At 42.3% G+C, this 272,037-nt stretch overlaps 7 protein-coding genes and 2 long non-coding RNA genes across 11 annotated transcripts; 3 read left to right on the forward strand and 6 right to left on the reverse strand.

Annotated features, from left to right (window-relative positions):
- Positions 1 to 6,513: 6,513 nt before the first annotated feature.
- Positions 6,514 to 37,060, forward strand: LOC128853497 (uncharacterized). Its single transcript, XR_008452066.1, has 3 exons — positions 6,514 to 6,553; positions 33,574 to 33,756; positions 36,898 to 37,060. It is a non-coding gene; the product is annotated as an uncharacterized LOC128853497 (long non-coding RNA).
- Positions 37,061 to 37,605: 545 nt separating this feature from the next.
- Positions 37,606 to 109,379, reverse strand: WTIP (WT1 interacting protein). Its single transcript, XM_009567939.2, has 8 exons — positions 107,417 to 109,379; positions 85,712 to 85,813; positions 61,302 to 61,369; positions 49,415 to 49,477; positions 46,845 to 46,975; positions 45,726 to 45,777; positions 43,843 to 43,911; positions 37,606 to 41,779 (listed from the first exon to the last, which is right to left on the reverse strand). The coding sequence occupies exons 1-8, from the start codon at positions 108,804 to 108,806 to the stop codon at positions 41,627 to 41,629; spliced, it is 2,028 nt and encodes a 675-aa protein (XP_009566234.2). The 5' UTR covers positions 108,807 to 109,379; the 3' UTR covers positions 37,606 to 41,626.
- A 6,688-nt stretch (positions 109,380 to 116,067) lies between these two features.
- UBA2 (ubiquitin like modifier activating enzyme 2) lies at positions 116,068 to 130,828 on the reverse strand. The gene is made up of 17 exons (XM_054078901.1): positions 130,349 to 130,828; positions 129,354 to 129,437; positions 129,039 to 129,109; positions 127,852 to 127,916; positions 127,283 to 127,383; positions 127,001 to 127,122; positions 126,307 to 126,374; positions 123,945 to 124,066; positions 123,023 to 123,122; positions 122,373 to 122,533; positions 121,964 to 122,057; positions 121,753 to 121,865; positions 121,160 to 121,315; positions 120,539 to 120,635; positions 119,831 to 119,936; positions 118,963 to 119,099; positions 116,068 to 117,548 (listed from the first exon to the last, which is right to left on the reverse strand). The coding sequence occupies exons 1-17, from the start codon at positions 130,496 to 130,498 to the stop codon at positions 117,367 to 117,369; spliced, it is 1,929 nt and encodes a 642-aa protein (XP_053934876.1). The 5' UTR covers positions 130,499 to 130,828; the 3' UTR covers positions 116,068 to 117,366.
- Positions 130,828 to 136,871, reverse strand: PDCD2L (programmed cell death 2 like). Its single transcript, XM_009567937.2, has 7 exons — positions 136,750 to 136,871; positions 136,237 to 136,400; positions 136,052 to 136,121; positions 134,654 to 135,051; positions 134,364 to 134,477; positions 132,604 to 132,752; positions 130,828 to 132,086 (listed from the first exon to the last, which is right to left on the reverse strand). The coding sequence occupies exons 1-7, from the start codon at positions 136,861 to 136,863 to the stop codon at positions 131,956 to 131,958; spliced, it is 1,140 nt and encodes a 379-aa protein (XP_009566232.2). The 5' UTR covers positions 136,864 to 136,871; the 3' UTR covers positions 130,828 to 131,955.
- A 1,442-nt stretch (positions 136,872 to 138,313) lies between these two features.
- Positions 138,314 to 147,003, reverse strand: LOC104065443 (fatty acyl-CoA hydrolase precursor, medium chain). Its single transcript, XM_054079143.1, has 13 exons — positions 146,849 to 147,003; positions 145,880 to 146,084; positions 144,897 to 145,041; positions 144,336 to 144,469; positions 143,849 to 144,002; positions 142,870 to 142,971; positions 141,860 to 141,964; positions 141,145 to 141,285; positions 140,974 to 141,060; positions 140,195 to 140,342; positions 139,867 to 139,998; positions 139,482 to 139,554; positions 138,314 to 139,068 (listed from the first exon to the last, which is right to left on the reverse strand). Exons 1-13 carry the CDS (start codon positions 146,919 to 146,921, stop codon positions 138,894 to 138,896), a joined length of 1,674 nt encoding a protein of 557 aa, XP_053935118.1. The 5' UTR covers positions 146,922 to 147,003; the 3' UTR covers positions 138,314 to 138,893.
- Positions 147,004 to 151,580: 4,577 nt separating this feature from the next.
- On the reverse strand, positions 151,581 to 163,948 carry LOC104065442 (carboxylesterase 5A). Of its 2 annotated transcripts, none has more exons than XM_054078364.1 (13): positions 162,899 to 163,948; positions 159,863 to 160,067; positions 159,336 to 159,474; positions 158,945 to 159,078; positions 158,296 to 158,449; positions 157,903 to 158,004; positions 157,324 to 157,422; positions 156,743 to 156,883; positions 155,648 to 155,728; positions 154,614 to 154,761; positions 153,837 to 153,986; positions 152,232 to 152,304; positions 151,581 to 152,095 (listed from the first exon to the last, which is right to left on the reverse strand). In XM_054078364.1, exons 1-13 carry the CDS (start codon positions 163,044 to 163,046, stop codon positions 151,906 to 151,908), a joined length of 1,764 nt encoding a protein of 587 aa, XP_053934339.1. In that variant the 5' UTR covers positions 163,047 to 163,948; the 3' UTR covers positions 151,581 to 151,905. The 2 variants fall into 2 exon arrangements, with proteins under 2 accessions (XP_053934339.1, XP_009566213.2); XM_009567918.2 differs by lacking the exon at positions 162,899 to 163,948 and adding an exon at positions 160,660 to 160,813 and having other exon boundaries at positions 151,582 to 152,095.
- CIAO2B (cytosolic iron-sulfur assembly component 2B) lies at positions 162,377 to 165,308 on the forward strand. 2 transcript variants are annotated; one of them, XM_054078366.1, is made up of 5 exons: positions 162,377 to 162,625; positions 162,699 to 162,766; positions 163,991 to 164,116; positions 164,588 to 164,633; positions 165,074 to 165,308. In XM_054078366.1, exons 1-5 carry the CDS (start codon positions 162,490 to 162,492, stop codon positions 165,169 to 165,171), a joined length of 474 nt encoding a protein of 157 aa, XP_053934341.1. In that variant the 5' UTR covers positions 162,377 to 162,489; the 3' UTR covers positions 165,172 to 165,308. The 2 variants fall into 2 exon arrangements, with proteins under 2 accessions (XP_053934341.1, XP_053934340.1); XM_054078365.1 differs by having other exon boundaries at positions 162,384 to 162,625; positions 162,699 to 162,778; positions 165,074 to 165,305.
- Positions 165,309 to 168,419: 3,111 nt separating this feature from the next.
- LOC128853457 (uncharacterized) lies at positions 168,420 to 179,974 on the reverse strand. The gene is made up of 3 exons (XR_008451992.1): positions 179,793 to 179,974; positions 177,300 to 177,433; positions 168,420 to 171,091 (listed from the first exon to the last, which is right to left on the reverse strand). It is a non-coding gene; the product is annotated as an uncharacterized LOC128853457 (long non-coding RNA).
- Positions 179,975 to 181,786: 1,812 nt separating this feature from the next.
- On the forward strand, positions 181,787 to 186,087 carry RRAD (RRAD, Ras related glycolysis inhibitor and calcium channel regulator). Its single transcript, XM_054078385.1, has 5 exons — positions 181,787 to 181,878; positions 182,343 to 182,707; positions 182,791 to 182,864; positions 183,484 to 183,688; positions 185,209 to 186,087. Exons 2-5 carry the CDS (start codon positions 182,347 to 182,349, stop codon positions 185,484 to 185,486), a joined length of 918 nt encoding a protein of 305 aa, XP_053934360.1. The 5' UTR covers positions 181,787 to 181,878; positions 182,343 to 182,346; the 3' UTR covers positions 185,487 to 186,087.
- Positions 186,088 to 272,037: the final 85,950 nt, after the last annotated feature.

Consider the following 272,037-nt stretch of genomic DNA (forward strand, 5'->3'; position numbering starts at 1 on the left):
CAGTTACATACTCATTGTAGTCCTCAGATCTGAGACTTGTAACTATTTTTATATTTGGTTATATTTTATATGTAGTCCTGCAGCATCTCTAAAACAACTTAAGCTGCTGCTGACTGGAGCCAAGTCCAGATTGTTATCAATGCCATGTGAAACTGCAAAGCTGAGTGGTGGCTGCTGACTGACAAGGTGATAGCATTGTTGCTGTAGCAACTGCATGTTAGTAAAGAAGCAGAAACACTTTTGGTGTCCTTTTTGTCTGCAAAGACCCTGTACTACAGTATAGTTTGAGGACTGGCCTAGGATGTACAGAACCTCTTGCTTGTCTTGTTTTTGGTGCTGTTTGGGTTTTCTTTATTTTCCTGATCTCAGATAACCATGGCTCATGCTTCTCTCTACTCCACCTAACGACACCTCATGTATTCGGGTATGGAACCTGCCTTAGCCTTCCCATCATTCAGAAGTGAGAGAAGATCCTGAAGCCCCTTAGCCTATATCATGGGAAACTTGTAAGCCTTTCCAATATACTTGTTCTTTAATTTATAATTTCACTAAGGGAAGCAGTGGCTTCTAGTTGTGGGCACTTGGGAGCTGCTTTGGGTGTTCACCTAGAATTATTATGTTGTTTCTTTAATTTGTTAGAACGCTATGAACTAACCTGAGTTTGAAGATTTTTTTTTTTCACTTGTTTTAATATATTTTAATTTCCTCCTGGCTTGCATTCCTTCTGAGGCTGCCCTGGCTACCTTTATAAACATCTGAACTGTTACTCTGTTTTCAGAGACAAAGAACAATAGCACCTCAAGCTCGGTGAAAATACCAAATATTGATCTGTCCCTCGGATGCTCAGCGGGAGGTACACAAGCTATTTCTGAAAAACGATAGCTTATCACCTGCAGACCTAGAGATTGCTGTCTATTATTACAAAGACTTGCTGGTGGGCTCCAGTGACCTCCAGCCCTCAGCTACTTGTATCTGTTCCAAGGCAAAGAGAAAAAATCTCAATCCTCTCCGCAATGTTTGCATTCACGTTGTTTCCTGTGTCTTTCCCCTAAGTTTATGGAGGTGCCATAGTGGTGCAGCAGCCTCATATCTTCATGGCAGTGGTGGAACCTGAAGCATGAGCTGCTTTCATAGTAAAGGATTGGCTGGCTTGCTTTATGTCCTTGCAAATATCCGTATAACATAATGAAGTGGGGTAGATTTTGGAGATGTAACTTTTGCTATGTAATGTTGTTGGATTCCTATTTAAAACCAAGATGCACCTGAATGCTGATTTGCACTGTGTGCTCTGATGTGCTAATTATTTTCCTGTTAAAACATGCATGCATTACCCTGGGGATACCCAAAATGTTAACGCTGCTTTTCCAGTCAAATTTGGCCCCATGGGGACAATGAGGTTTTCTGCTCTCGCTGGCTTGTAGGGTGGCAGTAGTGATGCACTTCTGCTGAGAGGGGCACTCACAGCCTTGCGGGCTGTCACAGGGAGCTGAAAGAGTTGCTGTAACCTCCAGAATCATCCTTTTTGGAGAAATGGAGACTACTTCTAATTTGGCTTTGCTTTTCCCTTTTGGATGAAGAAAAAGCATTTTTTTTTTATCCTGGGAAGAGATATGAGGTAAAAGCTTCTAATTTAACAACTGTCAATTGAAACTGCGCCCGTCCCGTGTCCCACTCATAGGCAAGGTAGTGATGTTCTTGGTGTTCCTTTTTTCTGGACAGAAAATGGATGGAGCCAGTATTTGGAATAGGGTACGCGCAAGTCTGCTTGTAGGGAAGCCTGCCTGATGAGCTGGGGGAGAAACAAGAGCTGAGCGTGGTTGAACTGAGTTTTCTTACATGCTTGCAAAACGGCCTACCGTTACGACTACAACTCAGGCTTTATCATGTTGTTCTGGTTGACCTCGATACACTCATTGCTCGTACTTGTAGTGTTCTCAGGACTTGGCTAACATTTCACTCAAATTATTGATCTGACTTAGCCGTCTACATCAAATGTGGGGTCATATTCTCCCCTGCTGCAACCCACAAGAGATGAAAGGAATACCAAGGATGAGCTTGTCTCAGTATGGTCAGATACAGCCACTGTGAGAAGGTTTTTTTGAACTGTGGTTTTTCCACAGTTTTGTGGTAGCTCCTGAAGTGCCTCTGACTTCCCTGCTGCAACTTTCTAAACTTAAAACCCAAACAAACCAATGCCCAGAGCTTAAAATCATAGAATCATGGAATGGTTTGGGTTGGAAGGACCAGTTCCAATCCCCCTTCCATGGGCAGGAACACCTCCCACTGGATCAGGTTGCTCAAAAATCTCTCTCTTGTTTTTAAAACACAAAAATTACATATTCCTTTATTGATACTAACTCCTGAGATAATTTAAAATGATGACTTCTTGGCTAAATTGCTCTGAGAATTAAAATTTGATTTTTTTTCTTCTGTTTTACAATAGAGGGAGCTCTAAAGAAACTTATCTTTCCATACAAAGAGTAAACAAACTGCATCTTCAAAAGTGCCTGGGAAAGCAGGAACATCAATGTGCAAGCCCCTTATGATAGGTTTACATGCACACATTTGTGTTTCAAAGTGAAGCTAGCCTTGATTTCTCTACCCCAAGCAAGTTTTCACTGATTGCTGTGTAGAGGCATTTAATCAGTAGCTTTGTTTTGCCTGATGGGAATCACTCTGGAAAACTCATTCTACAGTACTTCTTCTCTGAGGGTGCCTGGGCACCGAGCTCCTGCTATTGCTGCGGTACCGGGGAGGCAGGTGGTCTCACTGATGGAGATTTACAGCACATCTTATGTATCAGGATGAGTGTTTCTATAGGAGTGCTGGACCTGCAAATTTAATGGAAGGGTTAATTCACACTGGTTAGAAATCATGTCCTGTGAGGCTGCTAGTGACAAGTAGACTAGTTACAATAAACTGTGGTGACAATGATGCTGAATGTCTTATTTAGCTGTCCTGTTTCCCACGTACACAATGTGTATCAAAGAGTTTTCTTACTTTAAAGACAAAGAAGTATTAGGAGCCAGACAGGTGCTGAGCATGTAAGTGCTGTGCATAGAGACTGGCTCTGGCTTCATCAAAACCATCTGTTGACAATATGTATTTAATATCTGGCAGGGATCTATGCATTTTTTTAACTGTATTTGTTTGTGCAGTACCTGGAAGCACAAGACCAAGTTCTTCCAAAAATCATTTTGATTTACATTTTTGTCAGGAAAAAAGCATAACAATCTTAAAATAGTTGTTTTACTGTTATGATACAAATATGTGTTTGGCTGTGTTATTAATGCTTTTTTCCAGTGGATTTCTTTCGCCAAACACACAGGGAAATAGATTTGAAAGAGATGACACGTGCCATCCAGCCTTGCTACAGTATTCGCTTCTAGAAGCAGCAGGGGGCTGTTTCTGGACTTGGTGTACCTTGGTTTTCGTAAGATTGTCTTTGCTGTATTCCTTGAACCAAGGCTTTTTATTAGCAATCACACATTAATTATCTTTCAGAGACTGTTGTAGTGAAATGAAATTTCTCTTTTTCTAAAATAATAAAAAATTAAATCCCCCTGCTCCTTCCCGCTCTGACAAGTACTCTTCAAAGTATAACATAGTGCAGCAATTGGGACATCCTGCTGACGTGTCCACACTTGAAATCTTTCTCGGGACTGAAAACGGCAAACAAAGACTGTATACCAAATTTTTGTTGTTGTCAGTCTTCACCTTTGAGCTGGTGTGCTGCTTGTTTTCTGGGTTTTTTTTTTTAATTTGTTTTTATTTCAGTCTGCCAGCTCTTGCAGCAGACATTGACAGTAAATGTTTGGTGGCTGGAAGGTGACCATACATCAACATGAAAATTTCAGATGTGACCACTTTAACTTTCTTTTTTTGGCCTGTATTTAAATATGGTCTGCTTTGTGTAGTAGATCATATGATTTAAAGAATGCAAACTTCCTTACTTTTCAACTGAATTTGAGTTCTCCCCCCACAACAGTGATTGTGGAAGGCTTTTATTGTTCTCTTCAAGTCTGACTCTATGCAAGCGAAGGTCAGAGTGCAGACATAACTGTGTTAACAAAACCACTTGCTAGTAGAGACTGTTTTGCTTGTAAACCAATATGAGGAAGGTTCTTTAAAAACAAACAGTAATTTTTTACTCTGATAAACTGCCTGTATTCTTAGACATTTCGTCCGTTGTTTGTGCATGCTGCAGGAATGGGTCTTGTTTTGGGAGGAGATATTTCAGGGGGGCTTGCATGGAAGTTTCAGGAGCATGCTGTACCAGCACAGTGGCAGGTCCAGAGCCGAGTTGGACCTGACACTTCCTATGGCAGAAACAGCAGAAAGGCTTTCTCTGTGATCCTTATCTGGTAGCTATAAACATAAAAGCTTAGTTGAGAGAAAACTTACATCACCACTGCTTGGAGTCTGCTGAAATTGTCTTAGGCAACTCGATATATTTTGACCTTAAAATCTTGGTGGGCTCTTTAGTTTGCATGCGTGATCAAAGCCCCCAGAGCTTTTAGGGAAAGAGGCTGTAATTAAACATCATAAAATATGCATTGCAAGTAGGGCAGTGGCTGAGGCCAATGTTGAACAGCTTGGAACAGAGGAAACCGTCATCCAGCTACGCTCATCCAGGCAGAAGGAGGATGGTACAGGAATCTGAGTGGTGGGTTCAGGGGAGAAGAGCCAGCACAGCTAGCTGCTCATGTTGGTCTCTTGCCCTCTGCACCACTTGCAGGAAAGATCCAACTGCAAGATGTAACACTGGGGAATTTAAGACTTCCCAATTTATCCTGAGGAGAGGCTTAGCCAGGAGAAGTTTTGAAGATTTTGACTGTCAGCTAATAAGCTGTCGTGACTGTGACACATGACATCCACTACATATTTTAAATTCACTACTTTATTGTGCTCAAATGACTTTCAGTTTAATAGCACTGAACTGTTAAGGAGGGAGCGGTCCTACAAAAACTTTAATGAGAGGATAATTTGAAATAGGCCTACAGACGTCTGTCTGGCTGTGCAAAACTGGTATCTGTCCTGGAGCACTGCACTCTGTATACAGTCATTTGTATCATTTATAGTAACTACTCAGTTCTCGTAGCCACAAGCCTATCAGCATACTTTCAGAGAATATTTGTAAAAACACATAATAATAAATCCCAGTTGGCAAGGATCCCTTTCTTTTAACCTTTTAAACTATTTCTTTTCAAGACCACAACAATGTACAGCTTTGCAGAAATGTCAGGTTTGAACAAAGTCCATGCTCTTTGAACAAAAAACCTCCTTCAATACTACAAAACAGGAGTAGGCAGAAATTCTCTTCCAAGCAGCGTGTTTCAAATTTCAATTTGCTGCCAAGGGCAAAAGGAGATGCCAGGCTGTGCCCTTGTTTTGGCTGGTTTGCATCACCTGAGCAGTGCCTGGCTTTCTGGGAACTGTGCTGGGGAGACACCAGCCTGACCCAATAATGAAACCTGGCTTGTTCTCCATGTTGCTTTTCTTCTAGTAGACATTTGAGGATATTGTTGTTCTTTCCATAAATCAAGATAATTCAGATACTGTGATGTATTTGTGGAGCATAGGCCCTTGCAAATAGCTGTCACACAGGAGAACAGTTGAATTTTGCATACATGAACTAGGATGTTAGGGTTTGTTTTCAAGTCAGGCTGATGTTAAGAACGTGCCTTTCATATTGAAATATTAATCCTATATTTCTTTTTTCAGTGAGTAGCTAATCCTATTTATATTTGCCCACAATACCCATGAATGTCAGTTGTCCTAATTCTTGCTTCCACAAATATGCCATTAACATGAGCATGTGCGTAATTTAAAGTATACAGATAAGAAGCATGCAGTGCAGTCTTTCAGTGTAATTAATAAACTCACAGTCATATTTATGGCACCAGTCATGCCACTTTCAAAAAATCAGTCAGGTATGCAATATAAATGCAAAAGCTATCCTGCTTAATGAGTTTTTATACTGAAAGTCCGTGCAATACAGAAAAAGGTCATTTGAGAAGCACAGTTGTAGTGATGATGGAAGCAGGAGAGAAGGCTGTGCAACTGTGGGCTTGCTCCTCTGCTCTGGGAGGTGGATGTCAGGTGTTGAGCGTTTCAGCAGGGACTGCAACCTTTTCTCCATCCTCTGGCTATGGGCAAGGCAGTGCTGATGTGGGGCAGCTGTGTAACCTTGAATCAGGCTGGTGTGGAAGAAAGCTGTGATTGGGCTGGTTGGGGTCTTTCTTCCTTTGTTCAGGAGTTGTGTTTAAGCTCAGTTCCCTGCCTGAGCTACTCTGTGTGTGTGCCTGTACCTGGCCCAGTGTCTTGCTGACCCTGACCTTGCCTTGGCTTCTTGGCTTGACCTTGGGCCTGCTTCGTTGCTGCAAACTTGTCTGGTGAGTGCGGGGCTGTGGCTGACCCTGGATAATGCCACTGGACCTGCTCGGCTTGCTCGGAGACTATGGGACTGCATTGCTTGTGGGGTCCTTCACTGCCTTGCTTTGCCGGCCCGGCTCCCAGCTCGCCTCTCTAGCAGAAATCTTTCTGCTCCCAGGTATGTGTTTGAATCTTTTTTTCCCTCTCTTGAGAATAAATTCCTGTCCTGTTGGTCTGAGTGTCCATGAGAATGGACAAGTTTGGATGAGAGGATGAACTTGTGGAAATATATGAAGTGTGATTTTTCTGACAGGGTATTGATTTGATCATAAAAAATAAATTGTACTGTTCTGTGTTTGTGGATGGTGTTTTACATCAAAACAGTAGCTGTTGTGTGTTTTGGTGATGTTAAAAAAACCCAAGATATGTAATCGATGATTATACCTTAAATTATTTGGACAAGAGGCTGGATCTGTCTTGTGTTCCAAGGGAAGGAGACTATATAATCTATTACCATTTTTGTTGGCTTGAAAATTCAGAGCTGGAAAAGGACAAATAGGCACTGATAAGTATTTCTACTGCAGGTTTCCTAAATGAGGAATTTTGCATTTAATAGGTGTGTGTCATGCCTAGACCACATCATTCTCAGCTGTGCAAGCCAGTGAGCTAATGCTGCCTGTGCCCATGGGAGGTCTTAACCAGGTTCATGTGTGCAAGTGCCTGATTTGGGAGAGCATGCTAAAATATGAAGATAGTAATGAGGATTTGGTGTGAGTTCAAAAATAATCTGCTAAATTTTGAAGAATAACATAGTGCTAACACTAAATACAGCTCATGATTTGATAGCAGGTAACTAATTCTTTCATGAGAAGAAATTATGAAATAAAACGGTACTTTGATGTAAAAACCTTGCACTTTGTCAAAAATCTTCCTCTACTGTGACTGGCTTGTGACTCGTGGCAGCTTCTTTGGCAGAGTAGGATAGAAGGATTCCCCATTGCATGCAAAGCTGAAGCCTGGTAGAGCTACTGTGTGCAGTGCTTCTTCTCGGGCTGAGTGTTCCACTCTCTTCTCTGGAGAGTTGCCCACTGGGGAGCCCTGTGGTGGTCTTCTTATCTAGAGGGCACCATGTTATGGTCAGTGACTCAAGGAGGATGTCTGGGCTCTACAGCCACAATCCAGGGTGGAGGGTCCCAATCTCGTTTATTAGTTGAGCCTTACTTGAGACAAACACTGCTCCGGCTCTGTGCTTGGCATCACCCCTTGTAACTGGCTCGGCGCCACTCTTGCCTATCTGACCTTCCCTTTTGGAGACTCTTTCTCCAAGGCTGCTTTGGTGTTCTCTGCTGACTACTCCGCTCTTTCTCTGGCAGTTTGAGTCTGGCACTAAACTTCTGGAGGACTGTGAAAGCCTCTCGGGTGCTGCTGTGCCACACTCACAGCTGTGGACATCATGCCAGCTGGGGTGCTGCCCTTGTCCCACACCGGGCTGTACCTTGCCTGCAGAAGCCTGCTTGTTCTGTGGATATAAAGCAGTTAGTGTGACGAAGACAGTTACAGGGCTTAAGGAAAATAAATACAGTATGCGTAATAATTAATGATAGATTCACTGTATTGGAGGCTGCTCTTAATTTTCAGCTTTGACAGGTCATTATTAAAGGACCAGACATGTTTTAGAAAGGCTGAGTGTAAGCATTACTTCATATCTTTGCTATGAACACTTGGTGGAGCTCTGCTTGCCCTTCTTTTTACTTTTTTTTCTTTTTCCCTCAGAAAAGAGGAATGTTTTCTCTTTGTGAATAGGTGTAAAGTACCAGCTTGTGCCAAGATGCTTGGTATTTGGCCTCCTCACATGCTTGCAGGACATGAGTTGCATGTAAAGCAGGAGAAGAGTAGAGAGTTGGGACAATGGATATTGGGGAGTAATTCAAAGATTTAAAAGAAATCTCAGACATTGCAGGGAGACAAAGATTATAATGAAAATAAAGGCAAGAGAAGGTATAAGGGCAAAACTTTGTTGGGCAAGAGAAGTGTTGCTTTTTTTTTTTTCAGAGGCCACACAGCCATGCAGCTTTTCTGTGTTTCTTGGCAAGTACGTTCGTTCTGTGTAACTGAAGCATTGCGGTGGAGTTCTTTGGTAAGAACTTGGGTAAAAAAAAATCTACAGTGGTACTATGCCCTGACTCTTCCTGTTGTCTTCATCCCTCTATTCCCCATGTTGGTTTCTCTGTGGGCAGAGTGGTGGAGAGAAAAGAGGTAGAGGCACCTACATGGTTTTTGTCCCTCTGTATGAATGTCCTCATCTGAATTTTTATTTGAAATCCAGAGAACTGTCTTTTAAATAGGTCAAACTTGAGGCCACTTTGAAACTTCATGTTAAGCAAGTGAACCAAATCTCCTCTGTTTCACAGCTTAATTCAATAAATAGTTGTTCCAGTTTGCCTGTGATCTACTGTGTTCCTTGATCGGGCTAACAGCTGCTGCCTGGCATGTTTTCAAGTTAGCCAGAACTCATGCATTACACCCTCCTGGGGCAGGAGCGGGAGGCAGGAGTAGGTCAGTGCCCTCGCTGTGGATCAGAGGTGTTTTGAGATTTGCTCTGGAGGAACTTGCACCCACCCTCCTTGATTAATTTGGTGGAAGGGTGCCTGGTTGCCCAAGGAGTCAGAAGCAACTGGAGCTGATACCAGCTCCACTGGTTCTCCGTTTACTGAAGACAGTGTTGTGAGTTTAATTGCGCCGTTGTATGCAGCCATGTCGGCTAAGGCTGGACCTTTGTCTCTGAAGTAGAACAGCATGCTCTGTTCTGTGCTAAATGACTGTTACAAAGGGTGACGGTAATGTATGGCCCTGACACGGCCTCCTAATGATGCAGAGTGGGAAAGGCCAACTGGGTGGCTTAAAAGTTTTCAAAAGTAATTGGAACTAGAAGAAAAATTGAAGGTGTTGTATTCATCTATGAGCAGATTGAGTATTCTCGCTGATGCTAAAGGACCTTTGTCCACCTCTGGCACTACGAATTTACTTTGCAGATGAGATTTAGCTGAATTACCAATTCCTAAATAGAAAACCATTTTCAGAAATCTTGAATGCTGTTATAATTCCTTAATAGAATTGCCCCCCCCACAGATGCACTTAAAGATTAGAAATGCTTGCCAAGAATTAAGTAATCTCTTCCTGAAGTTATATACTTCTGAAATAACACTAATTATTGCTCAAAATACCTCAGTTTTAAAGGTCTTTTTCTTGTTGTTTAACGTATTTCTATACCACTCCTTAGGAAGAATACATGGCAATATGTCCTATCGAATTCTCTCCCAATGCAAGACTTCACACCTATTTTAAACAAAAATTAGTGTGAATGTAAACAAATCAAAATTACTCCTCAGCATATCTGAATGAGAGTTGATGTTTACCTTTTTTTGCATAGAAATTATCATTCTAAAGTATTTCACAAAATAGCAACAGGCCCAACATCAGTACCTAAAAAATAATTATTTAAACTACTGTAATGTAATATGTACTTTGCTGTATCGGTGACTCTGTGTTACAAGAAAAACCTAATGCAAGACTGAAATCCCCAATTTTTACTCAAAATTTCCCATGTGTAGGAACCTTGAATTTGGTTTTTTTCTTTCCTACTGAAAATAACTATTAGATTTTCTTTAGGCTTCAGGGAGACCTTATAGGGGCCTTTCTGTACTGATGGGAGCCTAAAAGAAATATGAGGACAGACCTTTTAGAAGAGCCTGTTGCAGTAAGGCAAGGGCCAATCGTTTTAAACTAAAATAGGGCAGATTTAGATGAAGGAAGAATTTTTTACACTGAGGGTGGTGGAACACTGGCACAGGTTGCCCAGAGAGGTAGTAGGAGCCCCATCCCCGGAAGCATTCAAGGTTAGGTTGGATGGAACTCTGAGCAAGCTGGTCTGGTTGAAGCTGTCCCTCCTCGCTGCAGGGGTTGGACTGGATGAGCTTTAAAGGTCCCTTTCACTCCAAACCATTCTATGATCGTAAGAATTATTTTTGGAAACTGGGATGAGTTTTCCATGAGATCTACAACCCCTACCTATTTTGGCTTTACCTTTCACACGTGAAAATTTGTTTGACTAAGAGATCAGCATTTTGGCATAGAAAATGAGGGCTGGCTGGTGTCCAGGTGTCACTGAGATATGTTACTTTGAGTTATTTATTTATTTTTAATAAGCAGGGCAGTCACTAATGGGATGCAGACCAGGATGCACATTCAAGCTCATGAAGATTTATTAGGTTGCTGCTGTTCCCCACTCATTTAATTAACCGTGCTGGGTACCAGGCATACGCTCTAATCAGAGGCTGAGCTCTTCCTTCCTCTTAGTGTTTGGGAAACATCCACCCCTGCACAAGAGCAAGGAGGAGATGGAGGCATCTTCAGGAAGGTTTTTGCTACATGCAGCTTCGTGTGTATCGACACACCCAGGGAAGCTCCTGTGTGCACCAGCCCACCACGACTGACATCTGTTGGCCGGAAAGTCCTAGAATTCATTTTTTCAGAGATCAAATGGAAGACTACTCAGAAAAGCCCAGCTTGATTACAGCAGGCTGACACGGCGTCAGGAAGTGGAGGTCACGGCTCACTGCCTTGATGGAATTCTTTGAAGATATTACTGCTCAGGAGATGTCAGGGACAAGCTATAAAGACGGCACCTAATGCTTGCCAAAGTGGGTCTGAAAATGATGATGTGCTTAATCTGTGTTTCAAGACTCTGCATTTTCTAATCTGTTTTTATTAAGCTGTATGTGCTCCCCTGCATTTACGAAGTGCAACCAAAGCCAGTGTTGTGTCACCGATGAGGTTTTGTAAAAATGACTTAAGTGGTGCACAATGAGTGAGTTTTGCCAGATTAATAGTGACAAATACAGACCCAAGCAACAGAGTATGAAGATACAACAGGACATAATCTTTTGAAAGCTTCTCACAGTAGAACTTGTTTAAATTCCTTTTCATTTTTATATTGGAAATTCAGGGGCAAGGATGGGGGATTAAAATACTGCTTATCAGAATGCATGGTCTGGGCTTGTATGTGTGTATAGACAAATCAGGCTCTTTTCTGAAAGACTTGGAATTGGCTGAAGCTATAATCTCTGTAACTCCATCCCTTCTTCCCCAGTGGAGCCAGTCCTTCAGCAGCTGCTCCATGGGGATTCATCTTCTGCAAAGGCAAAGGGGTGAGATAACAAGGGCAACATCTCTGTGCCCAAATTGACCCTCAGACACGTATGCTGTCCCTGTTAAGAGTTGCGCAGACATAAGTAATGTTACCTGGTAGGTTGAGGTGATTCTTTATCATATCATGTTCCATCATTAATAACACTGGATGCTGAAGGACAGCCTGTTGAGTCTGGGAGGAAGATGTAACAACCTTCCTCTGTTTCCCAAAATATTTATTTCTTATCTCCACCCATTTAGAGAATCTGGACTGAGTTTTGGTGCCTGGTGCACAATAGGTCCTTAGTCATTTAGAAGGGAGAGAGATGTTGCCCTCAGTAGTGATGTATGCTAATTCTGGCATCTTTGTGAACACTGTTGATATTGTGCAGTTTTAGTCAGATGGCAAATTTAGGGAATACCAATACATAGAACAACATCGTGGCTGTAAGATGTCATTGTGTCTGTAAAGGGTTGAGGTATGAGAAACCACCTGAGGGTATAGGACCTCCAGGGCTATAGAGGTCGTTGGCAGCTGGACCAACCAAAATGTGGGTTTTCTCCAGAGAAAATGTTGAAGACTAAGCAATGATGATAAAAGGAGGAAGTTAAATTAATAAAACTGCCTCATTGGCACATCTCAAGAAAGAGAAGGAAACGTTAGGGGAAATGAAGATACAGATTTGTGTTTCAGGCTTCTACTTACACCCAGAAACTGAAAGTAGCCTGCACAGCAGAGCTCTTCATTCAGATGCCTGTTTGAATGAAAGTTCCACATGAAATATGGAATAATATCAAACTGGGGCTTGTGTATGGCATTCATTTCAGTTGCTGGCAAGCTGAACAAGGGTGAAGAAATACACTGTTCAGCCTTTGCATTTAGGAAGCAATAGAGAGGCCGTGTCAAGGCTGAGAGCTAAAATCATAGATAGGAAACACAGAATTAAATTTAGATTGTCTCCCTGTGCCTATGTGTTCCTTCTAGTATATAAGCTGCCACTTCAATATATATGCAGCAGACGCCTCTTTTACAGCTGTGGGTTTGACAAAGTATAGCACAGGTATTGGGTGGGTTTTTTTAGATTCCCATGGCATTATTAAGTCTTTTGCTAAAGAAATCATGCCAGACACAGGGTTTGTGCGTTTACTTTATCAGTATTATAACTTCTGAGTTTGGGGCCAACTTCTAACCAAATTTGGTTGTTCTTAAAGTGATGTGAAAATAGTTGGGGAGAAAGTGGAAAGAAACTTTGACTTTTTCTGAGGGGAAAAGCTGTATTCAGTAGAGAATCCTCTGAGGGCTTCCATCTTGAGACATAAAATGTATGAGAAATAATACTTTATTTTGTTGCCGAATGAACTATTTGTCCTAACATCTTAACAAGATCTTTAAAAAGTTACGTTTAAAGAGAATTGCCTCTATAATTTTAAGGCTCTTAGTCCTGTGTGCTACCAATTTTTATGGGCAAGACTAGTCTTGGCAGATCATTAGGTTCATTAATTTCTTCAAAGCTATTCCCCATTATGCTTGTGCATAAATACTTGCAAGACCAGGCCTTCTCTGAAACTACATAAATGCTCAAAAGAGCTCTTTACTGTGGCTGGAATGAAACATCTTCAGTGATGGTGCATCACATTCTCCAGGATTATTGGTTTTTTTAAATTAAAAAGGAGGAAACTGTAACATTCAGCTTGCTTGTGAGGCAGAGAACTGAGCTGGTGCCCTGTGTAAGTAGACTTAATGGCCCTCTGCTCCAGCACAGTATGGCTGGGAAAAACAAACTCTGGAAATATTAGATAAAGAAATTTTATTTTATGAATTATGGTGGTAGGAAAATGCCTGCAAAGTGCCATTGTGTTTACATAGTTTTAAAAAAATTGATAAATGTTCTAAGAGTATTTACACAGGGGAATGGGAGCTGAATCAAATGTTAAAAAAAACCAACCAACAGTTGCTCTTGATTATTTAAAAAATACAAAAAAATACCCTACTCTGATGTCAGTGGCACTGTTTTTTAAGATTTAAAATTAGCATTGAACAGTCTGTTCTGGGAGCCCATGGATTTAGTACATTTTTCTTTCACCGCAGTCAGCAACGGGTTGACCAGCACCGCTCTCCCTGCTTCAAGTGCTGTAGCTGGTTGGTCAGGAATGTAAAACTAAAATGAACAACAGTGAGGAGGAATTATTAGGATTGTTTACAAATTTAGATTTGCATGAGGGAGCGGAGATGTTGACAGTTATACTTTAAGAATCAAGCTACTGCAGCTGGATAAACATTTATTGGCTATCTCAAGGCCTTTCTCTTTCCCCACCCCCACGGCAGAGAATGAACCAAATGCCAAGTCCAAGCTAATCTGAAAAATAATAGAGCGGCTTTCAACAAAACCTATTTATCTATGAGGTCAAAAAGACTCAGCCTAGTTACACTCCTAGATAGGCTCTTGACAACATCGTCATACTATCTGGAGGCCAGGCGTTGTAGTGTTACAGACCACCCAGAATTATTGCTCCCACAAGGCAATGATAATGGTGGTATGATTTCACTGCCTACAGACTTGAACTAACCTTTTAATAGCTTGAGCAGCCATGGGAAACACACTGCATCGTTGTGTTTTATGGATCGGTTTTCCTGGATGCTTTTTAGTCACCATTAAAACCATGTTGGTTGATTAAAAAAGTGCAGAAAAATTGTAAGAAAAGAAATGGCAAATCAAGTTGTTATCAGTGTGCAGAGCTAAACCAAAGCTAGCTGTGATTTAATGCAGAGGTTTTATCTTCTTGGGCTCTAGGATGTTTGACACAGCAGAATTCTATCAGACTCCTTATAGAAGTTGAATATCTGATGTTTCTTACTGCAAAAGATAACAGTCTGTTCTCTAGAATGAAAGTGTGAATGCATCCCAATGCAAAGAACTCTGGTTTTGGAATCTGTAGGGAAAACTTCTAGGGTCTTTGTGTGCATCAGCAATGCAAGTCTGAGTGCAGCCTACAGGAAATAACCACTTGCAAAAGCTTTACTGACCTTGTGCTGAGAAAAGGTTGTAGAAATAACTTCTCGTAAATCCATTCTGATTGCTGAACGGTCTCCAAGTTGATAGACAGTCCCATATGTATATCTGATTTTAAAACAAAGCATACCCCAACAACCTTGAGGATGTTTTTGCAGAGCTTGAGTTTCTAGTCTTGCTACCTCTCCGGTCAAAAGAAATTGTGCCATAGTTTGTATGGGAGCAGATTTGGCTTAAGAAATGGGCAGCTTTCATGGGGAAATGTTTGTACACATGGAGATCTGTTTGTTTAAGTGCTGGTTTACATACTCAAGCACCATTTGCATAAAGCAGCATATTTGGGCCCAGCTGTTCATAAATACTGCAAGGTGCATGCAAGTCTCCTTTTCTTCATTACTGTTTGGAGTAGTGTGCTACTACCCAACTATAGCTGAAAAGGAACACGATCTCTTTGTCTTTTTCTTCTCACCCTCCAAGCTTCCCCACCTCCCAAAACCTACAAGGTAATTGAGTTATGGAAATGATTGTGTTGCTTTCCTGGAAAATCTTGATATATCTACAAATAGCTTGCAGATAAGGTCTGTTTCTGTTTGTTACAGTTGTGCACACATGAGTTATGTTACCTGGTAAGTTGAGATTAATCTTTTTATATCATGTTACCACCATGGATAATTGATAGCAAATACTTTAATCAACGTGCTTTCTCTTTTCCTCGGTTGTTACGCTGGAGTTCTTTTAGGTGGTTATGGTTGATGTTTGGGGCTTTTTTCCAGTGTATTAGGATGTAGTGACTAACATCGCTATGTTTGTGGTGGGGTTTAAGTGAATGGTTTGTTTGTTTCACTGGACACATTTTCAATTCCGAATATTGAAGTCACATCTAGTACCAAGTGGGAATGATGCCATTATTGTCTTACCAAGAACCTGCCAGACTTGTGACTGCAATTTCACGCTTTGAGCTGTAATTTAGCATAAACACAAATATTTGCGAAAACATAAGATTAGACAGAATTCCTGTTAGCCTCCAGTGGGTCCTCCATGGCCACACATAGTGTTGTGATCCCTAGTGTATGAGCTGTTTTCCAGTGATTATTAGCTCTGGTATCTGGAAGAGCACATGTAGAGGAAAAGGCAGGGAATGCTCTGGTGTTTCCCTCCCAGCTCCTTCAAGTGACTTTGATCCCAAGAACTCTCAGAATTCAAAACCCTTCAACACTTTCAGTGATTATAAAGGTGAATACTGGATATCATATGCTTTTTGGCTTGAACTAACCTCCTAGAGACACAGATAGAGAAAAATGTTAGGTGGAGATTGTCAGGAATACTTCTATATGGCTAAAACCAGGTTTCATTTATATCAGGATACTGTAAATTAAAGCTGCCTTTCCACAGTCAGTGTGATCCACTTTAAAGCAGCAGCTCTTATTTACTGTCTTGCCATATAGAAAACTTGTCATGGAAACAGAGATGTTTGTGTGATTTTTCTTTTTTTACTATATCATATTAGTCATAGATTTTTGTGGGGTATTTTTCCCTGTTTATTTTGTAAACCACAAAGAAATGTCCCACTCCTCTGTTGTTGTTGTTGTTAATTCCATGTGCAGCATGCCAGGATAATGAGGTGTCACGGAAACATCTCTTGCTGAGTAGATGCATTTCACAGCCAGCAGAGCATGGGGTGTGGTGTGCCGTTCTCAGCAGCTTGAGTCATGTAGACCAGGAGAAAGGCTCCTCTGCTCCGTTGATTTGGCAGCAAATGGCCCTGTGATGTCTATAAAAACTGGAATAACCTTGTGGTGCTTCTCAAAGGATGGATGGTTTGGGCTGTGATGCACTTCTTAGTCTGATCTTTAGAGAGAGCTGTAAAGTCTTCCCCTATTTAATTTTCTGGATGAAGAAGGTCTTTTGTTGAGTCAAGTCCCAAAGGCTTGATCTTGTTTGAAAACTGGCTCAGGTGCTTACCTTTGAGAGAGGGCAGGCTGTGATACCATGCCATCTACGTCCACAGTGATGTGATCCCCCAGTGTCATACGGAGCAGCATCTCCAGTTCCTTGTCTTTTTCACCTTCCTCAACTCATCCAAGTTCTGGGCAAAGCAACCCACTCTGCTCACCTTGGCACAGCCCCCAGCTGGAGGCACCTGGAACATCATCTATTTCCTATGAAGTCTTAGATCAAACCTTGCAACCTTTCACAATCCAGCTGAATCTCTTGGTGCATTTTGGGAATATCCAGTGCAGCTGAATCCAGCAAACAGTCTGTGAACTATTCCTCTGTGTGTTGTTTTATCTGTTTTGATGTGCCGCTTGGAAAGCCTTCCAGCTACCAGTGGTATTGTTCCAGATGTGGGTATTCTCTTCCAAAGTGAGAGACTGCCCATTGCCCAAAACACCAAGAAAATGTCACTGTCTGAGATCTCCCAGTAATCTGAGCACAGTTCTTGCTTAGAGAGTGCAGTGGTGACATTGCGTGTCCTGAGACCTGAAACAAAACTCTCCAAGATCTGCACTAGAAAGGCTGGTAAAAACACTGTAAGATGTGAGAGGAATAAAATGATTGCTGGAATTTTAATTCTTCCTTTTTGTTTTCTCTGGATTGGTCTAGTTTTTATCACCTCTTTTTTCCCTAACTTTAGAATGGAGCATAACTAGTAGAAAAGACAGCTCCAAAGGAAATCTCAGATTTGAATGTGCATTTATCTGTGATCCTAGGGAAGTCTGGAAAATTCAGTTAAGTTTTTGGAAAGATGACTGTATTCTCATTGCTCTGACCAAGGACTATATTTTATGTTTTTGACAATTCTCTAATGCTTTGCTGAAAGCTTTGAGCCTGTTTTTTGCTTTGAAGTTACTCAGGTGGATTTTTGTGGTTAAAGCCCATGACTGGGAGGACAATCCTGTGTTGCACCCTAAATGTCAGCAAGTAAATAGCTTCTGCTTTCTCCCTTGCAAATGGGGGTTCCCATCCTGGGAAGAGCAGCATATATTTCTCAAGCCTTGAGGTCATACGAATACAACATGTTTGAGTGGATTTTGGGTGGATGGTTTGGTTGGTTTATTTGTTTCCAATGGAGATGACAGAGCCCATCATTACAATTACCTGCTCCTTATTTCTCATTTATCAAAGCAGTCTGCAGCCAGTAGCCTATTCTTAGCTTGGCGATGAATCTCGTCTCTGAGAGGTCAGATTCTAAAGGGCAGAGAGGATTTCTCTGCAGTCATCCCAAATGCCATGCAAGAAACACACTGGCGTATGAGAGTAAATAATATTGCAGTATGAACATGTTGCATCCTCTGCTTTTTGTGAACCATCAGTATGTCCCCAGGGAAGGGAATGTGCTGCACTGCTTTAGGTATTCGAGGATAATAAAGTCCTAACTGCAAGTTTGTAGAAGTTAAATTAGTCAGTGGACCTGGCACGTCCAACAGACACTTAAAAATATAGAGAGTGGGACCTTTTAATGTTCTGTAAGTTAAGTTTTAATTTAAATGAGATCTTGGACATTAAACCACTGTGCAGCTGTAACAATGTGAAGGATTTATTTCTTTAATAGAAAATAAAAAGATGCATCCAGTCCTGTGAAATATTTTAGCATTTTTCCCTCTGAAAAGCTGATTTTGCCTTGGAAAGGAGAGCTATTTTTATCTTCATAAATCTGCTATTTATCTTGTAACCATAAGAGATGCAAGCACGAATCTCAGTTGACTTCAAAATCAGATGAAAATGTGTCCAAAATATTTGCAATGAAATGTACTGCTAGGAAACAGCTTTCAAAATTTCATTTAATAATGGAAAACAATCTGTCTTGCCAAAACTTTCCCTATATGTTTAACAGGATTTTAGTTTAAAAAGTTTATTTCCTACTTAATAGCAGAACAGCTGCATTTTGAATGCAAGGTTTTTCATGTTCTGCTGTTTGGAAAACTTATATTCAAACACTCCTGAAGTAAATGTAACAATTTGTTATGTTTCTCTGTTTGCCAAATGTGAAATAGTTACTAATATTTCTGTTCTGGTGATTTAATTGTTTTAGCTCAGTCATATCAATACCTGAGAAACAGCCTTGCGAATGTGAAATTTGCATAGAAGACTCAGTGTCACCTATTTTTGATGCAAAATAATCGTATAATCTTAAAAAAGGTATTTTTTTTAGGAAAACACAGAGGGGGTGTATTTGCCAATTTTTTTAAACACAATATACTTTATTAAATGAATAAAACTATAGTACTATAAATGCATGATGGGTCTGCATTAGACAGTGTCTCTTGTGCAAGGAATATACTCAATGCACTGACCCAAAGGTTACCGCTAGACCATTTCGAGATCCATGGTAAAAGGATCTTCCTGACCTTAAAATTAAGAGGTTTTTTTTGCCCCAGTTTGGCTTGTGCATGTGGATTTTATCTAGCGATTCTCCATGTTCAGCAACTCACGAATTTGCTAGGCTCCTAAGCATTATAAATATTCTGCTCTGGGCTTTTGTAGGCAAGACAATAACTTTTCACATAGGACAATTTGAAGTGATGTGACCACAGGGAATAGAGAGAGAAGATAAATGCTAAGATTAGAGATTGTAAGACTATTTTGGGCTGAATGAAATGTAATCAAAATGTATCATTTTACTGGAACATCTCTGGGACCAGTGAGATGGGAGGAAGCATTGGGAGTAGAAAGATTGTTTGTACTTGGGGCATGAGAAAACAAGTACCTGCTGTGTATGAGAAAAAGCAGTTTTTCACTCCAGATCACTGGAATCTGGCAAGATGAATCTTCAACATGATGATCACACAACCCAGTGAAAACCCTAGCATCTACTCTTTTGTGTGTTTTCATGCATGTTGAGAGGAATTGTGTCAAAATATCCATCCTTTGTAGGACCTGTGTTCCTTGTGCTGTGCGGCATCAGGGAAACACAAAGGAGTACAAGATACAGATCTTTATAGTTGCCACAGAAAAGACTTGTTGACCTCGATCTGCTCTGGTTAGGATTGAGTCAAGCTATACTCATTAGATCTGGAGCCGATTACGTTCTTTGAACGTGATTTCTGTCGGAGTGAACAGTGCTCAGCTGCTCTTTGGGAGCTTCTGGTTGGAGTCGACTTGGTCATCCCTCTCTCTGTGTAGGTGTGTTTCTCTCCCGCAAGTCTTGTGTTCCTTCCCGTCTCCACCATTGCAAATATCAAGAAAGAGATTTTGTTCCTTTTTGCTGTCATTTTTGGGGAAATGAGTGAGATTGGGATTGCCGAGCAGACTGGCTTCCAAAAGAGTGAACCTGAAGCTGTGAAAGGGGCAGGAATTAATGTAAGAAAAAACAGTAAGGAAAAATAGATGTGAAATAATAGCAACCAATTTTGTACTGTACAAAACGTTGTGATTTGTCTTAACTAGGCCTTGCAGGACTTTGTCTGCTGCCCTTAATTGAGGTAAAAAGTGGTGTGGGATGATAACAAGAATGTACTAATGACTAACTGTAACTAAAACCTGTCCCAGATAAGCAACTCAGAAGTGCTTGCCCCAGGCAGTCTTTTATTATTTGCTTAGTTTTTGGTTCAGTGAGATGAACGACTTGTAACGCTTTAACTTGTACCTTCTTTGGAAGATGGAGTAAATGCACCTCATCCAGACAGTTTTCAGGTCTTGATTAAGCTATAAGTGGGGGTAACATTATTTTTTGCTGGTGTTGAAGGGCCAGCTTGCAGGTTATTGTGGTGACATTTGACTTTAGCAAGGCCCCACTCTCTGAATCCCATCATTTAGGACCGGAGCAGCAGGAACACACTGGTGTTGAATGCCAGCAGTCCTGTGGAAACCCAGATCAAGGCTTTATTGCATAGGGAAACTTTTTGTGAGTCTCGCTTCTAACATTTGCTGATAATATTCTAACTGTATTGATTTATATCAGAAATCCTTTCTCCATAAGTATCAGCTGTGTGATTCTCACACGTGGTATGTGAGGGTCTTTGCTAATGGGGAAGAAGATCTTGACCTTGGTTAATCTTCACACATAGTTTGCTTGCTGAAGTACAGTCCTTACGTTAACTCGACTGGCTCTCTCCTCTTAAGAACACAGATGACGTTAAGAGGGAAGGCTCGTTCAGTTCAAAACGTTGCCTCAGTTATCTTGAAGCATTGCTGGGGATACTATCACAGAAAGTAGAGTCCTTGTGTTTGAATTCTGTAAGGAACAACCACACAGACCTTGTGTTGTAGTTCAGTTCATTCAGAAACCATCCTTTAGTTATGTTTACTAAGTAGAAGTTCTCTGTTAGACAGAATTGGATTTATATAAGTACTAAATATTATATGTTTACACATTCACAGTATTTTTTTTCCCCTTGCCACAGACATCTGTTTCTAAATCTTTCTCTGGTGTCTATCACTGCAGAGTCAAAACAGCTTACAGATGTCAACAAATTATTTCTTGTGATACCGCTGGGAGATAGATACTGCTATTTCAGTTCTGTAGATGGGTTACTGAGGATTAAGCAAATTGCTCAAAGACAGACAGTGAGGGAAGGCAGGAGCAGAAGTGTTAAGTATTGTTCTTGCACCCACTTTTCAGACAACGCTGCAGAAATGAGCTCTCCATTCCACTGGCAGGAATCTGCTCTTGTGTATGACGCTGTCTCCCTTTAAAACTTTAAACTATGTCAGCGGGCCAGACATCCATGGTATCCACAAAAAGACTTGGAAACAAATGTCTCTGCACTGTGAGCCTTACTTGTTTTGGAAATCTCAACTTTGGAAACTTGTTCTACACAGAACTAGAGAGAGGCTCAAGTTGCAAAATGTGGTTCTTGTCTTTTTTTGTCACTTTGTTGACTTTTCAGCTCTGAGGTTTGGTGTCGGTTTGTATGCAGCCATAATAAGATCGCAGAGAAGTCTTTTTCAGTATGTGTGCAGGCCTTGGCAAAGCGTCTTGTAACATTATGTGTGTTTTTCCCTAAAAGAGATGTTGTTGCTCTTCATATAATACTTAGCTTCATTCCTAAGAACTGTTAGTACTTCATGTATTTAATTTCTTTTAGATTATCAATTTTATATGCTTAGTTGTGGTGCTGCACTGCTTTTGGGGTTCTGTGAGTAACTACTGCCTATACGTTCTCTTTCTGTGTGTAACTATGATCATGGTTGTGGGCTATTTGCCTGTTCAGCTTCTTATATGTAATTACAAATGATGCTGTATCTGAGGGAGTAGGTTCTCTGCTGATGGCAGCACTAAGTTACCTGTGTTTGGGCTGATTCGTGAGAGGTCTGTGTTTAAGGTTACCTGAATAAGTCTATAGACACAACAGCTTTACTGCTGTGTGGTTTCCAGCAAGTCTTTGTTTTTACAGTGGGAAATGTAAAGGCTTAGCTTCTGCAAGAAGCTATTCACATAGTTGAAGTTAGCGGCTATGCTTCTGCTCAGAAATTATTTACCCACGTTCAAATACTTGCCAAGTGATGTTTTGGTATGCAAACAGGATATCTTTGTGACTTCTCCTGGATTCCTCTTTTACAGTCATCTTTTTTTTTTTTTCTTCCTTCCTATAAACATCTGCACTAGTTTCAGTTTCTTGAGTTAGACTTCAGAAGGTCAACCATGCAGAAACAAACAAAAAACAATATGGGGGATGTGTATTTGGAAATTACTGATTGTACCTTTCCATTTTCCCTCCAGGCTTTTCTACTCAGACGTGGGATATTGAGTCATCTTGTGATAGGGGCACAACAATGATTACTGCCCAGTAAACCGTGATCATACAGTCTACACCAGACAACCAGGCGGGAGACATGCAAGACCTTTTTTTCCCAGGATGTAACCAGAGTATTCTGCTGCTTTGCTAGAAATGTCCCATTTCCATAAAGGCACGGTAGAGGATATAAGCTTTTTGCTGTTTTGGCAATATTATCATGTTGCTGTACATCAAGAAAACAGTAAATACATAGTTCAAGTCAGCTAAGGTTTGTGTATGGATAGAGAGGCTCTCCTGGATGGAGATAAGGTTCACCATTACTGACCCTTCTGGTGAGGCCGGCTGCGGTGCTCCCTGATTACCTGCAAGAGGGATGACATGCAAATATCGAAGGGAAGTGAAAGACTGTGATGGGGGGGATCTCTGTAAATGAGCAGATGATGACAATTGTCAGCAGGCAACTTCAGGAAAAGGCAGGCATGCAAGCAGCTGTCTGTCTGTCTGTCAGTATTTGGCACCAGTGTGGCATGTTGCTGCCACAGGCATGGTTAGAGAAGTGAGCTCCTTCTAAGGATGGTCAAATGTGCTAGGAGAGGCACAAGCAAGCTTCCTTTGCAATAGACGTCCATCACAGGTCATCTTGGTCTGTCTTTTTTGTAAAAATGTATCTACAGCTAGTGCAAGGCTGTTTGATTTGTCTCAAGTGTGTGCGACAAAGTGGTAAAGAACAAAATACCTGGAAAATAAAATAGGTACCTGAGCACAAATTCCTGAAGCTCATAAAACTTTATTTAGAGCCTGACTTAACAACTGAAATCTTTTTGCATGCAACTGGCTTCTTGAGCATGCAGTCAGTGTCCTTATGGGTTACATTTTCAAGTATTTATGCTGTAGCTATATAGACCTCTGTATACATTTGAATTCCTTTTCTATCCCTTGAATCATTTCAGAGCTTGAGGCTACAGGAAAAAAAATGTGAAGGGGGGAGTGTTTTTTAGGCTTTGTTTATTTATTTATTTTCTGTTCCTCATTAATTCTATGAAGCATTCACAGCCACGAAGAGACTTTGTCAATAATTAAGGGGGAACAACACAAAAAGGCCTTCTGATCTATTTTATTGCCTCAAGATGCCAAAAAAATACACGCTTCAAACTGCAAAAGTAATCTGGAGGTAGGAGGTTTACTGTTTCCCCCTTACATGCCACCACTGCTGCTCTGGAGGTTTTTAAAAGCCCCAAGCAGCATGAAAGGTAGATGTGACATTGTGCAGGGAGTCGCGGATGGTAGGCTTTCATGGGCCCAGGAAAGTAAACTTTCTGGAGGCAGCTGTTCTGTGTCACTGCTGTCACGTTGTTTAAGTGGAGGCAGCAGTAACGGGAGGGAGACAGCGCTGCACAGAACTGTTCTCTGCTGGTTGTACGGGGAGCTTCACCCTTGTTTGGTGAATAAGGAGTGTTTGACAAATACAAAGGGAATCAGAGACCAAAGTATTAATGCATTAATTCAGGACTCTGCTTGTTTCATATAACTGTACTCTGCTGCGGGACTGTCTTATAAATGGAAAACTCCAAGCCTCTTGACTGTTTGCTGTTCTGAACACCATCACATTTCCAACCTCTCTGCTGCTCAAAGGGTGACAGTCAGGCTTTGGTGCACAGACGTGGTGGTGATCCTGATTGCTTATAGCAAGGTCATTTAAAGGGATCCTACAGGGAATCTGGGGAGGGACTCTATCAGGGAGTCCAGGGATAGGACGAGGGGGAATGGTTTTCAGCTGAAAGAGAGGAGATTGAGATGAGACATTAGGAAGATGTTTTTTCCTGTGAGGGTGGTGAGATACTGACCAGGGTTGCCCAGAGCAGTGGTGGCTGCCTCATCCCTGGAGGTGTTCAAGGCCAGGTTGGATGGGGCTTAGAGCAACCTGGTACAGTGGAAGGTAGTCCTGCCTATGGCAGGGGGTGGAACTGGATGGGCTTTAAGGTCCCTTCCAACAAAAACATTCTGTGATCCATAGGCTTAAACTTAAGCTGATAATTTAGGACTCTACCTGATACCTTTTTTGGAGCAAGAGGGTTTTAGAGGAAGCCCTCAATACTCTGGTTCACTGTCATTGTCTTTCAGAGATAAGGTGCCATTTAAAACATCTCTGATAACACATTTCTCTGTTTTGTGACTATCATGCACAAAGAACAAGAAAGCATGCACGTATTCTTATTGGTAAATTTGGCTGAAGTTTAGCAGGCTTGTTGGAAAAATGTTCTTTCTTCAGAGTACAAAAATGGGGTTGCTGCTGTGCTGCAGCCATGTCATAGGGCTTTGCTGTTGTTACATGAGTAAACGGATTTGGGATGAATTTTACTCTTTGGGTTAGCATTGCTGTTTCTTATTTTTCAGCACATTGTGTAGACTAAGTCCTGAAACAGAATAAATAACAGACTGACTCTTTATTACAAGTGAAGAACAGAATTGTAAGAACTTTTTTGGGTTTGGCCAAGAGGAACAGTTGTCTTTGATGTTCAGCATTAAAAATGACACTTCAGTGAATCCTTTCATTTTTGGTGGTTTGAGAAACAAGACAAATTGAAAAACACATCCCAAACAAGTCTACTGGCAAAAAAATAAGTCCACCATGAATTAAATTCGTATTTCCATATTACTAATACAAAGCTGGTGCTTTATGTGGTACATTTTTAAAGTGTCTCTCCTATTCAAGGCAGAGCTGGATTGCTCTTCGTTAGAATTTATTACGTAACCTTATCAAGGAAATTGAGATTTGGGGGTTTCCCTCTTGAAATAACTGCTCAGCATACATTAGGAAAACGCTGCAGTTGCCCTGTTAGAATACTTGCAGGTGTCTCTCCCTGCTAACCAGCTGGAGGGAGAGCAACGGTGCTGGCATTTTCATTTGAACGCTGTAACATTTAATATTTCTCTGGTGTTGTTCTGATCCTTTATCTTAAGGAACTGGATGAAGCGAAACCATTACAATAAACACAGAAGACATTCAGTGATGTTCCAAAGTGCACATTTTTGGCAGCATCAAGCTTTCTCCAGATAGTTGCCTGGGAATTTACAAATCGGTCACATCTGAATCCGTTTTGTGAACCATACTTGAGGCTGCACCTGCTTTCCAGAGGCAGATGGAAAGAGAGAGGCTATAGATGTGTTATCCATTTGCTGATGCTTCATTAGAGCTGAAAGGAAACAGCCACATTTTAATGGTCTGATTGCAACACCTTGGGTGGCAAAACATCCCATTGTTTGTTCAAGGGAAGCACTCGGTGAGTCAGTTGTGCTTTTTGTTGTGTTTCTCCCCTCAGAGTGGTATTTTTTTTTCTGAATGAATCGTAACTTTCTCCATGTTATTTTTGCTGAGAAGAGGACAAATACTCAAGTAATGGAGACTGAGTCACCGAGTGGGAGAAGGATTCCTGGCTCTGCTGTATTTATTGTGCACGAGAGCCGATATTGGAATAAAGAGGGCAGCAGTGAGTCACGATTGTGCAGGATCGGATGGAATGGAACTGGATGTGCAGGTACCAGCAGAAACCTCTTTGGAAAGGCTCGAGTGTTGAATTGTGCTAAAACACTGCGCCGATGTTCACAAAGCGCACGTTTGCTGGTGGAATGTAGGCTGCAGCAACTGTTCCTGCAAAATTGTCAAAATGTTTGTCCATGAAACACGAAGGCTTTTTTATGACGAGTATTTGGCATGTTGTCCTATTAGATTCAGGTATAGAAACTGAATTTAGAGCTTACTGGTGGATTTTCAAAGTGGATTTCTATTATTCCAGCTCAGCAGCTCTGGAAATGCACTGAAATTCTTTCAAGAACTACAAGGGCTTCTTAGTAGATTCATGAATTTTTCCACCTGCAGAATGTTTCATCACTGACCATGGCATTTGATTGTTATAGGAAAGTTGTTTGGTTTTGATGTTTCTTTAGTCCCAGGTACAACAAGTAAGTGGCAAGCAGCCACTTACTGGTGGAACTGAATGCTTTGTAATGCCGAGAGGGGTTTGAAAGGCTCATATCTTGGTAACAGCTTTTGGTCAGACACAAAATCAAAACCAGACTGGCCAAGTCTGGATTAAAATCTTTGGACACAGATGCTTTTATAGCCCTGCTGGCTTCAGCCAGACCATCCACAGAGGTATAAACCTCTGAGGAATCCACAATTCATGTTCTTCTCTTTTTCCAGAGTTTTGGGAGGGATCGCCTGACCCGTTGTGACCCTATAGCCTTTATTTAAAAATACATGTATGTAGGTATTTATGTACACACAAACACATACATAGGCTCTAAAACATAAATGTGTTCTCTCTAAGAATTTTTGAAGTCATCCTTTCAAAACTAGCAGCGACATGAAGTTAGAACATCTACCGGGTTTTTTTCTTAGTTATAATGTCTGGGATTTAATACCTATTTCTAGTGAAAATAGGACATCATAAAGTCCTTCTGACTTCCTCCAAGTCATGAATACTTCCAAATGTAATTCATGATGTAGCTTCAGAGAGGCAAATCTTACTTTAGGATACAGAAGTACACCTGCAAGGCATTTCTTTACTAACAAGGAATGTTATTTATTTGCAAGTAGGATTTTATCAGCTGTTCTCCCTTTTTTATGGCATGAAGATTTTGCTAGAAAAGATTGAGGCTGCCTAATGGTTTACAACAAGTGATGATGAGATGCTGTACAGTGCAGTGCATCTTCACAGGAATTGCAACAATACCTTTTGTTCCTTCCCATGCTCATTCCTGCTTAAGCCTCCTGATAAAAGCCTGGGTTTATCTGGGAAGGTACCAAGAACATTTCATTCATACCTCAGCTACACAGTTGTTCATGTGGCAGCTTTAAAAGCCTTTGGGTTTATCGGTGGAAAAAATGCTTGGAAATGAGAGATTTAGTACTTAAATTAGTTCTATCAGCACATATTTTTTTTTTTTTTTTTTATTTTGGCCGGGACTTGTTCTCACAGAACTTCAAGCTGGATTATTTGTGTTAAACTTCCTGACTGAATTCCAAACAAGTCATCTTTCCCCACAATGCTGACCTTTAGTACGAGGCCAGAATAATTTTAATTTGTTTCAAGTTTCCCTTATAAGCAAGAGAACAAGAAGCTATGTCCCTCTAAGACCTGGGTAGCTAGCTGCATGGCAAAATATTTTTTAATACTAAGGGGGAAAAGCCAATAAAGTTGGATGTTCCAAGCCAATGTCCAAACGGCATGCTTCCTGTGCAGGGTTAGTTCTGCTGCCTTCCAGGCAACCAGTCTAAAAGCTATGGGAAAATAATGACTTTGAAAAAAGGTATTGAGTAACTCACCTGGTTTTAATCAGGGTTATGCCCTAATGAAGGCATTGCAGGGCATGTTCCAGTCTCCTGTTGGCTGTTTCTGGCCATAGTGTGGGCAGAGATGACTTGGGCTGTAGTTTGCTGAATGGATCAGGCCGCCACCGTGTGCTGGTGCTGCCCTCCCCGTCTCCTGCTAGCACAAGCGTCTGTTCACTGATGCGGTGAACAGGAACCTGGTAACTGATCTGGCTGAATGCAAACTTTTTTTCTTTCTTTGTTCATTAATTTTAACCCAGTGTGGTTCCTTGATCTGCTCCACTGCACAATTGCTTGCGCTGGACTCGGGAGGAGGCAGTGTGAATGTAGGGGCGAGCGACTTGGAAGGACTATGCAATGCTTTCATTTTACAGCCTTGATTAGAGATGAGGACAGGCAGTCTCCATTCTGTGATGGCAAGGAATTGCTGAGAAATAAGAAGGATTTGGCTGAGAAAAATCTTGGTAGTTCCTTGTTAGGAAAAGAAGAGAGCAACATGTTGAGCTGGGAGGGCTGACAGTGGGGTGGGCAGCTTGTGTACTCCTAAAAATAAGTAGATTTTCTTGCTACTCAACCCAGAAGCACAGAGGAGGGATACCACAGATAACCACTGGAGAATCTAGTTAGTAGCCATGCCTTTCTATTTTTCTTTATCGGGATAAAACTGTGTTTCCTGTGTGCACAGTTCATCGGCTGTTTTGTTCTCAGCCTTGCTGCTGCCCATAACTGGAAGTGCATGGTCTTGACTTTTGCAGAGACTTGGCTTATGTTCCTCCTTGCCAGACATTTAGGCTCAAATACACTTATGGGACTGCAAAGGACAGTCACAGAAGTGGAAGTGATTTTTTTTCCAGCACTAGGTGGCTGTACGGAGTTCTACAGCGTCCTGTGCAAAAATGTTTAAAAAGTTGGGGAATGGGCCACTCTGAAATGGAAAAATTTCTGCCTCTTCATACTTATTCTTCGGTATGAGTTTTTGTTTAAAAAAGCTAGGAAATCAAAGAATAAAGGCATTTTATTTTTATAAGCTTGTCACTGGCTGCAGACAGCTTTGTTTCTGTGGAGCCTGGGTAGGTACGGAGCCCACCAGAGGAGTAACTCTGGTGACTGGACTATAACTGCTGCAGTCCGCTGCTGGTGGTGGAGTGCTTTTTGCTTAGAGGCTTGGATTTAAGCATTAAAGGGAGAATCTGTATGTCATATCTGCTCCTGATCTCTCCAAATGCTCATGCCACTTGGAAGCTACTTGATGCTCCACGTGGGACATGAGGATGGTTAGGTGGAGAGTGTCCACACCACCAGGGCACACAGGGCAGTTGGTAGGTTCCTGACTTCTGATGATCCTCAAGTTCCCTGATGGGTGCGGAGCTACACTAAGCTTTGCTGAAGGACTTGCTGATGGACCAAGCCTGGTGTAGAGGCTTGTGCAATCCTACATGTGTGAAGCCTGATGCAGCAGGGTTCTGGCGATGCTTGATGGTGCCTCTGGTTATTTCTTTGCAGTCAATAGCAGCAAAAGAGCCTTTTGCAGCTGAGAATCCTTTATGTGTTTGAGCTTCACCTTCTGAATATTTTATAGTGATTGCAGCTACTGTAATTTTCCTCTTTTCCAGAGCTCTCTGGAGTCTAGTTTGTGCAACTCTGTGCTGAAAAATGCAATGACACCAAACATTTATTTTGCATTTTTGTGGCAGCACATCCAGTATGATGCTATGGATTTTAAGGGAAGAGGCCTAGCTGAGGATTAAAGATTTTGGGGTGCTGTAAATGCAAAAGGTTGGAAGTCAAATGAATCCACTAAAATGAAAATATTTCTTAAACCCAAAAGTCCAGGGGGTCAAAAATACATAGTGCTGTATACTGTATGTGGGTAGCACAAGATGTTTTTTGTAACTCTGCTGAGATAAAATTTTAAGTGATGCTGCTTTGCAGCCTTGTTTCAGGCTTGCCTTCTCTGAACGCTCCTGAATGAAGACCCCCAGGCAGGACATAAGAGTAATGTGCGGGAGTGTTTGTCCCCGGGTTTTTGCACACTTGATCAGATGCGAAAGGGAGACGCTGCAGTGACTCATCTGACCTTGCAGACCCAAGGCTAAGCGTGCCGATAGCGGGCTCTTGCTGAGGTCCCCATCACAGGAATGCAAAGCATTTCAGAAGTTTTTGTCAACAATTCCAGATAGTGGCCAGCAATTTTCTCCCCTATATTATCTATAATACGCAGGGAAAGCAAAGGACTAATTGGTTAAATTCTTGTGAAACCTCTTTTAGTTTACACTTAGCAATGCCAGCCCAATGCAGGAGTGGTTCTACTAAGGGTGGCTGTGATAGATTTATAATTTTTCTTTAATAAGGACAGTTCTCAGTGCTAGATGTAGAAATACTTCCTATAGCAAAACTGCCATTACATTAGGCCAAGAAGATTTTGGCGATATTGAAAGATTTGTTGGTCCTTATTTGTAATCTTGTAGTTTTGGAATTGCAAGAATGCCTTCATTGTAATTAAAAAATAGCTTCTTGCCCTCAGAAACTTATTGGGCAAATTTAAGACAGTACAGGTGGTGGCCACGGTGCCTTACCAGCACTAATTGACAAAATTAATTTAGATACCACAGCAGATGAAGGTATTAGGGAGGGATTTAAAGGAGGATTATGAGGTAGATAACATTGCAGTTCTTTCTAAATGCCCATCCTCTGCGATCAGGAAGGGCCTTGTAGGAGAAAGCACATGAAAGCAAGAAGGCAGTAGCAGAGGGCATTGTGGTAGCTGCTAGTGCGGTTGGAGCTGTATCATAAATGCTCGCGAGTGGCTGAGGTGGGATGTGAGCTGCCAGCACTGGCCAGGAGTTCATCGAATGGTCCTGACAGCAAGAGGGGAACGGGGAGGGAACGTAAATGCTGGCTTCTACAATCCAAGCCACTCGTATACATCTAAATCACTATCTTGGAATATGTTTAATGGCAAGGTAGTTAGGCAAGAGTTTGAGGGGTTTTGGGGGGACAGAAAGAGTCAGTTTGTTCAGTTTCTAATTTTATATTGAAAGCAAACTTTTCTGTTTGCCCTCTGAGGCAGCAGCCGAGCCTGATGGGTCTCTGGGGGCAGCGCACGGGCCGGAAGCGGCTGCCAGGGCTGCTCTGGGATTTGTTTTCTTTTGATTATGGGAAAAATAACCCAAGATATTTCTGTGCATTCAGAGCATTCTTAATGACTGAAAATTCTGTTGTCAAGTAGGGACAAGGGGGAAGTGCCATCTTGAAAGACAGCACAAATGTGTTTGGATTAGGTTTAAAAACCCAAACAAACTTATTTTTAGTGAATTCCAGAAGCTTCTACCACAAAAAAAAAAAAATAAAAAAAAAATTGAGATAGTTGCACAGCTAACCCTGGACCTGCTGTGGTGGAACTTGTTGGGGGTTCACTGCAATCACAGCAGCAGGGATGAGAGGAGGGTCTCCTCCATAGCCTCCCAGATAATAACTGGTGATCTTCACCAGGCAAGAAATGTGGCAGAGGTGTTGTCAAGCCTTTTGGAGTTGCACAGAATAGCAGGTTTGATAAGGCTTTGTGCCAGCCCCGAGCTCCAAACAGCCTTTTAGGAAGAGGAAGAAGGGGATTGGTGGTGCTGCTCTTGCCTTTCTAATGCTTGCTCAGTAGCTGGCTCTGCTGTGCACTCCGGAAGGCACTGGTGGGACAGAGTATGCTCCTCAGGGGTATCCGTTTTGAAATAACGTTGATGTTTCCACTGGAAAAGGTCTTCTGGTGACATTCCCATGTCCTTCAAAGTGGGCACAGTTGTCAGCGGTGGCTGGCTGCTCCTCAAACCACTGGCTGGGTCACCTCCGGCTCTCCCACCTTTTGGCCTTATTTTAGTTCAACATACTGCAATTTTTTTTCATCTGTGACCCAAACACAACAAAACCCAGGTGGGTGCCTCTTGCTGTGCTCATGAGCCCATGCTTTGCCATAGGAGGCTGCAGGGTGGCATCCAGAAACAGTGGCCCACAGGTGCACAGGCGTTTGGCACCCTTCTGCCCCAGCCTGGCCCCATCCCGTGCCCGGCCACGGCGGCGGCAGGCAGAACTCGGAGGTGCTGGCCTGCCGCCTCCACCGCCTGGCCTTGAGCACATATCTTGCAATTGGGAGAGGGAGAATTCACTCCCTGGTAAAATAGGATATTTAGTAAACTTTGGCTGGGGAGGGCGTAAGGAATAATGTGTGCTGCCAGATAGTGTGAGGAAATGCGCTTATGTACATGCAGGGGGTGTTATCGCCTGCCTCCAAAGAGTAATACTGGAATATGTTTGAAAAAGCTCTGTAACCCTTTGCCAGTGAATCTCATGTGGCCCTGTTCCCTGTAAAATGTGATCTGTGCACAAAACAGCCCTTCAGCCCACTTACACCTCCACCTGTGGAGTCATTATTTATATATAAAAATATATGTGAATATATATGTGTGTGTGTGTGTGTCTACTAATATATTCCATAGAGTAGGCACTAAGTTCATACATGTGGGTTTGGGATTTTTGAAGTGGGAGGTGCTATTAGGGCAAACAAAGCCTTTGCTACTTCCGTGAGAGGATAGGAAGGACCACATCCAGTGGCAGCAGCACTGCAGAGTTTGGATGAAACGTCAAGCATGTGTCTGCTCTTGCACCACAGCCAGAATTAACAGCTTGCTTTGCTGTTCCTGGGCAAATGGGGATGGCAGTGGGCGTGTTAGGTTCAGTCCTGCTCACCTTCTCATTCCTGTTTAGTATGGAAGCGTTGCTCAGTCTCCGCAGTATCCTCTCTATGCTGCTGCTTTCTTTGAGGCTGGGCTGTGCTTTTGTATAGAAGGCTGCAATTGAAGATCCAGCTCAAAGAAAACAGCAGTCTTTGGTTTCTCGCTTTGCGCTCCCTGACTGTGCCTGCTGAGCCTGCAAGCAAATTTCTGCTGCAGGAGATCCTTAAACCTGGGGTGCAAACAGCAAAGCCATAATTTTTTTGGAAAGGTACTATGGAAATTACTGACAGCAGTGCAGTAGGTGCCTAGATTTGCGTTATCTTTTGGCTCATCAGTAAAGGAAAAGATTTCATCTTCGAAGATATGAGTAATGGAAAAAAAAAATCAAGTCAAAGTTAAATTATATCATGAAATCCAGGATGCTTTATCAAAGCATTGTTTGATGGCTGCCAGAGCCACTGATCTAGCAGATTTTATGCTGTCTGTTGCAGGATAAAATAAGAAATATTGAAAGAAAACTTTGTTTTGCTCCACCTTCCTTCTTTTTTTGATTCAGTTTGGAAGATGCAACAGCACATTCTGTAAGGATTTCTGCTCAATTTCAGAGGCATTCATGGGCTCTTCCATACAGACATTTTTATTATTTTTTTCCCATTCCAGCAGAGGCTTCTGGAAAATAATTGGCCAATTACATATTAACTAGCAGCAAATTTATTATTTTTTAAAGTAACTTTTTATGGCTATTAAAAAAATATGGGTTTGATCCAAACCTTGGAAACTACACTGTGAGAACAGAGCCACTAGCAGCTGATGACAACAAAAGGTTTTGGAAAAAAAAAAGGTTACAATCATTTTTTAAAATAAAGAATGAAATAATGTTTATAGCCAACAAAAGGCAGATCTTAGAACAGCTGAATATCTGTCACTTTTACCATTTAGTGTGGTATATCGGGGTGATAAAAGAGCAATGAGCCAAATAAACTGTCGGTAGAGCTTTTATGGGTTTGGAATGTCTAGTCCAAATAAGAAATGGCTAGGAGCAATGTGTTTAAAATAATGATTGCTGGGCCAGGACTTGCTATTTTGATAAAAGTGCTTCATGTTTGACAGTGACCGCTGGTGAGCAGCCTGCGCTGAGGTGCACCAGCGCTGTGCCCGCAGGGTGCCGCTTTCCTCTTCTGCCTTGCTGGGAAATGCTCTGAGAAGGAACGGAAAATAAATGGTGCAGAAAGCTTTTCTTTTTCTTTTCTGTTATTTTCCTAACACAGGAAGGAGAAGTGAGGAAAAGGACCAACTCCCAGGTGAGCCTGAGCACAGCCGAGTGTGGAGGAGTGCCACCACCATCCTTTTGGAAGACAGCAGTTTCAGCTGCACGACACCAGTGCCCTTTTTTCCTCATTGCTTTAAAGAAGCTCTTCTTTTTTTTCTAAGAGCCACATCTGCTGGTAGAGGTAAGTGCAGTTAAACGAGTGGCTTGCAGGTGTCACAGATAAGTCTAGTTGCTCTCTCCTTGGCGTTGCACCCTGCCGTGAATGGCATTTTCATTTTCTTCTCTACTCCATTGCTGCATCCATCCTTACACGCAGTGTGTGACCTTTGCAAACTTCAGGTAAAGACACTTCAGGTGAGACCAGAGCCACGCAATAAATGGCCTTTACAGAGCAGCATGTATTGCTGCTTTATTTCCCCTCTGCTAAGCTTGTCGCATTTAACTCGTGAAGCTTTCGGCTGCAGGATTTAGGTGGTAAAAGACACAGCTTGATACAGTAATTTTTCTTTGCTCTCCGAATGCCCTGTCTCACAGAGGGCATGAGACACTCTCATTTAGCGTAAACCAGCAGAACTTCTTTAGTTTTAGCAGTGCAAGATCCATTCACACCAGCTGGGAACTGCGCATGTCACTGCTTCCTTACTGTGCCTGGAAGCACTGAGGGGTGCCTCTGGCTTTCATTTGCCTCACCAGAGCAGCCAGTAATTAACCGATCAGTTGGCTTTAACATTCCTGCAATAGTTTAAATGTGCCAAATTTTTAACGAGCAGGGTTTTTTTGATAGTTCATTTAACCACTTGAATGACTGTAACTACCCACTGCAGTACTTGTTCTTCCAGGGAATGACTTCCCAGACGTGTACATACAAATGTGGGAATTTGTGGATTTTTTTTTTTAAGCCATGACACAAACCTTTAAGAATTTGTTCTTAAATGTGTTGCTGGACACATACTTATTTTCTCTTTTCTGGCAAACCAGCTTTCTACGTGGTTTCTCACTTTTTGTGCAGTTTTCAATTTGTAATTCTGTGCTTTGTGTGTGATCGCAGGCATTTATGCTGCATAAAGCAGTGTATTTTCTTCTGATAGGACAGGAACTGACAACACAGGAAAGATGCAGGTACAGTAGAAATGCACTAGTTCTTGTGTGCTCTCAATAAACAAAATGGAAATTTATTTTTTGCTGTCTTACTGTTAAGCGAGGGAATGGTGAGAACAGCATTGAGCACTAGGACAAGATCTTAAATGAATTTTGAGCAGGAAGAAAACATTTTTGGTCTTCTAGATCTTCACTGAAAATTGTGGTTAACTCCATAGCCTTTAAAATTCATAATGCAGCTCCTGAGGAGCCCAGCAGTGGTGACGGACGGATGACCTGCAATTAATTCCAGAAATCGGTGTCTTCTGCCCAACGGGTGACACTTTGATGTCTGGCTTAGGCATCCAGAGAAGACTGGTGTGTCCTGCTTAATGTTCAGCAGTTCTTGCTATTTCCAGACCTTGCTTAGTAGTTTCTCCTCTGAAGTTTCTTACATGTAAGTGAACACCACGCACGAGGTTGTAGCACCAACAGGGACCATATGTGGTCTAGGAAGTTCAGCTAAATTCAGTCATTTTTGAGGCTGCATGAAATCAAAGACTTGTAAGTGGGGCAGCAAGCAGGAAAGAAGCTTGCAGGTTGTTGTTGCCCCCAACTGCATTCAGACAAATGAGGTGTGAGTTATTGGATGGGAGAGAGTGGCTGTAATTGCAGACTGCTGTCCTTTGCCTGTAAATGGATTTCACAAGTAAAGGTGTCTGGGGTGCTGTGTTCCAATGTTTAGTGTAAATAAATTGGTGATTGAAATGAGGGTGTTTTAGGAAAAGAAAAAAATCACAGCTGTTGCCTTTGCAAAAAATCATGCCAGCCCCAATGGCTTGCAAACTGCAGCGCTCATGCTTGATCTGAAGTTGTTTGCATTGTTTTAATCAGGGCCCTGGTTCTTTGCCTTTCTGCATTTGCTTGTCTCTGCCAGCTTTTTTGTCCTCTTAGCTGGTGTGAAGCTGAAGGCATGGGCATCAGGGATCCAGCCAGCTGGGATCTAGGAAAGAAACCTGCAATGCCAAATGTGAGCACTGAGTAGCTTTGTTACGACCTGCCAGACTGTGCCAATTAAGAAATGCTGTAGCAGTAGGAATGAGACTGCAATTCCAGCTTCCCCAACGACACACCCAAGGGAATATCTAAGGTATTACATATAGGTAAGGTGCGTGCACACACTCTCGTGTGCTCCGTCTCTCTCTCTCTCCCTCCACACACATACACAGTTTACTTTAAGTGTGTGTGTGTGTGTGTGTTGGTGGTGAAATGTTGCAGCAGATGACCTCTTGAAGTATTGTCCAACCTCGCTTCGTGAGTCTATGAATTAGGGGAATTATAGGCTGGGTAACACAGATGTGACCTGAAGGCAGTCTCACCAGCCCAGTTCATGTATTCCTAATGGTTCCCAGCACTAGCCAGCTGCCTCTAGTTCAGCCCTGGGATGACTTGGAAAAATCTTTGTTCTACTCATTAGGTGCAAGGTGAGACCCTGGTAAGGTGAGGAGCAGGGCTAGTAAAGCCCTCCTGAATAATTTGCACCCCAGATGTAGCAACCATGCATTGTGCATCAGCTTCCAGGTCCACACTGCCCTGTGGCTGATGCTGTGCCAGGGAGTCCTGCGACACTGCCAGCCTCTGCGGTGCTCCCCTCGGGGAGCCGCGTCCTCTGACACCCTTCCACCAGTGTATGTATGTTTGTTTTCCAGTATATGTTTCCGCAAGGAGGCCCACAAAAGGCAGTTAATATTTTTAAGTACTCTGTTCTTTTCATCCAGGCTGGTTATGGCTTAGTATAAATTCCTGCTACATTAAGAATATGTCCTAGATTTTATTGACTACATTTGTGTCACCCATGGTGGTGAGGGACTTGTTAAAATGCTTTGAGTTGGCCAGTCTTTGTGCTTTTTTTTTCCTCCTTCAAGGAGGTCAAGAATTGCTCACTTTGAGTGAGTTTTAAGAAATTATGAGTGAAAAAATAGCATGCATGTGAAGGCCCTATGGAAGAGTGGTACATCTGTTTTGAAGCACAGAAGTGCAGACTGCATCCTAAAACCATTGTGGCATTTGTAACTCTTTCCGTTCTGGAGGGGAGGCTGGCATCATGCTGAAGGAATAGCTTGTGAATATTTGCCTTCTGGGAGTCAGTCTAGCATCCACAAGGATGGCAGACTGACCAGCTTAATGGAAACCCATGGAATATAAGGAAACCAGGAAGAAACTGGTTCTTGTACTCTTTCCCCAGGTGTCCACTTCTGGCCATCGTTGGAGACAAGACACCAGCACTGATGAACCTTTCGCCTGACAGACACAACGAATCTTTCAGGACCACTGTTTGCAGAATTTAAATGTGACCAAGCTCCCATCTATGCCATGAAACTGGAGACAAGAAAGTGGCAAAGAACTTAAGAAAGGTAAAATATATATATATATATATATATATATATATATAAAAATAATTGTTTGATCCTATCAGAGCTCTGGCCATGGTTTCTGAATGACTGATTTAACAAGAAAAATGAGAAAATTCCCCAAAACAAGTCCAGGTGCTTAAAGCCATGACAGTTCATAGCCCAGGTGAGTACTTCTCTTCTGCAACAGTTTAAAAAATAAAGGCAGTCTGGAAAAGGAAGTGTTCCTCAATACTGACTGTCCTACATGTGAACTAGCCAGACTGGTTAAGGCTTAATTAAACATTGCCAGAGTGGCTACATTCTTTACTAAGTGCAGCTGCAAAACGTTAGCTGTGGTCATATTTTAGGCTTTAATTAGTAACACTTGCACTGAAGGACCAAAATCTTTCATGAATAGGGCTGCAAACAATTAATATGTTAGGCATTTCTGTAGGCAATACAAGAGTCTCCTGAAAATTGTTTTAGTGCCCATCTACATGAGAAAAAGATAAAATACTTATATGCAACAAACTACAAAATCAAAGATAACTACAAAATGTCTTTATTGAAAAAAGCAGATTATAGCATCTAAGGTTAAATGAAACTTTCTGACTTTTAATATTAAATAACTTAGGATGATAGCAAGTAGCTTCTTCTTTAGATAAATAAATCTACATTTCCCAATTTTTTTTTCTTCAACAATCAAGGGAATCAAACACTGAAACACAAAACCACAAGTCATTCTAAAGACTAAAAGACAGAAGCACATTGAAAGGTTTTACAAGGGTATATGTACAAAAATAGTTAACCTAACGTATATTTTCAGCATGTAAACTAGTTACATGATATACAAACTGGGAATTTATATATTTCCTACAAAATAAAAATCAATGTTGGTCCAAGTTCTTGGAAGAAAACTATATTCTTTTAAAGAAAATGAAAATATTTCTCAAATGAAAACTTAATTTAAGTCAAATTATATACTCTAGTTACGGCATTAGTTACAGGATGAATCACAAACTTTTAAACTTTTCTTGAAACACAAGAAAGCAGCTTTTGTCTCCTTTAGAGCTTTGGTTTACTTAACTACTCTGGAATTTCTGGTCTTAAAGAGCTCCTCTAACCATGTTTTCCTTTTGAAGCTCCACCTTACAAAATATATACACACGCACGTGCACACAAGTGAAAGGAAAAGGAAAGAAACCCAAACAACCCCTTTTTGAAAGCTCAATTATCTAAGCGTGTTCTTTTGTTTTGTTTTCAAATTCTTATTTTGGTCCTTTCTTTGGAACGCGTCCTCCAGTGCACAAGGGACTTGGAGTCGCCTACCACAGCTTTAGGTTTTAGGGGCTCTGTACAATTTCTTACCCAAATGGAAAGTTGTAGTCCTGATGCAAATGAGAACAAGTTGTTATTGGTTTAACTTTATGGAAGAAGTACAGCAAAGGCTACTGACTAACAATCACATCATAACATCAACTCTAGAAAGTGTACATCTGTGTTGAACTGATTTAAAATAAGAATAATCCTTAAGAAAATCGTTCAAGGAAGCTTTCTCATTTACATAATTCCCCAGACAGGAGGTAAAATGTGCAGAAAGTGTCACTAGCTCTAAAGAGGTACAGCACATCGTTAGTTTAGATTATGTTTTTTCTCTTTGATTGAAAAAAAAATGGAAAATTTCACCCGAGTTCCAGTTTTTATACCAAATGCTGGAAAAGCAAAGCTGCACTCTATTATAGACAGTAATAGAATGCACCTGCCTATAGAAAATACTGGAACAACTGCTGCTTTCTGGTTTTAAGCAAACTGCATATTCTATATTGAATATTACCTTTTGATGTTATTACCGTGATGATACTTTAAACATTGGAGCTGAGTAGAACTACAAGAGACTGATAAATTACCATGTGAAATGAAATGAAATATTCTGTTCTACAGGTACGATCAGTTTCATGAAAGAAGAAAAGGTATGGTACGTACATGTTAGATATACCACGCTGGCCCTGGAGAAGTATGTTGGAGTGGAAACTCCACCTTGTCTCTGAAGGAGGCAAAGCGCTAAGGAAGGCACCGGCAGAAGGCTGAGTGCCAGAGAAAGTCGCCTCCATCTCCAGGATATTGAAAGTTCTGCTTCCATACTGGCAAAGCAAAGCATTTTTCCAGTACATGGACTACTATTATGGGATGACTTGCTCACAGGAACAGACCCAAGCCTTCCCTGTGTATTTTAATGACTGTTTCCTTAATTTGAATTCCTTTAATGAGCATATTGTTATGACAAATAAGTAAAAATGCCTCAAAGCTAACTGTGGTCCAAAGCAACTTCCTTAAATAGAAAAAGTATTTCATTGCAGCTGATGCTGAAAGTTTATCCTGAAGCTCCGATACCTTCAATGTTTGTAATGACCTTAAGAAATTGACCTACTCATACAACCCAATTTAAGAATCTTTTTTTTCCCTATTCTAGCATTTGCTCTTTGGGCAAGAAGCACAGGTACTGCCGCTTCCTTCTGAGGCTGGGCTGGTGACTATGGATGCAGAGGTAATGTTTGCAAATGCAGAAGCCTGCGTGCACCCAGTGCCCTTTCTCCTGCAGGCCAGGCCTCTTGGGTCCCACTGCAGGAATGGGCATTGGTTGCACTGTAGTTCCTTCAAACCGAGGCTATCGTATTAAATATGTTAACTATAAACTGACATATATTAGTTAGGAAATGACATTTTAAAGGAGCATCTGACTTGCCAAGGAGCATTCAGTAGGACAGGTTAATCTAGGCCAAGGGAAGTTTGGCAAAAGTTCAGGAACCATACCTTTTGTTCCTTACTAACAGAAAAAAATAGCTCACAGGAAATCTGCCTGCCCCCCTCCCCTTTCCCCATAAGGAAATTCCAGACTATCAAAAAGTTCTGTTAAGGGAGTTAATTATTCCACTGAGGAATTAATGTCCATTGGATGCTCTTTGTACTTTTCAAGAGCACCACAAACGGCTTTCAAAAAATCAATGGAGCATAAGAAACCAAACTGCTATGGTGTTGCCAAATAAGTCATTTCATCAGCCTCCATGCTGAATTTAACGTGGGATCATTTACGAATGGACTGGTCAGATTCTCAACGTGTTGAGAACTGGCATAGAAATGTCCCAGTTTACACATGCGGAGAATCTGGTCTGGTATTTCTCTGGAGCAGAAGAATTTTATTTTATTGTGATTTTGGATAAAATTAAGGACAGCAATGATGGGTTTATTTATAATATAAATTCAGGAAGGCTGCATCAATTCTTATGACAATGTGAGGAATTTTTTTAAACATACAGATGTGTGATTTGCATGTAAATCATCAACACATGGTAGAAAACAAACCATAAAAAAGATTCATCTAACTTCCTATATGGAAGACATATATATTTCCCCAGAGCTCTGAGGTCACTGTAAAAGCTTATGCAAAATATGAAAGTGTGTACATTCTATGTACATCTAATACTTGTTATAAAATATAAAGGCTTCAATGGTCTGACTCCCTAAATTATTATTTCTGTTAAACTGTACTTTGTTTTCCAGTGAAGACAATCACTGTAATCAGTCTGAAAGTACATTTAGAAAAGAACACAAAGCTGAAAAGAGAATGCAAAAAACAGTCCCCCTCTTTTTTTTAATAATGTATCAGCATACAATCATAAAGCAGTTGGTAACAAATGATGTCTTGTATAAAACAAGTAGTATAAAGACAGGTGTACCTTTGCATAGAAAGGGGCTGCTAAACTTATTAAACAAAGAACAGGTTTAAAAGATGAACTGTTTACTAAGTGCCAAATCATCAAGTTGGTATGAATGCATTTTAAAACTGTGGCTACGCTTGTACGTGACAAGCAATTGCAGAGGTCTGCAACTTTGCCAGCTGTTAACAACCCTGCACGTGCCAATCTTTTGGATATATTCCTCTGTAGTGTGGCTTTTACGTGAATTGCTTGCCATGTTTCTTTAAACAAGGTAAATAGTCTTTGGATGGCTGTGGAACCTTGATAGGATGGAAAGCTGGCTTGACTTTTCTTCAGATGCCATTTTGAACCCATGCTGAAAACTGTCATTGCTCATCACACTTGTTTGCTTCCTCTTCGCTATTTCTGGGAGTCTAAGTTTTAAAAAAATGTGAGACTGTATTCTCTAAGACCAGAATTCAACAAAACTAGCTAAAATGCTAGCATTTATCTTATCATGCTTGCTGCAGTATGATAAGGTGCTAACTTTTGGAAATCAATTCTACACTCCTTACTTGGGTGAAATCTCCACTGAAGGAGAGTGAGTAGGAAGTGCAGAGCAGCCCTTTGTACCATTGTTTTTAGAAATGCTGCCATTTACAGTTTAGGGGTGAATTATTTTTCAAGTAGACGGTGTCCCAGAAAATGCCTAGATAAAAGAATGCATATGTACAAGATCAGAAAAGGACCCCTCACCTCTGATTTAAAAAATAAATAGCTGGTTTAAATCATTATTAACTGGAATCTTGTCTTTGAAGGAACAGAAAAGTCATTTTTAGATTTTTGTCTTCTCTTCCAAACAGCTTACTGGTAATGGAAATGTCTTTCAGAGTTCTGTGACATGCATCGGATAGCTCGGAGGTGGATGTGATGGCAGTTTAATATTAAGGCGCCTGATATGACAGCTGTGGCAGAGCAAGTGGCCTTCTAACGGGTAACAACGATGGCCTTCCTCATCATTGAGCTGCAACCCACAATCCTAGAAGAAACATACACGCCAAATTAGTGAGTGGTTCAGGCACATCATCTCACACCAATGCTGATCTATCCTGCATAACCCTGAGAGCTCCCTCCCATACTTCCAGCAGCCTCAGGAGTTCTTGGTACTATCTCATACTAAGCAAAATGACATACTGAAATCAAACCAAAGTCTTTTTTCCCCCCTATTGTTTCCCATTCTGGTCTCCTCTTCACCTAACAAATGCTGATGCAAATCAGACAGAAACAGGCCAAGGACTGACCCTGACACACACAACCTGGATGAGGTTAGAACAACAGAAGGAGCTAATTCTCAACAAAGCAGTGAGGAGGAAATGGAGAAGCATCAACAGAGAATGAGAGGAGCGGGGAAGAGGGGGAGATGATATGTTTGACTTATGAAGCAGGGCTATGCTTTCTCTAATTTGGAATTAATAAAAATTAAAGACATCAAAGCCAATGGTCCATCTTTAGTGGAAACACCCTAGTACTTCTGGTACCACAGGGATGACATGGGAGAACAACAGTAGAGGAACAGAGAAAAAGAAAAACAAGAAATAATGATCTTGCCTGCTGACTATTACATACACTGCAACAGAGACAATCCTGGTTCACAGCTGCCATCGTTATAACTTTGAGGACATCTCATGTAAGTTTTGTGCTTGGATTTTGTGTTTCAATTATGTTAAATACTTAAGTATTGGTCCTGTAACCAGACCTGACTAAGCAGACGTTTTGAGTATGTATCTGTGCACTTCATAGAAAGGAAAAAAATTTAAAGAAGTTGGGCAGACAGGTCACTTCAGTATTAAGAACTGATACAAAACTTTTTAAATGGACATAAAGTATGATTTTACAGCTTTCATAGATCAAGTTAAAAATCCTCAAATTTTACAGTGCTGAAATAGGAATAAAAATTGGGGTTTAAAGTAACCTTTAAAACTGAGGTATTAATTTAGGGAGGTTTTAATCAAAGTTTCTGCTAGTGTGGTTTTCTGTGTGTTAATATAACAACTTTATAGTCCTTTATATAAAATTCAATTCCTCATTAGCATTTAACAATTTCAGATACCCAACAGATATGCTTAGTGTTCATACATTTTTTCCCCCTCTCCAAAATCCTTTTCCTTTTCTGCAATGAGAAATCCTGTCTTCTCCATGCATTCCAGCTTTAGGAGGGTGTCTGTTGATCTCCAAACTGGCCTGAACTTCTCAGCAGACATTAAGCAGTTGCACAAGAAAGAAATGCTACAGAAAAGCAGCAATGTTTCCAAACTGACTATTGACTTTGCACGGCCACCAGGTGCCAATGACATTAACAGCATTTCAGAGTGGCTTTAAGTAGTCATAGACATCAGGCCCTTGCAAAAGTGTCCATGTGAACACTTCAAAATACTGGCACTAACTTTACCAGCAGTATTTGGAAAGAGCAGTGACACAGTGGGTACAGTTCGAGAGCCTGATTTGAGACCATTAGGCAGTAACCTACCCCTGTTAACACATGGCTAACCCCCTGATTTCTGTACATAAATGCACTCTGCCATTCCGGGCAGATGTGGAGGCAGCTTCATTTGCCTCAAACTGGAAAGAGAATGGACATGAATAATGAAACAGAACTGCAAATAAACCCCCATTGGGACATTCTAACATAAAGTCAATAGCCTGAGAGAGAAGGGGAGGGAGCTGTCGTCCTAGGAGGAGCCTGCACAAAGCAAGAGATGGGGAAAGAAGGTGGAGGGAAGTACAACTCTCCAAGATCCTGCAACCTCCTGTGCCAATTTACCTTTAGAAGTTAATAGCAAAGGATGGAGTATCAGGTCTGTCGGAAGAACAGAGTGGATGGGGACTTCCTTACATTTAGGTTCATAGACATTTCAAAATACCCTGAAATTTTGGTGTTTTCTCCCTCAATCAGAAGTCTTTCTCTAAAACCATTTGAGCAAAAAGCACATGGAAAGCAGTATTGCTGCATTTTTGCCTCTGGTACTAAGACAGTTAGGTAGCACGGTTAGGATCTCTGCAAAGAGCCTGCTAATATATTATCAAATAACTTGTGATGCCTACCTCGCAGTGATAGCACTCCACATGGTAGTCTTTGTCCATTGACACCACCCGAATGGTCTCCTCGGAGCCCTGTTAGGGAAGCAGAGGGAAGGTAAGACTAGGCTTATAAGTGTTGTTTTCTCGGTCTTCTTTCAGTGCCCAACCTATCGTTTTGGAGAGCTGTTTCCCTGGGGGATCCCCTCTTCCCTGCACAGAGCAGAGCTCTGTGACTGCTGAGGGCCTTGTCCCCTTCGTGCACTGCACTGGCTGGTTTTGCTGTTTCGCAGCAGCATGGGTACCTGACATATCTGAGCTGTAGAGGACATTTGGGAAGCGTAGCCAAAACTTCAACTTCAAGGGACAAACTAGTCTTGGAATCAAATAATTTTCCAAGGGCACCCAGGATCTGAACAAATTACCAGTCAAAAAGTATGACCTGCTGGTTGGGTAACTTCTCCTTCCAGGCATCCTGGCCTGAGATTTCCAGGACTTGTATTCCCCTCAAACCATCTGCCACACAGCTATGTTGCACATGCATATGTCAGTGTATGCACCCCACAGGGATTTACATACCAGTCGGGGAGGTATGTGCACAGGCCAAAACCTCAGCGTGAGGGTGGATGCAGTGGAGTTGGGTAATTCCTGGCTGAGCCCCAGGACCTGCAGAGCAGCCCATACCCTTCTTGTAACCTCACAGACTCTTTTCCTGATCCACTCCAAAGACAGAGTTCATTACATTTGTTGCCTTGCATTGTTTCCAGTTCCATGTGTGGTTACAGCATCAGATATGACGTAGACTACGTCCAGGAGAAGCTGTGAGCAGGTTCATACCTGCACTGCTAGACTTGAACTAACCTAAGAAACCTCCATGGGAAAGAACGTGGAGTCTATCCTGCTCACCATCAGATGAGTCAGCAGTAGGATTGCTTTTTTTTGCTTCCTTCAAAGTCATTTTATAAAACAGAAATCCAGTGAAATTTACAGAGGATTTTTCTCCTCGCATCCCATCACCGGGACAAGTAGTTCTGGCTCACTCTTTAGAAGGGTTTTAATTATGTGCGACCTGGCCATTTAACAGAAATAATGACAACTCGAGAGTAATGTGCAGCGTGACAGAGGTGGCCATGCCAAGAGGCTCAACCCACAGCATGCTCTGGCTCTGTAAACACGACAAGAGGAAAAGGAGGGAGGTGTTGGAAGCCTTTGCTTACAAATGAGTTGTTCAGTGATTTCAGCAACTGGAACTCGGAGAGTCCTGCTCTCACTAGAGTGTGAGGGGAGCACCACTACAGGCAGGCAGAAAAAGGATGTCTTAATGAAGAAGTCCTATCATGCTAACTACAATGTCAGGACAGGCTGAGGCTGCAAGTAGGTCACTCATCTGGTTTCCCTTTTAGCCAGCTTTTCCGCTGCCTTTTCCACCCCTTTAAGCACTTTTGGTTACATTGCTATTCCAGGATGACAGACTTGTGTGGCCTTTTCACAGGTCAGAGATCTTTTTAAGTTTGGGCATCTTAACAGATCCGCATCAGAAATGCAAACGTAGCAGACAAGGAAAATTGCTACTTGAACTAATGGGAGATTCTAAAAATAAACAGGGCTTTACTTCATGGAGTTGTTCTTGGAACCTCAGTCAGGGCTTTCAATTAAATGAGATTTATAACAGCATAATTAAGAGCTGGAAAGCACCCTAAAGATGTAAAGTACTCTGCTGCACAAGTAGTATGACTATTACAACCCCTGGGAATGTTTGGGAGTGACATTATTGCTTAACTGTATTTACTTTAGTATCTGACATAGCATAGATTCTGGAAGTGAGAGAAAAAGCATCTAAAGTGTTTTTAGAATACATTCACATGACAACAGCTCTTTTCTCTAAAGAGTCAGTGCATGTTAACACGTACCTGTGCTGGGAGGATCGGCTGGTTACAAGACGCACATTTTGGTGCAAAAACCCTAGAGTGCAAGAACAAAGTGTTCAAATCACATTTAAGTCTTCTTAAAAAAGTAAAACTAAGACAGCTCTTCTAACCATGCCTTGTTTTTTTTGCAAAATGTAGATCCACAGGACTTGAAATACCCCTAAATGTTTGAGGATATTCAGAGTAAAAGGAGATTTGGGAGAGGCTGATCTCTCCCAGCTTTATTACTTAGATCTTCCTGACCTCTAGGCACAGGGAATCCCTCCCTCTTCCCACATATGCACTTTTTTCTTGCCTTCCTTTACTCTTAAAGCCATCCAAATTCCTTGAGACTTCCTGCTTTGACTGCAAAGCAGCCCCCGTCTTGGGAACTGTCACCACCTGATGCCAGGAAGACAGAAACATGCTAAACAGGACAGAGGCTTATTGTGGCTAGGATCTACTTAAAGCAAATACATCAACTGGTCTTATTACCCATGGCTGCATTTTATGACAATCACTGGGCCCACATTCACTCTATCCTTAAATGCAGTCAATTTGGTACCAATAGGAGTGAGTTCAGAGTGATTTATTCTTGCTGCATAAGCTGAGTTACTGGTTGACTAGAGCCAAGAGCATCTGCGTCGCCTTTGAGCGGGAGCAGAAAGAATACCAAAAGCAATCACTTAAACCATGAAACTTTTTGTCAGGTGAGGTTAAACTCATTCTAACCCTAGATGCTAATTACATGTGTACTTTCCAGTCTAGGTTAACCTAACTTACATTTGCCAACAGCATGCACTACCTGAACCTTGAGTCTTGGGAAAACCCACCACCACTTGCAGAACTAGCCTGATCTAATTAGTATTGGAAGTCCTGAAAGAAGCAGAGAAATGGCCACCAGAGAAGTACATCCTCTGAAGCCTCACTGTGCCATGCTGGGCCCATGCAGTGACAGTTGTTAACCTTAAAATACTTTACAAATGCAACATGTGAGAGCAGCACTTGAGGGACTTCTGAGCAAACAGAAATGACACTTTTTATCTACTACAAGGCTTACAACTATACCAATAACTTATCTACTATGATTTTTCCAAGCATGCAATGGATTTGTGTACTTACGTATGGTAGTCTTTGACACAGTAAATATTGTTCTCCACATCTACAGTGAAGGGGACTCCATCCAAACACTCATTACACACCACGCAGCGGAAGCAGCCCGGATGGTATGACTTTCCAAGGGCCTGCAAGATCTTAATGGGCAAACAGCAAAATAAATGGATGCATGATTACAGGAGATTTCCCCCCCCCCCGTATACTGCTGTCTGATTCTGGCAGGGAGAAAAGCACTTCAGGATGAAATTACCACTCTGCAAATCTGTCAGCAAGGGGCCTTTTAAAACAATCAACTTGCTTATTTCAGTGGGTTTCAGTAGGCTCCCAATAAAGAGAGAGAACTGTGAAAATCAGGCTAACGCCCATCAGTCTGAGCTCTGCAGGGCCAACACTGCCAACAGAAATTAATAACGGCTTCAGAGACCACTTCTTGGAAAACGCGTTGCAGCCAAATTCAAGTTACTGGGACGCAAATTTAATTCACAAAACTTAACAGGCTGCGACAGACAGAATCCAAAGCAGCTATTACTCAAAAAGTAAAATGACGAAACACGCAAGGAAAAAGGTGTACCCATATTAATTAAGGAACCCAATCCACCACAAGTTACTGACCAGTTATTGCTCAGTCATAGGGGCCCACTAACTTCGGTTACAATTCCATCTGTATCCATGTGTTTAGATACGGTTCTGGCGGCCATGTGCCCTGGCTTTTCCGATGCTGACCTTCCCTATTGCATTTTAAAGGTTTCAAGGAAAGTCCTGATGCAGCCTCAGCTACAGTAACACAGAAGAGGCCCCCTCCCGCCCGGCGTCTTTGTATGTAATACTCAGTGTGGCACTGGGACATCACAGAGGATGCATAAAGCCCATGAACAAGCCCCTGGGAAGAGCGAGACGTGGCAGCATCTTCAGGCAGCTCTCAACAGGTTTAGCACCAATTGCATACATTTCAGGTATAAGAAATACCTTTGGAAGGTAAGGGCAAAAACAATCTCTTAGCAGCAGCGCTCAGCTTGGAGCTGCTAATAAACTGGAGATGAAAAAATCTCCACAGGCCAAGCTCTCAGCACCCTATAGATGATTCCAGGAATGAAGATCAGATCAACATGAAATAAGAAATGCACAAAGTCCAGTTAATTTAACCTTTTGCACTCCTCTAACGAAGCCCTATAGCTCTCCACACAGTGAGCAGCAGCAGACTCCATTTGGTTTGCAAGCTCGTCCCTAGCCAGAAACAACTCATCTCTGTGCGTGTGCTTCTACCCAGGCAGCGACGTAACATAGGCTGTTAGCCCAGCGTGGTTGTGCAGCCACCACTTTGCAGAGCAACTCCTAATTCAGCTGCACCTCCAGCCTCAAACAGCCTCAGTCATGCCCAGGCCTGCGGGGCTGCAGCTCTTCTGTGCCATAGCTGCCAACGGCCCAGCTGCTGGGCAGGCGCCTTTGTGGAGTAAAAGGAACACCAAGGCATGAGACAAATAAGACTGCTTCATTCTTAGAGCTCCCAGAGATGTTTCCTTCTGTTACAACACACTTGCTGAAGGAAGAAAGGCAGACAAGCACCTGCCAAGCTTCCAGCTACTGAGGTCTACTGACAAGACACTAGGGATTCTTGCCTGGGATTCTGCAATTAAGGGCCAACTCAAAGCATTCAAGTCAGGATCCTCCTCCCCCTCCCAGCATGACACAACTCTAGAAATTTGCTCTTGGGCTAAAATGAACAATATCCTCGTCCAACCAGTGGTGCCACGATACAAGCCAGGATTCTCATTAGTGAAGTCTGTTCCAGCTCCTACTGAACCTCCGTGTTTGCAACGCAATAGCTACTTCTTTTAGGCATACTGAGGTTTGTATACATCTTAAAGCAAGAGGAAAACAGATATACCACATGATCTGCACTTCTCCAATGTGCAAGTTGGTTCATTTTGTTTGAGAATTTCTGCTTAGGAAGAACAGACAAAATTCTTCCTACTTTCACCCACTGAAATGATGCCAGCAGTTTCTGGCCCCATCCACAGACCTTTCATGTTTTTATTATAAAAGAAACTCTTGACTGCTCACTTCCTACAAATCCCAGTGGCAATAATGCATTTTAACTGACAAGTGGAACAAGTGGCAGAAGGTAAATAAAGCAAGTCACAGATCAGGAAACAAACCTCAGGGCTACTGATAATGTCCCTCTTCTCTCTATCCGAGATTCCATCCCCTTGGCAGAGCTCTTACTACTCTACTGTCCTACTGAGTATAGCCTCTGTTTTCCTTGACCATGTCCCCACACAAAGCTGTGCTGTACTTTCCCCTTTATTATTAAAATGCTATTTGTCTTTTTATTTTTAAACTAGCATGTGGCAGAACAACATCTCCCCATGGTCTCAGATAGAAAAGAAGCCCAACTTGCTATACTTAATAGCAATAAAACATTAAGGTATTTTTGTTTGTCTCTGTTTCAGAAATTACCTTGACCGCAAGGAAGACACAATGACAGTGCGACTAGGGAAAAGCACAACGCCTCACAGTGCGCTACCCAAAGCCCGCGCAAAGCCACTACCCCGCGGTTAGGAATTTAGGTCTCTTACCATTTCCATTATGAGGTGTCCACAAACAAAGCACTTGTCTGCCGTTTGCTGGAAACCTGAATACTGTTCAAATGACAGAAAAGAAAGGATTATTAGTAGCCACTCCTCTAGCTGCAGAAATACCTTTTAAGTGAATGCTGCCCTATTTTCCAGCCTGTGCTGTACATGGCAGCAAACCATAAATAGGTTTGGGAGACAGTGACTCAGGAGTCTTCACTCCACTTTTGTAGCAAGCTCAGATACCAGCTTGGCCTTCTGATCCACCGTAAGATTTCCACTGAGATTTCTAATGCAACAATATTATTTTAAATTTGATTTTTATATTTGAAGCCTGTTTGGCAAGTTTGCCTTTGGTGTGCTGGAACTAGCTTGAATTCACTCTTTTGGTTGTTGTTGTTGAGGAAGTAAATAAAATCAGACTCACCTTCTGACTCCTGCTCAAATTAGTGATCAGGTGCATATTTACTTCAGATTTTGCCCCTAATTTCACACAGTGCTCTAGTCAGGCCCAAGCAGGATTTAACTGCCTCCCAGGTACCAAGCTATTTTTATCCAGCGAAGAATCTACAAGCCCAGTTGTAGGAGCTTGGGCTCTTTGCACAGTGTGGGCGACAGTAAGGTACTTCAGAAAGATGACACCAACCCAGACTGCCTGCAGTGGGAAATGAGAAGGCTGGGAGGCCTGGAGCATAGTCCTCTTGGGTTTGGTGCTGAAGGCACGGCAGCAGGGAGATGCTTTGCCCACTTGGGACCAAAGCTCTGTGCTCCCTGCCTGAGTGTTTTTGTCCATAACCTTTTGTACTTGCATCCCTAAAGCAGATCCTGTTTCAGATGCCAAAGTCTGCCTGTAGCCCTGTGTTTAGAGGTATAAAAAAAAAATACCAAGGTTATCAGGGCAGGCACCTGACCCACCAACCAACCACCCTACAGGCAAGAGGTATTTGCCTGAAGGACTTCAGCCACCCAGTTTTGAAACTGGTATTTGCAGTGGCTGAACTTTACCCTCAACCACTGCAGTCGTATGCGCTCTCCTGCCAGAGGGAAGGGGTGCCCAGCTATTTGTATGGCATTGCCTAGGGATGCTTATTGCAGCAATCGAGGTTGCAGCAAAACTCACCTGAAATGCACTTCAGTTGCACAAGATAAAAGATGGGGAATGGGGAGGATGAGTGTAAACTGGACTCTTCTCCCAGAGAGCAGGTTAATTGGCTCTGGCATCTAAGGCATCCTCAGAGCCTCAGCTCTCAGCTTGCTCCATTTCCCCCCTTGAATTAGTGGGGATTAACTGTCCCCTCACTTCAAAAGCCAGTGGTTCCTAGCCTAGAGCTGCCATATGTTTTCCTTTTTATTTGTGTGAGGGGATTACATGTTATTTCAGCTCAACAGGTTGGAGAAAAAATTACTGTTGCTACGCAACAAAGTGATTATGAAGGAAAAGGTCTCGCAGACACTTTGATGGCCCAAAAAAGTTGGTAAAGGATGGTACAGCATCTGTCACAACTCCAAATTTACTACACACTTAGTTAGGAACACAGCTCAGTCAATCTTAAGAAACTTTGAAATGTCATCAAAAGAGACCAGGGTGCTGAGGAACAAATACAGAGGTGGGCAGTTCCACCTGGCTATTTCTGCAAGATACGGGGTTTTTTTTTGCTTTTTTCTTCTTACTGATGTAGAAAAAAGTCCTCACTGCTGGGGGTGCTTCTTGGCTGCACTATAGCTGAGTTACCATCTGGCTCAACTGTTACCCAAGGTTGCGAACTCAAGGGCTACTGGAAACAGGTGGGTAGGTCCTGGTGGCTCAGACAGATGAGGATTAACAATAGTACAAACCCATCTAATTCTAAAATCCTGCTGGAATGAATTTACCAGTACCATCTGGCTGTCATTTGATAAGGAATGCAAAGGAGTATTTACTCAGCTATTGATTAAGAGGGAACAATACCCCCCAGGAACAGAATGGCAGAGTGGTCAGATGAGTGTTGTTTATTGCTAACTAGATTGTCATCAATTACACTGTCAGAAAGAAAGGTTTTGCTGACAAAAAAAATCACTCTTTCTATGACAAACCCTAGTAAATTAAAACCAGGATTTGTTTATAGCAGAAGAATTGTTATTTGTCAGACACATCCAGAACAGGATTACCCAGTGAAGGCGACTTTGCTCAATGCCAGGAAGTCTCATAGTGGTGATATTTCTTGGGCATGGGGTGCTGTCCTTTACCACCACACTCTTTTCTGATCACAGCATTGAACCCAAACTGGAGACCTGATTCAGTGAGACTGAGGTTTTGGATTCAGTTTTAAACCTATCTGGACTAGAAAAGAAGAACAGGCTCGAATCCCAGCAGCACTGTTCTTGACATGACAGTTATACTGTGGATATTGTTGTTTAAAGGTAAGCAATAAATGATCTTCTCTGTGTTTTTGTAGCCCACCTGGCAACTCCTGCTTTGCAGTGTTTGTTCTTAGCAGGGCTGTTGTGCCAAGTGTTCAAGTTTACAAGCAGAGCTTACAAATGAAGCCTTAAAATACTAATTAAAACTGGCAACCTCTGTCTTTGAAGCACTTGATTATTATTAACCTTCACAAATCTTGTCTGTGCAACGAGAGAGAAGTTGTGACTTGCTTTAGGCTGCAGACAATGCAGAACGGCCTCTATTATCTCTCAGCACACCCAAGAGCCTCCCCCATGGTGGGTTCCCAGCATGGCTGGGTGGAAGCAGCACTGGTCCCACACAGCTTGTGGACTGGGGAACTGCAGGAGAGGAGGAGGTTATGCTCTACAGACTTGCAGACTCTTTCATTACTGACATAGCTGGGAAGGGAAAGAGCTTTTGCCCACACCAGCCCCTCACTCACAATCTGGAGACATGAAAAACAGACTGAGGTGAAGCAGTGAAGTAGTACAGGCTGATAGGAAAGACCCTGGGGTAGAAGCTAGATCACAGCTATGCTTCCTGTGCATATTGTACTTTGTACACACAGTTTCATTTGGGTTGTGAGCAGAACTAGTCACAATTTGAGCCTTACTCTGAAAGGGCTTCGTATTTGCCAGTTTGGTTTGTTATTATAAATATTCTGTTGGCAGACCAGTAAGACAATGTAAATAAATACTGCCTAGTTTGAGATTGGTCTGTAATGTTCACAAGTCTACAGTCTGTACCCAGGCCAAATACAAGGGTAATTATGAACCTTCCCAAACATTCATTCATTTATTCAGATGCTCACTAAGCATACGTAAAAACATTGAAAGAAGTTGTTAGAAAAAGAACAGCTCTGAAATTCAAAGTTGAAAATGAAGTGTTACTCTTTACTCTCACTTCCATGACTTAAGAAATAAGATGCTTGTTACCAGTATGCAAAGAAAACAAGTGCATGTTGAAGAGCTGCTACATTATTTTTCCCAATTTCTTAGTTTGGTCCCAACTGTTTCTCCCCGTATTTACCTTGTCCTTGACTTCTCTCCCAGGATAATAAAAATCTTACTTTATGTACGTGAATCAAGACATTGTAATCAAGCTCCTCAATGATACTTATATAAAATAAGACTCTGGGAAGCTAAATAGACCTTGAGAAATACGTTGATTATGTTAGAACAGAAGAGTAAAATAAAGTGGAAGACTTGGCTGGCTGAACTTTTCTTTTGTTTGCTCTCCACTATACTTTGACTATCAAATGGGAAAAAAAATCTCTAATGATTCTGTCCAAGAGTCTTTGTTTCAATGCAAGAGGAAAACAAGTCCCCTTCTGTCCTGAATATTTAGGCCTGTTAAGTGTCCTCCTGTGATAATCTTGGGGTTTATAACTCTTCTGTCTAATGTGCAATATATCCAAAAGAAATTAACAATGAATTTTGAGCATATAATGAACAATTATGCATGGAGGATAATCCCACCAAGTACTATGAGAAACAATTTCTCCTGTCTGCCCTCGGTCCTGTATCCAATCCTGGTTGTCTACCCAGGGTCTTTTACAGTTTGATGTTCTCATCGACATTTTCAAAAGCAAAACCACTCAGAAAATAGCGTGCCTGAAAAAGGCTTCGGGATCCAAAGTCTCTACCTTAGGCAACGTCAGATCTTTGAAAAGACATGTTGCTGCTTCTCCTTCGCATGCCTAACCGTGCCCAAGGAGAGGCCGAGGCCCTTCCCTGCTGTTAGGCACTCAACTAAACAAAACCTTCCTCCTGGAAACAGACCCTGGAATCTCATTCAGGCCCATTTTCTCCTTTGATGAGGATGTTCAAAACCTGCTAAAGGTTTGTGCAAGCAGATCAAGTGGGTGACATTTCAGCAGGTGGGGCAGTTGCTGCCTCGGTAATGGTATGAAGCCGTAAAAACTACAATTCACAGTTACAGCACTGCAAAGTCACCGAAGGCGATTGCTCAGCCCCGACTTGAGATTCCTACTCTTTTACGCTTTAAGGGCTTTTGAGCAGGATGATCAGGAGTTTTTGCCAAAATGCTTCAGGCATTTAATTCTGAAAACTAATTTCTGAGTTGGGTGCTATGCTAATAATGTATTCCAACCCCAGGCTGCCTGTAATCCCTCACAGACTCTCTTCTCCTTGGTTTCCCATTAGCAGAGCATCTGTCTTCTCGCTGCTTTATTGTTTGCTCTCTGCATGGGACCCTTAGTACATGGGACACAACAATGCAAGAAATTCATGGGATCACGCTAAGAGAGGGAGAGAATATCAAATTTGGTTTCATGCAGATGGGGTTTTGTTGTTGTTGGTTTTTACACACAAATTTAAATGCAGCGATTAAACTGAACTGAACAAAATGGGGCCTTCCCAGGCTGAAAGACAGGGGAGCCTCATGGCAGGTGGCAGAGATTAAACTGAAGGAAAATAGTCCAGAACTTTAGTCTTCATCTCGCTGAAACGCTTTTGGGTATCCTGTTGCTTCACCCTCTCTTGCTGCCAGCGAGGAAACTCTGCCCCAGCTGCTACCTTCTTGCTTTTGTTTCCCCTTCGTTATGTTTGAAGGACATGGGTAGGGCACAGAGGGACTTCACATTCTGCACAGAGCTCACAGTTGGTCTGGCCACGCACAAACTGCCAGAAACGAGGAATTCAGCTGGTAGCTACCTTTGCCTTCACAGTCAGGCATTTCATAGCCTTCCAGAAGGGAACAGCCATTTACCCCCTAGACAGCCTACAGAGACCCATGTGTCAGCACTCACCACAGCTACTTTTTGTTTGATTAATTAAGAGCCAATAACGATTTTCTTACCTAGATAGCCCTTAAACAAACCCCTGTGGAAGTTTTGCAATGACAATGATCAAGAGAAAAGCCTGAAGCAACAACTTTAACTCTGCATCATATCTATCACTAAGCCCAAAATCCATTAACTTGGTTCCAATTGTACAGCAGCTCATATTGCAGAGCGCTATGTCCTTGCTGTATGTTATTTATCATCACTGCTACCATCTATTAAGTACATTGCAAAAGAAACCGCCTACTTTGGAACATATCTTCCTGGAAAAAAAAAAATGTGCATTTTATTCAAAACAGTTATCGTAGAATGGTTTGGGTTGGAAGGGATCTTAAAGCCTCTCAAATTCCACCCCCTGCCATGGGCAGGGACACCTCCCACTGGCTCAGGGGCTCCAAGCCCCATCCAACCTGGCCTGGAACCCCTCCAGGGTTGGGGCAGCCCCCACTGCTCTGGGCACCCTGGGCCAGGGCCTCACCACCTGAACAGGAAAAAACTTCTTCCTAATACCTCATCTCAGTCGAGATTTCAATTCAAAATGTAACAGCAACCAATACCAACATTTACTACCGAAGTAGAAATGCATCACTTTCTCACATGTTTTTTTTATAACTCTTCCATAGAAAAAAATTAATGTTGTCTGCTTACAAGTGTTTGGCAGGAGTCACACGTAATTAGAAAGAGCTCTACTTCTTTTAGGTGTGCTTCAGTTATTATAATTTATGTTTCAATGCACTATTAAGAAAACTGGTATAATCTGACTTCTTGGATCACCACCTCAAGAAGAAATAGGGGAGTTACTACCTGGCAAGAAACCAGTTGGATTTTGTAACACCTCTTTGAAATATCCCACTAGGAAATGTAAAGTACAGGACTGTCACAAAACTAGTCCATAGTGATATATCACAGAAAAACCCATCTTTGACCTTCCATTTTGCCAAGGCCTAGAAAGTGACTCCTATGACCTATTTAACAATCCATAACCCAGTTCAGGTCCTAGCTTTAAAAATTTGACCTCTGAGATGAATTCCTAGGAGAAATGTCTCAATGAGACATCTGCCACCAGCTTCAATGGATTTGTAACTTCTGATACGGGATACAGCCCTACAGTATTGTGTAGCAATGAGAGAACCCAAACTGCCAGCTCTACGCACTCTTCGTGCTGATTCACATTCAAATCCGAAGTGCAGAGGCCAAGCAATATTTGACTAGCCCTAAATATTTTGAAATTTGAATTTTACGCCCACTTATAGGTTTGATGCAACACTTAATTCAGAATACCCCAAATAATCATACTGACAGATTCATTTATAAAATAAAACCAGGCCCACTGGCACGCTACAAACTTCAGAAAAACTAAGGAAGGAAAGTATTCAAATCCTTTTGGCAGGGAGGGGCTGGAGCAAGACACACACAAGTAACAACATGAAATTCACTCCCTCATGCGCCAAGCACAGTAATACACTATAATCTGTTTGCCTTTGTTTTCAGTGACAGTATTTGGGAGAACAGCAAAGCACAGCATTCAGGATACCTCTGGAACTTGGAAGCACCTCCTGACCCAATCTGGAGACGTCAGCGCCTTGAAAATGCTCACAGACACTGTGCATCGGGGATAGTGTAGCAAATCCCTTTCCAAGCTTTGATTCCATCATTCGGTTAAACATATCAATAAACACTCACGCCTGTCTGTTCTATCAGTACGCACTTTAACAGTCTCTTAAACACAACGTCCTCACAGTTACCTCAAACTCCATTTGCTGTGTGTCCCTTTCATGTCTAATGGGAATCAAGCTGCAACTTTACCCATCTACCTTTTGAACTGAGTCTCTTTCCTAAGGGAGTCTTTCTTAGCAGCAACGGGCTCTGAGGAATGCACTAGTCCCAGCACTGACCTCCCACGGGGGATCTCCTAACATTTACACTCGCCAAGATGGAAAATCAAACCTCTGACTCCAGCTGACACCAGCTTCCATTACACTAAATAAAAACTATCTTCCAAGGGCCCCAGCAAGCAGGAACGAGCCATTTCCTACACTGCCAACTGGGAAGAGCAGCCTTGTTACTACTAACCTCTACGCTGCAGCCATGCCGAGGGGCCCAAGATAGGGCGTGGGTCTTGCGTTTGGTGCTACAGGCGATGAAGGCGCAAGCCCTGCTCTTACGAACTGTTCATCACCCAGCTCGTCCTCTCTTGATGTCCGATCACCTCACCCCTATGGAAGTTCAGTCGTTTCTACTTGTCACCTCCCTCCCAGCCTCACACACCCTTTTGCATTTTTAAAATCATCGAGAGTTTTCCCGTTGTGGAGAGAAGATGAAGCCCTGCGTGTTCTCTGTGACCAACTCTGTGTTGCAGTGGCCAGCTGAGGAGCAAGGAGCTTACAGCTGGAGCACGAAGGAGAGCATCCCAAGCAAGTAGCCACCACTGCTGAAGAGAAGAGAAGAGAAGAGAAGAGAAGAGAAGAGAAGAGAAGAGAAGAGAAGAGAAGAGAAGAGAAGAGAAGAGAAGAGAAGAGAAGAGAAGAGAAGAGAAGAGAAGAGAAGAGGAGAAGGATCAGAAACCCCAGCAGAGTGGATAGGAGGAGAAGGAAGACTTGAGAGGCAGCCTGAGGGGTTGCAAGGCACAGTTCTGCCAGGGTTGTGGGCTGCGTGCCCTCCTGCCACAGTCTCAGTCCTTGGCTCTCCCTGGCAGGAGGGGACGAGGAGCCACAGAGACACCAGCACGCAGACACCATGGGGCTGGGAGGGGCAGAAGGGGACACCCAAAGGCTTCCTTCAGGCTTGCAGTGCGCCAAATCTCTCTTCAGGTCTGGCATGTGCAAAATGAAGTTTTTCGAGCCTTTCTCTCTGAGGATTTATGGGCAAAGTGACAGATCTTACTCCAGTCTCACTCACTGAAATGGATGAACAGCTTTAGATGAAACTTTCAACAACAAATGACAGCAAAGTTAGCCAGAGGCAAAAACCTGGTGTGAAGAAGTTCAGCCTAAATGATTAAATTTGGCGAAGTTATAAGACAGTGAAAGAGATAATCTTGAAAGGGGAAGTTTTGGATGACCTTAATGCTATGCACTGCAGCTTTTGGTGTCTGTAATAGGTTATTTCCCGAGCATCTGAGTGTCTTCCAGTAGTGCATTAAGCAATGTAAGTAACATCTGTCACAGGGTTCATTTTCCCTCTCATCTCCTCCCTGGAGGGAAATTCTCTCGTTTCTTATTCTCCACTGGACCCCCATTCAATAACGTTCATCACCTCGAGAGAAAAACGAAAAGCCCATCAAAAAGAAAGAAAGAAAGTAAGAATTGAGCGCTGTAATAGATCTAAGATTCAGGCTCCTTTGGTGACATTTTTAAAGTCTTTTTTTGCCAAGAAAAACAGTGATTTCTTTTAAATTTCTGTATGTGATATTTAAGTATTGAAAAGGAAAGACAAATTAAAATTATTGAGCCATTTTTCCTTCACCCATGATTATGCAGCAATTTATCAACAACATAGAACAAGAACTGCTGACTGGGGTTATTTATTATACAGTGAGGCATTTGCTTTTTGTTCCCTTCACCAGGAGCAGCGCTCCCATTAGGGGTAGTCAGCCGTCTGCGTCCTAAGAGCTCGTAGGGAAGCATCCAACTGTCATCTGGTTTATTTCCTTTCATGAAACAACTACACTAACAGGGCTGGGGCAAGACTCGGACATCGCTGGACTGGCTACCTTATGGTGGCATGAAAAAGTCATTGGATCCTCCCTGGAGCTACAGCAAAGCAGTGAAAGGCTTGGGGGTCCGGTTTTGGTCTTTTCAACCCTTACAGGCAATATCGCTACTGAAGTGCTCTGACTGGAAATCGCATAGGTTAGGCAATCTCTGCACCATGCTTGAGAGAGTTGGGGTTGTTCAGCCTGGAGAAGTCTCCAGGGAGACCTCAGAGCTGCTTCCAGAACTGAAAGGGGCTCCAGGAAAGCTGGGAAGGGGCTCTGGATCAGGGAGTGCCAGGATGGGATGAGATGGAACGGTATTCAGCTGAAAGAGGGGAGAGATTTATAGGACGCATTAAGAAGAAATTACTATGAGGGTGGGGAGGCCCTGGCCCAGGGTGCCCAGAGCAGTGGTGCTGCCCCATCCCTGGAGGGGTTCCAGGCCAGGTTGGATGGGGCTTGGAGCAACTGGTCCAACGGGAGGTGTCCCTGCCCATGGCAGGGGGTGGAATTTGAGAGGCTTTAAGATCTCTTCCAACCCAAACCATTCCATGAATCTTACGCAGAAGAGGAACCATCCATGGATTTTTTAAATCTGATTCATTCAGATCAAGATGGAGGAGGTTTCTCTGTGCCCTCCAGGTGGGCCCTCACGCACTCATTTGCAGCCCCGCACAGAAAGCTGCCTCTGTTCTCGTGAGGACGACCCCAGCACGCGGCATCCATTCCTCATCTACAACTCCACAAACGGGTCTAAAAACTTCTAGTGCTTCTTCCCAGGAAAGAATGGGCAAAAATAAGCCACCTGATTCAGAGAAAGATAATCGGTGCCCTCAATAAAAGCAAACACGTGGGAAAACTATTTGCTAGAAGAATGTACCTTGCGGCTGTTGCCAAAGGTTTGGATGGGTGTATCTGCACTCTGGATAGCTTTATGGCTGCACAGTGGAAATTGCTCATCGTGAATGATAACATCTACCTTTCTCTAACACCTTTTGTCCAGAAATCAACAGCAGTTTTCAAAGAAAGGGCCAGATTTTGAATCCTTGATGCCAGCAGCTCCTCACGTCACACTTTCACAGACCAATTTTTTTGGAACAACTCGGCAGCCACAGCTCTCCGGCACTCGCTCTGCTTTAAGTGACAACTGAGCACTCTTAAAAATATGGGGTACACAGTGTTTCACTGCTGAAGTGCAACTGGTGCTGGGGTGAAGAGGCACTCCCAGAGCGGCTGGCACCAATGCTCGACAGGGACAGCTGCCTTAGCACGGGCACGGACGCCCTCAGAATTCAATTCCTTTTGCTGACTTCTGCAGCCTTGAGTCCCTTGTTCTGCTTCTCTCCCACCCCTCTGAGCTACTGGGACTCTGCTAAGAAACATCATGGTGAGATTTGGGGTTTTAAAGTGGTGCCTTAAATGTCTCAGCAGTTCCCTAACTTGCAGAAAGTTTATTCCTTTCAGGGTCTTAGCCTCATTTTTCTTGTGAAAAATCACTGCAAGGATCTCCTTTAGAAGCCTGCTACAGAACATGGCCAAGAACAAAAGAGGCTTCTCCCCACCCCTTGAAAACTGAATGTTCTCCAAAAGATTGAGATTTTTAGATTTAAAGTTCTCATGTTTAGGCTGAAATTACAAGCTAATAACAACAATCATGTCATTAAGACTGGATGAAAGGTTTTGATCATGGGGAAAGTACATTCCAACACAGTTCAAAACAAAAATCTCAAAGGTCTGAGCCCCTCCATCTCACACTCCACCTCTTCTCTCTCTCCCTGTGCTCCATCTTCCATGAAACACAGGGAAGAAAGAGCAGAAAAAAGCAAGGGAGAAAAAAATAATTTTCTCCCCAAAGTGCAAGCAAAACAGTAACACGTTTCAATTACAACAAGAAACTTATTTTCTGCACAAAACACAATTTGTTCTTTTCCACAGCCTCCAGCTGTGGTAGACTGAGAGTAAAGGTGTAACACATGAAAGCAAAGATGTCTTATATTTTAGGAATTTCCATGGGTTTTATGGATTGCATTGATGAGAAATGCATTTGTGCACTCTGAACTGCCAGTAACATTTTTGTTGTGGAATATACTTTGAATAATTCCTTTACAAAAGGCATGGCCACGTACTCATTAGAAACGGAAAGTTGTCCTGGAAGACCCAAGCTTCTCAATGATGTTTCAATAAATCAAGGTGGCATACGTTCAACATACTGATTCTCCAATGCATCATCCTCTAAGCTAAAATATATCATTCCTCTCTGATTTCAATCCCTAGCCATGCCGTCCTCTTAATCTTCATTACAAATGGTCTGCCACTTATCAAATAATTCCCTGTACTGCACAATCCTCACCACTAATTGCACAAATATTTTATTTTTAGTACAACACAGCTCAGCAACAAGCGTAATTTTTCTTTTCATGACTCAGCCTCTATTAAAGTAGAGCGTTTATAAAGGCTCTGGGCACATGGAGAACAAACTAGTTGCTCCTCTGTGGCTAACAGTTTCTAGCTGATCACAATGCAGCCCCACATCACTTTCGAGCAGAGCAGCGATTAAAACTGCGCCTGAAACAAAGCGACATTGTACACAGCGATGACGTGCTCTAGTCAAAAACGTCTCCCCTCTTGTTATGATTGGTATTCCCCAGATGTTTGACTTTGAGCTCCAGCTTGGCAGGCGAGGCTTTGTGGCTGCAATTCAAGTCCCAGGCTCGAGCAACTCCAGTGTTTATTCTCATAATTTACGCTTTGTGATGGCTTATGGACAGTTATGTACTTGGTCTCACAGCCACCACTTCAAACCCAGGCCCTGATCCTGCCTTTATGGAGTCAGGGATAAATGCTTCCCAATTCCAACGCTGGCAGGAGGCCGCCGATGACTAACCACCTCTCAGAGCAAACAAGCCAATATAAAAAAACAATTTGGTTTGAAAACAATAAAAAAACCCCAAATGCCTGAAATCTTACTTACTAGGAAGTCTTCTTCACAGTACACTTTGCCATTGACATTGTAGAACGCTTTTCCGCGTAGTCTTCTCCCTGTTAAAATACGGTACTGTCAGAATTTTGTGCCCCATCCCCAAACCTCCTCGTTCAGGGTGTAAAGCAAAAAGCCCACCCTGCTGCTCCCGTGTGCATGGCCAGCTCCTGGCCCCGCTCCTCCCTGCAAGGTCCATCCAGAGCCACAGGGGAGCGTTGGGGTCTCGGCTCCATCCTACCTTAACAAATTCCTTATCAACTAAACGTTACTTCTAAGTGCAGGTTATGGAACCCAGCTGATTCTTGTTCCTGGAAAATTTGAATCTAACCCCAAAAACAATTGTTCTAGGGGAAAGGCTCATTGTAAATGGAGATAATTGTCTTAGCAGGTGAAATCACAGCAGCTTTACATCCACTGCAATCCACATCAGCGATGCGCATGTCTTCAAAGGACCAAACAAGGGCTACTGCACGGTCCCTGTCACCTTTAGAAACATTAATACACTAATGCACTTCACAGCAGCGGCACCCACAGCTCCCTGAGACATTAAAGCAGTACAAGGCATAGGTGACGGAGGAAAGGGCAGAAAAAATAGACTGAAAACAAGACATTTCCTTTTCAAGTTTGAACATTTACCATTTCATTAGCGCTTGCAGAACCCTACGGACAAAGCGTGTGATCATCGTTAACTGATGGCTCCCTTTACAGCTAGGAAATGCACAGCAGACTCCAGAGAGTCCCAACGAAAAGGGTTAAAACCAGGAATTCAAAAACCACCGAGCCCAACCAGTTTTCAGATACAGAGGATCAGATCAGTCTTACACCAGAGCTGCTCCATTGAAAGCAACGCCATCGTATCAGCGTAAAACCAGAGAGGGAGAAGGGAAGTGCACTCATCCTGACTCACCTCATGTCCACTCTGTGCAGGGTCCCACCGGCCAAAGCTCCCAAACCTTTGGGTGCTCTCACAAGGCAGCTGCAGCCCTGGCGAGCAGGTGGCACGGTGCCCACCATGGGCTGCGTACCGGCTGCTGTCAGCAGAGACACAGAGCAGGGAAAAGGGCAAGAGGCTCTGCATTTACAGGTCAACAACTGACCCGTGCCAAAGCTTTTACCCCACAAAATAAGCCTGAATGTCTCCTACCAAGGCAGAGCAGCTTCACCATAAACATCGTCGATCTTTGTGGAGAATTTGACTCCAAGCTGAGCCAGCCGGCCAAGCACAGAGGGGAAGGAGTGCTCTCCACGGTTTCCATAAACAACGTTGAGGAAAATATGATTAATTTTCAGTGTTTGAAAGTGCCTTTTACACGTTGCCACTCTGATCCAATCCTGGGAAACACTGTGTGGCACAAAGAAGTTGGGATCTAGGCTGATGCTTTTGGGAAATCACATGCTGCATGTGGTTGTCTGGCGGTTTTACTGTCGTGGCTGAGGGAAATGCTTCTTTTGTGTGCACATTCTTGGGCTGTCGATCTCACGGGCTGCTGTCTCCATACTGCTGGGAGGTGGAGTCAGCTCTTGTTTGTCTTTCCAGCTGCCTGGTAGCTCTGGTGGGGACCAGAAGCCTCATAGTGTGGACAATGCACTGAGAATGTCCCATCACCTCCAAGACTCTTAGGTAAAACCGGTCCATCCTACGTGTCACACAAACAAGGCATGGGGCTGGGATGGCAGTCAAGAGGACTCTCTCGACTGATACAGAAACAACTACCTCTAGATCTTCCTTCCTGCTTATCCAAGCCATTTTAAACTTCTTCTAGTGAAAGGTAAAGGAAAGGCAAATAGAAGGGAGGGAAAAGGAAAGAGTCCAGAACGGCTTTTTAAAGGACACATCAGCTCTACAAGACCCAGCCTTGTCTTTAGGGGGTGGAAACAAAGAGGCTGCACCCAGAACAGGGACTTGTCTTGGACGTGCTGCACTTCCACTTGCTCACACGCACCAACGGCGCAGAGCCAGGGCATCTGTTTCAGGTGGAGAAGCGCTGACCACCACCCTCACCGCACATCCATTATGGTCAGAAGCAGCCAAGGTATTTAGGGACAAATCCTGAACTCCGTTACTGGAAGAATCCCTGCAGGAAAGGAATACCTTAACTCAGGAGGCATCAGCATCTAGTGAGGCACTGCAGAAGGTGCACAAGGACCTGTACAAAGCGCTTGTGCCCCAGTGTGTGGAGCCTGGCAGTGCTCAGGTGGACAGAAACACCCCAGATTCTGCTCCTGTTGTTTCCCTACGACAGCATCACTAGCGGAAGCCAATGAGATCAGAGCTTTCGCAGACTGGGAAGGAGCAGGAAGCCTACGACCCAAATCAAACAAGACAAATCGGATGTTTTGGAATGGTTCTCAATGATGCTTATGTTATCAGGTGTTTGGCAGCCGACTGCCCTGCGACATGAAACCACTCACCACACCCCAGCACAGCAAAGCTGTGAGTCTCCAACTCAGCCCCTGCACAACTCGGGAGCCCTTGCTCACTGCCCACACCCTGCTCTGCCAAACATGGGTGGCCACCCCGCCGTCACACAGCCCATGTGGTACGCGTGGCTCTGCTTTACACAGCACTCAGAGAGGAGCACCTTTCAAAACTGAAGAAATAACAGCATTTTCCCCATTTTACAGCTATAAAAACCAAGCCACCTATCAGTGAACTGACTTGCCTAAACTCATAAAGCAGGGAAGCAGCTTGCGCATGTGATAATTACTATTATTAGCAATAATTAATAAGATTGACAGACGTTTTGCCTTAGAAGGATTTCATCTGGGGATCATAAAATAAATAATTATTTAATAAACAAGAAACAGCAAGTTATCACACAAAAAGTCACGGCTATATTTTAAAATGGCAAAACCACATTCCAGTCACCCACCAGAGCTGTTTGCTAAATGACAGCACGGAACACGATCAAACACCAAACTCTGTGAGTACTTAGGCATAACGTGAAAGCTCTAATGAGGAGGAAAGTGCTGGGACTTGCAGCCGGGGAGAGGTAAAGCCCAAGGAGATGAGGTGTTGGTACCTCTCAGCCCAGGGTGCATCACCCTGAGGTCCAGGTACCTGCTGTGAGCCCGACGTACAGCATGAGGTGGTTTCACCTCTCAAGGTCCTGGTGTAACTTGGGGGCCTGCACAGCAGCAGTCTGTTCTGTGCAGCCAAAACGTCAATCAGGCAGAGATTACAAGTTGAAAGCCCCTAAGGTCCCTATGTCCAGCTGAGCCAAGCGCCTGGCCAGCTTGCCAGGGTAACGCCATCCTGCCCACTGCGCACACAACCTGCTGCTTGGCTTCCCTCTGAATGACTAAGTACAGCCCAGCCAGGTTACTATTTGCTTTAATAATATTGAAACAAAAAAACGTCAAGAGCTTCTAACAAAACTTGATGCAACTTGCTGATAGCTCGTTACAATAAAAATAAGCAGTTCTAATGAGCAGCCTAGCGCGGAGTTCACAAGTACAGGGTTTCACTTTCCTCCTCCTGCTGGATACCCACCTTGGCACATCCTCCTCGTCAGACCAGTTTTCAACCACAGCGCGGAAGAGGCTCTTTTTCACACCAGGCCAGCAGAGCAGCAGGCTGGGAGGACTGTGGGTCGGGGCAGAAGCTGCCCAGCCTGCAGCCCATATGCAGGCATGGAACACCAGACTTTATAGGGAGGCTCTAAGTGCTCTCCACCACCTTATTTTACTGTAAAAAATTAAGATTAAACCCTCACGGTGACAACAAATGCTGTTGCAAATAACTTTTGCATTGCTTGACTGACACACATTTGAGGGGTAGCGAGCACCGGGATAAGGGGGTTCCACCATCTCAGGTGAGAGGCAGAGACCTCCAAGCGCTCCAGCAAACAGCGCCGAACTTCATGGAGATAATCAAGCAGTTAGTGAAATGCAAACTAGAAATTGCTCTGTCCCAAGGAACAATCACAACTGATGTTTGCAGCCGCCACGACAAACATCCAAAAGAACGCAGGCTTTTAGAACTTTACAAGAATATATAAAATCAGAATCAGCCCTAGGTTTTTAACATCAGTTTTCACACTCAATCAGTTTATGGGTCTCTGGTATTTAAATGTGTCTGGCAACTACTTCCTACACAATAATTCTCCCCTATGTGTTGCAAACTAGAAGGAAGGAATGGGAGAGCTGTTGCTTTAGCAAAGGACTCAGCTCAAAGGTTTGGCTTGCAAAAGGAAAAAGGACCCAAGGTTGACACAGGCTATCCACAGCTATTCTCCCCAGTCTTTATACCACTTCCCTGGGTGGTGAAAACACACTGGCCAGGGAGCCAAAATAGAGTGAAACTTTTCCCAATGCTTTTTCAAAGGCTGCTTCTGGCTCTCAAGGAACAAAACGTGAATCGGGCCAGATTTTACAGTCTTCAGGAGGTGATCTAAAAGAGCACTGAAAATGTCCTGTCCCTCCCCACTCACACAGAAAGCATTTTCAAAGCCCTCCCTGCTGCTGCTGGCACTGGGGTATTTGCTTATAGGGATGCGAGTTTATCAAATTGCAGCCTTCAGTGGTAGATCTCCGGACTCACATGGGATGATGCAACCGTGTTAGGGGCTACCACCCCCCCTCGCCTTTGTGAGACAAGAGATAGCGATGTCTCGCTGTCACAGCATGGTTATTAGACCTAATTACTGTTTGAAACGTGCTTTGAAGTTGGGAAGTGCCAAGCATTATTATAATATTTTAAGTACTTTGATGATTAAAAACATGCAACCGTTGGGTAATAATCATGATTTACTAGTATTGTAGCGCAAGCAAGTTCATGTGAGAAGCCTGCATTGTCTCAGTGCCTGATGCTACTTAAACCTCGCAGCTCTCCTCTGACATAATGTGAATGCTGCAGCCCCAGCCTCGCCTCCCAGATAACGCCTGGTGTGTCCGAGACTGCTGAAAAAGAAAATACACCAGCGTACCTCCTGACCCTCAGCAGCGCCATCCTCGTGACAGATGTGCCTCTTCTCATAACTTCATGCAGGAAAGTTTTAGCGTTAGAGGGAGCAACGTGCGAGATGACTAATAAACGTACACCATCCGCAGCCTTAAACCAAGCTCTGGCACAGACACTGCACGCAGCTTTTCTGGCCCTGCAAGGTGCAAACTGCCCTGTGTGCTCTCTAAACATGCATTTTAATGCGTACGAGTGTTTTAACGTGTTCAACTGGGATCAAAATAACTCGAAGGCTGAAGGGCAAATGAAGCATCCAGAATACAAACTGTTCTCTGCAAACGCCCAGGTGGGACAACTATGATTTCTGAAAACTGGGAGCTAAACTTTAAGTTGCCAGATGATTCCCAGAGCCGAAACTTCAGGAGTTACATCCAGTTTCACAAACATGGAATAAGTAACTGAAAATATTATGTAATAACAATGCATCTCTGCTACCCCCTCTACCCAGCTGTCTCAAGAGAAAGCCGATGAAGAGTTTCACCCAGGAGATCTGTTTTCTTTTGCTCGGTAGAGGAGGTGTGCCTGCCCAGGAATTAAAGATGTGCCAAAAGAACATAAAAGCTTCCAATACTCGTTCTTTACTTGTTTCCGCTTCTTTCCTCACTCATGAGTTTGGGCCCGCAGTTCCCCATCCCTCCCTCTGGCTTACAGAGATGTTCTTCACACGGGGCTTCTGCCACTCCTGGGGAGCACCCAGGCTGCTCCAGCCCCTCGATAACTCGTAATTAATTTCTTAACTGGGGGCCAGGTGAGCACAGCCCCTTCCCTAGGGATCTTGCCTTGGGATCGTGCCTTGGGCTGCAGGAAGGGGTGACGGAGGGGACCCCCACTGCAGCCTCTGCGGAAGCCTCCATCCTCCCCAGCTCAATGGAGAAAGGAGGGGCAGATCTAGGCTTTCAGGGGGGTTAAGATAGAAAAAACCCAACCGATGCCAAATGCCTCTGAATAGCAGATACTGCCTGTTGGCAGAAGCCACTGTTCACAGCCTCCAGCCGTTTGAAATCCGAAACACTAAAAAGTGGCTACTGTGGATGTGCTGTATTCTTCTTTTCAAAGCAATCTGGCACACAGTTTTGCTCCCCTGTTTCAGGACCCAATCCTGCATTCCTTTCACGCTCAGACTCCCATTGACTTTAAGGAATGCAGGATTGGATCCTAAATGTGTGCTTTCCTCACACAATAGCTCCTCATGGTTACGATCTATTGAGAAAGGCACACTTTAAAAACCATTTGGAATTGCAGGCTCATCCACCGGGCCAGAATGCCTGCAAAGATCTCCCATTATTTCAGGAAAGCCCTTGGTGTGTGAATTACAAACGCATTTTCCCGGATCCGAGCTGCAGGCACAGCTTAGCTTGAGATGCATCAAAATATTTTGAGCACTGGCCTGATAGCTCATAAATAAACCCAGTAATTTTAGTTTTGGGGAAAAAAAGCTAAATTCCAAGGGGGGGAGAAAAAAAAAAAGCCACCAAAGCAAACATATAAAGCAGCTGAATCTTTCAGATGGTTTTTGTCAAAGCCTCTAAAGACCTGCACGGCTAAGACAAAACAGCGCCTTGCCCTGCTATTTTTGAGGATGCTGTATATTGAGTTACGAGGCTATTACGATGCAAATCTCAAATGTACAAGCTTTTTCCTTGGCCATAAACACAAAACAGTATACATTGTCCTTTCAGAAGAAAAGGTTTGCTGCTAAAATAGCAGAAGCCCTACGTAAATAACCAACATTCTTTCTGCCTGAGGTCACTGACTTGGCCTATTCAATTCCGGGCTAGTCTGGGATTTGACAATCTAAGCAGGGGAGAGGCCCTTTCCTTTTTTTCAAAAGAATGCTGGGATTTTATTTGAAATTTAAACTCTTGCAAACAAAAGGTGGCATCGTATGCTTGAGGCCTATGAAGGTGGAGTACAGGATGTGCATTGTTTTCTCCCTTTACTTGGATTCTTTCAGGGAAGAGCATTCAGAGTTTGTGAACAAATTCTAACCCAAATATTATCATCAGGTAGGCAGACGTGCCGAGATATGAACGAACACTTTTAAGAAGTTAGGATTTCCTTTTTGAAAATATCGATGTGAGGAAAGCATAAAAATGGTTTAAAATTAAAATTTAAATTATCGTTTAAAATAAATTATTTTTTAAATCTTAATTGAAAATTCCTCCGTAGTTTAAGTTCCAACACTAACTCATCTTTGTACACTAAAAAAAGAGCATTTCAGTGCAAATTCACTACGGCTGCAAAGTCAGCATTTATTCTCCTTCCTCACCTCAAGTCTATCTGTCCCGGAGAGGCAGATGGCAGTGAACTATTTTTCCTCTCCGTTACCGTTGCTCTTGCTCGGGCTCTCACAGAAGTATGCTCTTTGGATAATACCATCATCACATCCATCCCTGGGCTGCGGTCCAGGCTCTGCACAGCCTGGTGCCACCTCTCCGGCACAGGAGCCGTGTGCCAGCTCCTGCCCACGGACGTGCCAGTACCACAGACCTCCCATCACCGAGGGCTGCGCTGAGCTGGGTTTGCAGCTGGTGTAAGCGGGGACGGCATCACTGAATCGCCAAGATTTATACAACCTGTAGACCTGCCCCAAGGTACGATCTTTGCCAGAAAAGTCTGTCTTTGCTACGCGCTCGCTAACGTGTGGTAAAACCCAGATGAAAACAAGGCGGTTTATCATTTTGACATGTTTGTAGCCCAAGGTAAACTCTAGACTCTCCTCTGCAGTTTACCTTGACGTGTCATGATGTCAAAATAAAAAACTTCATTATCTTCCCTAGGATTTTGCCCCGTGTCATCCATCGCATTGAAGGCAACGCCTTTCTACCCAGCAAGCACGCCTTCGCTGCTGAAGCCCCTCGCCTTTCTGTACCGAGGCAGGTAACGTGCTGCGCTCTGACCGCTCTGCGAGAGGACGCGGAGGGTACATTCCTGCCCCAGCCTGGCTGCACGGCTTCAGCTGTCAGTCTCCAGCAGGATTATGCAGATAGATAGCTAATGCCTTTTGTTACCTTGCTGGAAAACGCCACCTTTCTTGGCAGGGCATCCATAATCTCTGTGCCATGTTTACTCCCGTGTGGAATTCTCTCTTCCCTTCTCTCCCCTCCTACTCTTCCGTCAGGTTATTTAACCAAAAAGTTACTTAAATGCTGCTGGACAAGAAGATCTCTGACCTCTGGTACTCGGGCAAAGCGTTCCTGAGCAGACTGTATTATAAACTTAGCAGATACTTTCAAGCTTCCATATAATTTGGAGAAGTTAAAATTGGCAGATGTTTCCTTTCTCTCCCACTTAGGTATTTATTCTATCCTATACCACCCATCATTTTCAGGGGTAAGGCATAAATTATTTCCATGGAGCTTCAACAGAAGAACTTATGTTGAAAAGGAGTTTGTAAAAACACAAGACAAGCATGTATTTAAAACCAGAAATACAGAAGCCTGCATTGGCCTAATAGCTATTTTAGGCCTATATATTAACAAATATCTTAAAATATATTTCTTAATAAGCTAGCAAGTAGACGCACTAACACGGAAACATAAAATCAAACTCCAAATGTACTTCAATTAAGATCATTTTTTTCAGGGCTGGGCTTACAAATGCAAAGAAAAGGTGAAAAACAAGGGCAAAGCAACACAGACCAATAGGGAAGAACCACGAGAGGCCTTCCCACCACTCAGCAAGCTGGGAGGGAAGGGGGTACGGCTTTTCCCCCAAGGCAGTTTCCACTGTGGGAAGCTTTCGTGGTTCTGTCGCTGATCCCACTTGTTATCAGCAAAGAACTCCACTTTTCCAGCCGTTGCCTGTAATCCAGGATTTAAGAGTACTTGGCTTATCACACTATACCAGGGTCCTAGTGCCATTCCATTCTATGGCAAAATAAATCCAACACCTACTCCAGCTCAAGTCTCCCTGGCTCTGCGGGATGCAACCCTCCCGAGCCTTGCTGGCTGCTACCCACGCCACGTGGTGGGCGGTTTGCATTCAAGCTCCAGTACGAACCACCATAATGGCAGCAACAAGGATCCATCCAGTGCAGTGTCCTGTCTCCAGCTCTGGCCAAAAGCAGAAGTGCAACGGGAAACAGCATCAGAAACAGGGCTCACACAGGCTGATGTGTTCCCAAGAATAACCTCTCAGCTTCCAGCAGCCAGCACTTAAGCCTTCCTGCACCGCGGGTTGCATCATAACTATTATGTTTAATAGCCTCGCTGGACCAATCCTTCTTTAATTTGTCTAATTCCTCCATGAGATCATTTATTCTTTTGGCCTCTGCGCTGTCCCTATGGCAGCGAGCTCCACAATTTCATTATGCATTCTATGAAGTGTTCCCTTCTGCTTGTTTTAAACCTCTGCTGATCTCCAGCTTCTGTTGCATCAAAGAATGAAGCAGCCTCTACGGTCACCACTACCAGACTAGAGAAGAGCTTTGTAAGTCAAAGCCTGAAACTTCAGTCTTGAACTGCACTTGGAGATGAAAGGGATGCCGATCACAGGCACAACTGGTATTATTTTTATCTAGCAGCTTTCTGAGCTCAGGTCCTCATTGAACAACACAGAAGTGGACACTCGGTGTCCCCAATTCAAAGTGCACACTCTGTGCATGAGACATGACCAAGCCACCAAGTTCTGTATTGCCTGAAGTTAATAAGCAACTATAAAAACGAAATGTTTGGTCCCTACAACCATCTGGACATTCAGAGCAGGGCGAGAACCCACCAGACATTCCACCTGACAAACTTAACTAACAGAAATTAGGTGAACTGAGGGCACTGCAGACCCCTTACCATTGCTACCAGGTTCTTTCTTGCAAGTCATTATTCTCTTCAAGTTCAACCTCAACTAAAAATCACAGCATATAGCCTGTCTGTGAGGCAGGCAATCAGAAATCTGATCAAGAGCTGGACCAGAAAGTCAGATTGCTGAATGCCATCTCTGCATGGAGTGAGCTGCAGCATCACCTTTTAACACCTTATACATCAACATATGGTGAATAAAGGAGTGGACGCAGCCCAATCCTGTGGCAACATGCAAGAAAGCCTCAAGGGAGATGAGCAATTTCCCTACGCCATCTTCTGCATTGTCTCAGAAAAACAAGAATGGATCTGCACAGGAGTAGTTTACTTTCTTCTTCCCAGTAGCATCAGATGCGTCAGCACCTCAGTGTGAGCAGCATCGAAGGGCACTGCTGGTGAACCTGAACCCACCGGCAATGCTTGATTTGAGTCACATCCTGAAAGTGTTTAGCAGCCAACGCCAATGGCATCCATGTGTTTGTGAAATCAAGTTCACAGTGCTCAAATTCTCATTATCCTGCGATAAACCTTTACAATAAAGTGAGATTGTTGAGATCCACAGTGCCTAGCGATGGCATCTTTAGTAACAGCTATACCTTTTGCCTTCATGTGATAATAGAAGAATGTATTGCGGAATGGTCCTTGGGACCAGAAGTGCTTAGAAAGGTTAGTACATAGTGTGTGTGTGTGGGAAAATCTAAATATCCTCAGCATGGCAAAGTATTAAAACAATCTGCTAGTTTTGAAGCACAGCCTTTGGGTTTAGATAATTTAGTACTGAGTTTGGAAGAACTGCACAGACACAACTCTTTTACACTGGTGAACAATCATACTGATGTTAAAAACGTTACTTCAGATTTATACTGCGTAACTTTGGACAAAACCTTGCTAGGACCATAGATATGTGTTTTAGACAATATTCCACTGTACTTTGCTGTAAATAAATTTGAAAATTGTCGCTGTACTAAATTACTGAAATGAACTGGGGCTTCCTCAACCAATCTGAAATAGAATCAGAAACCATCCCTCCAAGGCAGCTTGTCTTTGATGTTTTGTGGTGGACTGACCACAGCTTCCTGCACCAGGTCACAGTAGAGCTAAAACCACAAGCAGCTTCCAAGACGGAGAGCTGAATGGGTAGGACTCCCGATAGTACACTCGCTTCTTTTAGCACTCAGGTACAATAAGGATATTGTTCCTTTAATGCTTAGGTTTCCATTTAAGAAGTATGTGAGATTTCAGCCAATTCTCCCCAACGATTAGTTCAGGATGAATGTACTTAACTCAGGATTCAGCTGGAAAAAGCCCAAGTAGATGCAATCAATTTTCCACTACTAAATCCGCTTCCTTCCTCTCTTCCCTACACAGCATGAGACATCAGCTCACCACTACAGCCAGTGGCGACTAAGACAATGAAAACCTCTGCGCTCAGCCATGCTCATATCACACTTGTTATTTCTTCTTTTGATTGTCCCTGATTTTCTGTTTTCACATACCCCGCTCACCAGCCCAACGTTTGGGCTGGGCAGAAACGCAGCTATACGGCAAACCACAAGCCCCCACATGCACTGGCCGCCGTACACCCCGAAGTTAATCATTCAAAACTGTACAAAATCAGCTGCAGAACTTCACCGATAGAGGACGGCTTTCCCCTTTGCACATATTTAACTGGAATCTTCCCAAAGTTTCAACGTGCAGGTACTGTATTGTCCAAATCTGCCAGCAACTGTACTGTGCCATCTCTGCACGTAACACATCAACCATCACCATCTAAACACCACGGTACTTGTGAGATATTAGCCACAGGCCACTTTACTTGAACCAGCCTCACGCAGCACTGCCTGAAAAGGAACAGTCATAACAACAGGGATGATTTGCTACTACGGTTTAACCAGGGTAATAAAAAAATAACATCTGTTCAAAAACACGGCTTAGAAAACACGAACTCTGGCTCTCACCTAGGTGCCTTCTTAAGAGTTTAAGTGGACAATTTCCACCCTCATTTCCCCAAGCATATACATTCTCCCTTGTTAAATAACTTGTGGAAACAGCCAAACAAGTCCTGGCGGCTGTTACTCTTCAAGATTTCTTCCTCTAGAATAGTGGTCTCCAAGCGGTTTTGATCGTGCTCCTCTATCAGTAAAAAATGTTTGAGCATGCACCCTCAATACATGTATGTATATTTATTTATTTATAAATCACATACATCTGCTACTGGAGCACTTTCTTCCTGCACCCCAAGGGATCATCCTGAGCACTCTCTGGGGCACATGCACCTCACTTTGGAGACCGCTGCACCCAAGACCACTGGATTGTTAATACTGATTCAGCAAATTCTTTCCATAGGTCTGAATTTACATGCTGTGGTTCCTAAGGTTGGTAATCCACTGACTCACTCAATTAAGTTATAATTTCCAGGAAAAATTTTGCAGGGAACACAGTTGGAAAAGCAGCAGTGAGGAGTGCCCAGGCAGCCAGCTGAGTTAAGCGTCTGAGGTTCCACGACTGTATCCAATTTAACATTACAACATCCCACACTTGTCTTTAAAACACACTGATAGACAACCACTGAGACACAGCAGTCAGTAATCAAAAGTGATTCCTAAACCCGTTTCTGCTTTTAAATATGCATTAAATTGGCTGCCTTTCACTCTGCACGGGTACAGCTAAAAGAGCTAGTGGGTACTAGGGGTCACACTCCGTGCGTGCACGCTGGTACCGAATCACCTACACCAGTCGCGCCAGCTGGGCTGTCCGGAGCCAGCAGCCACTGCTGATTTTATTTCTTCTTACAGGACATACTTCAGAAGTTTCTCTTCTCCACTCTTTTGCCTATTCTTTGCCGAGCTCATAATTCACTTTTATTACTACTATTCCAACGCAGCGCAAGTTCACAGGAGTGTGGCAAACAGAGTCACAGCCTGGTGGTTTTAGGCAAGAAAAATCACCTTGGGGGCTGAGGGAGAGAAGGAGAAAAAAAGCAGCCTAAAGAGGCACCCTGAGCAAGCAGCACTGCTGGAAGCACAGCCCCTGCCAGGGGAAGGGAGGGCAGCATGGAAGAGAGGAGGTGGGAGCCCTGTTCTGAATCCAGGCTGGGATAGCGCTAGGGACGGACCAGCTGAGTCTCAGGAGAGAAGCAACAACAGCAGGTAGGGAGGTGAGGACAAGGTTACGTGGGGCCCTGAACAGGAAAGAGAAGGAATACAGGGGTTTTTTTGCATCTGTAAAGGTAGCTTGTGAGGAAAGAAAGGAGCAGGACAGTGCACAAAGCAGCGAGGGAATGGCTCACCAAACACTCAGTGACTCGGTGCCACCTGCACTCCATTGGATGAATGAGCAGAGGAAAGAGAAGGTACCTGTAGGACCTGAAACCTGTTTTTGCAAGCCTGCCCCTAACACCACGAGGCAGCAAGCACTCAAAAGGGACTTCAGGAACAACTTCACAAGGCCTTGGTAACCTCACAAAGAACTGACTTCACCACTGGGTTTGAACTCCATCTCAGAGGCTATGACTCTGTCAACAGCCTCCCCTGAACCCTCCTGTTCCAAAACACTCCTCCCAAACTGCACAGAAACGCTTGCAAAACCTATCAGCAGAAGATGCGTTGAGTCAGCACATACCGTCTCAAGTAGACTTCCACGTCCGTCTAGTCACATCATACACAAAACAAAACCTAACTGCAAACACACGAACTACATCTTTACCTGTTACTTGGCTTTGTGGGACGTGGCACAGAGAATGGAATGCTCTTTGCCATTTCAGCTTGCAGGGTGGTGGTTGCATCACGAAGGAACAGCAGCGTTCCCTGTGAAACGCTAAAGCACCTGAGCCTCCAACACCTCAAAACGATGGTAGGAATTTATTCTGGTCCAAGACTACAGGACATGGACCTGTTCCTCAAGTACTAAATGTCCATCAGAAGAAGAGCGAGAGGACCAAGCATCCAGCAAACACTCAAAGCCATTTCCCTAGGAACCCCTCTTCATGCCTTTCATGCCCTGAGCCTGCAGAGACACTCATGGCAGGCAAGGAACACAGAACTACACCCAAAGTTATTACAATCCTGCTTTCTCCACCACTTAAGGAATATAATTCTCATTAATTTGCATGTTGAGCCAGAAGAGCTGGTGAGCTCTTATGAGGGTGGATCATCAAGAGAAAGCGACTATTTAAGGGGCAGCACAGGGTGCGCATGTATCTGGCACCAGCCCAGCCAGACTGCTTTAACCCTCCACAGACCAGCACGGATTTGCAGACACGCACCGGCACTACAGCGTATCACATTCTCTCTGCTGGCTGTCAAAGCGCCCTGCCTGTGCTCAATCAGATACCGGTCCTGCAAACTGCCAAGTGGAGTCAATAATCCTATAACTGGAGGAGTACGGAACACAGACTGGATGTTGGCCATCAGGGAGGCCACGGTGGGGATTTACTTCAGGTTTGTTTTTAGAAAGTATTTACTGTACCCAAATCAAGACTCTGAGATCAAATATGCAAGCACAAAGACTTCCTATTTTTGTTAGTTCAGTGGAGGGCACCTACTTACAGGTTTCACGCCGGTAAAAGAGTAAAACCACAAAACAATTCCTTACTATTGCTGGCACAGTGTTCATAGCTAATGATATATTGCAAAATCACCTGCTTTTTATACAAGTTCGGGGAACAGGCTCACCTAGGACAACCCCACCGTTAACGTGGGTGTGACGGGAGCACGCTCCTGCCACCCAGCTAAGAGTTCGTGCTGCACTCCACGAATTCAAGAATACTTTGACACTAACTGAAAGGGGATTTGTCCATGAGTGATGATAGTCTGAGAAGTCCCAGTAGAAGTTCTGGTCAAAGGCAGGATTTTCAGGAAATGAGATATTTATTGGAAGAGGGAAATAAAACGCTTTCTGGCCAAGATCAAATTTAGTGACTTTCTTCCTGTGCTGTTCTTTGAGGGAAAGAGGCAGAGAAGGGTGGTTGGGAACAAGAACTCTTCCCTACCTGGGTTAAAACCAAGCTAAAATTTCCCGAGAAGTCCAGAGATAGGAGGAGAACACTCACTGGTGGTAAATAACTCCAGAAAGTGACCTGTAGAAGTCTATTTACCAGAACTAAGCTGCTCCTTCTGTAACAGTAAGTTTATAAGCAAGCAAAACATTCAGCTGATGTCAAATAGCAGGGGTCACCCAAGCACTTTCCTTGATGCCCAAGGACAGGCGCTGCAGCTACAACTGGCCAGTCCCCCCCAGTCCTGCCAGTTAAATGAGGAAAAATTTATAGCTGTTTATGTAGGCTTCCTGCCAAGCCTGTTTCTGTGATAAGCTTCTCTGGTGCATTTGTGTCTCACATCCGATTTAGAGTCCTCTGAATACTGGAGACAGCATTCCTTGGATACTTAAAATAAATTAAAAACACAACGTTGGGCTTGGACAGAGGAATGGGAACGTTATTCACGTGGCCCAGGCACTCTGGGCTCTGGGGAGTGGTGCTGGGAAAGTAGCCTTTTTACAATCTTACATTTGCCCGTGTGTTTCACTATATATAATCCTCAAAATGGTCCTCTGTAAACTGTGAATATGCATTATTTGAGCAAGTTATTATTATCATCGGTAGCAGGCTGCAGCAGCTGGACGGCTCAGCTGCCAGATCTGCAAGTGCTTCCTCCAACAAATGCATCTATTTGTGCTAGAACAATTATTTAATAATTTACTGAGCTTCCCGCTTCTCCAGTACTTCTAACTTCCAATTTCCAAATGATTTTAAACATATTAATGAAATTGGTACAATATCACCCACGTGAGGTAGGCGAGAACTACCTCCATGTGGGCAAAGCCAGGCAGGCTGAGCGATCTGCCCGAGACAACACGGAAACTCATGGCAAGCGGAGTAAACCCCTGTCCTCCAACTTTCCCTCACAGCCACCAACCTACCAATCCTCTTGGCTAAGAATTTTCTCTCTGTCATCTGTCAATACCCTCTACCAGAAGACAGTCTCAAAGACAGAATGTGAACATTTGCTGCCACTGTTTATTTTATAAACGTGAAGACAAACTTTACCAAAAGAAGATCTTTTATTTCATTTACTACATGGTAAGATTCTTACATGAAACTGCTTTCTTAGACCCACAAGCAGTAAAAGCATCCTTAAGGTGAAGGGTGGCAATGGAAGCCTTTGCTCTGTAAAATTAATTTCTAAGATAAAACCCAGGCTGCTTTCTGGTGAGAAACATCAGTGAAACATCAGCTCGTGTTGTAACGAGCAACAAACTAGAATAAAGGATGAGTTAGTAACCTAGTCTGGATAGGAGGCGGGGATGAGGGGACAGCAAGAAGTCCAAGACTGGAGACAGCACGAGAATCGGTAAGAGGAATCAGAACGGAAAACTATTCCGTCATGGAAAGTTTGGAAAGGGAGCTTTACTGGTGAGTGACAGACTGAAGCTTCCACGGCTGCAAAGCGGTATAATCTTGTCTCCTTGGGAAGGGGATGACGAGCTGCCAGCAATCTGGAGTCTTTAAAGCCTGGGAACTCGGGGATCCAGGAAAAGCCTAAGATACCCATAAGTCAAAACAAAAGATGACCAGGGTACAGTATGATTTCAAACAGTGCTAAGCTCGCTATCTCCTGGAGAAAAAGGTACTGAAAGTGCAGTTAAAATCTTTACTAAAGGAACCCATTGTGCTCAGTTGAAATTAAGAATAAAAAATGCCCCTACAGAAATAAAGTCTGAATTCCTCAGCAGTAGAACAGGCACATACCAGAGCAAACACAGGCAGAAACAAGGGAGAAAAGAAAACTGGGGGAGATGGAAAACCGGCCTTCCCCCTTCATAGAAGATGCAGAGACAAAAACTGAAGTTCAGTCCTTCAGCACAGCAGGAAAACCCTCAGGTAATGGTGGCCCACAGACCATGTCTTGGGTCACTCCAGAGCAATGAAGGTGGGATGGGTGCATCCAAAGGTAGGACAAAGGAAAGACGGAGAGTCAGTCAAAGGATAAGGAGCATGGCCAAGTGGCACATTTTTAGAGGGGACGCTAAGCAGAAGAGTATGGACATGTTTCTGCACAAGGACCAAATTCACTGAGACAGGCACTGGAAAAGAAATCACTGGTCGTGGGAGGAAGAACCGATTTACTGAGTACTGAGGCGACAAAGGACAAAACTGATTAACAAGCTCGTGTGGAGATAGAGTTGATTTATCATTGAAGAAGTGACGATGATCTACATTAAATCATAAATTCTTTCAGAGATCTATGGCATTCTTGGGCATAGTTTTCAGACAAATGAAGGATCAAGGACATCACCAAAGCATTGACTAAGCACTTTGCAAAATATAGAGCAACAAATTATAGCAGAAATGTACATCATTAAAATTGCAGGAAGCCAACTTATATTTATCATTATCATCACTTTTTTCCCTTCCACCTGTTTTTCCCCTTTGTTTTTAGGTAATACTTAATTACAAAACTGGAAATAGGAAACAGAAACATCTGTTGATAATGTCAGTGCCTTTGCCTGCGCTCTGCTCTGGATTATCTGGATTTCTTCCCCTTTGAGAGATGAACTCAACAGCAGCCCAAGGGAATCTCTTCTCTTGGAGAAACTGAGATGCATTCCAAGAAAACATTTTAAACAGGCGGAGGGGAAAAAGAGAGGAAAGAGAGTAGAAGGGAAAGCTTAAAAAACACACAAGAGAGGTGTGTTTCAGACTAAGACAATCAAGACTTGTAGATAATAGATGCTGATAAGGAGACAGGGAAATTTGAGCAAATCTTGTTACAGTAAACAATAGGTGGCATTACCAACACGCAAAACTATGCAAGGAAGCGATTAAGTTCTCTGTGGTTTTTACAGACTAAAAGAGGCAGAAACCTTGTTAATTACACTATATTTTTTGTACTTGATGTTTTCCAACCCCTGAAAGGGTCACAAGTGCTATCAGTGATTGGTTCCACATTATGGATACAAAAATATTGTGGGAGGAATAAATCCATGGTCAGTCAACACAGAGAAGTTTCCATCATTAGTTGCCAGGCAACCCCCACCAATTAAAACAACCATCAAAAGCCATGCATTTCATGCTGGAATAATTAATAGCAGAACGCAATTACTACCTTATACGGAGACCGAGAAACTACCAGCCAACTATTGATCGCATGCCCTCCGATAATCAGAAATGGGGAATGGAAATGTTTTCTGTTTCTCTGTCGGCAAGCTACCAATCAACACCACCCTTCCATGGGTCAGCCTTCACATCTACACCACCAGCTGCTAAAGAAGCCCTCAGAGAAGAGCAATACTCTGTATTAAGACCTCCTATATCAAAAAAAAAAAAAGCCTCTTAGGCATATGCATCTTCAAGCATCCGAGATGCGCCCTTGGAAGAAAGGCCCAGGACTGGGTCAATCAGATCAGCCACCCTTAAACAACAGGTTTTCTCCTAGAGTTGAACCAACTTGACTTAAAGTAGTCACAGAAGTTAAACCCTTCAAGACATAATAAGATCTAGCAGTATCGCTGTGGAAAGGACACAATCAATGGACTGGTGTGTTTATCTGAAGTCAAGCACACAGACAGCTCCCTGCGTGGGCAACAGAGCAACACAGAGAAACTACTAAATGCCTCCTAAAGGATAAAGCCGACTAAATACATTGTAAAGACAGGAGAGTTTCTTGTGTCTGTCCCATCTTAAATGTTTCTGATTAACCTTTTTCTCAACCCTTTTTTTTCTTTTAAAGCCTGGAATATCATCAGACTAACGACGAATCAAGATAAAGGAACATTTTTCTACCAATCGGTACCCGAAGGTACTTGGTTTTTTACACGGGCTGGTGTCCAAGTTTGACTTTTAATTACCAGAAGACAAGATTACATTCCTTTGCCGAGACTCATTCATGGTTTGGAGTCTTGCGCAAGGTGAACCAGAACTGTCTGAAGCCAGCTGTCATATCTCTACCATTTGACTGCCTCTTTTTAAAGCACGCACCTCCCTTTCCGTGAGCTTTGCGTTAATGGCTTCGTCTGGGACTGCAGCTGCAGACATACCTGAAATAGCTTTTAAGTATCTGTCTTGGTAGGTGTTAAAATGGAAAGCACAGGGCTAAGCACAGGCTGTAACTTATCCCAAAGGCACGGAATGACTCAGGCAAATTCTGCACTCCTGCAGCAGCCCTGAGAGTTATCTCAATTTCACATCCACGCAAACCGCAGTCTTAGCAGCGCATACAGCAAATCCTTCAGCCTTTTTCCTAACCGAACTCACACCTCTCCGAAGTGCTTGGCTTTTCCTGTGAATCACACCTCAAAGGAACTGCCCCACACGCAGTGCACCAGGACCTACTGCTGGCTCCAGTTATGGCTTGGAAACCACCAAACATTCAGGTGCCCGTGAATTCAATCCAAACACAGGGTCTGAGTCAGGGATGAGTAACAATCGCAGTTATGCAAGTTGAGGGCACCCAGCTCTCACACTCCAGGCGATGGGGGTCGAGGAGGAATGTTCCCACATGCACAGCACTGAATCACCCGCCGCCTTGTTTTCCCCTGAGCACTAGGTATTAGCCAACGGCTCTGGCAAGACGACAGACCAAAAATCCCAATATTCCAGTCTGTTCTGGTCCAACAGTACGTGGTTAGAATATGGCAGGGAAAAGTGTGCAAGGACATTAGCTGCCCGGCAGACTTTCACTGCACAGCAATGTTCCCCTCGCAGCAGTACTCATTAGCTCCTCTCCCTTAAATGTTCTCATTGTGCTTCCCTGGTGCTTGGAATGGTTGCATAAAGCGGTGGCAGTCAGATGACCAAGATGCTTAACCAGCACCTGAGTCACCTAAAAGTCAGCCACAAGGCCCTGAAGAGTTAAACACCACTGACACACACACACACGTATCTGTATCAATGTGATTACCACCTCTAACACGGGTGAACAAACAGTGTGGAGCTCACAGATTTCACACTGAATTTTGTTTTATTCTATGTGAAAATCACATTCACAGAGAATTTAATTTAAGGCTACAAAGCCAGTACTGGCAGTGTATAATTTGGACGCAGTGACTTGTGCCAAACTTATAAATATTCCGTGGGGACAGAACAAATATGAATCGAAAATGAACCTTCCACTGGGAATTTGGGTATTTTCAAGACTCACCAACTGCTGACAGACATACACTGATGGGACACGGACACAACTCCCTTAAGAGGTTCTGTGCCTTACTACCACCAAGAGCAAACAACTCTTCAACCCGGGGCAGCAAATATGCAAAAAACCAAAAAAAATAGTTTCAGTGTCACAGGAACTTCTTCCTACAAGCCAAGACACAAGGAACCTCCTATGAATAGACATCTACGTACAGTAGCACTGAGCAGCCTCGGTCAGAATGGAGCTGTTGTCTCCAAGACCTAATACGAGTGAAAAGGCAGGCTGCGTCCACAACCATGAACTAATTCCCCTTTCCCAGCAGTTAGAGGGCATAGGCTAATTGAGAACTGCTCTTCACACCTTCAGGGCAACGATACTTTCTGCTGTGATTGTTCCACGTGGGCCTTTTAAAACGGCAGTGCTGTCAGCTGTCACTGTGATCCTTCTGTTCGAGGGTTGTAGCAATGAGCCTGTGAAGTCTGGACAAAGGCTGGTGCTGAGGCAGCCACCACAGTGCCAGTAACCAACTCATCTGTGATATCTTTACCAGCTGTCCCTTAAACTGCTGGAGGAAAACCCCACAAGTGCTCCAGCCCGATCAGCAGCCACCAGGTAAGAAATGAGCTGCATAGCTTTGGGATTATACAGTTTGCTCTGGGCTTTTGATCGATCTTGTGGTGATCTCCGGTACCTTAAAACCAGTGGCAAAAGTGCAAATTAAAGACGAATGGCATCCTCAAACGTTTGCCTTTGTGTAAGAGAGAATGCGTTCCTGGTTTTTCGGGTGAAATATGTTTCAGCTTTGAGAGTAACTGAGCCTTCAAGCCCTCAGCTCTGCCAAGCGCATTCCTTGCCCATCTCCCACGCCCTCAGAGTAACAATTAACAAACTGATATTCCTCATTGTAAAGATTTATCTTACTGCAGTTTCTACAATCACTGCCACTGGATTAAAACTCTCATGCTGAAAAGATGATGTGGATGGCATTATGATCTGCAGACTGGAGGCACCCGATGAGTTGTCTTCCGCAACAACTATCAAACAGAGCCCATTAATTCCTGCACTTACAGCACAAGCAATCTGGCATTATTGTCATTATTCTTCAAGAAATCCTGTCATGCTCTGAAATATTACCAAGAGGAATTAGATGATGAACTTTTCAGGCAGATATTTTTCATCTTTTGTCTTCCGTGAGCAAAATTTGCAGCTGAACTCCTGCCAAAACTAAAATTTTACACTGAACAGAAGGGACAGTGTGTGCTGTTGCCTGAATTCATCTCCGTTATTTAAGATTCAGCAAAGCACGCTTACATATGAATAATATAACATATTTAAGCACATCTTGGTGTTTTGCTGAACCAAGGTCTAAAAGAGTTTTCGTTGGTGTTAGGGCTGAGAGGATTTCACAGAATAAGAGAATGTCCCAAGCTGAAAGGGATCAACAAGGATCATCAAGTCCTGCCTGCGCACAGGACAACCCCAACATCCGCATCGTGTTTCCGAGCGCATTGTCCTAACAACACTTATTCGATATTGTCAGGCTTGGCACAGTGACTGCTTCCGTGAGAGCTGTTCCAGTGCTTCTGTAGCCTCTGGGTGAAGAGCCTCTTCCCAATGTACAACCTAACCCTCTCCTGGAGGATCTTCCTGCCATTCCCTCAGCATTCCTTCTCTTTGCAGCGGGTAGAGAATCAGGCCTTCATGTTCCTTTGGCAACAACATTTACACCACTTCTTTATAGATAAATGCTCAAACAAAGCAATAGCACAAAGAGATTTTGGGAACAAAAATACCAGAAACGCTGTAACCTGATGAAACCTGGTACCTAACTGCAAATCTGAAAGCTCCTTGGTTCCCAGCAAGGGATCAAAGCCAAGTTGACGAAAGGGAACACAGATTTTGATTTCCTACTTGAATCGTACAGTTTCATGCTCCAGAAAAGACCTCTCGTGTTTGCCTCTAGTAAATATAAGACCATTTTCTAATGCTGTTTTATAGTAGAAGTATTTATGAGCTCCAGTCTCCTCCATCATTTCCGATACCCAAAATACACTGGGCTTTCACAATTAGCTTTTCTCCAGCTTTTAATCATCTGTGTAAATCCTTTCAGACCCTCTCCAGTTTTTCCATATCTCTTTAATGGTGTGCACCAAACTAGAGCACAGAATTGTCATCTGGGTCCCACCAACTTCACACTGATGATAAAATCAACTCCCTGTTCATAAACTGCAGTACTATGAGAAGTTTGTGTCTGGTTGCTTGTACAACGTCCTGTCAGGCTTTCCAGGAGCACATGCTAGGATGCAATTCCTATAGATGGGACCTGGATATCTGAGAGATGGTAGAACCTCACCCCCCGAAATGTTCAAGGTTGGGTTGGAAAGGAGTCTGAACAGCCTGGTCTGGTTGAAGTTGTCGCTGCTCAGTGCGGGGGGTTGGACTGGATGGGCTTTAAAAGATCCTTCCAACTCAAACCATTCCATGGCACTGGAACAGGTTGCCAAGGGAAGTTTTGGATGCCTCATCCCTGGAGGTCTACAAGGCCTGGTTCAATGGGGCCTTGGGCAGCCTGATCTAGTGGGATGCCCCTGCCCATAGCACGGGGTTGAACTAGATAATCTTTAAGGTCCCTTCCAACACTAACTATTCTATGACTCTATGATAGTATTAAGTCCCCACACATTGCTCTTTTGATGGGCTTGTATCAGAGGTTGCAGATAGAAGGAAATCCAATCCCTTCGTGCTTGCAAAACAACTTAGTGGACAAGGACCTTCCAGCCCACAAGCAGCACAGCAAGAAGCTTGGAAGATAACCTGGAACACTGCTTCCTCGTGCATGTGCATGACTCACTGAAACCTGCATGAATCACAAAATTCCACCGGCACTGTGGGGTGAGGCAAAACCACGCTTCAAAGAGACATGTCTCAAGTTGCCCTCTGGTAGACGTACACTGGCCACACACACCTCACTAGGACAGTCAGAAAAGCTTGTCGTGCCTTTGAATAATTAAGCTGGGTTTATATTTTGCTGTTAAAATACATTCCTCAGCCCTTATACATTCTTCTGAGGAACGGATCTGCGTACAGATCCCTGTGGTAACAAACATGTATCCTGACTACTTAAAAAACCCCCCACGCCTGACCCAGAGAGGAAGCTAGAATTCACCCATGCAATTAGGTTAGGTTAATGTTGGCGATGAGTGGATAGATATTATCCGATATCATATTTTGTAATCCTCTGCTAAGCAGGATGCTGTTCACATCAGGAGCCAACAAAACAGCTACTCGTTCACTGTCAGACAAGCAAAGTTGAGAGTGATCCCTGAAGGTCTGAGAGGAGTTTATTCCTGGTAGTGGCTCAGAGTCATTTATAAAGGTCACTAAATTCTACGTTTGGGTTGTATGTTTCTTTAAACCAATATTTATCTGTACACATCTCAGGAGAAAAGACAACACTTCTCCTTTCACAAGTGAACTTTACAAAGGTCTTTTCATTATTGACTTCTTTGGTCCGGCGCCAATAACCTTTCACTCTTTTTCTAATCCTTAATTAATCCTTTTTATAAACAATTTATGCTCGGCATATTCTGCTCAGAGTAAATCTTTTGCTGCATACATGTGTCGCAACAAGATCTTCAACAGCCAGCCAAATATTGTCATATATTACAAACATAAATAAATGTGTGGGTATATTAAGAAAAATTACCTGACTCCTGAAAATCGAGCTCTCATGCTTCCCTTGAGCTGTGTGGAAATTTGTGAGCTCTTAGCAGTTACAGACAAGGCAGTGAGAAAGTTTCCAACTTAAGCTCACAGTGCTTAAGGCAAACCCTTCCGAAAGCGCTGCCCTGAATTTCCGAAGTCCCATTTCCCCTGGCAGTCATGATTTCTCCAGATCACACACACAAGGCATCGCTTTCATATAAAGACACACCCCTAAAAACTCCCAGGAACAGCAAGCAGGAGACAGTGATTTACCTGCAAGTTCTCCTCTACAAAAATAAACTATCATAATAGTTCAAGGTGTTTCAGCACGCAGTTTCTATTTGATCTGATCACATTCAAGCATAAAAGAAGGATTTTTCGAGCATTATGTATATACAGAAATGACAAATATACACGCACCACTGGAGTTACATTTGTAGCCTGAAAATGAGGTAAAATATGGTTTTGTCTGCTAAAGTTTTCCTGTAAAAATGATAAATGCACATTACAGTTCCATAAACACGAGTGATTTAAAGTACACAGCGCTTTAAACTGTCAGGTTGAAGCCATTCTGTACTTGCAGCCTTTAAAACAACCGAGTACTGCTTTTCTGGGCTGTTGCTTAAGAAAACACCATTGAACACTTACAGATGGCAAATAAAAAAAATCTTTTGAAGCAGGAGTCTTGCATGGGAATTTTGCCTCAGGAGGCAGGCAAGATGAGGTCTTACTCTGTACGCTGGTTGATAAAGGAATAAATATTACAAAAGGAAACCACTTAATAAGGCTACGGTAGGTCTGACTTACCACAAGAGCAGCACGTGAAGCAGTTGGTGTGATAGAGGTTACCCATTGCTTGGCAAGCCTGGCTCGCTCCATAAACACCTTTTCCACATTTTATACAAATACCTGCAAAGCAGAAAGAGAATGGAAGTTAGAATCATCCACAGCTCCTAAAACTAGCCCCATCAGACCCTAAATCAATGAGCTCCTCACCCGGAATAGATGCAAGTAGCCAAGACAGCAACAGGCGGCTTTAGTGAAACAAATACATGGAAATCAACCCAAAGCTGACAGTGAGGGGAAGCCTCTGCTGGTGTTTCAATGCATGGAGACTGAGGCTGGCTAGAGACAGAAATCCAAAGGATGCAGGTGAAGGGAGAGAGGACAGAAAAACTGCACAACCCCTGGAAATAACTGTGCTTGCCCAGGGAATAATTTAGCAAGACCTTCACAACTCGGTGCTCCACCACACTGCATTTGATAACCACTAATAAAACAACAATTCATAGTTCAGTTTCTGTGTTCATAGTTTCAGCAGACTGCTGCAGCGAGGGGAGCAAAGAAGAGCAGTACCCAGCAATACAGCCGAGGCTTCACCCGGGCTCCCGACGAGGACACGGTTGGCAATAACGATGCCCATCAATATCTCTGCCACTCCAAGCTATTCAAGACACATTTTAAACACCACTTCTGAATCTGAACTGTTTCAATTCAATGCAGTGACCTGTACGGGCTGTGTACTGTGATCGGTTTAAACGGGATTCTGTCAAGTTAAAAAAACCATATATTTAAAGAAAAGAATCTTCCTACACTACTAATTCAAAACCGAAATGGAAAGACCACTGGTTTCTTTGTGTTTATACCTTTAACTCCCTCGTTTCCCATTACAAAGAGAGATTAAGCTTTCATTCAACTAGCTCAACACCCTGGTGCAATGCTGCCATTTGGGACCACGAGGAGATTTGTCAAGTGGAAATTCTAAAACCCAATAAATCTATTAATAATAGTCTTTAAAAAAAAATAATCTTAAACCTATGTCAGCATTTCAGTGAAGCAGGAACTATACCTTTAATATTATCAGATACCCATGTCCTCAGCTAAACCTGCAACACAAACTAGCTGCCAGCTAGATCCATCAGCTGATTGCAAACAAAGGTTAAGAAAATGCTGGTCCTTAGACTACCTCGGCTCCAACAGAGGAAATAGGAATTTCAGAATATTTGTTGCCTTATCCAAGGCCATTACATCTATTTATTTATTTGCAACCAAAGGTTATGAAAAAGATCTGCTATTTGCTATGAGTTAATGGTTAACTGCTGATGAAAGACTGTTATTGATTACTGCGGACAGTGTGATCAGAAAAGGCATCCCATCAGGAATTACTCCCAGCAGCAGAGCATCCACAGTTCGCTCTCAGCAGCAGAGTGAGAAGAGAGCCCTTTCTGATCTTCCCAGTTGTCTGCAGCCTTCTTGCCCATCTTTTCACGCCAACCATGTACCTGGGGACTGGCAGCTATTGATGGCCTGTCTATACACTGAGAGATCTACCTTTTCCTATTTACACTCAATATTACTCAGAGGAACATAAATCCACAGTCTGTAACTCTCTGGCATTTTTGTCTATGAGCTCTCATGCACAAATCTACTGCAGCCATGAGCTGTGTTGATAAATGGAGCTATTGCCTCATTGCTTTGCCACTGCTCCACTGAACCATCAGAAGCAAAAGGAGGATTTATTGTGGATGTTAAACTCACACTGGCCTCTCCAGCAAGTGATCTGTTATGAGCAGCTGTCAGTTTGTTAACTCGTTTTCTCTGAGACCAGTCATTAACTCCAGAAACGAATGACAACAGAGACGATTAGCATACTAAAAAAGTGCATGTATAATTCCAAAAGTATATTCTGGAAAACATACATGCAGCTGTGGTGAGAGTATAGCGTGAGCTCATGGCTGCTAGGAAAAGCACTGATTACATGGCTGTTTTCCACCAGTCACAGCCCAGGCTGTAAGCTTGTGAAAGCCTTGACATAACAGCTACATCACTTTTTTCCCCAGATTTAATACTAAAGCTTGTTAAACCGCCTATGAAGAACGTTCTGCTACAGAACAAGCACATCTTGTTTCTTCTTCTCAATTCACTTAACGTGACTTCAGATCAACTGTTTCTGCCTTTATACAATTCCTTGCCCCTTCCAACACCTCCATTCTAAGTAGCCAACTGTGCCTCCAGTTCCTGAATACATCAATTGTTGCATTTCCACTCAGGTCATCAGCTCTCCTACAAATCTGGTGTCTCTCTTTAGCTAGAAAGAGATGCTCTAAGATGCTGCATATACCTAAAGTTTGCATAAAGGTTGGCCGAGTGGTAGCACAGCATGACAGATGTTTGCATCCTCACATAGCATTTCACCAAACGTGAGAGCAGAGACTGGATATAACACACTGCAGATCACAGCAAAAGATAACCAATTAAAAACCAGACAGTAGGAAGAGAAGGAGCTCCCAGGGACTCTCTGCTGGAGTAAGCTACAGCACATTGCCAGTGCTACCCACGTCTTTAACCTCTGGGTAACTCACGCATTAGCAAAATGCTAATATCAGCACCAAGAGAAAATAAGACAGGTATTTCCTGATGTAGTCGACTGTTTTGCTCCAGACTCAAGAGACTGAATACACTGCATTGGAACAAGGAAAGGGATCAGCAACAATCTAAAGAAGATATTTATGTTATATGTGTTTTGTTCAGTCTGCTGTAATGTATGCGTAAGAGTTCCCTGTGGCAGACTACACATTAGAGGAAGTTTAGTTTAGGGCCCATACATCAGATCCCAGGATGCTCTTTTGACCACGCCAGTACAGGCTGGTGCTTCATACAGACTTTACCCGGAACACAGAACTGGGAAAAATGCAATAGGCAAAGGCAAAATGGAGTACATATAATGGCAGATACATAACCACCTTTTGGCCAGGGTTTGTCCTCAGACACGTGTGGAACTCAGCCTGTGCCTAATGCCATCCTCACTTAACCTGAAGTCAAGGGTTTAAGACAAATACAAGAAAAATGGTACCATATGGCCTCTCGACTTTGTGAGTCAGAGGGGGAATCTGGCTACAGCATTCCTTGACAGCACACCACAGCTCAGGGATGAGCTGCAGCTTTATTGCCTTACAGCCACGCCGTATCTCCAGGACAAACTGCTAGACGCTGCCTACAGTAGGAAACAGCCAAGCCCTGTCGTCAGGAGTTATGGTAAAACTAAAATTAACAACTAACACACGGCACAGATGACTCCCTGCCCGCCTCTGCAGTTCTGTTCATGCTGCAGCGCTGGGCAATGGGTGGGTGAATATCATGCTGGGCTACTAAAAATCCCCTTTTCTTCTCTCAGGCAGGAAAAACACATCTCCACCTAAGTCCCCAGAAAGCTTTTCCGTACCCGTGGCCCAGTCAAGGTGCAGGGCATGGGAATGAAAACCTACAGCCGCGAAGCGGGAAGAACAAAGGAGGAGGAAACACTTAACAGCTCAAGAACTCAAACTACAACAACCTGAGCCAGCTGCAAGAGCGGGAGGACCACGGAGGGGCTGCATCAGACACCGGCCCGTGCCCCTGGCCACAGGAGGTATTCCCACATGGGCTGCAGTGCCCGCAGCTGCTGATCTCACGCCTGGGCAGGTTTTACACAGGGTGTTGCTGCTACCTTTAAAACAATCCTCTGGTGAGAAGCTGGGTAAACAGTGAAGAATCAGAGCTGCCCCAAGGCCTGGCAGCCGTGCCTCTGCTGCAGCGGTACCTGCCCAAGCTGACAGCAGCTACTGTGCAGACGTCCTGGGCTGCAACAGCTCAGATGCCGAGAGGTGACTTCAGGCGAGAAAAATGCTCTGTTCCTTCCAACCACCACAGGAGGAGGGATCTTCCGATGCACACGTCATCTGCCAGTCAGAGGCAGACAGAAGAAACAAGGCATCCACACAGGGCACAGGGGCAGAACCTCTTCCCAGCAGCCAGGCAGGAGCAAGGGAAGCAGCCTGGGAAATTCCCTCCAGCCCTCACCACCACAGGTAGCTCTCGCTGAAGGGCTTTGATTTGCCACCTGGCAGATACCTGGCAAATGGACCAAGGCTTCAAAACCCAACTTAAAATAACAACTGGTATTTACAAGTTATAAATAACTATATCCAGGACATGCTAAGCAGCAATGGAACAGTTGCAGAAAGACTTGGCTTAAGCTGTTTTCTGATGGAAATGGAGAAACTGTCTGGATAAGCTACCAGCACTGCCCTCTTCCCCAGAGGAAGATCAGAAGACACCACAACTTGAATTAAGGTTGAAAATGACAGACTAGGACAAGTGGGAAACGCTCAGGTAAACATTTTAAAGCTCTCCTCCCAAGCCACAGCCCATCCACACTCGGCACACAACACCCCATGAGCAGGGGGGACCTGACCCCATCCTGTGACACCTCTGGTGCTCAAGCACCCCTGCAGCAACCACGCTGGAGGTTGAAGTAGGTCAGACCAGAGGAAGATGGGCCACACCACCTTACACAAATCACAGCAAAAGCAAAGCTAGGGGGAAAAAAAAAAAAGTCTGTGAACCAGGAAATTTTCCTGTCGTTGTTCAACCTCATCGAGACTGCCTCAACATCACACTTCTCCCTAAGAAAGAGGGTGAACCCTCCCCCCCCCAGTAAATTACTTAATTTTTGCTGACTTAAAAAAATTCTCCATCACTTCAGTGCCTGCCTCCTACAGGAAACTTAATTAATAAACAGGCTTGGGGCAGGAGGGACACACATGTAGAACTTGAAGAAATCAAAGTTTGAGATCAATTTATGTTTGATTACAACTGCAGTGAAATTCACACTCACTGCAAGCTTTGTAGAAGCAAGCTCCTGGTTCTCTCCAGCTCCAAGAATAATTTTCACTACCCCCACTCTGCCGATGGCTCAAAGAGGCTGTGACCCGTAGGACAAAGCTGCTGGGAGAAGTCATGGCCACCAAGAGAGGTGCTGGGACCAGGAATGGCAGTGCTATCAGGACACAGAGCTGAGCTTTACCGGCTTGAGGGATCGGCACTGCCAGCAGGGCTCAGCCTCAGCCTATTGCTTCAGTAAATCCACAGGCTGTTTGGTTTTGTTGGAAACTTTCAAGAGTTTTAAATGTAGGGTGAGGGGATGGGCAAGAGGTTGGGAACACAGAGGGCTATAGAAACAGCTCTCAAACACCACCCTCCCGAACGTCATATTTTAGCAGCTCTGAGCCCAGGGCAAGTCTGTGCTGGTGAACTAAACCACAGCAACTCCAGGTCAGCACTGTGGAGTGGGAATGTCACGGGAGCTGGTATCAGCTCCGAGTAGCAGCTGCTGGAAAGGGGAAAGCTTTTGTTACTGTAATGTAGATGCACCCAGTCACACAGTGAAAACCTACAGCTAGCGCAGCAAATGCTTATTGCTTCATACAGTATGTGAAATTACCGCTCTCAATCACAAAGGTACTGATGCTATCTGTGCAGAGCTCATCCTGTCCGGCTGCAGCTGCTGGGCCTCTGCGGAACTTCCCTTTGTGTGGATGTTCGACTCTGCCCAGAGCCTCCCGACTGCACAAGGCATAGCACAAGCCTATTGTTCTGTGCAGTGTTTTAGTTACACTGACACTTGGTTTACAAATATTCATTCATCTCTCTGCTTCTTGATTTAGTGCGTGGCAGCTCCAGGATGATTTATACTTCTCTCTTGTCATTTATAGAAAGATCTTTTGCTGCTGAGGCAATGAACTGGAAGACTGAGCGGTTCTTGTGGCTGCTCCATCGTCTGTGCCACGTTGGGTTGCTTTGTCTGTGATTCAGAGCTCAGCTGGCTGCTCAGGCTTCATGCTCAGGTTGACAACCACACCGCAAGGAGACTTGCAAATAACTTCAGCAGCCTAATTATTGACAAATAAAAGACAGATGGAAGAAAATCCTCCTTCTAAAAGTACTTTGTGATTACTGGGAATGGTAAAGCAAGAAGACACAGATAGGGGTGTAAGAGCACCACTGGGAATGAATGAGGGGGAAAAGCACGTAAAGCCCCTTCGTTGTCCCCTGCTCCACTTCTGCTGAGCATCCCCATGTCTTGCAGTGGACACGCATCCTCTTAGAGCCCAAAGAGACCAGGTCAACAAGGCCTTCCAGTCAAACCACACTAACTTGGCCTGGAACACAGCAAGTGTGACTACATGTACAATTCAGCCTGTTTGAGGAGGGCATGATTTCTGTCACAGCAGTAGTGGCAAGTGGGTGAAGACAGGCTAGGGCCAGCAAAACAGTGAGCTTGTACAACTACTGGCAGAAGAGGACACACCACCACATTCAGAGTCAGCAGGCAAGCCCAGAGAGACAGACAGACAACAAGAGAGACGCTCCTGCCAGTCCAAGTTTCAGTGCAGAAAGATCCGATACCAACATCCAAAGCTCCCAGGTGCTCCTGGGCATGTTTCACATTCAGAAGCCGGTGTAGAGCACGTGGGGCATCCAGCCCAGCTGTACATTCACAGTGGTTCAGGAAGAGAGCAGACCTCACACTGCATACCCCAATATAACACGCAACGGAAGAAGTGGTGGTTCACAGACAGTGATAGAGGACAGTCTCAAAAAAAATTCAGGTTGCAAAGGCACTCACACAAACATTTGTTTTTTAACATGGATACTGCAATTTCTACAAGTTCATTTAGCTGGCTGCACCAGCCGGAGATCATCTGAGCTTTGGGATGAGATGCTTCTCCACACTATTACTTTAGACTTACTCTGGCATAACACAAGGCAGAACGTGGACCTGCCAAGCTTTATTTAAGCCATTTCCAGTGGCAGGTTTACAGACATCGAGACAGTTTTACTACAATAAACAAACAATTAAAAAAAAAAATTAAAGATTACCTTTCATCACCTTTCCTTTGTGCTTACTGATACCACATACTGATAACAGTGTGTCAATCCACACACTGCAGACTTCCCTGTACAAATGACAGGGATCACAGTACGGAACCAGCCAGCAACTCTACTGTACCAGTCTACTTTTCCAGTTTTGGCTTTTTTAGCTGTCTTCAGAAAACCATTTAATTTGTGTCTTGGCTCTTTTCTTTTACATAGGAGCCACTGACACCTGCAAAGTCTTCAGAGGAAAAGCCTTCCAAGATGACATGGAAAAGACACAATCTGCTTCAATCCTTCAGTTTGGAAAAATCTGTGCAGCCAGGTAACAGTGATACTGAAAGCACCAACAACGCAGCCCTAACACCCTGAACTCCACAGCACGTCAGACCCAAAAACATCGTCTGCAGAGACGTCAAGTTGGAGAGACTTTTCATTACATTCTCCTGACATTTATGTATGAGTCACACTAATATATGGCAGAAAAAGGTCATATATTACAGCTGCCTTCCTTGACATATATAAAACGGGCTCATGATTAAACCAGGAGACTAGTCTAAAAGTTTCCAGGTGCACTGTTCTATTTTCTTAGATAACGGTCTATTTCCAGAACGAGCATGACAGTCTGGAAAAGGCATGAATTACGTAACCGTGTTGGGTTATACATTCCACAGCTCCTTCCACAAGCCGTACCCAAGCCCTGAACGCCCACAGCAGCCCTACATTCCCACCACCCTCTCCACAAAGGTGCCACCAACCCTGGCTCACTGGTTCTCACTGTCACATGGCGGCTCTTTAGCGTTTCCAGAAGAACAAATTGGTTTGCTTAAACACAAGCTGGCATATACGTAGGTATTATACCAAGTCACTCAGAAAGACTAAATTATTTGCTTAAGGAAAGCTAGATATCACTTAAAACCTCTCTCACCAACCCTCTCAACCAGCTGGGGTTTTTTTTTTCAGTCCCAGCAAGTCGAGTGACTCAAGGATGCTTTGAGAACATGGAGAGGAGGGATATACCTCCCTGTAGAGACATCCTGCAGGAACAACGGCTCCAGAAAGTCATTTGCCACCTTTTTCCACCCTCAGCTCATGAAAGATTTTAGCTCTGAAGTACCTGTCCAGGTAGATCTCACCTTCCCAGCCTCAGCTACAGCAAAAAGCCCAGTCTCCTCTCTGCAGCTGGAAAGCCCGGCTCAGGGAGGTGCTCAGTGCTAGCGCAAACAGCCAGACTCCTCTACCCAGTAGGACAGGAAGGCTCTCAGACCATAAGAAAAGCCTGTCCTGATCCAGCAAGCCAAAAACCCTTGGGACAGCTGGTCAAATACAGCACTAGCGACATGTAAACAGGATATTCTAATTTTGCCTCTCCTCCACCTCCAGGAAGCACTGACACTATAAGCTATATATGTAGGTTCGCTTCCTTCCTATGGATCCAACTGGGGGGAGGAAAAAATAAAAAGTAAAAACCAAGTCAACACACCATCAAGTGCCACAGCAAACTGAAGCTTCTCCAGATCTGGGCAGTCCGATGCGTTTGGCTGCTCTCTGCTGCAGACCTATGGCAGATACATGGTGGTTGTTTCAGGCTACAGTCAGATTCCTGCCCGCAGTGACTCTTACAAGAGGATAACGCTGTGTAACCATGAAAGGACCAGAACTCCATTTTTCACCTTCAGCGGCTGGCTCTCCAGGGCCAGCCAGGGTTCAGACTCACCGGAGCAGGCAAATCTCTCTTTGCACAACAGTGAATGTTCCCCCATGAGGGGCACCACCACTGTAGCACACAAGGCCACGTTCCAACAACTGAATAAACCCAGCGTTACAACTCTTAGTACTGCATAAAAAGATGCCACACAGTGTAAAGTACTGGTGGTTAACTTCATATTGGCAGGATTTCTGCCTGGTCAGGTATCATCCATCTGGACTGCTTTGACTTTTTGCTGGATCGAGTATTGTCAGTTTTGAATCAGATAACAGTCTGCTCTCGGGCAGCTGGCCTCAACTCTGGGGCTGGTGATCTGTCTGGCTAATTTGACAGAAATGTGAACATACGCTTGATCCACATCCAATTAGCATTGATGAATGATCCAGAAATGCACAAATACCACACTCAGCACCATCCCTCTTTCACTCATCTTGACACAAAATGGGAGTAAAGCAGGTATAAAAGGCCAGAAAACTAGAAAAAAAAGACTAGAGGTAATTTTCTCAGATGAAAACACTGGGAAACTGGCATGGTTATACACGTACTAGACTCTGCTTATGCACCCAGTTAAACATCGTTACTCAGCTGGTGATAAACCATCATCCAGACTTAGACTGTGTGCCGAGAAACACACTTGGTTTTTCACTACACATCTTTTGTATTCTCATTGCCTGGCTCCTCTGCAAGGAGGGAAAAACGTACAAGATGCTGACCAGTGAGTTATCTCAGAAAGGACCTGGAATAAAAGGCAAACCTCATCTACAATGGGGTTTTGGCATCATCTGCTCTTTTCACAACCTGCCCACTGCACCTACAGCCAAACCCTTGGCCCGCAACCTCTACTGAGAAACCTGCAACCACTTAGCTGAAGCGCTAATCCACTTCTATTAAAGAACACGTGTCCTGCGATAGCACTTGGCACCGAGAGGCAAACACTGAAATATACTTTGGCCTCAGTGACTGATGTTGAAGGCCATTTGCTTGAGGGGAGAAAGGATTTAACTTTTGAAATGACCGCTATGTGCAGCACTGGCACTGGTGCTCCAGTGCCTAATGAGTCTTGTCTTCACAAAACAGACACCAGCAGCTGCCAACCAGCCCCCAGCACTGCAGGACAAAACCACACATCACAGAGGTCAATTCTGTTCCCAGAAGTAGCACTGAGTGCCTTCCCTACACTCACTCTGCTCACCATCTACATGCCAAAATGGCAAAGCAACCTCTTTTCAAGCTGAATTTTGGAAGATGGGCTCTGATTCTTGTGAAGCTGGATGCCAGACTCAAGCCCAAGCGGTGAACAAGAGGTGAGATGGTCCTCTTCTCCCAGTCCTCACACTTCACTGCCCCCTCAAGCATTTCACCGCTCAGACATCACTCATTTACTGAGGAACTCATCTGCTCCATCGCCCACAGTCAGGCAGCAAAGGAGTTGGGGCTAAGTTTTCAGCAACACTTAAAAAGAATACAACTCAAGCACAGTTGTGGAACAAACACCTCCAGGACAATTGTTCATTAAAAATCTTTCTAGAGGCAGCAAAAAGAAAACTCAAGAACTGCAAGATCAGGGAAAGAGTGAGCAGAGAGAACAGACCAAAGGGCTAGGAAGGCGATTTTCCACATTGTTAGTTATAGTAAACATATCCAAATAAATGTAACCTTACGGAATTTATCAGCCAAACCTCCCTTCTCCATTTGGGAATGTTACACAAAGTGGTGAAATGTTAATTTACATCTTAGAGGCCCAGCTAAAAAATTACAGAAACGTGTAATCTTCTCATAATATTATAAAATCAACACTTAACTGATATGAGAAACCTCTATTCATAGTGGCTAAAAGGAGCATTCATTCCTCTTTACATCATCCCCTCAGCATTACCTCTTGATGCAAATTTCAGCAGCAGGTGAAATCACTGAAGATTGGAAACTGTGTGAAAAGTTTTCCTCTATCTGGTTTTAATTAAAATACCCAGGAAAACACAGTGGAGCAATAGAGAGGTAACCCTTTCCACCTCAGCTGAGCTGTCTGTTCATCCATTGCTACAGAGCAATCCTTGAAAAATCAACCAGCTTTCCTAGATCCTTTTTCTCTTCCTCCTAGCTACCTTATAATTCCTTTAAGTCAGTAAGGAACAGAATTTAAATACATGATATCCTAAACCAGGAGAGTCTACAGGAATGCTCTCTCCTATTACAAGTAGAGATTTGCCTTCAATTTTCAAGTAAAGCTTTCCCTAATTAAATTCACAATAAAATGACAGAGTAAGTAAAGAGCTAGCTGTGGATATTTACACATTCAACCCCTACTTAAGAGATACAACTTCTCGTTGGACTCTTTAGACTTCCAAATAAGAATAAACGCATTGCTGAGTCTGACCTTTCATCAAAACATTCAGGATCAATGTGTAAACCACTCAGCTGGGATTTTCCTCCTCACGCGCTAAATCACTGCAGCACGACCTAATGCAACCATTCCCTTAATTGCAGCAAAGCCCTTTGGAATCTCCCCGCTCACCATATCTGCTAAGAAATAAGTTTGCAAATGTTTCCTTTAAAAAAAAAGTTTAAAAAGCAACTTTTCCCTTGAAAACTGGCTAAAAGAATTAGTGTATTCATTGAGGGGTTAAAAATCTGTTTGGGACCCCCTTTTTTTTTTTTTAATTACTAGAGCTTTTGTTCCCAGATGAATCTAACCCCTTCTGTAATTATATCCACGGAAAAAAAAGAGTAGCTTTTACTAAATCTATGAAGAATCTCTCTACTGTGCAGTCTCTGTCAGGTTCAGAGTGAAGTACAGAACTGGTACTAGGCTGGTGTCTACACATCCCCTGCTTCTCCCACTGGTGCCTTTGAGAGATGAAGGATTTTAGTAGTTCTGGAGAAGAGCTATTTGACCACTTTAGAGAAGGAATAATTGTTTTTCCTCAATTAAAACAGATTCTGTCTCAATCTAGTACCAGTCACAAGAAGACTTCTCTGGCTGCCTTCCACTACGGCCAGAGAGAGAGAGAGAGAGAGATGTCTCTTCAAGCACAACAAGAATGACAAAGTGACCAATACAAATGGCTGCTCCCTGTTAGTTTTCATTCTATGAGAACCACAGCTTTTATCTTGCAGTGGTGTTGGTGACTCAGGCTGATAGGAATGGCTTGTATAAGTCTTTGGCAAGGAGAGCACAGGACGAGCGTGCATCCCTTTTCCTTATCTTTCCTTGAACCAACAGACAGGCTGTAAAGATGTGTGATATCACATAAAAGTTAGCCAAGCAACTTGCATCTTACCTAGATTAAAAATGCTGTGTTCCTCTACAGCTCTAGGTTTAAATCCTGGCAGGCATCAGTCCTTCTCCTGTTGAAGTAGGTAACATCTGAGCATTGGCTGCAGCAGAAGGACCTTTAGCTCAAACCTGAAATACTGGATGTCCCCCAGCCTCCAACCTCTTCTTCCCCTGTATAAAGCTGTCGGGTGCACTGCTTGCTACTGTTCCTGGAGTTCTCAGAGAGGAAAACTTCAAGTATTTTATTCCTATTTAAGATCAATCACATGCACAGAACAGACAACCTCACCTCACCTTCCGCTCCAGGCTTAGAAGTTAGTGCCCTGGACCTGAGCCGCAGGATAAAAACAAACATGCGACTATTTGTTATGAAATGGTCACACTTGACCTTGGAGTCAGTCTTACTCTAATTTAGACCCCAAGACAACACTTACTCTGTTCTCTTAAGTCAACTGCTCAGTGAGAAACTACAAGCTGCATAGTCCAAAAAATTCAAACAAGAGTTTGATCGCAGGCTTATCAAGTACTTTTTCTGGCTGGTACCTGTTTTGGGTTTTTTTTTTCAGAACAGCAGTGTTATGGGAGGGGATGGTGTGTGCAGAACTGAGCCTGCCCCAGCGCGTGCCCAGATCCTGGCTCCTGCTCTGCTCCTCCTTCCAAAGAGGAATGCCTGCTGTTCAGGGAGATGTTTTCACAAGTGATTGCCACCTGGCTGTGTAGCTCTTGTCCTTTGAGAAGGGAAGACTCCCATGATCTCACTGCTGTTTGGTTGTAGTCCTAATCCCATTTAAAATATATATAAGCAAAATAAAACTTTGGACCAAATCTTCCCCCACGCTGCCCCTATAATTTGGTTCTGCACCATCCCTTGTTACCCCAGCTTCTGTGGCTTGAAGTCCAGCTGATGTCTGTGTGTGACTGTGCGCTCTCAGCAGCAGCCCAGAGCTCACCCTCACTCCACCAGCACTGCTGCACTGAACTCCGGTTCCCAAGGGTGGGATTCAACTCCACGCTGAAAGCTCCCAGGCACCACCAGGCACACCAGCACCCAGAGCCCGGCTCTGCTCTGACCCAGGCGCAGGAGCCTTCACCAGTCTCTCCGCTTGTCACCACGCCTGCGGAGTAGGGCTAGAAATTCCCTGTGCAGACCAACCTATTTGGAAATGAGAAAGCTCTAAGCCCATACTCATTATTCACAGGGTAATCAGTCAGAAAAGCAAAAGAAAGTACATCCCCCAGACCTTCCAATACATCCTTTCTCTGACCTTACAATAATCCAACACTGGCTTTCCCAGCCTGCCAGTCTTTAACCAAGCCAAACACCCCGTAATTTCAAAGGAAGTTCTGTCCACAAAGCAATCCAAGATTTGGCCTTAAGCTCAGGAGCTAGTGTGTTTTGTGTTGTTTTCCTTTATGAGTTACAGAAATAAATTATGTGGAGACAAGTGAGATGGGGTGGTCAGGCAGAGCCAGGCCGATGGGTCCGTGCTGCTCCCCATTCCCATGGGGAAGCCCCGCAAAGCCCCTGCAAGGTGGGGAGCACGGAAAGGCAGAGCTTCACACACTTGGCACATCAGGCAGCTGATTTGCAACTCTGCACTTGGAGTACCTTCAAAGTGTTTTCTTTGCAAATAAATGCACAGCAGCCTCTGGGGATCACCTCCTTCTGGGCTGGTTCTCCACCCGCCCAAATTCCTCGGTTTGCTTTTACACAGCGTACAAGGCTGTTTCAGCCCAACCCAAGCCACCCCTTCTTTTCTCCCCTTTTCCTATAGGTCAGGGAGGATTTTTTTGTTCTGTTTTTTAACAGGGCACGGTTGGCACTCTTGAATCCTTCCACCTCACAGCAAAAGGGCTCTGTAAAGCTGTAGGGCAGTGTGGCATTTGATGAATTGCCACACCTCCACTCTGCCAGGAACTACAGCAAGGAGCAAGCCTTGAGCCTGCTCTGTGCTGTGTTCAAAGCTCCAGGTCCAAACCTGCCGTGGATTTGATTGTTCTTCCTCTCTCAGGATTGGGCAGTGACCTGCCTTGCAGGTGTTGCCTGTGTGGCTGCCGGGAAGCCCTGCACACCTCTCCAAGACCAGACAACACCTCCTGGCACAGCCGCTCTCATCAACCTTGCACGGGAACCTCTCCCTTGAAACTAACATAAAAAATAATACTGGGAGATGGCAAGCTTTCTTTCTAGTTGTCTGTAAACAGCATCTGAGACAACTAATAGCCACCAACATTTCAGGGAAAAAAAACTTAAGCACCACTAAATAGCACCTGCTATTTTGCTGAATAAAAAAGTCAATCTAAGGAAAAAAGTGGCAGCAATACCCATTACTCCCAGCACATCATTCAGTGCTCACACAGCATCAGGGCGCTCTATAACACCTACAGATCAGAGGCAATGGGTGCTATGTGCATCACCCACGTCTGTACCTGTTCCACTGCTCCGCACATCCTCTCCAGGTTAAAGTCTCAATATCTTTAAGCAACTTCTGCTCTGAACAGGAGATGACAAGGAGAAGAAAAATAAAGGATACAGAACTCCACTTCTGGACGCAACCTTTACCCTACTCTGCTGAAACTATGTGCCAGGAAAGTCAGATTCACTCTCTGGATCCAGTCTCTGTCATACTGACACTTCAGTGCCCCAAGGTGATGGGATCCCATCTTCCACAATGAGGAGCTTTCCTAGGGTTCACACGCATCTTCCCTAAACCCATCTCCTGCAAGTGAGCAGAGTGACTTTGAAACTCTACACTGATCGAAGGCTTTGTACAAGTGGAAAGAGGTCAACAGGACCCGAGTAGAGCATTAAAGCTCTCTTTCACACTGCGAACTCCACCTGCTCTTTGTTACTTACATCATAATTTGCAGGAAATGGGTCTCTATCTGTCAAGATACCAAGCTCCCAAGCGAACCGCACATTGCTTTACACACAAGCGCAAAGCAGCCATATACCCGACAGCTCCACAGCAGACTCTGAGAGGCACAGAGGCGGCTGGGCAGGCCAGGCAGAGAAACACAGCCAGGCTAGAACACAGATACAAATTTATTATTCCCTGGTCTCTGTGGTGTAATAAAAATAAGAAGAGAGGATGCCAAGCTGTCAGAAACAAGTGAAACACGCCCCTGTCACCTAAACAGGACTGTCATAAATGAGGGAGGTCTGGATTTATCATGTAAGCATCCCATTTTCTAAATAAAAAATTAATCTTGTATGGATTTTAAGATGTCTTCAGGTTTTTTTTCCCCCCGCCACAAGTAAAGCCAGTAAGGTCTGCACTGGGGCTGCAGGGGTTTCCAGCGGAGCAAGCGCATTGCTTGCTGTAAACCACTGCTGCCCTACAGGGCTGCAGCGCAGCGAGTGGCTCAGCTCTGCTCCAGCCCGGAACAGGTACAACAAGCCAACACACTTTCCAAGAAGACCAGCTACTGACCTACACTTCAGAAAATTACATGCTTATTTCTCAAACCAGCTCAAAATCTGGACTCCAACACACAAGATTGTTGTGCAGCTCTGTTTTCTGTTGAGTGTTTAGATCTGGGAAACATGGCTTTGATTAAAAATGGGCAGCCCACCAACTGCAGGGAATTTTCACATAACTGCTTGGCAAAGCTGCAGCCATTCACCAGAACTGCCTTATCCCCTGAGGAATTACCCATTTCCCCCATCTACACCTGAGAACCAGGATGCTCAAGGCTAACAGCATGGCAACTGCCACAACAGAGAGAGAAACATTGAAAGCGCCAACATTTTACCAACTACAGATCTTCCCACTGCCTGGTATAAACAGTTGTTTTGTCTCAGCTGATGCTGGGCTCCAATATCTTTGCCTACTACCTTTTCCATTATTTTTTTTTTAAAAACAAAAAAAATCAACATTTTCTTTGAACTAACTAAGTTATGGAGAGATGGAAAGAGCGAGAGATGAGAGGATCCACAGTGACCATGGGTCTCATTCGGCTGCATTTCATGTTGATGACAAGCACCGGCAGGGCAGCAGACAGCAGCACACAGCCAGGTTCGCATACTTTGAGGCAGAGGAAACAAAGGATAAGTGGCAAAGTCTGTTCACTATCCCCTTGCTCACAATCATTCCCAAGCGATTCTTTCCCAATCACTCAACATCTGGCTTAAACAAATGGATTTAGTAGGAATTTCACAGCAGGGACCAAGACGGAACACAAATCCAAAACCCTACTCTAATGCTACTGAAGGCAATATTCACGAGGCTGGGAAAACAGAATGAGCCACAGCAGAAACTCAGCTGTCTCAATTCAGTCAGGTCAGCACTTGATTTATTACAGTAACAAACAATCACACTTCTCCCCACCTTGCTAGAAATCCTGTTCTAACAAAAGTTTTCAACCAACCACACCCTGCACGCACACTGCCGTTTTGCACATGCAAAGCCCACGCACAAAAATGAACCTCAAATTACTCGCATTTAAATTTGGGACAAACAAACACTTTGCCCGGCCTTGTTTGCCCAAATCCAATAACGCACCTCGCTGACCCAACCAGGGGCCCACGGTCAGGACTGGCCTTGCCCAATGCCCCCCAAAACTCATCCGCTGGGACTGCCAGCATGGAGCCAACATTCAAGGAGATGGAGAAAGCGCAGCAGAACCGCCCAACCTCCAGCTCAGGAGCTTTATTTGTGGAATCTCAGTTCCTGCACCGCATACACTCGAGGATGAGCTTGTAGCACAGGAGAAAGGTTTATGCGATGAATGCCAGAACAAAAGGATATTTCCCATGCCTGGGAGAGGCCACAAGGTCTCCATGGACCACAGGAAATACGATCTAAGTGAGCTGGAGCATCTAAATATGCACAACTGTCAAACTGCATTTAGGAATAGCTTTTTGTTTCTCTTCATTTCAACTTTGAAATTCTGTAATTTTTTCAAGCAGCCACATGAAAAGGGGAAAAAACATCTTGTTTTCACTTTCCAGAAGTTCTGCGGTGTCACAGAGTGAAACAGTTCACCAACTAAATAAATGCTTGGATGGCCAGGAAAACACCCGAGAGTCCCCAGCAGTTATTCCACAACAGCTATCTATTTTTCACAAAAGCTGTAAGTATGTTCTGAACCAAAGTGAGCCTTGTTCAGCCAAATTCTTAAGAGAGTAACGGTACGCAGCTGGACACGACCTTTTGTAACCTATTAAATGCCTCTCTGTCATCCATTTTGACCCCTCCCCTGGCTATTTCATGACAATATGTGGTATTAATATTCTTTATTGCTGCTCGCTGCCTCTGCACCTCTCCTGATATTCACAAATACAAGCACTAACCCCCACAGCAAGCTAGACACATTCCAGGGCTGCCACCTGCAATGAAAGACTTCAGAATTGATCATCTCCCCCACATCTACCCCTAAGTATTAGCATTGTTATTCCAACCTGATCACATCCCTCTTTCAAAGTCACTTGACTTCTCATCCCTGGCACTTAGAGAAACTCAATGCTCTGTCAGGCATCTCAGCTCCCAAAAACTCATCACGGGGGGAACTCTAAGCATGCCTGCAGCACACAGCACCCACTGGCAGACTCCACACCAGCCCAACTCTGATGGGCAACACCACCTGAATCAGCCTAACGTACCCCTTCTTTCCAATCACGCTGTAGCTGCCACTGTTGCCCCCTTCTCAATGTGGGAACACAGATGTTTAAACCCAACTGCCCACAGGTTTCTGTGCAAAACCTGCCAAGCGGAACACTTCCAGCATCTGAAATTTGGGAATAGGTGTCACTAGCAATAAATCTTTACCCCAGCCGAGTTCCCCTGTGTAAGCCCATACATGTTTTATACGCACAGTAGTTATCAGCTAAGCATTAAACAAGTGTTTGTGCTCTGCAGTGCTAGGGTTTTTTCCTTAATGAGTCATAGGTCTTTTCTTATGTTTGCTGGAACACATAAATGTGACATTAGAGATTTAGTAAAACTGCTCCAAAAGCAAGGAATGAAGCTTCAGATGATGTGAAACACTCCAGCTGCAAGAGTATGACTTGCTCAGCTGTTTTCTTGTGCTCTTCTGTCTCACAGCAGAGTCACAAACAAAGCTATGCTGATACCGAGTTAAAACAGCACAGTGAGATTAATAGAAAGTGATAACACATACCACACAGCAGAAATATCTGCTCCAATTCAGAGAAAAGGGACAAAATCCACTTCCAGAGATGGTATCCAAACAGGTACAGTGAAAAATCAATTAAAAATCCAGCCAAGTGAGTGTAAGTACTTTTTCACTACCTCTCTTCTCAGCATCTGCCACTGAAATGAGCACATTCACCGAACTGTCAGTGCCCTGACAGGGGGTCTCAGCTGTCTGAGGATGAAGCAGTTTGGGCAGGAGTTGCGTTGGAAGCAGCTACAAGGGCATGAAGCCTCACAGCTTTACCCAACTCAGCTGCAGGCTGTGGCCAAAGGAACTGTCTCAGCCACCCAGAGCCCTCCGTTCACACCTCCCTTGAGTCAGCTCCAGCCACCTCACCGACAGATGCGCTGGAGCAGCTTGTCTATCTAGCCCAAAACAAGCCCAAAAAGCCCTTCCTTCTCTGCACGCTTTGTTTCTTCTAAGATCAGTGAGCGCACGTGGCTGCAACATGCTGGTGGGAGCGCTTGGAAGTGGCAGAGCGCTACCTCTCAGCTGTGCAACTGTGGGTAGGGCAGATGCAGAACGCTCCTTTCGCAGCACTGTCATCTTCAGTCAGATTAAACCAGCTGCGGAAGGGCATTTTCCTTCTCTCCACAGACGCACTGAAGCCTGCTGGAAGAAAGGGGACAATGGCGAAGGAGAGGCAGTAGAGCGAAGCTCTCAGCGCAGCACCGCTCAGAGCTGTTCACAGCAGGGTGGGCAAACGGCGGTGCCGCAGACCTGCCAGGCTGCATCCTGCTCAGCTCCCCAGAGCCTCCCTGGTGCTCAGCCCCTGCACATGTCTCAGCACGCACTCATCTGCCCCAGACTACAGGTTCCTCCTGAAGCGGAGCAGGGAACGACTGCCAACACGAGCACAGTTGGTGGAACACTCAAACTGACCCACAAACTGAAGGAAGGTAGGGGAGAGCTGTTTCTCCTCCAAACAGGATTCAGTTTCAAAACAAAACGTGCCAAATTTTTCAAAATCTTCTTTTTTGGGGGTGGAGCATAAAACACAGTAAAATTGCCAGTGCCTTCACACAAGCGTTTACTCATTAGATAATTGAGCTCATCTAATTAAGGAGCATTAAGCCATCTCCTCTGTTCCCTTTACCTTTGTCAGGTTATTGGCTCAACACTTCTGTTAGTCTTGGGCGTCACAGAACACCCCATCGCCACCTTTGCAGCGTGCCAGACACCAGAGCTAAGGGAGCGAATACGTAAGCAAAGACTTCAGCTGTAATGTGTGAGCTGCTACAGAAATAAAGGCAATTCTCCTTGCTTCTTTATTAACGCTGCTTAAGAGCCTCTCAAGTCAAGTCAAACTAAATAGCAGACTTCTTTCTCCCCATCCTGTTCTCACTCTCCTCGTCCCTGACCCAGTGGTCACTCCTGCCAACTCCTCAATGTGTTTGCTCAAAGCTCAGCATTCACCTCCACAGGTGATCTCAACCTGAGATGTGGGATCAAGCCCACCAGGACTTATCAAAACCTCAACAATTCATAGAAATCAGCTTTCTCTTTTAAAGCACCCCGGTTTTCTGGGTTTCTTCTGCTTTCAGGGTGCACACCACTGCAGGTCTTTGTGCTGCTACAACAAATACCCACAAAGCAGCCACTACATATGCTTGCTAGGCACAACGGTGAAGCTTACTGCTGATCCTACATAGGACGGACCCACCAAAGTTCAGGGCATGCTACAACACGTTGCTACAGAATGTACCTGCAAGTAGTGACGCTCTCAACAGGCAAATTTTTATAGGAGGAACTTGCTCACAACAGATTCCACAGCACTGCTCCCGGAGTCTCTGCTCACACCCCCAGCTTCCCTGGGCACTGAAAACCTCTCTCAGAGGCTCAGGACAGCTGTAACTTGTTTCTTACTCTGAATACATCTTATTTCTCAGTCTCTCACTGCATACAGCAGGAATTTTGAAGGCAATGTTTCTTGCAGGGCAGTAACAAGCCCTCCCATCCAGCTTCTGCACACACTCTGAGGCAAACCGTTATTGTCCTCAGCTGTAGTCACTCAGGTGATGAGGGGCACCTGGTGTCAGACCCACAAAAAATGGGGTCGATGACCCTCACCTGTCTTATCAGCCCCACCTGGGAGGGAGGCAGCAAGCACTGCATTCAGCTTCCTTTGTGTGGGCACAAGAGCTTGTAGAAACTATGCCACTGCAGCTCACAAGAGAGGCTCTCCTGTAGGAGAGGGTACAGCTCGCTCAGTTCCCTCCACTGACCAGCCCAGGTCTGTCTCACTACAGGCATCTTGCAGACACTTGCGAGGAGTCCTGAAACTCCTCCCTTCCATGCAGAGTGCGCCAACAGCAAACTGAATCCTCCTGTTTAAATCAGTGATGGAGGTAACACATCTCTGTGCCCAGCAACACTCGTTTTAGCCAGAAATCCCACACACCACCAGGGAGCCTCTCCCTAGCACTCAAGCAGCACAAAAAGGCACAGCAATAACTGTTCTCCTCAAAGGCCATGGATGCAGGCTGGCTCATCCACAGTCCCTCATATTCCCAAGCCTCTTCTTCCCTCCTCTGCTGGGAGCTGCCAACACCCCAAGAGCCCTCAGCCCTCATTCAACCAGGGGACAAACCGCTGCCCAGGTCCAGCAGCCTCACGGCTCATCTGCTGTCCACAATCATCTTTGAAAGGCATTTTCTCCTCTTCCACCCAGTACCAACTAAGAAAACCAGGAAAGCTTAAATCCTGACCAGTGTGACCGCAAAAGGCGTTCACTGCTTTCAAGAATCTTCCTTTGCTCTATGAAGAGGCAACAAAAATTCAGGAAATGACCAAGAGGCTGATGGAGCCTCAGCAAGGACAAAGGGCTCTGTCCCAGCCTCCCCCGGTCCCATCCCAGCGATTACACCAACCTGTGCCGGCCCTGCGTGCAGAGTGGACCCTGCAAGGGGCAGACGCAGGGCCAGGCTCCCACAGGCACCCCAACTGCAACAAACATCTCATTGAACGAAATACCAAGAACCGCTCCGCCAGCCGGGCCTGTCCTCTGTAAAAGTTATCACAGACAGACAGAGAGCACCATCGAAAACGTCACATCCTCAGGGATGCTGGAGGTTATCGGTGAAGCTCCAGCAAGAGGAAGGGAAGCAGAGACAAATGCTGTCACCCCAACAGCACAGCTTCTCTAAGCCCTCAGCCAGACTCCCATCCACACGGGGAAAGGGAAGCGCCACACACAGAATGGTTTGGGTTGGAAGGGACCTTAAAGCCCATCCAGTTCCAACCCCCCCTGCCATGGGCAGGGACACCTCCCACTGGATCCGGCTGCCCAAGGCCCATCCAACCCGGCCTGGAACCCCTCCAGGGATGGGGCAGCCTGGGCCAGGGCCTCCCCACCCTCATGTGAGGAACTTCTTCCTTACATCAAGCCTAAACCTGCCCCTCTCCAGTCTGTACCAGTTCCCCCTCGGCCTGTCCCCAACGAGCCTTTACGAGTAGCCCCTCTCCAGCTTCCTCGCAGGCATCCTGGCACGCAGCATCGGATGGCAGAGGTCAAATCCCAGCAAAGAAGGTGGAAAGACTTCTGCTCAACAGGCAGCACCTGTCGGGATGGGGGTTCCAGCCGTACCCGGCCTGGAGCATCACCGGGCGCCTCCCGCTCGCCTTCTCCAGAGCCAACCACCCCCGGCCCACCCCGGCAGCTCCCTCGCTCACTCACCAAAGTATTCCTTCTTCATGTGCATCTCCAGCTCCTTCTCCAGCTCCAGCGTCAGCGCCTCCAGCCGCCTCTCGGCCTGGCTGGGGCCGCTCTCCCTGCACGGCGTCACCTGGTAGGGCAGCTTGAACTTGGAGCCCTTGGTGGGGCTGTAGGCGAAGGGCGGCGGCTCCGGGGGCTGCGGCTCGTGCCGCGGCGGGGACTGCGCCCGCAGCTTGAGGTACGCGTCCCCCGGCTCGGGCAGGGCGCCGTCCTCCTGCAGCGAGGAGCGCGGCGAGGGCAGCTGCGGCTCGGGGTAGGCGCTCATGGAGCCGCGGGAGCTGCGCGAGCTCTGGCTGGAGATGCTGGAGCGGGGGCTGACCAGCGCGGCGCCCAGGCTGGAGCGGGGGCTGGCCAGGGCGAGCCCGGCGCTGCCCTCGGGCTCCGCGCCGCCCGAGTAGCTGGAGCGGGGGCTGGTGGTGCACGAGTACTGGCTGGCGGTGCTGGAGCGCGGGCTGGCGTGGCGCTGGTCGTAGCCCATGCTGATGCCGCTGGTGCGGTTGCTGCTGGGTTTGCTGCCGTCGTAGCTGGTGAGGCTGGCGCGGGGGCTGGAGTGCTTGCTGGTGTCGCTGGCCGTGCTGGCGTAACTGGAGCGCGGGCTCAGAGCTGAGCCGTCGTACTGCACCAGGCTGGCGCGGGGGCTGCCGAACTTGTCCTGCCCGGGCACCACCAGGCTGGAGCGGGGGCTGGAGAACTTCTCGTAGGGCAACGCGGCCGCGCCGCCCAGGCTGGAGCGGGGGCTGGAGAACTTGCCGTGCTCGGCGGTGGGACCGGGAGAAGAGGCGGCGAGGCTGGAGCGAGGGCTGGAGAACTTGCCGTGGTCACCGGCGGGGCCAGAGGAAGCGGCCAGGCTGCAGAACTTGCCGTGCTCAGCGGTGGCACCGGGAGAAGAGGCAGCCAGGCTGGAGAACTTGCCGTGCTCCCCAGCAGGGCCGGGACAAGCAGCGGCCAGGCTGGACCGAGGGCTGGCGGCGCCGTACTTGCCGTCCCCCCGCCCGCCGCCGCCTTTGGCCACGTAGCCGCCGGGCTCGAAGGCGCTGCCCGCGGCGTAGCGGTAGCCCTCGGCCGGGTAGCGCTTGCCCTTGTCGGCGAAGCCGCTGTAGCAGGGCAGGGCCACCTCGGAGCGGGTGCAGAGCCCCCCCTCGCAGCACGGCGGGCAGGCTTTGCCGCAGGGGGGCTCGGCGCTGCCGTTCATCCGCCGCGCCCGCGGCTCCCCCGGGATGCCCCGCTGGGTCTCCTCCGGGTCCCGGCGGCCGCCCCGGCTGAACGGACCCTCCGGGCAGGGCTCGTAGAGGCACAGATCCTCCATCAGCTTGGTGGCCTTCAGTGCCAGGTCCTCCTCGTACTTCTCCATGCTCGGCCGGAGCCCGGCGGGGCGGAGGAGGGAAGGCGAACTCTGCGCAGCCCGCAGCAGGGAAAGGAAAAAAAAAAAAGGAGGAGGAGAAGAAGGAAAAACAATGAAAAAAAAAAAAAAAAGGCCCCAAAGCACCCTAAACCAAGGCCGGTCCCGGCTGGGCAGCGGCTCCCGGGGCTGCGGTCACCCCGGCGGCATCGCGGCGGCGCTGACTCGGAGCCCCCACGTCCCTCCGCAGCCTTAAATAAGTGGCGGGGCAGCCAATGGCCGCGCGGAGGGATCCGCGCCCCCGGCCGGCCCCGAGCGGGGGCTGCGCGGACTCCTTTGTGTGGGGCAGGAATGCGAGGAAGGAGACTGGGCGCTGCGTCCCGCTGGAATGTAGTTAATGCCGGAGCCAAACAATGATTTGCACCGAGTCAGGCTGGGAGAGGGCGGCTCGGCGGCTTCCCCCGCGCTGCACGCTCGCCTCCCCGAGCCCGGGACTGGCGGCTCCCCCTGCGCTCCGCTCCCCGAGCCCCTGCACGGGGCTGGCGGCTCCCCCTCTGCCCGCTCTCCTCCTCCAGCCCTGCTCGGGACTGGGGGCTTCCCCTCCGCTCCCCGAGCCGTACCCGGGGCCGGTGGCTTCCCCCGCGCTCTGCTCTCTAAGCCTTTGTACAGGGCTGGCGGCTTCCCCTCCGTCCTCCTCTCCTCCTCCTGCCCTTGCCCGGGGCTGGCGGCTCCCCCCGCGCTCCGCTCTTCCCGGAGCTCTCGCACCGGGGCTGCCCGTTTCCCCTCTGCCCGCTCTCCTCGCCCAGCCTTGCCCTGCGGCTCCCCCTGCGCTCTTCTCCTCCTCTTTCCCCTCTTCTCCCTCAGCCCTGCCCGGAGCTGGCAGCTTCCCCTCCGCTCTGCCCCCCGAGCCCTTCTCGGGGCTGGAGGCTCCGCTGTCCCCGAGCGGGAGCCCCCTCCGGGCAGGGGACACGCGGGGTCGCGCCTGTGCCGTCCCCCGCGCCGGGCGCCGCTGCGGGACCGGTCGCTATTGGCAGTCCTTTTTCTAGTCTTTTAATAAAAATTAAAATAAAAATAAAAGCAGTGGTAACACAGCCGGATGGACGCATCGCGGCCTGAAAGCGCTACATGGGCTGACGGGAGTTTCGGAAAGCGCGCTCTACCTGCCACAGCGCTGCTTCCCCTCTACACACGGGAAAGCTGGGAGAAAACCCTGCCCAAATAGCTCCTAAACTGCAGCCTCCCCTTCCCAACCACAGCCTGGAGTTCATTTTTTTCCACAATTTCCCTGACGGTCACCTGCCTCGATGGCAGAAACGCTAATGAAACGGTGCGACAGCACAGCAGCGCCCTTACACGCCTGCGCTGGGCACGCTCTGAGGGGAGAAATGGGCTGCGAGTTTGAGTTGCAGGCACTCTGCCCTGCCAAGAACATGTTATCATACTTAATTAAACATTAAAATCAACTGTGTACTCAAAAATGTCCCCAGCTGTGGAGGGCAATTGATTGGCAATCTGTTGTTGGGTACAGGAGCAGCCAGCAAAAAAAAATCCAGCAGACTATGTAAATGGACAGAGGAAGACCTGGAAAGCCAACCTTCTGGACAGGGAGAGGTGGTCCTCTGTCAACACAAACAGTGGGTGCAAACACAACCAGCCTCAGGAGCCAAGAGCTCTTTTCCATGACGTGTTCACATCTCCCATCACATATCTTGCTGATCCCCTAAATGAGCTCTTACCACGTGCATCTGCAGCTTAGGACTTGCAGAACAGTCACGTACAAGTGTACCAATGCAGAGCTCCATCTTCACTCATTCCCGGGGCCTGTCCTAGGATGGCCTATCCAGATACTGACTTTGAGCTATTTACTGACGGTGTTTTTGTCTTCCTGAGGAACCAGGAGAGGCTCGTAGACAACCTGGGAACTTGGTCTGTCAGAGCACATGTGAAGAAAAATTAATTTACTCTATTTTATCTAAAAAAATCCCACAACCTCACAGCATCAGAGAACTTTACTGGTAATCCAGCAGAGTGGGTAGGACATACCTGGGGGCCCTGCCTGCGTGCTCGTGCAAGAAAGCATTTTGAGCAGCACTCTTTATAGTGGGAACTGCAGAGCTGATGCTGTGTGAAGTCAGAAGTGTAAGCTACGGCAGGAGTGTGTTGTCCTGTAGCTCTGTCCTCCAAGCCACAAATTTGCCCTTATTTCACCTTTTGAGGCAGCACAGTTCCTTACAGTCTCCGCTGCCAGGAGGTAGCAGGTTTCTTAGTCAGCTTCTTGGTACGCGAGCCGATAAAGCACAGGCTTTGTTGAGTATGAGCTCATGGGAAAAACATACCAGCGACTGAGTGAATCTGGGGAATGTAAGGAAACAGCCCTCTTTAGTAAACAATGTGGATCAAATTATAAAAATCACTTACTTTTACTGTTAGAAGCTTATGCTCCGTAAGTAGATCCTCAAATCCAGGCCCATCCCAGCCTGCTGCAGCCCTGGACCGGAGCATCCCTGCGCAGTGTTCCCAGCCCTGCTGCAGGGGTGATACCACAGACCCGCTCTCCACCAGCAAATCGTGCTTCTGTCATACACGTAATGAACTTAACATTTATCCATGCTACAGCCACAGATGTAGCCCACATGGGTGGAATAAATATGTTTGCAATGGTACACACTACACTCAAGCCACCACTGCGTTTCTCAGAGAGGACCATATGTGCCGGGCTGCACAAACAATACAAGCAGAGTTAAAGCTGCTGTTGCTGTAAGGAGTGCCCCCATCATTCTCCTTACTGGTACATGCAAGAAAAGCCAAAGCACCAGGCAATTACAGCTTGACAATCCTAACATGTTTTTCTCCCCACTTTATTTTAAATATATTTGCTTACTTGTAATAACCAGCAGTAAACTGTGTATATTGCAAAAAGACTCACACTTGTGCAACAAAGAGCACGAGAGCTGTCATAGAGTATTATAAAAGCTGAGCTTAATTTCTTAATTTGCTGTGGTAATCCTCACACCTGATTTTAAGTTGTATCAGTAAATCAGATAGTAAGGCAAGCCAGCTGCTGCTGTTAAATAAACTCCTTTGTCTGAGACTTAAAGGGAGCAAAAAGGCCAGGTGGAGTTATTGATCTGTTAGAATCAGCTGGCTGGGGCACAGAGGCAGCCCACTCCTGTTTCTCCTAATTGCCAGGGCCTTGAAGGGAACGCTGCCCAAGCCACCAGGCAGAGAAACCTGATGGTCAGCTGGGGCTTTCACCTCCCTGAATCGCAAACAGTTTATTACTAACAAAGCAGAGGATCTGTAAATGTCAGAATTCACAAACTTTAGAATTCAGAAACTTTAGCCCTGTTGAAGACAATGGCACAAATCCCACTGACTGGTGGTGTGATAGAAGTTCTATCAGAACTGGGTTTACTGACACAATGCAGGAGGGAGTTCTCTGTCTCACTCCATCAGTTTAACAATTTGAAGCTGCTCCACAGATTTGCTTATTGAATTGGATGCTACCTGATTATTTGCTACTTCCCTACTTGTCTCCAACATTAAGAAAACAATAAAATCATACCTTGACTTCTACAAGGTAAATAAGTCTTGTTAGTACTCAAGTATTTCCAGTTCTGATTTCCAGTTTTAAAATTGATTGGTTTTCTGGTCAGAATTATAATAATTAATTCTTTTTCCTTCCTCTGATCTGTTTGAAACCTGATTTAAAAAAGCAAACCCAAAACTTGTCAAAATCATACAAAAATAACACTGACAAATGTTTTCCTTCTGGATCAGGTTCTGAAGCTTTTCTTTTCTTAGAAGCGGTAGCTGTATTATGGTTTATATTGCTTTGTTTTGCTTTTTGGGGTCCTGCCTGTTAATGGGCATTATGATAACCTGAAGTATAAGCAAGCTTTCTGGAATATGAAGTTTGGATAATAATATGTACTTGGACTCGGGTGATTTGTTTGCAAATCACTTTGCTCTGACATGTTTTTAAAATACTAATTTGCAGCTGATCACAGCTTTCAAAAATTGCAATTATTGACTGTGTTTTAGGGCACCATCTTCTGGTAGACAGAACACACTGTTTGAATGGCCGCCTTTGCCAGGCACAACTATGTCAAGTATTTTTAACCAACACTGCTCTGCAGGCTTACAGGTAATTTCTCATTCTAAATCTGCAATAAAACACTATTTAACATTTTTCACATTCTTCTTATTCATTGCAAATGCAGCTAATGACCGTGCTGCACAAATACAGCTTGGGACAGACCCTGGAAAATTCCAGTCACAACAGGCACTTTGTGAATGTGCTGTGTTAGACAGACAACATATGTCCAAGCACTTACGACAAATACACCATTTATGTATCTTATTTCTTTTATAGTTTCGTCTTCCACTTCTCTTACATATTTCAGATAACATTTCTGGCTAAAGCAATTTATTGGAGGCTGCACATGGCCGTAACTCACACTTCCTTGCAATCCCAGGACAGAACCACTGTATATTCAAACAATCAGTTAGCTTAATAGCAGCCTCTATATTTGCATAAATACATGACTTAATTGGCCAGCTCAGTGAGCAGTGAACCTACTTAGTACTTTGAAGGAGATCTCAGGCTACGTAGCTTCTTATTTTGGAGACACGAAAAAAAAACCTGCGACTCTACAGAGCTAAGATTTATCTTGATGTGATAAAGTCCTGATTACAATACTGCAAAGACGTCTGTAGGAGTGTCCTCTCTGTAATCATTCTGCTTAGACACTAGACTAGAAAGAATCTCAGGCAATCAAAAACCAGATGACTGACCTGTGTGAGATCTGTTGTATGACTTTGATCCTAGCTTCTGCTTTCTTGCCTGCTCAGTATTTTCGATGCACAAACTGAAGGCTTCTTGTCCTTATAGATGCAAAGTGAAGAAAGAAAATATTTCTACCTATAGGCACAGATACAGAACACAGGGGAAAAAAAACTAATTTATTTTCCTTAATTCAGTATTTATTAATTTTTCTAATCTAAGCTTAAGATTTTGGTGCAGCAGAGATAAGGCTTGAAGATAATACTGATAGTGTATACGAACCATACACAAGCCTGGTTTATCTTCTGAGATCTAATAAATAGCTAGCAAGGGGTCTTTGTCGTAAAGGTCAGAACTTGAAATGGCACATCGATCCGCTTGCCAGCTGTCGGAGCCAACAGCCAGGGCAGCATGCGTCTCCCTCTGTGGTTCAGCAATGAAATGGTTTCACAGAATGAAATTAAATGTCACAGAGAACTACTACAGACGTGTAACACTTCTCTACATGTTTTTGTTCCTCTATAGGAAATGGGCTGGTACACGGCTGGCTGCCATCACCAGCCCAAGTTCTCAGAACAGTTCTCAGTTGCCCCTGAATGGCAATTCCCTAAGTATTTTGGGTTGCCCTTCTGCCTTTATTTCTTTAAAGCAAAAAACTATTGGAAAGTTGTTAAAAATTTCCTCACTGTAAGTCTGAGCAGTTTAACAAACATTTAGTTCGCTGTTATGTCAGTGGTGGTAAACATTCCTTCCCACCCTCTGCTACAGAAAAGGGACACTGGACTGGCAGCATACACAGACACATACAGTCTCGGTTGCATTCAGCTGCACTAAAATACTGCATTATTTTTGTCTTTATCATATATGGCACTCAAATTCACTAACTAAACAAAAAAATATGAATCGTCGAGAATGAATTGTTACTATAAAAAGCAGCCAGAAAAGCTTATCTGCGTTACAGAAATTTGCACCAGTACAAACAAACAAGTAGAGAATGCTGGGTGACAGAAGAGCCAATTTGTATCACTGCAAATAGAAATTTGTAGATTGATTTAATGAGCCTGGCTCCAAAATCGTTAGTGAAGACGGAGCCTACATCAGGGTTGCCAAGCTAAGGCACTGGGAAGAATTTGTTCTCTACTTTAACATTTAAATCTTGTCTTTCAGCTGTGCTTACTTTCATATCAATATTGCTGCTATTAGAACTTGAACGAATTATCAGCTGAAAGGCGACTTGTCTCTTTTTTTAAATTACTTGAAAGCTTAATAAATGCTTCGATTTATAATTTGGTCTCAAGGGCAAAAGAGAGTTTAAGTTGAAAAATGCAGCTTTAATGCTGTGTTGGTGACCGGTAGCCAATTAAGGACACTCATACTCCACCAGTTCTGAAAAGCAGGTTTTCATTTAGCACAGCAGTTTGCATTTTTAGTGGTTCACTCAGTATTGCCAGACGTAACAAGAACTGGAGAGAACAGCTGACAACATGCACAACCCGTCTATGTTCGATAAAAGCAGCCTCTGTAGCCTGGTTAACTCCTAACAACTTACCGACAGTTGTCCACAGCCCTGAGAAGCTGCTGCGTGAAACTTCTTGGTCAGCAGCATCCCAGGGACTTCAAGAAATCATTTGAATACTGTCACCTCATGCTGTTAACAGCAACAACTTGAAGAGTAGAAGGCAGTGAGACTGAATAGACCTTCTGCTTCCCCTTTTCACCCCAAATCTGTGTTGAGTGTTATTTTGATTCAGCTAATACACCACTCCTAAGTCATGAACACTCTCAACTTCAGTAAAATTCATGCAATAAAGTCACCAGAATTACTGCCTCCACAGTTCAAGTAATCAAGAGCTAGAAAGCTGTATTCCCAAATACTGACCCGTGCAAGCACGGAAGTTTCTCAGGCAGAGTGAGATAGGATTGCGCTATCCGTTACAAATGCCATTGGCTTAGATAAAGGTTTGTCACATCACCAGGAGCACATCTCATTACCCAGAGAACAATCTATTTAACAACTAACTTAATACAACAATAATTTTATTTTTAGTAAAGTTTAAAAAGAAAATGTCAGCTTTAACTTCTGGAAGGTGTAATCAGACATATTAAATTGTAGTGCTTCAACTGTTTACGGCAAGAACTCTAAGAGCTCCCCCCTGTAGCACTGGAAATGCTTTCTGCAACACCTCTTAGTTACATCTTTACCTCAGTCTTCACTCTGCTGGCCAAGAAGCAACTAACTCAACAGGATTTAATTTCACAGGAAAGTATTACGCCTCCAAACAAGCCACTGCATATGAATCTTTCTACCTAGAAAAAGAGATAAAACATTAATTGCATCATTGTGCACAGCCCTGGCAGTTTAACACTGATGAAGAGCTGGCCTTTGCACTGGACAGAATCAGATGCAGGAACCAAAACCTAAGAAGGTGTTAGTTTGGGTTTTTGATTTATTTTTTTTTTCCATTCTTCTCCTATACAGTTACTATCTGGTTTAAAATTCATTTTGCAAACTGTAACAGAATAAATCTTCCCTGCTCATCCCTCTGCTCTGTAAGGCTGCCTCTGCATACTTATCAATGAACAGAAGCAGTTTTGGTTCACTAACGCGATGTTGGATTTGAGTACAGTGACAGAAATGGCCGATTAATGTGTTCGAAGAATCAACACCAATAGTTTTGAGAGCTACCAAAACAGCTAAATGAACGCAGTAGGCTTTAAGATACCGATTCCAAACATTGCACTTCTGTCCTATGCACAATGTGTAATGTTTAAGAGACCAGTGCTCACCTCTTTCTGCAGGCACGAGTGGGTGAAAACACACGTGGGGTGGTGCAAATGCTCCAGCTGAAGAGGCCAATAATTGATTGTCCAAGAGAAAAAAAACATTCACAAAAGTTTTATTAAAAAAATTCCCCTTTCACCTCAAACAAGTGAAGCTTAAATTCTGTACTACTCGGTTATGTTTAGAAAAATGAAAATAATACAGTAACTTTTGAAGGCTATACAATGTAAAATCCCATCGGTCAGCATAGACTCGGACTATGCAAGCAAATGTAGCAAGTATTTCAGATGTCATTTATTTGGTCCATCAGATGTACAGTATAGTAGTAGTATCTGAGTTTACAAAACATCAAATATAAATAACCTGAAACTGTAACAATACACAAAAATTTGCTTCTTACATTGACATACCAGGCAGTACGAGCTGAAAAACTTGAGTAAATTAACAGTTTTACAGTAATGTACATAGTGCCGGCTGAAGTTCAAGAACACTGGTGAGACACGGCACTAATTTTCGTTATTGAATTTTCTTCTTTACTTGTTCAGGGTGTGAAAAATGTTTTGGACTAGGCTAAAAATATTTTTTTTCAAGCAAAAAATAGAAATGTAGTTACTTAAAATCTGGGCATCAGATGATGACCCTTTACTAAACAAGAGTAGTTTATTTTTTGTCCTATTGAATCATACCTAAAAGGTATTTACACAAAAATAACATGCTTTTTTCATGACTGTGTAAGCAAATACTTATCCATAAGTATTTATCAACTATATTCCTACTACATTTAATATATGGAATTAATATGGCAAAACTTCTGAAAGAGTCTATTGAGATAAGAGTTTTATCATCAAGAGAAACAGACATGAATTGCTTAAGCCAGTGGTTTGGTATCACTCGGAACAAGGCCTTAAAATTAGTCTAGTTCTGGGCATTTTTCACACTCCAACATAATATGCTGTTACTGTATTACGTTATTGGACTTGTGTTGTCAAGGGGCATTTGCGTGCTCAGTCTAGCGCTATGATTTCATCTTGTTCATCTGTCTGCTCAGTACGCACTCTCTTTGTACCGACGCACTCTTTATCTTCTAGTTTTCTCTTGCGGCTTTTGTTTTCCATATCATCGTCAACGTTGCTCGAAGTACCTTCATCTTCAGAATCAACAATCAATAGATCGTCTTGATCTGGAGCTGAAAAATATGCGTTTAATTCAAATGGACACCGTAAAAATAGTCTGCTCTCAAACCAAGCTTCATACATAAAACCAATAACGTCTCTAATACAACAAATACATCTTAGAACATTCTTTATCGATATTCTTTGTCATTCACCTGCAAGAATGTTTTGAATTTCTCTGAAATCGCTATAAAATAGCCTTTCCACATGGTTACTCCCTTCTCACTAGAGGTATGAAAGATATAATAACCCAAAACTAAGGGAAACGTACCAGTTAGCCCAATTTTTTTTGCATGTACAAAAGAGAAGAATCACATGCTATCTGCAGCAGTCCTTGAGCTGTTTTCTAGCCTCTCCTTGAACCAGCGCACTCAAAAGAACTCCCACCCGATGCCAAACTTCATGAGAGAGAGAACACGCAAAGAGAGGGAGGAGTGGAAGGGTGGGCAGACTTGAAGAGCTAAAGGATAACAATGGATGGTATAAAGAAGGGAAAATAGACCCAAACATGAACCTTCGAGGCATCTACTGGCTTTGGTTTGAAGTACAAATTCCTTGTAAAAACTAAAGTTATGCTAGATTTTTTTATATAGTTTTTTTTTTTTATATAGTTTGAAATCAATTGTAGCAACACCCATAACATTTACCCTCTCCTGAAACCAAAGATAAATGGAAATGACTATGTACTTGTGCCTATCTTAAACAGGACCACTTGACAATCAAATGAACATCATCCAAAAGTGTAAGACAGAACTTACACGTCACAAGTGTTCAGGTTCATACGCTATCCCTATAAAACAGTCTGATGTTTCCAGTACCTCAGTGTTCAGTGCTTAAGCATCTCATATTCACTGGGGTTAAACCAGTCTGAGTATGTTCAAAGAAACGCCTCACATTAGGAAGGTGACAGCACTTCTTCCTGCCTGGCAAGTACTATTGTCTTGCTATGCTTTGCTTGACTGGTGAGAAATAATTATTTTGTAAGCAGATAATAAAGACATCATCTTAAATTAACAAAAGATGATGAAAGACATCCACAAAGTAATTTTTAATCTATAGCAAGGAAATAAATTTGGTTGATTCTTTTGTCAAGCAATAGCATGACCATCAGATTGAATGGGTACAATTTCACTTCAGTCAGAGTGCAAATGATACGCTTAAGCCGACACCCCACCAAGCCCTCGTATATTAAATAATATCATTTCCAGGTTTATTTACTGTAAACCTTTCTAACAATCTAAAATTGTTACAAAGTACACATTTAAAAGGTGCATTTTTGTATTTAGTACCGTATTTATACACAGATGCAACCTAAAAGCCTTCTATTTCATGTTGGCAAAGTTAAATCTTAAACCCACAGACAACTGCTTTAATTGGGCTGCACTACCAAAAGACTCTTTTGCTATATTTACTATTAATGACATTTACCTCTGGATGTTGAAGGTTGTGCTCCATCATCGCTGCCATTGGTGATGTTCTTGGATGTTGGTTCCGATGGTTTAGGGCCAACTTTTTCAGGAGTGTCACCAACGACTTCAAATTCTACATCTTTTTCTAGGTCTTCACTGCAGAAAAATGCATATGCTTTTAAACAACCAGGTAAAAAAAAAACCCTTCCTTTTTCACAAACAAAGTATATCATTCAAGTACCAGAGCACCCTGCAACTATGGCAAAATGAGAAAAACATATTAAAAGAGAGGAAAATCTGGTCAGTCCTCCTTTGTAATTTACAGTCCTCCTCTATAATTTATGCTTTCTCTATTCAGAAACACTGTTCCACCCAGTGCCGTGACTTAAAAATGCTTAGGAATGAGATAAATCATTACTGGAGCTCTCCTTTCTTCCTCTATGTCACATTCCTGGTCTCACTGAAAGTGCAGCGTGTTAATTCAATGTATACAATCCATATATTACTTATCCAGGGTTAAATACTGAAACCAATTATTTCCAAGTGACTTCTACTTGTGTTGCTGTGTCCAAACACAGGCAGTCAAGCAGAGAACCCACTAGTCCAGGGGCTTTTGTCTTTTTTATGTTTTTGTTGGTTTTTTTAAATGGCAGTTTCTCACTGTTGGCTGCCCCAAAAGTAAATTTGGTTTTGCACTGTATTTTTGTGCTGCGTAGTGAATGACAAATTATTCAAATAAACTATGTCCATTAACTGGAAAAAAAACAAAATACCAAACCACCACCCCCCAAATTTACCAAAACCACCTAATCTCTATACATTCCTAAAAAATAACAATTCCTCTGTTCTACATATACACACAAAGATAATGATTTCAGAGTCCTCACCTATGAAGCACGTTGATTAGTAGAGTGTAGTCCTGAAGGAAATCGTCTGCCTGTAGTCGTGTGCCGTTTCGGATTCCAAAGTCTGATAATTTCCTGTGGTTATTTGCTAGAAAAATAGTGAAACATGGCAGTGTATACAGCTGTTTACATAAAGATCTTTTACATCTGAATAAATATGGTGAAACAAATACTGCAGAAGTTTTATGCTGAAACAAAAGAGTAACATTTATTAGCTTATTTAAAGTAAAAGCTGATATTCAAGGCTACAAGGAGTCAAAACTACTTATGTTTGACTTATTTACCCCCACGCATCATGTTCAAGCACTTCACTATTATTACATTTAAGTATATTTTGGAGATAGTGCCTACAAGCATCATAAAAAGACCACAATCTAAGAACTAGGAAATGAAGAGGACTTGCAAACAGAGGAGAGCAACTTGTGCACTTTTACAGCTGAATACCGACTCTTAAAAGGAATCCTGACACTCCAGGTGAAAAGGACTTTATATAGGAAAGCCAAACTGGACATGCAGGCTTGCAGACAATGCCACGAGCTATTCTCGAGCCACTTGAATTCTTGCAAATCCAGTTCTCTTCAAATATTAGTCTACAGAATGAATGCTAAAACACGTGCTGTAATTCCATTCTGTGTATCATGGTTTCTTGCTAGTTTTATCTACTCTGATCTGCAAAGCTTCAGTGCTTACCTTCTGTTTCTCCTTCTTCTGAAGATATAAGAATAGTTCCCTTTCCATCATCTATTTGTACATCTGGTGCTACCATAGCAAACTTTTCTTTCACTATCTGAAAAGATGAATACAATTTTTCAATTAATATGTGACTTAAAACCACTTAGAAAACAAAGAACCTTGAATTATGTGGATTTTCTTTTCCTGTTTCATTTTCAGGCATCTGCTGAAAGTCTATAATTTTTTTTGTTACTTCCATGAACAAAATAATTCTATTTTTAATCTCTGAAACCTTTGGGGTTTGATGAACTTCATAAAATGACAGAATCACAACTCAGTTGTGACTACGCAGTTGTAATGCAGCTACCGGACTATTTAACTGAAATACAAGTTTAGGTTTTTGCTGTAAGGTATGAAATAGGCTTTAAAACCACCACAGTGTTACAAAATACACTCGTTCTTTCACAAGTTATACAAGCACACATGACCAAGAAGCATACTGGCTAATCTAACTCTTCTTGTAGCTTAGAGAAATGCAAAACGTAGAGCAAATATGAACAGCTGATGTTCAGTCAAAACATATAGAACAAACCCCTATCTTCAATAAAGTGAAAGCTGTAGATTATATTCAAGATTTACCTTATCCTGGAGTGTTAACACAGTAACTTTGTGTACGTTAAGTTTCACAGTCACTTCTGGCTTACTTGCACATACATAACAGTTAGGATTTGGTGGATCCAAAGCACAAGGAACCAATAGCTTCTTTCTGGGATTTGGCTGCTTGTTCAGAAAAATCTTGAGAACAGACAAAATAAAAAGTTGTTCTGTTAGTAACAGTACTCGTAAAACCTGTTTTCCTACAGATCTATCCTCATAGTCTCACAGGTCGTCCTGTTCCCTAATCCTCCTTAACATGCCTGCTGAGCAGAAGTGCCACTTCTGCCGACTGATCCCATATTGTCAAACAAATCCGTAACATGAAACAAATTCGATTAGAGTGATGTCAGTGTGGTTCTCTCTCCTAAGCAGGCACCAATTTTCATTAAATGACAGGAATTTAATAATCCTCGAGACTCCCACTTCTTTTCATTGTGGCTAAAAGTTCCCAGCATATTCAGAATCAATTGACAAGTGAGAGACAGTAAAACTACGCAAGAGTCAAACCAGTTTACATGTGACTTTTAGGCGAATAATAAATAGCAAGAAAGTAGAAGTATCTTATTTCCACTTACCGTTCTACACTGATCTATCTTTCCTGATAAAATCTTCAAGCCCTCCAGCACTATCAGACCAGCTATTACCGCGTTAGTAGTAGCTATAGCTGGGATAATGTTTCCTGCCATTGCTGCAAAACAAGCAAAAACATTGAGATTTTTAACAGTACATGAAAACGAGAAGTTTAAATTATTATTTAACTAAAACAATGTTATAATGTATCCTTACACTTGATATCAAATCTGCTCTTCATGTTCATACTGAAAACGTGCATCCTGAGGTTCGCAGCAGAAGTGACAAAATCCATCGCAGAAGGGTCATCCTGGCAAAAAGTTAATGCAAGTATTTAAAAATCAGATTAGTAATCAAAATATGGCAAACACTTCTGAATTTGTGTCTTCTAAAGCTGGTGAATTAAGTTATTTTACATCTCAATAGTTAATCCTTATACTCAGTGAGTTACAAAATATAGCATGTTTAAAGTATAGATTTGCTTACATATGGGAAGTGCATTTAGCGAGGTGCCAGGCATTTTTGTTCCAAGTAGTACTATTTTGGAACAAAACTGAATGAATCCAAGTACTGTTTGTACTCCATGTGCAAAGTACAACGGTTCTTATGTATACGGTAAACTGACCTTATCCCATATAAGCTCAGCTCCCTCGCCCTTCTCAGCCAGGTGAAGTCTCAGGGTTTCAACACTCTTTGAAAATAAGTGTGCGTAGCTCTTGACATCAAGAACCTGCTGATCCTTCAGGACCGCAGAGGATTCGTTTTGTTGGTCACAGATGGTTTTATCTTTGGGAAAAGAAAAAAAAAAATAAGATCAGGAATACTTATAAGTCCTACTGAAGTTTTCTCAAAGAGCTAAGAATTTTCCAGTCTCAGTAAAATTATCCTTAAACTACGGAAGCCCAAACATTTTACAACAAATCTGCATTTAAAACTGCAACTACAGCTACACTCGTATCAATCACCTAGATACGCACAAATGACAGCAACAGTAAACTATCAGCAAAACTCAGCTTTCAGAGATAAATGTATCGGTGTGTATGGTAAGGTCTCCTAGAAGAAGCTGACATGATTTTGCAAAATATGCATTTCTTACAGCCAGTATTGAGTATCTAAAATAGCAACTGCAAAAAAAAAGGTTTCTATGTAGAGAAAAACTAAAATTCTTCCAGAATCGCAAAGAATTAACATGTTCATTATCTGTACTCAGGTGTGACTGCGAAAATGTAGATATCACAGAGATGCCTAACAAACAGTGGGAGGAGGGACAATTACCTTGATTCTGTACCTCTGCCCAGTCCAGTGGCACTGGAGGTTTTCTTTTCCTCCACAGCTTATCCATTGTCAGCAGGTATCTAATGTCATCTTTGAAAAGCTAGGAAACATTTTAAAAGAAAAAACAAATATTAAAATGAAAGAGGGGAAAAAAGGACATACTTTACTATGGCTGCTCTGAAACTGAAAAATCAGCATTAGATTTATGATGTTTTGCTTTTCTTCTTGAAAATATTTTCAATTACATAAATAAAAATCAAACTCTACAGGGAAAGAAAACAGATTCGAAAAACTTCTTATTCCCCATTCTGTGACACTTACAGCATAAAGTTTACACAACTCCAATTAATTTCAGAGGGACTAAAGTGAAAATCAAGAAACAGTAGCCCAAACAGTGGGTCATGTGCCTACTGAAGCCATCCTACAGCCATTTCTATACTCTCCCCCAGGTATTCCTATCTGAATGCCAATGAATTTCCAAAGTAAGTTTATTACTACCTATCACAATATTGTGTTCTATGCTAGTTTCCTCTGTTTATCCACCTTTGGCAACTATTTAGAAGGAAAACTCCTAAACCAGTTTGTATTTTCTTATGGCAGAGTCTGATTATACAATCGGCCCTCAGATTGGTTCTGATCATGCTCAGTGAAATCCTACAGAATCCAAGTATTTGGATTTTCATATTACAAGTAATTCAAACGAAGGTTTTTCTGTACACCATAGACAAGCTGCTGAAGCTGTCTGTAAACGCAGATGGAATGTCATAAAACAAGCGAGTGCTGTAAAAGACCAACTCTACATCAAAACTGGCGGCAGTAATAACATAATTGCTAGCTTGAAGTGTCCAAACTGGGTTTCGACTTAACTGTACAGCACCTCATACACTTCAAATAAAGACACTTATTGGGGTAAGGAAGATACCTTAGTAAAAAGTTTAATTGGATCGTATCCAGTTGATTTAGCCCACTCCTTAGTCGAAACACGTTTAATGTCACCATCTTCATTGGATGCTCGTGCCCTGGCTTCTGCTTCTGCTGGCTCCCCTATGAGTCAAGTGTTAACCATTTAATTTGAATTAAAAAAAATGGAAAATCATATCCAAATATTTCCCCTAGAGTCAATAACCAAAACTATGCAGGGACCATAAAATGGCTTCACCTCGCCCACCAAAAGCTCAATTAGACACACCACCACTAACTCCTGTTTGCTTCTGCAACTCACTAATTTAATTTGATGTCACCCAATTCCTTTATTGGCAGAAACAGTGAATATTTGTTTCCTGTTAATTTTGTATACATAATGCAATGATTTCATAAATCTCTAATCTTCTAGTAACCTTTTTTCCTGGCTAAAGAGTCTTAGTTTGGCTAGAACTTCAACACAAAAAAAAATCAGATTCCTACCGTCAGCTCATCCCTCTACAAAAAAAACCCACATCTCTTTGTGTTTCTTCCCCAGTCACATCCAGCAATTGTCGTGACTCCTAATCGCAGCAGGCTGATGTTATCGTAAAACTGTCTATTAACATCTTGACTGAGTGAAAAAAAAAAAAATCAACTCTGAAACCACCATGTTATACGTAAATTTGGGCACGTTTCCCTCCTTTCCCCACTGCATCATTTCATATCTACCTACACCAAATCTACCCAACATCTCATTGCACAGATATTCTGTATTGGGAAGCTTTCCATTACTTTTTGCTGCTAGCCTTCACCTTTATTATTCTGAGTAACTTTGCTTCACCACATCCACTGAACAGCACTGGTCCCACTCCTCTCATCACCACTTATCTCTATCACTTAAGCACTTTATCCACTTCAGGATCTTCATCCTTTTTTCTCCCCATGGCTGCTCAGTTCCTTCAGGTCCCCCACAAAAAGTTTTTGAGTGCCCCCTGCAGATTCTAAACAGCATAAACCACATATGCTTGTCGGCTTATGTGCCGATGCCTTCGAAGGACTCGCAGCACCATGCAAGGCACAGCTTCCCCGTGTAAAGGCTGCGCCGACTCTGCCCTGACACACCACGTAGATCTACTGATTCTGAATGGCATTATTGCTACAGATGATAGTTTGCTCACCACAGAGATGAGGCTGCAGCTCAGGCCTCCCTCAAACTGCCCTGATATCTTTGTTTCAGTAAGTCGCATCGTGTCTGCTACGTTCCAAGCACTCAGGCAGCCAGTGTTTCACTTTATTGTAAGACTCAGCTATTTCATTCTGCATTTCCTGTAGGAACAAGCTGCCCCATGACCACTATCTGATGTTCAGAGAATCTGAAGAGTTGGAGGATCCTCTACGGTCCCTCTCCCAAGCCCATCGATCTATCAAAGGATCCAAAAGAAGCAACAATGATGCTTATTCACCTTCACAGTAGCTACAGTTACTTTTCTTACAGAAAAATACTGAATAGCTACAAAAACATCACTCAAAACAGGCATATTTCCCATGCAGATTAACACTGACATGTTTCAGGCCAGAAGGGTGCAGATACAATCCCTGTATTCCCTCAAAATTCCTCAGCTAGAGGTGGAAAATGCAGAGCGACTATAAATCTCACTCAGTTCCCAGTCCTCAGCTCTAAAGACAAGCTGCTCAGCCACAGGGAGGGAAGTGCACCATCAAATCCAAATATACTGGGGGGGAGGGAAGGCTTCCCTCTGAAGATCAGCTGTATTTCACTTGCACTTCAAGCTCCCTTTTCACTTCAAATGAAAGAAGAAATGGGGAAGACTGTTTGCTGCAGAGGAAACAGAGTCTCCAAACAGAGACAAGCCTGTTCGCCTAAATTGCATCTTTGACACCCAGAACTGGAACTTTATGATGAGTGAGTGCATCAACTGTGTTCCTCCTCCGCTGTTCTACCACTGCTATCTGACAACAACCAGTGAATGCCTACGATCCATCGTACAGAGCATTAAAACGTGTTCACGACAGCTGAAGTAATCACTAATAACATTTTATTAAACCCCCACAAGGGCCGCAGTTCTGGCAAGTCAAATTACTAAACTTCCACCATTTTGAAGAATACTTTTTTGCACCTTCTCCATGCAAAAACCTCTGGTATGCACTATGCATTGAGTTAACTAAAACACACTGAAATTGTTTCAAATAGCTAATAAAAACCAGCATGAGTTAACACCCCCCAAACTCTTGTCTAAAGGTACAGTAAATGGAAACCTCTTAAAAGAAAGTGGAGCTGAACTCTCTAAGCTTAAGAAATGTATAGAATCAACCCATAATCTCTGAAATAGAACATTTCGGTAGTAGCTTATCACACTCACAGGCAGCTTCAGGATCAGCTCTGTCAGGAGAGACTTCTTGATCGGCATCTTCTTCTCCAAACAACTGACTATATAATAATTAAGAACAACACAACAACACTAGAATGTCATGATATCTGGTTAAAGACTGAAATATTTGCTAACAGATACATATCCAATTTAAAACTCTTGCTATCAGTGCCACGTTGTACAACGTTTTTTGAGTAATTCATCATGCCTGGACTTAATGCTGACAATACAAAAATTAATTTAGCCAAACAGTTATGTACAACTCATCAATAGTTCACCCAGACTTATATTTATATTGCAGTACTGAACACATTGCTCATAACCCTCCAAGATCCCAGCGACCTTTACATCTGTTAACACATGCATTAAACTGGAAAATGTGTTACCTTCACAAACAAGTGAAGAACAAAGTAACCTCAACCTGTACTGCTGTGCCAAACTACTTTGACAGGTTTTCTGTAATATCAGAGCAAGGCTGAAATACAACCAACCTTCTGTGTTTATGTTTAAAAAAAACCCACAAAACATCCCCAAATCAACCTCAAAAACATAGGTCAAAGAACTGGAAATTTTCTCTATAATATACATTCATTTAAAAAAAAAAAAAAGACACCACCCCCCAAAGTGTTTACAAACCTGAAGAGTGAGACACAGCACCTATTTTCTTTCTTTACAAATCACTTACTTGAACAAATACTTAGCCCACACAATGCAATGGATAGGTTCCGATGGCGTATTTCGGATTGTGCAGCCTGGAAAAGTCTTTTGAGTTGGTTTAGGATGACATTCATAACATTCTGTCACTCCCTGGTGAAAAGTGAAATATTTACTTGTCACATTCTGAAGGCGACTATAGTAAACACTATCACCAGATGAACTGTAACCGTATCTCAAACACCCAGCTCCCTGTTGTCTAAAATAGCCAATGATTTAAACTTACAGCGACAAGAATCATACACAGCCTGACCTTTTTAATAACTGTCACTTGTCCAAGGTAGCCTGCAGTTCCACTCTCTATAAGAGGAACATCAGCAGCCAGACACATCCTGTTCACATGGTTACGGGCAGCTGCAAATCAAGAGGTTTTAAAGAAAAATTTGAATAATCAGAAAAAAATAATTTTACTTCTCCAAATTCAAACTATTCTCCTATGCAAACATTAACCCTTAATCCGCCTTATTTAATTACAGGACACTACAGCTTTTTCAAAGTCAGTTTTCCAATTAACAAAAAATGTTAACTGGCAATATTAAATAGCACAAACTGAAGTTATGTGTGTACACACAATCCTCATTGGTTCCCAAAAGCAGCAACAAAGCAGCTAATGCTTGCTTTTAAAACACTGGCAAAAGCACTAACTACCCTTTCAAGTTTGTAGCAAAGCACAAGTGCGTTAGTCAAACAACAAACTACGAGAGGATACCCGTTATTTAACTGACAATGCTGATGTACCAGGAGTAGAACACATTAAAGTTGTGTGTCTATGAATAAGCAACAAAATACAAAGCCTTAATGAAATCATAGTGAAAACTTCACCTCTGTTATCCAGAGCATTCATAACCAACGTAAACTGGCGGAAGAACTCTACGTTATAGTCAGGGCTATGGGAAAGAAAAACAACACTCAAAATGGAATATCAATGTTGATGATTATTGTGTCACAACACAAACCACACGCATGCAAAGGGAAGGCTGATGCTCGGGTGATAAATTATGCATATTATAAATTTACTGCTAGCCTTTAACTGCCCCATTTGTCTTCTGCCCATTCTAAAGCTGGGTGAAAGCATGAATTTTATGCTGCTGGAAGGAAGCTATTGCAATTAGTACTAATTTGACCAATGAAACAAGCAGACAACAAAAAAGTGATTATACTGCTCTGACCTAATGAGTAAATTGGCTGAGCTGTGGTAACTGACCTCAAAAAACATCAGCTGAGGCTAAAACGTGTGTGCTGTAATTACCACAGCTCATCAGACTGTTGATAATTCATTAATCTGCGATAGCTCAATTGGTTTTGATTGTGCCTACACACCCTTAGGAGCCAGGACACTTAAGTGTCTTTATATTGCATTTTTCTGATTTAAAGAGACAGCAAAGAGGAAACAGGACCAAGGGTTTCACAGTTTCAGGAGAAGGATGCAGTGAGTCACTGTTTCAGTGGCTAACAGCAACATTGGAGCTTAAACCTTAACATCAGAGAATATACATTTTTAAGAAAGTAGATTAATATAAATTAAAACATGGGAAATATCTAACGAAAACGTACATAATCTTGTACTCTACTCATTGGTTATGGATCATAAATACTAAATTTTAACAGTCTAGGGCATATACAAATGATACCCAGTCACCTATACACACAAAAGACTTAATTTTTTTAATCACGGATGCAACACCCACATTTATTTTAATCTAATTATTGCTTAAGACGTCAGGGCATCCTTACAGCATAGAAACCTGTATACTAAATATTGCTAATAAAATGGAAAACAGACACGAGCAAATGACTACAGCTTACTATGACTACAGCTTACTACGAAGCTTAAGACACCTCATGCAAAATCCACACTCCTGCTCAGGCGTGCAGCAGTCTCATAGTTACAGCTGTTTCTTCTTACTGTGGTAGCTTTGTAAAATATCTTACAGCACGCCACTGTAGCATTTAAATAACACAGTACTTGCAAATCAAAATACGTAATTAGAGCTTAAAAACAAACATACTTCATGATGCTATCATGGTAAGCTATAATATTAGCTTCTGGATAGAACTGTAACACGCTTTCCTTGGCAACCTAGAAATAAAGAAACAAACAAAAAAACCACACTTATTATTCCGTCCTTCCTTCTAAAGACGGACTCGATATCAGTTGGGCATTGAGTAAGGGCTACTTTAAGAGATTTAAATACTTTTATAATGAAATAAATGTTGTGGATAGCCATGATCAACCAACCAACACCTTCCTCTCAGTGTAGGGACAAGAGTGACATGTTTCTAACACATAAGATAATACTGAGGAAGGATGGCTTTTTCCTCACCTGTGATTTTGATCTTCCAACATGTTTCTTTTGAAACAAAAACTGCCTGTTGAGATTGCTGACATCGATAGTATCCAAATCAATCTATAAACACACAAGAGAGAGACATTTCACTTTCGCAGAAACAACGGAAACAAAATCATTGACAGAATTTGAATTGAATGCGATTGACCAAAATGCATCACTTTTCAAACACGGCAGCTTTACCAGTCCCCTGATCACCTCAGCGTCCTTCTCTGCACACCCTCGAGCCTGCCTGCATCTTTTTTGTGCAGTGGAGACCAAAACTTCTTCACTATGAAGGTGGGGAGGCCCTGGCCCAGGATGCCCAGAGAAATCATGGCTGCTCCATTCTGGAGGTGTTCAAGGCCAGGCTGGATGGGCCTTGGGCAGCCTGATCTAGTGGCTTGGAACTGGATGGGCTTTAAGGTCCCTTCCAACCCAAACTCTTCTATGATCCATTCCAATGCAAACCATTCCATTCCATGGCAGGAGGTGGAACTGGACGGGCTTTGAGGTCCCTTCTAACCCAAACTGTTCTGTTCTATCTCATCACCGTGGGGGTGGAACTGGATGATCTTTGAGGTCCCTTCCAACCCAAACTATTCTATGATTCCATGATCCCTTCCAACCCAAACTATACTATTCTATCCCATGGTAGAGGGTGGAACTGGACAGGCTTTGAGATCCCTTCCAACCCAGGCCGTTCTGTCCCACGGCAGGGGGCGAAACTGGATCATCTTTGAGGTCCCTTCCAACCCAAATCATTCTACGATTCTATCGTCCCTTCCAACCCAAAGCGCTCCAGTCCGCCCCACGGCAGAGGTGGAATCGGACGGGCTGCAAGGTTCCCCCCCGGTTCCCGGTTAGCGCCTCGGGCTCCCCCGCCGCCGGGCAGGGCCAATCCCGCCCTCCCGCGCCTTTGTGGCGGCGCTCGGGGGTCCCGCGCGCCGCAGAGAACGCGGCCCCGCGCTCGGCCCCGCCCGGCCCCGCACCACGTCGATGTTGCTGAAGCCGGTGAGCACCAGGTCCTTGAGGAGCTCGCAGCCGATCCCGCCGGCTCCCACCACCAGCAGCCGCGCCTGGGACACGGCCTCGGCTAGCTCGCTGCGCAGGGGTCCCGACACCGGCCCCGACACCGACATGACCGGCGCCGCTGCGAGCCCGGGCCGCGCTCCGCACACCGATACCGCCCCGGGACAGAGCGGCGTCACCCGCCCGCAGCGCCCCCTGCCGGCAGGGAGGGCCCGGTCCGCAGCACCCCCTGCCGGAGCCCTCGGCGCCCCCTGCCGACGGGGAGGCCGCAGTGCGCTCGAGAGCCGCGCACACCACGGGTTCGAGCCCCGCGCCCGCCAACCCGGGTTCGAGCCCTCCTGCCCCTCTGGTGCACCCACAGCTATCCGGGATAGCAGCCGCACCAGGGGAAAAGCACAAGCCCAGCGGTAAGCACTGGCAGCGTTCAAAACACAACCTGATTTTTAATTACCCGACATTAATTGAATCACAGAATCACTAGGTTGGAAAAGACCTCTTGGACCATCAAGTCCAACCATTCTCGCCACTAAAACATGTCCCTGAGCAGCTCATCTACCAGTCTTTTAAATACCTCCAGGGATGGGGACTCAACCACCTCCCCGGGCGGCCTCTGCCAGCGCCCAATGACCCTTTCTGCAAAAAATTGACTCATCTCTAGGAGCTGACACAGTAAGCTATACATCTTCCTTAAAAAAAAGCAGTTTTGCAGACATTCTGTCATTTTAGTTTTCCCTCCCCTCTTTTTTAATCCCAGTTGCAGTGCATTAATTCATGCTGCAGCAGTAAACCCACACAAAAAAAATCTTTAAGACACTTAAATCACTCCTCCATTAAGTCAATTAAAATACTGCCATTTAGCCTAAACCATCGGGGAACTCCACAGAGAATTCAGACCGTTTTCAACTGAAGCAGCAGGATGAGCCTTCGAGGACAAGGCAGGTGCTGTGCCACCCCCACGCTTGCAACTCTGAGAACAAAAGCCCTAAGAAAACGCTCCACCTTTCCCCCATCCAAATCAACATAACTGTCCGAGCTCATTTAACCCTGCGAACAGAACTTATCCTTCCTCAGAAAGCCACAGGAAAGCTTCATCCCAGGCAGAGTGCAGCAGCAGCAAGGCCCTTGCAGCCACTGCCCACCGCGTCTCCAGCCTGTGCTCACAACAAAGCGGATCTGTTTTGAAAATCAAGTTTACATTAAGTTCTTTGCTGCTAATTGTTCCTAAAAACTGGCCCAACTGGCTGATGGATGCTGACAGGTTGTCCTTGTGCAGTCAGTTCTGCCTTTTCCTTTGCTTTCCTCCCCTAATGTTAATGTTACAGTCACAAAACAATCTCTACACTTCAATTTCCACGTGTAACCAAAGCACGCAAGTTTTCTGTCACTACATTTTAGAGTCATGCTAACACGCTGCAATCAGTTATTCTCAGAAATAAGCACCATGTCAGGAAATGAATTTCACTTTTCACCAGATATGAGGAAAATTCTGTCGCATAATTACACACTTTTCACATGCAATAAAAACCCCCAACCCAACAGACTTTCCATCTATGCAGAGAAATCCAATTTATTTAAATAATCTCTGATCCGGGTCTTCTTGTACAAAAATAAACTCTTCAAGTGGGGTTTGATGATTTGTTGGCCAACAGCTCCTCTCACACGTGTAAACTATAGCAGTCCCAAATTCCACTGACAGATCTAAAAACAGAACAACAAAAGTATGTAATGTGTAAGTATGAAAAAAGACATAAACTGGGGCTGTTGCTCACTGCTGTACTTCAGGAAGCATTTTGCATATTCAGCCTCCCATGTACATAGCATTTTCTAATTTCAAAGATTTTAAAACAAGCTGACTCAAAATTTTCAAAGCGCTTCCTAAGTGCCTGCAATCTTATCTGACAGTATTTATCATCTTCCAAGGCCTCAGTTAAGAGGCAAAACAGACAATTTACTCCCAAGGTCATGGAATTAGCAATATTGAAGTTCACTAGTGAGCAAATGAAGTTTCAGTCGAGGTCTCCCATAAGTTTGAATTGCACCTTTTTCTTAGGGAAATCCATACTGGACACAGAGTGGGTTCTGTGCGAGACGATCACTGCAGTGAAGCACATCAGTGCGTGTGATTAGCAAGGAACAGCCCAAACTGCACTTCACTGAATTTTACCAATAAGGAGACTATTTCTGGTATTTATCCAGCTAAGTCAAAGGTCAGCACCTGAATCAGTCCGGAGCATGCTGACCAGTGCCGGCATGAGCTGAAATTCAAATACTCTGTTGCTTCCACAGTTGCTGCAGGCTGGAATACCTCTGTCAATGTTGGCTGGAGGACATGTTATGAATAAAGGCTGGCCATTCCAGGAGTACCTACAAGAAGAACAGAAAAAAGTAAATTTTTTTTTTGTTTCTAAATTTCATATGAAAATTTACACATCGGCAACTAGTATTCAGGATTCTCCAAAACCTCTGAACTTGCTTGAAGTAAAAAGCATTGCTATCAGCCACAATCATTCCCTGAGTTTCAGAGAAGTCATTAAACTAAGAATAAAGATGGAGAAGAGGAAATACTTAGAAGATAAACACTTGGAAAGCCTTACGGAAAGTGCTAGATTGAAAGGAGACAAATGCTTTGAACTGATGCCTCCAAAATAAGCTGTACCTGACTCATTTAAATAAACAAACTACACTTGCCTGAAAAACGCAGTCCTAAGCAGTGGTAGTTAAGGATATTCATCACAGCATCAGTCTCGCAAGCACTGTAGTTATGCCACGGAACTGAAGTTTTATTTAGAAGAATGATTTTATTTCCACAACTAACAGGAAACTAAAGATGGTTCCCACTGAATGCCATGCAGGGGACTGTATGCTCAAGAGGTCAGCAGCCAGGAGAAACAGTGGCTTAACACACATCCTCATAACACTTCCGAAGGGAGAAGGGAGGACTACCATCTAAGAGACAGTCATCAGAGGTGATGTTTTAGAAGAGCAGAAAATTCAAAGAGCATAGCACTGCAAAGTGACAGATCCTGTGGAATAACATCGTTTGAAGGTGGTACTTGCACTTTGCGTGAGTACATTTCCTATATAATCTTTGATAGAAAATCAATGCAAATTTCTAACGTTTCTCGTCCGTCTAACCGGCCCCTTCAACCTTACCTCCTCATCAAAAAGGTACCAGTTAGTTCCACCTAGTTCTAAAAACTGACTAACAAGGGTCCTGTCCCTGCATTGAGGCAGCTTGACCGGAGAGGCTGCATTGGACCCTCTGGAACAAAGCTGCAAACATTTAGTATAAACCATGAAAATCACGTGTGTTATCTGGTACTATGAATAATTTAAGATTTGAACTTTTTGCTATCCTTGCATACAGAAGTAACTCCTCTTTGGAGAAAGTGGTTGTTCTGAGGTTAATTCTGCTTTTGTTCTAGGAGAAGAAACAGATGTACAGGAACTGAAGGCTGCAGGGTCCCAAGGGAGAATCGTGATAAGCTGCAGAAGAACTCATGCTTTAAAATGAGTCCTTTCCTACTTCAGTAAGATCTTAAGGATTCAGCCACAAGCTCAACTACAGTAAGGTTATAAAAATTCAGAGGAGCATTCAGCCTTGGAAATCTATCCCAACAGTGCACCGCTGTGTATTGTACTTCTGCCTTAAATCTGTCCCTTGCAAACCTCTATGCCTGGATTTCAGCGAGTCTTCAGCGAGTGCAGGTCTGTCCTCATCAGGTCTTACACTAAGGAAAGTCTCCCACAGCCAGGCCTGGGGTCTCTGATCCTGTTTGGTTCTCATCCTCTTAGACTTTGCGTAGAAAAGACCAACCAGAGGCTGCAGTCTGGCCACGCCAACAGCCCTCTTAGCGATTATTTTAATTAAGAAATAAAAACATACAACTCTTTCCAATGAAACAGTTATCTGATGTACTACCAATCCTTGTCTGTTCTCTGTATCTCCCCGTTACAACCGGATGACTGCCATACCTTAGGATCTGTTCAGGACACATGGATATTCTTTTCATAAATTTATGGAATGTGTGGTCCCTGCTTTTGACTTCACTCTTCTCATACTTTTCATTACCACCTTCACCTGCAAAACTATAAGGAAACAAGAAAAAAAATTTCCAATAAGGTTTTTTAGTACAAATGCATGCTTATAATCACACCAATGATTCCTGAAGGATCCAGTTACAAACAAATTTAGATTATCAATCAGTGTACAGGAAACTACACAACCTCTTCAGTTTCGGGATGAAATCCAGACCCGTTCTCACCTTTCTGACATCAGCTGTTCCAAATCAACACCCTCTCTCTGCTGATACTCCTTCAACAGTTGATCGGCATGATCTGTGTCAAGGAAACCAGTGTAGTCTTCCTCATCCACAACATTAATGTAAAAGGGCTGGAACGCAGGAGCTGAACTGGACATTGCCATCACCACTCCCTCACTGACTGGCGGAGGTGCATTCAGGGAACCATCAGCAGCTTCAGACAACCGAAGCTGTTGGAACTGGGATGCACACTCCACTTCTCTGGACAAAGAGTTGCTCACCGATTCATTTAAGCCAAGTAGCTGAAGGGAGGCATATGAAGGAGATTCTGCTCCATCACAGACTCCCCAGTCGTCTGCTTCATCACACCAATCCTTTGCAGCAAAGTTTGCTTCTTGTTTCTGAGAAGAACAAAAAAAGGGAAAGAGAACGTTGCCAGGATCAGTCACTCTACTGCACTTCAAATAATGTTTCATAACAGATAAGAAAACCAAAACCTTAACCTAAAGCGTAGTGTTATTTTGCCTATTTTCCTCATAGTGGTAGTTACCAGCGTGCCCACTTTTACTCTTCTCAACGCAGTTATGGCAAAAAACATCCTGCAGTGGAGAAACAGGACAGGAATTCACTGGCTGCCATATCTCTGCTGCTGGTTTGATCACTGACAGCTCGTTTGGGTACGCTGATCTGAAGCACAGTTACTGCACCCCAGGCAAGTTCAGAGGGCAGAATATGGAGGAAAATAATGGCAACAACAACAATAACAAAAATACCATCCCTTTACCAGAGTATAAGATCATTCATCCCAGACCAAAATTTCATACTGCAAATACACAGCTGAATAAACCACACCACCAGTTTCACAGCCATCCTCTTCTTTCAATCTTCCGAAGCCAACAGGCAGTTTTTCTTCATAGGCAAAAATACCAGAAGTATACTGTCAATAGTTCAGCCAGAATAATTAGAACTGATTATAATTTTTTAAAATCTATTGAAATTAGAAAATAAAGAAACCATCTTAAAGACCCCAACCTAAACAGTAGAGCCCAATCATTTAGAGTTGAAAAATCATGTTTAGGTCACTCAAGTAAAGTATTACAAGTTTTGACTGCAATCTCCACTTTGAAACAAGTTTAATACAGATTACAAACAAGAAGCTAATCTTGTAACAATGTGTAGTACTCAAGGTGTCAAAAATTCCAGGACTTACCCAGGAGACTGGTGACATGGCCCAAAACCAGCACAGGGCACAACTTGAGAAAGGTTACAGTTTTGGGTCTATACAAATGTAAAACTCATTCAACTCACTGCATTCTTACTTTAAAACCTCCTCAATGCTGCACTTTGTGCACTGCACTGAAACCAAGGATAGAACCCATGAAGGCAGTTTGCTGGCTGTACCTGTTTTATGCCATGGTCTGGTGTTTCCTTCTCTCCTGCCTGCAAATATTGGGAGCGCAGAACCTTCCAGCTTCAGCATGCCGTGTGAGATAACAAGAGACATGTAAGGAGCAACCCATTCGAGCCGAAGTGGCTCAGCCACACTCTGCCCATTGGGGAAGAAGGGGGCCAAGGGAGTCCCTCACCTACGTGTTGCCCCGCTGCAGCCCTTGCTGGCGCAGGCGAAGACATGGGCAACGCGGTGGAAAGGGGAGTGCTCCAGCGGGCAGTACACCTGAACCAGCTGTGCCAGCGCCTGCCCGCACTCCTCGCAGCGGGGACAGCACGGCTGCACGGAAGGCACCCAGTCCTGGAGAGGGAACAGCACAGGCATCAATGGAGAGGCGTCAGGCTGCGTACCCTGCGCCCTCAGGGCAGGGATCCCCCTTCCCAGGACACGTTCCACTCAGCGCAGAACCCCACTCAGGGCAGGGGCTCCCACTCAGGGCACAGGGAAACCTCCCAGGGCAGGGCCCCCCCCTTCCCTCAGGGCTGGGGGACCTCCCTCCCTCTCAGGGCTGGGGGACCCCCCTCCCCTCCGGGCTGGGGTACGCCCCTCCCTCTCAGGGCTGGGGGGTCCCCACCTCCCTCTCAGGGCTGGGGGGTCCCCACCTCCCTCTCAGGGCTGGGGGACCCCCCCGGGCAGGCTCCCCCCGTACCGCTGCGCCTCCCAGCTTGTTGGTGGCCCAGGCGGGGCTCTGCCCGCCCCCCCGGCATGGCCCCAGCATGGCAGCATCGCGCACACCCAAAAGGACACGCTGCCCGGCAGCCATGGCGAAGCACCGCCCCCTATGTCACCGCCCCCCTATGTCACCGCCCCCCTATGTCACCGCCCCCTATGTCACCGCCCCCCTATGTCACCGCCCCCCTATGTCACCGCCCCCCTATGTCACTGCCCCCCTATGTCACCGCCCCCCGGTAAAAACTGTGATGTGTGAGTTCTTCCTCTGCTGAACAGTTACTAACTCAACGCGTAAATAAAAGGCATGATATGCATCTTACAGCTGGAGGCTGAAATCCAGATTCATGGTTTGTTACTCCTAGTACAGGATCCTTTTATCAGCTGGTAGCCGTGATGGGTTTCTAGAGAAAAATACGCCGTCCACAACTGCGTTAATAAAGAGAAAAAAGTACCCTTTGTTATTTATATATTGGTTTTGCATGGAAATAGAATTCAGCTTCCTTAGCATTGACCTTGATACTGACAATGTTGACAAATAAAACTCTCTTAAGAAAGACTCGTTTTGGAGTTTTAGAAAGCTAGCATCGTTTATCAGGCCTGGGCAACACGCAGGAATGATCTCCATCAATGTTCTGCTGTTACTCACTGATGGCTTTTAGCCAGTAATGATAACAACTGGTGGTTTTTTGCAACTTGGGGATGAAATGCACCAATGGGAATAGCTGGTCAGAGGCCCAGTATAGATCATGCTGCTCCAGGTCCACCAATATGTAAAAGCAAGCTGAAATGAATCCAGAGGTGAGGAGGAGGAAGAAGACATCCTCAAGAAATTATCACCTGAAGCAGGAACTTGGGCTGCCAACATGTTGCTGTAAGAGCCCCTCCCAGGAAGAGTAGCCATAGACTGTGGGACATGATGGGTGATGAGAGGGTGAGCCTGACACCAGTTAGGGGGCGAGTTAGAGATAATTTATTGCTGGTTTTTTACTGTTATGAGTAAAGTTCTTATAGAGTCTTGGATGCTTACATGTTCCTTTGTGCCTGGCAAGCCTATCTTGCGTGTCATGTAATTTTGCAAAAAAGCCAATCTGCTACTTGTGTGCCCTGATGCATTCCAGACACGCCCAAAAAATGTGGTCACAGCTGCAAGTGCCCTTGAAAGAAGGAAAACAGGGCTTGTTTCTCAAATAAGCAGGACTTCCCCTTGTCGTCCCATGGACAATGTTGAGCTGACATGCAGTGAATAACATCTTGCATTGCTCTCCCATCTGTCTCAGTGGGTGTCTGTCCCACCAGCAATGCTTCCTTCCTCCAGCCAGCGAATCTGGGCTTCTTTGCCAGGAAAGGTTGAAGAACCAATAACCACACCCCAGAAAAAAACACTGTGAAAACCCTAGAGCCTTGAGACTCTGGTCCTGCAAAGAAACCTGGAAAATTCTTATCTGCGATTTGAAGGAAGAAACTGGGTGCATTTCTGGCTTCCTATGTATGAATTAACCTCTTGAAATTAGCCTGTATGAGTTAAGAGAAAGAAAAGGAGCTTCCAAAAATCAAAAGCAACATTTATTTATAACAGTTTACAAAACAAGAAAACAAGTAGAGATTTTCTGTCTTCATTTGTGAGATGTCAAGCTCATCTCATAGATGTTTTTTGATGGATGCTTTGCTCCCTACAAGCCATTTCCAACTACAGAAAATGGGAAGAGGCTGTAAGGACAACTGGCCATTCTCTTCTGAAAGAAGAGGGGAATGAGTACATAACATATTCTGACACTTATGATATATTCTGTATAGATAATTTCCAACAGATTTCAAAATAATTGCCAATTTCCCCATCTTCCCCTTTCTTACAGGATCGTTATTCAGTTTTGAGATCTACAGTGTAGATGTCATGGCCTCTTTGAGCCTGAAAGATTGCAAGTTTCTTTCTGCTTGCTCCATTAAATAGTGATATTTAGTCCCACAAACATTCCAAGTTTCCCTTGATTCTCCCCTTGCACTGTGCTCATGGCAACAGATTACTTAACAGTGAGTTAGAAGGTGATTAATAAACTCTGCATCCTGACAAACTGTTTTTGTTTGACTTCGGGTTTTAAAAGCAAACCATACCCTTCACAACTCCTATAAATCTGTGCGTTCTCGCTTTTCTTTCACCATTGGGTTTAAGAGCTTTGTCCAAAACTCCACTTTCTGTTCTTTCAGTTTCTTTGCTGCCTTTTGCACTAGGTCTATTTCCAGGTATCTTTCATCCAGATCATACTGAGGCCAATGGACCAAGTCTTCTCCGTTGGGATTTCTGGAAATAATATAATGAAAAGTTAGTTTCCCCTTTGCCTCTCAATTGCGCTTTGACTACTCAGGCTGAGAGCATTTCAGAAACTATCATGAGCTCAGATTATGTGAGTCTAGTACCCGAATAGCTGGATGGTTTTTATCTACATGCTTATTGGTGGAATAGCAAACGTTTCATAACTACCATTACTTTTGGACCTAAAACTCCATTGCACATGGAGTAATACCTCTTGGATTTTTTTTTCTTTCCCTTTTGGTCTGCAGGTTCATTTAAAAGTTTTTTTCTTGCAATCATTAAGAATAGAAATAATTTGCTTCAATATTTCTCATAAATTCTGCCAAATTTGTAGGAACCACCATGTAAGTATTGCCATGTTTCAGGCAGCACAGACAGAACTTGAGCATTGTGATTCTCACCCATTTCTAGCAAAGTTAGTCCAGTATCTCATAACAGTTCTGCTAAGTTTATTTTCATCTTGTGTAGCATGTCCTGTGAAGTGAAAGATGAAATGGCAACATTAAAAACTAAATAATCAAACAAGTAGTAGCCACATAAATTCCAATAGACTGTAACCAGTTCTATTTCTTACTCTGAGCTATGAGAGTTTTACTTGAGAAAAGCTCTAGGAAAGAAGGTGGATGCACATAGATGACTCTATGAAAATTACTACTAAAGACAGAAAATGTTTTTGTTGATTCTGATGTTTCTAAGAGAGAAAGTCTATCCTAAAGTCCTCCAGTAAGTCAAATGTATAATAATGATGTTTTCAAAAGAATAATTTAGTAAGCATGAGTACATCACCGGCTAAGAATGGCTTTCCAAAGACAAAGGCAATCTCATCTGCGTGATCTGCTTTTACGAACTCTGGTACAACACCTGCTGCCCAACTCGGTCGATGCTGAAATTCATAAAAGTAGACTGGGTTGCCAGCATCTAGTAGAAAAAGTACAGAAGAGTGTTAGCTTTAGAGCCTGCCAGCAACAAAGATTAACTGTCACTACAAGTTGTTTCGGTAAAATGACAACACTATCAGTTCTTTGGATAATGAAATGTGATGCATACTGTCCACAAACACATCCTAGGGTGGAATTCCTCATTTTTTCTAATAGATGCTGAATTCGAGACTCACCTCTGTGGTATTTGGCCACTTCAATGGCTGAAAGAACAAGCAGAGAGTCTCCCACTGCATCAAGAACGCCATCTCGCACCTGAGCACGGTTTGCTGCATTCCCTACGTATTCATTATATATTTGATCAACAATGTCAGAAGTAACATCCTGAAACGAACAACAAAAATACTTCTTATAATGTTGATGAGTATTGTAAAGAGTCACAGCACTAATTGATTGTACCATCTGCACCTCCCTGGCTAAACCCCAAATATTACCTTATTTCAGTGAAGAGTTTTAGGATAGCACAAGGGAACCAGAAGGCTAAGAGGTTTGTACTATAAATTAAAGGCAAGGAAAAACTCGAGATACTTAAACACAAGTCTCTCAGTGCCATTTAAAACATATTAGGTTATCATTTCCAGTCTCCAGCTACTGTGTCAGAGCTGTCTGTTCTGTAGGTCTTGTGTCATAACTACTGGTACCATGCAGGTCTCAGACAACCTAGGATTTCTAAAATGTCACAGGACTTCTAAAATGTTTAGGTACCTGGATGACTCCTGGGTTTCAACAGAAGTCTTTTTAAAAACAGACAGCATTTAGGACAGAAATTTGAAGTGTATTTTCAATTGCTAGTGGCAACAGGGAGACACCATGTCTGCTGCCCACTACTGCCCCATGACAGGAAGCTGTCAAACAGAACAAACTTTTCCTCTAAAATTTATCCCTCCACGAGTACAAATACAGAACCTGAGCAGCGAAGAAGCAGCACTGGGTTATTCTGAAAATGGTCTCTTACCTTAATTGTTAATGCTAAGGAGCTCTGTAAAGCTTGACGTGCAACATCTTCATCCAAACCATCTGTGTAAGCAGGAAATTTCATTATCTGCATGATACAGAGAATCATATTTATTAGGAAATCTTATATTACTAAAATGATATCTAAATAATGACATTATAAGTCTCTTACCATAGGAATCACCCAGCCAAATTCACAGTTATTTACTCCTATTATGTATGGGACTGCATTGATGGCTTTTTCAGACAGTAACTGCCTGGGACTCTTTGGAAAAAATACACCATCCACAGTTGAACTGATGAACAGAGGAGTCTGGAGGGGAAAAAGAAAAGAAGAAAGCTTCATCAATATACAAAGATTGCTCCCAGAAAAAATATTCACTAGGCAGAAGATTCTGTGAAGATTAGCATTATATTTTTAATGTTTGTAACATAGGTGATGTCCCATTTACATCTCTTAGTTCAATTTTATTATGGATGTGTGGAGCAGTAGTGGAAAAACTAACTTCTGTGTTGAAACTGCAAAGGAGGATGGAAGCCAGCACTGTGATAAGGAATTTTACATAGGACATACCATATTATATTAATTAATTGTCAGGTTCTTCAGGAGAAACTGACATTTCCTACACTCTTTTCCTTACCCTGGTAGAGTATGACAGCAAAGCACAAGTAGCTCAAAGTCCTTGCAGAATGAGAGGGAAGTAACCTGTGCACATTTTTCAGGTGAGGTATAGATAACCACAGTGTTGTCAAATATGGAAGAGGTCAAGAAGGTCCAATGTTACATTCACTTCATGTTCTCCTAATACTATAGCCCATAAACAGCATACTCTGTTATGATAAAATTTGAAAAGTCATTTAAACACAAGAAGTATAATTTCACCTACCATTTTTTGTGTTATCTCTACTATTTCTCCTTCTGTTTTTCCTTTTAAGCATTCAACTATTGCAGCAGAACTGGTCTTTTCACAGCCAGAGGCAGCAGCAATTCTCTGCAATCAAAAAAACCCAAAGATTCACTTTTTCATCTACTTCCCATTGGAGGCTCCATGAGCCACCCAGCCTGCAAGTCCAGCAGGGGGGAGCGGAAACTCCTGCACAAGGACCATTGAAGCCAGATGTGGTCCAGCTGCAGAGGCGAAGAATAGGAAACCCTCCTAACCCATCATACTGGCGGCTGGGCAGAAGGACAAAATGTATGCCTCCAAAATATTCTGATACAAAAATAAACCAGGACAGATGTTCTGATAAATAACCTTACCAGGCTGGGCTGAGGAGGCAGGGTGACATAAAGGAGTTGAGAGATTCACAGACAGAATACAACTACATGAATGGTAAGAAAGAGCACATTACACCATTCTTGATGATGTCTTTCTGGGTGGAGTAAGAGCTGTCATTAGAAAGACAGTGCTCATTATAATCCTGCCTCGTTTATAGCACAGATTATCAAATCTGGGTTCCTGGAAGTTGTGAAGTATATATTTTCAAATATAAACAAATTGAATAAAGTCTTGCTTTATTTGCACACAACATGCATCAAACAGGAGGGGAAGAGAAGGGTATTCAGAATCTGATGCCATTTTCCAGCCAAAAAATATAGCTCAACTTTTCTTGAAGACAGTACACATTCTTACACTCCTTTACATTTCACAATTCTTCCCTGCCTTTTCTCTTTGCTTCCTTAGTCTTTTGCTTTCACTCAGCCTTGGTATTGGTATTTGAAAAGCAAAGCATTATCAAACTTGCATTATTTGCACACAAATACTGTCTTTAATAACCGTGGTTGTGGTTTCACAAGAAAAAAAATCTGTTTTTTTCACATTTTGGGATAAACAGTTTAAGATATGCAAAACTATCTGGGAAAAAAAAAGAACTAAAAATAGGACAAAATACCCACTTGTGCCTCCTGCTCAGGCTGGTCAGTGAACAAGGCCCCAGCTGCAGTGCCGCTCTCTGAAATGGCCTTATGGAACAAGCCCTTTGCCAGGGGAGATAAGACCTGAAACAAAGCAAAGACAAGCATTACATGCATGACAAGCACTCTGCTCTGACCACTTAGAATCTCAATATCAAGAATTGCCACTTAAACCATTTTGAAAACAACTGTCATAAGACTTTTTAAAGTCAGGACTGTTGTCGTAAGACTGTCCACAGCCTCTGGTCATAATTCTTCTATGCAGAGGGCTTTGGCAGCACAACCAAGGACAAGGAGCTCATGCCTGCCTTTTCCCCTCCCGTAGCACCTTACTTCCAAGACTTCATGGAAGTACATTGCAAGACAGATATGGATGGAATATAACTATGTCCAGAATAGTCTGGCTGTGCTGCAGAAGGGCAATGAAAAACTATTGGCTAGAGGGCAGGAGCTTAGGAAATAGGAATTTTTATTGTGTTATCACTAAACTCTTGTTTCACAGTGTGATCCGCACCAAATCATGAGGAGCTGGGGAAGGAGAACCTCTGAGCCAGTGTGGTCTGTATTGGCATAAATGTTTTATAGCACTACTGCGTCACAAGCTGCATGTCTAGATCAGATATAACTACTTTGGTTACTTTGCACAAGTGACTGTCAAAGCAAACAGGAAACAGGCATTCATCCTCTTAAAAGAATTTTTGCATAAATTTTGGGGGGCTTGGCACTGCAAAAAAAAAAAAAATCCCAGAATTCAGTTCAGTAGATGAGGAATAACATTTGTGTCTGAACTATACAATTTTGGTATGAAAAGAACATTTCCATCGATCAGAAGCTGTACTGATATCACATTGTATTATAGAACAAGGTGATGTGTCATATACTTTAAAACCATCCCTTTTCTTTCACTGACTTTTCATTCAGGTTCTAAAAATGAACGTGGATGGTGATACCGTGAACTTACAAGAGCAGAAACGCTGATGCCTCCTGCAGATTCTCCAGCTATAGTAACAGATCCTGGATCTCCTCCAAAATGTATGATATTTTCTTGAATCCACCGAAGAGCTGCAACTTGATCCAGATACCCCCAGTTACCTCGGGCATGCTTATCACCAGTGCTGCAGAGAAAGAACAGATTTGTAAACGCTTAATGTAAGAATAAAGGCAGATATAAATACAGTCTGTGGTAAAGAAATCAGCTGCCATTTGCTCCACAGAGCTTCTCTACACAACCGAAAACTAATGGCTCAGAAGTGTTGGGATTAGAGTAGCAATCAAATAAACCTGGAAGCTGACTTGGGACTTGCAAATTGTCCCTACTGTTGTATATGTAATTGAGAAATGTCTATTTTCTTTGCATAAGCAAGTATTCTGCACAGCTCTTCACAAAGGCTTTGGACACAACATAATTTTGGAAAATACTTAGCAAAACCTGACATAAAACATCTTACCTCAAATATCCAACAATTCCTAATCTGTACTGAATTGTTACAACCACTACATTGTCAAATGCTGCTAATGCTGAACCATCATACGGTGAAGCTGCTCCAAAAAATAATCCACCTCCATGGATCCATACAAAGACCTGGAAAGACAAAACCAGAAACAACTCAGCACAGATAAGAGTCATAAAAACTAAATATAAATCAAAATACAATACTTAGTGCTACTTCACTCTTGACTCTTTCAGATTACATTCCACGGATGGTAGAAGTGCTTCAAATATGAGCCCTGCAGTTTTAAAAAGTGGTACTGATTTTATTAAACATTTACATTAAACCAGAATCTTGTGATTTTTCATTATTATTTAGAGGGAAGAAAACATCACCCAGCTAAAAAGTCAATAAAATCTGGAGGATTTTGTGTATCCTTTAAACTTCAGCAAATATTTACTGGGCCAAGGCTTGTCACTTGATTACCATCACAGAACTGCACCTGTAACTGTGTACAATACTGGTTGTAGGCTTGGTGTAAAATAATCTTGTGAGAGATTTAATAATGATTTTGCTTACAGGCAGCTTCTCCTGTTTTTCCGAGGAAGTGGGTGTATACACATTTAGGTATAAGCAATCTTCAGACATTTGGAGAAGAAATTTTTCATTTCTATTAGTGACATAATCCGAAAAAAACTGTCCTAGTGCTTTATCCTGCAGACACCTGAATAAATGAAAAAATAACAAGTAAAAGTAATAACTAAAACTTCAAAGCTACAAATTGTAGCTTTTTTTTGTATTTCCACAGCAAAGTACAAACCAGAAATCAATCTCTAGTACATTTCTAGATTGTTTGCAAGAGAAAACATGTTTTTTTTTTCACTTTTAATATGTTTTTTTTCTTTTGACCTGGCATTAAGATCCCTAAAAAGGACCTGCAATCTACAGCAACACACAGTGATGCATGGATATGATTTTGCGTGTTCCAAAATACTGCAGAAATATACCTGCAAATACATATGGCTCTAAAATATTTGAATGAAAATGCAAATTAATCATTGTACAACTTCAATACAACTAGCTTAATTGTACACATTAGGCTTGAGGCAATGAACCGGGGCGGTTATTCAAATGGATTAAGGCACTTACAATATAGACTGGAATTGGTCTGCATTTCTTCTGTGCCTGTTAAGCGTGTGAATCGTGATTTTTTTTTTGTTCTAATATCTTATTCCAGTATTTCTTCAGCTTCGTTCTGTTTCTGCTCCAAAGCTCAACAGCTTATAAACATTGCTGAGTAATGGCCAATGCTCCCCCAAAAGCGTATTATTGGCTGGTCTGTATGAGTGCATCACTGAAGCCCATTAGATCAGAGTTTTCAATACAAAGAACAGCTTATAAGGATGTCTTTAGAAATGCATTCATTGGAAAAGTTGCAGGTGGCAACAAGATGGCACCAAGAAATTTATCTTTGTGGCTGTTGATTGCCCTGTACATCAGTGTCTTGGCATTGCATGTAATATAAAATTACTTAAAAGATAAATGCTTTTGTCATTTCTTACATTGGTGGGTAGGAAGTGGCATCTCTCACACCTTTCCATGACTCAGGTGGCTGGGGTTCAGAAAACCTCAGTGGTCCAACTGGAGGCTTGGCAAAAGGAAGTCCCAGAAAGATATTTATACTCCTCCCAGCTGCGTCTACTTTGAATTGGTATCCTCGGACTCTCCCATATTTAGTCACCACTTCTGGATGCTCTGCTTTTTGTCCTGGAGCAGATGAGCACAAGATCACACAATTGGTCTATTCGTAAGTAGTTGTCAGATTTCAAAGAGCTTTAGCTGCCTAAATACACTGTTTGCTGCTTAAACAATTCATTTTCCTGCATGAGGCTTCAACAAACTCTCATCAGTACAGCTGACATTATTGCAGCCTCCAGGCTGAACGAATGTATGGTCTTCCTCAGGTATATCACATGTATTGTCTTACTGTCCACAGACATTAGAAATTGTATATAGATCTTAATTCTTTTTGATACAGGTTATTAATTAAAAGTCCAATAGATTGCTCTCACTAAGAAAACACAATTCCTTTTTAAGAAAAGTTCTGTGAAAACACAAATTCTGGACCTTGGAAGGTATGTGCAGCCAAAAGAAAAAGCTTCTAACATACCTGAAAATAGTTTGGCATGTACAAATACTGCAAACATTTAGGTAAGATTAATTTAAAAATTGGAATGAATGTTCTCAATACCAATTTACAAATGTGGCACAGTGGTCTGCTCTCCCTCAGCAGAAAAAATTTTGGGACAGGACCTTGATTTCACTATTTGCAAAAAGGGTAAATAAGAGAAATGACTGCAAACAGATCACAAAAAGAAATTCAGAACTATTTGCTATTCAGACTTAATTTCTCTGCAGTGAGGCTGGACGCCCAGGCCCCCAAGTAACGCTGGGATTGCCCTAGGCAAGCAAGCTGCACATCCTCTCTTTCCTTACATAAAGCAAGAAGGAAAGACAAATATGAAGCTTACCAGTAGCTACGAGTGCTATGACCCCAATGGTGAGAATCCACGGGAGCAGCAATGTGTCCTTTCCAGTTGCCATTTTGCGAGCTAGTCACATATTTACCTACTCGGAGTGTTCCCTTATATACCCTGTTAAGTACCACTGTTACGCAAGGCAAACACTAATTAGGAAAAGCAACACAGGAGCTTTGAGCCAACCTAGCCGAAGGGCAGCCAGAGCCACTGCCCTGCCTGTGAGCCACACCTCCAAGAGGAGTGCAAGCAGCTCAGGTGGGGATGAGAACTGGGAGACCCCCTGCCTTGCAGAGTGGCCCCACCAGCTTCATGCTGGCTCCCTAGTGTTTCTTCACAAAACCTCAGACGTCAACTCTGTGCTCTAAAATGGTTTGAAAACAGCTTCCTATTACACCAAGAGAGTTGTCCTAGTGCAGTGACACTACCATCTTTCACAACGAAGTTGGGATTTCCTCACTACTCAGTGAAAAGACCAGGAAGGGAAATGTACGTCTATTTGCATCATTTTCATACTACTATCTCAATGCAAGGAACAGAAAACATAGTAAAATCCAAAACAACACTCCTGAAAAATGTGCTTTTGCTAAAGTAAAAGTTGAGGGATTAAAGGAAATTTTTTGACTGAAACAATACTAGAAAAACCTTAACTTTTCCTGCAGGGTGGATATTCCGCCTGTCACTCAGCCCTGCTAGTTCAGAGACATTTGGTATGTAACACAATACGGGAGTTTCGCAACACTAAAGAGATGATTTCTCAGCTTTTGTAGTGTGGGAAGAGCATTAAAAGATTTGGGCGGTAACTTTACCATTAATGTACAACCAGGAGGGTTCTGGACTCACATGAACTTACACCTATCATTGGAGCATGACATGAAAAAGAGGGAAGTGAGAGCTGAATAGAAATGACGGAGGGTTCCTGCTTCCATTCACTAAGCGGCTGGGTTAGTTTTGTGTAAGCTTGGGCTCTGCCCTTTTGTTGGGGCAAGGCTCAGTAGCCCTTGCCCCAGAAAGGCTGGTTTGCAATACCATATCACCAAAATTCCCAGGTGTCAGAGACAGCATTTCCATAGATTAGTTTACTGCTTGCACCTTTGTTTTCAGCTAAGTGGACCATAAAGTCCAGCAGTCACTAAACTTGTTCAGCACATGTATTACGCACCTTGTAGTTCCACGCGCTCTGGCTGCATTTGTGTGCTTCACTTCAAATTTTCCTAAGAGTATCTGCACAGGTGGGATTTACAGCACTTGGAGATAAATCCCAGTCAACTTTAAACTGTGCTGCGTAGAGAGCAAACCATCAGCAGGTACCTCCAGCTGTACACGTTCAACGTGTGCAGAATATCTCCAGGATGTGCTCTGTTAATCCAGAGACTTCTGCCCTCTGTACCCAGCTCTGACCTGCAGCAGCTACCGTTACCAGTGGCACTGCTATGCTAGCGTGCCTATAACAGCCTCTTTCTCAGTGTATGGTTAGTGCACAGGACACTTTGGCACAGAGGATAATACTGTAAATTTAAGCTTCTAGGAAAATAACATGGACAGTAGCTCCTTTACAGTACTTTTATAGCTGTACAGAAGTTCTCTGGAAGACTTGTATCTCAAGAGTTCATAATGTTAAAGGTCAATAAAACTGGTCTGGGATCGGTCTGCATAGGTATGAATGTACAGGCTATACTGTATTGACAGATGTAGGCACTGTCAAATGCAATGAACGGAAACAGGGACCTTGGGTACAAGCAGTGGAGTTCAGCATCAATTATTGTCTACCTGTATCTGTCTGATAAATGTTTCCTAGAAGCCAAAGGTGGAAGTACTGTGCAGTATTAGGTTGCTGCAAAAATAATTGCCATTTTGAACCATCAATTTTAAAGTAGTGTACCTCCACTTGGAATAAAATGCATTAATTAATGTGTAGATTAGAATCTACACATTTCTGCCAAAAAGAAACAAGTCTATTTATTCCAGTCGCATAGAATTCTGGAGTCTGGAACTGATCAATTCTTTGAAGGCATTTTGAGCTGCTGCTTTGTTGAGGAAAACCTCTTGCAGGAAGCTGTTGAGATGCTTGGAAATGTGGTAATGGATAGAAGCAAGGTCTGGTGAGTAAGCTGGGTGAGGTAGTTTCGTAGCTCAGTTCGTGCAGCTTCTTGCAGAGTCATTTGCGAGAAATGGTCTTGGGTGTTGTCATGGAGAAGAATTGGTTCATTGTGATTGACCAATGTTGCACATAAACGTTCCTGGCAATACTTCTCAGCTGTGATGGTTTTGCCAGGATTCAAGAAGTTGTAGTGGATGATTCTACTTCCTGACTACCAAACAGGGACCAGAACATCCTTTTGAAGAAGCTTCTGTTCAACCACTGTGCAGAACGCTATCAGTTGTTGTATAGAATCCATTTTCCATCACCTGTCACAATGCAATCAAGAAATGGATCGTTTTTGTTGCTCAAAAGAAGTGCAGAGCAGACTTGATAACAGCTATTTTTCTAATTTTCGTTCAGCTCAGGCAGTACCCGTTTGTTGAGCTTTTTTGATTTTCCAGTTGGTGCAAATGTTGAACAACTGTTGAATGGTTAATGCTTAGTTCTTCTGCAATCTCTTGAGTTGTCTTGCATAGGTCTGCTTCAAAACTGGCCCTCAATTGGTTGTCATCTATTGCAGAAGGATATCCATCACCCTCCTCATCTTCAAGGCTCTCATTTCTGTTACAAAATCTTTGGAACAATAGTTCAAGATGTAGGTTCATTCATTGACGGTCCCCTGGTCAAATGCTTGGTTGATATTGCTATCACTTTCTGCTACTTTACGTCCCCTTTTGAACTCACACAACAAAATTGCTCAAATTTGCCCTTTTTCCATCTATAATTTAACAGTATAATATAAATAAGTATAAACACTGAAAACAAAACCATTAGCATATATAAGTAGAGTGAATTTTCTTCTCTAAGATGGTATAATATGTGAACCCAGTTAAATAAAAGTTCAATCCAAAGAAAACATTACAGATTACAGTGATGAAACAGCAATGACCTGCTCTCCTGTTTGCTGGCTTGAACACTGTTGCAAATTCTCTCGCTGTCTCTGCTTACCTGAGACTGTTTTGGTTCCTGGCATGGGAAAACGGTTTCCATGTGAAGTGGAACTACAAGAACTCCTGTTTGTGACTTGGCTTCCCTCCTAATGGGCCTGCATTCCTCAAATTACTTGTGACCTACAGACAACAGGAGTTGTCCTTTGCTACAAAGGCAAAGCAAACGCTGCATATGCTGCTCCCTGCTCTTCCCTTTTTCTGTAACAAATCTTACTTATCTCTATAAGCAATTTATTTTCTATCTCCTTACCTTGACTGATTTGACTAAACTCTAACCTTCTCCATTTGCTTTCTTTTTCTTTCCCCCCTTCATTTATTATTCCATTTTCCAAGCCTTACTCTTCAATCTTTGCCCTACTTATTACTTCTCTCTCCAGCACCCCTTCAGCAAAACACCTCAGTCCATATCCCACCCACAGTCCCAGAGAAGCAGCCATTCTGAGAATATTACTGCTAAAATCAGCTTCTACAAACTCCGCCAATCTTACTTACAGTGACATAATAAAAAAAATGGGGTTTTAGATCCCTACAGCCTTGCCTGTAGATATTCTGTATGGATCAATAAGCATGACCTGTATAGTCTGCAAATGTGGAAACTCTTACACTAGTGACAGTCTAAGCTTGTGAAACCTGGAGACAGTGCTGGTACCTGGCAGGTGGAATTCTTGAATCCCGTTTGGCATTCACTTTAAGAGAAAACATTTTGCACCTTACCCTTAATCAGTGAATAATGCATAAGTCCAGGCTCAATCAAGATAATCCTGCCATATGATGACATTTGCCTCTTTCTACTTTACCGCACTGCTACCTTTCTCGATTTCAATTGCTGAAAAATAGAGACAAGTATCACATTTGTAGGCCCATAACTGCATAAGAGCTCACAATTACATTTTGCCTCAAGTATGTACGGCAGAAATCTTTAGAAGTGGCAACAGGATTTGGGCAGAAAAAGGTAGGAAATCCCACTCTGTTTCTTCCAATAAAGTGATTCAGGAGGAAGGGATAGCCAGTTAGTTGCTGTATGACATTTTTAGGTACAAAAAATCCTAAATTCTTCCAGGGATGCAGAAGGGAGCTGAAAGAAGGGGCAAACAGATGCCTAGAGCCCCATAGGATCTGTGGAGCTGCACTAAGGCTGCTGTGAGGTAGCAGTGAGGTCAGGAATATGGTTGGGATAGCTGGAGCAGCCTAGGAGCCAGATACAGGAAACATGATGCAGCACAGAAAGGAGCTCTTGACAATGCAGTGTTCAAGACTTCTTCTTGGCAGTCCAAGTGCGTATCATCAGGTAATGAAGGCCTGTGACCCAGTGAAAACAGAGAATCTGGAACTAACTGATGGCCCAGGGGACAGCCTGGAGCACAATGTAGGGTACAACGAGAAAGCAAAAACTGTGAAACTACTGCTACCAACATTGAACCTTCTTAGGGAGTTATTGCTAAGTTGAAAAGAAGAAAAAAAAAAAGTGTGGGTAGTGGAGACTGTTTTTCTCTTTTCTAACATTTGACAGAAGTCTTAATTCCATCACTACCGTTACTGATCATGTACCACACAAAGCATTCACTTTTTATTATATTTTTTCTGTATCTAAATCAGACCAGAACTGCACCACCACTGATACACTTGACAGCAAAAGGCAGTTTTACTTCCAGATGGAGACTTTATTTATTTCACAGTATTAAAACAATGTTTGCTGCTATATTCTGACCTGAGCAGTGGGGAAATCTGGTACCTATAATCAATAAGTGAGGCTTCTGTTGCAGACATGAACCCATGAAGATGTAAAGGATCACAAAGGAAAAAGAGATCAGTTGGAATTATTACAGTGCCTAATTGCAAGTATGATAATCGTGACAAAAAGGTGAAAAGAAGGGAAACCTTATTTTATCCTCAAAGTCTTTTCAATTTCTTTTACTATCCTAAGGGTTTGTCTATTGTGTGCATGTTTAGACGGTAAATTATAACTCTAAATTAACCTTCTTGGTTTCCGTTCTTTTCTTATTTGCCTTTTCAAACATCAGCTTTCTCCAGAAGTCTACCTTCTTTTCTTTCAACTTCCTGGCTTTCTTCTGTTTGAGGTTTATCTGTAAGTATTCTTCATTTTGGTTATAAGAAGGCCAGTCAACCAAACCTTCCCCATTGGGATTTCTGTAAATGGTAAGAAAGAAAGAGTGAATGCCCTTTCAGCAACTGCAGGGAATTCAATCAGAAGCAACAAAACAGCTCATTCACTTTGGAGTCAGAACAAACCAATATGAGGCGTAATGAATCTCGTGATTCTTACCCATTTCGAGCAAAGTTAGCCCAGTACTTCATCAGAGTTCTACTAAGGTTCTTTTCTTCCTCTGTAACTTCACCTGAGAGACAAAATACAAAATAATTACAACAGGTAGCAGAAATCAAAACTTTGCTACTACAGAAGCAGCATTTCAGTTTGTGAATGTGTTGTAACAACTTACTGAATACAATAGTGGCAACACACTTGCAATATGCTAGTAAATCAGCAGTCATCAAGAGATGATTGCAGCACTCTTTATGAATGAGATTAGCGTAAGCATCCTTATTCTACAGATCCAGGAACTGAGGAATAAGGAAATGAGGCGATTTGCCTGTAGCTTTTTGGGAAAACAGAAGTAAAAAAAAAGAACTCGTGTCTGCTGAGTCCCATTGCAACTGAAGGAATGGGCCACGTGCTTTAGTTTCATAGATCACATCCTAGCTTGACAGGACTGATACTATCCGTGTTATTCAGAGTATGGCTAGGCAAAGATTTCTTCGTTCTGATACAAGACGACATCATTCCATGCCTCAACACTTCAAGAGGCATGAAATTCATTTAAAAACAGTTACACATATGCCCACTATATCAGGTAGGTTAAAATAATTTTGGTTGCAGAATGTTATTAATTATAAACGCATCTCAATACATCAAGAAAAAGTACTTGTTATTTTAATGCTCTCAGTAAATTCAGGTAAAGAGAAAAACAACTGCACAATGGTTTCTAGTGTAGGATAACATAAGTATAATATTGTATTCATTTACTTATGTTTATAATCAAAATCAAAGGGTTCTAGTAACAGATTAATGAATGTTTTTACAACATAGCTGGATTGCTCCAAAGTTCAATGGAGTGAAAGGAAGCACTTTCATTTATGGAGGCTTTGAAGCAGACTATGAGCTACTGTGCAAATGACAAAAATAAAAGCATTAAAAGTGGTGAATTCACTTAAATAAGTAGAATTTCTGTTTTCTTTGTCAAAATAAGAATTGGTACTAATTTGTTCCATGGAAAAGTAAATCATTGTTTTAGGCATACGCATTAAAGCCAATTGCTAGATTCATAACATTCCTGAGGATGTGGCACCTTGTATCTCATACTTCAATGACCGACACATCATTTGGACTGTAGCAACGTAGGGTTCTGCCTGAAGGAAACAGTATTTAACCTAACCATTAGATCTTCATGCAGAAAATGAAACACTCTGGAGTTCTAAGCCTTGGTCTAACCAACACAACTGGAAAACGATCTGCAAAAGTGACCCAGCCCCCCATTCTCTAGAGCCCGACAGGCTGGGGGATTTCCTGGAAAGGAGAAAAAATGGCTAAATTCCTCAGGAAAAGATGGTGATGTTTTCCAGGAAATCTATTTGCTAAATCGTTGACAATGTAAGTAACTCACTGTGTTTTAGAACTAGAAATCCATATACGATCAAGAATGGGGAAAACAGTAAATTAAACAAATTCTAACAGGAGAATGGGTTATACTTCGGTTTCACTGTTAACATATGCCCTTTTGCCTGATTAAAATGGAGAGAACGCTACTGAATAAAATAATGCCAGTGTTATGAGAGTAATTTATAAGAGAATATTGAATGTTCTGCTCCTTACTACGTAGCTGAATATCACCGGCCAGATATGGTCCTCCAAAGACAAAGCCAACTTCATCTCCATGATCAGCTTTCACATACTCTGGTTTACTATCCCAGTATGAAGTGGGCCGATGCTGAAACTCAAAGAAGTAGGCAGGAGCTCCAGACTCTAAAGCATTTAGACAGATAAAGAAAAGATGCATAAATTATAGCTGACATCAGCTGTCTAAAATATTACTTTAGATGTGCCCAGAGCTTTATACCGGCACATTTTTAATGTAATGTTACATTCAAATACGTATTTTTATTTCAAAATTAACAATTCACAGCACTTAAAAAAAAAAAAAAAGGATTTACTTCAAGAAAACAAAATAACACCAAATTATTTTCCAGTTCTGGGTATTTTGGTCTGGCTTGTCTACACTTAAATATCAGAAAATCTCCAGACTAAAGAACTGCTGACTTCTCAGGTAGCAGTGGGCAAAAGGACAAGTTCCAGCTTGTTTTAATATGTTTAATTTTTAATCCTGTATACTTCACTTGGCAAACATTTACCTGTGTTATCATGCTCTGCTCTCAATAGATTGTGACTGTGAACAGAAGTGCAAGACACTAGTACAAAGATAAAGGAGTACATGCACTTGCTTCACACAATCCTGCAGACCTGTATTACTTTGCACCCTCATCAAGTTCCCTGTGGGAAACTCAAGGGCTGCCTACACATGACAGGATTTGTGTCATTTGATCCAGGATGTAGCAAGAGGTTTGAATGTCCTGCTGGTGTTCATTAGCTCACCCCTGTGATAATTCAGTGCTTTAATGGATGGCATCACAATTGCTACATCGCCAAGCAAGTCCAAAAATCGATCCCGTAGCTCAGCAGGATCATCTGTGTCTCCTAGATATTCATCCACTATCATAGGCAGAAACTCTGGCGGTACATCCTCAGAGAAAAAGGGGAAACAAAAAACAAACAGAAAAATTATCACAATGAATTAGCAGCTAAAGATATCACCTTTTAAACTGACACAAAGAGGCACAAAGGTCCAGGGTAGCACCCATGTTGATAGGAAAAAATGATGACAAATACAACCTATTCAGACTTTTTTCTGGTAGGGGGGAAACCAAATGCCAAAAAAAAAAAAAAATCAAACCTAAAAGCCACCCAGGGTAGAATTTGCAACAGATTAATGTGGGTTAAAACTCTAGAGGAAGCAACATAGATCCAGCAGCTTCTCCCGATAATAACTTTGGCTTCTGTTCAGTTCATAAGAAAAGAGATGGGATAATAAAAGTAAATTCTCCAGACCCTTGAAAGATTTATGGACTATTAGACTGCAGGGCAAGACCAATGAGGTCTCCAAACACAGCTTATGTTTTTACTGTCCGAATTTTCTGCTTGAAAGATACATTTTGAAAGTAGAAGTGCAAAGTAACTACTTGAAAAGCTACATTTAAAGTAAGCATATTGAAAAATCTTGCCTTGAAACCCCTAAGGAAGAGATTAGCCACCAGACTCCTAGGATTAGGGATACTGTTAAAGTAATCCTACATACAAATGCAATAAGGTAAGATTGTTTGTTCTGAAGTCTAGAAGGAAAAAGATATTTCCCCAAACTCCAGGCCTGACTCAATCCTATTTCTGTGTAATTGCATACACTGTAGTCCTGTCGGCTTTGCCAGGGCTCTTCGCAAAGCATAATATGGTCTCAAGTCCTCGTAACACTATGATTCAGGCAGAATATTAGAGAACATCAAACTTCTGAAATCTGTTATATGCACTAAAAAGAAATTCTACTGCTTAAATTACGTTAGTGCAAGAGTACTTACTATCATCGGCAGAAAAATCTCTACAGTTGAAATGATCGATTTTCTATCTCCCACTTCCTTCAAACCTGGTATTTGTGATGTCTGCACAGGAAAAAAAAGAATGTTATTAGTGCCATTCAACTTCTCTGGTATTTTTTAACACTGGAACTACGTTATTCCACTTTATTCTTACTATTGGTGTTTATTTTCCAAGTATCACATCACATGCAAAGATGCAGAATGATGCAGCAACTGTCCTGAAAAGCTTGTGTTTACAGCAGTGCACGTTTCCTTGGTGAAGGTTTCTACATAAACCACTCATACTAAGCAATTTACCCTTAAATCAATATACATTGCTAAGAAACTTCTAAGACTAGAAAGCATTAGGGCAGAATTGTATCAAAAAGGCTTCTCCTCTCTCTGGTAGGGGAGCTCTTAAAAGTCACTGGCAGCCTCTCTGTCTCTTGTCCAGTTGTTTGAACCCTTCCAAGTAAAGAGAAGGCAATGCTCTCCTAGAGCATTACATAAAACAACCATTCTGTCTGGAGAATGAATAGAACAGATTTCACTTTACATTCTTCTTCTTTGACACAGCATCAGCACACACAGCTTTTATGCACATACAGAACAAATGCTTTGTACTACATAGATGAATGTGAATGCTTAGGAAATGAAGAAGAGAGGACAAGGAAGAGAAGGGGCACAATCTACTGCCTGCAGCTTTGTGCACTGTATAGCAACCGCTCAATTTTTGGAGTTTCCCATGGAATTCATATAAGAAAGGATTTATGCACTGAGGGTTGGACCCCTGCATCATCTCCATACTCTGTCCCCAGCTGAGATCTTCAGTCTTTCTGCACGCTAAAAAGGAACACGAGGGCAACATTATAACCCGCAACCAGAGTTCATAGTGAAATACAGGGTAACCTGTTTAAGGTGATCAGCATCACAGTTTAAATATTCTTGGTATCAACCCTGAACACTGTGTGTGTAACATCTGTGTGTTGCAGCGGAAAGGATTTGGTTTCTTTTTCTTTCAGTAATAAACCTATGAGTGTTACATTCTTCTCTCTCTGTACGAACATTCAAAAAAATGAGGAATAGCCATTAAATTACAGATCGAATATTCCAGCCAAACTCATTGTTGGTGACTCCTATCATAAGCGGGACTGTGTTGAATTCTTTTCCCGACAGTATCTCTTCAGGTGTCTTAGGAAGAAATACTCCATCCAAAACTAAGGGTAGAAATGGGATTCCCTGAAGGAGGAGAAACAAAGATCAAATTAGTTGTCAATAATCTTTTCCTTTTTTCCTACAAATCACATAATAAAAAGGTCCACATTTAATGTTCCAAGTGCAAAAAAGGGCTTTAAGGCATCAGAGTATCTACAGTGACTGAAACATAATTTTACAGTTTTGCATGAGGATATAAAATGCTCGCTGGGTCAAGTCATGGTATGAAGTAACGTAAGGGTTTCCTGATCTTGAGATGCTTCTCACTGACATTAAAAAGTGTATACTCAGCCTTGCTCACAAGAGAAATTATGTGAAATTATTTCAATATTTAGGGGTATTTTGACAAAACTTAAGAAAAATAGGCTTTGGAACAGGCCAACAAAGAATTCCGTTCAGGGCTGAGTTAAAGTTTTGCAAGGGTGCCATTAAAAATATCTGTTACAAAGTAAAGTCTCACCTACCCTACTGTTAAAGACAATGTCGTTTGCTTCCTGCTTCCTTAGGCAGTTTATCAGGGAGAGCGAACTGCTTGCCTCACACTTAAACACACTTGCAATTTTCTGAAAATAATTAACAAAGGTAAGAACTGTTAGGTATGAGGTGGTCTTCAAGGAATTTATAAGCAGAAAATTATTACACACAGTACTGTTAGTAGTTTTATTTAAGGGCTGATATAGGTGAGACTGACGTGGTTACTGTGTAAGTTACAGTGTATGTGAAGATGGACATAAGCCTACCTTGGCATCTGTATAACTGAAAATACCTGACTCTACCCACAGATATTATAATCACATAACTGTATAATTCATTTCCAACACCGAATGAGATTGAAAATAAGACTGTGAATGAAAATTTACTTAGTGGTAATTTATATATTTGCAGCTATGCCATAAGAACAAAGTTGATCAACTATGTTGCATAATATGTGATCAGATTTTTCCCTTTTTCTCTTTTAATGAAATTATCAGATATAATAACTATCCTATTTTAGGTTATAAAGGCTTTAATGTGAAGGAAAAAAAAAAGAAGAAAGAGCCTACCTTAAGGTCTGTTGAAAGATGTAAATCTTTATCAGGGGGGATTAGAATTCCACTCTCTGATATTGCTCTATGAAAGAGACCCTTAGACAGAGGAGATAAAACCTGACAAGAAGAGAACAGAAAGTATTTATTCTACATTAAGGTCCTCATCTCACACCTTTATGCTTGACCAGACTGCTCAATTCAGTGGGGAATCATACATTTTTATGGAGTGACAGGGTAAGCATCTGGACTTAGCACAATGTGCCATTAATCTGACTTTCAAAAATCAGATTAAGTAGGAAATATTACATTAATTGAATGTTTGAGTTAAATGTGATGCTAATTGAGTTTTTGAGGATTTTTTTTTTTGGTCCAAGACTTTGCTTTTTAATGTATCTACTGCATGCCTACATGTGCAAAAACACAGCAAGATCCTGCAGATATGCCAAAGAGAGTAACAGATCCTGGATCGCCGCCAAAGTGTTCAATGTTCTCTTGGATCCACCGAAGAGCTGCTATTTGGTCCAAAAATGCCCAGTTCCCACGAGCGTGTTCATCACCAGTACTGAAAGAAAAGCAGTATAAGCCAACCTCTCAGGGATATTAACACCAGAATGAAATAAACTTCAGCAACTTGCATTTTGTGCAAAATGTCACATTTGGCCAAGGAAAGATCTGCCCGGCCTGCTGACCTAAAGCCCTTCACAGTCAGATCCCAGCCCCACCGACTTTATTTGCCTCCACAGTTTGTCTACCCGCACAGGTGAGTTTCTTGCCTTTACGCATCAACGAATGGAAGTAATGGCAAGAACAAACATCCTATCCAAAACCAAATAAGCCCAACTATGATTTGATAGGTGGCTACGATCAAATGACAATGCAAATGGAATTCACAGACACTTCTTAATGTTTGTAAGTCCTGGTGGCAGTGAACTACGTACATTTAAACCACTGTAACAGGAGGAAACTGGTATAGAAGTTCAGCTGATTTAGAAAACAAAACCTCCCGTGCTTTAAAAGTGGTAGAAAGTACATTAAAAAATGAAAAAGGTCATCTTACTTGAAGAATCCAAGGAGTCCAAGTCTGTACTGAATTATTACTACCACAATGTTCTCGTAGGCTGATAGTGCAGAACCATCATACCTAGAAGCACCACCAAATATAAAATTGCCTCCATGGATCCACACCATCACCTTGGAGAAAAAAGGGTGACACACACTTTCATACATTGCTTGGTAGATTTCTTTCGAAAAAGGAAGACAGTATCAGAGAATTAGGAATTCCAAATGATCAGAATTCAATGGAAGCTGAATTTCAGATTGGTGGGTTTTAAAGTTTATAAAATTATTACTCATGCTAATACAGCATCACATTTTTCAAATTAAGTGACTTAGGAGCTATCACTAGGTGCAAACTTTGTATGACACGTTTGTACAATGGGTTTACATACCGGTAGCTTGTCCTTTTTGTCTGAACCAGCAGGGCTGTAAACATTTAGATACAAACAGTCTTCAGAAGTGCGGAATGAAAGGTGTTTTTCTTTAAAGTTTCTTTCAGCTGTTTTCAACAGGGACAGATCTTGAGGGCATCTTCACAAAAGAAATGAAAGTGACTATTAGAACAGAACTGCAATAGCGTTAACAATGACAGAGAAAACACACTTTCTTTTGCCCCACAGAGAACTTGGTGTTACTTGCATACATTTAGAGGTGCAATCTGTAAAAGCACAGCTCCACACCTGTACTTAAAAAGCTGAATTATTTCAGCACAGTATAATGGGAGAACAAGATTTCCAAAGACAGGAATTTCCCAGGAATTCTTTGTGCTTCCCAGTCCCACAAGCCTTATGAACTTCCAACATATTCACTCTCAGTTGACACAAATTCCTTTCAAAAAACAGACCTCTGTAACCTAATAAACACAACACATTGACAAACAAAACCAGACCCTATATACAAAGAACTGAATAGCTCTCACATCGGTGGGTAAGAAGTTGCATCTCTCAGATCATTCCAGGGTTCAGGTGGTTCAGGTGGGGAAAACCTCAAGGGTCCAAGAGGTGGTTTTGCAAAAGGAATCCCAAGGAAAGCATTTACAAGTCTGTCTGTCCCCTTCACATGTGTCTGTCTCCCTTTGAGCCGTCCAAGTGCGATAGTCACTTCTGGCTCAGCATTGTTCCATCCTAAGTAACACATAAGATAAAAAAGGCAATTTAAATTGCATCTTTCTAATTATCAAATAGACTTTCCAATGAAGCATTTTTTGACTGACAGTTTAATTTCAAAGATTTCAGCCTCTTCCTTTCAATTCTGTTCAATTTTTATTTTGCTTTTGTGCAAAGACAGACACTCCCTGCCTAACACTGCCGCAGCTGTCTCTGCCAATGACAACATAAGCCAGGTGAGACATAGTTCACTCACTGTGTGTAAAGCTTAAAAACAAATTTCAGAGACAATAGCAACTGTCAAAATCATTAACATTTTCTAGATTTATCATTCAATATGATCTTAAAAAAAATTTTGTTTAGATAGTTTGGAAATACTTTGCCATTCTACATTTTAGGAAAGACATAAAAGTTTTATTTTCATAAAATCGTATCAGAAATCATTTAATCCCGCAAACCCAGGAGTTTTTACTTCAAACTTACTAGAATACTTTCGCAGATTGCTAACAGAAGTCTAAGAAATGCACTGCCTTTGAAAATCACTACAGTGTAACTCGTGAGTGCAGCCACTTCCTCAACAGCAATAATAATAAGAAATCTTGCATCTCACCTTCTGCTCCAGAAGGGATGAATGCTAAACTAGAAAATAAGATGCAAAGCAAAGAAATCTGGCTTTGAGGAGACATTTTTTCCACCTCTTCGGACTCTAGATTATTCTCTAACTTTATGCGGAAGAGGTCAAAGGGTACAAAGGTCCCTCCCTGCTGAGGGCAGTGTGACTAGGGAGTGCAGCTAAATTCCATGTTGAACATGCACTGCATTAAGCACTTTCAGAGCTGTACTTGATACAGAGTAGAAATACAACCCCTTAGTGTATGGCACTTAACCATTGCTTGATTCTGAGAATGGATGATCTGAAAATGACCCAACACCACCTGCGAACAACAACAAAAGGTCTACTCATAGTTAATCTCTTAATCCTACAACCAGGAAAAACAGTGACACTCTGAAGAGGTTCCAGAGCTGTCAACACTTAAATTCTTGTAAAAACAACCCCCAAACCAACACAAAAAACCTCAACAAAAAACAAGGTTGCAGATTAAAAATTGCTAGGAAGTAATAATTACAAAAAGAAAACTAAAAAACCAACCACATCAAAATAGTTAATTCTTGATAAGTTTTAATCAGGGCTAGCACATCTGTACCATAGTTGACACCACGTGTGCTTTCCTGCAGGGACTGACCTGCAGGTTTCAGATTCGTTCTTTATTCCCTCTTGAATGAAAATAGGCCTCCTGCATTTTTCATAATTAAAGAGGAGATTAAAGCTGAGAGTCTGATTACAGCTCCTTCTCTAGAAGCAGCCTCAGTGGATGTTGGAAAGCAAGGTCTATTTACCACCACCTTATAGGGCACGTACTTCCCTCAAAAATAAGTAGGAAAGGGCCATGACCGCTCCTCCGTAAAATAGCTTTGCACAGCAGGCATAGGCCGGCAACCCAACAAACAGTTTTCACCTGCTGGCTGGAAAAAACCCCTAATAATTGTTGCAATTTGTAGAAGCACAACATTCCTTGGGTGAACGACCTGTCCTAAACAGATCGCTCTCGAAGCCTTCTTCATAGCTGGGGCTACAAGCCCAGACTGCTCCACCAACTCCCAGTCTTCAGCCGGCAAACGTCCTCTACATAATGGGTCTTTGCCTTCCATCTTTGACTCCTTTTGCATCTCCTGGCTGAACGGCCTCATCAGCATCCCGCTGCAAAGCACCCGCTTCAGGCTTTTGCTCAATTCACCTCCCGCATGGATACTCTGAAGCCTGCGAAGCCAACTTCTCCAGCGCGGGTTGTATATCACGCAAGTCCATCCAGTCTAGGAAACAAGTTTGTCAGCCACTGGCTTTTTAAGAAAAGAGGGTTGCAAATGAGAGGTAAAATGCTTCTCCGGATGCGTTCCAGCCCCTCCATGTCTTTCTTGTAGTGAGGGGCCCAAAAGTGAACACAGGATTTGAGGTGCGGCCTCACAGACGCTGAGTAATTTTCCTCAGGATCGTTCTGCAATTCACACGCTCTTTAATCTCCCACCCTGCACAGCACAGGGCTCCCCACAGGGCTCCCCTCAAAGCTCCCCTCAGGGCTCCCTCCTCCGACCCGCCGGCACTCCGCTTCCCAAGCCAGTTCCGCACCTTCCCCACAAGAGAGCGCTCCCGCCATTTCGAGGGAGACGAGCGAGGCCGAAGGAAGACGAAAGGAGCCGAGCGGAGCCGAAAGGAGCCGAGCGGAGCCGAAAGGAGCCGAGCGGAGCCGAAAGGAGCCGAGCGAAGCCGAAGGGAGCCGAGCGGAGCCGAAGGGAGCCGAGCGGAGCCGAGCCCGAGCCGAACGGGCCGCCCGGTGCGCCGCTGAACGGGGTCCGGGCCGCTTCCGGGCCGTGGTGAGGCGCCATGGTGGGCGCTGGCGGCGGGGTGCCGCTGGAGAATGCCAACCCCCTGGTGTACCGGCGGTCGGGAGAGCGGCCCGTGACGGCGCGGGAGGAGGACGACGACCTGGCGGACACCATCGACGACCGGGAGATCTTCGATATCCTGCCGGGGCGGTGCTGGGCGGGGGGCGGGCGGGGCGGCCTCCGCGCCGCTTTCCTTAACCCAGCAACATCTCATCCGCTCCATCAACGACCCCGAGCACCCCCTGACCCTGGAGGAGCTGAACGTGGTGGAGCAGGTGCGGGTGAAGGTGAGGCCGCCGCGGGGCTTGGGGCAGCTGGGCGGGAGGCCCAGGGCCATCCACAGCCTGGGCTGGGGGAGCAGAGGGGAGCGAGAGGTTCTGCTCACTGCTCCGCTCTGAGAGACCCACCTGGAACTTCTGGAGCCTCGGGAGGGACACGGAGCTGGGGGAGTGAGTCCAGAGTCCAATGCGCTGGCATTGGCGCGAATGTCCTTTTCCCCTGTCTTTTTGTTAGAATCATAGAATAGTTTGGGTTGGAAGGGACCTTAAAGATCATCCAGTTCCAATCCCCCTAACACGGGCAGGGACACCTCCCACTGGCTCAGGCTGCCCAAGGCCCATCCAGCCTGGCCTGGAACCCCTCCAGGGATGGGGCAGCCGCAGCCCCTGGGCAACCTGGGCCTCCCCACTCTCGTGGTGAAGAAATTCTTCCCTATGTCTAGTCTAAATCAAATTATCAAAGCCTGGAATGCCTCTGCCATGAAAAGAGACTGAGGGAGTTTGGGTTCTTCAGCCTGGAGAAGAGAAGGTTCCATAAAAACCTTAGAGCAGCTTCCAGTACTGAAAGGGAGCTTAAAAGAAAGATGGGAAAAACGTCTTAGCAGAGCCTGTTGCCTTAAGACAAGGGAGAATGGTTTTAAACTGAAAGAGGGGAGATTTAGACTGGATTTTAAGAAGAATTTTTTTATGCGAAGGATGGCAAAACACTGGCACAGGTTGTCCAGAGTGGTGGTAGAAGCCCTATCCTTGGAAACATTCTAGGTCAGGTTGGACAAGGATGTGAGCAACCTGGTCTGTTGAAGCTGTCGCTGCTCACTGCAGGGGTGTGCAACTGGGTGGGCTTTGTGGTCCCTTCCAATAGAAGCCATTCTGTGATTCTATGGGTTATTTGTTTCTAAAACTTAGAGAGGTTTACTAGCAGTAAATTAACAGTCGTAGGAGTGTACAGAGCAAAATAGGTCACCATTACATTCTGTCACCCTGGTTTCTTTAAGTTTGCAAGTTTTTTTACATAATTTGACAAAAGAAACAAATAATTTCCCACAGGAGCATTTGGAACAGTAGACTAGTAGTCCAGTGCAGCTAAACATAGTATTTAAAATGTCAGTGAAGAAAACTATAAGCAGGAAAGCACCGCCCCAAGTGTCATTCCGTATAACATGCTATTACTGAGGTAAAGGCAGTGAGGTTTGTGCATGGAGAGTGTTTGGTTTTCAACAGGTGAATGATGCAGAGAGCACGGTGGCAGTGGAGTTCACTCCTACCATTCCTCACTGCAGCATGGCCACGCTCATCGGCCTCTCCATAAAGGTAAAATTGATCCGATCGCTGCCAGAGAGGTTTAAGGTGAGTAATCATATCACTCCAGAAAGCAAAGTAGGGGGGCGTTTGAAAAGAAAGAAGAAAAGGCGGGGGGAAGTACAGCTAACTAACTTAGACTGAAAAATATTTCATATTATGGGTGGGGGAAGCATTCCAGGAACCAGAGAGGGCAGTGGACTGAAATATCACTGCACAATTCCAGTTCTGTGCTGTTGTGCCAGGGTGAGTGGGCTAGAGAGGGCAGTTACCTGCAGCACTCTGCAGCACAGGAGGAGGAAAGGTTGGTGCCTCACGCCCCTGCCTGAAGGGGATTAACTGGATGGGAATGCAGAATAGTCTTGTTTTAGATTTTGGTTTATTCTACTATCCACAGTAACTGGCATTGGCATGAATGTCCTTTTCCCCTGTCTTTTTGTTATTGTCTTATTAAGTAGTTTGAACTTGAGCTTCCAATGTTTTCTTGACTCGTCTCCTTTTTCTTTGTGATGCTTTAAGCTGGATGTTCATATAACACCAGGAACACACGCCTCCGAGCATGCAGGTAAGGTTTTCAGTGCTCTGGTGTGTGATCTTTATTTTTAAAGTTTGAAAATTGGAGAGAGACACCCCCACCTGCAGCTGTTTAGTACAGGGGACATGCATCAGCTTCTGAGGGATGTTACAGAACAGGAATGTGTAATAATGACACTTGGGTATGTTCTGTACTGTACTTAAAACATCTCCTCAGGCAGCCTGTATTTTCAGCTAGTCACTGATTTGCCTGGGGTGAAATTTCTTGTTATGTTACACCTACTCGTGCGTAGCTCCCCGCCGCTGAAGCTGTTTCCGCTTGCGATTAACTTGCCATAATGTGTTAGCTTTGACTTTAGACTGCAGCTGTGCAGTACTCGTAACGTGTGGTTACGTGTCTTGATGCAGATTGCTTTAAAAAAGACATTGTCTGCCAGTGTTTTGACTGTTTTCTCATGTTTTTGTCTACAGTTAATAAACAGCTTGCTGATAAAGAACGGGTAGCAGCTGCTTTGGAGAACTCTCACTTACTGGAAGTGGTGAATCAGTGTTTGTCTGCTCGATCGTAATCGCCTGATGAGGAAATCATTGGTATCCTGCTGCATTAACCTAATTTTGTATATAAGTGGTGATGATAGTGTTACTCTAGACGTGTATCTATGAGCAAAATAAAACCATGTGGATTTTCTTAGAGAAATGTTTCATTACTTCTGCAAAAAATCGTATGTGGGAAATCGGCTTACAGGCAGCTACAAAAATACAGTGAAAATTGACTCCTAAATTTTATTAGTTATTGCATAGGTAGGTTTTTTCTTTAAAGAAGTCTGTTTCAACCTGGTTTTAACAGGTTTCTCGCTATCCAAAGATTAGTTGTAAACTGTATTTTGGAAGTGGATTTTACACACTGGACTTTACAAGTACTGCTAAGTGGCAGTTAAAATCTTTACATTCATATGGCAGATTTGGAGCGCTGATACAATTTTGGCTTCAGACATCAAATATTGTATAAGTTCATTAGTGCAGAGTCGTACCATTTTAGCACTAAGCGTAAGCACTGCTAAATCACTCTTAATCTGTTATATTAACTTGGATTAGTGTAATATGGAGAGCTCTTTAGACCTATGTAAAACGTGATTTATTTTCAATTATTCATTGATTGGTAGGGATTACAGCATCTTTGAGGTAGGTGTGGGTTTTTCATGCACCTGCCACAATATAGGAGGGAGTCATTGATTTTTTTCAGTACAAACAGTCCATCTGCCCTCTGCCTCCCTCCCTGGCAAAGTTTGACAACTAAATGACAGGTTTTGCTTTATACATACTGAAATTTAGTTATAATACTGAGCCTATGCTTCTGGTCTGGGAAACATGACGTTCACTAAACTACTGTCTTCTAGAAACTGGCAATAGGAAAATTCATTAAGATAGAACCCCAGAATTAATTGAAACTTTCATAAAACATGTTTCTAATTGTGGACCACATGGAAAAACAAGAACCCGTTAAAGAAGTCCCATCAGGTATTTTGGTGCCTGCACACTGCGGTGTTACTTTCATCATCATCAGTTATCTAGAGAGTAACTAATACACCTTAAAATCGATTGTGCTCACCTCTTGGATGGTGATGCTTTACATTTCAGCAGTAGTTTCACTTGCAGAGTCTCAGATGCTGCTTTAAAACTGGCTTATTCTCACTGTGTAACCCATTGCCTCATAGTCCAATCCAGTCTGCGTTGAGCAGCTGAGGAAATGGGCAATGGTGTAGCATCTAATGTCACACTGCAAAACAGGACAGAAACAAATGCAAATCTTCCTGTTTCAGAAACAAGGCACCCAGTCTGCACAGGGCTTCTACAGAAAGCCAGCTCTGCAGTAGCCTTCATTCGCTTATTTGGTGTAGCATCCTTTGGATGATCAGCACTTGCTTGGATGTACAAATGCAACTGTAAATAAAGACAGTATTCACGGAGTTGTAATATTGGGAAAGGAGCAGAATGACCCAGCTGTTAATACTGTCTGTGCTCTCTGCCTCTTGCTGAATCACTGAACTTATTAGTTCTGACATTGCCAACCTTTGTACCACAAATAAAACCCCAGCCATGGCAATGCATGCAGGCAGCTCACAGGCAGCACGCTTTGCTGGTTTGATTTTAGTTTTTGCTTTTTTTTCCCTAATGGAAAATGAATTTTGCCCTCCCAAATTTTGGGAAAGAAAGGAATGCAAATATGTGCCAAGGGGAAAACAGAAGGATGACTAAGTTGCCAACAGATTGCATTCCAAAGAGAGGAAGAATCAGTAAATTCTGCTTTGTTGAATCTCTGCTTGGCTTTCACCACTACATAAAAATTGTGTTAAATAATTTAATGGGAGAGTAGTACAGCCTTATGAGTTGCAGTCTACGTAGTAATCCTGGGGTTGCACTTAGGTTTTCAGAGAGGCAACAATATGTGGTTAGATGTTTTGAATCTATAGTACATAGTTGGGATATGACTTTTCAGTAATGGACTCTATTCTGGGATGTCAAAGGGGAAAAACATGTTTGGTTTCTGCTGCTTACTTTAGACTGGATGATTCTTTTAGTGATGTGGCTGTTATATTTATGAGATGACAGAAACCACAGTCAGGGCAAACCACAGGTACTTTGCTTAAGATCGCAGCTCCTCCCGTGGGAGCTCCCCCAGCTTGTATGCTTTCTGAGTGATAACACGCTGCCAGTTCTAGCAAAAATCTTCCGCTCCCTGTTTTAAGTGATCGTTAGGTGACTCCTGCTGGAGGCAGAGAAAGCCAGGGAAGAAAATGTTAATTTGTTACAAATATTTCAGACTTTTTCCAGAAAGCTACCCCTAAATTTAGCTTTTGGAATGCTTTGTAATAGGGCACATTCCATCAGAAACCACGACCCTTTAGAGCAGCTGTGTTAAATACAAACAGCCTCATTGAAGTTCAGGAAAGATGCCAACAGCAGACATCTGTTTCACATTCCTAGGCTTGGGCAGAGCCTTCCAGGAGTGGCTGGATGGCATTCCCTGCTCCTGATCTGCAAACAGCAGCACAGGAACTCCCGAGGGCCGCTGGCTGTGTTGTGCACTGGGGTGACCTGCCCTGTGTTTGAGCCCGCAGGCCAGCACCTGTTGTGCGTCTCAGGCTCCACTCATACTCAGGCCTGCCACCCAGTCCCGCTCCTGGGAAGGAATCGCGTGTCTCCCAGCTGCTTCCATGCTGTCCTTGCTGCCCAGGACCAGCAATGTGCAGCTCCTGAAGATCCTTCATCCCCTAGTTTCATCATGAGTGACAGAGAAGAAGCTCAGCAGCTTTGTATCCAGAGACAAAACTAAACAGTCCATGGAAGAAGTGCCAGGAAGAACTTCACACTTTGATGGCAATAATTCTTGTGTTGCTTGGGTGGAGTGTGCATCACACACTGGGAACAGTTAGTTAAAAAAGGCTATTTCTGTCTTCTGGACATGCTTAGGATTGATGTGTTTACATCAATAAAGTTCTCTGATAAAGATCTCCCTCTGGAGAGCTGATTTATAAACTACATGTTTTACAATGCCTTTTTTCCATAGCTGTTAGAAACATTTCCCTTTCGCCTGTCAAGCAGACAACTGCACCATTTTCCCCTCCTGTACGAAATGCACTGTTTGGCATAAATACAGACCGAGCAAGTGGCAGCCAGCCTTTTTCCTTAAACACAAGAAAAGTTTATAGCAAAATCCTTCAAATGTTACTACAGAAAGGTAGGTATCGGAAAAAAAGAATAAAAGCAGGGGAAACTGAGCCTATTACCTGTGTGCCTAAGTGTGCTGGTCTGTCTTGCAACCATTTGCCAGAAACATTTACTAGGAAGCACATAAAACTGTTTTAATTCCACAAAAAAGCTAAAATACGCAACATTTTTACAAAACATAAAAATAGCGAAGACCCCTCATTTTGCTCAAAGCACCTCAGTAGCTGCAGAAGACATACTGTCACATTCTCTAACCTTCTTACGTATCTCTTCCTATCGATTCACACATTTCTTCTTTCCTGTCTTACCCGTAAAGAACGTTTGCATCCCGTGGCAGGTTATCTCCATTCCCTAACTCTCCTTTGTGGATGAAGGAGCAGCGCTGTCTGCAATGTTAAAAACATCCTGGGTGTTTGGATGGCTGGAAAACCCGCTCTCCCACCTTCACTCCACACACTTCTTGGGGTTGCCAAGTAACTTGCTGGTTGTCTCATGAATTTTGTTACTTTTCAGCATCTTGTTGCGGCACATGCAAGCATTGGATGCCACGGCTCTCCTCCATAGTACAGAAGTAAAAGCAGTCTCTGTTCCTGTCATAGCTCAGCTCCCAGTGCAGGGCTGAAGGGAGAGAGCAGCGCAGGAGTTAATTTCCAGCACGTCTGTGGAACAAATCTAACGTGGAGTGGAGAGCAACTGCTGCCCTGGAGTTTTGGGAAGGCATGGGAAGAGGAAAAGAAGGAAATGACAGGGTTGTATAAGTCCTCACCGTGCTGCCCCTATCTTGGGGATTCCTCCAGCGTTGATCTGTGACAACATGGAGAACAGGAAGCTGCTACAATGCTGGAGGCTCTGTCCTCCCGATTGATGGGAGAAATAGAATCACAGAATAGTTTTGAGTTGGAAGGGACCTCAAAGCCCATCCAGTTCCAGCCCCCGCCATGGGCAGGGACACCTCCCACTAGATCTCTTTGCTCAAAATCTCGTCCAACCTGGCCTTGAACACCTCCCGGGATGGGGCAGCCACGATTTCTCTGGGCAACCTGGGCCTCTCATTTCCCCGTTCCCTACGCGCCAGCTGCCCAAAGGAGAGATTCCCAGCGGGCACAGTCACAGCCCTCTGCTGTCTCTTGCTGGGCTGTTGCACTGACCATCAAGTTAGGAAGTCTTTGCTGTCCCGCTGCAGGTAAGCCACAAACAGCAGGAGCATCAGGAGGACAAGAGTCGACGTGAAACTAATGCTTTGAGGTGACAAAGGGAGATACACACCTTGGCCAGATCCTAAGCGCAGTGGCCAGAGTGTGGGCAGCAGCTGCGTCCATGCTGAGCCAAGAAGGAAGACCAAAGCGACTGGCAAGCCATCGCTGCCCAACTCTGCTGGACATGATCCTCCTCATTGTTTTTATGTCACTTTGAGATGATGGTTTATCATAACACTTTTTTTTTCCCTAATCTACCCAAATTAGTTTCATCTGGGTTCCCATCAGATGTGTCACACACGGCTTTCACCAAAATAACCTCAGTAGATTGTCAGGAGTTTGCTTAACTCCAGGATGCCTGGCAGCTTGATTTTCCTATATTTCTGCTAATGGAAGAGCTGGCACATGCCCTCTCTAAGGATTATGAAGGTATCTAAGCAGCAATATTTTTATTTCTCCTGCAAAGTGACAAATAAATAATTCATGTAGTCTGAAATGCCTGCAGAGAAAAACAATAAATGCCAATAGAGTCCAATTTTTTCCCTAACAGTTTCAATAGAACAAAATTGGTTTTATTACCGCAAATCAGAAAATAGTTTCATTAACACTGCAGCCAACTTTTAAAAAGCACAATTACTTTTGAGGTAGACAGAAAATAATTAGGAATGAGTCACATAAATCGTTTCTCTTCAAATTGGTGCTGACTGATTTTCAAAACAATGCATTTTGGACACTGGTTTTTGAAATTTAAGTCAATAATGTAAAGAGCCTGTCAAATTTCACCTTATTAATGATTCTAACTAATGACAAAATTGACTAGGATCTTGGAACAGGAGCTGTTACTGGAACAATTTCTTTCCCTTCTCCTTCAAACTCACCATTTTGGGTCCGATCCTGCAAACATAGAGCTTTAATGGGGGTTAAACACCGGGTTATATTTTTAACATAGAAGTGATGAAGTCTGGTCATATTTTTTTTTGTGGGTATGAAGAATATTGGACCATTCCTAGTAAAACAATTGGGAGTTACTTTATTTTTTCAACCAAAAAGTAAACAGTCTCAGCTGTAGCCTCAATCATAACTGCCTTACTTTAAACACATGTGCCATTTGCACGTACACATTGCAGTTCATGGGTTGTCTAAGCACTTAACTCCGCAGAAGATGTGTTTACACAGTTACCAAGTCATATAAGTAATAGTTTTCTGCCCTTCATGGCTGAATAAACACCATAGCTTAGATGCGAATTGTATAGCAATTGGTTATGTATCAGACTAGTTTAGCACTTGCAACGTATTCTACCAATTCTTAAACCAGAACCTCGCTATGAGTGTTAGGAAGAGGGTGTACCTTCTTCTGGAATGTAAGTGTGATCCAGGTTTCATTCTCTTAAAGCTGCTTGAGTCTTTCACTAACTACAGGTGAGTTGCGTCTCCTCTTGGCTTGCACGCCTAACCGGGCAATCCCTTCTTCACCATGAAGAAGGACAAGATGAAAGAAACAATGTGGTATGAATTGTGCCTTGGTCCAGCTGGGAAGAATGGAAGCCATCCCGAAGAACAGGCTCTGGAATACACAAATGAAATAACATGCCAAAGAGAGGAGATACACACACAAAACCTACCAACATCTCCGATTAGCTACAGTCAGTTCTGTATCGAAAAAATAGTTGCCACAGACACCACAATGCGCAGAGCCTGGGCTCTCACAAGCTTGGACATCTTGAGAGGACTGCCCTGCTCTGGGATGGATGTTTTCCCTGGCTCCCACAGGTCTGTTGGCCTGTCGCAGCCACACAGGCTGTCCTGCTGCTCCCAGACTGGGAAATGAAATTAGAAAGCTCTGCAAGTTAAATACGGCTTTGCACGTACACACAAATTGTCACATTTGTGAGATGTAGAAAAGGAAATATAGGGGGAATGGGACACAGGGGACAGCTGAGACCGTGAATCCCAGCTCGGGGGCTGATAATGCTATCCTGGCAGATGGTACTAAAATTCACACTGGCCAGCGGCTGTCCTGAGACCTGGCCAGCACAAACCCAGAGGAGAAACAAGGCAAGATATCTTCCCCCAGCATGTCAGAGCCCCCGCTCTCTTTCAAGGCTGGGAAGGTCCCCTCAAAGCGCAGAAGCTGGCCTGGCACCTCTGTCATCCTCTTGATTGCTGGGTTCGTCACCCTCATCTGGTCAGCCTATGCCGTACCTGCTAGATCACATCAGTTTGTCAGCTGGTGCCTAACCAAATCCCCTCTCACGCATAAAATCAGTGTTCGCCACTCACAGCAGCTCCGTCCCTACACACAGTGATGGACTGCACATACGACAGGAGGTCTTTTCCACTCATAAAAGCTCATTTTTAAAGCTGACGCAGTTTCAGCTGAACTGAGATACAATTTATTTCATCTGACTTGGTAATTATTGAAGCATTCCCTTTTAATTAGGATGATGATGGTTAATGAAATCTGCCATAAAATGGTTCATGGGGTTTAGTCTTTGTAAAAAAACCTTACAAATATGTACTAGATACAGAGAAATAAGTAGGAACAGCATGCAATGTACCATTACTTTCTTTCACAGCTGATCCAGGGAAACCTATATATCGATATGACTTGATGGTGACAGGATGACAGACTCATTTCTCTGATGAACCGTTTTCTTCTTATAAGGCAAAAAAAAAAAGCACTGCATCTGTATGAGATCATCTAGAAAAGTCCTCCTTCCTGAAAAATACTATATTCTTTTTGTTGCCTAGCTACATGCTGCTGTTACCTTAGAAGGCTGTAGATTCATCTGAACAATTCTGGTAGAGCTGATGTGCTTGAGCAGAGGAGTAATGCAAATACATAACCCTTTCTTCGGTGAAGATTATAGAAGGAACGGGTGAGCGTGAAAGAGGCTTCGCAGAAAAGCAATTTACTGCATTAATCATATTCTTTTTGACATTAATTGTTGAATAAAGACCATTGCCCCCCGCAGCCCTGGGTGCATGAGCAGGCAGTGAAATCACAGGCTGGATGCTTTTGACGTGAGAGTCTGATGCCGAGGAAGCGTTTGCCTGCTTCGTGTAAATTACTGCTGTGAGTAAGAGTAGAGAAGGGGAAAGACCGTCAAGGTCTGATTCTGATCTGATTTCCCAGACTGTAAACCCAGAAAAATGTCACGAAAGGTGACCGATTTTCTCAATTTTGTTACCACCAGGGAATGGGGTGATGGCTGAGTCCTTTGAATCAGAGTTGTTCTGATGATTTGGGAACTTAAGGAAGCCCATTTAAAATGCCTCAGGCCCAAAGATTTACATTGCAAAGTGCCTGTCAAAGGAACCTCTGACAGGGAACTCTGCCCTCAAGCATGGAGACAGCAGAGACTGGGAACTGAGCAATAATTCCCTGGCACTTCCCCAATGGGATCAGCAGCTCGGCTCACCGCTGCCTCACCAAAGGTTTCAGTGTGCTGGTGTTCACTAGATGTGAGGAAGCTGCTGGTGGGAGGAATAGGATGAACAGGGAAATAGAAGTATTTTTTACTTGCTTTACTGTAACTGGTTTGGATGTAGAATGTCCTTGATGCGAGTCTATCAAGATCTATCTTTAGGACTGAGGGACTTTTAGCATTGAGTTCTGATTCAGCTTTTTCCAGTTAGGGCTGGCTTTGTAATGATCTGCGTCTGCTTTCATTAAATAGTACTTTTCAAGTCTGAGCTGTCCTATAACCCTCTTTACAGGAGGTACGCACTTCAAACCACTTTACTACCTCAATCTCGCCTATGCTTGTTCTCGGTATTTTACCACGAGCCCGGGTCCTGATTATTCTATGCTTTTTGGAAAAGAAGTGGTACGTAATGAAGCATATGATGATTATCCTGATTATTATTACATTCTTTCTGAAGAATAAACCCAGAAATATCTTTGAGAAGTTAAAGTATCAAAGTTTATTTGATTCTAGTATCATTCTACACTAAGACTTTTGGAAGTTCCGCATCAGAATATCTGGTACAGCAGCAGAGGCAAAGCAGGAAAGGACATTTAAAAGAAAAGATGCCTGTTACTGCTGTGATGCCACTGTGGAATTTGCCAAACTCACCACATCCCAACTGGGCAGATTCTGAGTTTCTCCTGGAACAGACGATAACATCACTCACGTCCACATTCCTACACAATCTGCATGAACGATTCCATGACATCACTCACCACAGGAAAACACCAGGAATTCTTTACTGGGTTATAAAGAATTGTAAAGCCTTTCTAATTCCAATTTCTAAGTCACTCCTGTGACTTTTTGTCCCTACTTCAAGCTTTCATTTATTGAAATGAAATAGAAAAGGATTTTTCCCTAGAAGGGAAACAAGATCAGACTTCACCACCTAAAGCAATAGGGCAGCTCTGCTTTAAAGTGGTCACCAGCACTCCCCAGCAAGAACGTTACATGAGGTGCAGTGATATGAAGCATTATACATGCACATTTGGACACAACCCCAAAGTTGTCCATGGTCGAAAAGACAGATGAAAAGATCGCTGCCCTCTTTTCATACCCAGTACACAGAAGAGGGCAGCACAGTTAAAGTTTCACTTTATAGTGTCAGAAGCACTACAAGCGGTGTTTCTATCTTACATCCTTCTCTCAGTGACAGATCTGTTTGACTGCATATTAGAAGCATGTTGGTCATTTCCTCAGAGGACCACAGGTCTGTGGGTTACCAAGGGCAGTGTTAGGCCATTTTCTACCTGATTTCCTGCCTATTAAACTCTTAGATCCTCAATAAAAAAGAGTTACAGTACCTCCTTGAAAATGTTACTCAGTGCTCAGTTGACAGTGTAAACAGATGCTAGGAATTCTCAGGATTAACAAAAGAAAGCATCACTATCCACTGTGAAATCCATGGGCACATGCAGTTTGAATAATCTGTGTTTCTAATCTGTGTGCTTTTCTTCCACGACTTCTAAAATGATTTAGTAGAAAGGATACAGAGAAGGGCAAGTAGGGAATGTGTTTATACAAGGAGTGACTGAACACTTCAGGTTCCTCAGCCAAGAGAGGTAATTACTGAAGAAAGCTATAAAATCATTATGTGTATGAAGGAGACATGGGGGAAATCTTATTCTCTGCTTCACAAGGCAGTAAATGGAGTGTTGCGGGATATCGAAATCTGCATGGGTTAAAAAGCAATTAGAAAAAAACCAAGCAATTAGAAAAGTTCATATGCAGAAAAAACACATCAAGGACCTCTGAACAAAAGGAATACTTTTATCCTGGCAGTTGTGTGTGGGAGCTTTAACTGTGTTTATCACATTCTTATGGTCCACTCTTTAGGTATCCGCTACTGACAGCTGCTGGAAAATGGCTGTGAGTTGAGCCTGACCCAGTACAGCTCCTTTAATTTGTTATTGTAAATAGATTCATTCCTCTTGCCAAGAGCTACTGCTGGTAAACAATAAATCCTACATTTGAAATTTGCTTCCTTACCACTATGTACATCTTAGTAAGACAGACAAACAGCCTCTTACTTTCCCGACTCCTTAAACCAACTGTCTGTCGCGATCGGTAAATTCAGAAACCTTTTCATGGTATCAGACTTCTAGGCATGTCTTGTAAAGGGCCTCTGAAATCCACATTAAGGAGTAGACATCCCACAGGAATTGTAACAAGATAGTCAGCATTCCACTCATGGACGGGTGATGTATGTCATGCACATAGGCCGTGACAAGTTTAATGCTGAAAAAGAGGAATTAGGGGTGATAAATAAAAATAATTATGGAAATATCTTAGGTCATGGTCTGATTTTACTCCAAACTTGAAATGCAATAGGAGCAAACAGCTGATCACACACCGTACGTGCTAATGTGTCTGTTCCGCAGCAATGAGGGAACTCAGGGGGTATCCAAACCTTGACTCTTGGAGCAGGGAATAGCACAAGTTACTATCTTGTCAGTAAAACCCAAATGTGAATCTGAAAAACTAGAAATTAGAGAAAATTTGAAGTTAGACTGGGACAGACTGCTTTTCCCCAGTATATTCTAAATGGGTAGTTTACTACCAGAGTGGTAAGAGAGAAGTGGGGGAACTACAGAGGCAAAAATGAAATCGGATCTGCCAAATGCAGTGTCTTTTTTTTCCAGCAATGATTCACCTGAGTCGTTTGTCATGAGGTTGTCTCATAGTGGAAGTTTCTGAGCTTACTCAAAGCAGTGAGAAATTCGGAGCAATAGGAAGATGAACCACAATTCCAATAATTCTTATCCCAAGTTATTTTTTGCAAGAGTTTCAGAAAGATAGAGGCCTTTGCTTTTTGTTATAAGCAATGGAATTAAAATTTACCTATTTTATCATTTTCTACCTGAAAAACACAAACAGTACTGCATTCTTTTGCAGTACGTATCAGTGACTTTTAGAATTTCTGCTCTGGAGCTGAGAGGAAGCACAGCAGCCGTGAGAGAAACTAATGTGTGATTAATTTTGTAGCTATAATAATAGATTTAGTTCAGTTTCTGCCTGTATTTCCCCCCGGGCACTCTGTGTGAGCTTTCTAAGCTATGTTGATTTCTATTGAATCCAAAGCTCCTATTTCTCACAGTTGCAGCTCCAACTCAATCAAAGATATTACTTGTCATTAAATGCAAGAGTAATTCTGAGGAAAAGCATGGCCCCGTGGCCAAAGAGCTGTGCCGCCCTCCCTTGGGAATGGCCAAAACGCAGGTTCAGCCTGGATGTGACATTTATCAGGCTTCCTGACAAAGGAGTTAGAGCTGAGGCTGAAGGCTCCACCATCGCTACAATTATTTGTACAGTTCAAACCGCATCCTATTTTTCCACTCCTACGTATAAACTCCACGATAACACAATACAGTGCACGCTGCAGTGTCTATATGCAGGTCTAATATGTATTTGCCTACACAAACGGAACCAGTTAGCCCATGCCTCTTCAGCACATACTAAATCTGATTTTAAAGGTGAGGAGGAGGAAAACTTGACACCACATTTGCGCTATATCTTACTTTTTGCAGGATAAGGAAATAATATTGGGTGTTTATGCCCCCCCTCCCCAAATTCCCTGTAGCGCTCTCTCTTGCTTAGGTTAAAAAAAACCAACATATTTCCTACTGCTGCTTCTGCCTCTTCTCCCACCATCTGGAGTCCATCAGTTCCGTAATTAAAATAATAATAAATGCTGCTATTTCTTTTATAGTACAGGTATTTGGGAGGTAGCCAGACTCGTGCTTCTGCAGGAGTAATGCTTCATGCAACTTGGCAAGCACAGACCTGCAGTTTGTATAGCAATAACTTCACCCACATAATGGCTCAGAAATTGGACTCGAGGCAGCGCAGAAGAGCTGAACAATAAGGAGAAACCGACAGCTTCCAGTGTAGAGCCAAGCTGAGAACAAGACTTTCTCCCCAACCTCACTGCTGCTAATCCAGTCCTTGGGATGTTCAAAATACTTCCATCATTCCTAATCAAATGTGAAACAATTCCAAGGCAAGACAGCAGCAAAAGCAAAAACTTGAATTCAGTAATCATATTAATTTGATGTAAAAAGTAGAAATTACAGTTTAATATGGCATTTAAGCTTGAACACTGACGAGGTAGAATAATATAGTTAATTCAACCCCTAAAATTCTGCTTTTTTGTCAGAAAATTCCAAGGGGAGGTTAAGTGTTGGGTTATAGGTGCTCAGTTATCACTGCACTCCCTGCCAAGTTTGTGCTTCTCATTTAGACCCTGCAATACTCTCTGCACCCAATACAGCATAAAGAAGCCCAAGGCACAAGCTTTATTACCTGAGGCAGGAATAATTAACTGGAAAACTAGGATTAGACTACACATTTTCCATTTTCCATACGATGACAGATACTCAGGCCAAGAGTGTGCAATCAGAAGGGAACAATGATACATTTCAAAAGCTAGAGGAAAGCTGAAAGGGGAAAAAGGACAGAAAGAAAGGAATCAGATAACAGGAAAAGAGAAACTGGAATCGCTACAACAGTAAAACACAAAGAAAGGCACCTAAAGTGAAAAGCATATGAAGATGAAATGAAACTGAAAAAAAAAAATGTAATCCCTTTTCAGAGAGCTTTGATTCCACAGAGTATCAGACACCGTACACTGTCCTTTCTTTCTAAGGCTCCCATCAAACTCTTCTATGAGAACCACAGGACACACAACACCGAGGGGAAGCAGCCAAGGAAAAGTGAAGCTTTCGGATCGATTCACCAATGGGAGGTTACAGTGGCTCCTCCGAGATCTCAGAATTCCCTGATAATTAGGATGTGGTTGACTGGGTTACCTGAGACTAAAGATGACCCAGTGCTTCTGCCCTTGTTGCTGTTGTTAAGCAGCATCTCCTCCTGCCGTGAGGGCACGGCTTGGGCACAGCCCTGGCCCCCACACTGCTGGGGGCGTTGTGACGCAGCCACTGCAGGGGACAGGCACCCCAACCCCTCAGGAGCCACCTGGGACTCGAGAACCGCAAACGAAGCCACCGCTGCTGTGCTAACTGTGATCCAGACCTTCGATGCTGATAGACTCCAGGTCTGGCTCTATCTAAACCCCAACACAATTATAACATTTCCAGTTGCCATTTCCATACATAAGCAATGGCATATTAAGCTTCCTAAAATTATCAAGTGTACAGTACATGTCTCGAGCACTTATTTAATTAATGCAAACCCTAGAGAAGGAGAAGCAAGAACAACAGAAAATAAGAGTAGAAAAGCAAGACATGAAAACCTCTTTAAAATAGAAATAAATTACAGTGAATATATCCGTTAGAAGCACAGTCACATAGATGTGGAAATAGAGGTCAAGGGAGGAAGGAGGTGGTCTGAAAATCCTCCAGAGAAACAAATCAGCATTTCAAACCTGTGGTCTCATACGCACCCCACTGAAATCAGGAGGTGCCCAGTAATGCATACGTTAATATATAGTAATAATTGACAGCAAATAGAACTACATGCTATGTGAAGACACACATTATGCGCCTCAAGTGATTAAACCAAATTATCTGTTAATGCTTCCCAACTTCACAAAATAGCTGGACCTATCAAGATGAAAGGAGATAACCAAGCTATGTGACCCCTGCGATCTCCCCCTCTCTTTGGTTCCAGGCACAAATCCCATGGTGGATGGGAACAGACCTCGCTGCCTTGGCACGGCACTGCTCTGTGCAACGGGTACTTATCCCTCTAGGAACAAGCAAAGCCCCAGGGACCTAATCCGAGGTCATCTCACTTTCCGTTAAAGGACAACTCGCAGAACCCAGTGCCAGATCTGAGCGGTATCCTATAACTGCAGTGGTGTTTTATAACCACGAATACTTGGTTGCACTTGGCTGCTGGCACATAACCAGTCTTTGCCACGGAATTTTTGGTATTATTTTGATTAGATATTATTTTATTTTCAGTCACTTTTCCTGCTGAAACACTCTCAAAGATTTTATTGAGTACTTTTACATATGCCTTTCCCACTATTTTTTGGCCAGCGAGAGGTCTGTAATGCATTTACACCACTAAACATCCGTAATTCTCATCACCAAAAGGCCCGGAATACAATATGGCTCTTCTAGTCCTGTCACTGAAACTCCCATTCCCAGTTTGGTTCCAGTCAGTAGTGCTATATGTGGCACAAAAGCGTCACAGTGTCTTTGACTCTGATGCTTCTCAGATTTCCCTTCTTTCACACAGAAAAGAATTAAAAATAACAGCACTGTATAAGCCGACTTCTAAAGTGTGACCCTGACAGACAGTAAAGGCACGCAGGAGAGACTGGTCTGAAAGACCTACAAACCTCCTTAGAAGATGTTTCAGATGAGCATTTTAAGCAGAAAAATTCAATTTTTTAACAAGTGCACTGAAGACAAACCATTTCTGGAAGCATATTTACATAATGAACTGCATATAAATCCAGATTTATCAAGAGGCTTGGGCAGATTCCATTTTACCCAAGTTAAGGAATCACGGTGTACTTCAAACACTACCCATAACTTATTTAAATTTGATTTAAAACGCTAACCAGAGGTTTACAGCTCAGTGCAGTTAACTGACGCACTCCCTTCGTTTCACCAGCAGGCTCTGGCTATTCGAACTGACAAGGCTATTTTGGTTGCTGTTTTGTGAGACAGACAGAAGAGAACTTGCTGCAAGCACTCGGTGATCTTTAACAGCCACATTAACACTTCAAACTGCAGTTATCAGGGTGAAGGGGCAAAAACCACCCTAAAAGCACAGATGGGAGGATTATAATTAGCTTCTGAAAATAACAGAATATTAACTCACTTAATTCCACAGGAAAATGATATCCATTCCCCGTGGGGTGTCCCTTCAAAGTATTTTTCATGTTTATCTTTGTCGCAGTTCAGTAGCCTCAGGAGTTTAATGTGCTGTACAAAATGAGCTGTTTCTGAGCCAGGCTGCTATATGATATTGGCTACGCTACCCCAAAGCCCAATCCCACAGATTCTTTTCTTTCCCTTACTTTATTCCCTGTGTCTGTAACTTCAGTGCCATCACCTCCCTATCTCTTGCCTTCTTTAGCCTCCTTTCTGATTTGGAAACCCTTAAACGTTCCCCAATTGGATGGCAACCATCCCTATACAGAGTCACAGGGATTTTCCCGTACCGATCAGCTCGTAATCTTTTGGGAACGGGAGCCAGAGTTATTTTGGCTGTATAATGTCTGACATGTCTCGGTTGCTAGGTGAACAGTAAACTGTATACACGATGCTTGGGTGAGCCATTCAGAATACCAGTATAGTTATCTGGTCAGTCGTTTCTTCTCCCGATCACACGGTCATGACTGTGCCACTCATGAGATAAGACTTTCACCATCTCACTTTGCTGCTCAGGTGAAATCAAGGGAAGAATTTGACCTTTATGCTTTATAATAGCCTCTTAAACTGTTAACATCGCATGTGGACACAGTGACAAGCTCACTACGTACGTGCAGCACCTGTGCTGCGGGAATAGAGCGGAAGATCGGTAAGGGGGGATTGTAAAACACACTCAAGTGACCTTGCGGCTAGGATGTAGAAAAACACACAAATCATACTAATTTTTGCCTATTCTTGAGTGTTTAAAAAGTAGAACCCTCTGTGCTTAAGCAACACAGACCTGTGATCAACTCAGGGCCATCCTAGAAGCCACACTTGCGATTCCCATCCTGCTGCGAGAGATCAAACCACAGCAGAAAATTATTTCACCTTTTCCTGATAAATACAGGCAAAGCAGCACTACTTCTAGCAAGGACTGAGCTCCGCAATGCCTGCGTTCCCACTTGTATTCCCTCTGCCCGGGTGCCGGTTTGGAGTTGCCCCGGATGAGGAAATGGAAATAAATTTATTCTTATCATTTCACCCGTGGCTTTGTGGTTGTTCCTGCATTCTGCCAGCGTTCAGCTCACACAGGTGTTTCTCTCATAACCCGCTCCTTATCGTTAAGCAAAGCAAGCATGAAATAATGTAAATGTTGCAATTCACAAGTCTTTTCCCTAACTCATGTGCAGACACAGCGCTCAACCTAAACTCCTGGCCGGTGGCACAGAGCCCTGCGCGCCGAGGAAACCCTTCTGTGTGCAGCAGGGGCTCCCTCACACCAGGCTGCGAGTGGAAACGATGCAGAGAGACAGTGAACACCGCCCGCCACGCTGCTACCCGGGGGAGGAGAGCATCCCTGGCTGGGAGGGAGCCAGGATGCGGGGCAGACCTTGCCCACCTGTGGACACAGAAACGCGCACTCCTACACTGTTATTCACCCGCGGGAGAAGCAGGGAAGGAGAGCATCCCAATTCAGGCGGAACCAGGGATGCGGGGCAGATCCTGTCTGCCCGTGCCCATAGAAACGCTGTTTCCTACACCGTTATCCGACGCACCCAGGGAAGGAGAGCATCCGCGGTCGGGAGGAGGGATGCGGGGCAGCCCCTGTCCGCCCATGGACACAGGACCGCTGACCCCACACCATTATCCAAAGCATCCAGGGAAGGAGAGCATCCCTGACTGGGAAAAGGGATGTGGGGAAGATGCTGTCTGCCCGTGGACACAGAAACGCCGTCTCCCCCACCGACCCACCCGCGGGAGCCCCGGGGAGCATCCCGGGCGGGACGCCAGGCAGCCCCGCAGGCGAAGCGCCCCCCGGGCGGTGCCGGGAGGGGTCCCACCGGCCCCGCTCCTCCCGGCGGGCCCCGCCCCCGCGGAGCCGGAGCAGCCCACGGCCGCGCGTCACGGCGGGCCGGGCCGGGCTCGGCCATAAATAGCGGCGAGGAGCGGCGGCGGCAGCGCTGGCGGAGGTAGTTCCCGGCGGTGCGGGGGGCGCGGCGGCAGCAGCATCCCAACCGAGACCCTCCTCCCTTCCTCGGCCGAGACAGCAGGTAAGCGCGGACCCGCGGCGGTGCTCGTACCGGATCGGTGCCCGCATCGGTGCTTATCACGGATCCGTGCCCGTGCCCGGATCGGTGCTCATCCCGGGTCGGTGCCGGTGCCCGGATCGGTGCCGGTACTGGTGCCCAGCTCGGTACCTGGGTCGGTGCCGCTGCCCGGGTAGATGCTCATTCCGGATCGGTGCCGGTCCCTGCATCAGTACCAATGCCCAGCTCGGTGCCCTGCTCGGTGCCCGTGTCCGGCTCGGTGCGATGCCGGTACCCTGATCGGTGCCGCTGCCCGGGTAGATGCTCATCCCGGATCGGTGCCAGTGCCTGGATCAGTGCCGATGAGCTCGGTGTCCGGCTCGGTGCCGATGCCCCTGCCGGTGCCTGGGTTGGTGCTCATGCCGGATCGGTGCCCGTGCCGATGCCGGTGCCCGTGCCGGTCGCTGACAGCCGCTCTCTCTCGGCAGCCCGATGACCCTGAACGGCGGGGAGCCGCTGCGGCAGCTGTCGAGGCGGCGGGGCAGCACGCCGTTCCCGCTGCCGCCGCCGCAGCCGCTGCACCGGCGCAGCATGCCCGTGGACGAGCGCGACCTTCGCGGCGCGCTGCCGCCCGGCGAGCTGTCGGGGCTGGTGCGCTGCACCTCGTACAGCCCCGGCGAGCCGCTCCGGCAGAGCTGGACCTCCGACTCCTCCGACTCCGTCACCTCCTCGGGCAGCGACTCGGACGGCAGTCTCTACAAGGTGATCCTGCTGGGCGAGCACGGCGTGGGCAAGACCAGCCTGGCGCGCATCTTCGGCGGCGTGGAGGACGGCGCGGATGCCGAGGAGGCGGGTGAGAGCATCCCCCGCTCGGGGCGCGGGCACCGTGCGCGGGGACCGACCGTAACGCCTTCGTTCTCCGCTCTTTTTCCGCAGGAAATACGTACGACAGGTCCATAATTGTTGACGGAGAAGAAGCATCTCTCGTGGTGTTTGATATCTGGGAGCAGGTACGTACGGAGATGGGTTTTCTTTATCCATCTGTTCTACTGTTCGCTCTTAAAAGTAGAAATGGAACAAGCGCGTCTGCCTCGATCAGATCGGTAACTGCAGTGCTATTAGAATCATAGAATCATAGAAGAGTTTGGGTTGGAAGGGACCTTAAAAGCCCATCCAGTTCCAACCACCTGTGATGGTCAGGGACATCCCACTGGATCACGCTGCCCAAGGCCAATCCAACCTGGCCTTGAGCACCTCCAGGCCAAGAGGTGTTAAAAAGATTAGCATTCATCCTGCCTTTGTTCTCGCCTGCGATTAATTTCTTGCAGCTAGACAGGCAATTTAAAAACCCGAATAGGGCTGGAGCGTGCATCCCTCAATGCTTAGTGATTCGTGATCTGATGAGTGCAGACCTGAGCTTATTTCTGGAAACAAGAGAGTTTTGTTTGGGAATGTATTTTAAATAACAATATTGCACAAAAAAATCAGAGGTTGGCTTACTTTTTCCTGACTCTTTATAATAAAACTAAGAAAAATATCTTTAAAGTGATTCCAATAATTAAATCATTGATCAGACAGCATTGAATAGATTTGTCAGTGCACAAATCTTTTTATTGCCTTTTGTTTTAGGATGACAGCCAATGGCTTCAGAACCACTGTATGAAAATGGGAGACGCCTATATTATCGTATATTCAGTGACAGACAAAGTCAGTTTTGAAAAGGCCTCTGAGCTAAGAATCCAGCTAAGAAGAGCAAGGCAAACAGAAGACATTCCTATTATTCTTGTGGGCAATAAAAGCGACCTGGTCAGGTCCCGGGAAGTCTCGGTTGATGGTAAGAGACACTGTTAATTCATAGAGTAATGTCTAAATTAGTAGCAAAGGCAGTGGAGGGTCATGGCCAGTAGAAATGGACTGGTTTTGATGTAGAAAAACGTGTGACTGGAGGCACAGCAGAGACATCCAGCCAACTGGTTCACGCTGAGGGACTTGATACCACAGGAACCAGTGGAGAGGAAGACTTGTGACAGCACAGAGCAATGCTCTGAACAGCAATATGGGAGAAAAAGTGCTTCAGAGATGCAGCTTTAGCATATGTGTTTCTGTAGGACTTGGGTTTGGTCAGTGCTAACTGAAATTGTTTCATTTTATGTTGTGTGCCACAGCACTTCCTAGTCATAAGGTGATAGTCCGAGCTGTACTTGTTAAGGGACAGGAGTGCAGTGTTGTAGAACACAGGCAGCCTTTGAAAGGGTGATGCCATACAGTCTGTGCAACCCTCTTTCTTCTGGAAGTGATTCCATCATGGTTGAGTTGAGCTGGTCGGACCAGGCTCACGCATCTTAAGTCTTTTTGTGTACGTTCTGCAGTTCTGATCAGTGAGAATTTTCTCAGCTTGTTCCAGCCAGCGTTTTGGTAACTAGAGCACAGTAACCCCTGCCAACCACACAATATTAATTTCACTTATTTAAACGTGGTGGTTTTGTTGGGTTTTTTTGGTCTATTTTTTTTCACTGCAAAGAATTCTCTGAAATATCAGTGCCTTGGTGACGAGCCTTCTCTTGCTGTCTGGGTTTGCCTTGTTCCCCGTGTTGAATGCCTGCACAGGGAATTGACTGGCGTTCATCGGGAGACTGTCACCTTTTTCAGTGCGTGACTGACCTGTCCTAGTAGTGAGACTGACCTGTCCTAGTAGTGACATCAGTATTTTCCTCGAGCTTACAACTTTGCTGTTATTTACCACAAGTTGGACATGGGAATTTGCACTGCAGCAATGTTCCAGAGTTGTATTCTTACATCTGAAGCACTGCGCAACTTGAATTTTGAATGCAGTCCTAGTCAAATCCAGCGGTGTGCAACTTCATGACCTCTGATTATCTTTCCAATGACCTGACCTTTTGGACTGTAACAGCTTAGTTTGTAGCTAGCATGGAAAACTCTCCCTTGTAACAGCAAGGCAGAGGTCCATAATTCCTTGACAACTTCCAGAAAAAAGAAAACCTATTTCTTTCTGTACCTCACACAGTTTATTATCGAACAGTGAGCGTGTATCCAAGTGCCACTCCTGTATCACTTTAGCTTTTAAAGAATACTGGGATGGTCTGTCTGCCTATAGGACTGTTGGTGCCTTATACTCAGTGCCACTGGTCAAATGAGATTCCCAACCACATAACAACAAAACCAGGAAAAGTAAGGGGGCAAAACCACGAGTGCGAATTTGCACTTTCCCACAATGCAGTAAAGCTCTATTGTGAAGGCACTTTCCTTAATTAAAGGCAACTTTTGTTCTGCTTTTTTATGCACAAAGAGAAAATGTCCGTTTCCACTCATCTCCCTTTTTCTCTTTCCATCCAGAGGGACGGGCCTGTGCCGTTGTGTTCGACTGCAAATTCATTGAGACCTCAGCTGCTCTTCATCATAATGTCAAGGACCTGTTTGAAGGTATTGTTCGGCAAATTAGATTGCGCAAGGACAGTAAAGAAGACAATGCCAGGAGAATGGCCAACACGAAAAGAAGAGAAAGCATAGGCAAAAAGGCAAAGCGATTCCTTGGGAGAATTGTGGCGAAGAACAACAAGAAGATGGCTTTCAAAGCAAAATCAAAGTCTTGCCATGACTTATCTGTGCTTTAGATACATTCAGCAAGACCAGATGTTGCACATGGCTGACGAACAAGTATTTGACTGTTATGAGAAGTGTGTGGATGATCCTCATGGTGATAACAAGAATGACTTATCAACTGAGACTCATTAAATGCCTTAAGGTGCACAAGCAAGTCTGGAAGCTACACTACAATGTCTGCTTCTTTGATAAAAGGTTTAAGTTGCAATGCGTGCGAGTAAATGAACTCACTTCAATTAAGTGACTCGAGATGCCCACGATTACACTGTGTACATATGTTATATTTCCTCTTGTCCTGTGGATACCAGAGATGCAAAGATAAAGGAGGATGATGAGTATCACCATAGACTTGTCTCGTTTGCAGAGCAAAACGTAAACTTGTACGCAGGCTCGTACATTCTTTTTAGTATAAAACAAGCAATGATAAATCTTTTTAAACTTAAATGTGGGGAGGGGGGAGTAGAGCCATGTTAGAGTGGGAGAAAACAAATTATATAGTTAAATGCAGAACAGATATCATTTTATGAAGTTAATTTGCACTTCCATTAACTGTTATTCAATTAATTTGTTACTTGTTTACATGCAGATTTTATAATAAAGTATTATTTCCTGTTAAAGTAAACTGTGCTTTTCTCATAGTATGGGTAAGGAGTGAGAGAGCAGTATTTTTATACTGACCTTTTTTCACCGTGCTGTGTCATACACAGACTATGTAGATTACATGTGATAAAGTTCTGGGACAAGACGAATCAGGAATATCCCGTGTCCTGTCCTTCAACAGACAGTTTCTTTAATAAGTAAAGCCTGCTTTTATGAACACACTGATTCAGCAGCTCATGTGGGCAAGAGGTGCCTTGACCAATTGTATTATTGTTCGCCTTCAACCTTGTTCTCTTGTCATTCTATATAAGGCCTGCAGTTAGATAGGTGTCTTGTGTCTACTGATAAATTGAAGCCCTGCAGTGTTCTACTTTTTAAGTCCTCTCCTGGCTTGAAGGTCTTGTTACAGCCAATAAGGAGATGTGAGGGGTTGGGATTTAATTTGTTTTACTGATTTTTTTCTTTTCTGGGAGCAGGATAATTTTCTAATCTACTCACAAGCCTGTAGACACCTTCCAGTGGTTTCAACAAGTTCAAAGCAGCCTGGCAAGGCCGTTTGGAGAGAATTGTAGGCTTTGGTTGTGGTGTATGGTGGCCTTCAGTGCTGTGAAAGTTTTAGTGTTCATTTTACTGTGTTACTATGAATGTGTTTCCATGGTTTTTCCCTATTTGCTATTCATGAAGCTAAAAAGCAATCACGTCTCAGTGAAAAACTTGGACTTGGTGCACTTGGGTTATAAATTCCTCTTCATGGGATATTTTCTCTTTAAACTCATCCAGAAACTCACTTCTCAAAACCAATAACACATATGCTCTTAGGTTGCTTTACACTTTCCCTGCCTGAGTCCAGTCTTTAGAGAGATTGTTCCAGCTCCCTGGAAGCTCTGTTTGTTCATGATTTTATAGGGGCTGACCTTTCCTATCCAGCAGGCAAACTCCATCAGCTGTGACACCTTACACTGAGCTTCCCCAAGCTCGAACAAACGCTCTCAGTGCTTGGGCAGTCACCAGGGAGCAGTTAGAACTGGGGGAAATGGCATCTGATCTGCATAGGTAGTGCTCCTGATGTGTTGCAGGTGGACCTAACCGGTTAGATGCACAGTTTAGTATATATTATTGGTAAGAGGACACATTTTTTTATGGCAAGTTGTTTACTTTGCTTTGCAAGTGAAGTCTAAAGTGAATAATTCTGTCCTGCTGCCACAACTCACCTTTACCCGATGAAACATTCTAACTGGATTTGGCTTTTTCTCACTAGCCTTGCTTCCTGGCAAACTATTATCACTGGGAGCTCATACCATTGTCAGGGTATGGCACCAGGCGTCTATTCACATGGATATTTTTAATTGTCAACACCAAAGCAATTGCTCTAGTCCTGAAAACTCTACAGCAAGAGCGTCCAGGTGCATCTGTATCCATTGGGCACGTTATCATTCATGCACAAGCTAAAGTTCTTGATGAAACCACAGGGTTTTCTCTGTGCACTTGCAAAGCTTCTGTCTTGTGGTTGCTTTCAGAATGACCAGGAGAGGACTGACGTGTTTGATCGGCTTGTGAGATTTAAATCCGTCCATACTAAATACAAGGAATGGGATGCAAAGCCAAAGTTTAAGATAGGACATTTCAGGAGGTGCCAAGTGTTACAAAGATGTGTCACTGCTAATGCTGCAATGTAACTGCAGCTGTAAAGCCTCTCCAAGGTCATGGTTACCAGCTGCGCCTTTTGCACACTCTGACCTACAAATCAGCTGTTTCACTGTGTTGACAAATTCGAAGGTTAGGTCTGGACAACTCTTAAGCCTAAAATATTTCTGAGGTATTCAGGCGTGTTGCTAGACGTTCATTTAAACTATGGAAAATATTGAAAGTATGTCATATAGAACACTGTGAGACAATAAACCGTGAATGGCTCCAAAGACACTTGGGCTAAGCTATAACATATTCTGTCAGCTAATATTATGCAATAAAATAAGCTATAACATATGCTGTCAGCTAATATTATACAAATCCTCTTTATACTAATTTTTCATTCATTTATTTGTACAGGGATTAGCATAATTCAGCCACAGGTCATGAAAAGGAGGAGGGTTTGTTGTTATCGCAGCGCTGATGATACCTGTTCCAGACCAAGATCATATTCTATACTATGGAAGCACTACCACAAATACTGTTTTGCAGAGATCCTGTAGGTCTTGGAAGATTTTTCTACTCAGAAAAAATTAATTTCTTTGCTGCCATTTAGTGGACAGCAGACTTTGTGGGAGCACACGTGCAACAGCAGCTAGGAGTCGGTAACTGCCACCTAACTGACAAGTGTCCCTCAACACCAACCTTCTTCAAAAGGCTATTTGTGTCCTCAAGCATTAGAAAGTCACCTATAGGTATTTGTAATTGGAGATGTTTTATTGGTATGGATACTCAGATTCTGGTCATGGGTGAATTTATGTCACGCGAAAAACAACGAGTCCCAGACAGCAGCATTTTCTCAAATTATTACTGGAGTAGAGCAGTTTCAGAGGTAACAGTGGTGTGAGTTTTGCTATTTTTTGCCAATGTACATCATTTTAACTTGGAGGGACAGTCCACGCAGGCATTTAATTTTTCCTGCCTTCACTGCTGCTGCCTGGTGAAGTTCCTATTGCTGCTAATTGTGGTGTTGGATTTTGTGTTGGCATATATCCATTTGGAACTGCTAGTTATTAACAGCTACGGTGGAAAGACATCGCCTTTTATATGTGACACATATGTTAGGTAAACAAATCAAAGCCTCCTCTGCTTGCTATTGCTGAAACAGCTCCTGTAAATTCCATATCGTATGAAAATGTGAAGAAAATCATTCCTCCATCTGCCAAAACCACAAAGCGTAAAGTCATGTCACATTAATATAGATGAAATGTTAACTGCTGGGGGAAGACTAAGCATCACCAAAAATGTAGTTTTACTCAGATGTATTTTCTCAAAATAGGACTAGAAAAAACAGGGCACGATCTACACAGTAACATTGCATAACATAACAGAACTGCTCCTCACTGAAAAGGAAAGTATAGAGAATTGACAGTGATTAAGAATCCAGCGTATGATAAAAGATTGCTAAGACATAGCCTAAAAATATAAGGTGATAATTATATCATGCTGAAATTTGCTCTAGTAGTCCTTATTTTATTCAGAGACAACACACAGTTTAATTGCATGTACATCACAGACCTCACTGACTGACTCTGTGGTCACAGCCGAAGGGGATGTTTCTGCATTCAGGACCACCATTTAACTTATAATTTACCACATGACCTCTGGCGTTATAATGGATGATTTGACTCCTTCTTTGCTTAAGGAAACACCTGAACTCCAATAGTATTGAAGTTACTAACTTCAAAAAATTGAAATAGTAAATTATGTCGCCTGTGCTTATGCTCTATGACATGGATGTTGAACGGAGGACTGAAATATAAAAAGAGAGATCAAATGGCCATTGCTTATCTCCAAATAAGATTTCTCTAACCCACTGTTCAGAATCCAAAGGGAACAACATTTTTTAACTTAAAGACAGGCTAAGGATTCAAGCACTAGAAAGTAGGGAGCAGGCTAAGAAATTTACTTCAACATTGAGTTCTTCACCAACAAAACCGTATTAATTTTGCACCACAAAACTGTTCTGACAACAGTAAAATGGTCAGTGCGTTTTCTAAAGATTCTCTTGTCCTCCCCCCTCCTTTTTTTTCTATTTATACATGTGCTGCTGAGTCATTGGAAACCAATCAGGATCTGACTGATTTTTTTTCTAATACTCGCCATATTTATCACAGCCACTGAAGAAAATATTAATCTGAACTGAAATTTAGAGACCAAGATAAAGAGAATACATTTGAAAATATTAATTTCCTCACCCTCCTAAAAAAGTTTCTCCAAGGTCCAAAACAGGGGCTGGAGAAAGGGCAAGATTTGGAGAGCAAATGCTCTGGCTCAGAATATTCTAGTCAGACCCATAAAAACCTCCTCAGCTTGTTTCTGGCAGTCTGTCCCACTGTCGTCAGCCTCGTTACACTAGCATAAATAATTAGACTGCTGTTAGGCTTGCAGTCCTTCTGAAGGTTGTGCCCCTTACTTTGGGAATGATAGTTCTTAGTTCAGAAGATGCCTTGGCAGAAGAACAGCAATTTTTGTCAGGTCTAAATTGGATTAATGTAATGCATTTTGCTTAACAATGAGCTTTCGGGAGCTCCAGGCAGTAGGAAACGCAGCCATGTTAATTAAGCTGGCTAGGTCAAAACAAGCACGTAACTTCTTGGGTTCCCACACATTTTTAGGTGAAGCGATGGTCCGAGAAAAGCTGTAAACAGTGCTGGACATGACTAATGTTGGAAATGCTTCACTTTGTTGCTTGTTTCTTGGCTGGCTACAGGGCGTGTTGAATTCACTATAAAGTCAGCAGCGTGGCTTGATTTTGAGCTGCTCAACAAGAACAATCATTGCATTCCTAATTGCAGACATTCAGGTATCTCATTGCAGGTTGAATACCAGAACAGTTCGGTGCATGTGACGCTGCAATGGCAACTGCAGGAGGTCACGCTCTATTTATTACTCTTGCAGATCAAGGATGCAAAAAGCACAAAGCAGCAGAAATACATCTTAACTGAACTAGAACACACAGTGAATTATAAAGCGGTGCCAGCTTGCATCAGCTCCACTTCCTCCCAGGTTTGCTACTGGAATTTATTGAACTGAGGAGCGTTCCTCAACCCTCTGTGATGAAAAGACTAACGTGACTCCTTGGGTATCAGCCAGGTGCTGAACAGCTTTCTCACAGATTGTTCAGCTATGGGTATCTCAGTTGTAGGGCTTCTTTGTCACACGCTTCTCATGTCAACTTCAATTTTATCTTCCCAACCTCCATCGTTACACATTGTCACCCTTGCAAGAGTGGCTCAGCAGTTTGCTGGGAACGGGAAAGCAGCGCTCTGCTGCTGCTGCATGACCGACTGAAAAATATTAGCTGTCAACAGCTGTAACACGAACCTGGTCTCCCAGCTCATTGCTTTACATCATATAGTACAGATAAAAATGTCAGATTTCGCTGCACATAAGTCCTTGATTAAGACAGCATGGCAAATTAAATTCCTCTCTCCTTGAATGTCAGGGGGGCACTGGTGCATTGGCCAGGGAAATGGGAAGAGTTTTAGCTAATCTCACATGGAGAAAAAAGAAAAAACTTAGGCAATTGGACAGCCACCTCTTGTTTTCGCCCTGTAATCAATTTTTGAATGGAAATCTTTTTGGCTGTGGAGCAACATTGTGTATGCTCTTCTGCCCTCTGACTATTCAGAGTTCTCGGATCTCTATCTGTCCTACCCAGTCCCATATGGAAAATCCTCTTAGAAGCCTGACACATGAGATCTCAAGGAAAACTAGCTGGGTGACCGATATGAGTGATGGAAAAGCTTCCATGATTTTGGAAAGAAAGACTACTGAAAACATTTTGTTCAGCAAATTAACATTTCTATGCAGGGTTTACAACTCACAGTCCATAGTACTGTGGTGGTCCATTCAATTCAAAACCAAAAAACTGGGTAGAGAAACAAAGAAAACACAGAACTCATAGAATCATGGAATAGTTTGGGTTGGAAGAGACCTTAAAGATCATCCAGTTCCAGCTCTGCTGTGATAAACAGAGACATCCCACTGGCTCAGGCTGCCCAAGGCCTCATCCAACCTGGCCTTGAACGCCTCCAGGGATGGGGCAGCCACGACTTCCCTGGGCAACCTGTGCCAGGGCCTCACCACTCTCATAGTGAAGAAATTCCTCCTCATTTCTAGTCTAAATCTGCCCCTCTCCAGTTTATACCCATTGTCCCTACTGCTGTCACGACAAGCCTCTGTAAAAAGTCCCTCCCCAGCTTTCTTGTAGCCTCTTCAGCCTTTCTCAACAATAAGTACTTCCTGTGTTTATCTTACAGTGGATCTAAAGTCACTGTCTGTCATAAACAGCAAAGAAATAGACCAAACAGAAACTACAGGGTTAGGTTATTTTTACTCTACTTTTTTATCATCACTGATAAGAAGCTTTTACTTGTGCAACTAAAGGCACTTAATTCATACGTGATAAATCCACAACAAATGCATTCATATGTGGCCACTACCTGCAGAGCTGTTCTTTCTTTTTTTTTCTTACATAGTAATTTGAAAGATGATGCTAAAAATCTAAGTTACAGAAATGAAATAAGTACAGAAATAAAGCAGTAGGCAGCACTGAGCAGGCAAATAGTGCTTTCTGCGGATCTGCCTCTTATTCATCCTTTACCTTTTCAAGATACTGGAGAACTAGAGCATCCACGCACACCTTTATTTAAGAGCTGAGCTGTTCAAGTGTCAGAGCAAAAATGTGAATGGCCAAGTTCTCAAGAACAAAAATTTAGGATGCAAATATGCACTGATGTCCCTTCTGCCTTCCCAGAGATTTCATTAGCAGAATGCCTAACTCTTTTTTGATTGGCTTCAAGGGTTCTAGAAAACAGCACATGTTATAGTCTAAAAATAATTAGAACCAAGAAAGAGCTTTTTAATAACCAATTTTATACTTAGCTTTCAGAAATGAGTTGTAAATTAAATTCTTAGTTAAATTCTACAGCTCAAATTGGTTCATTTTTAATTACAAGGTAAATAATTAACTAACATATCTTTATTATTTCAATCCCAAAGTAATATTCTGCATTTCAAGAGCAAGATGGACTAAGGAGCATTTTCATTTTAACCAGAGAAACTGGGAGTTGATTGACTTTCTCTTTTCTGCTGGCTTGGTCTGCAACCCCTTCAATTCACACCACTCACATCTGTCCCTGCCACCAACGTGACCCAGGTCTCCAGCCTCTGATCACTGTTTCACCTGCATTTCTGCTTTTACGTTTCTTTTTGAATAACTGTGCTTAAATGTCTGCTAATACCATATTCACCTGAGGACTATGATGTAGAGCAGATGTCAAGCCCAAAAGAACAAACCACAGACAAATCTGGACAGAAGTTTGGATTTTGTGAATACCATAAAGGCAAATCAGTATTCCAGGTGGTGACTCCAGGTCTTTCTTGGCTGGACAAAGATTTTTTATACTCTTCTCATTAATAAGTGTCAGTATTTCATAGGATTGTTTTTAAGAGTTTTTAAAGAACTCTAAATGTTCAGTTTTATGCTGGATGGGGTATGTTTGGTGGCAAGTATCAAAGATAAAATTACATCTATAAAATTATATTTGTTTTACATTGAGTTTTCCAGGATTTTTTATATTGGATGCCATAGGAAGACTGACACTGTGTTGGCACCCACAGAAGTCACATAAAAGACTGTGCAAAAAGGGAAGCATTGAAATGAAATCGATATACCACTTGGCATTTCTATTCAAGAGAAGAGCTGGAGTGTTATCTGAAGCAAACCACGCTTGACTTCACTGCTGAAAGTGCAGATGGGGGATGGAGTGGGCAAACGGTCCAGAGAAGACCTGCAGGTCCAGATGCAGCATGAGCTTTCTGATCACCCCTGCTGCCATCTGTTCCCTTCCTAAACTCCACTGCCAAGTGTGGGAGTTCTCAGGCTGAAGCAGAGAAAAGAAGGGTAATCAGAGGAGAAATATAAACATCACTTGTACTACATGTTTCTGAGCTGCTTCAAAAAGAAACTACAGAGTAGGGAGCTGTGCCTGGGGAAGACCAAGTGAAAAGTCTGTAAGCTGCTCAAGCAGGAGTTTGTTCTTCCACACTGTGCTCGGTGGGCAACTTCCCGCATCTCAAAGCATCACCTCCTCCCTTCCTCCTCTCCCTCCTCCCGGGAGAAAGGGCTGTTTTTAATTCACTGATTGTAGACCCAAGAGCAGGATAGAGGTTTAATTAAAACTCCACCTGGTACTACCATAATCCAGCAAATCCCATCTATTTCAGGGAATAAATCCTTGTCGAGGTTGGTTAACCCAAGCGTTACAGTTTAGGTTGTTTTCTGTGCTCTCCCTTGAGTTTAACAGTATTTCTGTGAGAAAAGCTGCCAAAACTATTGAAATCTCTGACGTATTTTACATGACATTGACAAGGACTTATTAAAGTCACCTGGTGAATACGGGATGAAGAACACTGACAGCATTCTAATATCTGTTTTGCTTATCCTTAGTAATTTCCACAAGGATGAACACATAAAAAAAGCCCAGCTGAAATTCCTATTACTCTTTACTTCCATTCCTATCTGTCTGGCAACGACAGCCTTCATTGCTGAACGTACTTACAGCTTTATAATTCCTGATTCAACCGGGTACTGTTTATGCAAATAATGTTATTAAGATCACAGGACAAGTCTTGCTCTTTTCTGGAGAGTCAGCAGGTTTAGGCCCTGTTTTTAGAAACTCTCTCACATGCTGAATGTCAGCAGAGTGCACTGAACGTGTAAAATGCTGTGAATTTTTAAAAGACTGTTGGTTTGGAATTGTGTTCTTGCTATACTATGAGGAAAACAAAAATAGAATTTGGCATTGTGAGAACGCCTACCTCACCTCATGAAAACGTACAGAATGTTTGTGGGATCAAGATGTGTTTTGAAAACAAAATAATTGCGGGGCAATTTCTGCGAGATGCAGCCATGCTGTGTCAAAGCCATGAACAAGTAGAATCATAGAATAGTTTGGGTTGGAAGGGACCTTAAAGATCATCTATTTCCAACCCCCTGCCATGGGCAGGGACACCTCCCACTGGATCAGGGGCTCTAAGGCCCATCCAACCTGGCCTGGAACCCCTCCAGGGATGGGGCAGCCACAGCTTCCCTGGGCAGCCTGGGCCAGGGCCTCACCACTCTCGTGGGGAAGAAATTCCTCCGAATGTCCAGTCTAAATCTGCCCCTCTCCAGTTTACACCCATTGCCCCTTGTCCTATCACACAGATCTTTGACAGAACAGAACAGAGCTAAGAATTAGCTTTCTAAAGAAAGGGATATAAGTCTAACACATCACTGTAATTCGAAATCCTGGAAATTTATCAAAGGCGTAGCTGAAATTTTGCTTAACATTTACACATTTTACCTTCTAAAGAGGAATGGTTATGATGGAATCCCATTTATATTAGAAATTACGGATTTAGCTATGGAGCTACAGGGAAAAGTTGAAAATATAAATTAGATGGAACTCAAAGGCTCAAATAAAAGTTATTTCTTAAAGTTCACATAATTTTGAATCCTGACCCGTGAATTTGTGATAAAATTGAAGACTGGCAATATCATGGATCTCTATCAACTGTTTAAAGCATCCACGAGCAAGTTAGAGAACCAGTATGAAATTACAAGTTGTATCTTCTTCTGAGTTACAGCAGAACAAATAAAGGAACAATTGCACTGATTTTGTAAGAGAACTGGAATTAGGAAGAGAATTCTATAAATTTGCAGCACGGCATGCTCTTTTCCTATGTCAAGCTTTGCCTACAGTAATTGGCTTTTCTTTTTCCTTTATTTTTTTTTTTGTAAACTTTGCTTAATCTTAGATGCTGAATTCTTAAAAAACCTGACCAGATAGATCTCTGGTGTAATGTGATCCCTCCTTATCTAGAGCTTCTCTGTCTTCTCTGTATCCAAAAATGTTTTGTGCCGAAACATCAGGTACCATTCCGACAATTGTGCAATACAGGAGAAGAGACCCAAGTCCATCTCAGGAATTTTTAAGCCCCAAAAGCAAACCACCCTAAAATGTCCACAACGTGGATGTTTGGAGCACTGAACTTAAAGGTGTGTGTTACCTTTTTTTCTCATTTGTCTTTCCTAATTTAGTTGAACAAGGGTATCTCGGAATATGTATGGATATGGATGCAGTTGCTCTAGCTTCCAGCATCATTACTTGATAAGCTTCCTTTTCACTCCCCCTCCACTTCCCTAAAAAACCAGAGAGTACTGTGGGGGTTGTCCTGGGGCTGGGAATAAGAAATTGAATGCCTCCAAGATTTGTGTGGTAGGGAAGTGGTTCCCTGCACAGCTCTGCTGGCAAATTCAACGGGTTAAATGCTAACCCTGATGGAGCCAGTAAGTTCTCCCTTAGACCTGGCTGCGGCCAAAAGCTCTATTTCCTCTGTCATTGAAGATGTAGTAACTTGAAAAAGCACAGAAAGGAAAACTGGTTTGATTTTTAAATGAGTTTTGTACAAATTAGCAAACTAGTCACAAAAAGAATTCAAACCCGGTAGTTCATGTTACGTTTTGCACAAGAATGTTTTGACAGATGGACGCATTCAGACGGAGGAATCAAGAAAATGAACCCAGTCAAGGTTTCCTGATTATTTTTGTTTCCAGCATCTTGAATATTTGAATGACTAAACACAAAAGTATGTTTCTATGTCTGGAAGGCAATTAACAACAACGAAACTGCAGAGAAGTCTTTCATTTTATTTGATTAAAAATAGAGTGGAGGTCAGGGTCTGACAAAGGCATATGCTCCTGCTGTACTTCATGCTGCACAAGAGCTTTATTGAGTTCAAAGGAACAACTTTAATTTAAGAAATTAAACAAATGCTGGGGGTTTTGGAGAGCTGATCTTCCCCAGCTCACACTCCACCCCACCTTTCTGCCAGCAAGTGCCAGTCCTGCAGCCCAGCCACCTGGCTGACCCAGCTGAAGCCAGCAGGAAAGGTAAGGCTAAGACAGGACCTGGGTACTCCTCACCTGAGAGGTGCCATCCGTATTTGAGAATAACATTTTAAAGTTCCATTACATTTTCAAATATTTATACTATTTGCATTAAAATAAGGAAATAAGCTTTTAATTTTAAGTACAAGTTTATGATCCCAGTTGCTCTCCAATATAAATATGGGATGCCCGTTCCAAATTAAAAAAAAAAAAAAAAAAAAGGAATTATTCTATTACTGGCCATAGAAACGCTTAAGTTAATCTAATTTCTTGGATATGATCTCAGTTCACAATGTTGAAATAGCCAGTTAAGCTGAGTTTTTAAAGGCATGCTTGACTTTGAGTAGATGAGCCATCATCCTCCTGTAAGTAGCTGCCTTATTCATGTGCTTAAAACTGGATGTCTGCATAAGAAAGTGTGTGAATCATGGCCTAAAACAAGAATTATTCTATGTAATTCAACTTACACTGCTGTGAGATCAGAATGAAATACAGAGGGGCCCATTCTTTACTTTCTTTTTAAATATATATACAAAATGAGTCTCAAATGATGTGGAGTCCAGAGGACTCAAAGGAGGTGCCTGTTCCATGTAGACAAACAAGGTGCAGGGCAAAGGAAGCCTGCGTTATTGTACCTTATCTTGAGGCAACCTCTATTGGAGATCTTCTTTTTGCAGGTTACTTAGCTCTCTTTAACCCTTTTTTCAGCCTTACTGGCAAATGGCGAAGCTGCAGCTTCTCAGTGCTGCCATGCAATGGTGACTGGTCCATATCAATGCACTGGGTAGACAGCAGGAATGGGCTTTAATTCCAGCTTCTCTGAAGAAGCTGAGGTCTCAACAAGGGCCAGCTGAACCCAAACCTTCAGAAATTCCAGGTGAACAGACAGACAGATTCACAGTAATATATCTTAATGGGATATTTAGATCGTAACATTGTGATAGCGGACCAAACCAGCCCTTTCTACCATGGGTGCTCTTTCTAGATCATAAAAATTCTGTTTTGGTTTTGTCCTTAGAGCACACCATGAAGCTGCTCCCGGAGTCTGCACCACAAACAGAAATCTGACTACGACTCCGGAAGAGCTGAGCCCTGTAACCGTGTAATACATCTACCCACAGTCAGCTTATTATTGCATTTGTTCCATAATTAGAGATTAAAGGGTGCCAGCTGACAACGACAATGACCCAGTAAAGCAGGAAAGTATGAAAGCAAGGTGATAGATAACACTGTAGGAGGTTAATGAGGAAGATTTACAGATGTTCAGATAAATCTCTGGCACATACGGCTGCACATGTACAGAATGCGAACCAGACACACTCTCCTCATTTTGTAGGTGTCAGTTTGTGCTTTGTCACCTCTGTCTCATTCCAATAGCACACCTTCCAATGGGGGAATATTTATTACAAAAAAATACCACTGACATTTCTCGTAATACTGACGTCTGTGTAGTGATATTGATACCAAAGAAGCAAAGTCTCCATTTCTTTTCTCTTCAGACCTTCTGGACAGTACAGAAAGACTTACAAGACTCTTGTGAGGTCTTTTCACTCTCACAAAAGCTTATAGAAGCAGCCCATAATTATTCATATTCTTTTACCCTCTCCATGGTGATTCACGATACAGCAAATACACATAAAGAAAAGTTTTCCTTCTCAACAGTGAATCATCTGAACTGTTTTGAGCACGCTCATTTTTCATTGGACTGGAATCACACACAAAAAGGCAATGTAGCGTCTCACCCAAGATTTGGTTAAACCCACATTTCTTTGCATTAGGAGGAACGATAATGGCCTGTGTTTTCCTCACTGGTTACTATGCACAGAATTGTTAACTTCAGCTATTGAATAGATAAAAAGACCCGACTTTTAATTACAATTTATGTGGGCCTTCTTGATATGAAGCATGTACAGGGACCACATCTTTGAGAAATATATTTTATATTGGTGGATTCCTATACCAGAGCCAAGAAATAAAATTAGGCATTTCAAGGAGTGACTATCACATCTTATTATTAACTAGGCTGAGATGTATTTGTGACATCACGCAGAGTTTTCCTCTATGCCTTGTGCCTAGGATGTAATCTGTGAAAAACATCAATAATCAAATCCTGGAAATGGGTCAATGAAATGACACTGCTGTAAAACAAGTGTGAGCCCAACAGACAAACCTGGCTCTGCTGCACTACAGAGCCTGGTGCTGCTTACAAGAAACTTTGCAGCACAGATAAAAACTCATTTTCACTCTTAGCTTGCTACATGCTTTTCAATTCCTCTTGCTCTTCCAGTTTCCTATCACGGGTATCCAGGAAATACAAGAAAAAGCCACTGCTATCAGATATAAATATATTGATTTTAATATATCTGTCTTCAGCAGCCTCCTTTTTGCCTTATATCCAGATACACTTTTACATTAACAACATTTCTTAAGCAGACGGAAACTAGGAGTTCAGTGTGAGAAATGGACTGGAAAAAGATTTGTCTCGTCTTTAGTTACTTAAAAGAATTCTCTCAATGCTTGAAAGAAGTTATTTGGGAAGTTTTTTTCCTGCAGGAAAAATATCGCAGAAATACATAAACATTAAAAAAAATAAATCATAGAACAATTTCAAAAAAATGCCTGAAAGTTTGGACTTGGACATGTTGAAACTCCAGGGAGTCACCGCTTGTACTCCATTCCACTGCATAAGCCGGGGTCCCTAACAGGGCAATAAGCATCCATAAAGCCCAAGGCCTTCCCGCTCCTTACGTGTCTCAAGAGTTCCTGATGGTTGTGCATCAAATAAAGTAGGATAATGAGGAGGTTGGTTCACAGAGGAGAGCCATCAGTGGCCCAGAGGATACAAGAGCCTGAGCGGCTCCAATATATTCTTTACTACTTAAAGCCACGATTTTCCAGGTCTTAGTCAGCAACTTCATTTAAAATGAAGAATTAGACACAGCTAGCCTACCTTTAGTTCTACAATTACAATACTATATAATTTTTGCATAATAAATGATGAAAAACGAAGACAATATCCTAAATTTGTATGTCTATACACTGTTGAGCAGAGCTGCTCAGTTAAAATACATATTGAAAACAATTTATACTTAATTCTCTGTATCCTGGGATCTCATAGGGCACAAAGAGATTTTGGAAAAGGCATGATAAATATGCAAGACAATAAAATCAAAGTCCTTTTAACATAAATATTATGCTCCTGCTCAATCTTATAACGGAGCCTGCAGCCGAAACAAAACAAATGTCATTGACACTAGGTTTGCTTTTAATTCCTAACGACCGTTTTGACTTCCGTAACTGCCCTCTGCTAGAATAGCAAGCGGTCATTCTCCTCCTCAGTCATAAGCACCATCTGTCATTTAATTGGTGCTTTAGTGACTCATTAGGCTGCACTTACATTGACTTTGATCAGAAGGCTGCCAGTTTATTGCTGCCGTACTCACACCACCAGCTGGGACCAGAGAGAGTCAATACTGATGAAGTCAATATCTTCGAAAACAGTTTCCAGGCTTGTGTATCCGGTGCTGGAACTTTAGTTTCAGTCTTAGTATTGTTGTTCTCACCCAGCACCTTCTGAATTCATGAGCACACACCAGGGTCCAAGTACGACTGCACTTTTTTGCACAGAGCAAAATTACAGCGTGTATTTTCAAAGGGGATTTAAAAATGTTTTCACACACTAGAAGTGCATTTGGAGGGTGCAACTGTGTGTGCAGAGTTGAGCTTTGTGCACTGCAATAGCTATTAAATGAATGTGAAAAAGTATTTATAGGCATATTTTTTATATTGTTAGACAAGCTCTCCAGAAAATATTGCTGGAATCTCTTTAAGTAACAAATTAAATTGCATTTTGATGCCAATTCACCTTCTCCTTAAAATTACTTCCAGATGTATCTATTTCTGTACGTGTTCCAGCTATTGAATACAGATTAAGTCCTTAAAGTCACATTGCTAAAAAAAAACCAACCCAGTGGTTCTTATTACAACCATACCCACGTCTATAAAAAATAGGTATTAGCACTTCCCTTTTCTTTTGGATTTGTAACATCCTTGCTTGCCATGTCAGGCGTTAAGTGCTGTGCTTGGAGATCACTGAAGAGAAAAACAAAGTAGCCTTGATCTAGTAAGGATGCTTGAGCAGCTGTCAATACGCAAACATCCAGATAGAAAATAATTGATAAATAATAATAATTAAAGAAATTACGATAAAACAATTATTATAATTATTAACTACTAGCTCTTAACTGAAAACTAAGCCCATATTATTAGCTAATATCACCAAATAAGAATTTGCAAATTAAAGAACATGGATTACTCTTATACCTTCTTCTCTGACATCTTCTGTCCTCCCAAAGACAGTAAGTGTCCCCACATGCTGACTAATAAAAGCTACAAACTTCGAAAGAAAACCACGGGGGCTTATATATCTCATGGTGACAACTTCATATTTGACTCTTATGGTCTGACCCCTTTTCACGACAGAATCATGACAGAATCACACCTTACAGCCCGTTCCACAAGGATCCTACCCCTCTGTGGGTGCTTGTCCTGAGTCACCTGTCCTCCCTGACACAACAGATTCAGGCCACGCTTAGTAACAAAGTCACTTTCATCCCAGGGACTTTCAACATGAGGTGAGGCCAGAACAACAAATCTATAGCTGAAGTATTTGTCTGTAATTAGAAGTAGGCACTGCAGGCTCCAAATTAGGAGATGTTTCTCTGAAGGCAGAAGATGTGCATGGATCTGGTTACGTTAACGTACGCTGGTGACAAGCCGAGATGGAGTGATAGACTCAAACATCCAGAAAGCCCAACACTGCTCCAGTGGAAATACTAAAATAAAACAATATCCAAGCACTGGATCTCTTCATATTGTTTCTTTCTGGACAACATGTGAGCAAATTGTGCTGTGGCCATGCCAAGTTAACTAAGAGGATGCAAAAAAAACACCACCCCTTTGCTACCTGTAGACAAAGAAAGCTGTAACTCCATACTTCTGTCCCTGAGAAACTACTAGCTGCAATGGTAGGACCTAGAGATCTCAATAGGTCTTCTGTATGAGGGACAGAAATTCTGACAGAAGACACCAAGGAAGTTTATCTCCACACCTGAGCTCATTTCTTCCCCTGTATTTTAAACTTTTAAAAGATTTTAAATCTGAATATCACATGCTCTTTGTCAGTACCAACTAACCGGGGTCTTCCTACAGCTCTGGCAATTTCATGTGTGTTATAAAACATGTTTTAAAGATTGGCATTTGGAAAAGATGAAGGTGAGCATCCAGAATTGAAATCCATAACCATAATGACAGCAGTAAAAGGTAAAAGATGTCAGCATTGGCTGAACGTGTCTTCTCTGCAATTCTTAGCAAACATAGCAAGGTAACACCTACCTCCTCAGCTCCTTTCTAAAAAGACATGTTCCTTTGTCTCCTCCTACATTCAAACCCAAAGGTTTTATAGATCACACGCTAATATTTGTAAATTTAGTCTAACATTTCATTAAAACAATCCAATTTATATAAATTACACGGTGTTTATACTCAAAAGTTCAGAAATTACGTGCTCTCCCAGAGAGAAGACTAGAATTGAATGTCAAAAGAACAAGTATAAAATGCCTTCCCTCCCCAAAGATAATCACAACCGTCCATGTGGGAAGGAGAAATACCATGCCTGGCTGTTTGGGATTAGGGCATTCTTTTAATTTGCCATTTGGCATTATGAACACAGTAAACAAAGAGAGAAAAATATAGAAACCATGTGACTGCTTGTTCCATAGCCTTTTGCACAGTGCTGCTGTAGACCGGCTTTCAGATGTCAGTACAAAGCTGCCTGCTCACTGATGCTCAGTAAGAAATGTCAGGGAAGAGATAAGCAGGCTAAAAGGAAACTATTTTAGAAACGTGGACTGTTCTATCCTTAGTTCTATAGATAAACTTCCCAACGTATTTTTGAACAGCAAATGTTATTGCTTAGCCAAATGTAAAATCAGAAGGAGACAGTAAGAAAGTAGGGGAGATTTCAGGACCTCCATATAGGGCGAGATAGTTGAATCTTGTCAGGCTGTTGTTTTAAGCCAGCTATATGCTTAAATCTCTAAGTTAAAATGATTCTGCTTGTCAGAAAAAATGAGGAAAATATGAGTGTAAATCTTCAGGACATAAGTCAGGACTAGAAAGAAAATTACCTTTCTCCAGGTGAACATTAAGATGTCCTGGAATGGTAAATAGAGGCCAAATTCTCAATAACTCTCAGTTTTGCAATAGAAGGAATTCATAGAATCATAAAATGGTTTGGAGGGACCTTTAGAGCCCATCCACCTCTTTGGATGCAGCCCAGGATACGGTTCGTTTTCTGGGCTGTGAGCAAACATTGCTGGTTCACATCTAGCTTTTCACCGACAAATACCCCCAAGTCCTTCTCGGCAGGGCTGCTCTCAATCCCTTCAGCCCAGAGCCTGTATGGATACTGGGGGTTGCCCCGATGCAGGTGCAGGACATTGCACTTGGTTCATGAGAGCCCCTTTTTGAGCTCATCCATTGTTCTGAAATACCTGGTAACTAGGGTTTGTGGCATCTGATCAGGTACTTTGTGATCCCTGTTCAGCACACAAGCTCTAATGCTTCAAACAATCATAGAATCATAGAATCACCAGGTTGGAAAGGACCCACTGGATCATCAAGTCCAACCATTCCTAACACTCCCTTAAACCATGTCCCTAAGCACTTCATCAACCCGTTCAATCAATGAAAAATCAATCAATCAAAATCAATGAGCGAAGGGCATGTCACTCATCTTTTGGAAACATTCTGGAAAATTAAACTGAAGGGAGTTGCCTGGCTTCCCAGCCACAGTTCTATTAAATTAGCTCTGTTTCTGCTTGTGATCAACTGTCAAAAAGGAACAAACTCAGGTGCATCATATTTTTCTTGTCAACAGAGCTTACGATGCAGAAGAATGTGGGTGGACCACAAAGGAAAAAAAGTGGGTTTGGACTGCCCTAGGTATTGGGGTACAGTCTGGTAGAAAGCTTTCTGCTTGGAGTCAGAAAACCTCAGCATTGCTGAGATTGTTGTAAAGTGCCATTTGGAGTGAGTAATGCCGAGGTAGCACATGTCTACTGCACAGGTAATTAAAATCAGAACCAAAAACCTGAAAACCAGGTAACACATTCTAGACAGCCTCAAAGACTAGAGTGAGGACAGAAAAGACAATACACTACTTTCCTGAGGTGGTCCTATAGAGGCACACTCAGTCTATAGATCACCTCTACCTGCAAACAGGGATTAAAATACTCTTCTTTCACAATATACTTTTAAAGCATGTTAGTTATCATATTTTTAGAAGTCCTCTTAGTCGTGTCTAAATGCATCCCAAAGGGATTTAATTTAGATTGCGATTAATTTTCCTCTCTCGTACATAGCAAGTGCAAATGGTATAAAAAGCTCCAACGTGAAAGAGGAAGCATTTTAAAACCAGCGCAGATGTCAAGCAGTCATGATGCAAGGCAAAAATCAGCAGAGAATATGACCTATTTGGTACTAAATCCCTCTTCCATTGTTATAAATTAGGAGTAACTCTGCTGAACTCTGGCTTATTATAGTGATGAAATGAGGTCTAAGCCAGAGAATAAGATCCTTGATTAATCACAAGAAGTTTTTTCTGCCTGAAATTCTTAATTGTATTCAGCGTGATGGTTGCCTCAACGTGTTCATTTGACTTGCATTGGTCACGCTGTTTTGCGTCACATCTCAGAAGGTGGCTTTTAACAGCAATGGTCGTTGTGTTGCAGACGTTATTAAAGGTTTGCTGTGTGTTTCCATACGATTGTAACAGACGCAAAAGTTACTTCACGCCACAGCAGCAGATTCATAGCGTGAAGGCTAAATGAGTGTTAATGGGTACTTGTCATTTGCTCTGATCTGTAACAAAAACTCTTGAGAAGAAAGAAAAAAACAGGTGGAGAAACACCCGGCTACAACTCCTAGTGCTACATTACTGACATTATACTTAACAGTGCTTTCCTAATGCTGTTTTCTAAATATTACTACTGTTCCAAACACTAGCTCTTACACAGCCCGTCCCCGCTTTCATGTTAATGGGAATGCATTGTACCGAGTTGGATGCTTTATTAACACTTAATGCTCTGAGCAATCCTGCAAATCATTACTGGATCTTTACCATCGCTTCTGAGAAGAGATACACACATTTTTGACCAGGAAGTTAGCCAGTCCATTGGAATTCCCTGTGGATATTAAACTATGGATTATGGATAAGACTATTCAGTTTGCATTTAGCCTGACTGCATAGGCTGTGAACACGTGGAAATTCTCCACTATGTCTACAACATCTCACTTGCCTTGGCATATAAACAAAGGTAGAGTTTGGTGATGTTTTGACCACAAAGGCGGTTACCTCTAGCATGGAATGCAAAAGCTGTTTAGCAGCTGTTTAATGCACATACGAATATAAGATCTGGATTATTTTCTTCAAAGTATGTTGCTTAATTTTTCAAAAGGCAACACTGTATTAAAATATAGAAAGAAAAGAATGGACATTGTTCACATCCAGAGCACTGGGACAGGCTGCCCAGTGAGGTTGTGGAGTCTCCTTCCTGGAGATATTCAAACCCACCTGGACAAGTTCCTGTGCAACCTGCTCAAGGAATCTGCTTTAGCAGGAAGTTTGGACTGGAGGAGCTCCAGAGGTCCCTTCCAACCCTGACCATGCTGTGATTTTGTGAAACTTACTGGGTTTCACAGAATGGCCCCTTTAAGCAATATATCCATTTGTTATCTACTTCACACTCTTGCTAGACAGATGAGAACTGAGTATCACTCACTTTAGATTTAGCCATACTGCCACCCCTGAGCAAACACCTAGTCAGAGGGCTTGGCCTCAGCTCCTGTTGGATCTGTTGCTGTGCTTCTTGGGCCACAACTGATCTCCATGCAAAGCAAAAGGAAACATCATCAAGCCAGGAGGAAGAACTCCACCCTTTCGGAGTGGTGCAGAGGACCGCAGAAGAGAAGGCACACCAATATCTGGGCCCTGCATGTCCATCATTTGTATAGAATATTGTAATTTGTTTCAGTATTGTAGTTTTGGCAAGATTGTCACCAGATTTAGCGGAAACACAGGGACACAAGCACGTACCTGAAGACTCTCACTCAGCGTATGTTCTCACTTGACCACACATCGCACATACAAACATAACATCACACCCCAGTAAATTCTTCAACCCCAAATTCTCAGGTTAAGCTTGCTTTCTGACACTTTAAGAACAAAACTAGCAAGGAGCTGTCTGTGCCTCCTCCACACGTTTCCAAACTGAAAACACAAGATACATACAGTCTGTAAAAAATGTCTCCAGCTGCTGAGCTGAAGGGTCTAAATAGCAACAACTGGGAAGAACCACCTCTGCCTAAAGCCTCAGAGCACACTTTAAAGGTCTTCTGTGCAAAGAAAAGTATTGTCCACTACCAGGCTAAGCAAAACCACCAGATGGGTTAGTGAGAAAGGCAAGTGGTGCAAGAGCTGGCAACTTTGAACCTGCAAAGCAGGGCTGATAAGAAATACCGTACAGCCCTTGAATGCCTCAGAGAAAAAGTGCTATAAATTTGCTCTTATAAGTGTATCTCCTTTGCAGCAGGTCTCTGAGGCAGCCCTAAGATTTCAAAACTTTCAGGACATAAATTCAAGAAAAGAAACTGCTAAGCAGGCAGTGAATGCAGAATCAGCTTGCACACAGTAAATGGTGGGAAGGTTCATACTGCTCTCTCTTTTCCACCTGAAAAAACACCAGACTCATATAAAATGCCTGTAAGTACAATGGGCTTAATGCTTTCAGAATAAGCAGATGTTCACTAGGAAAACAAATGTGTTTATAAGGAGTATTTCTCATGTTGAACCCCACTGTGTTTTCGGTTAATGTCTGTGCCACCAAAACAGCACTGCAGTCTTTAAACCTGGAGTGTCCTTTGTGCCCGGCTGTACTGTTGACCCAGGCAGCCCTTTCACACCAAATGCTGAGTTACAGTGTAAAATCCTCTCACAGTCCCCAAAGGCAGCCTTCAGAGAATGTGTCCAGATGGACTCAAGGACACGAGCTATTTCTTTGTCTGCAGAATCATTAAGGTTGGAAAATAACTCTAAGGTCAACAAGTTGGTAAGATACAGCTGGTTCTCCCTTGTTTTGTATTGAAGTGTTTGAACAATTATAGGCCTTAAGCCTTAGGAAACAGAAGTTGGTATCTATTTTGAGAACGTGTAGAACGCAGACAAGCATGTGAACTACACCAAGGAATGTGGGCTCTAGGATGTACTGTCTCTTTTAGAGCTCGGAATAAGCTCTAGAGTTGGAGAGCTGTTTAGGTGCTGTTAGTACAAAACCAAAAAATCTTGAACTCCCTGCACCGCTCCAGAGATAAAACTCCGAATAAACAAATGAATACATAGTAGAGAACAAGAGTGGACAACACAGCAGCTGTCAGATCATGGAAGTCCTTGGTTTTACATGGAAAAAAAGGTCCTTTGGTAATAAGTGATGTAAGATTTTCCATCAGGTTTTCGGTTCTGATTTTAAGTTACCTATGCAGTAGACATACGCTACCTCGGCATTACTCACTCCAAATGGCACTTTACAACAATCTCAGCAATGCTGAGGTTTTCTGACTCCAAGCAGAAAGCTTTCTACCAGACTGTACCCCAGTGCACCACCCACCAGATGCTGCTGCCACTGATGAGTCCTGCCCTCATTTATTTTGTCAATAAAATCCAACATGCGAGTTCTAAGGTACAGCACATTTTTTTTCTGATTCTGCAGATTATGAAATACAGCACAGAATGTGTAAATTTTTACCCCTGAAAAACACTGCCTGATGCTTTGTGTACACCCACACAATGCATCACCAATAATGACAGTTTGGATTAGTTTTTTGTAGAACAGTGAAAGGTCTTTTTGAAGTTCATTTGCTGCGTCTGCAGTCATTGTGCATTATATGAAAGAGTCTGAAAAGAACAGGTCCATCCTAACGTAACAGCCATAGAAAATTGTGGAAAGTGCAGCTAAAAGAAGTCCATACGTATGGACAGGGGATTAAATAAACCTACACAGATCGTTTTCAAACCTATAACTTGGAATTCCGTCAACAAACTATGCTTATTATTTTGCATCAGTAAGAAAGAAAAGAGAAAGGGAAAGGGACCAAAAAGACTTGGGGAAAAATGACTTTCCTTTAAAAAACTATGAAAATTTAATCATGTCAAATGTTGCAAAAGAAAATTACTAAGGCTGAATGTCTGCTCCCCAGACTGGAATATCCAGCCCAAGAAGTTTTTAAGTACGTGCTGTATCGACTCAAGAATGAATGTCTTGGCTTGGGTCTCAGTGGGCTGGCTCTGTAGTGGATTCTCCTGCCTTCGGCATTTTGCAAATGACATTTCATACAGAGAAAAATCTCCTGGAAACATAACAACATGACAACTCAAAAGCAATAATGGAATTGGGAAGTCAGAGCAAGTTCATCTTTTAAAAAGTGAACACAGGTTCCAATGCTTTATTTAAATGTACAGCGTGCATGTGTTAAAACGGCACAGAGGCGGGTTCCTTGTCATCTCTCCGTATTCTTTATGCAACAGCATGGAGAACACACACTATTCAATTATGAAATTAAAATTTTGAGTCTGTATACATCTCAAAATGCTATGTTAGGCTCACCACTGTAACCTTCCTGTTACAGTGGTGTAATGGCACTTAAAACCAAACCCAATGCTGAGACAGTTATTATAACCGTTTTCATGAAACAGGGAATAGAGGATTTTTTTTCTTCTAGAAAAACAGCTGGTGGCCATCACTTAAGAAGGTCCTTGTTTATGTTTTAGGTAAAGGCTAAGGTCGGGATAACAGTCGGGAACAATGACCAATCTGAGCACCTAGTTTCTTAGGTTGTATGAAGGCTGTTATAACTATCACTGTGTGTCAAATAAAGCAATAAACTCCAAAAAGAAAGGTTCAGATGAAATCGGATTTGTTCCAGCCTTCTAGCCTAATATTGCTCCTCTAATGCCTAAAATACAGCTGCCACTCAGTTGATTTCCATTGTAACAGGAACAGTTTAGTAGTGAAACACATCACCCATATAACTCTGTTTTGGGTAATCAGATTGGACTATACCAGGCTTTCCTAACTTCTCTCTCCTGGCTGCTATTACTTCTGTACTGACACAGCAAAGTGATATAAATCTCACCCTCTGACACAAACCAAAACCATCCTCTGCCTCCCTCGTGTAACAGAAGAGCACATCTTCCCTCATTCAAGAGTTCAGATGTTACTCACTACAGAATCATTACAGAAAGCTGTTTCACCAGCTCAACAGAAATGTAGGAGGGAAGAACATTCCAAGATAAATCTACATCCCCCTGCCAACCTCCTTTAAGACAATCTTAAGCCCTACATCCCCTGTACTCCAGACTCTGGTCACTGAGATTACTTGTGCAGAGGAAGCAGGAAGATAGTCCAGCAAAGTTTTGGAACTAGAGGAAAGGTCCACGCAGACCAGTTTGGGAAGGGCTACCTTCTGCTCACAGAGAAGCCAGGCAGAGTGAGAAGCCCAGGGCAGCCTGCCATGCAGTGACAAATTGCTGGAGTTCTGCAGAGGCATGAGACTGTCCTCACCAAGGAAACACTGGTCACTGTGAGTCAGCTTGACATCACCCCTCTCCAGCCTTGGGCAGTAACATGCATCACATCAGCATGGTAGGGAGATCCAGATACCTGGTGCCTAAGGATTTAGGAGCTGCTGTAGCTATCTTAGCTTGTCTGAAAGGGTGCTTCCATCAGAAATGGGAAGGGGAGCTTTCCCAAATCCAACTGAAACGTCTTCCCCCTGACTGTCTGCAACAACAGAGTCCCATGCTGTATGCTGCTGTCATATTGTCATGGAAACAAACGTCACCTCAGATACATGACAGTGAACACAGGTCGTGTCATTGCCAAGAACAAGATCTGTGTGATATCTAGGTGACTCTCTCATTTGCCTACATACTCCTTCATCTCCCCCTCAGGAGACAACTCTCTCTTCAGAGCCCAGAAGCTGCACTCCTCTCTCCTGGCACCTCTCATTCAGGACTGCTTAAAGACCTTTCCCTGGCAATGCTTCATTTCCTTTCTGAGAGCAGATGATGCAGTCACCTTAGAAGGAAGATTTAGCAGCCAGTAAACCAGGATTATCAGCAGTGAGTGATCCGTACAATCATTCCAGCCTCTGGAAGACACACAGATATCATGGAAAAAATGGTACATAACTATCCCAGCAGCACACCAAATTCTTCCCTCTAGCAGGCTCGGCAGAGCTATCATGTCCACCACCTCACTGCTATTGGAAGCAACAAAGCTGAATCAAACCCCCAGTAAATACAAAAAAATATACAAAGTCAAGAAAACAGAAATATCTCCACAGCACAGTAGCTGCTCTAATTATTAGGCAGCAATTAAAAAGCAAAGGAATTTAATTTCATGTTCCTAGACCAACTGTCACGTTTTTGCAAAAGAAAGGTCTTTGTTCGGTTTCTCTCATTAGTAGACAGCTCTGTGCCAGACACATCCCAGGTCAGCAGTTATCATCTAACTGTGCAAGTTAAAGATTTGGAGGATCCATCTCTAGCGCGTTATACCTTAGCAACACTGGAAATTGCACTTAGGAAAACACCCAGGTAGTGCCAGGTGCCACTTTCCTTCCAGAAATCCTGAATATGAATTATCCTCAGATCCTTTTCAACGTAAACCAGGAGATCCTGATTCTCAAAATCATTCAACTTAGATAAAATGAGATTGTTCTGCAATCTTAAATCTACTCTGGATAATTCCTTTGGATTAGGAAGATGGGCTCTGATCCTGCAAACCTGTGATTAATTTATTCTCTCGAGCATTTGCACACTGCCGTGTGCACAGGTTCGTTATGAAAAGCAGATTTGCTGCATGTTGCACATTGAAAACAAAAGGGAATGTATATGGCAACAGGCCAGTTTTAATTAGGAGACCAGGAGGTGGATCACAGGTATATGATCTTTAAGGGACAACAGAAGAAAGTCTGTTTCGTTCACGTGAAAGCGTTTAAAATCATTTACATGCCTGTGTTTTGGACTAAGTCTACTTATTCTCCCCAAAAGGCTGAATACCACACTTGTGCATTCTTAGTCCTACGTTCTTGGAAATACCTAAAACTGGTGCTGCATTTTCCCAGCTGCTTACTCCAACCCTAGCTGCCCGTTCAGCTCGCGTTGTTTGAGCAGTAACAGAGACACAGGGCTGTCTAATGCACAGAGGAAAGCCTGCTGTTGTTCTCTTTATTGGAACTCCGAAGGGAATCCCTCAGGCATGCGAGGATGCGAAAGGGGTAGGAAAAGGTCGCTTAAAATAACAATCTTATTTTAAACGTGTCTTAGAGATTGCACTGTCGTTCCCCAATAGCAAAGCAAGTAAGGGAACTGAGCTGCATGACTGTAGCCACATACTTTGGGAATACAGTCATATGCGTTAAGAGGCACAAAATCTAAACAAAATCACCCAAGAAACACATTAATGCTAGCATAAACAAATGGATGTTTAAATTAGAATGAGGCCTCCATAATGGCTCTGCCTTGTTATTTTGAGGACTGATGAGGCACTGCACACATCCCATTTATAACAGTCACCTTCTCCTTTCTCCTTGTTAGGAGCTGTTCTGCATCCATGGAGTCGAAAGGGTTTATGTCTTATAAAAACAACTGACAGGCTGTATTTCATGAGGGCTGCACAGTCTAAACACAAGTGTTTGTAGCTATATTTCCATGGTAACAGCAAAAAAATTGGTTATAATTTTCTCAGAGTTTGCTGTCCATTCCTCCTCAGACGATCTGGCATAAAAGTGTTTATTGCTTTTCACCAGTGCAGTACTGCAGAAATATTTTTAGCTCCAGTAATTCAATTTGACATTTAAACCGATCTGAAAATGAGTTAACTTTCAGTCTGCCAAAGGATGCCAGGCAAAGCTTTCACTGATTTGATTTTGCTTTGGCTTGTGATGATGGAAAGATTATACCATGTAACAAGAAGGAAATGTGTCTCAAAGTTCTGGAAATATTTCATTATTTCATTCCAATTTCATTATTACCCTTTTGAATTTATTTGGTATAAAATGCTGCTGCTTGTGGAACTGTGGAGGTTTGCACTATCTCATCAGAAGTCTGAATAAAAACATAATTATATATTCAAAAGATCTCACGGTAGATTGGGGAAATTACATATAGAAGTCCTGCAAAATTGCAGGAGGCAGGCATAAACTATTATCTCTTACCATAACTGAGGCAGAGATTAATGCGGGATGGGTAGTTAGATGTTAATTCATAAGTCTACTGGAAGTCAGTAGAAACTGGTTAGCTTTGGAGTCATAAATAGCCTGTCTACCAATACACTGAATAAGTGGCAGAAATGAAGTTCCAAGCCCAGCATACCTTGATTCCCAGATGCTTTCTAAAGCCAGCAGACCGTATCTCAATACTTTTTGATAATATAAATTGCAAACCACATTGGCATGGTGTTTAACCATAGCTGATTTAAGAGCAGACACTGTCCTGCAGCTGGATGCAAGTACAGCATTATCTCCAGTTTTGTCTTGAGGCTCGTTGCCTCTCTAAGAAGAAAAAATAATAAAAAAAGATTAAGTTCTTTTGATGAGAACAAATTCTGGGCTGCTCACACCAGAGACAAGCTTCTCGGCTCATACTCAGGATAGATAAGGAGACTGAATGATAGCACAAGAACTTCCTAATGTCCACCCAACACGCCTGGACAGCACTCAGAACAGATGATTTCTACAGGGCACTTTCATTTCTATGCTTCCGTATTCTTAATTGCAATCTTTTGTGGCTGCCAGCAAAAACGTAACGGTGTTTTTGAGGGCTCCTTTGCCCTTCAAACTGAACCATGTTGTTCACATTTTTTTTTAAACTTGGACTACTTTCCATCTGCACTAATGTCTTACCCACGATTCCAGGTTCAGTGCCAAAAGAGAGAGGGTTCGTTACTATTTGAAGGTGAGCTCCCCTCAGAGTTTTTTTTTCTTTCAATTGATCCAGCTCGAAACACTTAAGCAACCTCAAAGCTTGACAGAAAGTCAGGCAGAGATAAGTGTAAGGAACAATCAGTCTGAAGGTGTAGCAGGACTTCAGTGCTCAGAAGATTGGAGTACACAGAGGACTTTGTTTTCCTTTCACATATATGAAGTTTCCTTAATCCAGTCTTTTGCCAGCTCTTAAGTCCTCCTAGCACAACACAAGGATTTATGACCCTGCAAGCCACCTTGATGCTGTAAATGGATAGCTTTCTAGCATTTCTAGGCAGTAGGAAAATGCTATTATTTCCTCCTACAGAAGAAAGTAAGGCACTAGGTAGAGTCATTTGCCTCGATTCATAGAGGCAGCCTGTGACTAACCTAGAAGTTATACTCCCTTCACTGCCTTATCCATTAGACTCCTCCCTTGAGAAGCTTCTGATCTCAACTGCAGAATGAAGCTCTTTTTCCAGTACAGAAAGACTACACTGGATTAGGAAAAGGATTTGCCCCTCAACTGTAAAAGCAGTGATTTCTCAAATATAACTAACTTAGGCTTTAATCTTGATTTGATTTGAAGCATTAACTCCGTTTACATTTTTACATCAGTATTCCATCCCTTCATACTTGCCTCTTAGTTGTTTTCATGGGACTAAATCTCACGATCTTTCGCTATGTAAGTGGTAATAATCCCCCCAAAGTACCAGGGAAACCAACTGTGATTTACCTGAAAATAGCCAGAATGAATCCCCCAGCCTCTGGCTCAATAAAGGCAGGAAAGACCCACAGGGCTCGAGGATGGATAGGTGAGCAGAGAAAGCGGTTTGGGTGCTTCTGCAGCAAGGCAGGTCTGGCAGCAGTACGGTTATTAAGTGGATCTGTGCTCTAATACTGTTTCATGTTTTCCTAAACTTGATCCCAAAATCCGTCAGCCCAGAACAAGCACCATTATCAAAGAATACTAAGCCGAATATTGAGTGGGGTAGACACACAGCCCAGATCGTATTGACTACACTATCTTGTCTTGGGTTTTTCAGATGTCCTTACCATGATGCTACTGTCCCACTTTTCCAAAGGGATGTAACAGAAAAGAATTCACTGATATTTCAGTGATGTAGGAACATATGGTCTTAGATATTTATAGAAAGAGCCCTGGGACTTCCATGCATTAGGAAAGCCTGCAAGCTGCCATGTGGGATTCTTAAGTCTATTTTCTGTCAGTGATAACACATCTACCTTTAGGCTTGAGATTTTTCTCTGGAATACATAAAGCTGAGAATAGTGCGTGCAATGAAGTCCTGTTTGAAGATCTCTATAGAAAAACTCTCATTTGAAACAATGTCATTTGAAATGTGATTGACGCTTGTCAGAGAAAGCTATAAATAGAAAATAATTTTAGCTTTGTCTTTCTAGTCCAGCCTATGGCAGAAATTCTCAACTTCTGGACAAGACAGACTACTCTGCTCGTTTTGGTGATGCATCACTGCCAAACTAGATGGGCTAGTGGTTCAAAAGGTTGGACTATTTACCAGCGCAGTCCACACGTGGCATGGAGTAGCATAAATCCTATTTTTTATGTCTCACTCCAGCCGAAAACACAGCAGGCAGAAGGGGGAAGGAAGAAATCTGGTTTTTTTTACACACTCGCTGTTCACTATTGTGTTCCCTCCTCTTCTTGTTCCCAATAGTCCTGTACATATAACACCAGGCTTTGTGCAATCTATAAAAAAACTTCTTAGAAGATTTTATATAGCATAAGTTACAAGCAGCCTGTGCGGCTCAACACAGAATTTAACAACCTTTAGCCCCTTTTAGTCCTCTACATTTTTATAATTTTTCCAAATACTTTTTCCATTAGTATTAAAAGCGAGTTGCTTGTTACGTCTGCTGCAGATCAGAGAAGAGTTTTTATACGGATGGAAATAGTCATGCCAAATTCTACTCAGATTAATAATGAACATTTAAATCATATTATTTAAAAGTTTTTTTCATCAGATTGAACTGTATCAGCATGAAACTCGGGTTCTTGCTGGGAACAGTGACAGGCTGCTGTACCGTGATCCACTTATGCTGCTGATAACAGGGATGGATCAGAATGACAGCTTGCCTGTATTCATCTAGCAGTTTTATCAGGTAGCACTCAAGGAGGACACAGCCAAACGTGAGAACAGTTCTTATACAGTAACACAGTTTGTAAAGTTATGGTGAGTCCACGCCAGCTCTGAGAAAGAATAATAATTTACTTAGGACTCAGCTGCACAATCTTGACTTCAGTGAGACCCTTACCTTAGTAGCTGCTAAACGAGATGAATTCATACCTTTTTTTTTTGCAGAGGAGTTACAAGAGCCCTTGAAAGATTCAAGGATTTTGATCTACAAGAGGCATGGTCATTCATGAAGTAATAAAAGACCTTTGAGGAAAAGCTTAGGGTTCCATAGCGGGGAAAAAAATGCTAAAAGGTATGAAAGTCTTAATTAATAAATCTAATTGGAGGTGAATCTATAATACCTGAATGTTCACTATCTATTTCTCACGTCCTTCTGCTTTGACATCTTGTTTTATTTGCATTTCTGAAAAGGTAATCTCATTATCTTGCTCTTTATATACTGTATGTTACATAATTGCCTCAAACAACTGAAATTAAAAACAATTGAATTTAATTCTATATAATTTTTTTTCCTGAGTAGTCATCAAAGCATAGACATCATTAAAACAACATTTTTAAGTGCTGTATTGGGAGAGGGGTATAAAGTCACCCTCAGCTCTGTATTTTTACTGTTTGCAGGCAGTGAGATCATCACAGTAAAAGCAGAGAATATTAATGACCCAAAGACTAACAATTCTAAAATTGCTTGCGAGATACTGAGCCAAGAGCCTCAGGTATCAAATGGACTTTCATTTCATATCAGCAAAGAAATTCAAATGCTAAGAAATGAAACTGGAGGGATAAATTTGCAAGATCACAATTTGAACGCTAGTTCCGTGCTGCGTTACCAGCCTCCTTGCTCAAGCAGCAGCCCTTTGAGTGGCTTTGAGTACAGCAGGTCCATAGGAAACAGAAACTGCTGACTTCAAGTTCATTACACTGGCCATTACCGTGATTCACCAGGATGCAGCGATTCCCCCAGTGACGCAGCACTATTGCAGCTCCAATGACGTTGGTATTTCTATAGGAACTCTATAAATACCACGGCACTCAGTCTGAAATGGCCAATCTGGCATATAGATGCATTTTATATAAAGTATCCACATTCACACACTCAGAATATGGATAATTTTACAGTTAAGACTGCTATAGAACATCCCTTACTGGACAGATCCCTCAGACTTTGTTATCCTGACTTCTGTTGTCATCAAATTTAGAACAGATCTTGAATCCTAAGAGGACATTATCTCTTGTCAGACCTACAATATCACAGCCCTCACAGAAGATAGTCAGGGCAGCGCCCTCTCAGAGAATGTCTGCTTCTTCATCTTTATTCATTTTGGGTCAAGAAGCCTTGGAAATTCACTTGTGTTTTATTGCCAGATCTCAGCAACTCTTGTAACATTTTCATTAATATGGTGGATGGAAACAACTCCCCCACCTTCTCACTAAGGTATACTCGTCATTGAATTCCTGCCCCTGACAGCAGGAATTGCTTACTATGGCTCTGTATCAGTGACAGGGAAGCATTCTCTAGTTGTAAAGGCTTTCTCGGCAATGTCAACCACTGATTATCACTGCAGCCAAACTCTCTTCTCCTGCTTGCTCCATACATGAAGGAAGCCCAGACACACACTTAAATGCTCCAATAAACTGGGGAAAACATAGGGACAGAAATTAATAATGTATTCATCATCTGTGAATAACAAGACAATATTTCAATGAATTGATTGGTACATAACTTCTTTGGCCAATGCATGTGTAGGTGATTGTATAGAGGCACTATTTGTGCATGTGACTGAGCACATACTCATGTCTAGTTCTGCAACTTAAGCATGTGTTGGAGTAAATATCTTTGTTTTTTTTAGTTATCAGTACCTATATTTGCTACTTTGAGGAGTGTGTGAACCATCTAGGTAGGTACACATGAAGGTTCACCTACTCCTGCATGGGCCTATGAACTGTCAAGAATCTGTTTGTATAGATTGTTTACCCAGTCACTGAGGTACAGAATGTGTAACCATCTCAAGATGTTAAAAAAATCATCACGAAGGCTCCAAGATGTTGAAATTATTCTAAATACCCCAAGAATCCGCACAGACACATTCACACCCCAGTTGTGCAGGGGAGAAGAGTTGCCTTCTCTATTTAAAGTTTCAATCAAGTCCCATTTGCTATCCTGCCTCTATGAGCTAAAGCTATAATCAAAGTACCAGTTTACAGAAGATTTGCAATAGCAGCACGAGCACTGGCATCCTAACTTGGATGTCTACACACCTGTAAGACCTCTTCAAAACACCAAGTGCTTCCTGAAGCTTTTACAGTAGGTTTGAGTTTCGACCTGCTCTTCCAGGTTTGACAAGGTCTCCCTTCTTTGGTGCAACATTATTTTTTGAAGACTCAGCTTGCTTAGGTTGGAAAAATGCTGCGATGAACTGAGGCCAACTCCAACAAGACTGACAGTTGTTATTGCAGTCTCAATATTTCTGTATTGTTTTTAGAACAGCACGTGAGGGCTTAAAGCCGAGATAAACACAGCACAAAATAGAAGTGACTCCAAGCATCCCTGATAACTATCTGGCCTGTTGAGATGTTGTAATTCTTATTATAGAAAGTGCAATGTTTGATCTCAGAGGGGAGAGATTAACACACCAGACTTGGAAACTTTACTCTAATAGCCAGCTGTCGAAGGAGTGCTGACATCTTAGAGAACTGCACTCTGGGGTATTGAACAGTGTTCAGTTACTCAGCAGCTTAATCACTTCCATACGCAGACGGCTATGACAAAGGTTAAGGGCAGACCTAACTTTGTTCCCACTGAAGTCAGTGATAAAATTTTCATTGATTTCCCTAGGAGAAGAATCAGGCTAATTGCAGGCTGATGCTTTGTCACAAAGATTAGCTCATTGGTTTGAAACCTAATTACACTTGCATAAATAGGGCTGGAAGGGAGAAATGGATGTATTGCATGGTATATTTATCAATCTCAGATTTAAAACATTTGTTCTTCTATGCAAAAATACTTTTCTCACCTCTTCTTCTCCCTACACTATTTTTTTTTTTATTTCCTTAATTGACATGGTGAATTTACCCTAAATTATGATTCTAGGATTACTAAAACATGGATAATAGCTGTGCACATTGATAAAGCTCGCAGCACAGCTAGACTTTGACTATTGGATCTCCTAGAGGTTACATTAATGCTGCTAAAAGAATATAATACTAAATTAACCAATACTGAACTAAAAAGTGGGGGAAATAAGTCTGTAATGCACTGTATATAAACACTATAACAATTACCACAGGTTGTGCTAATCTCTTTCCTGCTACTGTAGCTAAAAGTAACATATTTCAAGATATAAACCAGAAGCACAGGAAAGGCTACTATTTTTATAATCTTGCCTTTTTGTAATATAAGATCTGACGAGGATTATTGAGAAGCAGGTCAGTCTGACCCATAAATCTGAAGGTCTTTTATTCTGTACATTTAAGATAAGCAGGGTTTGCAAAAATACCTTTATAAATATTCTGAGCTTTGCTTTCTCTGCTATAAATGTTTTTTCCCTGACTGTAGGGCAAAGTACACAAGCCTTTCTGAGGTTAAAAAAAAGAACAACAACAAAAATGGACAAACACACAGTGGAGAAATGGCACTTCAGTCTTACTGCAAAGTACATTAACCAGGATTACAACTATGCCTTCACGCAGCGTGTGCTGTATGAAGTTGACCTCTCTGTGGAACTATGCTTTAGTATTTAGCTCACATAAAATTACCTTGCAGCAAAGGCAGCAAATTTATAGGTGTGTAATCAAAGCCCTAGAGATGTTTTAACTGTCCCATGTTTAAAAAGGATATTGTCTGTCTAGTGTCTCATGAGTAACATCGGACAAATAAGTTCCAACAAAAAAAATACATTATCACTTCATGTTCCTTTTCCTACAGTTTTCTACATAAGATGAGGGTCTATAGAAGAAACAAAGCAAATGGACAGTAGATTATTGCCAAAAAAAAAGCAGTTAGAAGAACTCTACTCAAGCTTTCCCTAACAATTCTCCTGCAATTATTTCCTGAAGTATTTCCCCCCTCTTATTACAACAATGCAAGTACCAGTTTCACTTATTATTTGCAACACAGCAGCGCCCAGGAATCTGCTGCTCAGACAGGACGTTATTGTACTAACACTGCAAAGACAGAACGGGATGAAAGCTTCCGTTCCATCCAACTTCCCATACCAGTAATTCTGCTTCTGTAGGGTAAATCAGATACTGCAATACAGAGATGCTGAATGAAGCTCCAGGTTGCAACCCTGCATTTATTAACAGTACTCACAACGTGCCTGCTTATCACCAAATGTCTGCTGGAATCACAGCCAAACATTAGCACTTCCCAGAGAGCTCAAACAGTACGAGAACAAAAGAAAGAAACCCTCAGTTTGTTATAATCTAGTTTCCAGCTAACTCCACTTTTCTATGAAAAACAGGCACCTCCCTCTTATCCTGTCTGGCAAAGCTCAGCACAATGCAATATAAAGCTACAGAAGATGAAAAGGAGATACAAACAGATTAGAATTAAATTATCTCCTTCCTAAAATGTAGCCTTAAGCTCCTGGAAATTAGTGTTTCATTTTAGCCCTTTGGGTTAAATGTAAATGTAAGCAATTGGGCTGTAATTGGAGTAGCAAGTGACACTACTGAGTAAATAAACAATTAAGTCATTGCACTTGTAGAAATAACATTAATTATTTCTACAGCCATCTCCATTAGTAGAACACAGGGCTGTCAAGACCTGATCTCGCACTCCTTACACTAACTTCTTCTCTGGTGGGATTCCTGCTCGGCAAGGGCTGTGAAATGAGCTACTCATCTATTCTTCTATTCTTCTTCAGATACAAGAGGCAACAATAAAACTCATTAAAACAGTGTAGATTTTGTGCTGGGACCACATGAGTCACTAATAAATAAAGGCAATGAAAGAAGACATTATCTATTAGTAATTCTATAATGCAGTACATCCTTATTGGTTTACCTTGGTGTAAAACAGCCTTACCTTTCTACTGACGTCAATGGAAGGGTAAAACCTGGGCTTTTTAGTGTCATCAGTGAAAGCACTAATACTCTTAAGCAGAAAGCCATGTCAGCGATGATATCCCATCAGGGAGACCAGCTATAGAACAGTAGGTTTTCAATCACTGCAATTCACTTTCCACTGCCACTGAAAAGTACAGAAATGAATTTCTGTGTCCCCTTGTCAAGAGGTGGATAGTCACAACAAGGATGACCCAAGTCTCCACGCTGTCTGTAACAAAGATCCCCAGCACCACGCTGCCTGTTCTTCTGAGGGCTCTGCACCTATCACTGTTGTCTTGCAAGATTGTGGAGGTGAAAAGAAAGAGGCACACAGAAAACACAAGAGCTCATGTAACTGCTGTTGAAACTAAGGCTAAACTAACCAGGGAAGGAAACAACTGTTTTCTACTTTCTCATATATCTATTCTCCAGAGAGGAACAAAACTAGAGGTGATTACAGGTAACCACAAACACAATCACTCAGGAGAGACCACAGATTCTAAATGCAGCACAGGGCACTGCTTTAGAACATGGGTGTGTTTAATTGATCTGTGTTTATAGAGTAGCTCTTGAAGAGTGATGATGATTACATTATTGTAATCTCATTTTAAATCTTCGGGATAAATGCTGACTTTGTTTTAGTGTTCGGTAAGCCATCAAAGTTACTAATAATTCTGCTCTGTCTCCACAATTTACTGTGAGTTGTGTACTGTCTTGATGCAAGCCAGGAATGTCTGGGAGTAAATCACCACATCCAAGACAGCTGGAAATTTAAGCTACCATCAAATTATTGCAGTATTCAGAGAAATTGTCCTTCTTTTTCTGATCTGGATCCCTTCATTTGTAGGCAAAGTTTTGTTTAGGTGGGGGATACCCATCCAATTGCTTTACTATTTTTCCCTCCTCCTTCAGAGGAATAATTTATGTGGGGAGGATACAGGCTAGGTGGAGGGAATGAAGGCGTTTAATTTAATTTGAAGGTTTTAATCCTCAATTGTGATACATTATGTGAAAAAAAGTAGTAAAAACATTTAATTATTACAAATTTAAACCACATCCAGAAATGAAGAAAAAGGATCTACTTATAACCCTGGTTCTTCTCTGTAACTGTATCCTGCTTCATTTTTCCCCTTCGGGAAGAGAGCACAGTTCTATCTGCCCTGCTCACCTGGTGAGTCTCAGGTTCTGTTTCTCTTCGATGAGTGAAACACCATTAAATGTCAGCCTTTTGACTTCTTGGAGATATAGTGGTGAAAACTCATCTTCCTTTTAATGATTCTGTCATATCTTCATTATTACAGAGGCCACGTGCCAAAAGCTCCACAGGCTCTGTTTACTATTTACAGCACAAATCAGATTCCCAGCAGGAGCAAGCAATGCGTGCGCTTCACAGAAGGCACTGGGAACCGCACCCTGGCCAGATGGGGGAAAGGAGATTCCCAGCTCCGGTGAAATCCTGCCTGTGGATCTGAGCTGTGCCTGCTGTGCTTGTGGTCTGCAATGGATGTCTTCAACACTGCTGCTAATAAGGCGACAGGACATCCTTAGGAAGTAGTCTAGCATATCTGACAGCTTAAGTACAAGAAACACGAGTGGTTCTTGCCACATGCGTAACAGCATGGGTTATGGAAAGCTTTATTGATAGCAAGAGCAGCAAACATCAAGAGGGAAAAGAAAAGAACGCACTAATAAATAAGCTGGTGATTGGGATTTGGCCATGAAAGCAGTAATCTCACTAGATCTTTGTTATAAGATTTCTTTCTGAGAAATTTAATGAAAGAACATAAAATTCAATGTGAGAAAAATATTTGTAAATGCTAGATAAAGCCTAAAGCAAAAAAAAACCCAAAAAAACAAAGAGTGTATGTGAAACCTCAATTTTTTCCCTTAGAAAATCAAACAAAACTGAAAGCTGTTGTCAGTGTCTGTGCAAGTTTATTGGCAACCACATCTTCTAACTGAAGTGAACAATGGCTGAAATTTGTCAGCTTTATGTTACTTGTTCATTAATATTTCTAGTCAAAACTATATATCTATTTCATAGACTCTTGGAAAGTTTCAGCATTGTATCAAGAGGTAGAGTAATTAAAAAGAATTACAGGCAAATCCAAAACGATCTTCATAAAGGTTGCCCTGGCACAAACTGTAATATAAGAATCATATTCATAAATTGTAACTGGTATAATTGATGCATTATTTACTGTTTCTTAATTATACCCATATTTACATGCTTCACTGTCAAATAAATATAATAGCCAAAATATATAACAAATGTAATTGAGAGATAATTTTGTTCAAAAGGACATGTGGACTTTGTTTCCTTAATGATGCTGGAGAGGTTGTCAAATTAACCCAAGAGAACGAACTGCATATGTTACAATAGCATCTGAATGCTACCATTTGAGGAAAGCGTATGAAAAAAGATGTGGATACTTCAAGAATACCTAAGTCATTTGTGGTCAACCTTAAAACCTATGGGGTTTTTGATAGCATAGCAATTGGCGTTTCATTTTTTATTCAGAACCTAAAACGGACCTTGCAATAGTTTAAGGAACATGCAGGGTAAGAAGGAAAATGTTGCCCATGTTGTAAATGCACAAATCCAGAGTTCTGATTAAAACTGAGGCAGTAAATAAGTTATAGACACTTTGGCACCCTGCCAGCAAGTGCACAAGCATTAAGAAGCTGATGCATAATTTCTTTCAAAGCACAGTCTACAATTTAAATTATTTCTTATTTGCTGTAGTAACGTGTCTCCAGACAACATTGACACAAGTGCATAGATTGTTTTCAAACTAGATAAACCACCAGTTCATAGGAACGAGTACAAGGGAATACCCTCGGAAGGAGCTTCAAAAGAATCTGATTTTTTACTTTCTGCCAATGCTTACAGGACATCTTTTCATGTATGTTTTATCTGCACATTGGGACCTGTGGAGGGGATTCTGTGGCACCAAGTGAATACTGCAAGGATTGTTAGAAACCTTTAACATTGTGGTTTATTCCTGCAAAATCCTATTCGTGATTACAGAAGAGAAAATCCACTGTAATCTATTACAGCAATGTGATGAAAACCCTTTTCTTTCACACAAAACAAGTCTTCTGCAGTGTTTTCCTTTGTTTTAAAAAATAAATTAGCTGTTTTATAACCAAATAGAGAAAGTATCTCTTAATGTCACAACACCATAGAATTAGAAAAAAACATGAATGCACTTAAAGAAGAGCTAAATGGCTCTTACTGTGCTCAAGGTTTTAAGAGCAACACATACTGCTTCCAGAATGCACCCATGGCAGCCTTGTTGAAACAGCCTTATTGTCTCAGTTTTGTATGTGTCAAGGCAGCTGGCAACCAGATAATCCAGTTTACACTGAGCGTCACAGGCATCAAAACTTCATTGTGACTTTTCTTCCTCAAAAACTACTTGGAAATCAGCAGACAGTGGAAAGCAATCTGATTGTAAGAAATAGCAGGCTATTTCTGATGACCAGAGCTGTTAACTCAAGCACAGCGGCACAGAGGCATCAGCCATTTATCGCTCTAGAAGCCACTTCTCCGCAGTGATTCACACTTTGGTGACGTCACCAACCAATTTACCTAAAAAAAAATCCTCCAAGTAAGTTGGACGGGAATGTTTCTTTTCCAGCCTCTGACTGAATCACACCTAGCTGTGAGAGCGGATGGGGAATCTACTCTTGGCATTGTGAATGAAAGACCCTTATATGAAAGCAAGTGCTGTAATTTAAACGTTCATCTGTGTCACACGAGGCTGTGGTGAGCTGGCCACGGCGGATAAAGGTTGGCACTCAAACCGCCTTGAGGCAGCGACAACTGCTGAATGGCAAATCACTGAATGTATTAAAGAGGGTAAGGTCAACGGGAAGACTGTGATCACAATTCTTTATAGACAATTACAGAGAGAAACAAATGGGATGATTCATTCCTAAATATAAATAGCATTAAGCACTCCAAAAACCAAATCCTGAACAGTTTCAAAACCAGGACTGGAAGGACCTTAGCCTCTCATACAAGAAGCTCAGTAACTTCTACTATTAGGCTTTAGCATCTTAGCTCCAGGCTCACTGCTGTCAAAGCAGCTGCATTCCATCCTGTCTCCAAGAGCACACTCACAGTTCTGGGTGCTGGGAACAGAATTACGTACATGGCACTAACTGATATTGGCTGCTTTTACTAATCATAGAATCATAGAATGGTTTGGGTTGGAAAGAACCTTAAATCCCACCCAGTTCCAACCCCCTGCCATGGGCAGGGATAACTCCCACTGGATCAGGGTGTTCCAGCCATCCTGGCCTTGAACACCTCCAGGGATGGGGCAGCCACGACTTCTCCAGGAAACCTGTGCCAGTGCCTCACCACCCTCACAGGAAAACAGTCTTCCCAAGATCTAATCTAGGAATTATCCACATATAATATCTAATGAATATCTAATCCACATCTTTTCCTTGGAAGATTAATCACAGTCCAAGATTCAAAGGTAAGCAGTACAGTACTCCTTCCCCCAATTTGTTCATGTTGTCAAGTAAGAAGAATTCATGGCTTGTTTTGCACCAATTTTTTGTCCATTAGCTTTGGAAGAGGTTTCCTAGCCACGCCATTTATACTTGTAATTTGAGAAATACTAACATGAATTTCACAAACTGATTGAATCACTTGGAATTCATGAACTCACATGGCTGAGACTTCTCTTGTAATCATCTGATCATCCTTTCTCTGCCCTTATTTCTACTTTCTGATTTAATAAATGTGGAGGATTTTTTGTAGGAGGCTAAAATTATGCGTATTTCTTTAAACGAAGTTTAATCAATGCCACACAAAAAAGGCATTATACTGCTTCTGCTTCAAAATCTGTTTTTCCAGACATCACATGATATCACCTGAGACATGAGTCAGATAGACATTGTAAGATTTCTTTAAAGCAACGTTATAATGAGACAGCAGAGACTACATATTCAGCTGCTGCTTCTAAATCTGTGCTTACAAAATACCAGACATTTGTGCATGCAAGAAGGATGCATTCTTGCAAACTTGGTATTCTGTAGAAGACTACTGCAGCATTTTCCTTGCACACACTTAATTCCCAAAAGAAAGCCAAGGAATATTTAGGTATATCCTTATATATTTAGAAAAATAAATATCACCACTTCTCCAGAGAACTGCATATTATAGCACTGACATCCAAGCAGCCTTCATTGCTGCTCCATGCATTCTCCCTGATGGTGTTTTTGCTACCTTACTCTAAATTGTTCTCCGTGTCAAAACACTTTCAGGAAAAGCTGTTTTGTTAATCTGACAACAGGTACATGAAAGCCACCTTTTGCCTTGTGCCAAGAACAAAAACTCTTAAGTTTCTGGTTTGCTGCTGAGCAGTTCCCTGTGCATTTGCTGTTTCCTGTATCCTTGGCAGGATACAGACAGTAAATGATTTTCTTGTTTTTTGCTTCTGCCTTACTACCTGTAATGCAGGAAAGAACTGAAGAGAATAAAGCTTGTCTATTCTTCCTTGCATCTCCTATCTGGATTAAGGGCTCTCAACCTCCAAGACCACACCATTCTAATTACCTGTTCAGGTACTGTATTTTAATTAAAAAAACACATTTTAATAATGAAAAGTGTTTAAGGCATTTATCTCCTCAATCTCTATGTTAGCAAGCAGTTTCCTAAAACTTCTTTCCATCCTATAGGCTAAAGTGCATACGGAGATAACTGGGTGGAAAAGTAGCTCCGGTGTCTTTGGAGGAAATTGCTGGCCTACTGGCAAGGGTTTCCAATAATGGTATTCACTTTCTGAGAGGGATTGTGGAAAAGGAATGAGTTATTAAGTAAGCAGAGAAGGAGAAATCAGGAGTCTGCTTTCTGTTGATGGCTAGATGCTTGACACATGAATAAGAGATGAAATCACAAAAGTAAGAAGAAATATGAGCTGCTAAAAACATGTCTACATAAATAGTAAATCTTGCTTGACAGACTTAGTGAAATTCATTTAAGGGGCAATGCAGAGGATGCAGAAGGCTGAACAAGGCAGGAAAGAACATAAGCCACATTCATGAAAAAACACCTGCCACCTCGCAGCCTGGTGAGCTGGTAAGTGAGGGTAGCAACAATGATAATACTGAGCAAATAACACCAAAACATGAAAAAAGGAGACAGGAGAAGCGTGGAATAGGTCATCATCTAGACCTGCACCACAGGAGTCTTAAGCATTTGTATCATAGGAGTTTGAGGAAAACAGCCTTCAATTTATCCTGTACACTGGTCTTTTCCTCTGGCCTTCAGGAACTAAGCTGCTGTACCTGCTATTGAAGAAGTCATGGCACCTTAAAATAGAATTAAGAACAGATTGCCAACATGTTTTTTTCCTGCTGTTGTCTGTGACCTACAAGATCCATTTATAAATATTGCCCCCAAGTTTCTCCAGGCCCTTACTCACCAGTGCAGAAAGGCCAAGGACTGTTACTGCTGCAGCACAGCTGAAGAAAATTATTTCCACCCAGAGAAGAGGGCAGTGACCCGCTTTGCTCTTATATTCGCCAGCTGGCATCTGTGCAAATCTTCCTTGATTGTCCTTGATGAAGACCTCAGGTCTGTTTCTATTAAAGGTAAAATTGTAGTGTAACATTAAGAAGGGTTGCTAGAAAAGTTCATTTTACTTGAAGCTGGAGAATAAACTACTGCCTAGCCACAGCAACTGTTTGGGGCAGATTGAGTATTGTTCATCTAAAATGTTATTTCCATGTTCTCCTTTCCTTACTTCCATAATATTGCTTACTAGAGAATGCTTTCTCCACAGCTGGCAGAAATGTGCCGTGGAGCCCATTCTCCCTGATGGTTCTTGACATCACAAGGGGCTCAAATTAAAAGAAAGCTCTATTACAGCATCTGTGAGGCTGATGACCCTACCAGCTCTTGAGATGCAGGATTCTTGTTGGAACGAGCGTGGCCTTCCCCTTCATATAAAGGTGCTATGGCCACTGTTTTTAACTGCACTGAGCCAGAACTGGTATCTTTTAGGTCGTATTAAACTCTCACTTAGGACTGGGCAGAGTCTGGTACCTTTACTCAGAGAGTATGTAAGATGCCAAAACCAAAGCTTCTCTTCAATTCCTGCTCACACCCTTGCACCAGAAACCAGTGGTGAAGCACCCGACCTTTCAATGCCTCCTTGAAAATCACACTGTAATACTAAACAGCAAGTATGACAGGAAGTAAATAAGCACGACAAGCAGCAATTATTCAGCCGAGGGCAGCATGCATAGATTGATCTTGAAGAATAATTTAAGCCTCCACCTTTGGTTTGCAACTCCCAGCTACAACAGTTACACGCCTGTGAGATGTGCTTTCAGAGGTAAAACTCTTTCTATTATGTCAGCCGCTGCATCAGGTGTTGACTTTTGACACACCTGAGCATGAGAAAGTATGGCACAGCACTTGTCTGGCACAGCTATGGAGTGATCTGGCAGGGTTCATCGAGGATATCAGTGGATAAGGACAGGAAAGTGAATGCAAAGCACTAGCAGAGAGCACCGTAATTACCAAGGGCCTGATCTTCCGTAAGGACACATTAGCTTTAGTGGCAGTATTGCTCACGAAATTCCGTTATTTCATGAGATTTCTTCTGCATTACAGTCTTGATCCTGCTTCCAGATTCTACATGACTGGAAGCAGATGGTCCATGATGGTCCAATACACATTTACCAGTTTAATGAGTTGGGTTTTTTTAATAGCTAATGCACCGCAGTGTGTTTTGGCTGAGTCCTTAAGATATTTCAAAAGCCCAATTATGTCTTATAAGGTCAGTAGGCACTTATTTTTAAGAGCCCGTGATTCAGTATCTGCTTGGGCTCAATGCTCCCTGTAATGTTTTGATGTTTGCTATAAAAATTGCTTCAGTGATTCATTTGCATGCACTTCTCCTTTGTTTGAAAGGGAATCGTTTAGAATGGCTATTTTAAGGGTTGTTAAGTGGAACATCCTAAGTGTGAACACTCTGAAAAGATAAATGGAAACGTTTAATATTTATGCTATGCTATTTTACTGTGTCTCAGTCACGTAAAATCAGATCACTATCCTACAGCTCTTGTTTTAAAAAGACAGCACTAAAAGTAAGAAAATGTAGCAATAATTGACTTGTTAACACCGGTGATGGTTTAAAGATAAACATTCAGAGGCACAACTCTAGCACACTTACAGTGCTGAAAGTCTGCTGAAACGCAGCTGAAATAGAGGAATACAAGAGAAAAGACTGTTCTATCCTCAGTCAACAATTTTACAGTGTGTTGCTTCAGCCATACCTGCATCTGGAGTGATTTTGTGTCACCTGCTCCCAGTGTATCCTGAAGGTGTAGTTCGTATGTTCTGGCAGCAATGCTTGTTAGCAGAGTTCCTCTAAGCCTTGCTTCCCCCTGTATTACGTCCACACAACTGCTTGTGGGGTTACAAGTACAAACCTAATCACTGATCCTTGTGCCCACATGAAGGGACAGTAAAATAGAGCACAAGATCTCCTTGAGTGGGCTCTGCTGCAGCAACCGGACTGTTGTCAAAATACAGCCTCAGGAGACTGCAGCCAAGGTATTGATTGCAATTCTACGAGCAATAACACCGTGGATATGAATATGCGTATTTCACCCTATCAGAGCTGCACTTCATCCAGTATCAGCTCAGGAACTGACTGACACAGTGGTTCATGAGGTCCACGCAGGAGGAATAGGGACCCCCCAACAGCAGCCCTGAACGACAGTCACAGATGCCATTATCTCTGGTTGAGACTTCTTCAAGCCTGGAGCTATGAGACTGAACACACCAATTAAAATTGTCTTAGTGTCAACCTGTATAACTCAGTCTTCTCACTCACATACAGATCTAGTTCCTTTTTGAATCTAAACTCTCAGTCTTTAAATTGCAAGGATCAGGATCCACTGTGCTAGATGGTCAAAGGGATTCTTCATTAGCAGTATTTTGGATCAGGCTGACAAAGATAGGCCGATCAGTGCCTTTATAAAATTTATAGTAAGTAAATGTTCCACTTCTGGCATAACTTGGGTCTCTGAATTCTGAAAGACTATTTGCTTAGAGTCGAAGTTAACAGATACATTAATCATTTCCCTATAGGTTTTGAGGAATGTAACAGAGCTATTTTTTCCTCCTACAGAACACTTGCCAAACTTTTTTGATTAACAACAAGTTTTTGTAAGTGCAGACGTTTGCAGACAATTTATGAACCAAAATTTACCATTTAATTGTTTCAAATAATTCACCTACTTCTAACAGTGCCTGGTAGCATCCCATATTAGGGTTAAACCTTCATTCTCAGAACTGAAACTTGGCAGCTAAATATAAACTTGAGCCCACTCCAAGCTCTTGCTTCAAAAATGTTAGTTTATACAGCTGACTGTGCTAAGTGGGGATGGAAAGTTGTTATTGCTGAAGAAGTTCCTTACTATTTTAAAGCAACTTTACCAGCTATTTCTTTGCTGTATTTCTTACTGCCACATTTCTAGTCATAGCTAAAAGTACATGGAGTATTTTTTCCTTTCTTCCCAGATCAATAGATGAGAGTAGTGAAACAGTTAAGAGTTTTCACAGCTGACATTCTGTGTCCATCCACATATTTGGCTGGGAACAAGGCTGAGCGAAGAAACATGGGCAAAAGTCATCCACAAAAATTAAGCTGAAGATCAAACAAACTCAGCTTGCTAATCAAGGTCTGTTAGAGCACTGAGAAGACTGTACATCCCTCCAAAAGTGGGAGATGCACCCACATCACCTGGTGTGATGCTCAGTCATGTGACAGCTGCTTTCCTTCTCCCCTAGGGTGCAACTTGATCTCGCTTTACCTGTCCGTTAGAGTTTGATCCTCCTACAGCTGTTAATACTCAAATCTTCACTTATGCTTGGTTATCCTTCTCATGGATTTCCAAAATGCAATGAAAACAAAGCTGGATTTAGCTGCCAGCTCAGGATTTCCTCCTCTGTGAATGTTCAGAAACACTTCCACACATTTTCTTCTATTCTATTCCCAAACTTGGTGAAGGAGCTATAAATAACTATCTTGCTTCATGTTAATAATGATCAGAAAAAGCTATAAAGTTTTGTCAATATTAATAATTATTAAGGCTCCCTCAAGTGGAATCTGCTTCTGTTAAGAGCTACAGCTCTATGTAACAGACTATGGGCCTGGGTCTCACTGAAGCATTGCAATTTCTCCAAAAATCTCCAGTTTTTCAGACAAGAAGGTGCTTCCACACGAGGCAATTTGATTTGTGCTCTTCCTATTTGGTGCTTTTGTCCATGAGGGTCTCCCCTCTCCTTTGAAGGAAGGGGTGTTTTGTTCTCTTCTTGGTCTCAGTGACTATTTTCTTGTGCACTAAGAATGGACAATGCAAAGAAGCAGCTGCGAGGATAGAAGGCCAGCCTACAGTGATTTCTGTGGTAACTTCGGCATCATTGTTGGTACCATTGGAACTATAGGTATGCAACTGTCCATAAAACCAAAAACTGAATCTATTTTCCCATCAAAACACATATATCACTTATTTTAAAGCTAATAACACTTCAATGCTGATGATCCCTACAACACATTCTGTTTATTTCCCCTTTACTCCCCTAATTTAAAAATATTTAGATGAAAAAGAGTGAGGAAAAAGAGTTTTACAAATTATTCTGGTTAAAATTTATAAGTAACTTTAAGCACTTTTTTCTTTCTATTTTCCTCCTCCAGCAGGTTCCTGTGCTAAGTAACTTTGTTCATTTGGTCTTCTTGGGAGTAAATAAAAAAGCTGATAAGACAACGAATGCTGTTACAGTCCAGAGCATGTCTTGGCAAAATGAGATTATTTATTTTACAAAAGTGCTCATGAATGGATGAACCAGCAAGATGTGCTGATTCCCCTCAGTACCTAAGTGTGTTATTGGGACATGCAAAATGTTAAAGCCATGCTCAGAGTTAAATATCATCAGGAAATGTCCTTAAGCCACGAAAACAATTATTAGAGCTGTAATTACTGGTCATCATAGTTTGAAAGATTGAGTTGGTTTTACAAGTAACAAGACAGGAGCCAGAAAAAGCCAGAGTCTGGGTATTGGAGTTTACACCATTTTCAGCACAAGAAATGCCACCCTTCTCTTCAGGAGTCAGATTCCAGAAGGTAAAAGAAAAGAAACGAGAATGTTTCACTCTGCTCCCATTTAAATCAAAGGTAAGACTCCTCTGAACTTGGTTGAAAGTGCACTCAGGCCAGGGAGAAGTAGCGCAAAGCAGAAGTTCGTCTGGTCTCCATGGTAGCCTAATTCGGTAGAATTTGTTCCCCCTTTTCCCACATAAGGTACCTATTATTAGAAAATAGCCTTGTGCCCCTGATGAGAAAAGTAGTGTTACTGCATGTGGTAGCACAATAGAACATCCTGATCACATTGTCTATGGATAAATTCACTGTATTTCTCCATTGTGTGACTGACTGCATTCTTAAACAACCATTACTGCTAAAAAAAGTCTTCATCCATGTTTCCTGAAACAGGAATTTCTCTTCTCTACCCCCTAGCTTCTTGCTCCCAGTCATCAACTGACAAGATCAAAAGCTTAGAAAGCATTTTTCTGGTCTTTATGCTCCATAGTCCAGTACAAGTGGGAAATGACGACATTCACTTTAATAAAGAACTACATTAAAGAGCTACAGATTTGGCTGGAAAGCTTTTTAGCAACTTTGTACCCCTTGTGAATTTATGGGACACAAAGCAATTCAGCAGTAACTGGTGATTAGAGCTTATGAGTTTTATTGTTCTACAAACTGTATAAATCCAATAAAGTTCATTCAATATTGCAATTAAGTGACTCTTCGGTTTTATCTGATAAGCTAAGTGATCTGTAAGCTAAACTGCTCACTAAAGTATTTCCCTAGTTACTCAAACTGTCCCCATGGCACATCAGACAATGAACAAGCATTGGATGAAATTAAGGCAGTCGCATTAGCACTCATTTCGTATCCCCATTCTTCAATAATGAAATTCAGTAAAAAGAAAGTATTATTGTTCCAGATTCTTCTCTACATCTACTAAGCACCAACAAGCAAACTATCAATAAGCATGAAAATGTGAATTTACTGGGCCCATATACTAATCCGAATGTTTAAATGGCCAAGGAATCTCTTCTGCAATTTAAATCCCGTGTTGGTGCCAGATTTCTATGGATTTTCACACTTCATCTTGAAAGATTCTGCCTGTCTTCCAGAACAACATACAGGCTTTGTCTGTCCTGAGTGCACAGAAACATCAGCAAGGTTAAACTAGCTGTTCTGATTCGCGGGAGATTGGAGGGGAGATTGGAGCACTCATGGTGCACAGCAGCCGATGGATGGTAACTTCTCAGGACAAACAAATCAATCTTTGCAACTCTAACAGTATCCTATATATCTAAGTTAGCAGAAAGGAGGAATTCCCCTCCAAAGCCATGCCAGTGTTTTTAACAAAACGTGACTTTGCTGTTATTCACACGGTGGATGCCAAAGATCCCAGGGACCTCTGGATCCAAGGAAAACTTGTGTTTTGGGTACCTGTTTCTGAGCCAGCTCTAGCAAGTGCCTTTAAATAAGCTTCAGTCTGTGGGAGGTCAGTTTTTTGGCTACATCTACAGGAACCAGGCTTTTCCAAGGGGAGTGTTCCATAAACTTGCAAGAATTATCACTCTTCCTCGAGAAGTAAAAAGTAGAGAGTCCCTGTTGTGAAGGGAAGAGGTGAATTGGATTACACGCCAGCCTTCTTGTTCCCTTCCACTCTGAACAACTGTGAACCACTTTGTTTATATTCTTTACCTGTCAACCTCTTCCTCTTGCATCCACTGAAAATACACTGCTTGTGCCACCTGGTACTTCCAACTTTCTTAATCAAATAAGAATGTTCTACCTTACCAGTCGGGTAGAATATATTCTGCATGACTAATTAGAGTAAAACTGTTTCTGTGCCAAAACCCAGCAACTACATATTCCCAGTGAAAAAGGAAACTGAACAGTGAGAACTCATCTTGAGTCAAACAGCAGTAATTCCAACACCTATTTTATTTCTCTCTGGTAGCAGCAAACATTACCTAATCCTGACACTGACCATGATCAACATCTTTCTGTAAAACTGAGAAGTACACATTTTCAGCAGAAAAGTGAATTTTACTGCCTGATGGAAATCGCTTTAAATAAAAGCAGTCTGTTCTTACAGTGGCCCTTCAAACCAGAGTGAAACTTTCAGCTCCTTTTTACCGGGTTTCTGTTTGAATGATCCTCTTCAGAAATTAAAATACAGCCAGTCAGATGAGACTGCTTTTGCCAATTTAGACTTCTGATTTAAAAATCATAGAAAATAAATACCCAGCTGAGTGGTTTAGAGGACTGAGTTTGTACTTTTGTAATAAGGAAGGGAACTTTGTATGAGAGAATTTCTTCAGTTTTGTAATAAGGGGTGGGAAACTTTCTTATGATTGAGGCTGATTTAATAGTTGTGAACTTTAGAAATAATTAAATCCACCACTATTATATTTGGACCTAATTTTAGTAGCTCTTACCCATAAATACAGCTGAAATACAGCAGCTGATAGAGCAGGGAGACTGTGGAAGTGCATCCACGGGCAGGCAGTACAGCGGGTCTGTTTACCCTTGGTAGTGAACCCTACATAGAAACCAATCTGGAAATTGAAAAAAGAACATATAAAGTGAAAAGGATATTTTCCAGTTGGTTTTGGAACTGAACAATCTCATCTAGAACAAAAGAGATTACTAAAATCATGTAGAGACACTGGAAGCTTGCAGGACTGCTCTGTCCCAAGAGTTTTTCAGAGAAATAATGCAGTAGAGGTGGAGCTAAATGAGCTAATAGGTAGGAACACTTTTAAGTTCATCTAATGAGCTTTTTTGAGACAGAAGAAACAAAAACCTTGAATAAAAAGGTTTTGCACAGCAGACTCAAGCTTGAAGAGAAAACTGATGAAATTTGTGTTTTGCTTACTGAGTAAAAGAACTGGGTTCAATTTAGATAGAGAGAATCCAGAGCAAGAGCGACACTCCCCCTCCTTATCTAGGGATTCTTACCCTCTGAAAAACAACCTATCAATCATTTACATCTTTTTTTAATGAGTTACAGAGAGTTTTTGCTTTTTTCTAGCATGTATTTATGCCAAATAAAAGTAAAATGTTCAGGAGAATGCAGAAAATATTATTATCACCTCACGGCACAGGGTTTTGAACATGTTAGATCAGGCAATCAGTCCATTTGATTAGCTGCCTTACAACGTTTATTTTTAGATTTGTTCCAGGAAGATTGTTTATTTCCCAGCAAAATTATCACTAATATGCTTAATTAACAGTTTTGATACAGCTAGATAAGACTTCTCCTAACAAATATTCAGGGATTCCCTTTTTCTTATGAGTATTCATTTCCTTGCAATGACAATAGCTACAAATGAACTGAGCCTCTTATCAGTATTTGGCACACATTTTAGATGGAGCCCTCTGGAGAATATGTGTTTAGACAGAAACTAAGAGAATTTAATGTCATTTTAAAAGTATCTATTGAGGTTGCCTGTTTCTTGCAAGGACTTCTTTCCTTGCAAGGAGCATTACTGCAAAGACAGTGTATTTAGTTGCGAAACTCACAGTAAAAAATTTAGCCTTTATTATTAAATAGCACTGCTTGGATTAAACCAGCAAGAAGCAACAATCTCTACTTTTTCATGAAAGATCAGAAAAGATAGAGTGATAGCTAAGAGGTCAGTGGTAAGTTAGATTAGGTCTTTTTCTTTTCCAAAACAAGATGTAAAGGACTGTACCACAGGTTCCCAATTGATTATCTGATGAAACAGGGATGATATTATCTAATGACAGATATTTTCATGGCTCTAGATTTAAGTAAAGCACACTGATCAGTCCTACAATATTTGCTTTGGGCAGCCAGGTATTGTTTATTCAGATGTAACAAGAGTTGCCTAAATTGCTTTGTCTCCAGGACATTAGCATTCAACTGCAGTCATTCAGATGAACTTCCTATTATCAGCAATCCAGAAAGCATATTCTGCCAGAACTACCTTAGTAGTCGAGCAGCAAGCAGTTAGGGGAGTAGAAATTGCACTTTGAAAAATTGGAAGCCTGACAGTTCAAATGGCAGATGTTTGTAGTGACATGCTGATGATTTTGACAAGTCCTCTCGATCTCCCGTACATAATTTTTGCTTTCATGGTGGAAATGTGCAATACTTCCTCAGAGCCAGAAATAACACTAGCTAAAAAAGGGGCCAAATAAGACAAGTTTCCAGTCCAAAAGCAGCTTAAGAAAAAGCAATGAATGATTAAATAAACTAACCAAAAATGAGAGTAGAGCCACTAGTGTACAGGGAACGTAAACCTTAAGTATATTTTTAAACTTTTTTCCATCCTCAGAATGGTGCAACACCTTAAATAAGTCAAATGTTTGCTCTGGAACTCAAACAGAGGTTTGTAAGCACCATCTTGATCTTTTCAATTCACGTACAAATGTATCTATATTGAGGAAGTTATGTTAGTCTAAATCGTTCAGAAAACCAGTAATGATTCATTAGTACCCAATTTCTGGAGTTCTACTACATTCCTAGGTGTACACATGGATACACATTTACATTCAGTACATGCTTCCAGCGAGAGTGGCACTACTTGTTTCTCTTGAAGTTCTTTTGAGATGATCTGCATAACTTTTTGCTCAGTCTAATATTGTCTTTAAAGACATCCTACCATCTTGTCTGCACATCTTGAAGGAGAACATTTTGCACATACCTACTCTGTCAGAAGACAAAGAGCATTTGCTAATGATTTCAAATTAAAAAATGACAATCATGACGTGCATCCTAAAGCATCCTAATCCCACAGCCATTTTAGATTTCAATAAAATTGCACTGTCCCTGGAAGAACAGATCTTCCAAATGTCTCCCTCTTCGTGTGCAGAGCAAGCAGTGAACAGACAAGTGATGAACAAGATTAGAAACGGTGTTTGCCAGTCTGCTTCAGGGAAAGGATCTTTTCCACCTAGTCTCGAACCTTCTCTTCTTCCCAAGGCCTGACAGTCTCTAACAATCAGACATCCCACCTTTTGACTGCTTCCCATCATGTACTTGCCATACTAGGCAGAGCCAACTGTTGCAAGCACTCAGATAGGGCTCACATTTCCCAACTGGGTTCCTCATGCTATTTTCTTGCAGTTACTGCCAACTTAAACAGTTCCTATCCTCAGCGGCATCCTCATCACTCCTTCCACAGTGCCAGCACAACTGATGTGCCAAATGTGTGGTGAACAAGATCAGAGAATCAATCCATCTTAAAATAATGTTAAAAATAAATGTTTAAGTGTTTCAGAATGTCACAGTTTATTCCAAAGTAGTCCTTTCACTACTGTCCACGTAAGCTGGTGACAATTAAGAGGTTTTGAAAGATGAACCATTTCCCTAGATTAAGTATGATGAGTGAGTCAGTAGCTCTACATACACTGAGTATCATGCATGGGATTAGAGCTCAGGAATTCTTGGATAAAAATAGTAAAAAAAAGCATATTTAGTAATCAAAGCAGAAGTAGAAAGAGTAAGAATATACAAAAATAGCAATAAAAAGAAATCCAGTAAAGTGAAACAGCAAAATCAATAAGATATGCTGCACTTTGAGGCTGTGTCTGGCACAGTGGGAATCCTGGATCATAGCTGGTACAATACAAATGGAAAAAGCACAGGAATAAAGAGTGACCCCTGGCTGAACATTCTCAAAATCAGCACATCTTCAATAGAAAAAAAGTCATCTTTTTGGAAAAAAAAAACACCCAAACCCACTGAAACACACCCCCAGGCAAATTGCTAATTTCACAACACTTAGCATAAACCTAACTAACTGTTAAAATCATTCCTTTCCTTTCTTTGAGCCACTGTGCTTTTTAGTTTGGAATCCATCTGAAGAAGCCCTGAGAAGAAAAGACTGCTATCGGGAGCACCCCAAGTGCTTAGGAAAAACCGTAATTATATAAATATTGTGTGCAGAGCATCAGAGGAGGAGCAGAATTGCTGTTACAGAAGCAAAGTCTTGTGGCCGCAAGAACTGCCTGCGCAAGCAATTCATAAGACAAACCATTGATATCTATATATATCATCTGCATGACCATTGAATACAATAAAAAAAAAACCCAATTCTCTACACTTTGTGCTTTCAGATGTTTCCATACAAATCATTGCACCACTGCTACAGGAACTGAAAGCCTGATCCACTTGTGCATTTAAACTTAGAAAAATGTCCTCAGTCCTTAGTTCCAAAGACTAAAGGAAAGCCTGCATCTGTGTTTGAAGTCAGCAACCAAGGTGTCTCTAAAACTGGGCAACCTCCTGGCTTGAGCAGACTCTGTTTTCATAATAAAAGGAACAGCCTCACAGGTGATACCATTAATGAATGCTGAGGAGAAAAAACTGCCCTTACTCCTTTGCTTTGTCCTGTCCTTTGGCCAAGTACATATAGAGCACACATTTAAAAAAGAAAGATAATTTAGGAAGGCATTGAAAAGGTAACAGTGAGATTCCCTTCCTTGCTGGCCAGGGCTCCCTGTTGCTCACAGAAAGGACATCAGAACTGCAAAAAAACAGAGGCAAGATGACTGCCGAGGGTGAGGTTTGTACCCTTTGATTCCGCACATCTGCTGGAACCTTTCCATTACTGTGTCACAGCAGCATCACTACACACAAACAGCCTTCTTGAAAGGGAAAACTAGAAAGAATGGCAGAAACAAGCCTTTGGCAAAGTGGGATTTTAGCATTTGGTATCAAAGCTATGCATCGACCTGCTGCCGTGGCACTCCTGGCACTCCTGAGGGGTCCTGTGCCAGCAGGAGGGCGAATCCATGTCCAACAGCGTCCTCCTCACCTGCAGAGGCAGCTGCCTCAGAGCAGCCCTGCACCACCAGGGTGGTTGCCTTCCCATCAGTGGCCGCAGCCACCCAGAGCTGGTCCTAGTGGGAAAAACAGCTTCCTTGTCAGGCAGATCCACAGACAGAGATCCAAGGCCATGGCAGAAAGTCAGTTTGGAGCTGAGGGTGCAGAGGAACAGACTGAGGGCAGGCACGGCCATGGCTGAGCTGCAGACCATCACCAGCATCTCACGGATCTGGGGGAGCCGACAGCTTGAGCTCAAGTGGAACCCCAGGGTCTGGTCAGGGTGTGTGTGTGTGCCCTGGTGAGGACTGCAGGGCACTGCCAGCTGCCTCTGGCGGTGGTCACAGCCTCCCACCATCCCAGCGCTGGTGCTGAGGGGCAGGCGGCCGCCTGGTCCAGCCGGGAGCAAGAGGAGTGATGCCGCTTGGCTGTCGTCTGTGCATCCCTCCACCCCTCTTTCCTCAGGGCACAGGGACAAGGAAAGCAGCCCATGGTGGGGTAGCCATGGCCAATCCTCCAGCCACATCAACCGTGCGGGGCCATTCCCTCGGCAACGCTGAGCCTGGGAGGACTTCCAGCACCACAGCGCCTGAGCTGCCATGCCAGCTAATATTCAGATATTAAGGTTTTATAAGCTGTTCCATGGGATTTCTGGTGAGCAGCTTCAATCTAAGGGTCTCAAAGGGAAGGAAATACCCAGCAATAAAAAAACAAGCAGTCAAAAGCAAATAATCAGACATCAAATTACAGGTTAGTGGATCCCCGGTGTAAAATTAGATTTACCTGATTGCTTTTCTTACCAGTGCAGACAGTTTTCTGTTCACAATAGGATTAACAGGAAAGAAACAATTACTGGTTAAACTCGAAGGTTCAAAACTGAGTAAACTTTAAATTTTAATTAGAAAAAGTCCCAATTCATCCATTGCATTTTATAAATAGCAGTTTAAATTTGTTATTTGGGATTTGTTATTCAAATGGGAAAGGAAGAAGGAATCTAAAAATCAATGTAAATGGCAGATGAAAAATTTAAAGACAGTATATTGAATATGTTATATGAGCCTTAATTAAAAAAAATGCCGTCGCCTCTAAATACCTTCATCTGTTTTGTTTGTGATGTAAGTGTGCGGTAATAGTAACTAATTATTTAACCCACTATAAAATTTCCCAAACAAAGGCAAAGAGGTTACCGGCATCCCTCAGCCATTAGGATAGAGAGATATTGTTTTGTTGATCCATTTACAAAAACTAAAAGATTAACTTTGGTTTAGATTTTAGGACAAAGATGGAGATGATAACAAGCAAGGGCTAACGTCATCAGGCTCTGCTAGTACAGGATCAGAAATCCAAAGTGTGTGACAGAAGCCAGTTGAGCCACCCACGGTTTGTGCCTCAGCTTTTCTGCCTCTTGGCTCTGCATTTCTTCCTCGTAGGTGGGATTTCCCCCTCTGAGTCACAGGGTAGCCTGGCAGCCTTCCTGATTTCATCCCACCCCCGGCTCCTCTCCAGGAGAGCGCTCCATCAGCAGCCTCCTTTACCAAGCACAGCTATGACAGCTCTTCTGTCAGCGCATCACGCCTTCGTGGGCGGACGGCCTCGCACAGGAGATGCTCGAGCCTGTGTCTGCTTCCAGTTATTCCACAAACCCTGCAAGGTTCTTACAGACTGTATAGACTTACGGACTGTAGCTGTGGTTAAACTTCCCCATACTGTGGAGGAAAGGAGGATATTAAAAAATCGCAGGCTATTGACTTCGAAAGATGATTCCTAATATCCACACACACCAGAGCTTCGTGGCTCTGTCTGGGAATGCGTCTCAGTGGAAAGTGGCATTGCATACTTTATGTTTCCCTATGCGGCGCACTGGGTGGCCTCATTTCAGACCACATCACATCGACCCCAGGAGCTGGTGGAATTAACAGAATGCCTTTGCCAGCTTAGCAGAGATGACAGGAACTAAGGAGCTGCAGGACTGCAGCAGAGGCAGCTGGGTACAGTATGCAGGCTGTGCTGTCCTTACTCAGCAGCAATATAGGAGCTCTTAATCTCTAAGAGTCCTCCTTACAACACCTTTAACCAACAGCCATTGATGTTGATGTTTTCAGTGTAAAAAAATAACATCAGTCAAACATTTGGATGCTCCAGGTCTTTAGTGAAGATGTTTCTAAGTGGTATTCCAGAAATAGCACTAGCTTCTATTTACTCTGTAGCCATCCGCATTAATTTGCCAAGTGCCATTACATAACAGCAATTAATTACATTATTTCTTCATTATGAGCTGTGAGCATAGACTGTTTCCACAATGTGCTGAAATGCATTTCTGAAGCTCTTCTCAGTAGCTCTGAAGGGAAGATAAACAAGCCAAGTGCCTAGATTAACTACAAATGATAAATCCAGGCCCCTTCATTGAAGCCAAATTAAATATTCTGTTGTAGGCCTTGACCTAATTCCAGTTACTCATTATTTTTCTTGTACTTTTTCATTAAACAGATTTTTAAAGATCTCTGCATCTGCCATGTGAATGGGCTATACGCTTCCTTTAGATATATATACCTTCACAAATTATTCTTGCAAGCTATAGATAATTTCAGATGGCCTCAAAAGTTACCACTAATTTTGCTAGAACTAGAATTTAATTCTCTGTCTAATGAGAAAAAATCCTGTTGTTAAGAATAGTGTTTTACCTACCTTGTTTTACATACTAGCTATGCCTGCTTGCAGACAACTCCAAATGTTACCGTAAGGACACATTTCCTAGTTTCAAACTTTAAAAACTACTTCCTCTCCTTCTTTCCTGTTTTTAACTTTTCTTTGGTCATTCCTACATTTTAGTGTACTTATATGTCCAGAAGTGGTGTGTAAGCTAGCGGTCAGCGTTACATACTAGACCGACATAGATACTACATACTGTACAATACTATTTTACTGGAATTGTACTGCCTTGCAAGCACTGGTAAGTAGCAGCCAACTCTGTATTGAATTACTTTAGAAGTATTTCATTCATTTAATGCTGTCTGGTTTTGCAGCCTTAACATCTTTTGAATTTCTTTTTTTAGAGTGCTCATATCTCTCTACATCTTCCCTGTAATAAATGATCTCTCTGTCCCCAGGATTGCCTCCTGTATTAGAAAATACTTCTGTGACTCCTATCTTGCAGATTCAAAAGCAACCCTAAACTACACTGACCTATTTTGCCACTGTATCGTTGTTAAGAGATTTGCCAGATGTCTTAGATGTTTCATTATTGCCTCAAGGACTCTGGTCTATCCTAGAATAAAACTGAGATTGCACAGGAAGGACCAAATTCTGATGCCAGCAACAAAGAATCTACTGGACAAATTCAGTCATAGCCTTGGAAATTAATTTATACTCATACCAGTGCAGCCGGGGTCAGCATCTGGCTAAAGATCTATTTTAAAACTAAAGGTTTTGCCAGCTGGACACTAAACTTGGTGCTAAACTGAATCCCTCCATGTTAGGCTCGTATACTCTTAAATTGCTTTTGGTCCACATATGTGTGTGTGCGTGGAGGCGTTCGTGACATCTCTAGCATATTTGCTGAGCAAAAGCTTGTTATTCAAACACAGGATCAGTTCTGCTCCTCCAGAGGCAAAATTCCAACCATGAGAGGACATAATGATGGAAGTAAATCTTTTTACACATACACTTGCTAAGTCATCTAACAACATAGTTCTAAAAAAGCCTGCACTGGCACTGATTTTTGCATGCCCTCCAGACTTAGGTTAGGGTCCCCCAGAATCCTCCCTCTTTTTCCCTCAGCCCTAGTTATTTTCTCCTCCATATCAGAATTTCTTTATTTCTCTTGTGCAGCCCATGTCTTTTGGTTTTGGCTGGTCTCCCCAGCTGATATATTCACAAGCAATTCCTTTCTCTTCTTTGGCCCTGTCAAATCTTCCAGTCATGCCTGACCATCACAAGCCTGTGGCCCTTACAAGCCAGTACCATCACCTGATCTCTCCCTTTGCTCTGCTTTGCTCTGTTTGCTGACTCCACACGTGCTGGAGCCAGGATACAAAGAAGTTTCACACTGTCACAACATAACTTACTGCTCTGGGGTTTTTTTGCAGTATTATTTCCTCAATTCAACTCAAAAAAAGAATGATGCATACAGAGAAAAGTGCATTTTTAATTCTTTTTACCATCCTTAACCTTCTAAGGGTATATAGGCGTTTTACTGATCCGAGTTAATAAGAAAGGATACACAGATATAGTAGTCCTAAGACCTATACTCGGTATTGTGAACAGCACTGACTATCACACTTCCAGCTGTGAAAAGTATTTTGTATTAGGTCTTTTAAAACAATAATCAAACTGGCTGCATGCTTTGAGTAGCTGCAAGGGTATGTAAAGGACCCTGCATAACTTTAAACTACTGTTTCTGTGTCTCAAACTGCCATCCGGAGGATACGTTTTAGAATGTTCTGCTGATTCACGGCAGAGATAATTGAAATGTGTGCCTATTCTGATTAAATCCATACTATAGCAGAAAAAGGCCATTTGGTGACCTCTGTTCCGAAGTTCCTTTTCCCAAAATCAACATTGCAGTTGTCAAGCAGGTGCTTACATTGAGCAGTGTCGGTAGAAAGGGCAGTGACAGGACAGGCTTGAAGGCAGAATAACCTGATCTTGCTCCAAGACAGCATCTCTAACAAAGCTTTTAGCACAGGGGCCGACAACAAAGGGAAGCGTACTCTGATCCTGTCGTACCAGTTATTAATCTGACACCAAATACAATTTATCCATCGAATCCAAAGAGAAACAAAAGACTGGTTTATAGATATCAGCAGATTTTTAGACATGTTTACATTAAACAATTTTACAAGGTGTTAATTAGATTTACAGGACTGGAAATACATATAATCAGATCAGAGTTAGTAGATCCAGAAAACAATCAGAACAAACAGAAACTGCAATTTCTAAATATTCCCTATGAAAAAACTTGGAGTGTCTTAATTTGACACGTCAGTATTGAAAGGAAAATTCCTCTGACTTATGACAGCAATGAATGCATAGTCCATAGTCACACGGTCTGGAAAATCTGTCCACTGCTTGAGGGGAAAGGAGACAGAGGAATCACATACACTCTGAAGATCCATACAAATTAGATAAGCAAATTCTTATTTTTAGCATTTGCCCGACAGCAAAGACAAGGGAACAGTACATAAACAACTCAGAAAGGAACGCGTAACCTAGGCTAACACAGGGGACAGTGGAACAGTCAAGTTCCAGATGCTGAGTGTTCTCATGTAAATGAAGAACATGTAGTTCTCATAACTGAAGAAAAATTGTGATGGGCAATCAAATAGGAAAGACAAAATACCTATTTCTGTCCCTGCCTTGCCGATCTGCAGAAATCTTGCAAAATGCCAAGTGTCCTTTGCTCAAAACTGAGAGCTGAAGCAAATCAAAGATTTCACCAGATTTATGAGTATCTTGGCACTTAACTCTCCCTAAAGTCCCACTAAAGTCAAATGGGTTTTAGGAAGATAAATCTCTGAGGATCCAGGCCTTCGGTATCTAAAATATAACTTGGGTTTAATTTGAAACCCAGCATCAAAACACTGATTTGGGATTTTTGTAACCATCTGGAGATGCCTGACATTTTTAGTTACAATTTTCCTTGCTTTTGTCATAGGGGCATAAAGATAGAACAACTCTGTAGCACAAGGAATATGGAAATCAGTTTTAAGCTTTTGCTCTGACATATTTTAAGCAAAAAGGATGAATAATACATATTTTCATAGCTTCTTCCTAAGCAACTGCCTTTACCAGAAAAGGAGATCCCACCAATACATTTCCTCAAGGAACTTCTCAAGATAAAAAAGGAAGCCCTGCTCGGTTCTGTGAGTGAACAGGTAGAAGTTGTATCATTTGGAGGAGGAATCAGAGCTGTGGAATCTGAATGGACAGAAGCTCCTCCCTGTCTGCAGAGGATAAAATTGCTTGCAATGCAGAGTGTAAGATCCAGCTCGTCTGCACTGCTTCCCTAGAAAACAGCACATGGTTTCCTGTCCATCAACCGACTCTCCAGATCCCTTCTGCTCGATCTTCCAAATTCTCCTGTACCACTGGATTAGGAAGTCTGCTCCTGAGATCAAGCACCTAAACTTTAGGAACAGGTCTGTTACTGAATCTAGCCCTAAAGGCCAATTATAATTCCACACAGACTGAAGGTCTTCTGGAATATCTGATGAAGTAGATCACTTCGTAACTTGCTCACATGTTCACACAAGACTTTATAATGAGCTGGATAAGACTTGGTAGAAATAAGTAGGGTCTCAGGTTGTGTTATAACCCCATAATTTCTGCTGTTACTGATTGGCCGATGTCAGATAGAAGGAGAGTTGTCTGACAAAAACTAATATTTCTTTGATCACTCATGTGCTAAACTCATAGAGCTACATATATGTAAAAGTCAGGGACGTAGATCCAAACAAGTCATCCCCTGTCCAAGATAGAAGGCAATTGCAGTTTATATCTGCAGTATATAGGAGAATATAGGATATCTCTCCTAGAAGCTTATCTTAATTAAAATAGCTAAAATATGATAAGGATTTTTTCACGTTATAAACCAAACTAAATTGTAATCCTCCACACTGATTCAATTTTGTTTGTAAGGACAGCAATTAAAGATGCCATTAGCCTTATGATGACTGTACCCATCCTCCATGTGACTCTTACTTGAGCATCTGTGTTCTTGTGAGCAATCCCGTGATGATAATCTCCTAAATTCTGCTTGCTTATTTCTCTGAAAAAAATATGTTTGTCTGCAAGCTGAAGACCACACAATTAAGCACATGTAGATGAAAATAAACCCAGTTTTGCAAAATTATATGAGTTGTACCTATTGAATGATGTTCTCAGTTTCAGACAAAAATTTTTCTGGAATGGACCTGCGTTTTTCAAAACATTATGGCTTCAGGCTCTGTAAGACCAAAGTAAATGCTTTGTTTATCTGTTTTGTAAGAAATCTGAACAATAGCAGCCGCGCTGAGCAGTATAACATTACCAAGAGTAGAATCTCCTGGAACAGGATCTGTTCTTCATATCAGCATGAGGCACTATACCCACAAGCTGCTCGTGAAAAAAAAATCTATGGAAAGTCTTAGTACTTTACTTGGAATTGATCAACAGAAGGCAGTTCTGGAGAAGACTGAAGTGTTTATCAGCTTTTTTTTCATTGCCCTTTCAAAAAAGATCAGTTGCAATAGCATGAGCCTAACATAATTACTGCCAGTGATGGATAGATGAGATCTTACCTAGAAGAGGAAAAATGTGGATGAGGGAGTTCTCATATCAATCCGGTGTGATGAACTTCGTCATGCTAGCTTATTTAAAGAAGTAATTGAAGCAATTCTCTTTAAAAACTGGTACACAAGTGTACCAAGTGAAAAAAAAAGAAAAAGAAACTGAGTTCCTGTTCCAAGAAAGAACGAAGTAGTCAGCAGCTGGGGAATTACAAATCACACCTCTCAATTAAAATTCCTGGGGAAATATTGAAATGTTTTCAAACACATTATACATAAGCACATGGGAAAGCCCAAAGATTCACAGACATTAGAGATTTATTAAGAAGAAATTCTGCCAAGACAATCCGATTTCTTTCTGTCAAAGGTAACTGTGAATGGAGAGGAAGCAGTAGGAATCAAATGCCTTGGCTGCAGTAAGGCTTTGGCCATTGTCTGATACCATATACACAGAAGGAAGTGTCCTCCAGGTGAAGGACTGTTCGGAAACTACATTGAGACTGCAATCTTCAATGATTCCTAGTGAAAAAAGCAGGGCTAATAATGCTGGATTTGGCAGCACTCTGTCCCAGACAAGTACTGCTCACTGTTCTCAGTAGTGACTTGGAAGATGGAATAGAGACTGTACTTATTAAATTTGCAAATGGTAGCAAGCCGGGAGAGATTGCAAGTTGGTAGTATAAATTTGGAAAGCAGTCTGAAAATAAATGCAGGTCAATAGGAATAAGTGCTATGCTGTTCCAAATAGAAACAGTCAACTGCAAAAATAAAAGATGGGGAATTAAAGATAAGGCAAAGCTAATGCTGAACTGGAACTCTCAGTGACTCACAAGCTGGATATGAGTCAACACTGTTAATGCAGCTTCAAAACATGGAAGATAGCGTACTGAGAGTTCTAAAAGTGCAGTCTAGAAGACATACGTGAAGTAACCTTTCACTCTTCTTTGCAATAGTGCAAGTTTGGTTGGAATATATTTTGGGCCCCAGTTTTGAGGGCCATTCTTCAAGAAAACCACTGTTGAGATTAAGGAAATTCAGATGAAGGCTCAGAAGGAATGTTTTAATTTCTATGCAGGAATGAACAAAATGAGACTGTATTCCTTGAAGCACTGAAAACTGAGAAAGCAGTGAAATCTGGCCCAGCATGGACAGAAAAGAAACAAAAGTCTAAATGGCAGGAAAAAAGGAAAAGTTTGGGTTAGACATTAGAAAAGCTTTCCGATGATAACAGTGAAATTCCAGAACAGTTGATCTAGGAAGACTTTAGCCTCCAGCGCTGGAAGTCTTTAAGGACACTGATGAAGAAAGAAACAGTGTAGTGTTCTTGCCATGTGGCTGAGGGATGAACTTGATGCTCAGCTGAGGTTTTCTAGAGCAATTTTCAATGACTTTCTAGAATGCATTGGTCTCAAGCTGCTAATAAGTCTCCATTTGGGGAGAAACAAAAAGCTCATTTGTACCCACATAGTCTTTTTATTGAGTTCTTCCTGTATATATCCATAACCACATGTCACTGTAGGCTCTGTATACACCTCCAAAGGGGCAGTGCTGAGCCTGGTGCTGTTCCCGTTGCTGCAGGCGCTGGCAGGCTGCAGGCAGCCCAGGAACACCAGGCAGCCCACCACAGCCTTGCTAAGCTGCTGGCATACTTGAAGAAGCAGCATCCCTGCATTATTCAGAGGGTGCCTGACAGTCCTGCTCGGGGGCTGATTGTTGGCCTGGTCAGTGAGTTTGGTCTTGATGGTGTTGCTGGGCTACCCTGGAAAGAACAGCATAGATCTGCCATGGTCACTGAGCGTTATCCCTCTGCTCTCACAAGGAACATTGAAAGCCATTTCCAACCTCCCTCCAGACAATTTGCGAATCTGAGATCAGTGCTGTTACAAACTAAATTTCACTTGTCCACCGTTCCCTAACGCTTAATGGTCAGTTAAAGACAAATTCTCTTCCTAATGGCTTTATTTAAAATCTTCCATCTTAACAATTTTTATTTATCTAATTTCAGGACAAAGGATAAGAATTACCCAATATATTGATTTTACAAAACACATTATCTTTGATAAGGCAACAAACTGGATATAAACTCAATAGAGTTGTGCGTGAAAATACTTGGACATAAATATTTTGTGGAGTTTAAACAGACACACAGAGCAAGTCGTAAAAATGTTTTAAAGCAATAAACTTGTTGTTTAGATCATAAGGAAAACACTGCAACATGCTTCTTTATATTGTGAGTGAGTTTACTTGAAACAGGTTATTCTCGAACTAATAATCTCATAAATGGATCAAGTCTCAAGTGGCAGTTTTTCCCTGAAGTCAAAGCTGGCAATATCTCCCTATATCATACAGAACAGCCAAAAGCAGCATTGCAGCTGCACAAAGCATTCTTTGAAACACTCACTTCTAAATTACACCAGAAAAAAACCCACACTCCAGGTTGAAAAGCTTGATACTAGTACAATACCCCTCAGAAATCTCTCTCTGTGTTAGATACCTTCTTGAATTTGACCTGAATTATTTCTTTTGCTCATCCCTATCAGTTAGGGATTTGCAATAAACACTCTGATATGTCTATGCATAAATAAGCCGTATAATAAGTTAATAATTTTCTCATTTCTAATATAAAATTATTCTGTATGCCAAGAAACACTGACTTAACCAAGTAAACTCCTCCTGTTGTTACATTTTCAAAGGAACCTTTCAGAAAACCAGAAACTTATTCATTATAAAATGGTCTGTGTATGTATTTCTAGCACATTTACCTCTGTCATAGCTGACTGCCATATAAATAGCCTATTAATCTACATTTACCCACTAAATACTCTGGGCAAAATTTCAATTAGACTGAAAGCAATGAGGTGTCTGAGGCTGCACTCAGTGCCTTCGCATACAGTGACGTCCACAGAGATTCCCTCCCTGAGTATTCCACAAATATATTGGTCCACAGAAGATATATTTTCCATGAAGCTGAAGGAATAAAGAAAAGTTTGGGATGGGAGTCCCGCTTTATTTCATTGAAATGCTTTCTGTTCACTTCAGGAGAATTTCCTGAAAATGTATTTCACTTAAGTCCATTTTAAAGCTACTCAGAGTCAACCCCCAAATCCTTGCTCTGAAGGAAATAACACTGTTTGGTCACGGGTCTAAGCACACACAACAGGGTGAAATACTGTGCTACTTATTAAGGATTTGGCCTTTCTCTCTAAATACTAGCCAAGCAATAATTCTGAAGAAAACAATACTTTCCTACCAATCACAGCTCATTGAGTGAAATAAAGAATTCACTGTGGCTCAGGCCTCGTTACAAATACAACCTGAGTGAACTACAATCTGAGCACAGCCAGAACTGATAAAGAACACAATCTTTGCTGCCACCATTGCTAACAAGGACTCAATGTACAATACATGTGATGAAAACTTCCAAAGCTGGGTATAATGACATTAAAAAGAGAGGCTTAGTTTCAATAACCCTGGTTAACCTTGGTCTCTTTTAGCACTAATGAATTTTTAGTGCCTATTCCTGCTTCATGCAGGAAATCTCTCGGCAACCAACTGACCTTTGAAAAATCATATACATGATAAAATGGAAAAGAATATGTTCTAGTTAGATATCAGCCTGTTGTCAGCCATATGCTATTTTGGGAATAACACTTCCAATACTGTAAGTCAAGGCAAGATATTGGCTTCTGTCAAGGATACGGCTTTATATAAGTTTATAAGGACCTCAGGTTTTCTACAAAGACCTTGAAAAACTATTACTGTAAAGCTACTTGAATCAAGACTGCAGTAATTCAGGAGATTAATGATTCTCTAGAGAAGAATACTACATGTGCCTCTTTATAGTTTTGGATATAATTCAGCAAGGTACTTAAACACTTGTTTACTCCTAGTATATACTTCAGCAGATACGTATGCGCCTCGCTGAAGTAAAATCTAAATTACTAAGGGTAAACTTCCAGGTCAAATTTTCAAAAGCAGCTTTTCATTTTATTGCTTGATCAAATTTATTTATTGCTAAGAGTAAAAGCCATAACACTGGGGAAGAATTTCAGCGTCTTTGCAGGTATCCAGACTTCTAATTACTCTGCTGCTGGAAGACAAGTTATTCTGTGAGCACCAGAAATAATTAGAGGCCTGCTTTCTATCAATTTGTATTCTTTATCTCCACAAGTGCTCACCTCACCATCATAATGACACAGTTTCTCCCTCCGTGTGTTCTAAAACCTTCTCAAACAGCTCTTGCCTGTAGACTTGGGAGATGAGCTCTGCCAGACAGAGTGTATGGCACTTGGGTTGTACCTCTGCTTCCCTTCGTGATGGCACTAGCTCAGATTTTCTCTTCTGAAGAGCCTTCAGTTTTATTGAAAATTAATCGTGAATTAGACTTCCATATTTTTTGGCAAATTTAGCTAGAATTATCCCATGGATATAAAATATCTAAAGGGAGATAAGACTGTGCTATTGCTAATAATATGATATTTAAGAGAGAGAAAGTCCTTTCCCAGAATAAATCTTGAACTGCATTTCAGAAGTTATCAATGTTTATACCTGCAACCTGTCAGCACAAATCTCTTGTATTATCAGAAAGTAATAATCTGCTTTAGCATAGAGTTCTAAGTAAATAAACTGAAAATAAGTAACCACAGCATTTTGGTGAAGAGAAGGTAAAAGCTGGGGTGGAAGCAGAGAGCCCAGGAAGCAGGTAAAGGCAGTAGTTCTCACCATTCCATTTATTTGTGTATTTATTTATGTGTTTGATTATGGAGACTATATTCTCTATGGACAAAACCTGCTGTAATTATAACCGAGTTCAGTGGAGTTCTCTTAGGACTTCAACTGATTCTTCCTTCTCTCAGCGGCAGATCTGGGAGAGATCAATAGCTTCATGTCTTTCCTTGGCTGAGATTATCCAGTGACTGAAGTCAGTGTCCTCAAAGAGAACATTTTTACCATCTTGTCTTACAAATTCCAGAGACCGTGACCTCCAGAGTGCAAGATGTTACTGCTGTCTGTAGGTTTTCCAGAGGCACTGACAAAAGACAGATGGAAAGGAAAGGTTCAGTGCGTACCGTGGGAAGGCCTGGAGAAGAATGTCTGGGCTCAGCTCATGCTCTCTTTTTACTTTTTCACCTTTCCTGGATATTGGTACAAAACAGATTAAAAGTCCCCAGGAAATCAGTGGTTAGATATAAAAACTGATCAGTGCCTGACGCTAGCAAGTGTCAAACAGGCGAGTGCCTGGTGTCTGATATTTTCACTGGACCCCTCAAAAATGCTTCTTACAACCACTATTTATGTTCTACCTAGTGACTTGCTTTCATAAATTCAATCAGACTTTGTTATTAGCTCTTCTTAGAGTTTAAGAGTTACATAACTTATTTTCACTTAACCCCTGAATGATCCAAACTGTGCTTTTAATGTCACATTACCTCCTCTTCAGCCTCAGGAAATCATTTTTCCCTATGTGATTCAATGCAGTATTACAGGGGTTCTCACCAGCCTTTCCAATCTTGTTTCAGATATATCTCAGAGGCAGAATGGAAGTCTAGGCAGCTGAGGCTTGCCGCACACAACCAGTGAATTCCCTTTCTCAGCCCCTCAGCCTGCCCTTTTTGTACCGTGGGGAGGGTTTTCCTGCCTCTCAAAGGTGCAGTGAGGCTTCTGAAAGAGTGTGAGCTCATCAAAGAAGATACACTGGGAAGGTCCAGCTGTGAACTGGTTTCAGAAAAGTCAATGGAACTGAAAAAGTTAAAGAGCCTCTCAACGATTTAGGTATTCTAAGTTCAGCTGGATCCCCAAATTCTGCTTTAATACACCTCACATTTTTCTTCCTTGTTACTTTGGATCAAATTCAAAGCATTATATCAACGAGTAAGAAACAGAGTAATCTTACAGTCACTAATAGCAACGCAAATAAAAGTTTCTGAGACCAGAGTCCCCACCTCTTCGGGGTTTTTTTATGCAAATGGCAGAAAATTACTAGAATTAGTAAGAACAGAACAAGAAGAGGCTCCAATAACATTATTTGACAGTGTATTTTATGCTGACTTTATGACCACACAAACTGAGATAACACAGCAACACTAAGACTTCCTGATTTGAACAGATTACATCTAAAGAACAGGGTTTGCAGTTCAGGCTGAAGGGCTTAGTAAATTTAGCCAGTTCTTGTAATGGCTCTACAAATGTTTCTTTGGGCTTCCAAACCTTCAAAGTAGTGAGCTATTTCTTCAATTTATTTTTAAATACTCTAAATCATACTCATTTAAGAGGCAACCTTTTACATCTCTTTTAGGACTCTCTTCTAGTAGCTTAGAACTGTGTCTTATTGCTTCTTTCCAGGCAAGATTTTTACAGGACTCCTTTGAAGTTGGTAGCCAATCCTCTTTGCATGTGACCAAAACAACACTGAGTTGTGAAAAATACCTAAATTCTTCCCAACTGCAACCATGTGCCTGGAAACTGTTTCCAAACATATTTTTTGGAGTTTACATGTATCCCGTAACCTCTTTCCAGAACACTTTTGTAATCCAGCTCACCTCTGAGCAGTTTTGCAGGAAAGGCCTTATGTTCCCTCTCGAGCTGGACTGATGCCCAGTGCACCCAAGCACAGGGTGCATTAGGATAAGGGCTGCTTTCAGTAATACCCACTGCCAGTAAACTCAAGAGGCCCATTAAAAATAGAAATAGTTAAGACAAGTGGTGCAGCCACACAAAATTTTCCTGGCAGGAATAAAAAGGGGTGCACCGGAGCAGTGACATAAATTTCAGGCTCATAAGGATTCCCTCTGCTGCAGTGATCTCACCGTGACTTCTTAAATCATGAAGAAGGGTTGCTTTGTATAATAGTTTAGCTACAAATTAACATTTTACGTCATTCGGTGAGGACAGAAACCAAAACAACCACCTTCTGCTCTTTTCTTAGCTTCAAAATCCGGTCGTTTCAGCTACACACGCAGAAAGCCAGGTTACAGGAATGAGATTCTGTTTGCCCATCTCCTTATTATACTCCAATTTGATTTATCCTTCAGCAATGTTTAGGATTAGGTCTTTTGATACATTGGATCTTTGGAGAAATTAGATAAGAAAGAGTGATTTTTTTTCATTTCAGCTTATTGGGAATGAAGACTTTGCAGTTATTTGATGACCTAACTGAGGAGTGTTCACAGAAAAAAGTAAGGAATTGACTTTCACAGACAGATGTAGTAGAAAGACACAAAGCAGATTTGTATTTTAGAGCTTTCCATAGCGACAGCAAAAGCAATTTATTCATATGGATTCAGAAAGATTCAAAAGAACAGATCTAAGGAAGACACAAACCATGATGAGATCACAGACCTGAGAAAGTGAGAAAGAGCAACCTTCTTCCTCCACAACACCCTTCAAACACCTGCACGTAAACAAGCAAGCCATCAACCAGGCAGAAATCTGGACTTTGACACTCTTGCATTGTAGTTGTCTCCCACCCCTGTTCCTACCACCGGGTCTGGCAAGACTGGGATGAGAAACTTGGAGAGGAACGGAGTCCTCCTTGCAAGGTGCTGCACCTCCTCTTAGGAACTGGTGGCTGAGAGGGCTGTAGTGCACTCCACACGGCTTCTTCCTGTGGAAGACCTAAGCACCTCTCCTGTCAAACTGCAACTGTGAATGGCACACAGAAACCGGGTGGAGGTACAACTCTTCACTTATTACAACCTCATTACTCTATGTGTTGCGAAGGTTTATCTCTTTTCAATGTCAGACCTGCTGGTACCAACAGGGACCCAACAAAGACCACAACTCAGCAGTGTCGCACAGCGCCTCCTTGAACAGCCGATCTGATCTCATTGCGGGGGAGTATCTCAAATGGAAGCTACAAACAGCCTGGTGGTAAAAGGACTGAAACAGTTACTCAGCAGAAGGGAAACCTCCTTCCTCCCCCGCTCCCTTTAGTCTGAAAAGTCACCTTGCGCATTGCAAGAGCTTTCTCTGCCTACTGACAACTTGGCAGCCCTGACAAGAGCAATTTGACTTTGGATGGGAGCTGGAACCGTGGCAAGCATATAGTTACAAAAATAAGTCACGCTTTGCTTCCATTGAGAGCATGTTCTATTTATAGCACATTCCAGATTATGCAAGGATTCCCAGAACACTGCAGACTCTAGTTGCAACTTATATCTGCATAGCATGGAGTATATCAAGCAATGTTTTAAAAATCCCATTGTTAGCAGAATGAGCATCTTGCAGTTCTATCTATGGAAAAGCTGGGGTAAATTTGGAAAGACACTGTACAGTAATGAAGAGTAGTTGCAGTTAGTTTTATTTTATTTGCCAAATCATTTTGATAAATTGTATCTTTTTTTTAAAAAAAAAAGGCAAACTAGTAATTACATTTAAAAAGCTTGAAATGCCAAGGTAAATAGTTCACTTGGTTGAAAAATGAGATATTTCTGATGCTTGAGAGAGTATGTAAATTAGAAAATACAAGGTAGCATTTTAGAATATGCGGGATTTAAGGCAAGAATATCTGAATTCTAACACTTCAATGTATATTTCTTCTCAAAGTTGTGACAAAATACAATATCTTACTATCCTTTCACCCATGGGATAGGAACAGTGACAGATTCTTTTGTCATGCAAACATCAGAAATTTCTTAAGTTTTCATGTTGAGAATATCAAATGATGAAGCTGGGACTTAAAATATTTCAGAGACATATAAGAACCTCTAAGTCCTCAAAAAAGCAACATAGCAGGAAAGCCATACAAATATAAAATTCAAATACATATGTCACTGAACGTACAGTGCAAGGACACTGTAAACATCTGCATCTGCTTCTTTCCCCCAACTCTTATACCCTGTAATCTTAAAGTATGCTTATGCTTTGAAACAGGCCAGTTGGCAAAGTTTATTCTGAATTTCAAGTGATTTATCACTCCTAAAGTGCAACGCAGGAATTTGTGAAAGTCAGACCCAATCATAGTCATTTTGAAAATCTGGCTGAGTTTAGTCAAAAACAAAGAAGATTTGTAATCCTATTACAAAGTTTATTACCATGAGTCATTCAGGTTTTTACTGAAACACCAAATAGAAACACAGCTTTGGGTCAAGACTCCTCGAAAATATAAACAATGACCATTTTCATGGCAGTGCATTCTGTCAGACTTCACAATCTTGACCGATTTTAGAAAATGGGTGCATTGATTGGATGTCCCAGTCTATTTTAGAGAGCAGATTCACTCCAAACTACGTTAATAGGTTTGCTGGCTTGCTAATCAATCCAAGAACAAACTGTTCAATAGATTTTTTTAGTTTACTACACAACTGCCAAGCCCTGCTCTGACGTAAACTTTGCAGTCTAACAGTAAAACATACCTATAGAAAAAGTCTGCAAGTGTCTCTTCAATTAGCAACACACCTGGGCTTAACTGTGAAACTTTATGAAGTGTCTTTAATGGGTTACGTTATGCATTACAAAGCAGAGTAGATACAACTAGAATTAAACACCTTGCCCTCAAAAACACCTTTTGTTCTTGATTTAGAAAATCAGGGTTATCAGTTGCTTAATAAACTAATAATTCTGTTACTGTTGTTAACACAGTGTTCAGGCTTCTGTACCTGCGTATCAGATTCTGCAGTGTTTCATTCCATTCAAAATACAAAATAAATGGGAAGAAGGGAAAGAAGAGAGGGGGTTATTTCTAGACCCCAGCATAAAGTGGAATATCATTTTCGTGGTGTTTTTGTTTAGTCACATCACCTACGCTTTTCATATCACTCGAATTTTAATCTCTGTAGTGCCATTTTTCCATCAACAAACTATGGAAAGAAGGTGATGTGAGCTCCTCAGTTGCCTATCCAATTATTCCTCATTAATAGGCCAAGTTGCAATGTAAACCTTCATGTGTAACTTTAGAGTCAGAGAGGAGCCAGATTAAACTGTTTTAATTACCCAAGAGTCATCATTTGAGCTCTCATTTCTCATACCCTTTCACTTTTAAATCAAAACTCCAGTCTCATACGTTAGTTTTTGCACATCACCCACTAGATAATTTACACAAGGTGTGAAGTAGTCTGTTTTTAGCTATCTGTTACAAAGTTAGCAACGTTACTATTCTTGCTGGGCACAGCGTGTAAGATATATTCCCACACTAGGAGAGTATTTAGTAAGGTCACAAGGATGCTCAGTCCTTATCAAACACATTCCCTGGAAACTTGGCAGGGGTTTTGTTTTACAAGAATTCAGGGGCAAACTAATCGTATTAATATATTAATGGGTTTAGACTTGTATAATTTTTTCAGTGTTTGTGCAAAAAAAAAGATTTGTGTTACGAACTGTAACAGAAAATTTGTTGTCAGCAGTATTCAAAGTCTAATTTTGCTTTGAGTAAATTGATTTTGAATTCATTTAATTCACTAACTTTGGTAGAGTCACTTCACATTTGCACTAGAAGCACACTGTATTCACATTACTAATATTTCTGTCTATTTCATCACTTCATAAAGAAGAAAACTGAGCTCTTTACATCATTTTAAAGATGGTAACATCGAGGCTGGAGGCAAACAGGAATATATGAAAGGATATATATTTTATATATATATTTTATATTTTATATTTATATGAAAGGATATATATATGGATGCAAATATTTTCAATGTTTATAAAGGATTTTTTGTAACCCAGAGAAACAGAAGCAATGAAAGCATGGCTCTAAAGGGAAACAGAACCCTGAAGAATGAATGGACTCAGTCAAAGAGCTATGTCTCTACTTCTAACAGTCTGTGGGAAAGAGAGAAGTCCCCCACACGCTTCATTTCTTACATCTTTTCCGACATTTTCCTTAGTCTCTATCCTGTAGAATGTGCCTGTGTGTGGTAGGAGTGTTGCCAGAAACAGTGAGATGCAAATTGAACACAACAAATCATTGAAGACCTTTGCCGAACTGCCAGGCAGTCTCTGTAATCAGTGCAGGCTCTTCAAATTCTGCTGCCAAGCCAGACGAAACTGTATGTCCTGTAAAGACGTGTTCAATAGCACATCACAGTGTATCCAATGGAAAGAGATGTGATCTGCTGTACTTGTGAGGATCAGCAAAGAAGAGTGAGCAGGGAAAGCCTTATTTTAGGGAAGAGGGTTTTCAAAAAAAACTTTATTAAGGGGAAGTAACGAAGAGCAGGAGGAGAGTCAGTTACTACCATCTGCAAAAGTACAATAAATTAATGAGGGGACTCAGATCCTTCTGGAAATCCAAGAATGTGTGTAAAACTAAGTTATGAAACTTGGCAAACACTATATTTAACTATGTATCCAGAAAGCAAAATGTATACAGGTATTTACAATGCAAAATATTTGTTGTGATACCATCAGCTGGTCTTTGCCTATCTGCTATGCATTGAGGCTGACCCAACTTTCCTACCCTCAGCAAGAAAATGGAATTTGAAGCTGGATAATTCCTTCATTTCAGCTAATATGAAAAGGACTAAGGTCTGGATCCTACCTCATACTACACCCGTGTGACTCAGAGACTGAGGGTCACCCCATTCTGCCCAGGTTCACACCGCCAGGCAGCACGTGCTTTGCAGCAGGTAGCAGTGCTTGGGAAGAACGGCTGAGCCACCAGCCTGCTCTCTGCGCTATGCCTTCTTCCCCAGCACTCTGGTGTGGCATCTTGCCATCTGCAGCACGTTCTGGCCAGGAGACAGCATTTGGATATAACTGCACTCCGGAAGTCCAGCAAAATAAATTGACTCAGCCTATCTCTCCAAGTAAAGTCTCCTACTGTAGGATACCCTTTGTCAGAAACTGGCAGTTCTGTAGCGGACTTGCTTTCACATCCTGCCCCACTAGAGATTTCTCCTGTGACCTTGAACAAGTAATTGACTTGTCTATGCCTCTGGTTTGCTGCCTCAAAAGCAGTTACGGGGGTTCTTAAGGGTAAGATTGCAAAGCCCTCACATACAATGGTACTGAGGACCAGAAAAGTGGGTAGATATCAACTTTTTTTGGAAACACAGCTTTCTACTTCAACTATCAAAACCCTCCAACTGTACCAGAGTTCAAGTATGGGGGTCAAAAAAGGCTGTGATAGCAGAGAGTCTTCAAATTCTGCTCTTGGGTAATGAACATGTCTTCTGACACTTAAACAACCACTGCTGACCGATAAAGCAATGCAGCATCTTGCCCTTCTAGCCTACACAAAGGGTCACCACATGTAGGGCCTTTGAGTTGTTCTGGGAAATGCAGATCTTGGAAGACTTCACCAAGAATAATATAGTTCTGCGTTACATAATTATCATTTCTTCTCTAAGAGACAAAGATCACAGACATCAACATTCCCCGGCTTTTCTCACGTGAGAGTCACAGTGCTCTTTGTGCAACGTTGCTCCTGGAGCTCACGGTTCAGTAACTTTCTATCTGCCTTCATTATAAGTGGCAGTGTCAACACTCATGCCAAAAATAAACCTTCCTGACGAATGACATGGATACTCCACAGGCTTAAAGGCATCTTTTTATAGCAACCCTTTGATTTCAGATACCGAACGTTTGCTATTTTTGGCATGCTTGGAGAAGCTTGCGTGATCTTCAGCCTACATGATTACTTTTGCACACAGTTCAGGTGCTATCAGAATACTTGCTGCTTTTCTTCAAGCTACAGAATCATGTTTATTCTTATGGTTATTTGTACTCAATAAAGAAACAACTGACGTAAAAAATGGTCAGAAAACAAAGACTATGCTATCACATGAGGTTTTCCAAATTGTTGCTGGGGTACTAAGGACTTGACACTTCAAGAAGTTCTAGGATGTCTGATGTCTGATGATACTTAATGCAACTGAAAAGAACAATTTTGAATGGAATTAACTGTAAGTGAAATATAACCACAGAATTATTTTGATGCATTTCCTTATTGAGTGACCCGAAGAAGATATACAATTTTTATTTTATTTAAACAATATTACTAACGGAGAAACCAAATTCATCCTCTGGGAAATAGGAGTTCACTATTTATTCATAGTGCAGACAGAAGATGTCTTTATCCAAACACATTTTTTTTAAGTCACAATTTACCTGTAATACAACTCTGCCATCCATAAACAGCACAAGAAGCTACTGCGTAGGCAGAGCTCATTATTTTACCTCACATCAGTTCAGTACAACTGGATAACAGAATAACAACGTTTTGGCAGCATCACCTGATCTAGTCATTGCTATCAACATTCTAGTGAATTATATTTCTGATATTTACTATTACAGTGAGAGCCAAATCTGAAGGAAATGTGTATTGTTACTAAATGTTCTGAAGCTTAATAAATGTTTGCCGGATTAGACCTAGTTTACCACAGGACACAGAGAACCTAGAAGGCAATTTAATTTTCTTGTCCTTATAGATTTTAATATCACTAGTAAGGTTTTTCAAATAAGGATTATCATTTTCGTGATGACAGTGTCATTTTCAGCTCACTAAATACTAGCCCAGACTACCAAATAAACCTTCACCTAGGAAAACATAAAACCAGGAGATAGAAACACCCTGACCCTTTGGAAGGATAACTTTAAAAGACAGAAGAGCCATGTGAGGGGCCACGACTGGAATACTGTGCCCAGTTTTGAGCCTCTCTCCACTGGAGAGAGTACAGTGGAGGGCCACAAGGACGGTGCAGGGCTTGAACATGTAACGTGTGAGAAGAGGGTGAGGGAATGGGGGTTGTTTAGCCTGGAGAAGAGAAGGCCAAAAGGGAATTTAAGCGTTGTCTAAACCCCTAAAGGTGGGGTTTACAGAGAAGGCAGCAACAGACGATTCTCAAAGGGACACCACAAAAGCACAAAGAGCAGTAGTCTCAAGCTGCAACAAGGGAAAGGCATAAGAAAAATATTCTTTATAACAAAGGTTATAAAAAATAATAAGAAAAGTGGTTAAAAAAAGTAATAGATTACCCAGAAATGTTTCAAAATATCAAGGCTAGAGGCCATGAATTCAGCTGGCAAAGACTCACACCAACCTATAGAGTTAGAGTAGTTCCTTTGTGACTGAAAGCTGTTAGTTGCCCAACTCGATGATTTCCAGCAAATACTTCTTTAAGTTGTGTCAGAAATTATTAGGTCTCATTATTATGAGGTCTCATTTCAGCACTACTTCAGTTCTATGGGCCTGAAGATTTGCTTTCAACTTGCCTTCAGACTTGGCGGCTGTAACACTGGTTACTGGTATAGTTTACTGTTTAATGCTGGTGGTTCAGAAAGTCTCTAGTCCTTGTACTTCACACCATACAGACGTGGAGCAAAGAAAGCAGTCCCTATACATTATTCAAGGCAGGCAAATAGTGGGAAGGTAAAAGAGTATAGTAAAAACAAATCCATGGCTCATCATTAGAAAAACTGGAACAGATGCCCAGCTCTCAGTTTAATGTTGTTTTTTCATTGAAATTTCTTACTCATGTTCCCCTTCTGATCAATACAACTTAACAGCCAATCTATGTAATAAAAGTACAAGTGAAAAAAAGCAGCCTTATGGACACTTTACCAATATCTGAAATAATTCTAAAAGTTAATTTCACAAGAAGTCTGTGAACAGGACCTTATTCCGCCTGTAAATAAATATGGTCCTAAATACCAGTGCATTAAGGCTGCTTAAGGTTGAAAGTAGGATGATTCCAACTTGTCCTATTTTAGCAGAGTATACTCAAGGTATACTTTTTAAGACTACTGAATGCAATTCATTTCAGAATTACTTTGAAAGGATTGAAAATCTGACCAGATTAGATTCAAAGCCTGGGCAGCAATTGCTACAGCTAAATACAGAGCTTCATATACCCATTCATTTGAGTTGTTCACTAATGTTAATATCCAGTGGTCATTAAGTAAAAATTCAGTCCTTTAGCCTTTCCCTCCTAAGGCACACTAATGAATTTATTCATGGATGTTAATCCAACTAGCAAATTGTTCCTCTCCCTCTGTACATAATCTCTCTCCTTTTAGCATTTGACCCTTTCAAATGCTGAACTAGAGACTATAACCTTTCCTGCAAACACTGAAATGGAAAGAGAAAACAGAAGAATCAAAAAGTTACAATGCTTTTTGGAGAAGGTAAGTGAGAATGTATCTATCCGCTGTCTCTGGTGTCAAAGCTGGTCACTCTTCTGTGCCATGCTAGCTACCTATATCGTTCGGTAAATGGCCTTGCATTCAACTGTGCACAGTTTTCATTAAAGAACTGCGTTAAGAGGACACAGAGAGCTACTGCAAAGTAGCCAGCTGACTAAATTCATACCCTTAATGTGCAGTAATTCACTTTGTCAACAAACTCTGGTTCAGACTACTCATCTTACTACTGCGTTATCAGCTTACATACTCACTTTAAAGGATGATAGTTATAAGCTGCTGTGGAAAACTTTCTGATACATTATAAATACCCAAACCTAGTCTCTGAGTACACTACACTCGTGTGGATTCAGTGATCCCAATGGAATAAGAATTTCTCCAGGATGATCCCCAACCGGTCAAAACTTTGATTTTCTTTTCTTTTTCTATCTGCTTGGCTGTTTGATTCTAGCTGGAATATATCTTAAATACATAAGGTTTATGATTACATTATGCAGTCTGAGTCAGACAAGCAATAAGAATACTTGAAACAGTCAACAGCAGATTGCCAGGTAGAGGGGAGTAATTCCGAATTCTCTTCGTTTCAGTCTGAAAAATACCAGAAAAGTTGAATGCCATTATGCAAGCTACAGACAACTCATAATTAATACCTGAAATCTCCTTGCAATTTAGCCTTTAAAGAGGAAGACTCACAATGACTATCAATTAGAAAGACCATAGAGCAATATCAGACTTGTTTTTACTCATGTCACCAGTTCATTTCCATGATTACCTTGAAAACTTGGTGTCAGGTGTGAGCACCATTGTTTGAGTACATCCCACACGAACTGTCAAGCACATAATCTTTAGGGAGGCTTTTCTCATCCCCAGTTTGATGTGATAGGTGGGAATGAGGACTCTGCTGACAGCAGGCCAGATGACTGATAAAGCCCACGTCTAGCACGGAGTCAAATGCTCCACAACCCCAACATCTACACTTGACAGAGAGACCGACATTTGGGTAATTAACATTTGGCAAGCAAGAGGCAGATAAGTGGTCTGTAGGTGGTTTACCGAGAACTGAATAGTTCTAGTCATCCGTGTGATATGGGCACCAGCTGTCAGTCAGAGACGGGGGATTTCTTTAGACAGACAGTCATGTGTATTCCCCTTTTCTTAGCTCATGGAGGAAGAATCCTCCCTTTCCTGAAGCAGACATAATTAGACGTTTCAGCTGATGTGAATGCAGTGCAGATTAGCAAATTTCTAAATGCACAGGATAAGGGGTGGAACCACAGTAAACTTACCTAGTTTGAAGTATTTCCGTAGTCAGAACTATAAAAGCCCAAATAATCTGTACTAAAAGATAGGTGCAGTAGAAACACATTTTGGTGCAAGTTCTCACTAAAGTGCCTTCCTTGTTTTATCTTGCTGAAGCCAAGAGAAGTCCCACAGGTGAAACCCTGTCCACTTACAGCAAAGCATGAAAACCAGAACATTTTTTATCTTTTCTTGAAGACAAGTATCTCTGAATACAGACACTACCTCTGCTCCTCTTACTCCCAGATTTCAACAGTGGATTCAGTGCCTCATTTCTGGAAGGGCTGTGACATTTTTACTGCAAAGCAGGCAACACTCAGCATCATATTTCAAACAAGCTCTCTTGCCCACATGCTCTGAGTTGTGAGGCAACAGCAAAACAACCTGTTTGTTTCCTAAAACAAAAATCTGGAAAGATGCTTTTGTTCCCAGACAGTGAGACTATTAACACTATGGTCTTTTCTTCCTTTGATTAACACACAGAGTCTAGAAATTCTTCCCACAATTGACATGGTTCCTTCTTAGATTTAGTTCAACTTCTCTATTTCCTACATATATTTGGAATAAAAAAACCCTGCAAGTTGACTGATGAGGAACTTTTGCTTAAGTAGAACTGTAAAAAAGAATACATTCTTGCTCCTAAAATACATTTCTTGAAATATAGGCTGTCAGCCTATTAAATGCAGAACAAGCATAAAGTTAGCCAAAATCAATAAATAAATGATGATATTGCATTCCAGTTACATTGTAGTGAAATAAGGTACCTACTTTGCTTTCATAGGCAGTCACATCACTGAAACAGAATTGTTCTATTTCTCTTCAGATCAGTTGCTCAAGCATTCTAACCAAATTTTGAAAGCCTAATTATATTCCAACAGCTACAACTTCTACCCTTTTTCTATCCGAGTGGTTGGGTTATAGCCTGACTCTGTTCTTGCAGTGGGCCATAGAGATAGGACACATTGTATGTGGCTTCTGCAACTTGTTTTTCACCACCTAAACAATCTGCTTGCATGTTTTCTACCGCCAGTTCCAACACTGCTCTCTCTGGTGGATCAGTCTCATTAACACCTCATTTCCATGTGCAGAAGGAATTGCAATGCTTGCTTTTTACCAAACAAATTTCGGGTATAGTTAGTTATAAGTGTGCCTTTATATTCTACCATGACAATATGCTGTGGTATAATGTAAGGCAGCTTGGCTCGTGTGTTTGTGCACACTCGTGTGTTTGTGCACACTCGCTGTGCAAAAACTAACTCTGGAACCTGAACATATCCCATAGCCCAGGTATTAGCTATGACAAGTTTCATTAGCTGTTCCATACTGTGGATATGATCTGAACTAGTTGAGATTCTAAGAACTCTTTGGGAAGCTCGTTTAATGGTTTCAGCAAGGAACTGAAGCACCACTGCTTTTACACTCAGAAGGAGATAATTTTAGAATAACCATAGATCAAAACAACCCTTCAGTCTTCAAGGCTGAAGGCTGAAAAATATCTCTCTGCTTTTCAAAACTATGGCAAACTTTCACTGTGAAATTAGTTCCAAAAATAGTCTATATTAACCTTAGAGTCTCCTCAAATCATCCTTGCTTTAAGAGGGACAGGTGCACTTCTATAAGATGGTTTGTAGACTTGAGTAGAATTTCAGGCACTTATGGTAGCAGAGAATTTGGCTCCTCTCTTCAAAATGGGAAGTCGATGCAAATAAGGGTAAGACAAAATTCACACTGAAATGAAAGCGCGCATTCTGTCCAAAGCCACTCTAGGTTTTATACTATCTTGTGATTTTTCACTTACAATTTGGAAAACATAAGCAAGAAAAACTATATGAAAATTGTTCATGGACTAAAGTATGTTTCTACTGTTCTCCGAAGTGGATAGAACTTTATCTGGCACTTTTCCATACAAAAAGTCCCCTTCACTTCCAGAAATACAAATACTTAGAAACAGCTACAGTAAAGAATGATTCCAAGTGACATGGATGTATAGCCATTAGCAACAGAGATTTCTGAAGTGTTAAAAGCATGTCAGCACTGGTCTGCTCAGAAAGATGTGCAAGTACATCAACATATCAGCCACAAATAATATTCCTCAGTTCACCAGTAAACCAGAGGTAATCTTGGATACCATACAAACACCATTATTAGCAAGTAAGTCAGATGTTTGAATCTGTGGCCCTATAGATCCCTGTTCCCCTGGCAAACCCAAAGTACCAAGTATAGTTGCTCAGGCAGAGAACCAGTACAGCAGAGTTATTTGACATCTGTGTATTAATAGAAGTTGATATGCATCCAGTTGTGTTTGTAACTGAAAACATGCCTTCTGAACTAAAACCAAATGATGTTCTATTTGTTCCATTTCCCTGTCTTTTTCTGGACAACTGTTGTCTTGAAATTGAGTTCTGAGTTAAATATAATGAGAATAGAACAAAACCCACCATAGAATTAAGGTTTAAAGTCCTTCGTACATTAGGTTAAAGGCAGCATTGGTACACCTTACTACTTTGCCATTTCCAATGCCTTGTAAAAGATAAGATTATCTCATTCTTCCTGTTGTGCTCCCTCTTCAAAAGTGAAACATTACATAAAGAACATAGAAATAAAGCAATTGATAAGTGATGTCTGATGCTAGAGTACCAGAGCAAAGCTATGCACACTGCCAAAGCATCTCAAAAAGCACAAGTTAAAATTAGGGATCTTCACATTCTGCATCGCCCAGCTAGATGCAAACATAAGATTAGTTCTTTTCGCCCAGTGTAAAGTGTGATAGAAAACTCATGTTTCATTCACTGCTGCAGTTACTCTCTGTCTGTAATCAATTCACAGCTCTCAGAAAGCTATGCCAAAAGAGAGCATATTTTCCTAATTCCAAGAAACACAACAAAAAAAAAGAGAGCTTAAAATATGTTTATATATAAACAAATACAAGAATGTTTTCTTTCCCACCCTCCTAATACTTTCTTCTTAAGAGCAGCCATTTCAGAAGACAATAATGAAAGGTGAAACATTTCATATCACTCAGCTATATTTATATTGTAAAACAAATGCCTAGAGGATTGTGAGAAAGGCAAATCAAGTTAGAAGTACACAGACTACATTTTCATATTTACTGTTAAAGTCGTGGGAATTCTGCAGACTTTGAAAATGCTGTATTTCAACCAAGTTTCCAGCAATAGGAGGAGAATACTGAAGAGCCTCACCAGTATTTTGTGTTCAGAGGTCTTCAGCTGCTTTCTGTTATCATAAATATAACTTTAGTCAGTCAGGAAAAGTTCTGCTCCAGGTTTTGTGTTTTTACAACTAAATAAATGCCTTTACATTTAATGCACTTTTTCATTAAGAAATTTGAATGATAATCATGGGAAAGAAATAACAAGCCTTGAAGAGTAAAGAAACACATGAAATAGAGTTGTGATCACAACTGTAAAAAACACATCACTAAAGTAGTGTCCCAGATGTTCGTGGATATGAGGGTTGAATGTCAGAGATGGCAGCTTCAGAGCAAACGTATGGAAGGTGACAGAGATAAAGTTTCCGCACCAAACGTAGTGCTGGAGACCATCAGTCCCAACTTGAAAGAAGTGCGTTTTACTCAGCTAGTTGAAGCCTTTGAAAACCGAGATCAGAATCACATAGGTACATCACAGAATCATTTGGCTTAAAGACTTCTCCATTTCCTTGAAGTTTATAATGGATTTATTTTTACCCATAAACCCTCCATGTTTTACCACTGTGTTTTCACCCACTCTACACACATTGTAACGAAGAAGGAACAGTCATTTCTAATGATCATTTCATAACACCAGAGAATGTTTTGCACCCTAGTGACCAGGACAAAGCTGTTCTCAGATAATTACTTTGCAGCATCACTGGCATGAACGCCGCCACCCCAAAACACACAGGAACTTTCATGGAGTTCCTAACTCCCTGTCTCAGCAGCCTCAGTCTCTGAACTAGACACGTGCACTAAGGGAAAACTAGCAGCTACTGCTTGCCAAAGACTATCTGAAAGCTAAACAAAGCATCTTAGACCAAATCATGCGAATAATAAATGTTAAATGTCAGAGTTGCTTTTACTATTATTTTTCTTATTATGTATAAAAGTATCCCACAATGAGTTAGCTTCTTTGATCTTGAGACGGCAAAGAACATTCCCAATCTGGTGCCATTAGTCAGCTTCGCTCTCCCAGCAGTTTGCCAGACTGCTGGAATTCCCAGGCAGTTTAGGAAAATGTGCATTAACTTTGAAAAAAAAACAAAAACCAAACCAAACAAACAAAAATCCCCCAAACAACAGCAAAACCACAAAACACCCCACGCGATGGCTGCTAACACAAGTCAGCCTCTCACCAGGGACCATTCTTAAAGGGATTTGAAATAAGACAGCTTTGCATAAGAAAGGATCCAAATTCCTACTGTGCAGCAAGCAGTGTGCTTCAAATCCAGTTATGGCACAAGGACCAAGTTTCTTCACAAGGTCAGACAAAACAAACACAGCCTTAAAGACTAATGGCACCATATGTCATGACAATTTGAACCCGTCTGCTCAAGTTATAGACATAAAAACTTTAAAAATTAATACTTCATTTCACCTAAGCTGCTCCTGAATGAGCCATTTAACTTTAAAAAGCGCTGATGGAAGTTCTGAATGCCTTTTCATAGAAAATCAAGGGGTTTCATCCCTTCCCTGAGGTAAAGAAAATAATTGCAGGGTTTATTTCCCTGTAATATTTTGTTGATTACCTCCAAACATTCCAATTTTTATCACATAAAAATCAGCATGTGACAAACCAAAAGAAATTAATTGCATTTTTCATTTTTAAACTAAAATCAGTCAGTATTCGCTGTAGAAAAAGCTATGAATGCTTTAAAACTTCTTTTTAAAGAAAAATCTTTTCATAAATTAAAAATGACCACTTTAAATCACTTCCAAACAGACATTGCTCTAATGTTGTAGCTTAGCAGGTTATAGGTTTTACAGCCAAGCTATAAATCCTCCAAGTAGACATCAATAATAGAAATAATTCCACAGTTTTTATAAAGCAGTATGAACAATTATACTGCAATATAAAAATCTATTTCCACCATAACCAGCGATGAATCAGATGCCCATTAATGAATAAAGGCTGTGAATCATCATCTTTAAAAGATTTAAGACTATGAAATGTGACAGCTTCTTAAAATTGGCTCCCTGGCTTGTCTGTATTAACAATTGCATGACCAGGGATGGTTCAGAAATACCTGGAATTTTCATTCAGTGATCTAAATTTGGTATTTGTCTGATATGCAGTGAAGCTGTTCTGGTACAGCTTTGTAAACCCTGCTTTTAAAACTCCCAAGGACACCATCCTCCTTCTATTATGCTGGGAAACTCCTGTGCTTTCACCTAGACTGTACAATACCGTACCTGTGCACAAGGCATTTTCACAAAGCAAAAGGGTTCAGTTTAACCCAACATCATTTGTAAACAGTTTCTTATTTTATCTGAAACAATTCACTCATCCGTCAGTATCCAATTAAATGAGGTATGAGTCAGATGTTAACGTACTATATTGGCTGCTGATGACTAACAGGGCAGGTCAACATCTCTACATAGAACTGTTTAGTGAAGTAATGGTGATGGACAACTCTGATTAGACACAGTGACCATGAGCCCAGGATATACATTCTAAGGATGCGTATATCTGTATTTAATCCACTGACAACCTGAACAAGTTAGAGAAGTCCCTGCTCACTGCAGGGGATTTGGAACTGGATGACTTGTAAAGGTCTCTTCCAACCCAAACCATTCCATGATTCTATGATTCTCAGACTTTCATACTGAATGATCCCAATTCAGTATTGCTTGCTAATGTTTTGTACTTCACAGGTTTTCTTTTCCTACCATATCAAACATTCTTTCCTCACATAAGGACAAGTATCAGCAAAATGATTATCCAGTCTGTACGCCTAAGAAAATTTAGGCAATACATTATTTTTAACCTCATGCTTTTATAAGCATTGTATATGGCATAAATCAACACATCCTTTGCAAGAAGGAACATAAGGTTTACAAATCCACAGAGATGGGTGGAAAAAGATAAGCATGCAAGAAATACTTCAGTAATTTTTAAATGAGCAAATGAGCATAGAAAATTTATTTGTTCAGGTCAGTACATCATTTTCTGTTACTTTGTTTTCTTTAATCAGTCCTGGCTTATCTACTTCTAGTATAATTAAGATCACTAAGTGTCCAGCAGGAGAACAGTGAGATAATGTAATTCTTAAACAGCAAATGTACCTATCCTAGAAAAACAGATCCTCCTCAGTCAGTCACTGTGTCTCAAGATTACAGGGTCTTCACCCTGCACAGTCTGCTTTGCTCCTCAGTAAGGAAAGAGGCAGTAAAGACATTTGTTAGCATATTATTCCATGATAATAAAACTAACTGACTTAGTTTGGCATCCAACCACGTTTGAAACCTGCCAGTGAGGGAAGCATTAGGGCGAACTCATCCTGCATGCTCCAACATGAGGGTTTCAACTTCTCGAAGGCACTGTGTGTAGACACTTGGGCAGAGCAGAAAATTATTTACAGTGTTCCCAGAGGAAAGACATATTTCTGGGCTGATGCAGTAAGCCTTCAGTCTTCCATTAGACCAGATAGTTTAGAGGATTCATGCATTTTCCATTAGTAATCCTACTTGAGATATTGAAATGGAGTCACGTATCCATAAATTTACTTCACCACTTCAGCACCAAGAGTTGAGAGGAGACATATCTGCCTCTTACATGCGAGAAAGATAGGCAGAGGTTAACAAAGTTCTAATTTTATGCACACCTCACCTGAAGAAGATTACCCAGAGCACCAGGAGATACCCAAAGTCCTTTGTTTATGCCACTGTGTACACTTCATGTTTTCCTTAATATTAACTATCCTAGTTTTCTCTCCTTTCCCTCCTTCCACTATAGGCCGCCTTGAGTCTCTTTTCCAGATGGTTTCTATCACCCTTAACAGTAATATAAAAATAGCCTATTGGTAATTTAAAAGTTTAGAACCAATTAGCTAAGACTTTTCTTTCATTTCATCACCTCAAAACTTCTGTATATCAGATCACATTGTTCCAGCTGAGATCCTAATGAGCTAGAATTTCTCATTTTGGTGGCCCCTAAATTCTATTTATAGAATCCTTTCCAACAATGAATTCATCTGTTCAGAAAACAAGGTCTGACTGTGTTCAAAAATAAGTTATAATGAGCCATGTCAGCAAATAGCAGATAAAAGTAGTGCTGAAAGAGGGAAATGAATACTTCGAGCTCATTTATGATTTATGAGCTCAGGGTTGAAATGGAAGTGGCACATAATAATGAACAATGGAAATATCTCTTGTTTAGAGGGTGAAGATGAATAGAACTTAGGGCTTCCATAGGTTATTAATAGGTTATTGATCTAAGCTATTTCTGCTGCAAAAAAAAAAAATGCCAGGTTCAAGAGCTGGTCAGCAATAAACAAAAACACACATCAGCCAATAGCTAAAATACTTCTGTACGGCTGTAAGAACACAGACATATGATCATCAGAGTCATGGGTATTGCACATTTAAAACCACATATCTTCTGCAGTTAGAACATACACATCCAGGAGTTTCACTCTTATGTCTTCCAGGTTTTTCAAGGAGAGGTCAAATGGCCCTGGACCGAGTCCCAGATGTTACAGCAGTGAAACCTTATGCAAGGGAGGGAGGAGCAGCACATTTTCTGCTCCAGGCCAGGGAATGAAAACCTCTACGATTTTTTAGAGGTGGACACCCATTTATTTTGTACTCAACTGGTTTCATTCGACTGCCACAACTCAGAGGACGATAATCCCGTTGACCAGTGCCTCAAGAGATTTGACTTCAGAGGTAATGCCTACATCACTGGCATGTTTTGTTTCAACACCAGCTTGAAAAATCAGAGCCAGACTTTGCCCTGTTCCTAAGAAACATGTCAGAAACAGGCAGTCATGCCTCTGAGTTCATAGGAAAGCTCTTGGAGGGGCTAAGGTTTCATGGAGTCAAGTACAGGGAACCTCTTAGACAGAAATAAAAGTTCAAATGGACGAACATTCATATCTCTCCCTTCCCTTCAAAGAGCATAAAAATCACATTTTTATATTACAAAAATATATTTAAAGCAGCAAAATTCTTGTGCTCATAACTGCCTAGGATCCTAGCTTGGTTGCAGTTCTTGCTTTTGATCTGTAGATCAAATGATGGGCTTTAGATACACACCTATGTAAAATATATAAAGCTGCATAAGTCAGTTGGTCTGCTAAATACTACAACCTGTTTCAGTTGTATTTAGCAAAGGTTATATTTTTACCCAGATATGTAAACTCCTACAAGAACATAAGTTTTTACAAAAGGTCTTTAATAGCAGCAAAGCCATTTCCTACTTTTTAACTAAGGGGTACCGGCAATTAAGCCGAGATCCTGCAAACAATAGTTTCTATAGATTAACAATTTCAACTCAAGTAAGAAAAAAGAACTATCCCTTGGCTGGATCTTACTCAGTGGTGTCTCTTCAAACCCCTACATAAGCCTCTACCCTACAGGGAAAGAAAGGAGCCAGTATTGTGGGTGCTTCCTCTTCTCCACCAATATATGTTGCCAATTCATTTATTCTCAGCTCCAGCCGCCAAGATACAAAACTTTACGAGTAACCGTTCTGTGTGTTTGGTACCACTGTCATAACACAAGCACATCCTTTTGAGGAATAAGGAATGGAGGTACAGCTGCATCAGCCCACACCTCTGGAATTTGAAGGAAATTACAAGGAGAGCTAGTTTTTGCTTTGCTCTTATTGCAAAATGCCAATGTTGTACCATAAAGCAAGTGCAGGTTCACCTGTTGCTTCATTTACTGGGTTCCATCATTTCTGCTGTCCAAATTAAACACCTGAATTTTACAATTCCTAACTTCTTCAAAATGTGTAACAAAGTTATAGAAAATTCTTACACTATGGTGAAAAAGGATCTGTTTCACCTGTAATGGGAAAGTTTTTGAACTCTTTCAGCAACAGAAGTTTCATGGGAGATTGTTTTCATCAGCAGGATGAATAAAAGATGAGTTGGCAGCTGAATAAGGCAGAAATATTTATTACTAGCATTCACTGACAATGACACTGAAATGCCTCTAAAAGTCTGACAGGAGAAAAAAAAACAAATGATAACAAAAAACCACACACACAAAAAAAAAAATAGGAAAAAAAACACCAAACCCACATTTAAATATTAACTAGCACTTCGGAAAAGAAAATGAAGATAAGCAACTGTGCCTACTTTTTAATGTCCGGTGGCTGGAAAACCACACACAACTTTAATCCAAAACGAAACTGAATCCCCTTTTTCTTTCTGTACCATAGCTGTAAAAGGGCAGCAACGTTGTGCTGTTTTTGCGGTGTTTACAGAGAGTTCTATACTCCCTCCTGCGTAATCTCACCAGAGAAATTTTCCAGTCATTGACCAGTGTGATCTGTTCTGCTGCAGCCAAAGATTTCAAAGACATGGTGCTTACTTTGAATAAAGTCTTAATAAAAAATAACCCTTTCATCAGCATTAGGCAAATTTTGGGGGATTAAACAAACCGTAAATTCAGCCCAATGAGGGTGCATGACTTATCTGTGATAACAGAGAAGACAAAGCAATTACTCTTTATCACCCAGCACTTCCGATCTTTGACATTTGCTGTGCTATTTTGCGTTGCTGTAGCAGCACTAAACAATAGAAAAAGCCTTTCTGTACCTGCTTATAGGATTAGTCACACACACACCCCCCTTGCTGAAAGTGCATCCTGTCACACTATAGAATTCCCTCACCTGTCGTGCGTGGAAGAAAGCCGTGTTCCCTTCTTATTAAAAAAAAAAAAAAATTATTTTATGAACACAGGTAATAGCAAAGAGAGATTGAAGCCATAAAACAGCTTTCCTTTTGCAAAACTCAGATGACATCTTCTGGCCAACCTTGTTTTTGCAGGCACAAAGTCAAAGATTCAATCAGTAAAACACTGAACTTTAAGTCTGTTTTTGTTCAGAAAAACACCACAGAACCACAAAGCATGAAGCAGTGATGTAAGAGCCACCTCAAAGCAACGATGCTCACTCCAGAGAACACAGAGCAAAGCACGCTGAACAAAAATAGAAAGGAGCACGTCAAGGGCTTCACCATCAGAGCCCAGAACCCCCCAGAGCTGACAGCAGCTGATTTAACACACTTGGGTACCCTACAGCCAGGAAGAGGCATTTCCACAGCTGGCACCTTCTGGCTGATCCGAGAGAAGTACAAAGTCAGTCTGAACCAACCAATCCACTTCAGAACAAGTCCCTATAGGGCTGGCTCCAAAATTTCAGCAAGGAGGCAGAAGTCTTCTCCATCTGCTGCCTATGGCTCCAAGTACCCTTTTAAGCATTGCTCGCTGACCACATTTTTCACCTCTGCATTGTTTCTAAT

The sequence above is a fragment of the Cuculus canorus genome, chromosome 13 (genome assembly GCF_017976375.1).
Source record: "Cuculus canorus isolate bCucCan1 chromosome 13, bCucCan1.pri, whole genome shotgun sequence".
NCBI lineage: Eukaryota > Metazoa > Chordata > Aves > Cuculiformes > Cuculidae > Cuculus > Cuculus canorus.

What these genes read in the sequence shown, in the direction of transcription:
- WTIP (XM_009567939.2), bottom strand. Translation starts at nt 108,806, where the DNA reads ATGGAGAAGTACGAGGAGGACCTGGCACTGAAGGCCACCAAGCTGATG. An exon ending in CATGAAGAAGGAATACTTTG is followed by an intron (nt 85,814 to 107,416) that starts GTGAGTGAGCGA and finishes TCTGCTTTGCAG; the next exon opens with GTATTTGTATAAAATGTGGA. An exon ending in AGCCGATCCTCCCAGCACAG is followed by an intron (nt 43,912 to 45,725) that starts GTACGTGTTAAC and finishes CTTCCCTAACAG; the next exon opens with GGCTCCGAGGAGACCATTCG.
- UBA2 (XM_054078901.1), bottom strand. Translation starts at nt 130,498, where the DNA reads ATGTCGGTGTCGGGGCCGGTGTCGGGACCCCTGCGCAGCGAGCTAGCC. An exon ending in CAATTAAACTTTTTACTAAG is followed by an intron (nt 123,123 to 123,944) that starts GTATCTTCCTTA and finishes AATGTTTCCTAG; the next exon opens with CTTTTCAAAGATGACATTAG. An exon ending in CTGAGCTTATATGGGATAAG is followed by an intron (nt 122,058 to 122,372) that starts GTCAGTTTACCG and finishes ACTTTTTGCCAG; the next exon opens with GATGACCCTTCTGCGATGGA.
- CIAO2B (XM_054078365.1), top strand. Translation starts at nt 162,490, where the DNA reads ATGGTGGGCGCTGGCGGCGGGGTGCCGCTGGAGAATGCCAACCCCCTG. An exon ending in CGACGACCGGGAGATCTTCG is followed by an intron (nt 162,626 to 162,698) that starts ATATCCTGCCGG and finishes TAACCCAGCAAC; the next exon opens with ATCTCATCCGCTCCATCAAC. An exon ending in CGCTGCCAGAGAGGTTTAAG is followed by an intron (nt 164,117 to 164,587) that starts GTGAGTAATCAT and finishes TGATGCTTTAAG; the next exon opens with CTGGATGTTCATATAACACC.
- LOC104065443 (XM_054079143.1), bottom strand. Translation starts at nt 146,921, where the DNA reads ATGGCAACTGGAAAGGACACATTGCTGCTCCCGTGGATTCTCACCATT. An exon ending in CATAGCACTCGTAGCTACTG is followed by an intron (nt 146,085 to 146,848) that starts GTAAGCTTCATA and finishes CATCTGCTCCAG; the next exon opens with GACAAAAAGCAGAGCATCCA. An exon ending in ACTAACTTTGCTAGAAATGG is followed by an intron (nt 139,069 to 139,481) that starts GTGAGAATCACA and finishes TATTATTTCCAG; the next exon opens with AAATCCCAACGGAGAAGACT.
- PDCD2L (XM_009567937.2), bottom strand. Translation starts at nt 136,863, where the DNA reads ATGGCTGCCGGGCAGCGTGTCCTTTTGGGTGTGCGCGATGCTGCCATG. An exon ending in GAACAGCTGATGTCAGAAAG is followed by an intron (nt 134,478 to 134,653) that starts GTGAGAACGGGT and finishes GTTTCCTTATAG; the next exon opens with TTTTGCAGGTGAAGGTGGTA. An exon ending in TGTCCTGAACAGATCCTAAG is followed by an intron (nt 132,753 to 134,363) that starts GTATGGCAGTCA and finishes TTCTTCTTGTAG; the next exon opens with GTACTCCTGGAATGGCCAGC.
- LOC104065442 (XM_054078364.1), bottom strand. Translation starts at nt 163,046, where the DNA reads ATGATCTTTAAGGTCCCTTCCAACCCAAACTATTCTATGATTCTAACA. An exon ending in ACAAAAAGGACAAGCTACCG is followed by an intron (nt 159,079 to 159,335) that starts GTATGTAAACCC and finishes TTTTTCTCCAAG; the next exon opens with GTGATGGTGTGGATCCATGG. An exon ending in ACATTGTCTTTAACAGTAGG is followed by an intron (nt 156,884 to 157,323) that starts GTAGGTGAGACT and finishes CTCCTCCTTCAG; the next exon opens with GGAATCCCATTTCTACCCTT.
- RRAD (XM_054078385.1), top strand. Translation starts at nt 182,347, where the DNA reads ATGACCCTGAACGGCGGGGAGCCGCTGCGGCAGCTGTCGAGGCGGCGG. An exon ending in CGCGGATGCCGAGGAGGCGG is followed by an intron (nt 182,708 to 182,790) that starts GTGAGAGCATCC and finishes CTTTTTCCGCAG; the next exon opens with GAAATACGTACGACAGGTCC. An exon ending in CCGGGAAGTCTCGGTTGATG is followed by an intron (nt 183,689 to 185,208) that starts GTAAGAGACACT and finishes CTTTCCATCCAG; the next exon opens with AGGGACGGGCCTGTGCCGTT.